At 43.3% G+C, this 288,358-nt stretch overlaps 2 protein-coding genes across 16 annotated transcripts; one reads left to right on the forward strand and one right to left on the reverse strand.

Moving 5' to 3' along the window:
- The first annotated feature begins 1,700 nt into the window (after positions 1-1,700).
- ncor2 (nuclear receptor corepressor 2) lies at positions 1,701-204,142 on the forward strand. Of its 12 annotated transcripts, none has more exons than XM_029717277.1 (47): positions 1,701-1,978; positions 65,324-65,519; positions 66,329-66,441; positions 96,994-97,171; positions 120,984-121,172; positions 123,442-123,558; positions 128,013-128,069; positions 129,008-129,060; positions 132,949-133,015; positions 134,395-134,567; positions 134,875-134,971; positions 135,725-135,903; positions 136,584-136,638; positions 136,761-136,859; positions 144,598-144,803; positions 148,268-148,428; positions 150,172-150,234; positions 157,160-157,302; positions 157,503-157,641; positions 160,124-160,538; positions 162,336-162,459; positions 162,902-163,139; positions 166,439-166,486; positions 166,857-167,024; positions 175,847-175,983; positions 176,094-176,244; positions 176,376-176,483; positions 176,646-176,749; positions 179,546-179,696; positions 185,122-185,247; positions 185,354-185,431; positions 185,548-185,792; positions 185,917-186,262; positions 188,092-188,322; positions 188,497-188,748; positions 188,863-189,015; positions 189,150-189,443; positions 189,629-189,812; positions 189,996-190,504; positions 193,051-193,184; positions 193,489-193,673; positions 194,640-194,768; positions 194,970-195,109; positions 195,223-195,276; positions 199,687-199,899; positions 200,199-200,375; positions 200,538-204,142. In XM_029717277.1, the coding sequence occupies exons 2-47, from the start codon at positions 65,415-65,417 to the stop codon at positions 200,717-200,719; spliced, it is 7,470 nt and encodes a 2,489-aa protein (XP_029573137.1). In that variant the 5' UTR covers positions 1,701-1,978; positions 65,324-65,414; the 3' UTR covers positions 200,720-204,142. The 12 variants fall into 12 exon arrangements, with proteins under 12 accessions (XP_029573137.1, XP_029573140.1, XP_029573143.1 ...); XM_029717280.1 differs by having other exon boundaries at positions 157,506-157,641; XM_029717283.1 differs by having other exon boundaries at positions 135,737-135,903.
- A 3,630-nt stretch (positions 204,143-207,772) lies between these two features.
- Positions 207,773-219,993, reverse strand: rflna (refilin A). Of its 4 annotated transcripts, none has more exons than XM_029717291.1 (4): positions 219,655-219,993; positions 219,164-219,390; positions 211,962-212,071; positions 207,773-209,827 (listed from the first exon to the last, which is right to left on the reverse strand). In XM_029717291.1, exons 2-4 carry the CDS (start codon positions 219,377-219,379, stop codon positions 209,494-209,496), a joined length of 660 nt encoding a protein of 219 aa, XP_029573151.1. In that variant the 5' UTR covers positions 219,380-219,390; positions 219,655-219,993; the 3' UTR covers positions 207,773-209,493. The 4 variants fall into 4 exon arrangements, with proteins under 4 accessions (XP_029573151.1, XP_029573152.1, XP_029573150.1 ...); XM_029717292.1 differs by having other exon boundaries at positions 219,801-219,992; XM_029717290.1 differs by having other exon boundaries at positions 219,164-219,533; positions 219,801-219,991.
- Positions 219,994-288,358: the final 68,365 nt, after the last annotated feature.

Below are 288,358 nucleotides of genomic sequence, written 5' to 3' on the forward strand. Positions count from 1 at the left end.
ACATTGCTTCAAATTTGAATTTGTATGGTAGTACATTGGCTTGGCCTTGACAAGATGAGTACAAATAGCCAACTGCTAGTTTTATAGTATTTTTTGAAAACTGACTTCCCAGCCCATGGAAACCATTATAATACAATTGACAACATTCTCATACATTATTTACTGTATATCAGTATATTTTGATCAGTATAAGTGATAATGCAGATTTAAACACAGCGATGGATATGTAGAGGGTGAAAATAAAAAGTAGTGCATCAATCATCAAGGTCTCATTCACAACTGTTATGATGCTGCATTATAACACAATAAAATTGAACATAGAAGAAGTACAATACAATGAAATGGCCATCCATTACAGCGGTTGACAGTTTGACAGGAGGTGGTTTGATATCAAAGCTGATCTTCCACGAAGGGGGGCTCAATTAACCTAGTAAACTCCAGTTGCCAGTTTCTCTACTGAGAGCCTCTCTGCTCAAAGCTTTCATTCATCTGACATTTCAACCTCCCTTTCTTTTCCCAGGTATTTTCAGTTGTTTATCATTTATTTGATTTGCTTAATGACTGTTTTCGGTGCATCTATTAACGGAGAAGCTTTGAAATTCATATTTCTAGTCGGTGGAGCTGGTGGAGTCATATTGAGAGAAGGTGCTTTTATCTTGAAATGTAACCACTACTCACAGTAGTTTTTACTTTAATTTTCTGAAAATAAAACAGTAAAAATAAATTGGCTCCCTCCAAGGCAGGTTGTAAATGATTACTGTAGTCTCTATTATTTGTGCCGCTGTTGTAATAAACAAGTATAACAATAACAATAAACAGGTTTCATTCGATTGTGCCTTTTAATGCACCTCTTTGCTATTTATTATGCAATATGTAGTGTATATTACATTCATCAGAAAGGGTAAAATAAGTATGATACTGAAAACCATTGACAGCCTTTAAGACTTTGTCTAAACTCAAGGTTAACACTGCGGGGCGGGGGATTGCTGCTCCTGATGAAGCACAGCTGTGGACATCAAAACTGGCAACTGAAAACACTTTGTACTTTATCATTGAGCTGACTAATTGGGCATTGCAAAGATGGAGATAGATTAGTGAGACATACTGCCAGGGTCCAGAAAGCCCAGCTGAAGTAAACAGAGCTCTTTCCTGCTCTGTGATGGGTCGATGGAGAGATGTAGGTTATGGTCGTTGTTAGACAGGGTCTCCCAAATCACAGCGCAGAAAGAAAAACACAGGAAAGAACTGTATGTTTAAACTGTATGACATCATTCAAATCTGAGAATGGAAATGGGACAATTTATTAAAGTAGGCTATGCCAAATCTAGGATTAAGAGGTGAATAATATTTTCTGGGATTTGGTTTTTAAGGGTCAAACTCACTCTCTTGCTGAGAGATTCTCTAAAATCTAAAGTTCCTCAATTGTAATTTATGTGTGTATTTTCTGTTAGATGTTTAGAAGGAGACTATGTGGTGATTCAGGGGCATAGCAGGTCCAGATGATCCAGAGGAGAACGGTTTCCGATCATTAACAGGGCACTGGCCTTCACTACATCATCTGCTTAACAGCATGGGATGCTGTGATCTCCCAAATACTATTTTTCAATGTTAGTCACAGTATTCACAGCTTGTTCCCGGTCTGGGCATCAAACAGCACAGATGTAGAGGTACACTCGAGAAACACTAAATATGGAAAACGCTTACTTGGCTGATTGAATGAGTGGGCTTGAGGGAGAGGAAAGAGCAAGAGAGCGCGAGAACATGCGACCTATCGAAAGAGCTGAATCAAGAGAGGCGTTTCGGCACCATTCTCCGGGAGAGTAGACGCGACATTTGCCGCAAGTAATGTTAGAAAGGAGTGGAGTAAATGAGAACGAAAACTCTTATTTCGTGTGGATTATTTCTGGAAAAACAACGCCCTACCAAAACGGAAACTAGTACAACATTAGAAACAACATACAAAGACTGGAATAAAACGGTAAGATAACACTCATCACGGTATTTGTTAGCTAGCTATCACCCGTACTGGTGCTAAGGTTGACACGCTACAGCTAGCTACCGTCCAGTATCATTTGTTAGGATAGATTCGAGTCAGTTAGCTAACACAGCGCTAAACAGTGCTAGCTAACTAGCTAGCTGACGTTATCATACAAATAATGTTAGCTGGCTAGTTAATTGGCATAAATAATTCGATTTACTGGATTGTATAGCGAGCCTTTTCGCGATAACTTGGTTGATCTAACTTGATGACTTACTACACCTTGTCATAAGACAGCAAACCATTAACGTTAGCTACCTAGACTAGTTAGTTAGCAAGCTAACTGGTAAGTGTTAGTCACCAACCAGGCATCTCCTAAAACGCACGTGTCTTCGTAATATATTTTATCCATTTGGCTAACTATATAGTGGGCAATGGCCACACTTAATCAGTTAGCTAGCTAGCAACGCCTAGTATGCCAGACATTCATTGATTTGTGTCATAAGCATGTCAACACTGCGCTCTTGATACACGTTGGTTGTTGTTGACGTGGGGGATCCTCTTAGTCTGATTAGTCAGGCTGTAATGTACAATTAATTGGTATAACTAACGTTACAGCCTGAGAATCGTGTAAATGTTCCTTACAATCCAGAATGTTGAATAGAATGACATGTAAACGTACTCTACCGGTTGTCTGTGCGGTGTGTCCTTATGCACGACATTTGAGACAAAATATCCAAGGGAAAGTATTGTTTACCTGACTTAGAGAGCTGGGGTATGTATATGGTTTGTTTCAGCACCGATGTTAAATTAGTTTAATGTTGGATATTTGAATTTCAATATATAACACATTTTATAAAAAGAAAAAGAGGTGTGGTGTTCTCCATCCTCCCCTGATTCCGAATGTAAATGTTTCATAGCCTCTACGAATCCGAGAGTGAAAGGGTATGTTCCTAAATTCACTATGGCTATCTACTCTGATTTCAGAGCTCTCTCGTCTGAGTGTGCCAGAGCACAGAATAACTGATGCTTTTACAAATCCGTAACACCTGTTGAATATGACTGGTGTCAGTAAACGTTGCAAAAAAATGTAATACAATTGTGGCAAGCAGCACAGTTACAGTCACCAACGCTCTGCTAGGGTGAGTAAAATGGTCAGAGTGTGGTGTTCTCTCATTTGTGTCTGAAAGTAGCTAGCCAGTTAGCATGGGTGCTTGACTGCCGTTGTGAGGTCAGAACGCTCTACCCTACTCCCCGGCCGGAGTGTCCAGTGTAGAGGTCGACCGATTATGATTTTTCAACGCCGATACCGATTATTGGAGGACCAAAAACGCCGATACCGATTATTCGCAGATTTAAATTTTTTTCTTTCTTTATAATAATGACAATTACAACAATACTGAATGAACACTTATTTTAACTTAATATAATACATCAATAAAATCAATTTAGCCTCAAATAAATAATGAAACATGTTCAACTTGGTTTAAACAATGCAAAAACAAAGTGTTGGAGAAGAAAGTAAAAGTGCAGTATGTGCCATGTAAGAAAGCTAACGTTTAAGTGCCTTGCTCAGAACATGGGAACATATGAAAGCTGGTGGCTCCTTTTAACATGAGTCTTCAATATTCCCAGGTAGGAAGTTCTAGGTTGTAGTTATTATAGGAATTATAGGACTATTTCTCTCTATACGATTTGTATTTCATATACCTTTGACTATTGGATGTTCTTATAGGCACTTTAGTATTGCCAGTGTAACAGTATAGCTTCCGTCCATCTCCTCGCTCCTACCTGGGCTCGAACCAGGAACACATCGACAACAGCCACCCTCGAAGCAGCGTTACCCATGCAGAGCAAGGGGAACAACTACTCCAAGTCTCAGAGCGAGTGATGTTTGAAACGCTATTAGCGCGCACCCGGCTAACTAGCTAGGCTGGTGTAACCGATGTGAAATGGCTAATCTTGGGAGTTGACAGGCTTGAAGTCATAAACAGCGCAATGCATTGCGAAGAGCTGCTGGCAAAACGCACGAAAGTGCTGTTTGAATGAATGCTTACGAGCCTGCTGGTGCCTACCACCGCTCAGTCAGACTGCTCTATCAAATCATAGACTTAATTATAATATAATAAACACACAGAAATACGAGCCTTAGGTGATTAATATGGTCGAATCCGGAAACTATCATCTCGAAAACAAAATGTTTATTTTTTCAGTGAAATACGGAACCGTTCTGTATTTTTATCTAACGGGTGGCATCCCTAAGTCTAAATATTCCTGTTACATTGCACAACCTTCAATGGTATGTCATAATTACGTAAAATTCTGGCAAATTAGTTCGCAACGAGCCAGGCAATGAACGCAAGAGCAGTGACACAATTTCATGTTAGCAGGCAATATTAACTAAATATGCAGGTTTAAAAATGTATACTTGTGTATTGATTTTAAAGAAAGGCATTGATGTTTATGGTTAGGTACATTGGTGCAACGACAGTGCTTTTTTCGCAAATGCGCTTGTTAAATCATCACCCCGTTTGTCGAAGTAGGCTGTGATTCGATGATAAATTAACAGGCACCGCATCGATTATATGCAACGCAGGACACGTTAGATAAACTAGTAATATCATCAACCATGTGTAGTTAACTAGTGATTATGTTAAGATTGATAGTTTTTATAAGACAAGTTGCTAGCTAGCATTAAACTTACCTTGGCTTCTTGCTGCCCTCGCGTAACAGGTAGTCAGCCTGCCATGCAGCCTCCTCGTGGAGTGCAATGTAAGGCAGGTGGTTAGAGCGTTGGACTAGTAACCAGAAGGTTGCAAAAACGAATCCCCCCTGAACAAGGCAGCCAACAGCCAATGGCATCGCACGGCGCGGCGCGAAATACAAAACCAACTAAAATACCACAATTCAATTTTCTCAAACAATCAACTATTTTACACCATTTTAAAGATAAGATTCTCGTTAATCTAACCACATTGTCCGATTTCAAAAAGGCTTTACAGCGAAAGCAAAACATTAGATTATGTCAGGAGAGTACCCAGCCAGAAATAATCAGACACGCATTTTTCAAGCTAGCATATAATGTCACAAAAACCAAAACCACAGCTAAATGCAGCACTAACCTTTGATCTTCATCAGATGACACTCCTAGGACATTATGTTATACAATACATGCATGTTTTGTTCAATCAAGTTCATATTTATATCAAAAACCAGCTTTTTACATTAGCATGTGACGTTCAGAACTAGCATACCCACTGAAAATTCCGGTGAATTTACTAAATTACTCACGATAAACGTTCACAAAAAACACAACAATTATTTTAAGAATTATAGATACAGAACTCCTTTATGCAATCGCGGTGTCCGATTTTAAAATAGCTTTTCGGTGAAAGCACATTTTGCAATATTCTGAGTAGATAGCCCGGCCATCACAGGCTAGCTATTTTGACACCCACCAAGTTTTGCCCTCACCAAACTCAGATTTACTATAAGAAAAATTTGGTTACCTTTGCTGTTCTTCGTCAGAATGCACTCCCAAAACTTCTACTTTACACCCAATGTTGTTTTGGTTGCAAATAATCCATAGTTATATCCAAATAGCGGCGTTTTGTTCTTGCGTTCAAGACACTATCCGAAGGGTGACGCGCCGGCGCGTATTGTGACAAAAAATGTCAAAATATTCCATTACCGTACTTCACAGCATGTCAAACGCTGTTTAAAATCAATTTTTATGCGATTTTTCTCGTAAAATAGTGATAATATTCCGACTGGGAGACGTTGTTTTCGTTCAAAGACTGAAAGAAGAAAATGGTGTCTTCACATGCACGCGCGCACCCGTGTCATATATTCTAGTTTCTGGGCAGGAGTAATAACCAGATTAAATCGGATACGTTTTTTATCCGGCCGTGAAAATACTGCCCCCTATCCTAAACAGGTTAACAGTGACTTCTTTCAGACTGATATCCATGGAGTAACCACCGTGATGTTTAGACAACACTTTTCATTGTCATAGCTATTGACGAGAGAATCGAATATCCAATATAACATTTACTTTACCTAGGTGCAAAACAAACATTATAAACTGGGTGGTTCGAGCACTGAGTGCTGATTGGCTGACAGCCGTGGTATATCACGGGTATGACAAAACATTTATTTTTCTGCTCTAATTACGTTGGTAACCAGTTTATAATAGCAATAAGGCACCTCTGAGGTTTGTGGTGTATGTCTAAGAACAGCTCTTTGCCGTGGTATATTGGCCATATACCACACCTCCTTGTGCCTTATTGCTTAAATATCCCTACCCGCTCTCTAAAAAGTCAGCTAAACAATACTTTCCTGTGGATATTTTGTCTCAAATTTCAAGCAGCAGAAGGACAAACCGCACAGACATCTTGGCAGAGTACATTTTAAGTATAATTTTATTCAATATTCTGGCCGTTTAGGAACATTTACACAATTTTGCTGATTTGGAGTGCTTTTATAAGAAACAAACAGCTTTGTTGGCATATTATACAAAATGTATAAGCACAGATGAAAGGTTAGCTAACTATAGAACATGTTCTGGTTTGCCTGCAAATTACTTGCTTGCCTACTTTTCTATGACATGTCTGAAAGTTGGGACAGAAGTGAAAGTTGTGCTGGACAGAGAAATTCATGAAGAAATGAACAAAGGCATATCTCATGTCACGATAGAGCTAGGGCAGTTTCTTAACCATAAACATTACTCACCTCAGTCAACCTGCAAATCTCTACTATGGCATACTACTACTAGCTATCATGGTCAGAAAATAACTGACTCTGTAAATCTCTCTGTAGGATAATTTATGGAATAGCAATTATTACACAATGTATTCTGAAATCATAATGCAGAGCAAACTCATATTTTAGCGTTAAAAGGGTTACTGACATTCATTTATAAGGGCTCTATCAGAGGCCTACATATGAGCCTATTTTATAGTTAGCTCTACATATCTGACCACATCTTGATTGGTTAATATAAACAGAGTGAAATTGCACTGTCAGCATAATTTGAGGGAGCATGAAATTGGGCTAAGATGTTTATTTCTTTATTGGCCCTTTGAGGCTCAGACCATAGTTAATAAGGTCAAGTGCATGCTTTCTGTTGTGGTATTAAATGCCAGAGCCCAGGCCAAGTGTTTAATTACAATAAAAGGCCTGAGGGAAATTAGCTCCAAATGCCATTCAGAGTATATTTGAATAATATGAAATGCTGGTAGTGGTTATTGAACAAGGTCAAGCCACTCTGATGTGCATTTTGAGTAAAATAAATAGTCTAGATAAATAATATTGTTGTGGAATCGTCTTACAATCGAATATCACATTCTGATTACTGCAAGAGTGCCTAGAGCAGGGCTTGCCAACCCTGTTCCTGGAGAGCTACCCTCTTGTAGGTTTTCACTCCAACCCTGTTCCTGGAGGGTGCCGACAAAGATGGCCGCCTCGCTTCGCGTTCCTAGGAAACTATGCAGTATTTAGCTTTTTTATGTGTTATTTCTTACATTGTTACCCCAGGTAATCTTAGGTTTTACTACATACAGTCGGGAGGAACTATTGGATATAAGAGCAACGTCAACTCACCAACATTATGACCAGAAATACGACTTTCCCGAAGCGGATCCTCTGTTTGGTCCACCACCCAGGACAATGGATTGGATCCCAGCCGGCGACCCAAAACAACGGTGCCGCAGAAGAAGGGGCAGACGGAGTGGTCTTCTGGTCAGGCTCTGTAGACGGGCACATCGCGCACCACTCCCGAGCATACTACTCGCTAATGTCCAGTCTCTTTACAAAGAAGGTAGACGAAATCCGAGCAAGCGTAGAATTCCAGAGAGACATCCGAGACTGTAACGTTCTTTGTTTCACGGAAACATGGCTCACTCGAGACATGCTATCGGAGTGGGTACAGCCACCTGGTTTCTTCACGCATCGCGCCGACAGAAACAAGCATCTCTCTGGTAAGAAGAAGGGCGGGGGTCTATGCCTTATGATTAACGAGACGTGGTGTGACCATAACAACATACAGGAACTCAAGTCATTTTGTTCACTTGACTTAGAATTCCTCACAATCAAATGCCGACCGCATTATCTACCAAGAGAGTTCTCTTCGATTATAATCACAGCCGTGTATATCCCCCCAAGCAGACAGCACTGCTTTTAATCAGGGCAAAGTGACTGGAAACATGACCGAATATAAACAGTGTAGCTATTCCCTCCGCAAGGCAATCAAACAAGCTAAGCGTCAGTACTTCCTGACGGGCCGCCCCCAGGTGGTGAGGGTAGGTAACATCTCCAGCCCGCTGATCCTCAACACTGGGTCCCCACAAGGGTGCGTTCTCAGCCCTCTTCTGTACTCCCTGTTCACCCACGACTGTGTGGCCATGCACGCATCCAACTCAATCACCAAGTTTGCAGACGACACTACAGTGGTAGGCTTGATTACCAACAACGACGAGACGGCTTACAGGGAGGAGGTGAGGGCCCTCGGAGAGTGGTGTCAGGAAAATAACCTCACACTCAATGTCAACAAAACAAAAGAGATGATCGTGGACTTCAGGAAACAGCAGAGGGAGCAGCCCCCTATCTACATTAACGGGACAGTAGTGGAGAGGGTGGAGGGTTTTAAGTTCCTCGGCGTACATATCACGGACAAACTGAAATGGTCCACCCACACAGACAGCATGGTGAAGAAGGCGCAGCAGAAGGACAACAAATTGTCAGACAGGGCACTTCCCATATAGAATCTTCTCAGGTTTTGGCCTGCCATATGAGTTCTGTTATACTCAGACACCATTCAAACAGTTTTAGAAACTTTAGGGTGTTTTCTATCCAAATCTACTAATTATATGCATATTCTAGTTTCTGGGCAGGAGTAATAACCAGATTAAATCGGATACGTTTTTTATCCGGCCGTGAAAATACTGCCCCCTATCCCAAAATTGAATCAATTTTAGAACAAGGTTGCAACAACAAAATGTGGAAAAAGTTAAGTGGTCTGAATACTTTCCAAATGCGCTGTAGGTACTTTTGATACTATTATATGTAAAACTGTTTTGTACTAGAATTTTTGTTCCTTTTGGTACTGAAATGTGTCTCACGACATCTGCTGATCGAGAGAGGATCATGTTTATTAGCACAGCTGGTGTCCCCTTAGTGCTAGAGCACCGTCCCTGCACCACCTACTCATTGCTAGCTCTAGCCCAGTGGTCACCAACCTTTTCTGTGTCAAGATCACTTTCGTAGACAAAAAGCAAGCTGAGATCTACCACACAGACTTTTATTTTAAACATGAGTTTAAAATGTTACGTTAACCTAATAAAAACAGTTCTGTAGGAATGAGGCCTTATTAGGGCTGATCCCATTTAGTCGACTGGTCAATTGTTTGGTCGATAGGCTGTTGGTCAACCTGAGATTTCTTTAGCTGAGCAGTAACAAAATAAAATACAAAAATATCATGGTGTACAACACAGACACCTGTATGATTCTGGCCTATCTGAGTGCACTGATCCATTGTGGAGGCCGTGGGGATGGCACAGTCCGTCATTCTAAGACATGCTACCGAAATTGTATATGGTTATATTACTTAAGAACAATGGTGCAACACTAATAAAAATAATATTAATTTATAACAAATGCACTTTCTCCCGTGTTGGATAGCGGTCGCTGTCCCTGGTTCTGAAACTCATCAGTGCGCTGTTGAATTGGCGCCTTGACCTAGACCATGTTGCTATGTGCATAATAGCGAAGTTAACCAGCGTATTGGTGTTGAGAACAATGTGGCGGAGGCAGCAACATGAATGAGGAGATGAGAAAACATCCCTTTCCTTGTTGTCTAAGAAAAATGAGGAGAAAGGAAACCTCAGTTTAATTAGGTCTATAGTCAATCAGAAAACCAATCAGTATCTGGTGTGACCACCATTTGCCTCATGCAGCGCAACACATCTTTTTCGCATAGAGTTGATCAGGCTGTTGATTGTGGTCCGTGGAATGTTGTCCCCCTGGATATTGGCGGGAACTGGAACACGCTGTCGATCGAGAACAATACTAAACATGCTCAATGGGTGACATGTCTGGTGAGTATGCAGGCCATGGAAGAACTGGGATCTTTTCAGCTTCCAGGAATTGTGTACAGATCCTTGCGACATGGGGATGTGCATTATCATGCTGAAACGTGAGGTGATGGTGGCGGATGAATAGCACGACAATAGGCTTCCGGATCAAATCATGGTATCTCTGTGCATTCAAATTGCCATTGATAAAATGCAACTGTGTTCCTTGTCCGTATCTTATGCCTGCCCATACCATAACCCCATCCCCACCATTGGGCACTCTGTTCATGTTGACATCAGCAAACTGTCTGCCCACACAACGCCAAACATACTGTCTGTCATCTGCCCGGTACAGTTAGAACTGGGTTTCATCTCTGAAGAGCACACATCTCCAGTGTGCCAGTGGCCATCGGAGGTAAGCATTTGCCCAGTGAAGTCGGTTACGACACCGAGCTGCAGTCTGGTCAAGACTCTGGTGAGGACGATGAGCACGCAGATTGGTTTCCCTGAGCCGGTTTCTGACAGTTTGTGCGGAATTTCTCCAGTTGTGCAAACCCACAGTTTCATCATGTGGCTGGTCTAAGACCATTCCGCAGGTGAATAAGCTGGATGTGGAGGTTCCAGGCTGGCGTGGTTACACATCATCTGTGGTTGTGTGGCCGGTTGGACATACTGCCAAATTCTCTAAAACTACGTTGGAGGCGGCTTTTATTAGAGAAATGAAGATGACATTTTCTGGCAACAGCTCTGGTGGACATTCCTGCAGTCAGCATGCCAATTGCGGCTTTGTGTTGTGTGACACAACTGCACATTATATACTGGCCTTTTATTGTCCCCAGCACAAGGTGCACCTGTGTAATGATCATGCTTTTTAATCAGCTTCTTGATATGCCACATCTGTCAGGTGGATGGATTATCTTGGCAAAGGAGAAATGCTCTAACAGGGATGTAAACAAATGTGTGCACAAAATGACAGAAATAAGGTGTTTGTGCATGTGGAGAATTTCTAGGATATTTTATCTCAGCTCATGAAACATGGGACCAACACTTTACATGTTGTGTTTATACATTTGCCCAGTGTAGTTAGCTGGCTAGCTAATAAATGTATTGAGTAAGAGCAAACATAGCTAGCTAATACTGATACCAGTGCTGGTGTAGGCCTAAATCAGCATGTTGTTTGTGAAACAGTATCTTCTAAATCAGAGAGGAATAGGCAAAGCGTGAATATGTTAGCTACATGAAGTAAGAGAACATTTAATTTAGCCAATATCGTGCAGCCCTACGTGGCAGTCTGGAAACGATCTAAAGCCGGGATCAACTTTTGGTTGAAGTTTGTTTCATACTGTGTAATCAATCAGAATGGAGAATGCCATCCTAAGGTCATGCACAACTCATAAAGGAAATGTAGAACTTTCATTTTTCAAAAACATTAAATACCATCATACCGTCACAAATGTGAAAAATATTGTGATATGCTACTTTGGCCATATCGGCCAGCCCTACTTGGAACATCTAACCCTGGCAATTTAACTGATAAACTCATGGGTACACTTGCAATGGCAGCCTGGTATTGCAATGCAATAATTTCCATGGTAATGTAGGATGCATTTTTTTTATATATTTTTTTCTACTGTTATTACTGAGACCACGGTCATTTGGCTTTCCAATTACTGTCATACAACATTCCATGACCATCCACAGCCCTACGTGTGAGGAGATATCTCCTCTCTTGTCTAACAGGGTAATGGGGGCAGAGATTATCCTGTGCTCAGTGTCGGGCCCGAGGGAGACAGTGGCAAACAGTTTTATTACTACTTCCAGTATTGCTAGCATTATGCAACAGAAGGCCGTTCTGAAACTAGATAAGGGGATAGTTAGCATACAATTCCGTTGTCCACTTTGGAAGGGTAGGAAATCTTCAGATAAATGTGTGATACCTTTTGGGAACAAACTGCAACTCCTCATCAAAAATCACATTATTTATTGCCATAGGAAAAAAAATCGGACTTTTAGATGTCAATTCACAATTCCTCAGTTTGCATAGGCCTATGTTGAATACCGGCGTGTCCATTTCCATAAGTGTCACCACAAGCGCCAAACCAGAACACCACTGGAATGTACAGTACCTTATGACGAGCTGTTGTGGCCTGCTTTTGAAATGGGCATATTCCTCAAATAGCAGCAGACATCTTTTAGAGGAAAAGCAGTAGAGAAGGGGGGTGTACAATAATTTGTACATGTCACAGCAATGCAGACTATACACGTCGTTTTCCAAACCACTATCCGTTGTAGCTGTGTGCTGCCTGGGAGGGGACTGACTGCCTCTGGCGTGGGCTGGGACGTTCCGCTCTGCTGTTACTCTGAATGAGGAACACAGCCCAGGGGGCCGGCTCTGGTGTGTAGGCTTTATGTCAGGTGATTCCCATTTTTTCCCCTTACAATTCCATAAACCAAATCCATTCCATTTTTATTTGACTGAGCTGAATTATTAAGTGGGTTTGTTTGCAGAGACACTTTGAAACTTGGTAGTGAGTGTTGCAACCGAGGACAGATGATTTTTATGCACTTCAGCACTCACCGTTCTGTGAGCTTGTTTGGCCTACCACTAAGCGGCTGAGCCGGTGTTGCTCCTAGATGTTTTCACTTCCACACAGCACTTACAGTTGACCAGGGCAGCTCTAGCAGGTCTGAAATTTGACGAACTGACTTGTTTGAAAGCTGACACCCTATGACGGATCTCTTCAGTAAGGCCATTCTACTGCCAATGTTTGTCTATGGAGATTGCATAGATGTGTGCTTGATTTTATACACCTTAGCAACGGGTGTGGCTGAATCCACTAATTTGAATGGGTGTCCACATACTTTTGGGTATGTAGTGTATAAGAAAGCTCAGGACATACTGTATTTGTTTTTTGTATACATTTAACCCCTTATTTTTGTTGGCCCAAAACTACCTCGATACTTCCATTCGTTTGTATAGGTTACCGTCAGACGAGTCCCGTGAAACTTGTGGGGGTCGTAGACCAAAACGTAGAAGAACACCATTGTGTTCGTGAGGGTCTCCCCTTTCTATAGAATGGTCATAATAGTTTGTAGGCCAAACTGTTTGGACGCTACAGATGTTTTTGTGAGATTACAGATTTTTACAAAGATCACTGTAGCTCATGCATGGATTGAGAAGCCGCCCATGCAAATAAACCTGATATCTCTAGCTTAAATTGACTGATTTTGATGGATTTTTTTATTATGTTACTTCGATTGATGCAATAGACTATTATTAAACACTATTATTACAGACAGAGTAAGCCCATGCAATTTATGATGTGACTTGTTAAACACATTTTTACTATGGAATTTATTTAGGCCTGCCGTAACAAGGGGGTTGAATACTTATTGACTCGACATTTCAGCTTTACATTTTTTATTAATTTAACTTTTGAACGGTAGTGTATTTTTAAAAACATTTGGGGTCACTTGTCCATTTTTTAAATAACATCAAATTGATCAGAAATACAGTGTAGACATTGTTAATGTTGTAAATTACTATTGCAGCTGGAAACATAAAAAATAAAAAATTTAATGGAATATCTACATACAGTTGAAGTCGGAAGTTTACATACACCTTAAGCAAATAATACATTTAAATTCAGTTTTTCAAAATTCCTGACATTTAATCCGTTTTAGGTCAGTTAGGATCACCACTATATTGTAAGAATGTGAAATGCCAGAATAATTTTTATTTATTTATTTTATTTCACCTTTATTTAACCAGGTAGGCAAGTTGAGAACAAGTTCTCATTTACAATTGCGACCTGGCCAAGATAAAGCAAAGCAGTTCGACAACATACAACAACACAGAGTTACACATGGAGTAAAACAACATACAATCAATGATGCAGTAGAAAAAAATAAGACTATATACAATGTGAGCAAATGATGTGAGATAAGGGAGGTAAAGGCAAAAAGATGCCATGGTGGCAAAGTAAATAAAGTATAGCAAGAAAAACACTGGAATGGTAGATTTGTAGTTTGAAGAAAGTTCAAAGTTAAAATATAAATAATATGGTGCAAAGGAGCAAAATAAATAAAATAAATAAATACAGTAGGGGAAGGGGTAGTAGTTTGGGCTAAATTATAGATGGGCTATGTACAGGTGCAGTGAATAGTAGAGAGAAGGATTTATTTCAGCTTTAATTTCTTTCATCACATTCCCAGTGGGTCATAAGTTTACATACACTCAATTAGTATTTGGTAGCATTGCCTTTAAATTGTTTAACTTGGGTCAAACATTTTAGGTAGCCTTCCACAAGCTTCACACAATAAGTTGGGTGAATTTTGGCCCATTCCTCCTGACAGAGCTGGTGTAACTGAGTCAGGTTTGTTGGCCTCCTTGCTCGCACAAGCCTTTTCAGTTCTGCCCACACATTTTCTATAGGATTTGAGGTCATGGTTTTGTGATGGCCACTCCAATACATTGACTTTGTTGTCCTTAAGCCATTTTACCACAACTTTGGAAGTATGCTTGGGGTCATTGTCCATTTGGAAGACCCATTTGCGTTCAAGCTTTAACTTCCTGACTGATGTCTTGAGATGTTGCTTCAATATATGCACATAATTTTCCATCCTCATGATGCCATCTATTTTGTGAAGTGCACCAGTCCCTCCTGCAGCAAAGCACCCCCACAACATGATGCTGCCACCCCCGTGCTTCATGGTTGGGATGGTGTTCTTCGGCTTGCAAGCCTCTCCCTTTTTCCTCCAAACATAACGATGGTCATTATGGCCAAACAGTTCTATTTTTGTTTCATCAGACCAGAGGACATTCCTCCAAAAAGTACGATCTTTGTCCCCATGTGCAGTTGCAAACCGTAATCTGGCTTTTTTATGCTGGTTTTGGAGCAGTGACTTCTTCCTTGCTGAGCGGCCTTTCAGGTTATGTCGATATAGGACTTGTTTTACTGTGGATATAGATACTTTTGCACCGGTTTCCTCCAGCATCTTCACAAGGTCCTTTTACTGTTGTTCTGGGATTGATTTCCACTTTTCGCACCAAAGTACGTTCATCTCTAGGAGACAGAACGTGTCTCCTTCCTGAGCGGTATGACGGCTGCGTGGTCCCATGGTGTTTATACTTGCATACTATTGTTTGTACAGATGAACGTGGTACCTTCAGGCGTTTGGAAATTGCTCCCAAGGATGAACCAGACTTGTGGAGGTCCACAAATGTTTTTCTGAGGTCTTGGCTGATTTCTTTTGATTTTCCTATGATGTCAAGCAGAGGCATTGAGTTTGAAGGTAGGTCTTGAAATACATCCACAGGTACACCTCCAATTGACTCAAATGATGTCAATTAGCCTATCAGAAGCTTCTAAAGCCATGACATCATTTTCTGGAATTTTCCAAGCTGTTTAAAGGCACAGTCAACTTAGTGTATGTGAACTTCTGACCCACTGGAATTGGAATACAGTGAAATATAAGTGAAATAATCTGTATATAAACAATTGTTGGAAAAATTATGTGTAATGCACAAAGTAGATGTCCTAACCGACTTGCCAAAACTATACTTTGTTAACAAGAAATTTGTGCAGTGTTTGAAAAACAAGTTTTAATGACTCCAACCTAAGTGTATGTAAACTTCCGACTTCAACTGTAGGCGTACAGAGGCACATTATCAGCAACCATCAGTCCTGTGTTCCTATGGCACGTTGTTTTCTGAGAAATTAAGGCTATTCCATGCGAGAACTTGCCAAGAATCTGAAGAACTCGTACAACGCTGTGAATTACTCCTTTCACAGATTCTGGAGTCGCCTCTTCACTTTTGACGTTGAGACTCGTGTTTTGCGGGTACTATTTAATGAAGCTGCCAGTAGTTGAGGACTGTCAGAAACCGTCTCGGTGAAGCTCATCTGCGTGCTCGTCATCCTCACCGGGGGCTTGACCTGACTGCATATGGGCATCGTAACCAACTTCAGTGGACAAATGCTCACCTTCGATGGCCACTGGCATGCTGGAGAAGTGTGCTCTTCACGGGTGAATCCCGGATTCAACTGTACCGCGGAGATGGCAGACCGTGTATGGCGTCATGTTGCCGAGCGGTTTGCACAACCGAAGAATCTCTGCTAAACACCAGTCTCAACGTCAACAGTGAAGGCGACATCGGGATGCTGGCCTTCTTGTCAGAGTTCCTCTGTCCAGTGTCTCTGTTCTTTTGCCCATCTGAATCTTTTCTTTTTATTGGCCAGTCTGAGAGATGCCTTATTCTTTGCAACTCTGCCTAGAAGGCCAGCATCCCGGAGTCACCTCTTCACTGTTGACCTTGAGACTGGTGTTTTGCAGGTGCTATTTAATGAAGCTGCCAGTTGAGGACTTGTGAGGTGTCTGTTTCTCAAACTAGACACTAATGTACTTGTCCTCTTGCTCAGTTGTTCACCGGGGCCTCCCACTCCTCTTTCTATTCTGGTTAGGGCTAGTTTGCGCTGTTCTGTGAAGGGAGTATTATACAGCGTTGTACGAGATCTTCAGTTTCTTGACAATTTCTTGCATGGAATAGCCATCATTTCTCAGAACAGGAATAGACTGAGTTTCAGAAGAAAGTTCTTTGTTTCTGGCTATTGTGAGCCTATAATTGAAACCACAAATGCTGATATATTTTTATTTTTACTATTATTTAACTAGGCAAGTCCGTTAAGAATAAATACTTATTTACAATGACGGCCTAGGAACAGTGGGTTAACGGCCTTGTTCAGGGGCAGAATGACAGATTTTTACCTTTTTTTAAAAAACCTTTTTACCTAAAGAAGGCCAGTGTTATTGCTTCTTTATTCAGAACAACAGTTTTCAGCTGTGCTAACATAATTGGGTTTTCTAATGATCAATTAGCCTTTTAAAATGATAAACTTGGATTAGCTAACACAACGTGCCATTGGAACACAGGAGTGATGGTTGCTGATAATGGGCCTCTGTACACCTATGTAGATATTCCATTAAAAATCATCCGTTTCCAGCTAAAATAGTAATTTACAACATTAACAATGTCTACACTGTATTTCTGATCAATTTGATGTTATTTTAATGGACAAAAAAATGTGCTTTTCTTTCAAAAACAAGGACATCTCTAAGTGACCCCAAACTTTTGAACGGAAGTATAATTACACTTTGACATTATGGGTTATTGTTTGTAGGCCAGTGACCAGAAATCTCAATTTAATCCATTTTAAATTCAAGCTGTATCACAAAAAATGTTGAAAATGCGAAGGGGTGTAAGTACTTTCTGAAGGCACTGCACCTGTTTGGTTGCAGTGGCTGAAAAAAGACGATAGAAAAATGGCCATACAACCAGCTCTAGATTTAGAAGAAAGACTGACGTTTATTTTCTAGCAGAGAATTACTTTTGATGCACCCATGGTGTTACTGCAGTAGCGAAAAAGTGAAACAGTAATACCCAGAAAATCTCCCACAATTTGAACCCCCCCACCTCGCATGAGAGAAAGGCCTGTTAGACTAAATGACCACAACCTGTCTGTTTGTGTGTGACTGTTGTGGTTCTTAGGGACTGATGGGTTACTGGGTTTATGTAAGATGTATGAAAGTGTGAAAGCTTGTTCAGAGCCTTGCAGCATGGTCTGCCTATTGTTGCTCACTCTGATCCACACTGGAAGCACTGCTGAGAATTAGAGACGGTCTAATTAGCAGTCCAGTGGTACTGAAGATTACTGAGCTTGCGCTTCAGATCTATTCACAAACTGTCATTTTAATGGGAAATAGGTAGTGCTGGGGGAAAAAAATCTCAATAGTTACATATCAGGATATTATTTTTGAGGATATATCGAATTGTCTTGACAGTATTACGATATTTTTGCAGTAGTTGGCTGTACCTGCTCCAACACTTTGTTTTTAGCACTTTTATTTCCATGACTGATCAAAACTAATTTTCTCATAGCTCTCTCATCCCTTTTCAGCAGACATATGGTGAGCAATATGTTTGGAACATCGCATCGCACTAAAATCACAGTATCAAATCGCAATACATATAGAATCGTGAGAATTGCAGTACATATCGTATCGGCACCTAGGTATCTTGATGTCCCTGGCAATTCCCAGCCCTAGGAATAGGCCTACTAATTTTAGACTAAAGCCTGGATCTTAGCTACTTCCCCCTAATATCAAGCCAAATTGGCTGCATTTCAATGTAAACATGATTTCATAGAAGTTGCATGAGGCTGGTATGTCCTGGCACACCTTTTGTAAACACTTAAGTTGACGTGCAGAACACAAAGGGAAATATGGAGCAGTCATCGTGAATCTGCCTCCCAGGCCTAGTCCCTCTTTCAACCCTTTTTGCTCACTGAATGAGTAACAACAGCTGTCTGGCATTTCTTGCTCACTGGATTCTTAGTGGACTGCACCTGGTACATTCAGTGTAAGGCGAATGTTATTATTGACTCAAACGGTCCAACGGTGCAGCATTATCCACTGCAGCTGTCTCAGAGAGAAGCCTTTTAATTAATCTCATAATGAAAGTAGCATTGAGTTGGAGACAGCTGCTTTGGTCCTGGCCTGATGTTGAGAAAATACCTACATTACAGTTGACTGAGATTGCCCGATGGAAAGGCTTTGGGTTCATGTTAGGACGTGTGAGAATAGAGCCTGTCCTGTTATCGCTAAAACAAAGCACACCACACACCGAAGGAATCTACTTCAGATTGGGATAATAACGCTGTGTCAATTTACTACAGGTCGACCAATTAGGATTTTTCAATGGCGATTCCGATTTATTGGAGGGACAAAAAAAGCCGATACCGATTAATCGGCAGATTTTAAAATAAAAAATATATTTTTAATTTTATATGTATTTTTTTTATATTTGTAATAATGACAATTACAACAATACTGAAATAACAATGAACCCTTTTATTTTAACTTAATATAATACATTAATAAAATCTATTTAGTCTCAAATAATTAATGAAACATGCTCAATTTGGTTTAAATAATTTTTTTAAATTTTATTTTATTTCACCTTTATTTAACCAGGTAGGCAAGTTGAGAACAAGTTCTCATTTACAATTGCGACCTGGCCAAGATAAAGCAAAGCAGTTCGACAACATACAAAAACACCGAGTTACACATGGAGTAAAACAACATACAATCAATGATGCAGTAGAAAAAAAATAAGACTATATACAATGTGAGCAAATGATGTGAGGTAAGGGAGGTAAAGGCAAAAAAATGCCATGGTGGCAAAGTAAATAAAGTATGGCAAGAAAAAACACTGGAATGGTAGATTTGTAGTTTGAAGAAAGTTAAAAGTTAAAATATAAATAATATGGTGCAAAGGAGCAAAATAAATAAAATAAATAAATACAGTAGGGGAAGAGGTAGTAGTTTGGGCTAAATTAAAGATGGGCTATGTACAGGTGCAGAGATCTGTGAGCTGCTCTGACAGCTGGAGCTTAAAGCTAGTGAGGGAGATAAGTGTTTCCAGTTTTAGAGATTTTTGTAGTTCGTTCCAGTCATTGGCAGCTGAGAACTGGAAGGAGAGACGACCAAAGGAGGAGTTGGCTTTAGGGGTGACCAGAGAGATATACCTGCTGGAGAGCGTGCTACAGGTGGGTGCTGCTATGGTGACCAGTGAGCGGAGATAAGGGGGGACTTTACCTAGCAGGGTCTTGTAGATGACCTGGAGCCAATGTGTTTGGCGACGATTATGAAGTGAAGGCCAGCCAACGAGAGCATACAGGTCGCAGTGGTGGGTTGTATATGGGGCTTTGGTGACAAAACGGATGGCACTGTGATAGACTGCATCCAGCTTGTTGAGTAGGGTATTGGGGGCTATTTTGTAAATGACATCGCCGAAGTCGAGGATTGGTAGGATGGTCAGTTTTACGAGGGTATGTTTGGCAGCATGAGTGAAGGATGCTTTGTTGCGAAATAGGAAGCCAATTCTAGATTTCACTTTGGATTGGAGATGATTGATGTGAGTCTGGAAGGAGAGTTTACAGTCTAACCAGACACCTAGGTATTTGTAGTTGTCCACAAATTCTAAGTTAGAACCGTCCAGAGAAGTTATGCTGGATGGGCGGGCAGGTGCAGGCAGCGATCGGTTGAAGAGCATGCATTTAGTTTTACTTGTGTTTAGGAGCAGTTGGAGACCACGGAAGGAGAGTTGAATGGCATTGAAGCTCGTCTGGAGGGTTGTTAACACAGTGTCCAAAGAAGGGCCAGAAGTATACAGAATGGTGTCGTCTGCGTAGAGGTGGATCAGAGATTCACCAGCAGCAAGAGCGACATCATTTATGTATACAGAGAAAAGAATTGGCCCAAGAATTGAACCCTGTGGTACCCCCATAGAGACTGCCAGAGGTCCAGACAGTAGGCCCTCCGATTTGACACACTGAACTCTGTCAGAGAAGTAGTTGGTGAACCAGGTGACGCAATCGTTTGAGAAACCAAGGCTACTAAGTCTGCCGATGAGGATGTGGTGATTAACAGAGTCAAAAGCTTTGGCCAGGTCAATGAATACGGCAGCACAGTATTGTTTCTTATCGATGGCGGTTACGATGTCGTTTAGGACCTTGAGCGTGGCTGAGGTGCACCCATGACCAGCTCTGAAACCAGATTGCATAGCGGAGAGGGTGCGATGGGATTCGAAATAGTCGGTAATCTGTTTGTTGACTTGGCTTTCGAAGACCTTAGAAAGGCAGGGTAGGATGGATATAGGTCTGTAGCAATTTGGGTCAAGAGTGTCACCTCCTTTGAAGAGGGGGATGACAGCAGCTGCTTTCCAATCTATGGGAATCTCAGACGACACGAAAGAGAGGTTGAACAGGCTAGTAATAGGGGTTGCAATAATTTCGGCAGATAATTTTAGAAAGAAAGGGTCCAGATTGTCAAGCCCAGCTGATTTGTAGGGGTCCAGATTTTGCAGCTCTTTCAGAACATCAGCTGAATGGATTTGGGAGAAGGAGAAATGGGGGAGGCTTGGGCGAGTAGCTGTGGGGGGTGCAGTGCTGTTGAATGCAGTAGGGGTAGTTAGGTGGAAAGCATGGCCAGCCGTAGAAAAATGCTTATTGAAATTCTCAATTATGGTGGGCTTATCGGTGGTGACAGAGTTTCCTATCCTCAGTGCAGTGGGCAGTTGGGAGGAGGTGTTCTTATTCTCCATGGACTTTACAATGTCCCAGAACTTTTTAGAGTTGGAGTTGCACGAAGCAAATTTCTGTTTGAAAAAGCTAGCCTTGGCGTTTCTAACTGCCTGTGTGTATTGGTTTCTAACTTCCCTAAAAAGTTGCATATCGCGGGGGCAGTTCGATGCTAATGCAGAAGAAATTTAAAAGTGCAATGTAAAAAGCTAACATTTAAGTTCCTTGCTCAGATCATATGAAAGCTGGTTGTTCAATATTCCCAGTTCTTCAATATTCCCAGTTAAGAAGTTTTAGGTTGTAGTTATTATAGGAATTATGATGCGTCGACTATTTCTCTCTATACCATTTGTATTTCATATACCTTCGACTATTGAATGTTCTAATAGGCACTTTAGTATTGCCAGCCTAATCTCAGGAGTTGATAGGTTTGAAGTCATAAACAGCAATGCGCTTCAAGCATTGCTAAGAGCTGCTGGCAAAGGCAGTAAAGTTTGAATGAATGCTTACGAGCCTGCTGCTGCCTACCACTGCTCAGTTAGACTGCTCTATCAAATATCAAATTATATACTTAATTATAATATAATAAACACAGAAATACGTGCCTTTGGTCAGTAATATTGTCAAATCCGGAAACTATCATTTCGAAGACTCAACAGCCTTGGTTTCTCAAATGAGTGCCTCGCCTGGTTCACTAACTACTTCTCTGATAGAGTTCAGTGTGTCAAATCGGAGGGCCTGTTGTCCGGACCTCTGGCAGTCTCTATGGGGGTGCCACAGGGTTCAATTCTTGGGCCAACTCTCTTCTCTGTATACATCAATGATGTCGCTCTTGCTGCTGGTGATTCTCTGATCCACCTCTACGCAGATGACACCATTCTGTATACTTCTGGCCCTACTTTGGACACTGTGTTAACTAACCTCCAGACGAGCTTCAATGCCATACAACTCTCCTTCCGTGGCCTCCAACTGCTCTTAAACGCAAATAAAACTAAATGCATGCTCTTCAACCGACCATTGCCCGCACCTGCCCGCCCATCCAGCATCACTACTCTGGACGGCTCTGACTTAGAATACGTGGACAACTACATATACCTGGGTGTCTGGTTAGACTGTAAACTCTCCTTCCAGATTCACATTAAGCATCTCCAATCCAAAATTAAATCTAGAATCGGCTTCCTATATCGCAACAAAGCATCCTTCACTCATGCTGCCATAACACACCCTCGTAAAACTGACCATCCTACCGATCCTCGACTTCGGTGGTGTCATCTATAAAATAGCCTCCAACACTCTACTCAACAAACAGGATGCAGTCTATCACAGTGCCATCCGTTTTGTCACCAAAGCCCCATACACTACCCACCATTGCGACCTATACGCTCTCGTTGGCTGGCCCTCACTTCATACTCATCGCCAAACCCACTGGCTACAGGTTATCTACAAGTCTCTGCTAGGTAAAGCCCCGCCTTATCTCAGCTCGCTGGTCACCATGGCAGCACCCACTCGTAGCACGCGCTCCAGCAGGTATATCTCACTGGTCACCCCCAAAGCCAATTCCTCCTTTGGTCGCCTTTCCTTCCAGTTCTCTGCTGCCAATGACTGGAACTAACTGCAAAAATCTCTGAAGCTGGAGATTCCCATCTCCCTCACTAGCTTTAAGCACCAGCTGTCAGAGCAGCTCACAGATCACTGCACCTGTTCATAGCCCATCTGTATACAGCCCATACATCTACCTCATCCCCATACTGTATTCATTTATTTATTCTGCTCCTTTTGCACCCCAGTATCTCTACTTGCACATCCATCTTTTGCATATCTACCATTCCAGTGTTTAATTGCCATATTGTAATTACTTTGCCACCATGGCCTATTTATTGCCTTAATTCCCTTATTTTACCTAATTTGCACTCACTGTATATAGACTTTTTTTCATTTTTTCTACTGCATGTTTTTTTCTGTCCATGTGTAACTCTGTGTTGTATCTGTCTAACTGCTATGCTTTATCTTGGCCAGGTCGCAGTTGCAAATGAGAACTTGTTCTCAACTAGCCTACCTGGTTAAATAAAGGTGATTTTTTAACATTTATTCTTTCAATGAAATACGGAACCGTTCCATATTTTATCTAATGGGTGGCAACCCTAAGTTTAAATATTGCGTTAACATTGCACAACCTTTAATGTTATGTCATAATTCTGTAAAAATTCTGGCAAATTAGTTTGCAACGAGCCAGGCGGCCCAAACTGTTGCATATATCCTGACTCTGCTTGCACTGAACGCAAGAGAAGTGACACAATTTCCCTAGTTGATATTGCCTGCTAACAAGAATTTATTTTAACAAAATATGGAGGTTTAAAAAAATATACTTCTATGTATTGATTTTAAGAAAGGCATTGATGTTTATGATTAGGTACATTTGTGCAACGATTGTGCTTTTTTCGGCAATGCGCTTTTGTTAAATTATCACCCGTTTGGCAAAGTTGAAGTAGGCTGTGATTCGATGATAAATTAACAGGCACCGCATTGATTATATGCAACGGAGGACAAGCTAGTTAACCTAGTAATATCATCAACCATGTGTAGTTAAGTAGTGATTATGTTAAGAAAAGTTTAATGCTAGTTAGCAACTTACCTTGGCTCCTTGCTGCACTCGCGTAACAGGTGGTCAGCCTGCCATGCAGTTTCCTCGTGGTTTGCAATGTAATTGGCCATAATCGGTGTCCAAAAATGCCGATTACCGATTGTTATGAAAACTTGAAATCGGCCCTAATTAATCGGTCGACCTCTACATTTTACTCCAGACAATGCAGGATACTTTGTCTTTTGAAAATGGCATTGCAGCACTCCAATATTAATAAGTTGAAGCCCGTTATAAATTCATTGTTTAAAAAAAAAAACTTTATCTAGGCAAGGCTGTATGTTTTCTTGCACTAAGGTTGATCTCAGTATTTGTGGAGGTATGTTTATTGGTTAGTGGCAGTGCCGTGTTTATGGTTTGCTAGAAGCACTTGAGGTTATTGATTCTGAAATCAAATTTTCTTATCTGTTCTTCTTGAAAAGTATCTGGGGCAACAAACAATGCTTAAAGGCCCAGTGAAGTCAATACATTTTTCCAGTGTTTTTTTTTATCATACTGTACAACAGCAGATGAAACTATTGTTTTTTCAACTTGCAACTATCAGGAAATAACAATCTACAGAGGACCTTCTAATAAGCAGGTTTGCATGGGGGCGGGAGTTTCGGCTTTCCATAGTGACATCACCATGGCCCAGGGGTTAATGGGGTCTGGCGGCAAGACTGATCCTAAGCCTGTCACTGTGTGTAGCTCACCAGGTCCAAAGCAGTATTTATGGAGAGAAGTTTTCATTAGACTGAGCAGATGGCCCACTTTGTTTGGTGGGAGAGGTCCTCAACTTGGCCTCAATAGACGAGAATTTAAATGGTGAAATGCTTGTAAAGATAGGCAACAGATATTGGGCAGATGTCGCGACTTGCTTTCCATCCCTAGAATCCAGATCAATGCTGCACTCTGCCAATACATCAATTAGCCTGAACAACTCTACTTTAGTTGCAAGGAAATTGGATTCTCCTCTCACTTCATTCATTACAGTAGAGAAGTAGGCTACACTAACTCACTCACAATTGTCACAAGAGCATGCTATTACATGCTGCCTATTGCCTTTTAATTAGTTATGTTTCTCCAAGTAGTTTCCATTTCAAGGAAGTGGCTTTGCTGAAATAAAAAGCAAAGTAATTAAATTAGTGTGCTCTCTTTGAATGTAGGCTACCTTTTGTGAGTGGTTATACTTAACACGGACACACTTTTAACCCTTTCCCATAGTAGATGTCAGTGGTTGGTTGGTATCTCATTGAAAACAAATGCTTATGGAAACCATTTCCTCACATAGTCTGGGGCTGTAGTAGTTCGTCTCTTATCATACGCCACACAGTTTCCTGTTGTAATGCCATGCTAGCAAGTCAGTCTACAGCTGGAGCAGTTGATACCTCAGCATCGGAAGGAAGTGAGAGCAGAGTGTGTAGCCTAGAGCCCCTTAGAATCAGTTAGGCCTATTTCCAACCACCCCATTTCTTCTTCAGTGTATTACTGTCTGTCACCTGGATAGGCCCATCAATTGCTCCCCACAATGAAACCGGGGAGGGGACTGTGAATCTGTCTCAGTTTGTGACTAACGTACGAATGAACAATCTCATATAGCACTGGCCCGATTTTTATGAAACTTGGGTGAATGGTGTGTCATGATGTTGGCCTGTGGGTAAGGTTTATGAGCCATAAATACCTTTCTCCCTTCCCCTCTCTTTCTGACCCTACTGAAGGACTGTTGAATAGCCTGTGTTAAATATAGAGTCTGGGAACATCAAACAAATGGGGAAAGGAACCATATTTTGGTCATTAAACCAGTTGGAAATATGCTTTGGAGCGTAATGAGTATGGATGTCAGTTCGGTTGTCATCTGAGACATTATGACTGATGACAGGATGACATAATCTGTACCTGGGAAAGTATACACCCTCTAGTTATCAGTCACACATGGAATTGTTATGCAATTGACATGTTTGATATTGAAATTGTTTGTTAGGAGATTAAATGTAATTTTAGCTTCCAAATGAGAGAATGGGTTTTCATAAGGAAAGTGCCCTGCTTGATCAGTGGCCCGCCCCTGTGAAGAGACAGGGGTTATAAACGAGGAAACACATCCTTCCCCCTCTCCACTATATAAACCTTTGATGAAAAGATAACCACATGTCAAGTACAGAACTAAGCCAACCTCGGCGTGAGCTTTGGTGGCGAATGGTATGAACTTTGAGCTTATTCACTACAGAAGTGATACTTCCTAGCCGTTGAGTTAGCAGCGGCCGCTGTAGACGTGGGCTAGGAAAGGACGGACGACGGATCCAGTCTAACAACCACAGACGAAGATATCACCACGTATCCACTTTACCGCCATTGACATTCTTCCGAGGACAGGAAGATCTGTTGGCCAACCCGGCCAGCATCTACGACCAATCTACCAAAGCGCAGCTCAGAGTAAATATTTATTGCATTTTCCTTTTCCAAATGGGCGGTAATTTAGAATGCATAAGATAATGTATTTACGATAGCATAGCTGCTGTTTCTTTGTTCCTAAGTCTTCCCGCTCTTTCATTCAAGCCCAACCCCCTTTCCTTTGTGTAACCAGCCATCATACAGGTTCCGTCCACCAGGGACGTTTTCTGTATGACATCATTTGTATTCTGTGTATTTGTAATTCTGTGTGATTAGTTTAGGTATTTAGTAAATAAATAATTAAACCCAATTTTGTATTGCTGATTCAACTTGTTAGCCAGGGTTCGTAAAGATAACCAAGAACTTACAACTTTCATTATGAGACTGAAAATAAAATGATTAAGATGACGGCTATCGATGTAAAAGATTACTAAGTATTTTAAGAGTTTATTCGGAAGATAACTGCTCTATAAATGTTCTTCCGTGGTGCCCCGACTTTCTAGTTAATTACATTTACATGATTAGCTTAATCAGGTAATATTAATTACAGAGAAAGGACATGCTATTCTATAAAATCCTATCACTTAATCTGGCATAGCCAAAGACACGACAGGTGTGTCTTGCTATAGAGAGCCGGCATTTCTAAAATGACACTGATTGGCCCAAGGCGTGAGATAGTAATTAACTGAAATGTGTGAGTCACCAGAGAGGAAGAGGTGAAGCGAGAGGGATAACTGGGCTAAACATCTGTCATCTCCAGCAGGTGGCGTTGTTGTTTATTTATTGATTTATTTTTGCTCACCAAGCGAGGTGTATTTGTATGGAGGTTAATGAATGTGTCGAATTATTTGGTTAACACAATTGAATGGCTTATTTGCTACTTGTGGCTTATTTGATCGAGTAGAGGTGCTTAGGTTGTTACGAGTGTACTGATAAGTAGGACACGTTACATCCTGGCAACTTTGAGAAAAAGCATCTTATATCGGAGTTGTTCACACACGTATCTGCCCTCTCATTGGCTAAAATGGTCCCACCTGATCTAGCTGCCTCCCGACTGCCTTCTAGTCTGAGTACCAGTCTCATTAGCTAACATTCCACTCCTTGCCAATCCTTGTCATTGCCAAAAGAGTCTTTGGCACATGACCTAGAGCATAGGGATTAGCTGAAGAGACTCGTACTCAAGCTAACTGACTTCCATTTTTTAAGACATTTATTTTCATTGTTAGAGCAGCCTCTTGAGTATTTGGTCAATCTAATCGATAATATGTGGTCACACACGCTAACTGAAATGTGTTAGTCACACGCAATATCTTAATTGGCCCAATGTGGGGGGGCGCAGCATCATTCGTGGGGGGGGGACATGTTTGTTGCCTTATTTTTGTTGCATTCCACCTGTATCAAAACATCTTGTCATAAAGCAGCTATATCCCCCACACAAACCTTTCAAAGCTATGTTTTAAATTGTTCCGTATTCACTCCTGTGACATCACATATCATGCAAATTAGGACTAGTCTCAGTGATGTGATTTGACATCCTCCCCTGTGAATTCAATCAAATCCAAATGTTAGCAGTTGATGGTGAAAAACAAACTTGTTTTCATGACACAGCCACAGACTTCTAGCCTGTGTACCAATCTATTGAGCTGTCATTCCATGCCTTGCCCCTCCTGATTTGCTAAACATGACAAATCCATCAGGAGTTTGCAGGAGTGCAGAAACCCAGGCTAACAGACTTCTTCATATTCTTCAAATTTAGGATATAGCCTGTTAAGACCTCAATTTTAATTAATCCAATGCGAATATAAAGCTGTAAATTTGTTTACACAGACATGCCTTACTGACTGTAAATATACCGGTTGTTTTGTCTCATTTATTTTGAGTTTTTTTATTTATTTGTATGACCATCTAGGCTAATTAATTGGGAAACATTTTGCTGTTGTTGAAGAGACACACATACACATGGGTCATTATTGCTCATCTTTATCAAGGGTGTCAATCATTTCGGACCCCACTTTATGTGCACCACGTCATTGTTCTCTCTTGCTCTGTTGTGTGAGCATCTTGGTAGCTGCCACTCCAATGACGAGGGGCTGAAGGTCATTGGCTAGAACTCGAATTGCTAGGGGGCTGGCCCACGTGGGAGGTAAATGGAGGGGAAATGGCACAGCACATCTTCCAGAAAAACTGTCTATTTCAACCTAGGGATTCTGTGGATAATTGAGGTAAAAGTAATTCTGCTCATAGATTATGCATGTATGAACTACACATTGACACATCCAGCCCAAAGCGGGAGTTTAAAAAAAATACTTAGTAGTTGCCAAAGTTCTGGAGCATGTCTTTATAAAGTTCCTAGCTGTCAAGAAATTACAGTTTAAAAAGTCACATTTTGTTTTTTAAAGTCTGATGGCAGTGGCTATGGTTGAATTGTTCTGTTTATTTGTTCTTGCGTTGATGCTGGACAAGTTGGTTCTGGTTTCGGAGGACTCTGCCAGCGCCGTCTCCCCTTCTCTGTTGTAGGAGATCATGTAGGGACTAGTCAGGCTGGTGTATGTCAGTGACCAATCTTATTACTGCTTGCTCTCTCCGTGACTAGTGGGGGAATGGTCAGTGGAATGTCTCTGTTTTTCTGTTCTCTTGCTTGCCCTTTTCTATACCCTGTCCAGTGCAGCTTGCTGCTTCTTTGTGCAGCCCACCAGCAACACACTGGCATACTCCAGCCATGGTCGGTTCTGACTCGTGCTGATTTCCACAAGGTCATCATCAGTATATGAATATGTGTGAGAGACAATAGGCTATATAGGGGATTACAGGTCATTGTGTAATGGTGTGTGATGAGTGCTGATGGTGGCCTCATTTATAACCTTTGCATACATTTCTGCGTGCGCCATTTCTGAAAAGTGCATGAATACAAAGATATTTTGATTTATCATTTTGGCGCATGCCATACAGACATGTTTCCCGTTTATAAATCAGACCTGTCGTAAAACTGAACTAGCATTAAAATGGAAAACCTGGAAAACTCCCTCCATTCACCTTTTATGGTGATTCTAACGCCCTGTTTCTATAAGGAAGAGTAATGACAATTTTCTGTAGAGATATGGCAGAATGTTTAGATATTTTGCAGTGACTTTTCAAACTGAACATGCTGATGAAGTGAGTGCCTGTCCGCGCATTCTGCAAGATTGATTGTATATTCAAAACAATTTAAAAGTAGGCTAAATGCTACAGCCCACAATTCTATGCAAATGACGGATTGTTGACAGTATGGGTCGGAATTATTGACAGTATTTTATAAACCGCGCTGCCTTTTGGATTGCAAAACATGAAATACATAAAGCTTATCTATTTACTAGGCTGTCCAAATACACTAGCGATGTGCATGGTAATTTGTTGTATGGCTACTTCGGGAATACGAACCCATCACAGACACAAAAAGTGAGGAATTTATTCTGCAACGGTTATTTAAAAAGAATAAATATGAAAAAGATTCCTTTCTCATTTTAGATTCTAAAGGCTCTATTCAATCTGGATCACTGAAGCGTTACGCACTATAAATGTAAAGCAGATTTCCGATTGAGCCGACATGCATATGCAGCGTCTACCTTGAACATAGTCTCCCTGATCGCGGAAACATTGCCTTTTTAATTGTCAATGGTGCTTGGTGCTATGAAGTGGATCTTCAGCACTACGGATTGGGTAGAGCCCTAAAAATAAAACGCATAGATTTTTCGCTCTTCTGGCAAATGGCTGCATTCTTGTTAATGTTTTCCTGTTTTTGTTTTTTTTATGAGTAAGGTTTTCATTATATCCCCCATTTGCACAAAATACTTACATGCCAGCTTGCAATACAATATTTTAACTACTAGCAGATGTGCGTAGTCGTTGTCTAAAGTTTGTGGGGAGGTGAGCACATTCTCACAATTTAAAAAATAAAAATAAATGCAAACTTTTGTGTGAACTAAAATACACACATTTTTGGGGTATGTTTTGTATGTACGCACAGTTTTATGTGGCCCTGATCCTGATGTGTGTCTCATCAATGATACCCCTGGCCTGTGATGGATCAGAGGAAGGCTGGGCTACTTTAGCTATGCCCTCTCTCACTGTCAAATCATCACAGGTGGCCTGATATCCTGCCTTGTGTCTGCAAAGGGGATTCAAATGGAATAGCCTGATTTTAGTTCTCAAAGAATAGCCTACATCTATGATGTCTCAAGCAGTAAATCCAAGTAATGCACATCAAATCCAGGCAGTAAAGTGCTGTCATGAGGAGCAAACAGGGACACTCAGGGGTTGCAGAATGTTGCCATACAGAAGCTTTTGAATTATTGATCTGTAGAGAAGAGGAACCAGATCAGTCCAGGAGACCAGAGCTCTGCCCCTGTTTTAGTTTCTTCCCCTCTGGATAGAGAGCTGAATTAGGGTTGGGTGATATGGCCTAAACATAAAAAAAAAAAAAATCCAAACATATTGTGACTCGCTCATTAATCTCGATTTGAATGTTTTCTCAAATAAGCATTGTTGTACAATTAAAGGTCAAAGACACTGCATTTCAAACAGTCCGCAATAATGTAATGAATTCAGGGCTTGTGAAATTATACCTAGGCTAAAAATAAGCCTTCCACAGCCATAAGACCCACTCAAAATAGCTTAACCTGTTGTTTTTTGCAATAATCACGCATCTGGCTTTTTAAATTTTATATATACCTTTATTTGACTAGGCAAGTCAGTTAGAACAAGTTCTTATTTACAATGATGGCCTACCAGAAGGCAAAAGGCCTCCTGCGGGGACTGGGCTAGGATTAAATATAAGAAAATAAATATAGGACAAAACACATCACAACAGGAGAGATCCCACAACACTACATAAAGAGAGACCTAAGATGACAACACAGCATGGCAGCAACACATGACAACCACATGGTAGCAACACAACATGGCAGTAGCACAACATGGTAGCAGCACAAAACATTGTACAAACATTATTGGGCACAGACAACCGCACAAAGGTCAAGAAGGTAGAGACAACAATACATCACACGAAGCAGCCACAACTGTCAGTAAGATTGAGTCTTTGAATGAAGAGATGGAGATAAAGGAGGGACCCAGGGATGTGTGTGCTTTGGGAACCTTTAACAGAATGTGGCTGGCAGAATGGGTGTTGTATGTGAAGGAGGAGTATGCATAACTTCTTGTAGTAGGCATTATAGAAAATGAACACAGGTCTCATAAACAATCTCTCAAGCACAAGCCTACGTGCTTGTGAGTTCTTTTAACTAAATATGCAGGTTTTAAAAAATGTACTTCTGTGTATTTATTTTAAGAAAGGCATTGATGTTTATGGTTAGGTACATTCATGCAACAATTGTGCTTTTTTCCCCGCAAATGTGCTTTTGTTAAATCATCCCCCGTTTGGCGAAGTTAGCTGTCTTTGTTAGGAAAAAATAGTCTTCACACAGTTCGCAACGAGCCAGGCGGCCCAAACTGCTGCATATACCCTGACTCTGTTGCACAGAACGCAAGAGAAGTGACCCAATTTCCCTAGATAAAAGAAATTCATGTTAGCAGGCAATATTAACTAAATATGCAGTTTTAAAAAGATATACTTGTGTATTGATTTTAACCTCTATGGGACCGGCGGGACGAATTCGTCCCACCTACGTAACAGCCAGTTGAATCCTGTGGCGCGATTTTCAAAACCTTTGTAATGCTATTACTTCAATTTCTCAAACATATGACTATTTTACAGCTATTTAAAGACAAGACTCTCGTTAATCTAACCACACTGTCCAATTTCAAAAAGGCTTTACAACGAAAGCAAAACATTAGATTATGTCAGCAGAGTACACAGCCAGAAATAATCAGACACCCATTTTTCAAGCTAGCATATAATGTCACAAAAACCCAAAAGACAGCTAAATGCAGCACTAACCTTTGATTATCTTCATCAGATGACACACCTAGGACATTATGTTATACAATACATGCATGTCTGTTCAATCAAGTTCATATTTATATCAAAAACCAGCTTTTTACATTAGCATGTGACGTTCAGAACTAGCATACCCCCCGCAAACTTCCGGGGAATTTACTAACAATTTACTAAATTACTCACGATAAACGTTCACAAAAAGCATAACAATTATTTTAAGAATTATAGATACATTACTCCTCTATGCACTCGATATGTCCGATTTTAAAATAGCTTTTCGGATGAAGCACATTTTGCAATATTCTGAGTAGATAGCCCGGCATCACAGGGCTAGCTATTTAGACACCCACCAAGTTTAGCACTCTCCAAAATCACATTTACTATAACAAAAATGGTCTTACCTTTCCTGTTCTTCGTCAGAATGCACTCCCAGGGCTTCTACTTCAAAAACAAATGTAGGTTTGGTCCAAAATAATCCATAGTTATGTTCAATCAGCGACGTTTTGTTCGTGCGTTCTAGACACTAGCCCAATGGTAAATAATGGTCGTGCGCATGGCGCATAACGTGACAAAAGATTTCTAAATATTTCATTACCGTACTTCGAAGCATGTCAACCGCTGTTTAAAATCAATTTTTATGCCATTATTCTCGTAAAAAAAGCGATAATATTCCGACCGGGAATCTGCAATTAGGTAAACAGCCCAAGGAAAATACTGCACGGGGTCGAATCGGGCACGCGCCTAATTCCATTGTCCTCTGATGGGCCACTTGGAAAAGGCGATAATGTGTTTCAGCCTGAGGCTTCCTCGTCATCGTTCAGGTTTTTCCCGGGCTCTGTGAGCCTATTGGAGCCGTAGGAAATGTCACGTTACAGCTAAGATCCTGACTCTTCAATAAACAGAAGCAAGAACAACAACACCTTGTCAGACAGGCCACTTCCTGCATGAAATCTTCTCAGGTTTTTGCCTGCCATAGGAGTTCTGTTATACTCACAGACACCATTCAAACAGTTTTAGAAACTTTAGGGTGTTTTCTATCCAAAGCCAATAATAATATGCATATTCTAGTTACTGGGCAGGAGTCGTAACCAGATTAAATCGGGTACGTTTTTTATCCGGATGTGCAAATACTGCCCCTAGCCCAAAGAAGTTAAGAAAAGCGTTGATGTTTATGGTTAGGTACACATTGGTGCAACGACAGTGCTTTTTTCGCGAATGCGCTTGTTAAATCACACATTTGGCGAAGTAGGCTATGATTCAATGATAAATTAACAGGCACCGCATCGATTATATGCAATGCAGGACAAGCTAGATATCTACACATGGTTGATGATATTACTAGTTTAACTAGTGATTATGTTAAGATTGATTGTTTTTTTATAAGGTACGGTTAATGCTAGCTAGCACCTTACCTTGGCTCCTTGCTGCACTCGCATAACAGGTAGTCAGCCTGCCACGCAGTTTCCTCGGGGAGTGCAATGTAATCGGCCATGATCGGTGTCCAAAAATGCAGATTACCGATTGTTATGAAAACTTTAAATCAGCCCTAATTAATCAGCCATTCCGATTAATCGGTCAACCTCTAGACCAAATCTCAAATGCAAATGGCGAGTTGAAACCGTTTGTCAAAGAAGTGATCTCTCATATTTGTTGTTTGATTGGCAGGGAGAGCTTTCACTCACCAAAATCCTCTGTCCAAAGTAAGCCCAATGCGTTTCTATGGGCTTATTTTGGACCTAAGCTTGTCACCTGCCTTCCTGCCTTTGGGACAACCACTCCCATTGTTAGGGCGGAGACATGAGCATCTCGTCATTATATACGGTATGAAGAAATTCATCCAAATAATGTTTTGATGAAAATATGTCAGTCATTATTTGAATATTTTGGTAACCCATTGTAAAAAAGTGATAATGCCCTCGAAGCCGGTGTTTGGAGGATATATTGGTACAGTTTGCCGGCCCTTGACTTCATCTCTGGCCTAACCCCCATGCCAATATGTCCTCAAAACACCGGCTTCTCGGGCATTGTCATCTTAAGTATGTGTGTGTGTACTAGGACTATGTGATGGGTTTCAGCTCCTTTATGGTGTATTGGTGGAATGTCTGAGACACCATGGTTACAGGGATTCATAGTTGGCTGTTGACTTGTTGCAGAGTGTGAAGGCACTGGGCCTGGGAGTGAGAGGGGGGTTCTTATGTAATCCACAAAGTGTGGCTGAGACAGGAACAGGGAAGAAATCTAATACTAGCTTTGCTCTGCAGCCTGGATACAGCTGGACAAGCACATCTGGAGGTACATGCTAGCCAATCACTGGCCCAGGAACAGCTCTCCTCTCCACTTATTTGTCTTTCAGAAATGTTCCACATTGTCAATAAGGTTGTGGGACAGTAATTAGTCCAGGTTGTAGTATTAGCATTGGGTTGTAGTCATTTTCCAGTCATAGCTAGTTACTTTTAATATAACAGGACTAAACACAGGAACAGGAATATTGATGTGTGCCACTGCCAGGAGTAAATACAGCCTGTCTGTGCTGTCTGTCAAATGTTGGACTACTCCAGATTTGAATGCACTTCAGTCCTATTTGCTCTAATACAGTTAGAACAGTCATGGATTTCTTAATTATCTTAGCTTATTGTTCAACACACCAGTAAAGAGAAAACGATGAAGCAATATGTTTGCTGAGTTCTGCAATGTGAAAGCAGATTCATGAGATCGAGCCTAGCTGGTGCGACAACTGAAATTCTTGTGTGAACATGAGGGAATATGCGTTTTCTGTCAGATGCAGAATGAGATGTGACAGCCGGTGGCTTAGGGAGGTGTTTCTACCAGTCTCTCACATTATGGCCATTGTTGTTAGTGTGTGTGTGGGTGTTGACACTTCTCTGGCAGCCTCTCATGTTAACGGTTGTATGCTGTGGGGTGACGGCAGATTCATATCCTGTCTGAGAGATGAGCATGGGTTAATTTGGGATGTTGCAGGTGATGGAACTACTGTTTGAGTACCTCCCACATGTCTTCACTGCTACTGCAAAATACCTGACAAAGTTTCATTTCAAGAGATTTCTCTCTTAATATGAAAGTGTTTTTGTGTGGGACTAGTCTGGGATCAGTCTGGCAGAGAGCCAGGTAATATTGAAGAAAGCTCTTGGTTATTTTATAAGGTGAATGCACCAATTTGTAAGTCGCTCTGGATAAGAGCGTCTGCTAAATGACTTAAATGTAAATGTAATGTAAATGTAAATTTTGTCAATTCTGCTCAGAGATACTTTACATTACTACTGCCTGACCACATCCAATAAATAAAAGTATGCTGCCTGGAATCAAACCATACATTTACAAAATTCAAGTCAAACAATTGTCCATCTCTGTCAAACTTTAGTAGCATATATACGTTTTATAATCATAGTGGTGTGTTTGAAATCACATGCCTAGGCTATACCTGGTGTACATGCAAATATTGTTGAATATGCAAAAATAGTTTACAATGGGTGTAGGCTGTGTACTGTTAGCTAAATTCACACATTGCATTATCTAGCTTAGGCTACTAGCTAATATTGTGCTGTCCTCCCAGACCCAGGCTGCTTTCACTACTACTTTCACTACAAAACATCTTCTGGCAGTGCATCACACTTTTCTCTCAGACCACACCTTTAAGAAGTTTCCATGTAGCAACAGATGTTTTTACTGGATGTTGTGCTCATGCTATTTCCTCTCTCCCTCTCCCTATGGTGTCTCTGATTAGCCTACCATTGGCATCCAATTATCAAGAAGTTGGATTGGAGAAATGACTTATTTGAAACAACAATGAAATCTTTATGAATACATGTAGCCTACTGTAGCAATGGCGAGCCGTTTAAATGAAATAGTGTCATTCAGCTCAGTAGGTGTTTTGTTTTCAATATTAGGCTTTTCCCTGAGTTATAGGGTGTGATGCCAATAGTTAATCTGAAAGTTCTGTACATTTTGGGTGTATGATAAACAACTGGGTCAAAGCGGCTTGGAACTGTGAGGGTTTAGTGTTTCCATGGTGTCTGACCCAGATCCAGTCCTTTACCATAGAGATTGACCTTGTTCTTGCACTCTGACCTCAAAAAACCTCCAGGGACCCTGAGCACTGAAGCTTCAATAGGTTAATTGCTTGGCTTTGTTTTCATGTCAGTGGTGAGAAAGGGGGAGAGAGTGAGTCAGATTTTGCACCCAAAACAAGCCTTCAATGCTAGCTGGCCCAGGAGCAAGAAGAAGTTATTTGTTAGATTTCAACAAGTCCTCTAACACTGCCGGTAACAGTCTTTGGAAACATTGAAAGAAAAGGTGTTGGTTTCTTAGGAAGGAGATGAAGGCAATGATATGCTGTTTCATGTGGCCAGCTGTGTGTTCACATTTCCTCTGAGTGTGGGAAAATAGATGCTTGGAAGGTTGCTTCATACCATGATTTTAAGTCTACAACTACAATATGAGCAGATAAACACAATGACATGTCATTGTTCTCTGGTAATCGTGTGCCAATCAAGAGTATAAGAATTACAAATATTGTATGTGCAACGACCACATTGGCTGTAATGTGGGGGATGTTTAGTCATTGGTACATAAAAGTGACTTGATCTTGACATACTAATTGTGTGTGTGTGTGTGTGTGTGTGTGTGTGTGTGTGTGTGTGTGTGTGTGTGTGTGTGTGTGTGTGTGTGTGTGTCGCCATTGCCTTGTGCAGGGCCCTTTGGTAATGAGGATCCGGAGAGATAAATCCTTATGAGACCTGACAGGGTGCCACATTCCTGGCCTGAGAGTCCTAGCAGCCCCGTTCCCCTCTCAAGGGTTCTACTTTACACACTTCTGAAGCAGTTACCAAACCAACGGGCTGATGCCCATTACATTTCACTCATCTGCCTTCTCGCAATAGTAGTAATTGAAGTTTTTTTTCTTTGTGGTAGAGTGGGAGCTTATTGTGTAATTACGAGTGTAAGATAAAGATAATGTCTAGGAACAGTGCTTGATTGTTTATTAGCTACACTACATGACCAAAAGTATGTGGACACTTGCATGTCAAACATCTTATTCTAAAATCATGGGCATTAATAGGGAGTTGGTCCCCCCTTTGCTGCTACTACAGCCTCCACTCTTCTGGGATTTTCACTAGATGTAAGAACATTACAGCAGGGACTTGCTTCCATTCAGCCACAAGAGCATTAGTGAGGTCGGGCACTGATGTTGGGCGATTAGGTCTGGCTAGCAGTCGGCGTTCCAATTCATCCCAAAGGTGTTTGATGGGGTTGAAGTCAGGGCTCTGTGAAGGCCGGTCAAGTTCTTCCACACTGATCTTGACAAACCATTTCTGTATGGACCTCGCTTTGTGCACAGGGGCATTGTCATGCTGAAACAGGAAAGGGCCTTCCCCAAATCACAGAATAGTCTAGAATGTCATTGTATGATGTAGTGTTAAGATTTCCCTTTACTGGAATTAAGGGGCCTAGCCCGAACCATGTAAACAGCCCAGACCATTATTCCTACTCCACCAAACTTTACAGTTGGCACTATTAATTGGGGCAGGTAGCGTTCTCCTGGCATCCGCCAAACCCCGATTTGTCCTTCGGGCTGCCAGATGGTGAAGCGTGATCCCTCACTCCAGAGAACGCGTTTCCACTGCTCCAGAGTCCAATGGCGGCGAGCTTTCCAGCATCCAGCCGACGCTTGGCATTGCACATGGTTATTTTAGGCTTGGGATTCGCCTGTGCGGCCATGGAAACCGATTTCATGAATCTCCAGACGAACAGTTATTGTACTTACGTTGCTTCCAGAGGCAGTTTGGAACTCGGTAGTGAGTGTTGCAACCGAGGACAGGCAATTTTTACGCGCAATGCGCTTCAGCACTCTGCGTTCTTGTTCTGTGAGCTTGTGTGGCCTACCTCTTCACGGCTGAGCTGTTGTTGCTCCTAGACGTTTCCACTTCACAATAACAGCACTTACAGTTGACTGGGACAGCTCTAGCAGGGCAGAAATTTGACAAACTGACTTGTTGGAAAGGTGTCATCTTGACGGTGCCACGTTAAAAGTCACTGAGCTCTTCAGTAAGGCCATTCTACTGCCAATGTTTGGCTATGGAGATTGCATGGCCGTGTGGTCGATTATATACACCTGTCAGCAACGGGTGTAGCTAAAATAGCTGAATTCACTAATTGGAGGGGTGTCCACATGCGTTTGTATATTTATACAGTGTATTTGTAATCCAGGCTTTCCAAATAGGCTAGGCCTATTTGCTGTTCATATGTGTAAGAGGACATCAACGAGAGCTGATCATACATGAAGTCAAGGAAGTTTTGTGAGAGACTATTAATAAAAGAAAGCAGTTAAATTAAGATGGTATTTACCAGATGAGCTGGAGTAATGAAAATTATTAATAAACAGGAGTAGGCCTATAGCAAGACGCATTCATATAAGCAAAGTTTTTGCAGATGCAATGACGTAAAGATCAGATAATGAAAAGGCCTCAGGTTCAAACAAATGTGCATCATGTAGCCTTAAAGGTCAACACACTGGTATGGAATAGGACATTTATTTAATCTGTCCTATTGCTATGAATTGACAGTACAAAGCTCTAGCTGGTTCCTGGAAATGTTTTCCACAAGTCTTGCATTGGCTACCATTAGAGAAAAGATACATGTAAAATTGACAAATTCCTGAGACAGTCTTCGAAAGATTGACAGATCTTGTCACTGTCTTTCTCCACAGATATGACTGGCTCATATGCTTCCAGAAGCCATTTTTGGAAGTCATGCTCCTATTTTCCTTCTTGGTAGAACTAGCCTGTATAGGCCCGGTATTTGTGTGTAGGCTTGCATTTACAAAGCCATTCCTAAATTTGACAGGAAGGAAGTCACAGAGATGAAATACAGGCTAGTGTGTAACGCAGGTTCACTGTAGCGCTGTAGGAGTGAAGCCAGATCGAGCAGGGGATAGCGAGTGAGAAAGGAGGGGAGCTGGAGCATTACTGGGGTGACTGAGTTCATTCGCAGTGTTGGCAGTGAGCCAGTGGCTTGCCTGTGGGTGTCTGTAGCAATGCCAGTGCATGTGTTTAGCCTCCCGTCTGGAAGGCCTTGCTCAGTGTTTGTCAAAGCTTATTCATTGTATCGCTCGCTTATTTTGATTCAATGTTTTTCCCGGAAGGTCTTGTGACTGACTTTCAGGGAAGTTAGGAACAAATATACACAGGCAGTTTGAAAAAGCTAACCTTAGTACGACAGGATGCAAATTTCTGTTAGAAAAGCTAACTCAAAAAAGTTATTGGACACTGTAAAGTCCATGGAGAATAAGAGCACCTCCTCCCAGCTGCCCACTGCACTGAGGCTAGGAAACACTGTTACCACCGATAAATCCACTATAATTGAGAATTTCAATAAGCATTTCTCTACGGCTGGCCATGCTTTCCACCTGGCTACCCCTACCCCGGTCAACTGCCCGGCACCCTCCAAAGCAACCCGCCAAAGCCCCCACCATTTTTCCTTCACCCAAATCCAGACAGCTGATGTTCTGAAAGAGCTGCAAAATCGGGACTAGAGGTCGACCGATTAATCGGAATGGCCGATTTAATTAGGGCCGATTTCAAGTTTTCATAACAATCGGAAATCTGTGTTTTTGGACGCCGATTTGGCTTTTTTTAAAAAAATACTTTTTTTAATATAAATGTTAAAAATAATATAATTTTTTTAAATTTTATATTTTTTGGGTCAAATCGGCATCCAAAAATACCGATTACCGATTGTTATGACAATTTTTTTTTTTTTACCTTTATTTAACTAGGCGTAATGGTCATCTTATGTAATGGACCAAGGCGCAGCGGGTTGAGTGCTCATTATAACGTTTATTAGAACACTTAAATGACAAAACGAGCGAACGCACAGTATTGCAGGCTAAACACAGCAGTGCAAAAACAACTTCCCACAAATGACAGGTGAAAACAGGGCTACCTAAGTATGACTCCCAATCAGCAACAACGATGTACAGCTGTTCCTGATTGAGAGCCATACCAGGCCAACACAAAGAAATACACAACATAGACAGAGCATAGAAATACAAAACATAGAACATAACCAAAAACCCCGGAATACTCTAAACAAACACCCCTCTACATAAATACATATCCCAACAAACCCCGAACCACATAAAACAAACACCCCCCTGCCATGTCCTGACCAAACTACAATAACAAAGAACCCCTTTACTGGTCAGGACGTGACACTAGGCAAGTCAGTTAAGAACTCATTCTTATTTTCAATGACGGCCTAGGAACGGTGGGTTTACTGCCTTGTTCAGGGGCAGAACGACAGATTTTTACCTTGTCAGCTTGGGGATTCAATCTTGCAACCTTACAGTTAACTAGTCCAACACTCTAACCACCTGCTTTACATTGCACTCCACAAGGAGCCTGCCTGTTCAGCGAATGCAGTAAGAAGCCAAGGTAAGTTGCCAGCTAGCATTAAACTTATCTTATAAAAAACAATCAATCAATCATAATCACTAGTTAACTACACATGGTTGATGATATTACTAATTTATTTAGCCTGTCCTGCGTTGCATATAATCGCTTAAGTACACGTTGCTCCAACCATAAACATCAATGCCTTTCTTAAAATCAATACACAGAAGTATATATTTTTAAACCTGCATATTTAGCTAAAAGAAATCCAGGTTAGCAGGCAATATTAACCAGGTGAAATTGTGTCATTTTGCGTTCATTGCATGCAGAGTCAGGGTATATGCAACAGTTTGGGCCGCCTGGCTCGTTGCCGACTAATTTGCCAGAATTTTACGTAATTATGACATAACATTGAAGGTTGTGCAATGTAACAGGAATATTTAGACTTATGGATGCCACCCGTCAGGTAAAATACGGAACGGTTCCGTATTTCACTGCCAGGAAAAACGTTTTGTTTTCGAGATGATAGTTTCCGGATTCGACCATATTAATGACCTAAGGCTCGTATTTCTGTGTGTTATTATGTTCTAATTAAGTCTATGATTTGATAGAGCAGTCTGACTGAGCGATGGTAGGCACCAGCAGGCTCGTAAGCGTTCATTCCAACAGCACTTTCGTGCGTTTGCCAGCAGCCCTTTGCAATGCATTGCGCTGTTTATGACTTCAAGCCTGTCAACTCCCGAGATTAGGCTGGTGTAACCGATGTGAAATGGCTAGCTAGTTAGCCGGGTGCGCGCTAATAGCGTTTCAAACGTCACTCGCTCTGAGACTTGGAGTAGTTGTTCCCCTTGCTCTGCATGGGTAACGCTGCTTCGAGGGTGGCTGTTGTCGATGTGTTCCTGGTTTGAGCCCAGGTAAGAGCGAGGAGAGGAACGGAAGCTATACTGTTACACTGGCAATACTATAGTGCCTATAAGAACATCCAATAGTCAAAGGTATATGAAATACAAATCGTATAGAGAGAAATAGTCCTATAATTCCTATAATAACTACAACCTAAAACTTCTTACCTGGGAATATTGAAGACTCATGTTAAAAGGAACCACCAGCTTTCATATGTTCTCATGTTCTGAGCAAGGAACTTAAACTTGAGCTTTTTTACATGGCACATATTGCACTTTTACTTTCTTGTCCAACACTTTGTTTTTGCATTATGTAAACCAAATTGAACATGTTTCATTATTTATTTGAGGCTAAATTGATTTTATTGATATATTATATTAAATTGAAATAAGTGTTCATTCAGTATTGTTGTCATTATTACAAATAAATAAACACAAAAATCGGCTGATTAATCGGTATCAGCTTTTTTGGTCCTCCAATAATCGGCATAGGCGCTGAAAAATCATAATCGGCCGACCTCTAATCTGGACCCATACAAATCAGCCGGGCTAGACAATCTGGACCCTCTCTTTCTAAAATTATCTGCCAAAATTGTTGCAACCCTTATTACTAGCCTGTTCAACCTCACTTTCGTGTCGTCTGAGATTCCCAAAGATTGGAAAGCTGCCGCGGTCATCCCCCTCTTCAAAGGGGGTGACACTCTAGACCCAAACTGTTACAGACCTATATCTATCCTACCCTATCTTTCTAAGGTCTTTGAAAGCCAAGTTAACCTCTCTAGGGTCGGCGGGACGAAATCGTCCCACCTACGTAACAGCCAGTGGAATCCTGTGGCGCGTTATTCAAATACCTTAGAAATGCTATTACTTCAATTTCTCAAACATATGACTATTTTACAGCATTTTAAAGACAAGACTCTCGTTAATCTAACCACACTGTCCGATTTCAAAAAGGCTTTACAACGAAAGCAAAACATTAGATTATGTCAGCAGAGTACCCAGCCAGAAATAATCAGACACCCATTTTTCAAGCTAGCATATAATGTCACAAAAACCCAGAAGACAGCTAAATGCAGCACTAACCTTTGATGATCTTCATCAGATGACAACCCTAGGACATTATGTTATACAATACATGCATGTTTTGTTCAATCAAGTTCATATTTATATCAAAAACCAGCTTTTTACATTAGCATGTGATGTTCAGAACTAGCATACCCCCCCGCAAACTTCCGGCGAATTTACAAAAAATGTACTAAATTACTCACGATAAACGTTCACAAAAAGCATAACAATTATTTTAAGAATTATAGATACAGAACTCCTCTATGCACTCTATGTCCGATTTTAAAATAGCTTTTCGGTGAAAGCACATTTTGCAATATTCTAAGTAGATAGCCCGGCATCACAGGGCTAGCTATTTAGACACCCAGCAAGTTTAGCCTTCACCAAACTCCGATTTACTATTAGAAAAGTTTGATTACCTTTGGTGTTCTTCGTCAGAATGCACTCCCAGGACTTCTACTTCAATAACAAATGTTGGTTTGGTCCCAAATAATCCATAGATGTATACAAACAGCGGCGTTTTGTTCGTGCGTTCAAGACACTATCCGAAAGGGTAAAGAAGGGTGACGAGCACGACGCATTTCGTGCAAAAAAATTCTAAATATTCCATTACCGTACTTCGAAGCATGTCAACCACTGTTTAAAATCAATTTTTATGCCATTTTTCTCGTAAAAAAGCGATAATATTCCGACCGGGAATCTGCGTTTAGGTAAAAAGACGAAAGAAAATAAAGCACGGGGTCGACTCGGGCACGCGCCTAAGCCCATTGTCCTCTGATCGGCCACTTGCCAAAAGCGCAAATGTGTTTCAGCCAGGGGCTGCCTCGATATCATTCAGCTTTTTCCCGGGCTCTGAGAGCCTATGGGAGCCGTAGGAAGTGTCACATTACAGCAAAGATCCTCAGTCTTCAATAAACAGAGACAAGAAGAACAAGATCTTGTCAGAGAGGGCACTTCCTGTAAGGAATCTTCTCAGGTTTTTGCCTGCCATATGAGTTCTGTTATACTCAGACACCATTCAAACAGTTTTAGAAACTTTAGGGTGTTTTCTATCCAAAGCCAATAATTATATGCATATTCTAGTTACTGGGCAGGAGTAGTAACCAGATTAAATCGGGTACGTTTTTTATCCGGCCGTGTCAATACTGCCCCCTACCCCCAACAGGTTAAACAGATTACCGACCATTTCGAATCCCACCGTACCTTCTCCGCTATGCAATCTGGTTTCAGAGCTGGTCATGGGTGCCCCTCAGCCACGCTCAAGGTCCTAAACGACATCATAACCGCCATCGATAAGAGACATTACTGTGCAGCCGTATTCATCGACCTGGCCAAGGCTTTCGACTCTGTCAATCACCACATTCTTATTGGCAGACTCGACAGCCTTGGTTTCTAAAATGATTGCCTCGCCTGGTTTACCAACTACTTCTCTGATAGAGTTCAGTGTGTCAAATCGGAGGGCCTGTTGTCTGGACCTCTGGCAGTCTCTATGGGTGTGCCACAGGGTTCAAATCTCGGGCCGACTCTCTTCTCTGTATACATCAATGATGTTGCTCTTGCTGCTGGTGATTCTCTGATCCACCTCTACGCAGACGACACCATTCTGTATACTTCTGGCCCTTCTTTGGACACTGTGTTAACTAACCTCCAGACGAGCTTCAATGCCATACAACTCTCCTTCCGTGGACGGCTCTGACTTAGAATACGTGGACAACTACAAATACCTGGGTGTCTGGTTAGACTGTAAACTCTCCTTCCAGATTCACATTAAGCATCTCCAATCCAAAATTAAATCTAGAATCGGCTTCCTATATCGCAACGAAGCATCCTTCACTCATGCTGCCAAACACACCCTCGTAAAACTGACCATCCTACCGATCCTCGACTTCGGTGGTGTCATCTATAAAATAGCCTCCAACACTCTACTCAACAAACTGGATGCAGTCTATCACAGTGCCATCCGTTTTGTCACCAAAGCCCCATACACTTCCCACCATTGCGACCTGTATGCTCTCATTGGTTGGCCCTCGCTTCATACTCGTCGCCAAACCCACTGGCTACAGGTTATCTACAAGTCTCTGCTAGGTAAAGCCCCGCCTTATCTCAGCTCACTGGTCACCATAGCAGCACCCACTCGTAGCATGCACTCCAGCAGGTGTATCTCACTGGTGACCCATATCTCCCTCACTAGCTTTAAGCACCAGCTTTCAGAGCAGCTCACAGATCACTGCACCTGTACATAGCCCATCTGTAAACAGCCCATCTATCTACCTACCTCATCCCCATACTGTATTATTTTTATTTATCTTGCTCCTTTGCACCCCAGTATCTCTACTTGCACATTCATCTTCTGCACATCTACCATTCCAGTGTTTAATTGTAATTACTTCGCCACCATGGCCTATTTATTGCCTTAACTTACCTTATTTGCACTCACTGTATATAGACTTTTTGTTTTCTTTTGTTCTTCTGTATTATTGACTATATGTTTTGTTTATTCCAAGTGTAACTCTGTGTTGTTGTATGTGTCGAATTGCTACGTGTTATCTTTGCCAGGTCGCAGTTTCAAATGAGAACTTGTTCTCAACTTGCCTACCTGGTTAAATAAAGGTGGGGGAAAAAAAGAACATTGTTATTTTCAATGACGGCCTAGGAGCAGTGGGTTTAACTGCCTTGTTCAGGGGCAGAACAACAGATTTTTTACCTTGTCAGCTCGGGATTTCGATCTTGCAACCTTTCGGTTACTAGTCCAACGCTATAACCACTAAGCTACCTGCCGCCCCTGTGTAGTGGAGGATAAAAATAACTGTATGCCTATGGATGTGTAGCTAGCTACAGTATGTAGCCGATCTGTGTATGGACCCTAAAACGTTTGGTATGAATATTAGGTTCTGAACTATATGAACCTCAGCTATCATAGTTGTTGTATCAACTTCAAGTCTGAATGGCATTAATGAAGCCTATGGATAGAGTAGAATATAATAACTTTATTGTGTCAAGGATGCAAGTCCTATATACTGTAGTTATTACCACGCATGATATTCCCACATTGTAGCCTGTACATTGAATATATTCACTGATCATGTACTTTTCCTTGGCAAATAAAGGTGCGGTTCAGGTATGAATCTCTGAGACATTCTTTTTCAGTCATTTTCAGTCATATCAAACTCCATTATTTGAATGATGCTGTGTCTGCATGTATGCATTACAATTATACACTTCAACAGTGTTTAACACTCCTGCTCCTGGGACATCAATGATTACACATAACTATGCAATAGACTAGAAACATGATTGATTTGTAATTCATATATACAGAAGAAAAAAAATTATGCATATCTAACTCCCTTCATCTGCATTAATCTGAGGACACAGGATAGTATTTCAATGAGACACTTAATTTCAACCAGTGGAGAATGTGAAACGCTTTATTGAAAGAAGTTCATTATCCAGGTGTTATAAATACATAAATGCATTATAATTATGATAATTGTAATATTATAAATACAAGTTCAATCTGTACTTCAATGCACATATGGTGTGCATTATAAAACGAGGAAGAAAGATGAGGTGTAGAAGATTCATGAATTACAGTGCTACCCTAATATTCTCGCAGTTCATCACAATTGCGGTGTCTCCTAACCAGCCTTGGGCCCCCAGTTGGCCCGAAGGTTATCTTAAGAGTGGGTGAGGTGGCGATGACGGGACTGGCTTCCTCTCTCACATCAAAACATACCTGCAGACGAGTGACAGAGAGAGAGCATGATTAAGCCTTGTTTTTTAAAATTGTAATTTATTCTTATTTCAATGTAAAGCATCTCTTTAATAATACTTCCTTTTGACCTGACCAAGTGACATCTCACCTATGACCATGCTGTGCCCTCTGTGTCAGCCAGTTCAGATGCGGGAGGGGTTCACCAAAACAGTTGATATAACCTAGAGGATTTAGGGAGAAGGGGGAGAGGGATGAAATGAAATGAAGAAGAGAGACTTATTGTGTGTGTGTGTGTGTGTGTGTGTGTGGTCTCACCTGGTGTCCACAGTAAGTGGTTGCAGAGTACTTTATGCTGAAAAACAGACACATGAGGACAAACGATAGAAGATAATGTCATTAGAAGATACTGTATATGACGAAGACACTTATCGGAGTGGACCTGAAACATTTAAATATAGAGGGCTATGTGTCTCACCACCTTGTTATTGCAAGGCTAACCCCCAGGGAAATCATGACTTGGCAGCAACAGATAGTCCAGTGAAAATGGCTGTGTTTATGTGGTGTAAATCTGAAAATTAGCAGCTAACAACCTCTCTAGGTTGTGTGGGACGGTAGCATCCCACCTGGCCAACATCCAGTGAAATTGCAGAGCGCCAAATTCAAAAACAGAAATACTATACTATTATAAAAGTTCATAAAACATACAAGTGTTATACATCGGTTTAAAGATTAACTTCTTGTTAATCCAACCACAGTGTCAGATTTCAAAAAGGCTTTACGGCGAAAGCATACCATGCAGTTATCTGAGAACAGCACCCAGCAGACAAATCATTACAAACAGTTACCAGCCAAGTAGAGGAGTTACACAAGCCAGAAATAGCAATAAAATTAATCACTTACCTTTGATCTTCATATGGTTGCACTCACAAGACTCCCATTTTCTCAATAAATGTTTGTTTTGTTCGATAGTCTCTTTATATCCAAAAACCGTTTTGTTCACTCGTTTTGTTCAGTAATCCACAGGCTCAAAGGCAGTCACAACAGACAGACACAAAATCCGAAAAGTATCAGTAAAGTTAGTAGAAACATGTCAAACGATGTTTAGAATCAATCCTCAGGTTGTTTTTAGTCATAATAATAAATAACATTTCAACCGGACAAAAGCTTCGTCAATATAAAAGGAAAACAAGAAAGTCGTGCTCTCGGTCGTGCGCATGAAAGCCCTCGGACACTGAATGGTCCACTCATTCAAAGTGGTCATACTCCCTAATTTCTCAGAATACAAGCCTGAAACAATTTCTAAAGACTGTTGACATCTAGTGGAAGCCATAGGAAGTGCAATTTGAGTCCTAAGTCAATGGATACTGTAATGGCATTCAAAAGAAAACTACAAAAACAAAAAAATCCCACTTCCTGGATGGATTTTTCTTAGGTTTTCACCTGCCATATCAGTTCTGTTATACTCACAGACATTATTTTAAAAGTTTTGGAAACTTTACAGTGCATATCCTAGCTTCTGGGCCTGAGTAGCAGGCAGTTTACTTTGGGCATGCTTTTCATCCGGAGGTGAAAGTAGTGCCCCCTACCCTAATGAAGTTAAGTTTTTTATTATTAATGCATGTGAGACAGATTCCATGTACAACAAGACAGGCAGAGATGGAGAAAAATAACACATTACAGTTTAATTACCTCTGGTTACGGACACTTTTGCCAGCAATAAAGCTTCCACGGCCTGTTCCTCGGACAGTGAACATCTGGCAATATCTTAATTTTCCACCCCTTGGTCAGCTCGCTCTCTGAAAGTAAAGAAAACAGCTTATTTTTTTATAGATATGAAAACAATAACTGAAATATGACCGTTCAATCTAAAGCAGCAGATGTCATTTTTAGGATATGATAATACATCCCAGTGCTGCTTACCTGAGATGCCATCTTCGTAGGTGTCCACTTTGACTTCCTTTGTGTTGGAAAAAAGTTGCTTTCAGAACAATTTATTTTTGATTGAAAATAATAAAGGTTTTGCTCTCGACAAAAAGACCTAAATGCACCTCCATAGCATATAACAATTTGCCTGTGAATAACCACACCTTCATACAAACGTGCTACTGTGTGCAGAATTCTTGACGCACAACTGAAGATGCTGCCATATCCTGCCAGCACGCCCACAAGTGAGCCACTCCGGAGCAGAATTATGACGAGTGGAAAATGGAAAGGAATGAGATGGGAACAGCAATTTGTTGCAAGTTGGGGAGGAGGGCTAATAGCTGAACAATTAGACTATTCAACCTTTACTAAATAATAGTCTAATAGCCGAGCTAGGTGTGAAAACCCCCCCTCCTATCACAGACCAGATTCGCCCTAACGACCAAGGGGTAGCTTGCTACTCAATGTAATAAAGTAATGACTTTTCAAATAAGTTACCTTACACATTATGTTGGCTGACAATTTGTTAGTTACGCTGTCCTTACAAACCACATACCAGTACATACTGCTGTAATGATATGCTAGCTAGCTACCTAACATTAGTAGTTATACATCAAACTTGCCAGTATTTTAACTATAGGCTATCTAACTACCCAACGTTTATTGACTTGATTATTCTCGTCATTCTTAGCTTAGCTAAATGGTATCGTCATTGTGCTTTCTCAATGGACATTCGGGTGCTTTCGCCAATTCACTCTGGTTATCAATAGGCTGGACAATAGAACGAGTGAAAATTCACCCAAGGCTGAAAAACATCTTAAGAACGTTAGCTAAACTGGAACACTAGTGCGAGCCCATAGCAAATGAATGGAATCGAATGTTCGCAGCGCCTGTTTTGACTGGAGTGATGCTTAGAATTTCATAAATGTATCCCTTTTTTAATTTACCACAATCCTTTCGTCGGACGAAACTGGAGAAGAAAAAAAACTTGTGTAGAAAGTAAACATCCGCACCTCGATGGTGTCAACTGTGCTTATGTCTGTGTAATGAAAAAGTAGGGAAAAAAGTATAACTTCGGACTATTTCTTGTCTAGCGATCGATGACAAATGAGCTCACTGCCCAGACTTAAATAATTACAAAGAGGAGATTCTCCTGATTTTTAAAATGGTGCCCTTGTAACAGTTTTGCTTCCGTCCCTCTCTTCGCCCCTAACTGGGCTCGAACCAGGGACCCTCTGCACACACAGACAACAGCCACCCTTGAAACATCGTTCCCCTTGCTCTGCGGCTTTTGTGGAGCAATGGGTAACAACTACTTCAAGGTCTCAGAGCGAGCGACGTCACCGATTTCAAACGCTATTAGCGCGCACCCCGCTAACTAGCTAGCCATTTCACACCGGTTACACCCGACTTGAAAGAAATCTAAATATACACATTGCGGGATATTTGGCGAAATAGACAGACATGCCTATTTTTCCCCCATAGGAAACAATGGGAAGACCGCAGAGTTCAAATATAATTTTTTTGTTTACATTTTGTTGTTTACATTTTAACTATAAAACAATGTGAGCAGGTCTCATTGCCAACAATAGCGAAGCAGGCATTGTGACGTTGAACAATAAGATGGGAATAGAATGTTCGGAAGGCGAGTTGGTGCCACGGTGCTTAATAGAACTAATGCACTGAAATAAGGCCTGTTTTTTCCCCCCACAATTACTTCAAAACGATGGCAAGCAGTTGGGAAATATGGTCATATTATGAAACTGGGCTCCATGGCGGATGCAATGAACTAGTTTTTAGCAGAAAAGAACGTTGTTAAAAATGTAGTGTGCCCAGCCTACTATCTACACGGATTTCAGAGCACTCTCGTCTGAGTGTACCAGAGTGCAGAATAAATTACTTTACGAGTGCTCAACACCCGTTGAATATGTCCGGTGTCAGTAAACAGCGGAAAAAAAGCGCAATTAAATTGTTTCCAGCAGCAGATTTACAGTCACCAACATGGTTAACATAAAAATAGCCGTACTAGCTCTGCTAGGCCGAGTAAAATGGTCAGAGTGGTCTCATTTATGTCTGGAAGTAGCTAGCCAACGTTAGCTTGGGTGCTTGACTGCCGTTGTAAGGCCAGAACGCTCAAATCAACCCTACTCCTCATCCCGAACGTTCAGTGTGCGCTCCGAGAGCGAAACGGTCGGAATTTACAAACAGACAATTTTTCTTTGAATGGAATCACCATAATATTAAATCAATTAATTAAGCCAAATTTCTTAAAATCAATCCCATATACTATGTTATTACAAAAAAAGTTTTAAGTTCTCTGGTAATGCCAATAAGGAATACTATCAAATGCTTGTCAAAGATGCCCTCTGATGGTCAAACTAGCAATAACTTGCAGTAACAGAAGAAATGGCTGAGAACTAAATGACGTGCCACAGAATGCTGCAGCAGCACGCAGGGTGTGCCGTGGTATGACGCAACTTTTAAAGGAGGAACCACTGTAGGCTACCTGGGGCGGCAGGTAGAAAAAAACGAAACTAATTTACATAAGTGTTCAGACCCTTTGCTATGAGACTCGAAATTGAGCTCAGGGGCATCCTGTTTCCATTGATCATCCTTGAAATGTTTCTACAACTTGTTTGGAGTCCACCTGTGGTAAATGCAATTGATTGGACATGATTTGGAAAGGCACACACCTGTCTATATAAGGTCCCACAGTTGACAGTGCATGTCAGAGCAAAAACCAAGCCATGAAGTCGAAGCAATTGTCCGTAGAGCTCCGAGACAGGATTGTGTCGAGGCACAGATCTGGGGAAGGGTACCAACAAATCTCTGCAGTATTGAAGGTCCCCTGGAACACAGTGGCCTCCATCATTCTTAAATGGAAGAAGTTTGGAACAACCAAGACTCTACCTAGAGCTGGCCGCCCCCGGCCAAACTGAGCAATTGGAGAAAGGCCATGGTCAGGGAGGTGACCATGAACCCGATGGCCACTGACAGAGCTTCAGAGTTCCTCTGTGGAGATGGGAGAACATTTCAGAAGGACAACCATCTCAACAGCACTCCACCAATCAGGCCTTTATGGTAGAGTGGCCAGACTAAAGCCACTCTTCAATAAAAGGCACCTGGCAGCCCGCTTGGAGTTTGCCAAAAGGCACCTAAAGGACTCTCAGACCATGAGAAACAAGATTCTCTGCTCTGATGAAACCAAGATTGAACTCTTTGGCCTGAATGCCAATCGTCACGTCTGGAGGAAACCTGGCACCATCCCTACAGGAAAGCATGGTGGTGGCAGCATCATGCTGTCGGGATGTTTTTCCAGTGGCAGGGACTGGGAGGCTAGTCAGGATTGAGGGAACGATGAACCAGCAAAGTACAGAGAGATCCTTGATGAAAATCTGCTCCAGAGCGCTCAGGACCTCCGACTGGGGCCAAGGTTCACCTTCCAACAGGACAACGACCCTAAGCAAACAAGATAGACTACACAGGGGTGGCTTCAGAACGGTCTTCCCTGTGGCTCAGTTGGTAGAGCATGGTGTGTGCAACGCCAGGGTTGTGGGTTCGATTCCCACGGGGGGCCAGTACAAAAAAAATTAAAATGCATGAAATGAAATGTATGCATTCAGTACTGTAAGTCGCTCTGGATAAGAGCGTCTGCTAAATGACTAAGATGTAAAAATGTAAATGTAAATCTCTGAATGTCCTTGATTGGCCCAGCCAGAGCCTGAACTTGAACACAATCAAACATCTCTGGAGAGACCTGAAATTAGCTGTGCAGCGACGCTCCCCATCCAACCTTACAGAGTTTGAGAGGATCTGCAGAGAAGAATGGGAGAAACTTCCCAAATACAGGGGTGCCAAGCCTGTAGCGTCAGACCTAAGATGTATCATGGCGCCGGAGAAGATGGCTTTTTACTTGCTCCTAACCAAATGTGTTTTGGCAACTTATTTTTTTTAACTTATTCTGTACATAATGTTGCTGCTACCGTCTCTGATGACCGAAAATAAATAACTTCTGGACATCAGAACAGTGTTTACTCACCACGAACTGGCAGAAGCTATTTTTCCTTTAACAAGTCCGAAGAGCCCGGCGTGAAAGACATACTGCTTTCCTGGGAACAGGCCAAAGTCCTTGTCATTTGCATGAAGAGAATGATGCGAAAAAGAGGACAGAGGTCAGGCTGCCTTCTGAGAATTCGCAGGCGATCGAATAAACCCCCACTGCTTTCCGTTCTACTAGCTAACATGCAATCATTGGAAAATAAAATTGACGACCTATGGCTGGTTATACGCTGCACTGGCAGGATAGAACAGCGGCGTCTTGTAAGACGGGGGGGGGAACGATGTATATATTTAAACAACAGCTGGTGCATGATATCTAAGGAAGTCTCGAGGTTTTGCTTGCCTGAGGTAGTGTGGTCTACAGCTTATCATGATATACTCTATCTACTTAGTTTTCATTTGTATTTTTCGTAGCTGTCTACGTACCACCACAGACCGCTGCTGGCACTAAGCAAACAGGAAAACGCTCATCCAGAGACGGTGCTCCTAGTGGCCGGGGACTTTAATGCAGGGAAACTTAAATCCATTTTACCACATTTCTATCAACATGTTAAATGTGCATCCTTTACTCCACACACAAAGACGCGATTTGGCAAATCTGACCATAATTCTGTCCTCCTGATTCCTGCTTACAAGCAAAAATTCAATCTGAAAACGCCAGTGTCAGATGAAGCAGATGCTAAGCTACAGGACTGTTTTGCTAGCACAGACTTGAAAATGTTCAGGGATTCTTCTGATTTCTTCCGGCATTGAGGAGTACACCACATCAGTCACTGGCTTCATCAATGTGTATCGATGACGTCGTCCCCACATTGACCGCACGTACATACCCCAACCAGAGGCCATGGATTACAGTTAACATCCACACTGAGCTAAAGGCTAGAGCTGCCGCTTTCAAGGAGCGGGACTCTAACCCGGAAGCTTATAAGATATCCCGTTATGCCCTCCGACGAATCATCAAACAGGCAAAGCATCAATACAGGACTAAGATGGAATCGAACCACACCGGCTCTGACGCTCGTCGGATGTGGCAGGGCTTGCAAACCATTACATCCCCAGTGACACGAGCCTACCAGATGCGCTAAACTACTTCTATGCTTGCTTCGAGGCAAATAACACTGAAACATGCATGAGAACACCAGCTGTTACAGATGACTGTGTTATCACGCTCTGCGCAGCTGATGTTAGTAAGACCTTTAAACAGGTCAACATTCACAAGGCCACAGGGCCAGACGGATTACCAGGACGTATTCTGCGAGCATGCACTGACCAACTGGCAAGTGTCTTCACTGACATTTTCAACCTCTCCCTGTCGGAGTCTGTAATACCAACATATTTTAGGCAGACCACCATAGTCCCTGTGCACAAGAAGGTAACCTGCCTAAATGACTACCGACCCGTAGCACTCACGTCTGTAGCCATGAAAATATAACTATTTGGCAATAATGACCATTGTTTGTTTGGAGGAAAAAAGGGGAGGCTTGCAAGCCGAAGAACACCATCCCAACCGTGAAGCACGGGGGTGGCAGCATCATGTTGTGGGGGTGCTTTGCTGCAGGATGGACTGGTGCACTTCACAAAATAGATGGCATCATGAGGGTGGAAAATTATGTGGATATATTGAAGCAACATCTCAAGACATCAGTCAGGAATTTAATGCTTGGTCGTAAATGGGTCTTCCAAATGGACAATGACCCCAAGCATACTTCCACAGTTGTGGCAAAATGGCTTAAGGACAACAAAGTCAAGGTATTGGAGTGGCCACCACAAAGCCCTGACCTCAATCCTATAGATCATTTGTGGGCAGAACTGAAAAATTGTGTGCGAGCAAGGAGGCCTACAAACCTGACTCAGTTACACCAGCTCTGTCAGGAGGAATGGGCCAAAATTCATCCAACTTATTGTGGGGAAGCTTGTGGAAGGCTACCTGAAATGTTTGACCCAAGTTTAACAATTTAAAGGCAATGCTACCAAATACTAATTGAGTGTATGTAAACTTCTGACCCACTGGGAATGTGATGAAAGAAATGAAAGCTGAAATAAATCCTTCTCTCTACTATTATTCTGACATTTAATATTCTTAAAATAAAGTGGTGATCCTAACTGACTTAAGACAGGGAATGTTTTCTTTGGATTAAATGTCAGGAATTGTGAAAAACTGAGTTTAAATGTATTTGACTAAGGTGTACGTAAACTTCTGACTTCAACTGTGTGTGTGTGGTATGTATGTATGTATGTATATTTATATGTGTGCATATTTGTGTGTGTCTGTGTGTGTGTGTGTCTATTTTATTTATTTGTAATAATGACAATTACAACAATACAGATTGAACATTGAACATTTTTATTTTAACGTATTATAATACACAAAATCTATTTGGTCTCAAATAAATAATGTAACATGCTCATTTTGTTTTAAATAATACAAAACACAGTGTTGGAAAAGAAAGTAAAAGTGCAATATGTGCCATGTAAAAAAGCTAACGTTTAAGTTCCTTGCTCATAACATTTGAAAGCTGATGGTTCAATATTCCCAGTTAAGAAGTTTTAGGTTTGTTGTTATTATAGGAATTATGACGCGTCGACTATTTGTCTGTATACCATTTGTATTCCATATACCTTTGACTATTGGATGTTCTAATAGGTACTTAGTTTTGCCAGCCTAATCTCAGGAGTTGATAGGTTTGAAGTCATAAACAGCGCTGTGCTTCAAGCATTGCTAATTGCTGCTGGCAAACGCATGAAAGTTTGAATGAACGCTTACGTACCTGCTGCTGCCTACCACCGCTCAGTCAGACTGCTCTATCAAATATCAAATCATAGGCTTAATTATAATACAATAACACACAGAAATACGAGACTTAGGTCATTAATATGGTGAAAACAAAACGTTTATTCTTTCAGTGAAATAGGTTTAAAAAATATATACTTCTGTGTATTGATTTTAAGAAAGCCATTGATGTTTATGGTTAGGTACATTCGTGCAATGATTGTGCATTTTTCGTGAATGTGCTTTTGTTAAATCATCCCCCGTTTGGCAAAGTAGGCTGTGATTCATTCGATGATAAATTAACAGGCACTGCATTGATTATATGCAACGCTGGACAAGCTAGTTAACCTGGTAATATCATCAACCATGTGTAGTTAACTAGTGATTATGTGAAGATTGATCGTTTTTTATAAGATGTTTAATATTAGCTAGCAACTTACCTTGGCTCCTTGCTGCCCTCGCATAACAGGTGGTCAGCCTGCCACGCAGTTTCCTCTTGGAATGCAATGTAATCAGTGTCCAAAAATACAGATTATTATGAAAACTTCAAATCGGCCCTAATTAATCGGCCATGGGAACAAGTGTCGGGGGGAAGGGGTGAACAGGACGCTAGGCCACGTAACACCCCCCCCCCCGTGATTTCGCGATTTTACTTGATTTCGTGATATGATACTTGGCCTGGTATAAAATCATTAGTAAAATATTGGTATCGTGACACCACTGATATAGCCAGTCTCATAAAAAGAGGCTGTTGCTCATATTCATTCTAAAATGTAACAAAAAGATAGTGTTGAAATGTTTGTTTCCAGTATTTATATGGATATTAGGATTTTTTTTGTATTATCTAGGTTAATAACATTACTGCCTATAATCCAATACATTGTCCAAGAGTAATTACGGCCTACAAAGAGGCAAAAGGCCTCCTGCGGGGAAGGCGGCTGGGAATACATTTTTACATTTTTAAAATAAAAATGTATTCAAGCTTTGCAGGTGTGATCATAAGATAATTATAAATACTTGGGTCTTTGAGAATGGGACTTTGCAGATGTTGCTTGTAATGCTTCAAGTATCTGTTTGGAGATTGATCTATGTGTTATGCCAGTTAGAGTGAGTGAGGCACCAGGAGACTGGTGTGAGACCGCTGTGTGCCTGTCTCGTCTCATGGCATCTCAGTGTGTGCATAAAGCCCCACTGTTCCTCACTAGCAGAACCACGCTCAGGGTTTCGTGCTGCTGCGTGACTGTGAAATCAAATGAAACTGTGTGGCAGATAGTGAGACAGGAAGGAAGGCCAGATATTGCTCCTCATTAGGAGAAGCTCAATTGCATACTCCTCACGTCCTCTCTCCTCGCTTCCGCAAAACCCATTTGGAGGAGAAGGTTAAAGGGCAGGGACCTCTGGCTTTCTGTAGGCTTGGACGGAATACCGTATATACTGTATAATGGGATATTTGGAAAAAGCCACGGGGTGGTTTTTCAATAACTTGTATACCGTTGAAACTATTTCTTTAAAGTTTTTTAAAAATAATTTTGAATATTTGTAGTTATTTTTTAAGTAAATACCTGCAGTCAACTTGTGCCATACGTTAGTAGATAAAGAACATGATGTTGCTCATGGTAGTTTCCTGTCACGTGGTGTTTGTTTACAAGCACACAACGACAAGAGACCGGAGCATTGTGAGTCACTCACTGTCGTGCAGCAGGCACCAAGTTATCTAATTTTTGTATAAAATTTACAACAATGTTTTCCAGCTAGATATCTTATAACAATTAAGTTAACTGTCTAAAATGTGCTAAATGCTCTACAGTTGTACATTTGGTTTTCTAATTTAGTAGCTAGTTAGCTAAGTGGTTAGCTTCATCCAAAATCAAGCATTTGCTTGGTAACAGCAGAGAATCCCCTCCTGGATCAAGAGACTTGCTGACTAATATTTGTTTTGTGTGTGCATCAAACTGTGAGTAGCGTTTTTGAGTTACTTTATATGCTTGTGTAGTTTAGGGCAGAAACTGTACAAAATGTTCAGTGTGCTAGTTAGCATTAGTTAGCTTTGTCTATGATGATGATTCCTTAGTACTTGTAAGTGATGTTTTTTGAGTTTTGAATATTAGTACTTTTTAAATAAATACCTGCAGTCAACTTGTGCACTAGGTAATAGATAAAGCAGATCACCCGCTAGATCATTTTTCATTATGGAGCTTTTACATTATGATGCTTACCGGTACTTGTTTCCCAAAACAGCGGTTTGAGCCGGTCACGTGTGTTTGTTTGCAAAGAAGCACAATGAGCAAAATGGGAGATTCTTGAGGTGCGTCACTCTTGCAGCGTAATTTAAGTGAGGTCATCAAGTTACACGTGTATGCAATTCACTACTAATGTTTGCCAGCTATTTATCTTATAACTATTTAAGTTAACAATCTCAAATACATTTTCTCCAGCTGGGTTTTGCTAACTTGCTAATGTTAGCTAGGTGGCGAACATTAGTTTGCAAGATCAAACTTCTTGGTAACAGCAGGAGACAATCCCCCTCCTGGATTAAGATCCCTGCTGCCAGTGGTGTACTTTAACTACTTGAGTAGGTTTTGGGGTACTTGTACATTACTTTTTATATTTTTGACAACTTTTAATTTTACTCCACTACATTCCTGAAGAAAATGATGTCCTTTTTACTCAATACATTTTCCCTGACAACCTTGAATGCTTAGCAGAGCAGGAAAATGGTCCAATTCACGCTTAAAGTGAACATCTCTGGTCATCCCTGCTGTCTAACTAAACACAAATGCTTTGTTTGTAAATTATGTCTGGGTGTTGGAGTGTGCCCCTGGCTATCTGTACATTTAAAAAACAATACAATTGTGCAGTCTGGTTTGCTTAATATAAGGAATTTGAATTGATTTATACTTTTGACACTTACGTATATTTAATCAATTACATTTAATTTTGATACTTAAGTATAATTAAAACCAAATACTTTTAGAATTTTACTTTTATTTTGCTGGGTGACTTTCATGTTTACTTTAGTCATTTTCTATCAAGGTATCTTAACTTTTACTCAAGTATGACAATTGGGTACTTTTTTCACCACTGCCTAATATTTGTTTTGTGCGTCCTGTTAACTGTGTTTTCAGATACTTGCGTAACTTTATGAGCTGGGTTGTCTGACCTAGTAGTAAATGTCTGTATGTCTTCCCTGTGGCTCAGTTGGTAGTGCATGGTGTGTGCAACACCAGGGTTGTGGGTTCGATTCCCACGGGGGGCCAGTACAAAAGAACATTTAAAAAAATGCATGAAATGAAATGTATGCATTCACTACTGTAAGTCGCTCTGGATAAGAGCGTCTGCTAAATGACAAAAATGTAAAATGTATGTGCTTGTTTTGCATTCACCTTGCATCTACAATGAGAATTCACTAGTATTTGTTAGCATTTTGTTAGCATTCTGGTAAGTGACGTTTTTGGGGCTTTTTTTATGCGTGAAAAAAAAATAGCACCCCTTGTGTGCACTACCTGTAATACCGTATATCCCGGGATGGCACGGTATGGTAATCTGTATACTGCCCAACCCCATCGTTCTCATCCAATGGGTGTTGAAAAGGAGGCGAGGAGAGAGGATGCGAGCAGTATCCATTTAAGATTTTCCCAATGTGTCATAAATGGTGAAAGTCAGGGAGATAGCAGCATGGGCATAATGAGAAGTCATATAAACTCAGCAAAAAAACATAAACGTCCCTTTTTCAGGACCCTGTCTTTCAAAGATAATTAGTAAAAATCCAAATAACTTCACAGATCTTCATTGTAAAGGGTTTAAACACTGTTTCCCATGCTTGTTCAATGAACCATAAACAATTAATGAACATGCACCTGTGGAATGGTCATTAAGACACTGACAGCTTACAGACATAGGCAATTCAGGTCACAGTTATGAAAACTTAGGACACTAAAGAGGCCTTTCTACTGACTCTTTCTACTGACTGAAAAACGCCAAAAGAAAGAATCCCAGGGTCCCTGCTCCTCTGTGTGAACGTGCCTTAGGCATGCTGCAAGGAGGCATGAGGACTGCAGATGTGGCCAGGGCAATACATTGCAATGTCCATACTGTGAGACGCCTGAGACAGGACAGACAGCTGATCGTCCTCGCAGTGGCAGACCTCGTGTAACAGCACCTGCACAGGATCAGCACATCCGAACATCTCACCTGCGGGATAGGTACAGGATGGCAACAACAACTGCCCGAGTTACACCAGGAATGCACAATCCCTCCATCAGTGCTCAGACTGTCTGCAATAGGTTGAGAAAGGCTGGACTGAGGGCTTGTAGGCCTGTTGTAAAGCAGGTCCTCAGCAGACATCACCGGCAACAACGGCGCCTATTGGCACAACCCCAACGTTACTGGACCAGACAGGACTGATAAAAAGTGCTCTTCACTGACGAGTCGTGGTTTTGTCTCACCAGGGGTGATGGTCAGATTCACGTTTATCGTCGAAGGAATGAGCGTTACACGAGGCCTGTACCCTGGAGCGAGATCGATTTGGAAGTGGAGGGTCTGTCATGGTCTTTGGCTGTGTGTCACAGCATCATCGGACTGAGCTTGTTGTCATTGCAGGCAATTTCAACACTGTGCGTTACCGGGAAGACATCCTCCTCCCTGATGTGGTACACTTCCTGCAGGCTCATCCTGACATGACCCTCCAGCATGACAATGCCACCAGCCATACTGCTTGTTCTGTGCGTGCTTTCCTTCAAGACAGGAATGTCAGTGTTTTGCCATGGCCAGCGAAGAGCCCGGATCTCAATCCCATTCAGCACGTCTGGGACCTGTTGGATCGGAGGGTGAGGGCTAGGGCCATTCTCCCCAGAAATGTCCGGGAACTTGTAGGTGCCTTGGTGGAAGAGTGGGGTAACATCTCACAGCAAGAACTGGCAAATCTGGTGCAGTCCATGAGGAGGAGATGCACTGCAGTATTTATTGCAGCTGGTGGCCACACCTGATACTCACTGTTACTTTTGATTTTGACCCCCCCCCCTGTTCAGGGACACATTATTCTATTTCTGTTAGTCACATGTCTGTGGAACTTGTTCAGTTTGTCTCAGTTGTTGAATCTTAAGTTCGTACAAATATTTACACATGTTAAGTTTGCTGAAAATAAACGCAGTTGACAGTGAGATGTTTCTTTTTTTGCTGAGTTAATAATGAGGCTGGTACATTGTTTGTTTTTGACCCGTCCCTCATAGATAATCCTGTGCTCTGTGCTTTATGGTTCTGAAACTTTTTGGACAGATTTTTTTTAATCAGCTAACTGAAGATGACCTCTGTTATAGCTTACTGTATGTTATTCAATTGTCTGTGTAGCATTTATTTCATAAAGTAAGATGAAACTGAAATGGAGAACTGATATTGCCTAGGCATAGCAGGTTGGAGCAGGGTTTCCTGATGACTTGACTACTGGGAAGTGATATTGTACTGTTTTCAGATCTACAGCTGCTACTCTTTAGGCCTAGTAGTATCTATGCGAGGGCGAGAGAGATCTGGTTTGGGTGGTTGCTCAAAGCCAATGCACTGTAGCATCACATCATGTTAGGCCATAGTGCTGGCAGCCATACACACTGTCCCTCCATGTGTAGACTGCAGAGCAGTGGTGAAACATGAGCTACCAGGGTCTTCATTCCTCAGAGGCCCAGAGAAATGGCAAGGGTCCTAATGCCTATTTTGGCAAGAGTCACAGGTCACATGTAATGAGTATCCTACTCCCAGTCTCTGCTACTATCAAAATACAGTGTTTTGTGTGTGTGAATGTCTGAATCTAGAAGTGATCTTTCGGTTTCGTTTCACTCCATTCACTCTATTCTGCCATCTTTTATAACCACCCAGCCACGTATTTGAGACATTTAGGTTATTGATAAGGATTGTTTCAAATTAACCACTAGTTCGCTTAAATCCAATGACCTCTCTGCTTTGTAAAATCAAACAAAATCCTTGACTGCAGGGTAGAGCAGGGACGATACACCAAAAATGATCGACACCGACCATACCGATCACTTTTTGCAGGCATTTTGCTGACATTGTTCATTATGATAAGTAGCCTATACTAGAGAAATATTCAGTTGGAAATGAAATAGGTTTGCTAATAGGGGTAATTGTTAATGGGGCAATTGATGGCTACAACCATCAAACTAGTTGTGGTTACAGGATAATTTAAAAAACGGTGGTGCACATTAATGGTATAAACTTATCGTTCCATTTATCGTTAGCGCCAGGGATGCCAGGTCTAGCCAATCATGACCACTCAAAACCCGCCCAGAAGGCCTGAAAACTAGTGTACATTTTTTTCCCACAGCAAGAGTTGCCACATTTATACAATAAACCCTTTTTCCATAACGCTATTGAGACAATTAAGGAATATCAACGTAACTAATGACATTAGAAGCAATAATTATTGCGACATCAAGTAATAAACAAATTTGAATGTTGCAAGAGAGAACTCGCCAAATAATTTCCCATCGGTGGATGTTGATTTAACTCATTTGACTGCTATGATTAAGCAATAAGGCATGAGAGGGTACGATATATGACCAATATACCTTGGCATAAGGCTGTTCATTAGCATGACGCAACACGGAGTGTCTGGATACAGCAGTTAGCCGTGGTAGATGGCTATCACGAACAAGATGTTATCACTAGAAACAGTTATAAATGGCCCATTTGCGAGATTGACTTGACATCTCAATAGGCATAGGCTACATACTGAAATCTGGGTTCATGATTGTAATTAAACTTTTCCATGGTTTGCTTAGATAGATGCAGATAGCCTGTAGCCCCTGATTTGCCTACATCTTAATTCAGATAGTCTATAGTAGCCTAGGCAAGATGTAAACTGAACGAGTTAGAATCTTGCTTAGCTCAAATTAACAGAATCATTTATTCAACATGAATAGCTTGGCAATTTCGAGACAAGAAGTGCTTGTTTTTCCCAATAGCCTGCTGGAATAGGCTACTGAGGAAGGGGTCATAATTTCAATCACTGAATTAAATATTAATTATATATACAGTACCAGTCAAAGGTTTGGACACCTATTTATTCAAGGGTTTTTCTTAATATGTTTTCAATGTTCTACATTGTAGAATAAATGACGACATCAAAACTATGAAATAACACATGGAATCATGTAGTAACCAAAAGAAGTGTTAAACAAATCTTAAATATAAAACAAAATATGTTTTATATTTGAGATTCTTCAAAGTAGCCACACTTTGTCTTGATGACAGCTTTGCACAGTCTTGGCATTCTCTCAACCAGCTTCACCTGGAATGCTTTTCTAACAGTCTTGAAGGAGTTCCCACATATGCCAAGCACTTGTTGGCTGCTTTTTCTTCACTCTGCGGTCCAACTCATCCCAAACCATCTCAATTGGGTTGAGGTTGGGTGATTGTGGAGGCCAGGTCATTTTATGCAGCACTCCATCACTCTCCTTCTTGGTCAAATAGCCCTTGCACAGCCTGGAGGTGTGTTGGGTCATTGTCCTGCTGAAAAACAAATGATAGTCCCACTAAGCGCAAACTAGATTTTATTTATAATTTTTTTAATTTAACCTTTATTTACAGTTAAGAACAAATTCTTATTTACAATGACGGCCAAACCCAGACGACGCTGGGCCAATTGTGCGCCGCCCTATGGGACTCCCAATCACTACCGGATGTGATGCAGCCTCAATTTGAACCAGGGACTGCAGTGATGCCTCTTTCACTGAGATGCAGTGCCTTAGACCGCTGCGCCACTCGGGCTTCACTGTGGGAACTACATATGCGGAGATCATCCGTTCACCTACTGTGTCTCACAGACACACACCGGTTGGAACCAAAAATCTCAAATTTGGACTCATCAGACCAAAGGACAGATTTCCACCGATCTAATGTCCATTGTTCGTGTTTCTTGGCCCAAGCATATTTCTTCTTCTTATGTGTCCTTTAGTAGTGGTTTCTTTGCAGCAATCGATCATGAAGGCCTTTTTCACGCAGTCTCCTCTGAACAGTTGATGTTTATGTATCTATTACTTGAACTCTGTGAAGCATTTATTTGGGCTGCAATTTCTGAGGCTGGTAACTCTAATGAACTTATCCTCTGCAGCAGAGGTAAATCTGGGTCTTCCTTTCCTGTGGCGGTCCTCACGAGAGCCAGTTTCTTCATAGCACTAGATGTATTTTGTGACTGCACTTGAGGAATTTTCCGGATTGACTGACCATGTCTTAAAGTAATAATGGACTGTCATTTCTCTTTGGTTATTTGAGCTGATCTTGCCATAATATGGACTTGGTCTTTTACCAAATAGGGGTGGTATACAGAAGATAGCCCTTTCTTGTCACAACACAACTGATTGGCTCAAACGCGTTAAGGAAAGAAATTCCACAAAGTAACTTTTAACAAGACGCACCTGTTAATTGAAATGCGTTCCAGGTGACTACCTCATGAAGCTGGTTGAGAGAATGCCAAGAGTGTGCAAAGCTGTCATCAAGGCAAAGGTTGGCTACTTTGAAGAATCTCAAATATATAATATATTTGATTTGTTTCACACTTTTTTGTTTATTACATGATTCCATATGTGTTATTTCCTAGTTTTGATGTCTGCAGTATTATTATACAATGTAGAAAATAGTAAAAATAAAAACCCTTGAATGAGTAGGTGTGTCAAATGTTTGACTTGTACTGTATATGAACTGAATATGCTTGTCAACAACTTCAAATTTAATTAACTAAACTTGGCCATTAATAATTGCGTAATAACACAAGGCTACAACAACAATACACTGAAGTTATAGCGTATTTTTAAAACGTTTGCCAGCTCCAGGTAGGCTACACAAGTGACCCATTTGATTTGCAAAATCTCCAGTGATATTGTAATTTCATCATATATTTATTGTATCAAATTAGCATATACAATTATAGACTACTTGATGGCCAACAGATGCAAATGTATCATTCTCCACATTTAATGTCAGCTTCATTGAGGATTTTTCCCCATAATAGAAGCACACGACGGAGTTACATAACTTCCATTTCAAATGTCCACTTGCGCATAATGTCAAGTTAAATAGCCGACCTACAACTGGTAAAAAGTTGTCATGACGTGCGCACGTGATGCTCTGTCTTCTCTCACTCATGTGACTCAGTCAATAGTGGACTAAGCTGCATGCTGCAGTGCTCTTTCAACACGAACACCCCCTGCCCTCCCCACCACTCACTCACTCAGCAACAGCCTGCCTCATTGCCTGATAGTCAGCAGCAGGACACAGTGAAATAGATACATGCCATGGCGGCCGCAGTGCAACTTAGAAGTAGCCCAAAAACCCACAACCCGCGACCAATACATTTACACCCGTGATATTGTTTTCAAAGTAGCCCAATTGCGGGAAAACCGCAGACATGGCAACCCAGGTTAGCGCATCAATTCAGGCAATTACTGCAATATGGCTTTTTGTCCATATCGCCCAGCTCAACTCCAGGGGATCTGGTACTGTAAACACTCACCGCTTCAAAAAATCTCTTTATAGGATATATGCTGCTGTGTTTTATAGCAATCTATTTTCTCTCATTAATGTGTATTGTAATCGGCATGAAAACAGTAAGAGGATTATGCCTCTCTCTTCCCACTCCTTTTATTTTAATTTCTTCATCACCGTGAAGGTTAGGAGATCTTGTCCATGAGCTTTTCCAAAGTGGTTGTGGGGGAGAAGCCTACTCAAACAGCACAGAGCACTCGTCGTATCACTCCATTTTGAATCCATCTCTCAACCACACTAGAAGTGCACTCGCTGCCGTTTTGGTGATATGTCCTTGGCGTTAAAACTTAATTGGTGTTGGAACATCCATACTTAGCATAGTGTAATTATTTCCCTGTTAAACCCTGGGCATTAGGTTATCAACTAGTATTTTGACTTTGCCTAGTTTTTCATAGACATAACTCCTCCAGTGCGAGGGACAGAAGGCCATTCAGTGTGTAGGCAGGCAGGTCCAGGGAGCCAAGTATCCGGCCAAGCAGGTGCAAGATCTGAGTCCCCCTCCATCAGGAACAGTGGAAATGCTAGCAGATGCTGGCGAGAGGTGCTGACACTCTTATATCCAGGATGCACTGACACATTCATCTCTAACTGGTCCAAAAGAGCTGGTGGCCAAATAGCATTTAACCCTTCTCAGTCTACATACAGCGAGAAGGATTATTATTGTTCTGCAGAAAGCTGATATCCGTGCCTAAGACTACCAAAACCCTGATAGGACGTAAGACTTCAAACTGGCTTGATTTGGGTTAGAGAACTGTCCTGACTTGTATGTGACTAGTTTCTCATCATGCCGTTCTCTTCTCCCTACAGGTCGCTGTCTACAGGACCAAACCCATGATGTACCGCGCCTGCTCTGCAGCCCCACCAACATCCTGTCTGTAGAGGAAGCGGCCGCACCAGCATGTCCTCCCACCCCCAGTCCGTGCCCCAGGGCCGGAGGGCTGTGGACATCCGCCACCTGCCAAACCCTGCCAGTCTACCGCTGCAGCTGGCACGGGCACACACGGTAAGAGCCCTGGGAAACCCTGGACCAAACTAGCTGGAGACAGGAACACTGGTACTTAAGCGCCTTCACATGAAAACTCAGTGTATAATGATTTACATGTAGATGTTACCCCGGCTCCCTTAGGTTAGCTGTAATTTTGTCAACAGAATTATCCTGCACTGAGTAACTACACTGTTGCGGCTACACTGTTATGCACACAAAGGATATGCCGCCCTAGAACCTGCTCCCTTATTAGATGTTTGAATTGAAAGTTCATGTTTTCATGGTGGAATCATTTTCTAGGTTTCTCCATTATGCCCAAATGTCTTCCCTCATTTCTTAATCGCCATGACTGTTTTTTGAACGGGTCAGAGGGATATGTCTTCCCAGAAGAGGCCCCTAGCTAGTAAGTAGGTTCATCTCGTGGCTTGATGTCCTGTGTCGGTGTGAGTTTCTCTCTGTTGTAAGGAGGGAATCCTAGGGTTACCCAGGATCCCCACAGCTGCCCCTGCTTGTTAATCCCTCCACTCCCACTTGTCATCACGTTGAGGAGGAGATGACGGCAGATGGACAGTCCACAACCCACAGTTAGTCCAGTCAGCCTCAGCTCAGTGAGAGAGGCACAGGTGTAGAGGAATGGCCACTCTCTCTCATATGTGTGAGTTAAATGGAGAGAAAGGATGATAATGTAATGACCAGGAAGGAAGAGCTAGATGAAGAGACAAAACGAGAGAATGAGTGAATAAACAGAGACACGCTATCATAGACTTGCCTCAGATCGGAAGATTTCTGGTGTGCTCTCCTCATGCGTTGCTGTGTGTGTGTTTCAGGATATGGGACTGGTGGACTACCACCCTCACTCTCGGGACTACAGCTCACACCTGGCTCAGCCCCACCGCCGCCGGCCCTCTCTGCTGTCCGAGTTCCAGCCAGGGAATGAGAGGTACGTAGCTATCTACTACTGTACTAGGCATAACACACACCATCTGCCCCCGCTCAGGACCCAGGACCCCCTGGTTTCTTTGCTCATCACCTTAAATCACTTTTTAACCCTTTGACGCTTCCGATCACATATTTGTGATCATTGTTGAGTGGTCCCTGCAGCGTAGCATCGCAAATATCTGATTGGACCAGTAGCAACAGAACATATGATGCAACAAACGCATCTAAACAGCATTGTTGTTTGAAAAGCATCTAAATAATGTTTTGTACTGATGGGAAATAAAGATCTTCACAAGTTTATTACTCAATTTTATATTTTATTGTGAAAGATAAATGTGAATTTCATCATCCAAGCATCACAAGGAACACATCCACAGCCAAATTCATTCCATAAACCATTCTAAATAAACGGTTGCGCTTACAAAAAACTAAACATAAGTTAGCGATCTAACATCTATACTTGTTTACAATGTATCTCTGGTGAGCATAAGGGAGACGTAATATTGTTTAGAAAAGAGAGATGTGTCAGCTAAGCTAACAGCAGCTAAATTCTTTGATGGCAGCCATATTTGTTTGACAATCAAAAACTCCCTAATTAGTGAATGGCATTCTGGGATAAGACGCAAAGAAACAAAGTCAAAGTCAAAGATGGCTGCTCCCAATGCCCCAAAAATGTGGACTTAGTTTGGCCATTTTTCAGCATATTACAAATCTTCAATGTACTTGTTACAGTATACACAGGATCCGGAGCACATTACTTTTACAAGTTGTTTACAGTTTTTGACAAATCACAAAGCAAATAATGTTATCACCTCACAGATCATCACCCTAAATACAAGCGCGAAAGCTAAACAGGGTTGCCAGATTTAGAAAAATCATTTTAGGGGGGTTTATTTCAAGTCCATGGAGAGTAGAAATGGGGGATGGTATCGTGGGAGGATTTGATGCAGGAAATACAGTGCTTTCGGAAAGTATCCTTTTTCCACATTTTGTTACGTTACAGCTAGAGGTCGGCCGATTTATGATTTGTCAACGCCGATACCGATTATTGGAGGCCCGGTACCGATTAATCGGCCGATTTCTTTAACAATGTATTTGTAATAATGACAATTACAACAATACTGAATGAACACTTATTTTAACTTAATATAATACATCAATAAAATCAATTTAGCCTCAAATAAATAATGAAACATGTTCAATTTGGTTTAAACAATGCAAAAACAAAGTGTTGGAGAAGAAAGTAAAAGTGCAATATGTGCCGTGTAAATTTTTTTTGACTATTGGATGTTCTTATAGGCACTTTAGTATTGCCAGTGTAACAGTATAGCTTCCGTTCCTCTCCTCGCTCCTACCTGGGCTCAAACCAGGAACACATCGACAACAGCCACCCTCGAAGCAGCGTTACCCATGTAGAGCAAGGGAAACAACTACTCCAAGTCTCAGAGCGAGTGACGTTTGAAACGCTATTAGCACACACCTGGCTAACTAGCTAGCCATTTCACATCGGTTACACCAGCCTAATCTTGGGAGTTGACAGGCTTGAAGTCATAAACAGTGCAATGCATTGCGAAGAGCTGTTTTGAATGAATGCTTACGAGCCTGCTGCTGCCTACCATCGCTCAGTCAGACTGCTCTATCAGTTCATAGACTTACCGTAATTTCCGGACTATTAAGCGCACCTGAATATAAGCCTGAATTAAATTGTATTTATTTGGAACATAAATAAGCCGCACATGTCTACAAGCCGCAGGTACCTACCGGTACATTGAAACAAATGAACTTGACACAGGCTTTAACGAAACACGGCTTGTAACAAAAATAAATAGGCTTTAACGAAACACGGCTTGTAACAAAAAATAAAAAATTAGCAGTAAGCTTTAGTTGTCTTTTTTGCACTGAGTCAATGCCTCACGCTGCTGTTTCCAACGTCTTATCAACTCATTAAGACCAAGCTCCCGTGCAGCAGCTCTATTTCCTTTTCCAACAGCCAGATCAATCGCCTTCAACTTGAAAGCTGCATCATATGCATTTCTCCGTGTCTTTGCCATGATGAGGGTGACAAAATGACTACCGTAATCAGAATGATGGGAAGTTTGAGAGCGCTCGATTAAATCTAAACAGTAAACAAAAAAGTTGTTTGACCTTAACCCGTTTGGCAATTTCATTGGTCTAATGAAAGCTTCATGCCGGCAAAAACCGAGCACGTCACAGAATGTGTTTTTTTGGAGAAAAAAAAATTGAAAGCGGGAAAAATTAATATACACTGCTCAAAAAAATAAAGGGAACACTTAAACAACACAATGTAACTCCAAGTCAATCACACTTCTGGGAAATCAAACTGTCCACTTAGGAAGCAACACTGATTGACAATACATTTCACATGCTGTTGTGCAAATGGAATAGACAACAGGTGGAAATTATAGGCAATTAGCAAGACACCCCCAATAAAGGAGTGGTTCTGCAGGTGGGGACCACAGACCACTTCTCAGTTCCTATGCTTCCTGGCTGATGTTTTGGTCACTTTGAATGCTGGCGGTGATTTCACTCTAGTGGTAGCATGAGACGGAGTCTACAACCCACACAAGTGGCTCAGGTAGTGCAGCTCATCCAGGATGGCACATCAATGCGAGCTGTGGCAAGAAGGTTTGCTGTGTCTGTCAGGGTAGTGTCCAGAGCATGGAGGCGCTACCAGGAGACAGGCCAGTACATCAGGAGACGTGGAGGAGGCCGTAGGAGGGCAACAACCCAGAAGCAGGACCGCTACCTCCGCCTTTGTGCAAGGAGGAGCAGGAGAAGCACTGCCAGAGCCCTGCAAAATGACCTCCAGCAGGCCACAAATATGCATGTGTCTGCTCAAACGGTCAGAAACAGACTCCATGCGGGTGGTATGAGGGCCCGACGTCCACAGGTGGGAGTTGTGCTTACAGCCCAACACAGTGCAGGACGTTTGGCATTTGCCAGAGAACACCAAGATTGGCAAATTCGCCACCGGCGCCCTGTGCTCTTCACAGATGAAAGCAGGTTCACACTGAGCACGTGACAGACGTGACAGAGTCTGGAGACGCCGTGAGAACGTTCTGCTGCCTGCAACATCCTCCAGCATGACCGGTTTGGCAGTGGGTCAGTCATGGTGTGGGGTGGCATTTCTTTGGGGGGCCGCACCGCCCTCCATGTGCTCGCCAGTGGTAGCCTGACTGCCATTAGGTACCGAGATGAGATCCTCAGACCCCTTGTGAGACCATATGCTGGTGCGGTTGGCCCTGGGTTCCTCCTAATGCAAGACAATGCTAGACCTCATGTGGCTGGAGTGTGTCAGCAGTTCCTGCAAGAGGAAGGCATTGATGCTATGGACTGGCCCACCCGTTCCCCAGACCTGAATTCAATTGAGCACATCTGGGACATCATGTCTCGCTCCATCCACCAACGCCACGTTGCACCACAGACTGTCCAGGAGTTGGCGGATGCTTTAGTCCAGGTCTGGGAGGAGATCCCTCAGGAGACCATCCGCCACCTCATCAGGAGCATGCCCAGGCGTTGTAGGGAGGTCATACAGGCACGTGGAGGCCACACACACTACTGATCCTCATTTTGACTTGTTTTAAGGACATTACATCAAAGTTGGATCAGCCTGTAGTGTGGTTTTCCACTTTAATTTTGAGTGTGACTCCAAATCCAGACCTCCATGGGTTGATAAATTGAATTTCCATTGATTATTTTTGTGATTTTGTTGTCAGCACATTCAACTATGTAAAGAAAAAAGTATTTAATAAGATTATTTATTTTATTCAGATCTAGGATGTGTTCTTTAAGTGTTCCCTTTATTTTTTTTAGCAGTATATTAGCCGCGTCATTGTTTAAGCCGCGAGGTTCAAAGCGTGGGAAAAAGGTTGTGGCTTATAGTCCGGAATTTACGGTAATTATAACATAATAACACACAGAAACACGAGCCTTAGTTTCCGGATTCGACCATATTAACGACCTATCACGTTTATTTTTTCAGTGAAATACGGAACCGTTCCGTATTTTATCTAACGGGTGGCATCCATAACTCTAAATATTCCTGTTACGTTGCACAACCTTCAATGTTATGTCATAATTACGTAAAATTCTGGCAAATTAGTTCGCAACGAGCCAGGCGGCCCAAACTGTTGCATATACCCTGACTCTGCGTGCAATGAACGGAAGAGAAGTGACACAATTTCACCTGGTTAATATTGCCTGCTAACCTGGATTTCTTTTAGCTAAATATGCAGGTTTAAAAATATATACTTCTGTGTATTGATTTTAAGAAAGGCATTGATGTTTATGGTTCGGTACAGTTGTGCAACGATTGTGCTTTTATCGCAAATGCGCTTTTGTTAAATCATCCCCCGTTTGGCGAAGTCGGCTGTCTTTGTTAGGAAGAAATAGTCTTCACAGTTCGCAACGAGCCAGGCGGGCCAAACTGTTGCATATACCCTGACTCTGTTGCAGAGGTGACACATTTTCCCTAGTTAAAAGAAATTCATGTTAGCAGGCAATATTAACTAAATATGCAGGTTTAATAATATATACTTGTGTATTGATTTTAAGAAAGACATTGATGTTTATGGTTAGGTACAAGTTGGAGCAACCTTTTTCGCGAATGTGCACCGCGTCGATTATATGCAACGCAGGACAGGCTAGATAAACTAGTAATATCATCAACCATGTGTAGTTAACTAGTGATTATGATTGATTGTTTGATTGTTTTTTAGAAGATAAGTTTAATGCTAGCTAGCATCTTACCTTGGCTTCTTACTGCATTCGCGTAACAGGCAGGCTCCTTGTGGAGTGCAATGTAAAGCAGGTGGTTAGAGCGTTGGACTAGTTAACCGTAAGGTTGCAAGATTGAATCCCCAAGCTGACAAGGTAAAAATCTGTCGTTCTGCCCCTGAATAAGGCAGTTAACCCACCGTTCCTAGGCCGTCATTGAAAATAACTTAACTGACTTTCCTAGTTAAAAAATATTTATAAAAAATCGGCAAATCAGTGGCCAAAAATACCGATTAGCGATTGTTATGAATAATTAATCGGTCGACCTCTAGTTACAGCCTTATTCTAAACTGGATTAAATCGTTTTTTCCTCAACAATCTACACACAATACCCCATAATGACAAATCGAAAACAGGTTTGAGACTCGAAATTGAGCTCAGGTGCATCCTGTTTCCATTGATCATCCCGCTTGGAATTTGCCAAAAGGCACCTGAAGGACTCTGACCATGAGAAACAAGATTCTCTAGTCTGATGAAACCAAGATTGAACTATTTGGTCTGAATGCCAAGTGTCACGTCTGGAGGAAACATGCACCATTCTTATGGTGAAGCATGGTGGTGGAAAGCATCATGCTGTGGGGATGTTTTTCAGCGGCAGGGACTGGGAGACTAGTCAGGATCAAGGGAAAGATGAACGGCGCAAAGTACAGAGAGATCCTTGATGAAAACATGCTCCAGAGCGTTCAGGACCTCAGACTCGGGTGAAGGTTCAACTTCCAGCAGGACAACAACCCTAAGCACATAGCCAAGACAACGCAGGAGTGGCTTCGGGACAAGTCTCTGAATGTCCTTGGTTGGCCCAGCCAGAGCCCGGACATGAACCCGATCGAACATCTCTGGAGAGACCTGAAAATAGCTGTGCAGCGACACTCCCCATCCAACCTGACAGATTGTGAGAGGATCTGCAGAGAAGACTGGGAGAAACTCCCGTACCAGTCAAAAGTTTGGACACACCTACTAATTTAAGGATTTTAATTTATTTTTTACTATTTTCTACATTGTAGAATAATAGTGAAGATATGAAAACTATGAAATAACACATGGAATCATGTAGTAACCAAAAAGGTGTTAAACAAATCAAGATATATTTTGTATTTGAGATTCTTCAAAGTAGCCACCCTTTGCCTTGATGACAGCTTTGCACACTCTTGGCATTCTCTCAACCAGCTTCATGTGGAATGCTTTTCCAACAGTCTTGAAGGAGTTCCCACATATATGACCCGTTTCAGAAAACTAGGCATATGCCGCGCGTCACTACTTCACAGGAGAGCTGTTTGAACATAAACTTGAACATAAACCACTCATCTCTGCCATTTGCTTGACTAGTTATAGCCTAATGTTGCCTAGCTAACATTCAACCTGGTTGGTTAGCGATCTGCAGATTCATGCAGAGTAGTGACGTCATGGGTTGGGATTATGGTTCATTGTTTAGCTAGCTAGCTACATGTCTTGACAAAAGACTACACAATGCAAGTATCCATTTCAATAGAATGTCAATGCAACAACTGTTGATAGATGTACTAGCTATGGCTATCTACTCTGATTTCAGACCCCGGGTAAGATAGCCTAGCTAGCTACATTTTCAGATATTACACGTTTCTAATTTTGATTGTCTTTTCATTTCAAGTTAAAGTGTATTGCTAACTAGCGTTACGTGTATGATTTTGTTATTCATATCTCAGAGCCATTTACAGATTCATGCAGGGTAGTAACGTCATGAGTTGGGATTGTGGTTCATTGTTTAGCTAGCTAGCTACATGTCTTAAAGACTCTCATCTGAGTGAATTTACGAATGCTCAACCCAGTTGAATATGGCCACTGTCAGTAAATTAAATTGTTGCCAGCAGCACAGTTAGTCACCAACGCTCTGGATGACATGAAAACAGCCTAACCAGCTCTGCTAGGGCGAGTAAAATGGTCACTGAGCTGTTCTCTCATTTGTGTCTGGAAGTGTCTAGCAAGTTAGACTGCTTTTTTAAAATTGATACATTTTGTATCATTATTATGAACCAAACAAATACAAAAACAGAAATATACAAGGAGGAGTACATAAACCTAAGACTGGTATTACATATCAAGATGGTACATTTTCAATTTGTCAAAAAGAAAATGTTGTTTTTACACTTACTGATAATTTCTAAATAATAGATCATTTCTAAATAATATTTCAATTCTATCTTAATGTGAAGAGGGGTTTGTTCTCCGCCCACTGAATTTTATGGATAAAGAATCTGCCATGAAAAAGGAACAATGGAAGTTAAATCAGGGTCCATATCATTTGGATCAAAATAAGTCTGTCAGTCTGTTAAATTCATCCTCTGGTCTGATGAAACAAAAATAGAACTGCTTGGCCATAATGACCATCATTATGTTTGGAGGAAAAGGGGGAGGCTTGCAAGCCGAAGAACACCATCCCAACCGTGAAGCACGGGGGTGGCAGTATGTTTTGGGGGTGCTTTGCTGCAGGATGGACTGGTGCACTTCACAAAATAGATCGCATCGTGAGGCAGGAAAATTATGTGGATATATTGAAGCAACATCTCAAGACATCAGTCAGGAAGTTAAAGCTTGGTCGCAAATGGGTCTTCCAAATGGACATTGACCCCAAGCATACTTCCAAAGTTGTGGCAAAATGGCTTAAGGACAACAAAGTCAAGGTATTGGAGTGGCCATCACAAAACCCTGACCTCAATCCTATAGAACATTTGTGGTCAGAACTGAAAAAGTGCGTGCGAGCAAGGAGGCCTATAAACATGACTCGTTTATACCAGTTCTGTCAGGAGGAATGGGCCAAAATTCACCCTACTTATTGTGGGAAGCTTGTAGAAGGCTTCCTTGAAACACTTGACACAAGTTTAACGATTTAAAGGCAATGCTACCAAATACTAATTGAGTGTATGTAAACTTCTGACCCACTGGGAATGTGATGAAAGAAATAAAAGCTGAAATAAATCATTCTCTCTACTATTATTCTGGCCTTTCACATTCTTAAAATAAAGTAGTGATCCTAACTGACCTACAACAGGGAATTTTTACTAGGATTAAATGTCAGGAATTGTGAGAAACTGAGTTTAAATGTAGTTGGCTAAGGTGTATGTAAACTTCCGACTTCAACTGTAAGACCGATTTGAGCTGTTCGGTCACATATGCTGAGCACTTGTTGGCTGCTTTTCCTTCACTCTGTGGTCCAACTCATGCCAAACCATCTCAATTGGGTTGAGGTTGGGTGATTGTAGAGGCCAGGTAATCTGATGCAGCACTCATCACTCTCCTTCTTGGTCAAATATCCTTTACACAGCCTGGATTATGTGTTGGATCATTGTCCTGTTGAAAAACAAATGATAGTCCCAATAAGCGCAAACCAGATGGGATGGCGTATCGCTGGAGAATGCTGTTGTAGCCATGCTGGTTAAGTGTGCCTTGATTTCTAAGTAAATCACTGACCGTGTCACCAGCAAAGCACCCCCACACCATCACACCACCTCCATGCTTCACGGTGGGAACCACACATGCGGAGGTCATCCGTTCACCTGCTCTGTGTCTCACAAAGACACGGTGGTTGGATCTAAAAATCTCATTTGGACTCATCAAAGCAAAGGACAGATTTCCACCGGTCTAATGTCCATTGCTCATTTTTCTTGGCCCAAGCAAGTCTTTTCTTTTTATTAGTGTCCTTTTAGTAGTGTTTTTTTGTTGTTGCAGCAATTCGACCATGAAGGCCTTATTCACGCAGTCTCCTCTGAACAGTTGATGTTGAGATGTCTGTTACTTGAACTCTGTGAAGCATTTATTTGGGCTGCAATCTGAGGTCAGTTAACTCTAATGAACTTATCCTCTGCAGCAGAGGTAACTCTGGGTCTTCCTGTGGCTATATATATATAGTCATGCTTTTTCTGAGGATGAGTCTTGATGAGTAGTTATGAATTATTTATATCCATTCCATGAATTTTACATGGCACGCAGAGGGTAGGCCTTGAGCACAGAGTCATTATTCTTCATCAGTTGATTGAAGTAGCCGATATTCCTGCATATGTTACCTGGGAAAAGTACAAGAGAAATACTTCACACTTTAGTTATCTTCAACAAATGCTTTTCTCATGAGGTCAGCTGCAACTGGATTCTATTTGCATGGCTGTCAAAGCAGTGCTGTGCATCAGTGTCTCTCCGGGAGGTCTTCATATTAATTTGAATTAGTTCACTGTCTGTCCTCTCCTCTAGAAATCCCCCTGCACATCTTTCTTTGTAGTTGAAATGGAGGTCCTGTCTCCGGAGGTCATGTGAGTTAGGCAACATTACCCTCAGGAATGTTACGGGCACACATTGGCCGACACCAGATGGTCAGTGTGTGTGTGTAATGTGTAGCAGTGTGTGGCTAACAATTTGTGTGTGGCTGGCTGTGTCTTCCAGTAACAGTCAGACAGGATTACCGGCTCTCTGGGACTTTTTTTTTTAAGAACCTGCCCAGGGAGCATTGTGTTCTTCCTCAACCACTGCAGTTCTCTGTCCTGTCCCTTTTCTGTGTACAGTAGAGGACTCCACTAGTTCTGTCAACACATGAACATCACACTGTTCTCTCCCTCTTCCCAAGAGGACGTTGATTAGCAGCCAATCCTGAAAAGTAAAACCATGAGGGAATAACAGCCTAGTCTCTGTGAACATGTGCTTCTTTCAGGGGGCGTGGGTGAGCTGTGTGATTTTAGCAGGTCTAGTACCTTGTGTTGTTCAATACATCAAATATGGTAGGACTTCATCATATCAAGCTATTATTAGAGATTACGTTTCTTGTTTTCATCAGAGTGATTAGCTGCAGGTTGTGCTGAGAGGCATCAGCTTGTGTGAGTCCCCAGTCAAGATTTAAACGATCAGCATTCCTTCATCCATACCTTCAGGCTATGCTCAAACCCTTGCTTTTTAATCTCACCTCCACTGTGATGATCCATTTGAAGAAAGAAGTTCAAATGCAGATTGAAACATGGTTGTTGTGGATGTTGCTTCAAAGCCTAACACAATGAAATGGACAGCGCTTTTTAAGGTGATGATTCATTCAAAAAAACATCCATATGCGTATGAGAGCTTCTGCATAGGCCCCATGAGCCCGGAAAAAAACAACCTGAATAAAAATTCTGATTATGCCTTTATATAATACATAGCCTATCGCATATAACGCATGGCAGAAAAACATAAAACAAAACTGATTTTAAGATGTCTTTGAAACATAATTGGTCTAGCCTATACTCCAAAATTTGAGTAATTGCCTTTGAGTGTAGAGTGTATTATGCATACCGGATGGACTGGTTGCCTTATGCTATGCTCCAAAATGTCTATCCATGAGTCTGGGAGAGACCGTATAGCCCTAGGCGATGCTGTTGGTTCATTGATTAGGCAGGGCGGCTTACAGTTAGCCTAAAATGAGTGAATTTGAATAGCCTAGTAATAGTTTCTTTTTTATATTTTCATAATGAATTATGTGACACATTACCTTCAGCTATACAGAATATCTCACCATCATGCGTTCCCATCTCCTCGCTCTCCTTTATTCCTTTCTGGAGCCCACAGTTTAGTACATTTTGTTTTGTTGGGAAAACATATCGATGTTCCCAAACAGATTTCACTTGGTTTCCCAAATTAAGCACTGGGTAGCTGCAGGAACAAGGTTGGAGAGCCCATGGCATACAGAGTTTGGGCGGAATATCACCTGTCGGGCAGCGAGGGCATGCTCCTCAAACAGTGGTTGATGCCTGGAGTGAAATAAGTGTTCTTATATTTTTTTCTCAGATATTCATGTTAAACACACGCTCTGCTATAAAATCAAATTAGCCTACAAAATGGACCGGCGGGAAAGCGCTTGGCCTCCATTCGCTATTCGGGTGCATACAAATAACACATCTTTTTTTCCCCCTGTTCCTGCCCATTTGATAATGTGCCATTCTAAATGTAAACTAATTTGACATATTAGTAAAGACAAGATTAAATTGAGAATAGTCTGATGGGTGAAAATATGATCCCTTGACGAGAGAACAGCTGTGCAGCCTGAGGCAAGGAACAGAGTGCAAGCTTTATTTGCTACTTTCTCAAATCATCAGTAGCCTATAGTCGCACCATGCAGCCCATATATGTGACCGACCACCTCGATTCGGTCTTTTGTAGCAACATTTGAAATTGTTTTTTTTTTTTACAATGGATAAAAGTAGAGACTCAGAGCTAGAAATTGGTATATCATACACTACAGTTGAGGAACAATGGGAAATTAATTCTGCTTTGAAAGTTGATAAACTTGTAACCCCACTTTTGAGGAAATGGCTCTTCTTCATCTACACCCATTCAGCATCGTTCACACCCTCTTAATCCTTAGCCCCACCCTTCTCTTTAAGGATTCACAGGTGAGGCCATGTGCTAAACAGAGAGTAGTTTAGTAAACAACCAAAGATTTCAAGACTAAAAGTGGAAAAAGTAGTACTCTACAATAAGGAAAACCTCCAGGTAGAAAATACACTTTCTAGTCCTTGGTCTATATGCTAATCTGACTTGGGCGCAGGTCATATTGATCTTCACTTTACGGTCTCTGGTAAACACACACTATATCAAATAAAACATTTGTTTATTTGTCACTTGCACAGGATGCAGAAGGTGTAAATTGTACAGTGAAATGTTTACTTGCATAGTAGCGATATCAAAAACAAAACGTGTCCAGATAAAAAATATTTTATAATTATTAGATGACGCTTACCTGACACACTTGTCTAAATTCATGGTTCATGTGAAGGAAATGCTATAACCACCCCCTCAATCACATCTAGCTAAGTGGATGGGTCACTATGGTCTAGACATGTACACATGTTCATGAAATACAATAGATGGCTGTAATCACCCCCAGATACACCTGGCTAACTTGATGGGTTGTTTAATCATCTGGTGAAGTGGAGTTGGATGGCTGGCTAGCAAAACAATGAACCAGCATAATCCCAACTCATACTACAACCAGTAAAAACATTGTCATAGCTGTAGTATTAATCTGCAGGTAGCTAAAGCTAACAGCTAGGTCCAATGTTAGCTAGCTAACATTAGGCTGTAGCTAGCAATGCAAATGGATTTCTGATTCAAATAATATTATTACACAGATCATACACGTAACGTTAGCAGTTTTCCTCCAGATGTGACGCTTGGCATTCAGGCCAAAGAGTTCAATCTTGGTTTCATCAGGCCAGAGAATCTTGTTTCTTATGGTCAGAGTCCTTTAGGTGCCTTTTGGCAAACTCCAAGCGGGCTGTCATGTGCCTTTTACTGAGGAGTGAGTGGCTTCCGTCTGGCCACTCTACCATAAAGGCCTGATTTGATGGAGTGCTGCAAAAATGGTTGTCCTTCTGCGAGGTTTTCCCCATCTCCACAGAGGAACTCTGGAGCTCTGTCAGAGGGATATCGGGCTCTTGGTCACCTACCTCACCAAGGCCCTTCTCAGTTTGGCCTGGCGGCCAGCTCTAGGAATAGTCTTGGTGGTTCCAAACATCTTCCATTTAAGAATGTGTGTTCTTGGTGTCCTTCCAGATATGTGCCTCGACACATTCCTGTTTCGGAGCTCTACGGACAAGTCCTCCGAGTTCTTGTTTTGGTTCTTGCTATGACATGCACTGTCAACTGTGGGACCTTGTGTGTGCCTTTCCAAATCGAATTTACCACAAGTGGACTCCATTCAAGTTGTAGAAACGTCTCAAGGATGATCAATGGAAACAGGATGCACCTGCGCTCAATTTTGAGTCTCATAGCAAAGGGTCTGAATACTTGTGTAAATAAGGTATTTCTAAAAACCTGCTTTCGCTTTGTCGTTATAGGGTATTGTGAGTAGATTGAGAATTTTTAATTTATCCATTTTAGAATAAAGCTGTAACATAACAAAATGTGGAAAAAGTCAAAGGGTCTGAATATTTTCAGAATGCTGTTATATGTTTTCTAAGACTTTCTAAGGTTTGTATCATTCACAACTAAAGTTGCCAAATAAGTCTAAATGTAGCATGTAAGACCTGTTTCAAATGAATACTTTTACATTCAACATAGCCACTTCATATGCACACTCGCTCTGTAATGGGAAAAATATCCTTTCTATTTTATTCAGCTAAGTTCAATTCTATTCTTCTTACTGTAAAATAATTGTAAAAATACTGACACGGGACTTATAATCATATCTTGTCAGCTAATTGAACAAGCCAGCTAACATGTATCTACAGTAGACCAACTCAGTCTGTTCACATTTTGCATGACAATAACCAGCTGACAACATTTCATGACCGCCACAGCCCTATCTGTAGGCAAGTACCATGGTCTTGTAGTGGATGCAAGGTTTGACTGGAAGCCAGTGGAGTGTTCGGAGGAGCGGGGTGACTTGGGAGAACTTGGGAAGGTTGAACACCTGGCGGACTGCAGCGTTCTGGATAAGTTGCAGGGGTTTGATGATACAAGCGGGGAGCCCAGCCATCAGCGAGTTGCAAGTATCCAGACGGGAGTTGACAGTGCCTGGATTAGGACCTGCACCGCTTCTTCTGTGAGGTAGGGTCGTACTCTACAGATGTTGTAGAGCATGATCCTGCAGGAGCGAGTCACTTCTTTGATGTTTGCAGAGAACAACAAGGTGTTGTCCAGGGTCACGCCAAGGTTCTTTGCACTCTGGGAGGGACACCGTGGAGTTGTCAACCATGATGGAGAGGTCTTTGAGCGGGCAGGCCTTCCCTGGGAGGAAGAGCAGCTTAGTCTTGTTGAGCTTGAGGTGGTGGGCCGACATCCAAGCTGAGATATCTGCCAGGCGCGCAGAGATGTTGCCACCTGGGTGTCAGAAGGGGGAAGGAGAAAAGTAGTTGAATGTCATCCACATAGCAATGATAAGAGAGACCATGTGAGAATATGATGGAGCCAAGGGACTTGGTGTATAGAGGAAAGGGCCTAGAACCGAGCCCTGGGGGACACCAGTCGTGAGAGTACGTGGTACAGACACAAATCCTATCTCTGACACCTGGTAGGAGCGGCCTACCAGGTAGGGTGCAATTCAAGAGTGTGCGGAGCCTGAGATGCCCTGCCTGAGAGAGTGGAGAGGAGGATCTGATGGTTCACAGTGTCAAAAGCAGTGGCTAGATCTAGGAAGATGAGGAGAGAGAGTCAGCTTTGGCAGAGTGGAGAGCAGAGCCTCCTTGACACAGAGAAGAGAGGTCTCGGTTGAGTGACCCAAGACTCCTCTAATAACCTTTTTCTCAGCATTAGCCTTTTATTGAGGTGCTTTTTAAAATCAAAAGGAGACCTTTGTTTGTCAAAAGAATAGATGAGCAAGCATGAGTGATGTGCTAGCATTAGGCAATCTGTTGGTTTGCCCTGTGCGGAAACAAAATAATTTATTTGACCTCAAGATATGTGTTATAGCATATTCTCTGAAGGACACTAGCTCAATATTTTCCCTTTCATTCCTTTCACTGTATGTTTTTCCTGAGGCACAGGGCTCTGTCTAGGCTATTGCATCATGTATAAGTTATCCTCTCCATTTTTGACCAACTATCAAACAATTGTCTCGATGATGTTCAGTTTGTGTGCCATTCACTGGAAGGGTAAACCCATTTGTGTCTTTTTGACATTCTCTCCTTATTGTCTTGCTATTGCTGTACTCTATTTAGTTCCCTACTCCTGGCCCCCTCTCTCTCTCCCAGCCTCCCCTGCTCTCTGCACAGCTGCATAGTTGAGCTGGTCCTTGGAGGGGATGGTAGTAGAGAGATTGGCAGAGGCACAAACACGTAGTGTTTTCACGATAACACAGCGCTATCAGCACGCATGATCTGTGCTCTGCTCATAGTGGGGCCTGAGCCAGTGAGAGACTAATGGAGCCGTTGTTGTTTCTTGTCACTGCGCTGCGCACCGCTACCCCCCGCCATCCCTCACCCCTCTACCCCCTCTACCCCCCATACCTCTCTCTCCTTTTCACTCCTGACAAATCCTCCCCGGGGAACAGATTATGTTGCACACTCACGCATAAGATTGGAGAGAGAGAGAGAGAGAGAGAGAGAGAGAGAGAGAGAGAGGTGGGGGGGGGAGTATAGAAATATCCACAGATCTTGATGTGATTATGTAAGTGCCAAGCCTCTATGGAAATGTGTGTATGTGTGTGTGTGTGTGTGTCAGTATAGGGAGTAAGCAGGGGGAAGGGCTTTCACACACCATCTGGGTTTTCATATTTTTTTTTGCAACACTTTAAGAAATTATACACAGAAAAGTCCGTAATTTCGCAGTCCAGGCCACCCCATTACACCTTTCAGATTCAGCATTGCATAAGTAAAAAATATGTCCTTGCTACATTCCTGCTGTCTAGTCATTGGGGATAATATAGCAGAATTGGTCTAAATGATTATAGTGCCACTGGCGTCCTGCAAGACAAACACTCTGCTCCCTGGCACTAAAATAAACCTCACAGTAGGCCTTTGTGGCTCTGTACTGGCAATTATGGTTGGTTCCCAGTCCCCCCCCCACCCCCGCCAAGAAGCCACTTCCATTTCCATTTGACATTAGCAGTCTTGTTACTGATGCTGTTTTCACATAGGATTTACAGTTTATATTTTTTAAGGCCAATGTTTAAATGACAACAAACAGGAACATTTTTACCACATTCTTGTCTGCCTACGCCTTTTGTGCCTACCGTGCGCATGCCAGTGACTAGTGGTGTGCAGATGTGGGTGGGAATCTATTTTAATAAATCCATTGACTATACAGCATCAAAAATAAATTCATTTGAATTATTTTAGGCAGGTCAAGGAGATATTATAAGAGAAATAAAATGTATTTTCTAAATAATAGGATGGCATATTTTGAGTTTATGTCCAAATGAATGAAATCTATAGTTCATTATTTGGTTCATTAAACAGACAAGACACACCTACCCCGATTAGTCAATGCACATACAGTGGGGGAAAAGGGTATTTGATCCCCTGCTGATTTTGTACGTTTTCCCACTGATAAAGAAAGGATCAGTCTATAATTTTAATGGTAGGTTTATTTGAACAGTGAGAGACAGAATAACAACAAAAATATCCAGAAAAACGCATGTCAAAAATGTTATAAATTGATTTGCATTTTAATGAGGGAAATAAGTATTTGACCCCCTCTCAATCAGAAAGATTTCTGGCTCCCAGGTGTCTTTGATACAGGTAACGAGCTGAGATTAGGAGCACACTCTTAAAGGGAGTGCTCCTAACCGCAGCTTGTTACCTGTAAAAAAGACACCTGTCCACAGAAGCAATCAATCAATCAGATTCCAAACTCTCCACCATGGCCAAGACCAAAGAGCTCTCCAAGGATGTCAGGGACAAGATTGTAGACCTACACAAGGCTGAAATGGGCTACAAGACCATCGCCAAGCAGCTTGGTGAGAAGGTGACAACAGTTGGTGCGATTATTCGCAAATGGAAGAAACACTAAAGAACTGTCAATCTCCCTCGGCCTGGGGCTCCATGCAAGATCTCACCTCGTGGGGTTGCAATGATCATGAGAACGGTGAGGAATCAGCCCAGAACTACACGGGAGGATCTTGTCAATGATCTCAAGGCAGCTGGGACCATTGTCACCAAGAAAACAATTGGTAACACACTACACCGTGAAGGACTGAAATCCTGCAGCGCACGCAAGGTCCCCCTGCTCAAGAATACATATACATGCCCGTCTGAAGTTTACCAATGAACATCTGAATGATTCAGAGGACAACTGGGGAAAGTGTTGTGGTTAGATGAGACCAAAATGGAGCTCTTTGGCATCAACTCAACTCGCCGTGTTTGGAGGAGGAGGAATGCTGCCTATGACCCCAAGAACACCATCTCCACCGTCAAACATGGAGGTGGAAACATTATGCTTTGGGGGTGTTTTTCTGCTAAGGGGACAGGACAACTTCACCGCATCATTTGACGGGGCCATGTACTGTCAAATCTTGGGTGAGAACCTCCTTCCCTCAGCCAGGGCATTGAAAATGGGTCGTGGATGGTTATTCCAGCATGACAATGACCCAAAACACACGGCCAAGGCAACAAAGGAGTAGCTCAAGAAGAAGCACATTAAGGTCCTGGAGTGGCCTAGCCAGTCTCCAGACCTTAATCCCATAGAAAATCTGTGGAGGGAGCTGAAGGTTCGAGATGCCAAACGTCAGCCTCGAAACCTTAATGACTTGGAGAAGATCTGCAAAGAGGAGTGGGACAAAATCCCTCCTGAGATGTATGCAAATCTGGTGGCCAACTACAAGAAACGTCTGACCTCTGATTGCCAACAAGGGTTTTGCCATCAAGTACTAAGTCATGTTTTGCAAAGGGGTCAAATACTTATTTCCCTCATTAAAATGGAAATCATTTTATAAAATGTTTTACATGCGTTTTTCTGGATTCTTTTGTTGTTATTCTGTCTCTCACTGTTCATATAAACCTACCATTACAATTCTAGACTGATCATTTCTTTGTAAGTGGGCAAACATACAAAATCAGCAGGGGATCAAATACTTTTTCCCCCCACTGTATAAATCTGCTCTTCCCATGACATACTTACCAGGTGAAAGGTATGATCCCTTATTGATGTCACTTGTTTAATCCACTTCAATCAGTGTAGATGAAAGGGAGGAGACAGGTTAAAGAATGATTAAGACATGGGTTATGTATGTGTGCCATTCAGAGAGTGAATGGGCAAGACAAAATATTTAAGTGCCTTTGAATGTGGTAGGTGCCAGGCGCACCGGTTAGGTGGTAGGTGCCAGGCGCACCGGTAGTAGGTGCCAGGCGCACCGGTTTGAGTTTTTATTTTATTTTTTTACTCTCAACAGTTTCCTGTGTGTATCAAGAATGGTTCACCACCCAAAGGACATCCAGCCAACCTGACACTGTGGGAAGCATTGGAGTCAACATGGGCAATGCCTGTTCCTAATGTTCTGTACACTCAGTGTACAGTCGTGGCCAAAAGTTTTGAGAATGACACAAATATTAATTTTCACAAAGTTTGCTGCTTCAGTGTCTTTAGATATTTTTGTCAGATGTTACTATGGAATACTGAAGTATAATTACAAGCATTTCATAAGTGTCAAAGGCTTTTATTGACAATTACATGAAGTTGATGCAAAGAGTCAATATTTGCAGTGTTGACCCTTCTTTTTCAAGATCTCTGCAATCCGCCCTGGCATGCTGTCAATTAACTTCTGGGCCACATCCTGTCTGATGGCAGCCCATTCTTGCACAATCAATGCTTGGAGTTTGTCAGAATTTGTGGGGTTTTGTTTGTCCATCCTCTTGAGGATTGACCACAAGTTCTCAATGGGATTAAGGTCTGGGGAGTTTCCTGGCCATGGACCCAAAATATTGATGTTTTGTTAACCGAGACACTTGGTTATCATTTTTGCCTTATGGCAAGGTGCTCCATCATGCTGGAAAAGGCATTGTTTGTCACCAAACTGTTCCTGGATGGTTGGGAGAAGTTGCTCTCGGAGGATGTGTTGGTACCATTCTTTGTTCATGGCTGTATTCTTTGTTCATGGCTGTGTTGTGAGTGAGCCCACTCCCTTGGCTGAGAAGCAACCCCACACATGAATGGTCTCCGCATGCTTTACTGTTGGCATGACACAGGACTGATGGTAGTGCTCACCTTGTCTTCTCCGGACAAGCTTTTTTCCGGATGCCCCAAACAATTGGAAAGGGGATTCATCAGAGAAAATGACTTTACCCCAGTCCTCAGCAGTCCAATCCCTGTACCTTTTGCAGAATATCAGTCTGTCCCTGATGTTTTCCTGAAGAGAAGTGGCTTCTTTGCTGCCCTTGACACCAGGCCATCCTCCAAAAGTCTTCGCCTCACTGTGCGTGCAGATGCACTCACACCTGCCTGCTGCCATTCCTGAGCAAGCTCTGTACTGGTGGTGCTCCAATCCCGCAGCGGAATCAACTTTAGGAGACGGTCCTGGCGCTTGCTGGACTTTCTTGGGCGCCCTGAAGCCTTCTTCACAACAATTGAACCGCTCTCCTTGAAGTTCTTGATGATCCGATAAATGGTTGATTTAGGTGCAATCTTACTGGCAGCAATATCCTTGCTTGTGAAGTCCTTTTTGTGCAAAGCAATTATGACAGCACTTGTTTCCTTGCAGGTAACCGTGGTTTACAGAGGAAGAACAATGATTCCAACCACCACCCTCCTTTTGAAGCTTCCAGTCTGTTATTCAAACTCAATAAGCATGACAGTGATCTCCAGCCTTGTCCTCGTCAACACTCACACCTGTGTTAACGAGAGAATCACTGACATGTCGTCAGTTGGTCCTTTTGTGGCAGGGCTGAAATGCAGTGAAACAGTTTTTGGGGGATTCAGTGCATTTGCATGGCAAAGAGGGACTTTGCAATTAATTGCAATTCATCTGATCACTCTTCATAACATTCTGGAGTATATGTAAATTGCTATCATACAAACTGAGGCAGCAGACTTTGAAAATTAATATTTGTGTCCTTCCCAAATTTTTGGGCCAGGACTGTATATTTGTGGGTATGAATATAACAGAATAAATGCAAATAATATTTTTCAACACGACATTATCAAGTTATATTTTGAAACCGAGCCCAAGCCCATGCTTTTTTGATCCAAGTTTAATCTCTTTCCTACCCTTACTCCACTTTGTTAGGGAGCAGGTGTAGGGTCTTACATTGAGAGCATCTTCATCATGATACCGATCGAAAATAATAGCAATCCTATTTTCAAAATCATGATCAGTGATAGAAACGAGAAAACAAATAGATGAGCTATACCGCGTCCACTTATTTGCCCAGCCACAAACCAATTAACCAAATAGCCTATACAGATTGAGATTCTGTGAAACAAAATCACATTGATTGTGACAAGTCAGTGAAGTCCCAGGCTTTTCGGGAGTAGTCCTAGGCTACTAAGCAACTGTGAGTGAAGAGCAAAAATAAAACACTTGTTAAACTAAATAACATGCTGGCTAACTGTTCTAATAAAGGAGACATCTAGACACTATGGTCATGAGCAGCGCTCTCCTCCATTTAGCTAACATTTCTCCAGCCTAATTCTAGTCTAACCAATATCAAAACGGAGATTCATTGAAAACCAAAAATATGACTTTTAATTTATCAAGACATGTACCCGCGCTTAACTCAAAGCGTCCCAATCAAAACTTTGCAGAAATGATAATCTAGTTGACCACACGGGGATAAGCTATTCCTTAAAATGTATTACAATGATTAGATGACTTGGGGAGTTTAAGTAAGAAACAATTTCATTCATGCCTTCAGTTGCATTAGCCTACTTTATTCCAATATTTTCGTCATTCAGATATATTTATTCCCACAGTAATTATTTATGAATCCATTCAGTTGTGGTTAAGATAACAGTTCATGCTTAGTGGTGGCCTATGGGAAGATATGGGAGAAGTGACATGCCTCGCAGAGTTTAGAACTGGCAGGAGAATGGTTAAATGGTGCTGCCTAGCATCCATCAAGAGTTTAAGAACATAGTGTGTGCCAATGCTGCCTCGGCATTACAGCTATGTTTCATACAAAGTCGTAGGCAGAGGTTTACAGAAATTATTACTAGGTCGTTAGGTGGAAATAAAAGTTTCTGCTTTAATACCGGTAATACCTTTTAGATAAGGAAAAGGCAAAATAAAGTTGGTGGAAAAATGTGTTAGTATGAAAGAGATGACATTTCAGCATCTAGGCCTACCTAACAATGCCTCGAAGGCAGGCATTTAGAAAGTCATGGCCTCATATGGAACAGAGCAACATTTACCAGTCATTAACCTTTACTGATGTAAGTAGTTAAGTGATTATTCAAAGCTTTTCATTTCACAAAACATTGACGCAAACAGACGTCTTTTCCAGACCCTTGTTTATAAAGTTTATACTTATTGTTTGAATTCCCTGAGTTTGATGAATAGCATGTTTGAGTTTAAAACCACACATAAAGCAGATCATGACCTATCATATTACAGCCCAGCTCCCCCCTCCTCCCCTCTACCCATGACTTTGGTCATGTAATTGTTAGCATTCCAGGCCACCCAGCTCTTTTCTGATTGTGTGGTACAGTACAGGGATGTTTCCAGGGGAGGTCAGACTAGACGCCACACATGGTTTTGGGCATTTGTGTGGCCTAGTGAGTACTGACCACTTGACAATGCAAAGCTCAACAAATTGAAGAGCAACTAGGCATTATGCTTTGTTTTATTGTAGTGTATTTGTCTGAGTCTGAAGGTCTTTTACTGAACTATGTATCTTCTACATTTTGTGGGTCTGTTTGATCTGCCTCAGTATTCCAGTCTACTGAAAAACTATGCTCGCTCTGAGTCATGGGCTTTGCTTAGACATACCATTAGCTTATCATGTCAGACTGTACAGCAGACACAAGTAATATTTAAGGTCATTATGACTTTCAAGTTTTTAGCCAATCACCCAGGGTTTGACTATATGACTATTTTACAGCTATTTAAAGACAAGACTCTCGTTAATCTAACCACACTGTCCGATTTCAAAAAGGCTTTACAACGAAAGCAAAACATTAGATTATGTCAGCAGAGTACCCAGCCAGAAATAATCAGACACCCATTTTTCAAGCTAGCATATAATGTCACAAAAACCCAGAAGACAGCTAAATGCAGCACTAACCTTTGATGATCTTCATCAGATGACACACCTAGGACATTATGTTATACAATACATGCATGTTTTGTTCAATCAAGTTCATATTTATATCAAAAACCAGCTTTTTACATTAGCATGTGACGTTCAGAACTAGCATACCCCCCGCAAACTTCCTGCGAATGTACTAACAATTGACTAAATTACTCACGATAAATGTTCACAAAAAGCATAACAATTATTTTAAGAATTATAGATACATTACTCCTCTATGCACTCGATATGTCCGATTTTAAAATAGCTTTTCGGTGAAAGCACATTTTGCAATATTCTAAGTAGATAGCCCGGCATCACAGGGATAGCTATTTAGACACCCACCAAGTTTAGCCTTCACCAAAATCACATTTACTATTAGAAAAGTTTGATTACCTTTCCTGTTGTTCGTCAGAATGCACTCCCAGGACTTCTACTTCAATAACAAATGTAGGTTTGGTCCAAAATAATCCATAGTTATGCTCCAACAGCGACGTTTTGTTCGTGCGTTCTAGACACTATCCCAATGGTAAATAACGGTCATGCGCACGGCGCATTTCGTGACAAAAGATTTCTAAATATTTCATTACCGTACTTCGAAGCATGTCAACCGCTGTTTAAAATCCATTTTTATGCCATTTTTCTCGTAAAAAAGCGATAATATTCCGACCGGGAATCTGCAATTAGGTAAACAGCCGAAAGAAAATACAGCACGGGGTCAAATCGGGCACGCGCCTAATTCCATTGTCCTCTGATAGACCACTTGGCAAAGGCGATTGTGTTTCAGCCTGAGGCTGCCTCGTCATCGTTCAGGTTTTTCCTGGGCTCTGAGAGCCTATTGGAGCCGTAGGAAGTGTCACGTTACAGCTAAGATCCTGACTCTTCAATAAACAGAAGCAAGAACAACAACACCTTGTCAGACAGGCCACTTCCTGCATGAAATCTTCTCAGGTTTTGGCCTGCCATAGGAGTTCTGTTATACTCACAGACACCATTCAAACAGTTTTAGAAACTTTAGGGTGTTTTCTATCCAAAGCCAATAATTATATGCATATTCTAGTTACTGGGCAGGAGTAGTAACCAGATTAAATCGGGTACGTTTTTTATCCGGATGTGAAAATACTGCCCCCTAGCCCAAAGAAGTTAACCAAAATATGCCACAAGACCAAGAATTGCCTTATGTGTATCCCACAAAAAAAGGTTGACTGTTATAAGCTAACTTTTTAAAATTAATTTAACCAAACATCTCCAAATTCCCAGGCATACTTCCCATGCAAACTTTTCAGAAAATGTCCTGAAATTTACCGGAAGGTTTCCGACCCTTTGCAACCCTAGTCCGTCCTAACTCAGTTACCATAGAGGAACCACGAGGCCAATGGTAACTTTAAAACAGTTACAGAGTTTAATGGCTGTGATGGGAAAAAACTGAGGATGGATCAACATTGTAGTTACTCCACAATACTAACCTAAATGACAGAGTGAAAAGAAGGAAGCCTATACAGAATAAAAAAATATTCCAAAATGTGCATCCTGTTTGCAATAAGGCACTAAAGTAATACTGCAAAAAATGTCACAAAGCAATTCTCTCTGTCTTGAATACAAAGTGTTATGTTTGGGGCAAATCCATTACATCATATTACTGAGTACCACTCTCCATATTTTTAAGCATAGTGGTGGCTGCATCATATTATGGGTATGCTTGTAATCATTAAGGACTGGGGAGTTTTTCAGGATAAAAAAAGAAACGGAATGGAGCTAAGCACAGACAAAATCCTATAGGAAAACCTTGTCTGCTTTTCACCAGACACTGGGAGATTAATTTACCTTTCAGCTGGACAATAACCTAAAACATAAGGCCAACTCTACACTGGAGTACCAAGAAGACAGTGAATATTACTGAGTGGCCGAGTTAGTTTTCACTTAAATCTGCTTGAAAACCAATGGCAATCCTCGAAAATGGTTGTCTAGCGAATAGCCTTGGGTGGGATACCGTATACCGGGGTATTTGGAAAAAGCCACGGCATGGTTTTTCAATACCGTCAATACTGTCAACTATTTATTTGAAGTTTTTCAACCCCCCAAAATATTTCTAGCTACTTTGTAAGTTAATAACTGTTGTCACCTTGTGCAATACGTTAGGTCATAAAGCAGATTGCGTTCTTAATTTCACCTGTCAGATTTTTACATTATGCTTATCGTAATTCCCCAGAACATTTGAGCCAGTCACGTGTTTTTGTAAATAGCACAACGGGAGAAAGTGGTTCTATATAAGTGTTCTATATCTATCGGCGAGTCTCTTTTGTGCAGAGCACATGAGGTGAAGAAATTACACTTATATGCAATTCACTACTAAATGTGTGCCATCAGATATCTTAACGGCTTTCTGCAAGGAGTCAGAGCTCTGGATGAGTTATCGCTTCAGCTGCAATTTCTTCCCTCTGTGCTTCCTACTAGCATTTTTTTCTCCTCCGCTCTTCTCCCCTCTTCTCCCCGTACACATGCTGCTCTTCATTCAGAAAAGCATGCATCACAACATTGTTAATTTGCACAGTTTCTCTCGTTCCCTTGTAAATGTCCACAGTCACTGAAAATGACATTCGGTAGCTACTAGCTATGCTTTATGAGCTGGATTTGCCTGATTTTTAGAAACCATATGACTCTATATACAAAGACTCGTCTTGGGCGGGATCCAGATTGTCATGCCTTCATACCGACCTTGTGCCATACCAGGATATTCGGTAATACCGGCACTAAGCACAAAGAGCGCTGTTTTCAAACCCCACTCATACTCTGTAATCCGAAGGTTAGCAATGCTAACAAGTACATGTAAAATCCTATAGAGAATGCTAACTAAATGCTAACGAGCTCATTGTGAACATTTTGTACAGTTTTTGACCTAAACTATACAAGTAATGCTACACAGTTTGCTGTATGCACAAAACAAATATTAGCCAGCAAGGCTCTAGTTTCTCTGCTGTTACCAAGCGAATGCTTGATTTTGGAAGAAGCTAATCACTTAGCTAGATAGCTAACTAGCTACTAAATTGGCAAACAGAATGTACAACTGCAGAGCATTTAGCACATTTTAGACAGTTAACTTAATAGTTATAAGATATCTAGCTTGCAAACATTTTGTTGTGAATTCCATACAGTAATTAGATCACCTGGCGCCTACTGCACAACCGTGAGTGACTCACAAGGCTCCGGTCTCTCGTCATTGTGTGCTTGTGAACAAACACCACGTGACTGGGGACTATTGTAAGCTTCATGATAATGCGACAGATTAAATGAAGAACGCAATATTCTTTATCTCCTAAATTGTTTCACAAGTTGACTGCAGGTATTTACTTAAGTAGCTACAAATATTAAAATGTATAAAAAAAACTTAAAACAATTTCTTTAAACGGGATTCACATTATTTAAAAACCATCCAGTGGCTTTTTTCCAAATACCCCGGTATACGGTATATCGCCCAAGCCTAAGGACTACTTTTAACAATTTACACTGAAACTTTTACAAAAACACATTTCAAATCAAATGTTATTTGTCACATACGCCGAATACAACCGGTATAGACCGGTTACTGTGAAATACTTACTTACAAGCCATTAACCAGCAATGCAGTTTTAAGAATAATAAGAGTTTCACATTTTTTTACTAAATAAACTAAAGTTAAAAAAAAAAGTTACGCAATAAAATAACAATAACGAGGCTGTGTATAGGGGATACCGGTACTGAGTCAATGTGCGGTGGTACAGGGTAGTTGAGGTAATATGTAGGTAGGGGTAAAGTAACTATGCATAGAAAATAAACAGCGAGTAGGAGCAGCGTAAAATACAAAAATAGTCTGGCTAGCCATTTGATTAACTGTTCAGCAGTCTTATGGATTGGGGGTAGAAGCTGTTAAGGAGCCTTTTGGACCTAGACTTGGCACTCCGGTACTGCTTACCGTGTGGTAGTAGAGAGAACAGTCTATGACTAGGGTGGCTGGAGTCTTTGACAATTTTTAGGACCTTCCTCTGAAAGAGGAACTGTGCAGATGTGAAGTTTGGTAACAGAATTTTGGTAAAATATCCCTGTGTTTTTGTGACCACGTTTTCCTTAAACTCTGTTACATATCTGCTCCAAATTAAGATTTCAAAGATGTCTGCAAAAAGAATGGTGTGTCAGCTATGACATGACACCTTGAGTTTGAAAAAATCTGTTTTGGTTATTAAAGTGAAGTGGATTTACAGTCATTAACACAATTGCGAAATGCATAATAATGGATATGAATGTCATTCTGTTCATGGCGATGTTTCCTAAATAGGTACAAATAGGTAGAAATGCAATATTCTCCTTTGCATATTTGGGTATTATTCTACACACTGGCTGTTATTTTAATGAGCTCTGCCACCAAACAAGACCACATTTTGTTGGTCTGGACCAGACCAAATCTGAACAAATCATAGACGTATATGTTTCACAAGTTTGGACATCAAAGTATAACTCAGTAGAGTACAGTACAGTGCAGTACAACACAGTAGAGTACGTATAGTACAGTAGAGTACAGTACATTAGAGTACAGTACAATGCAGTACAACACATTAGAGTACAGGACAGTAGAGTATAGTTCAGTACAGTAGAGTATAGTTCAGTACAGTAGAGTACAGTACAACACAGTAGAGTACAGTACAACACAGTAGAGTACAGTACAACACAGAGTACAGTTCAGGACAGGGTACAGTTCAGGACAGGGTACAGTTCAGGACAGAGTAGAGTTCAGTAGAGTACAGTACAACACAGTAGAGTATAGTACAGTACATTAGTGTACTCAACTCTAGTGTGCTCTACTGTGTAATGCACTGAACACTACTACACTCTATTTTACTCTACTGTACAGGACTGTACTGAACTATACTCTACTTTTCTTTACTGTACTATACTTTACTTTTCTGTGGTCTACTGTGCTCTACTGTACTGTCCAAACTTGTGAAACATAGATATCTATGATTGGTTCAGATTTGGTCCGGACCAGACTAGATCTGAACCAATCATGGACCTCTGTTTGGGCCAAATAATTGCCGGTCCAGATGTCTGTGGATGCTGAAATCAAGGCTGGTCCGGACCAATAAACGATGTCTGTGGATGTTGAAATCAAGGCCAGGGCAGATTGATGAAATGTAAACTACTTTTCAACATCCAGTGTCAGTCAGTGCTCAGTGGTTGAGGATGCTGGTTACAGTAAATGGAAAGGGAGGGTGTGAGTAAGAGCCAGAAGAGGTGACATTAATTGGAGAGAAGAGAGAGAGGGAGGGGTTGTCCATACTTTTCACACTCTGCTTTGACCACCAGAAGAGAGAAAGAGAACTGAGAACTTACATTTACATTTAAGTCATTTAGCAGACGCTCTTATCCAGAGCGACTTACAAATTGGTGCATTCACCTATAATATCCAGTAGAACAACCACTTTACAATAGTGCATCTAATCTTTTAAAGGGGGGGGGGGGGTAGAAGGATTACTTTATCCTATCCCAGGTATTCCTTAAAGAGGTGGGGTTTCAGGTGTCTCCGGAAGGTGGTGGTTGACTCCGCTGTCCTGGCATCGTGAGGGAGCTTGTTCCACCATTGGGGTGCCAGAGCAGCGAACAGTTTTGATTGGGCTGAGCGGGAACTGTGCTTCCTCAGAGGTAGGGAGGCGAGCAGGCCAGAGGTGGATGAACGCAGTGCCCTTGTTTGGGTGTAGGGCCTGATCAGAGCCTGAAGGTACGGAGGTGCCGTTCCCCTCACAGCTCCGTAGGCAAGCACCATGGTCTTGTAGCGGATGCGAGCTTCAACTGGAAGCCAGTGGAGAGAGCGGAGGAGCGGGGTGACGTGAGAGAACTTGGGAAGGTTGAACACCAGACGGGCTGCGGCGTTCTGGATGAGTTGTAGGGGTTTGATGGCACAGGCAGGGAGCCCAGCCAATAGCGAGTTGCAGTAATCCAGACGGGAGATGACAAGTGCCTGGATTAGGACCTGCGCCGCTTCCTGTGTGAGGCAGGGTCGTACTCTGCGAATGTTGTAGAGCATGAACCTACAGGATCGGGTCACCGCCTTGATGTTAGTGGAGAACGACAGGGTGTTGTCCAGGATCACGCCAAGGTTCTTAGCACTCTGGGAGGAGGACACAAGGGAGTTGTCAACCGTGATGGCGAGATCATGGAACGGGCAGTCCTTCCCCGGGAGGAAGAGCAGCTCCGTCTTGCCGAGGTTCAGCTTGAGGTGGTGATCCGTCATCCACACTGATATGTCTGCCAGACATGCAGAGATGCGATTCGCCACCTGGTTGTCAGAAGGGGGAAAGGAGAAGATTAATTGTGTGTCGTCTGCATAGCAATGATAGGAGAGACCGTGTGAGGATATGACAGAGCCAAGTGACTTGGTGTACAGCGAGAATAGGAGAGGGCCTAGAACAGAGCCCTGGGGGACACCAGTGGTGAGAGCACGTGGTGCGGAGACGGATTCTCTCCACGCCACCTGGTAGGAGCGACCTGTCAGGTAGGACGCAATCCAAGCGTGGGCCGCGCCGGAGATGCCCAGCTCGGAGAGGGTGGAGAGGAGGATCTGATGGTTCACAGTATCAAAGGCAGCAGATAGGTCTAGAAGGATGAGAGCAGAGGAGAGAGAGTTAGCTTTAGCAGTGCGGAGAGCCTCCGTGACACAGAGAAGAGCAGTCTCAGTTGAATGCCCAGTCTTGAAACCTGACTGATTTAGGATCAAGAAGGTCGTTCTGAGAGAGATAGCAGGAGAGCTGGCCAAGGACGGCACGTTCAAGAGTTTTGGAGAGAAAAGAAAGAAGGGATACTGGTCTGTAGTTGTTGACATCGGAGGGATCGAGTGTAGGTTTTTTCAGAAGGGGTGCAACTCTCGCTCTCTTGAAGACGGAAGGGACGTAGCCAGCGGTCAAGGATGAGTTGATGAGCGAGGTGAGGTAGGGGAGAAGGTCTCCGGAAATGGTCTGGAGAAGAGAGGAGGGGATAGGGTCAAGTGGGCAGGTTGTTGGGCGGCCGGCCGTCACAAGACGCGAGATTTCATCTGAAGAGAGAGGGGAGAAAGAGGTCAAAGCACAGGGTAGGGCAGTGTGAGCAGGACCAGCGGTGTCGCTTGACTTAGCAAACGAGGATCGGATGTCGTCAACCTTCTTTTCAAAATGGTTGACGAAGTGATCCGCAGTGAGGGAGGAGGGGGGGGAGGGGGAGGAGGATTCAGGAGGGAGGAGAAGGTAGCAAAAAGCTTCCTAGGGTTAGAGGCAGATGCTTGGAATTTAGAGTGGTAGAAAGTGGCTTTAGCAGCAGAGACAGAAGAGGAAAATGTAGAGAGGAAGGAGTGAAAGGATACCAGGTCCGCAGGGAGGCGAGTTTTCCTCCATTTCCGCTCGGCTGCCCGGAGCCCTGTTCTGTGAGCTCGCAGTGAGTCGTCGAGCCACGGAGCAGGAGGGGAGGACCGAGCCGGCCTGGAGGATAGGGGACAGAGAAAATCAAAGGATGCAGAGAGGGAGGAGAGGAGGGTTGAGGAGGCAGAATCAGGAGATAGGTTGGAGAAGGTTTGAGCAGAGGGAAGAGATGATAGGATGGAAGAGGAGAGAGTAGCGGGAGAGAGAGAGCGAAGGTTGGGACGGCGCAATACCATCCGAGTAGGGGCAGAGTGAGAAGTTTTTGATGAGAGCGAGAGGGAAAAGGATACAAGGTAGTGGTCGGAGACTTGGAGAGGAGTTGCAATGAGATTAGTGGAAGAACAGCATCTAGTAAAGATGAGGTCAAGCGTATTGCCTGCCTTGTGAGTAGGGGGGGAAGGTGAGAGGGTGAGGTCAAAAGAGGAGAGGAGTGGAAAGAAGGAGGCAGAGAGGAATGAGTCGAAGGTAGACGTGGGGAGGTTAAAGTCACCCAGAACTGTGAGAGGTGAGCCATCCTCAGGAAAGGAACTTATCAAGGCAACTTATCAGCTGAAAATAACAGTATGCCAGTGGAAGGGAGGACAATAGCATGTGGCCCAACTGTGGTTGGTGACTAATATGATTTCCCATTGTAGCCAATTCAATTACCGATTTTGTAACATAATTTTGAGTTTTAATCACTTAATAATTCATATCAGAATTGATATCAGTAAAAACTCTAACTAATGGATAGGTCTACCTTTTACTTGTTAGTTCTGTGAACTTTCATTATCCTCCATCACGAGGGAGAGAAATTAGAAAATATCTTAAAGGAATGTTGGTTTTTGTTAACGGAATTTCAAGGTTCAAGGCAATGTTTCTTAAACGTACAGAAGGCAGAACAAATTATCCATCAAAACTATGAAATAACACATATGTAAATATGTAGTAACCAAAAAAGTGTTTAACAAATCAAAATATATTTTATATTTGAGATTCTTCAAAGCAGCCACCCTTTGCCTTGATTATATTTTTTGTATTTAAACTTTATTTAACTAGGCAAGTCAGTTAAGAACAAATTCTTATTTCAATGACGCCCTACCAAAAGGCAAAAGGCCTCCTGCAGGGATGGAGTCTGGATAAAAAAAATGAAATACAAATATAAGACAAAAGACACATTACGACAAGAGAGACACTACGTAAAGAGAGACCTAAGACGACAACAACATGGCAGCAACACATGACAACAACACTGTAGCAGCACAACATGGTAGCTGCACAAAACATGGGACAAACATTTTTGGGCACAGACAACAGCACAAAGGGCAAGAAGGTAGAGACAACAATACATCATGTGAAGCTGCCATAACTGTTACTAAGTGTGTCCATGATTGAGTCTTTGAATGAAGAGTTGGAGATAAAATGGTCCAGTTAAGACTTTTTCTGCTAGACCCATTTTCAATCTATTTGACAAGAAATCAAAGCCTTTGTGTATTCCTAATATTTAGAATGGAAAATAATTGAATAATGCATTTATGCCTTAATTTTTCCAAAATATAGAATCTTCGCTTTCATTTGACACCCAATTTGACATGCTCTTATGAACTTCACATGTTGGTGCTCATGGGTCATTTTACATGGAAATGACCTATACCATCAGTTAATTGATATAGATGTTAACTTGTCTTCTCTCCCTGTGCTTTCTCCTGACAGAGGTCAGGAGCAACACATCCGCTATGAGCACATCTACTTACCTGAGCCCAACAACCAATCAGAGGTGGAGTATGCTGAGATAAAGCGTCCCCGCCTGGACCTTGGGGCGGAGTCTCTCATGAGGCACTCAGCCCACCGCCCACAACTTCCTCTGGGAGGGGCTGAGGACATGTCAAAGGTCAGTATTGATTACTTGACAGAAGGATCTCAAAGGCCAAAGTCGATGAAATCTCTTGAAGGACTTTCATTTTTAATTTTTTGTTTGATTTCTGAAATCCAACAGCTGGGTAATGCTGGCATGTCAAAGGTCACTGTTGGATTACGGACTGAAATGACTCCTGCTTTGATGTTTGTTTGGTTCAAAGTAGGGCTGACCCCAATTAGTTGACTGGTCAATTGTTTGGTCGTTAGGCGGTTGGTCGACCAAGATTGTTTTAGTCGAGCAGTAACAAATATATATATACAGTACCAGTCAAAGGTTTGGACACCTACTCATTCAAGGGTTTTTCTTTATTATTACTATTTTCTACATTGTAGAATAATAGTGAAGACATCAAAACTATGAAATAACACATGGAAAAATGTAGTAACCAAGAAATTGTTAAACCAATCAAAATATATTTTATATTTGAGATCCTTCGAAGTAGCCACCCTTTGCCTTGATGACAGCTTTGCACACTTTTGTCATTCTCTCAACCAGCTTCACCTGGAATGCTTTTCCAACAGTCTTGAAGAGGTTCCCACATATGCTGCGCACTTGTTGGCTGCTTTTCCTTCATTCTGCTGTCCAACTCATCCCAAACCATCTCATTTGGGTTGAGGTCAGGTGTTTGTGGAGGCCAGGTCATCTGATGACATTAGGTTTATGCAGTTTTACTACACGATACATTTTTTGAAAAGCCGCGTTTGACACGATTACTTAGACATACTGACCAGCTCCAAAAGCCAGATGCGTGCTATGTGGTAGACCAATCCATACTCATCTCTCGGCATGTCCAGCCCACTCATTATCTCAGCCAATCATGGCTAGTGGGAAGGTTGCTCATGTTTTTTGTGGCTAAACCAACTAGGCTCGTAATTTACCAATTTTATTTGTATTTACAGATGGCATACAAGTTTGATATTAAGGGACATGAAAGTTCACATGCTTGAGAATGCATTTCTCCCCCAAAAAATCACAAAAAAACGCAATTTGATAAAAAAAATGTTTTTTACGTTCAAACAGCTCTCCTGTGAAGTCGTGACTTGCGACATATGCCTAGTTTCCTGAATCAGATCACAATTGCTTTACAACAGCTCTGCACTGCAAGAAGTATGAATGCCCTGACTTCTGCTGAGGCCATATCAACGTAAAGGCTGCATGACCAATGCAGACATTGGATTGACCCTGCGCCCAGATGCACAATGCACTTCCCTCACCAGAATGCGCTCTCTCCCGCCAATTTGTGCACATTCATTGTTTCATAACTTCATTGTTTCATAACTTCATTGTGTGAATTGTTTGCATTTGATTGTTAGTGTATATCAATTCCCCATTACATATATCATCAGTAGTACATTTACTGTTAATTCCTATAGTTTATAATATACAATGTTTGTTACTTTGTTTACGGTAATTTATTTTAATGCATTCAATATTATTGTTCTCGTCTTCTCATTGTCCGAGTGGACACGTTGTTTGCAGAGTGCACAACTTATGCTACACTTGTGAGAAACAGGTTTTTGTTTATTTCATTCCATTTACGAGTTTTGTCAACTTAGTCATTCTTTTGTTTGGAGCGCTCCTATCAATGTTGAGTAAGGACACGCATGCATAGAAGTAGTCCTATATGCTACCTGGCCTGCGCGCAGACGTAGGCATATAAATGCGCCCATTTGGGGATCTGTGAGTATTTCTGATTGGCTTAATGCACCACCACTAATGACCTGTGGAGCTTCTCAAAGTAATGTTTTCTTCACCTCAAACAGCAAGGAGACAAAATCTGTTTTCACGTTCATTGAGAATTACAATAGTTCTTCAATGTATTTGAAAAATCTTTCCAGCTGTCTCCCTTTCGATACCCACTCAGCGTGAAAGGGAAAAATGTCATGCTCTGATCCAATGCAAATGTCATACAATAGGCCTACCTGATTACTTCATATTAGTGTTTGACTTTGAATGAAATAGTTTCCGGTACTCATTTTGGGTGTTGGTACTGTTTATATTTAGGTACAGGAGCTCCACAATACTTTTGATCTTATATTCTATTAGAGGAACAGGAGCTCAAGTAGTAGAACATTTGAGCTGCCGGTACTCAAGTTAATAGTTGATATAATGTTTCAAGTTCGTTGCAAACAGGCCATGTGTAGCCAATGTGATTTATAGGATATTTTTTTTATCAGCATATTTTCTACCTGCAGGCTGCAATATTTTTAATTGTTGGCTTTATGTAAGCTATTTTTACGTAGTTGCCAATATACAGTGGCAAGAAAAAGTATGTGAACCCTTTGGAAATACCTGGATTTCTGCATGAATTGGACATAAAATTTGATCTTCATCAAGGTCACAACAGTAGACAAACACAGTCTTCTTAAACTAATAGCACACCAACAATTATACAGTTGAAGTCATAAGAAAATACGCCTTCTAGAGTGGCCAGTCAGTCCTGACCTCAACCCGATTGAGATGCTGTGGCAGGACCTCAAGAGAGTGGTTCACACCAGACATCCCAAGAATATTGTGGAACTGATAAAGTTTTGTAAAGAGGAATGGTCCAAAATTCCTCCTGACCGCTGTGCAGGTCTGATCCGCAACTACAGAAAACGTTTGGTCGAGGTTATTGCTGCCAAAGCAGGATCAACCAGTTATTAAATCCAAGGGTTCACATACTTTTCCCACCCTGCACTGTGAATGTTTACACAGTGTGTTCAATAAAGACATGAAAACATACAGTTGAAGTCGGAAGTTTACAAACACCTTAGCCAAATACATTTAAACTCAGTTTTTCACAATTCCTGACATTTAATCATTTTAAATGTTCCCTGTCTTTTGTCAGTTAGGATCACCACTTTTATTTTAAGAATGTGAAATGTCAGAATAATAGTAGAGAGAAGGATTTATTTCAGCTTTCATTTCTTTCATCACATTCCCAGTGGGTCAGAAGTTTACATACACTCAATTAGTATTTGGTAGCATTGCCTTTAAATTGTTTAACTTGGGTGAAACGTTTCGGGTAGCCTTCCATAAGCTTCCCACAATAAGTTGGGTGAATTTTGGCCCATTCCTCCTGACAGAGCTGGTGTAACTGAGTCAGGTTTGTAGGCCTCCTTGCTTGCACACACTTTTTCAGTTCTGCCCACAAATGTTCTATAGGATTGAGGTCAGGGCTTTGTGATGGCCACACCAATACCTTGACTTTGTTGTCCTAAAGCCATTTTGCTACAACTTTGGAAGTATGCTTGGGGTCATTGTCCACTTGGAAGACCCAAGCTTTAACTTCCTGACTGATGTCTTGAGATGTTGCTTCAAATATCCACATAATTTTCTTTCCTCATAATGCCATCTATTTTGTGAAGTGCACCAATCCCTCCTGCAGCAAAGCACCCCCACAACATGATGTGCTTCACGGTTGGGATGTTGTTCTTCGGCTTGCAAGCCTCCCCCTTTTTCCTCCAAACATAATGATGGTCATTATGGCCAAACAGTTCTATTTTTGTTTCATCAGACCAGAGGACATTTCTCCAAAAAGTACGATCTTTGTCCCCATGTGCAGTTGCAAACCGTAGCTTGGCTTTTTTATGGCGGTTTTGGAGCAGTGGTTTCTTCCTTGCTGAGCGGCCTTTCAGGTTATGTCGATATAGGGCTCGTTTTACTGTGGATATAGATACTTTTGTACCGGTTTCCTCCAGCATCTTCACAAGGTCCTTTGCTGTTGTTCAGGGATTGATTTACAATTTTCACACCAAAGTACGTTAATCTCTAGGAGACAGAACACGTCTCCTTCCTGAGCGGTATGACGGCTGCGTGGTCCCGTGGTGTTTATACTTGCGTACTATTATTTGTACAGATGAACGTGGTACCTTCAGGCATTTGGAAATTGATCCCAAGGATGAATAAGACTTGTGGAGGTCTACAATATTTTTTCTGATGTCTTGGCTGATTTATTTTGATTTTCCCATGATGTCAAGCAAAGAGGGACTGAGTTTGAAGGTAGGCCTTGAAATACATCCACAGGTACACCTCCAATTGACTCAAATGATGCCAATTAGCCTATCAGAAGCTTCTAAAGCCATGGCATTATTTTCTGGAATTTTCCAAGCTGTTTAAAGACAGTCTTCTTGGTGTATGTATACTTCTGACCCACTGGAATTGTGTTACAGTGAATTATAAGTGAAATAATCTGTCTGTAAACAATTGTTGGACAAATTACTTGTTTTGCACAACGTAGATGTCCTAACCAACTTGCCAAAACTATAGTTTGCAAACAAGAAATTTGTGGAGTGGTTGAAAAACGAGTTTTAATGATTCCAACCTAAGTGTTTGTAAACTTCCGACTTCAATTGTCAGTATTCCGACCGTTTACTATGAGACTTGATATTGAGCTCAGGTGCATCCAGTTTCCATTGATCATCCTTGTCTATACGGTCCCACAGTTGACAGTGCATGTCAGATCAAAAACCAAGCCATGAGGTCGATGGAATTGTCCGTAGAGCTCCAAGACAGGATTGTGTCGAGGCACAGATCTGGGGAGGGGTACCAACACATTTCTGCATTATTGAAGGTCCCCAAGAACACAGTGGCCAACGTCATTCTTAAATGGAAAAGTTTGGAACCACCAAGACTCTTCCTAGAGCTGGCTGCCCGGCCAAACAGAGAAATTGGGGGAGAAGCGCCTTGGCAGGAGATGACCAAGAACCTGATGGTCACTCTGACATAGCTCAAGAGTTTCTCTGTGGCAATGGGAGAACCTTTCAGAAGGACAACCATCTCTTCAGCAACCCACCAATCAGGCCTTTATGGTAGAGTGGCCAGACGGAAGCCACTCCTCAGTAGAAGGCACATGACAGCCCTCTTGGAGTTTGCCAAAAGGCACCTAAAGGACTCAGACCATGAGGAACAAGATTCTCTGGTCTAATGAATCCAAGATTGAACTCTTTGACCTGAATGCCAAGCATCACGTCTGGAGGAAACCTGGCACCATTCCTACGTTGAAGCAGGGTGGTGGCAGCATCATATTATGGGGATGTTTTTCAGCGGCAGGGACTGGGAGACTCGTCAGGATCGAGGGAAAGATGAACAGAGCAAAGTTCAGAGAGATCCTTAATGAAAACCTGCTACAGAGTGTTCAGAACCTCAGACTAGGGTTATGGTTCACCTTCCAACTTGACAACGACCCTAAGCACACAGCCAAGACAATGCAGGAGGGGCTTCAGTAAAAGTCTCAATGTCCTTGAGAGCCCAGCCAGAGCCCGGACTTGAACCCGATTTAACATGTCTGGAGAGACCTGAAAATAGCTGTTCAGCGACACTCCCCATCCAACCTGACAGAACTTGAGAGGATCTGCAGAGAAGAATGTGAGAAACTCCCCAAATACAGCTGTGCCAAGCTTGTGGCATCATACCCAAAAAGACTCGAGGCTGTAATCTCTGCCAAAGGTGCTTCAACAGTGAAGGGTCTGAATACTTATGTAAATGTCATATTTCCGTTTGAAAATGTTCATAAATTAGCAAAAAAAATCTGAAAACCTGTTTTGCTTTCTCATTATGGGTCATGGTGTGAATATTGATGATGGGGGGGACAATTTAATACATTTTTGAATAAGGCTGTACTGTAACAAAATGTGTAAAAAGTAAAAGGGTGTGATTACTTTCTGAATGCAGTATATGCCATTTAGCAGACACTTTCATCCAAAGCGACTTAGTCATGCGTGCATACAATTTACGTATGGGTAGTCCCGGGAATCAAATCCACTACCCAGGTGTTACAAGCACCATGCTCTACCAACTAAGCTACAAAGGCCCCTGGTGGTGGTATACACAGCAGCTAGTGAATATGTCCTCTTCATCAAGGGATGAGTTCAGTCAGGAGTGAGGCAGATTGCATTTCACTTGTAGAGGTCCTACCCTATTCCACCATCAGTCATCAACTGTGCTCTGCTTTAACTGCACTGGTGCTGTGGCATGTAAAGTGGCAATCGCAGATGTGTGGAATGTTGGCTAGCGCTGAGAATGTGTCCCGTGATCGGGGCTGGTGCAGTCAATGTGTGTTACTTTCTACAGGGTCTTTTTCTAGGTCAGAGCCTCAGGGGAAGGTTGTTCTGCTCCATTCTCCTCTCACCTGTCATCAACACAGACGATGACACACTACTAGTACCGTTTCTTTACTCATCAGCAAGTTCTGGCACCTGGAAGGAATGATTGTTCCCACTCACACGCTACCATCTGGCGTCAGTGGGAGTTGTTCGTCATTTACATAGCACTCAGGGAACAAGGGTGCTACACCCACACTTGCTGTCTCTGTTTAACTAGCTACGTCCTGTTTATCTACTACAGGTCAAATGTTAGCATAAGTATTTTTGCCCATTTTCTTAATCTTTTCCAGATGGCTCATAATTTTGTCCATTTTTGAATAAGGGGCAAAAGAGTGGCTGTTTCTCAGTGGTGAATATCACCTTTCTCTGCTATGGCATGCTTGTGGGGACAGCAGTGTGTTTTTTTCTGCTTGAGATCCTGCTGAGTGGCAGCATCTTCCCCTAGGGCAGCCAGGGTATTATTAGACACCGCCATCACAATGTGATCCTTGGACTGGGAGAAGGATGATGAGGGGGATTGACCTGAATGCTGTTGTCCTCAACAAGAGCCCCAGGACCAGTGGAAGCAAAATAGCCCCATAACATCAGAGATCCACCACTGTATTTTTTGTGGTTCTTTTCTGCTTATGTATCCTTATTTCGACGCCAAACCCAGCGCTGGTACGCATGGCCAAAGAGCTCTATTTGATCAATATTGCGTAGAAACTATTTTAGAATACTACTGATGAGCGAAATGTAGAATGTTTGTATGCATTGAAGTGTGATTTATGTGTCGTACACACACGGGTAGGAGACGGGTAGAATCATTTAAATACCAGTTCTCAGCCTCAGTGCTTGTGCACGACCTTGGCTATTTACATTTTGAACGTCCCCTGATTAGCCATATATGGTTACCCCATATGTGGGTAATATACAACGCCTTACCATGAAATACAATTGCGCAACCAAAAAAAAGCTATGAAAATATACTATTCCGATGCTGAAATAGAGGTGCTATTGTCAGATTGAATACAACCAGAAGGTTTTATTTGGCTCACTCAGTTGTGCTTTGACCAGTAAAAATAAAAACACAGCCACAAAGAAAGGACCATTAGGACAGTTGAAGTTGCTTTAGCAATGGTAAATATACTTCAAATGAGTAAACAACACTCACCAATAAGCCATCTGTCCTCAACAGCTCCCTCCTGTAGGCGTGTAGGCCAACATTGCTGTTCTGCAGAATGAACGAGTTGTGCGTTCCACCTGGCCACCCTGCCACCACATTCAACAGCGTCTTTTGGGCATCACATAAACTGTCACCTTCACATTCAGAGTGGAAGCCTTTTTTGTTCACATAGTTGAACTTGTTTTGGGATGGGGCTTTGTGGGTGCCGTTTATTGCTTCGTTCGTATTTGGGATTCCATTGATGGCAAAGAATCCCCTCTTGACTTAAGCATGTTGTGCGATGGTGTATGGAAATGGTATGTTACAGTTCGTTTGGCTGATGATTGCATCCAAAACATTGTCTCATCGAGGGCTGTGAGATGCTGATTGGCAAGCTCCTGCTGAAATGTGCTTGTTGCCAAACCTGAGGGATTATAGCACTTGGATGTGCACTGGAATGACACGTATTTGCTTTTTTAAAGTAGGTATGAAATCCTCGCAAAATTCCTATAAGATTGGCTCATCAGATATCGTTCCCAAAAAAACTATCTGTACTTTCTGCAAAGAATGCCGCTCTCTGCGAAATGCAGCTGTGCCAACTCTTCCAACAGAACAAGATCAGCCATCTCTTATTCGATTTCCCATTATCTCAGTCTTTTATACTTTTTCAACAATGGTTTTATTTTCACACATGCCTCTAATTAAACATATCATTGTATGCTATATTAATTATCGTAACAAATGCACTGATGTGGTTAAATTATATGATATCGCCTGTCAAGATATGTTGCATGAATTCACAATTGTAGTACAATGAAATTGAAAAATGATTGTTTTTACTGTCACAATATCACACATTTTCAACACATATTTTCCCAATTCCAGGCTTGACAAGCAGTTCCCTTATTCCACCACGTGATACTGTGTGTACACATGGTCATGGCTATACGTAAGTTCATGCACACTCTCAAGCAAACGTTCCTATTGATAAATCTCACACCTTGTGTGGAAATGATCCCACGCATGGTTTACGCACAGATGTGTGCCTACGCATTATTGATAAATGAGGCTCATGGAGTTTGCTGTACAGCATTGCCACTTGGATTGGAGCTGGTGCTGTGGTTGGATGACATGAAAATAAAGCTCTTTAGCCAAAAACCTGGTTGCCTCTGCCAGGAGGCTGAACCTGGCCACGAGTGGTTCTTACAGCAAGACAATTACCACAAGCACATATCAAAATCCACAAAGAAATGGTTAATTGACCACAAAATGTAAAAAAAATTCAATAACCATCAGTCTTTGGACTTAAAATCCATTGAAAACCTGTGGTTTGAATTGAAGATGGCAGTCCGTAAGTGCAGACGAAGGATATTGAGGTTCTGGAAGGATTCTGTATGGAGGAATGGTCTAAGATCCCTCACAATGTGTTCTCCAATCTCATAAAACATTTGAGGAAATTGCTCAGTGCCGGTATCCTCGCAAGGTGACGTATTAAGGAGCTACACAGGACTTTGTGCAAACTGGAAGCCACATCCTGAGGCCACATTTATTGTAGCTGGGGATTTTAAGAAAGCAAATTTGAGGAAAATGCTGCCGAAGTTCTATCAACACATTGACTGTAGTATTCGTGCTACTAAAACACTCGATCACTCCTACTCTCCCTTCCGGAATGCCTGTAAGGCCCTCCCCTGTCCTCCCTTCGGCAAATCAGATCAGGTCTCAATTTTGCGCCTCCCTTCCTATAGGCAGAAACTCAAACAGGAAGTACCTGTGCTAAGGTCTATTCCAAGCTGGTCTGACCAATCAGATTTTTTTGATCACTTGGACTGGGATGTGTTCCGGTTAGCCTCTGAGAATAACATAGACCTATACACAGACACAGTGACTGAGTTCATCAGGAAGTGTATGGGTGAAGTTGTTCCCGCTGTGACTATTAAAACCTACTTAAACCATAAACCTTGTATAGATGGCAGCATTTGCGCAAAACTGAAAGCGTGAACCACCGCATTTAACCATAGCAAGGTGAGTGGGAATATGGTTGAATGCAAACAGTGTAGTTATTCCCTCCATAAGGCAATCAAACAGGAAAAACGTCACTACAGAGACAAAGTGGAGTCGCAATTCAACCGCTCAGACATGTGACGTGGCAGGGTCTACAGGAAATCACGGATTACAAAGGTAAAACCATCCACGTCGTGGACACTGACATCTTGCTTCCGGACAAGCTAAACACCTTTGCCCGCTTTGAGGATAACACAGTGCCACCGACGCGTCCTGCTCCCAAGGACTGTGGGCTCTCATTCGCAGAAGCTGACGTGAGTAAGACATTTAAGCGTGTTAACCCTCGCAAGGTTGCCGGGCCAGACAGCATCCTTAGCCACGTCCTCAGAGCATGTGCAGACCAGCGAGCTGGAGTGTTTACGGACATGTTCATTCTCTCCCTATCCCAGTCTGCTGTCCCCACTTGCGTCAAGATGTCCACCATTGTTCCTGTACTCATGAATGCAAAGGTAACTGAACTCAATGACTATTGCCCTTTAGCACTCACTTCTGTCATCATGAAGTGCTTTGAGAGGCTAATCAAGGATCATATCACCTCTACCTTACCTGACACCCTAGACCCACTTCAATTTGCATACCGCCTCAATATATCCACAGAGAGTGCAATCGCCATCACACTGCACACTGCCCTATCCCATCTGGTCAAGAGGAATACCTATGTAAGAATGCTGTTCTTTGATTATAGCTCAGTCTTCAACACCATAGTACCCTCAAAGCTCATCATTAAGGTTTGGGTCCTGGGTCTGAACCCCGCCCTGTGCAACTGGGTCCTGGACTTCCTGACGGGCCGCCCCCAGGTGGTGAAGGTAGGAAACAACACCTCCACTTCGCTGATCCTCAACACAGGGGCCCCACAAGGGTGTGTGCTCAGCCCCCTCATGTACTCCCTGTTCACCTATGACTCGATGGCAACGCAGACCTCCAATTCAATCATTAAGTTTGCAGACGTCGCAGTAGTAGGCCTGATTACCAACAATGACGAGACAGCCTACAGGGAGGAGGTGAGGGCCCTGGCAGAGTGGTGCCAGGAAAATAACCTCAACGTCAACAAAACAAAAGGAGCTGATCGTGGACTTCAGAAGACAGCAGAGAGAGCACGCCCCTATCCACATCGACGGGACCGCAGTGGAGAAGGTGAAAAGTTCCCTGCTCCTCTGCGTACACATCACTGACAATCTGAATTGGTCCACCCACACAAACAGCGTGGTGAAGAAAGTGCAACAGTGCCTCTTCAACCTCAGGAGGCTGAAGAAATTTGGCTTGGGCCCTAAGACCCTCACAAACTTTTACAGATGCACAATTGGGAGCATTCTGTCTGGCTGTATTACTGCCTGATATGGAAACTGCACTCTCCAGAGGGTGGTGCGGTGTGCCCAACGCATCACTGGGGCCACACTGCCTGCCCTCCAGGACACCTACGGCACCCAATGTCACAGGAAGGCCTAAAAGATCATCAAGGACATCAACCACCCAAGCCACGGACTGTTTACCCCGCTACCGTCCAGAAGTCAAGGTCAGTACAGGTGCATCAAAGTTGGGACAGAGATACTGAAAATGGCTTCTATCTCAAGGCCATCAGACTGTTAAATAGCCATCACTAGCCGGCCTCCACCCAGTATCCTGCACTGAACTTAGTCACTGTCACTAGCCGGCTACCTCCCGGTTACTCAACCCTGCACCTTAGAGGCTGCTGCCCTATGTATGTATGTATGTATGTATGTATGTATGTATGTATGTATGTATGTATGTATGTATGTATGTATGTATGTATGTATGTATGTATGTATGTATGTATGTATGTATGACATGGCATCACTGGTCACTTTAATAATGTGTACATACTGTACTGTTTTACTCATTTCATATGTATATACTATATTCTATTCTACTGTATTTTAGTCAGTCACTCTGACATTGCTCGTCCTGATATTTATGTATTTCTTAATTCCATTCTTTTACTTTAGATTTGTGTATATTGTTGTGAAATGTTAGATACTACTGCTAATAAGATTGGATTTGAAAAGTTATTGAAAAGAGGGCCGCCAATAATTTTGACCATCTTTTTATATATATTTTTATATATTACTTGTTAAACAAAATACATTTTCTGAGCAATTGTATTAGAATAAAATAATTACATTTCCCAGTTTCTTTTTTCCCACCGACAATATAGCTCAGTATTTGCATTTATTTTATCCAGTCTTTTTTGTGCATCTTTATCAAGGGTGCCAATAATTCTGGACCTGACTGTAAGTTCTGACAAATGCAATCACTGTATGGAAAGAATTAGTAAAACAGGAGAGACATAGAAGAGGGATGGGAAATGAAAATTGAAAAATGGCAAATACAGAGAGCGGCACAGATAAAGGGAAGGGGGAAACGGAGGAGGAAGAGACAGAGGGACATGAAAAGGGGGAGCAGACTAGACTATATAATACAAGCAGCCTGTCTAGCAGGGAAATAACTACCTCTCAATAGGCCTGTCGTTGTGTAACGTTATCTCACGAGGACCAATGTACTGCATACTCAGCCACGAGGCCCCTTCTAAAGCACTCTGAACACTAACACCTTCTAGCTTTACAATAACACGCTCAACATCAGTATCAGGAATGTGTAAGAGGTAGTAATCTCAGTGAATTAATTTGCCTGTGAAATTAGTTTTGATTGAACAAGGACAAAGTGATACAAGTACCTATATTGCCTCAGGCCAGTTATACATTCAGCAAATGTATAGTACAATCACTGTTCTCACTGTAGTAGAAAAGTAAAAACTGAAAAACTGTGCTGTACAGATGTATTGAAGCGAGTTCTTACATACACTCGTGCTCCAAATTTAAAATGTTTCCTTGGTAGCACGGGTGCTTCCAACTTAAAAACGATAAAAGCACAACAAAATTTTGAGCACCAGAAAATAAGATTTGTGAATATAAAATTCCAGTTTGGAGTCCTGTACATACACTGAGTATACAAAACTTTAGGAACACCTTCCTAATATTGAGTTGCACCCCACTTTGCCCTCAGGAACAGCCTCAATTCGTCTGCGCATGGACTCTACAGTATAAGGTGTCGGAAACGTTCCACAGGGATGCTGGCCCACGTTGACTCCCTTGCTTCCCACAGTTGTCAGGTTGACTGGATGTCCTTTGGGTGGTGGACCATTCTTGATACACACAGGAAACTGTTGAGAATGAAAAAACTCAGCAGCGTTGCAGTTCTTGACACTCAAACCGGTGCGCCTGGCACCTACTACCATACCACGTTCAAAGGCACTTAAGTATTTTGTCTTGCCATTCACCCTCTGAATGGCACACATACATAATGTCTCAAGGCTTAAAAATCATTCTTTAACCTGTCTCCTCCCCTTCATCTGCACTGACTGAAGTGGATTTAACAGATGACTTCAATAAGGGATCGTAGCTTTCGCCTGGATTCACCTAGTCACTCTTTCATGAAAGAGACAATGTTTTGTACACTCAGTGTACACTTATCTTGCTACTGTGGTATCAGACTTACTCAACGCTTTGTATAGTAAGCAGTGCTCAACCATAGATACCCTCTGCTGTGTGTTGATATGTAATGGAGTAGACTAGAGGCTGATCCACAGGCTTAGTTCCACGGCAGCATGACAGACCACCACCAAACACAATGACAGCCTTGTTTTCTCTCCTCAGTGAGATATGGAGTGAAGGCCATCTTCTGTCTAAGCCTCTGCTTATTGATCGGTCCTGGGAGGACAGAATAGGAATGAGGTGTGTGTGCGGTCTGTGTGGTTGGAGGGGGAGGCTACTGAGGGCTGGAAGGTCATTCTTCGCATCTCTTGAGCTATGACTTAACCAAATGTCCATGCGTGGCACACACTGCCAACACTGCTCTAACAATGCTCTGGCCTGACTTGTCAGTCTGACAGTGATATTTATGCTGTTGTGGAAACTAGGGCTGTTGGGGTGATCGTAATACCACCACACTGGCAGTCATGAGTCATGACCGCAGTCAAATTCCACGTGACCATTGAGTGACGTAATTTCCTCTTATGCACTGTGGGGGCTAATTTCTGCATTACCAAATGAGGAGAGTTACAAACACACCAGTCCGAGTTAACTACATCTTTAATACTTAAGATACTTTTGCAAAAGCACTTGACCTTCAATAATGCACTCTCTCGAATGAACCAGGAAGGTTCCAACACAATGGCTACTGAGATATTTTATACCCAAATATCCACCCCCTTTTGACATGACAAACCACAGATGGTTAGGAACAGTTCACAAAGAGACTGTTTACTTTAGAGAGGAGTATTTACAGCCAGATAGCATTCGCTATAAATTATCGTTCAGTTTGATCCCTAATGACGAGGTTCTAATCTTGTCCCTGGTACCTCATAGAACAAAAACACCATTTCATCCAATGGCATATATCAATTGTCAACTCTAGATACTCCCATCTCAAGCAAACCCCCTCTTGACCCCACTCCTGGACAGGCTCACTGGGGGGAGTGAACCTCTATGCCATATACTATCACAGGATAAGTGCCAGATCTAAGAGAGGACATACAATGTTCCCAGACACTGCCATAAACCTCCCCACAATAAAGAAAAGGAGGGAGTGACTTGCTCACAGACATTGGAGACAAGTCATTGGTTCCCCATTAATCATGACATCCCTTGACATGGTTTAAGAATAGGTAAAGACACATTCACATATAAAAGACAAGTCTGACCTCTCCCCTCTCTGGGCCCCAAGTGTCTGAGCCCCAGCTAAGGGAAACGTGCAACTGAAACATACCAGAGTCCAAAGGACACTTTCTAATGACAAGTATCTCACATAAGCATATTATACTAATAAAAGATCTTAATCATCTATGTTACCCAACTAATTCTGATTCATCCACCACAGCACCCTAAACATGCGTTCAGTACACAATCGCTAACGACTGTCAGGTTGCTAATGGCCTGGCACTCAGGGCTCTATTGTCCCTCTAACCATTCTGCATGCAAATGAAATCCAAAATCACAACAAACACAAAACAGTACTGTGCTTTTAAAACTCACCTCACTGTGATTGATCAATTTGAATAGAGGTTCAACAACAGGTTGAAACTGGGTCTAAAATATGGTCCTTGTGGATGTTGTTTCAAAGCCAAACATAACGAAATGGACAATGCTTTCGAAGGTGATTCATTCAAAACACCCATAAGCATATGAGCTTATGCATTCGCAAAGGCCTATATACACCAAAATTATGTGGACACCTGCTTGTCGACCATCTCATTCCAAAATCATGGGCATTAGTATGGAGTTGGTCCCCCCTTTGCTGCTATAACAGCCTCCACTCTTCTGGGAAGGCTTTCCACTAGATGTTGTAACATTGCTGCGGGGACTTGCTTCTATTCACCACAAGAGCATTAGTGAGGTCGGGCACTGATGTTGGGTGATTAGCACTGGTTTGCAGTCAGCGTTCTAAATCATCCCGAAGGTGTTCGATGGGGTTGAGGTCAGGGCTCTGCGCAGGCCAGTCAAGTTCTTCCACACCAATCTCAACAAACCATTTCTGTTTGGACCTCGCTTTGTTCACAGGTGCATTGTCATGCTGGAACAGGAAAGGGGCTTCCCCAAACTGTTGCCACAAAGTTGGAAGCACAGACTAGTCTAGAATGGCATTGTATGCTGTAGGATTAAAATGTCCCTTCACTAGAACTAAGGGTCCTAGCCCGAACTGTGAAAAACAGCCCCAGACCATTATTCCTCCTCCACCAAATTTTAAAGTTGGCACTATGCATTCGGGCAGGTAGCGTTCTCCTGGCATCCGCCAAACCAAGATTCATCCGCCAGACTTCCAGATGGTGAAGCGTGATTCACCACTCCAGCTGACGCTTGGCATTGCGCATGGTGGTCTTAGGCTTGTGTGCGGCTGCTCGGCCATGGAAACCCATTTCATAAAGCTCCCGATGAACAGTTATTGTGCTGACGTTGCTTCCAGAGACTGTTTGGAACTCAGTAGTGAGTGTTGCTCGTACAGTCATTTGCATGACAATAACCGTCTGACAAAATGTTCATGACCACCACAGCCCTAGTGGAAACCCAAATACCTTTCCTGGAAGACTGAGGTGATCTGGAAGCGAACAAGTCCATGCCAGACTTCTTGGATGACATAATTGTTTGAGTGAGTCTGTGAGTGCTGCCCCCTTCATTTATTTTCCCCCACATTCTCCTGTCTGCTGGACTGTCATTAGGTGGATTGTTCTGTATTGTCAGTTATGATACTGGCAGCTCTATCTATACTGATTAGCTTTTGGAACAGGCTGTTTTCATGGTCAGAGATAGTCAGGGGTGCTTGTTTCTTTGGGTTCAACATTACCACTGACACACAAACAAATCTAACTTTAAAATGTCACCTAGGCTAATATTAGTTGTGCACCTGCTGAAGTATTCTGTTCTTGATCTCTCCGTGTGTCTGTGTGTGTGTGTGTGTGTGTGTGTGTGAGTGAATTGACTGAATCATGTGATATTTTAATTGTATTTTTTTTATTTCACCTTTATTTAACCAGGTAGGCAAGTTGAGAACAAGTTGTCATTTACAATTGCGACCTGGCCAAGATAAAGCAAAGCAGTTCGACAACATACAACAACACAGAGTTACACATGGAGTAAAACAAACATACAGTCAATAATACAGTAGATATGTCTATATACAATGTGAGCAAATGAGGTGAGATAAGGGAGGTAAAGGCAAAAAAAAGGCCATGGTGGCAAAATAAATACAATATAGCAAGTAAAACACTGTAATGGTAGATTTGTAGTAGAAGAAAGTGCAAATGTGCAGTAATCTGTGAGCTGCTCTGACAGCTGGTGCTTAAAGCTAGTGAGGGAGATAAGTGTTTCCAGTTTCAGAGATTTTTGTAGTTCGTTCCAATCATTGGCAGCAGAGAACTGGAAGGAGAGACGGCCAAAGGAGGAATTGGCTTTGGGGGTGACCAGAGAGATATACCTGCAGGAGCGCGTGCTACAGGTGGGTACTGCTATGGTGACCAGTGAGCGGAGATAAGGGGGGACTTTACCTAGCAGGGTCTTGTAGATGACCTGGAGCCAGTGGGTTTGGCGACGATTATGAAGCGAAGGCCAGCCAACGAGAGCGTACAGGTCGCAGTGGTGGGTAGTATATGGGGCTTTGGTGACAAAACGGATGGCACTGTGATAGACTGCATCCAATTTATTCAGTAGGGTATTGGAGGCTATTTTGTAAATGACATCGCCGATGTCGAGGATCGGTAGGATGGTCAGTTTTACGAGGGTATGTTTAGCAGCACGAGTGAAGGATGCTTTGTTGCGAAATAGGACGCCAATTCTAGATTTAACTTTGGATTGGAGATGTTTGATGTGAGTCTGGAAGGAGAGTTTACAGTCTAACCAGACACCTAGGTATTTGTAGTTGTCCACAAATCAGTCAGAACCGTCCAGAGTAGTGATGCTGGACAGGCGGGCAGGTGCAGGCAGCGATCGGTTGAAGAGCATGCATTTAGTTTTACTTGTATTTAGGAGCAGTTGGAGGCCAAGGAAGGAGAGTTGTATGGCATTGAAGCTCGTCTGGAGGGTTGTTAACAGTGTCCAAAGAAGGGCCAGAAGTATACAGAATGGTGTCGTCTGCGTAGAGGTGGATCAGAGAATCACCAGCAGCGAGAGCAACATCATTGATGTATACAGAGAAAAGAGTCGGCCCGAGAATTGAACCCTGTGGCACCCCCATAGAGACTGCCAGAGGTCCGGACAACAGGCCCTCGGATTTGACACACTGAACTCTATCAGAGAAGTAGTTGGTGAACCAGGCAATGCAATCGTTTGAGAAACCAAGGCTATTGAGTCTTCCGATGAGGATGTGGTGATTGACAGAGTCGAAAACTTTAGCCAGGTCAATGAATACGGCAGCACAGTATTGTTTCTTATCGATGGTGGTTACGATATCGTTTAGGACCTTGAGCGACCTTGATATCAAAAACACCTGCTAACATGAAACCAACAGGATGTTTATCCCTGCTCCTTTCAATTATGTTATGGAGCGCACATGCAGTACCAGTCAAACTTTGGACACCTACTCATTCCAGGGTTATTCTTGATTTTTACTATTTTCACCATTATAGAATAATAGCGAAGACATCAAAACTATTAAATCACACATATGGAATCGAATAGTAACCGAAAAAGTGTTAAACAAATCAAATATATTTTATATTTGAGATTCTTCAAAGTAGCCTCCCTTTGCCTTGATGACAGCGTCGCACACTCTTGGCATTCTCTCAACCAGATCATGAGGTAGTCACCTGGAATGCATTTCAATTAACAGGTGTGCCTGGTTAGAAGTTCATTTGTAGAATTTCTTTCCTTCTTAATGCGTTTGAGCCAATCACTTGTGTTGTGACAAGGTAGGGGTGGTATACAGAATATAGCCCTATTTGGTAAAATACCAAGTCCATATTATGGCAAGAACAGTTAAAATAGGCAAAGAGAAATTGACAGTCCATCATTACTTTAAGACATGAAGGTCATTAGAGTTATAAGTTCATCAGAGGATAAGTTCATTAGAGTTACCAGCCGCAGAAATTGCAGCCCAAATAAATGCTTCACAAGTAAGACAGATCTCAACATCAACTGTTCGAATTGCTGCAAAGAAACCACTACTAAAGGACACCAATAAGAAGAGACTTGCTTGGGCCAAGAAACACGAGCAATGGACATTAAACCGGTGGAAATCTGTCCTTTAGTCTAATTTTTGGTTCCAACCGCCTTGTCTTTGTGAGACGCAGAGCAGATGAACGGATGATCTCCGCATGTGTGTTTCCCACCGTGAAGCATGGAGGAGGAGGTGTGATAGTGTGGGGGTGCTTTGCTGGTGACACTGATTTATTTTGAATTGAAGGCACACTTTACCATTATGGCTACCACAGCATTCTGCAGTGATACGCCATCCTGTCTTGTTTGCACTTTGTGGGACTATCATTTGTTTTTCAACAGGACAATGACCCAACACACCTCCAGGCTGTGTAAGGGTATTTGACCAAGAAGGAGAGTGATGGAGTGCTGCATCAGATGACCTGGCCTTTACAATCACCCGACCTCAACCCAATTGAGATGGTTTGGGATGAGGTGGATCGCAGAGTGAAAAGCAGCCAACAAGTGCTCAGCATATGTGGGAACTTCCTCAAGACTGTTGGAAAAGCATTCCAGGTGAAGCTGGTCGACAGATGCCAAGAGTGTGCAAAGGGTGGCTACTTTGAAGAATATAAAGCATATTTTAATTTGTTTAACACTTTTTTGGTTACTACATGATTCCATGTGTTATTTCCTAGTTTTGATGTCTTCACTATTATTCTACAATGTAGAATATAGTAAAAATAAAGAAACCCTGGATTGAGTAGGTGTTTCCAAACATTTGACTGGTACAGTGTATGTTCACTGACACATACTGCACATACTGTACAGCATGCACGCTCTATCAACGCTTGTGCTCACTCAGCATGCATTACATATGTGTGTGTACACATACACACAATCACACACAGTCCAAAGTTAGCCTAAAGTTGGTTGAATGAGTGGGAATTTTCATGTGTGGTATTAGACCGGGAATATGATCTGCAGTGGGGACAGGCTTTAACATGGGGGTCACCTATAATGAACAAATTATAAGCACAACATACAACAATTTCAATGATTTTACTGAGTTCTTGTAAGGAAATCAGTCAATTGAAATGCATTCATTAGGCTCTAATGTATGGATTTCCCGGTCTCAGACGATCCCGCAGGTAAAGAAGCCGGATGTGGAGGTCCTGGGCTGGTGTGGTTACACGTGGTCTGCGGTTTTGAGAACGTTTGGACATACTGCCAAATTCTCTAAAACGATGTTGGATATGGCTTATGGCAGAGAAATGAACATTACATTATCTGGCAACAGCTCTGGTGGACATTCCTGTTGTCAGCATGCCAATTGCACTTTCCCTCAAAACTTGAGACATCTGTGGTGTTGTGTGACAAAACTGCACATTTTCATAGTGGCCTTTTATTGTCCCCAGCACAAGGTGCACCTGTGTAAGGATCATGCTGTTTTAATCAGCTTCTTGATATGCCACACGTGTCAGGTGGGTGGATTATCTTGGCAATGGAGAAATGTAAACAAAGGAGAAATGTAAACAAATGTATGCACATTTGAGAGAAATACACTTTTGTGCGTATGGAACATTTCTGCAATCTTTTATTTCGGCTTATAAAACATTGGACCAACACTTCACATGTTGCGTTTAATTTTTTTCCAGTATATTTTCGCACTCCATCTGTTAGCAGTGTGTGGAAATGTGTTGTTCTTCACAAGTACAGAAGACAGTCAGGATGTAGGTCCTAGAGAAGTACTTGAAAGCCCAGGAGAACTAATCCTCTTTTTGATAGATAGCCCTCTCACCAGATGAACCCCCCCCCCCCCCCAACCAAACACCTCAATGTTTTACACTAACTCAGAAGTCATTGACTTAACTCTGGTATAAGAGGTTGCAGAGCTTAAGTGGTTGCTTGTCAGACAATTGTACTTAAGGTCTTAATACAGAGGGCCATGTAACCTAATCTCTACCTACCTATCCTTTCTACACATTATATCAATGATTTTCCTTCCAAAATCACACAATCTTTTCCTAACCCACAGTCTCTTTCATCTTGGCCAGTCTCTGCTTTTACATCATCATTTCTCAGAGAGAAATTATGATATATCCACTTTAAGATATATCCTATAACAAGGGGTTGTTGCAGCATTCCAAGTATATGATTAGAAATGGAGCTGTTTAGCAGACAAAGCACTGGTAGGCTTGTGTGTGTGTGTGTGTGTGTCTGTGTCTGTGTCTGTGTCTGTCTGTGTGTCTGTGATGTGATGGACGTGTATGACTAGCAGCCTGGGTGCTCGTCATCTCATCCCAGCCAGTCCATTCCATCCCCCTCCTGACATTTCAGCTGCAGCAGGTCAGAGAGCATCAGGACCCAGCCTCAGCCTGCCTCCCCTAGATTAGGCCAGTTATATAATGCTCATTACAGCAGTTTAAAAATAACACAGAACAAAACCCAAGCTGAATCACACACTCTCATTTACTGTCCGTGTGTCTCTACACACATACCAAGCACTAGGGCCGGGACGATACCAGTGCTGCAATACTCGTTAGTACCGTGGCAAGGAAACAAAACACAAAGCAGGTTTAATTTCTTTAGGAAAACAGCCTCTTACGACGCCAATCCCGTTAGCCGGATTGAGTTTGACAATAGCCAGTGAAAAATTAGAGCGCCATATTCAAAACCACAAATCTAATAATTTCTATTTCTCAAACATAGGACTATTTTACACCATTTTATAGATGCACTTCTCCTGAATCGAACCACGTTGTCCGATTTCAAAAAGGCTTTACAGCGAAAGCAAAACATTAGATTATGTTAGGAGAGTACATCGACACAAATAACCACACAGCCATTTTCCAAGCAACTAGCATGCATCACAAATACCCAAAACACAGCTAAATGCAGCACTAACCTTTGACGATATTCATCAGATGACACTCCTAGGACATCATGTTACACAATACATGCATTTTTTTGTTCGATAAAGTTCATATTTATATATAAAAACAGCATTTTACATTGGTGCGTGACGTTCAGAAAATATTTTCCCTCAAATACTGCCGGTGAATCAGCACCACAATTTACAAAAATACTTGTCATAAACGTTGATAAAATATTAAACTGTCATTCAAAGAATTATAGATGAACATCACCTTTATGCTAACGCTGTGAAAGATTTCAAAAAAGCTTCACGAGGAAAGCACTCTTTGCAATAATCTGAGTACTGAGCTCAGAAAAATACACTAGGCAATACAGATAGCCGCCATCTTGGAGTCATCTAAAATCATACATTGCATTAGAAATATTCCCTTACCTTTGATGATCTTCATCAGAAGGCACTTCCAGGAATCCCAGGTCCACAATAAATGTTGTTTTGTTCGATAAAGTTCATAATTTATGTCCAAATAACTCCTTGTTGTTCGCGCGTTCAGTTCAGCTACTCCAAATGTAGGAAGCGCGCGGACAAGGTCACGACGAAAAGTAAAAAAAAGTTGTATTTACGTTCGTTCAAACATGTCAAACGTTGTAAAACATCAATCTTTAGGGCCTTTAGAACGTGAAGATTCAGTAATATTTCAACCGGACGGTTCCTGTGTCTTGAAAAACGTTTTGGAACGGAGGATCCACCCTCGTGAACGCGCACCAATGAAGTGATGTCATTCCCTGGCTCACCAACTTCCCCACCTTCTCATTCGGTCTCTGTTCATCGTAGACGCCTCAAACAACTTTGTAAAGACTGTTGACATCTAGTGGAAGCCTTAGGAAGTGCACAATTATTACTACGTCACTGTGTGTTCAATAGGAAACGACTTGAAGAGAGCCCATGCATCCAGGTTTCCACTTCCTGGTAGAATTTCTCTCAGGTTTTTCCGTGCCATATGAGTTCTGTTATACTCACAGACATCATTCAAATAGTTTTAGGAACTTCAGAGTGTTTTCTATCCAAATCTACTAATAATATGCATATTCTAGCTTCTGAGTTTGAGTAGGAGGCAGTTTAATATGGGCACATATTTTTTCTGAAATTGTCAATACTGCCCCTATCCTTAAAGAGCTGTAAGAAGTTAATGTTGGAAATCAACATTATTATGTTGTCATCCAGAGTCACATTTATTTATTTTCCAAGCAATAGCACACAATATTTTACATACAGCCATATCATATATATGATGAAACATTCACTCCCACACAGACACTTCTATTTCCTCTCCTTGTTTCTCTCACACACACAGACACTCACACACACACACACACACACACACACACACACACACACACACACACACACACACACACACACACACACACACACACACACACACACACACACACACACAGTGGGTTTACTAGGAGGGATTAGTGGTTTATTGGGAGTTGTGTTGGAAAAAGATGTTGTAGTTATTTTTCAGCAAATTCATTTGTACACCCTTACACACTTCCCATGCTTGTTTCTTCTGTCGTCTTGGGCTAAGTTTAGGATATACAGTACTTTAACCGTCTATACAAATACCTAGTCAATGCTTGTAAAATGCTAAGCTACACGGAACAATTATGGACTATAGTCCTCTTTGACTGTCCCTACTGTATACAGAGTACAATATGTTAAAGGTAGTTAAAATGGAGAGGATGCACCTCGCCTGCTGACATTGTTATCTCTCATAGAAGTAAAGCCTGTAAACTGACCCGGCACAAAGACCTCCTCCTATAGTAAGCAATACCACTGAGAACACTAGACTTTGCTGCTGAGTGGGGCTCTCTGGATCCAAGGCACAACATAGCCCATCCTTTCACTTCTATGTAAAGAAGGCATTGCAAATTAAGCTATCCATGGTAGGGCTAGGCGATATATCGTGTATACCGGTATGGATCCACATTCCGGTATAGATTTTTACAACACCTTCTATGAAGGTATTTCAATACAGTGCTAAATAAATGCAAAGTTCTACAAATTGCACTACTTCACTGTTGTTTTTATGTCCTAGTTTGGGTGAGTATAAAACCATCAGAACGAAGAAAGCCAAATATAATCACTTAGAATTAATTTGTTGTCATTCTAGGGTCATTCACAACTCATAAAACATTAACTTAATAGTCAGAAACTTAAAATACTATCAAATACCACCATACTGTCAAAAATTTGAAAAATATTGTGGTATGATATTTGGTCCATATCGCCCAGCCCTAATCCAAAGTTGAGTTTCATAGATGATGCAGTTGTAGAATTTCTTAATAAACCCCACCCCACTCCCACCCTGTATTGTCCTTCTAACTGTGTGTTTCATCCTTCAAATGAAACAAACAATACTCAAACAGAGCCTGGTCTGTTCTATGAAGTCTGATTGTATATTCATTAGTGTGGTCTAGTGACTGTGAGACACTGACACAGGCTTTCATTACCCAGAGGACTTCATTACCGTAGCGTGCTGCTGCCTTCCCAAAGGAGACACGGGCAGGGTGTTAAGATCACGTGTTTATCAGAGCCACCCATATCACAGACCGCACACAGATACAGACAGACACACAAAAGGAGAGAGAGAGACCGAGATGCAGCATGTCATTGTTGCCTCTAAACCACTAACTGAATCAGGCTGGGACAGTTAAGAGTTGCATTCTAATCGATGGCTGTCTAATCGATGGCTGTCTAATCGATGGCTGCAGTCTAAACATACAAGCAGATTTATCTCTTCACCTCCATCTCTGTGTCCTTTCTAGAGGTTCCAGTTTTAACTGCATACTCTGTCTTCTGTTTGCTGAGCAACCTGACGATATGCAGAATGTACTATGTAAACAGTGTTGGTATTGTGAAACACCAATAAACTGTTGAGTTAACATCCTCTGTCACCTCTATCTCCCTCCAGGACCGGGGAAGCTCCATGGGGAAGCTGGAGCCCATCTCCCCCGTCAGCCCGGCCCAGATGGACCCCGATCTGGACCTGGTGCCAGCCCGCTTCTCCAAGGAGGAGCTCATCCAGAACATGGACCGTGTTGACCGGGAGATCACCATGGTGGAGCAGCAGATTTGCAAGCTACGCAAGAAACAGGTACAGGTACCGTACAACCATGGGCTATACTGTAGGTCCTATTCTCTCCGGTTTGTTTGGTGCTTGTCGCTGTTTGTCATTATGAGACTGTGTGCTTAGTTGACTGTGTTTCAATTTGATGCAATCTATATGCTTTATCTTCTAAGGATGACCCAAATGTGTCTATCAGTGTCATTACTTCTCATTGAGCCTGAATGTTTCTGTGAAAGTGCGTAGCCTGCACTGTTTTTAACGTCAGCTTGTTCTCTGGCAGTTCCAGCAGTCTTCCTGAAAATGTTTCCATCTGTATTTAAATCTTGTATCCCTCTCATTGCCTGTCTTCAGTGGATCTTCACACAGTAAAGCCTTTAGACCAGACATGGCTGTATTGCTGTAATTATTGTATTGAGTTACTGTAGTTAGGGCTCACACAGCCTGCCACAGTGCTCTGCTTCTAGGCAGCTGCGTTCTCTTCTTCTTTTAGGAGAAAAGTAGGTTAAAAATATATAAAGCCATAAATAACAGCTTCCCCCGGGGGAAAGGAGGATTATGATGGAAGTTTTGTGACTGTTAAATCACTCATATTTCTTCCTCACGGCCTTCCTCTTGGCCGCCTGCCACGTCATGTTTTATAGAAGAGCTCTATGGTGCTGCTCTCCCCCCTCAAGTCTCTCCTTTGGATGGCACTCAAAATTCTGCTTCGGAAATCTAAGCCACCTGTAACCCATGGCACGGTCCACTGTGGGAGGTGTAGGGGGGTGGGCGGGGGAGGGATGGGGGGGTTAGTGATGAAACCTAGTGAATGATTGAAAGAGTACGCTCTGCTACCTAGAAAAATAAATCAAGCCCCCTCCCTATCCCTTCCCTCAACACACACTATGCTTTTTATGGATTTTTTTATTTAAAAAAAATAAATGTTTTTTTTATACAGCGCAACCACCCCTCCCCCCGCCATAACGCTTTCCCCTCTTCAGCTCTCTCCAAGCATTTAAACATCTGGAGCAATTAAGTGGTGTGGTAAAACTTTATTTAAAGAGTTCTGGCAGGAGTGGGGGCTGGGGCTCCGGTTACAGCCAGCCTGTGTTGTCAGCCAGGCTCAGGACAGTTGGTTTATTTTATTTTACTCTGCCGTGGGTTTGGAAGGGGGAGGTTCTGGGAATGTGTGCGTTTTCCTCCCCAGCTGCTTATCCATCCCGATTGGGGCCCAGGATGATCCTGAGGGCCCAGAGCCAGCTCTCTCTCTCCCTGTGCTGAGGCCCAGGCCTTTTTCTGGGGTAGGGGAGGGGGGAAGGAGACTGGCTCTACTGTAGATCACCTCCCCGCAGAGCATGCCGCAGCACATTGACAAGGAGCCCTAGCCCCCAGAGAAGCAGCTTCACTAAAACCTCTGACTGTACCACTCACATCTGCAGCCCTGCTGCCACAGACGACCTGCACTGCCCCTAGTCTGTTTATACTGCTGTTCTTATTACTCCTATATACCTATCCTGTTTATTGGTCATACCACTTTTGATATTTTACTTGAAGTTGTAATAAACCCTGATTTATGTCAGTTATTGTAGACCTAAGATTCTGGTTGTGCTGTGAGGATGCCATAATGTCCCCACTAAATACATGTCATGGATGTAATGGATCAGTTCAGTGGATGCTGCTGTGCCATTGCTTTGGCTATAGGCTCTGTCCTGTGGCCTGTTCTCCTGTTTTTATCCCTCATAAAAAGCCACCAAGATATTGCCCAGGGAGTTGGAAAAGCAAGGCTTTCCAGTACAGGATGGGTGTTGTGTTGGCCGACAAAGGGGAAATGGTGTATCCTCTTGACCTAAGAGATACTTTGTCTCCTCAGTCCTACTCTCTCTCTCTCCTCTCTGGCATGCGGCCAGCCCTGGCTGGCTTTGTTACACCATGTTGTGGTAACCCTTTGGTTAACTGGACCCATGGGACTTAATAGCTATTACAGCTAGTAGGACAGTTAGGTTCATCACTGCTGGAGATGATGAGGGGGGGGGGGCTGCACACACACACACTTCCCTAGTAACCTGTCTCCACAGAAACAGAGAAGCACAAAGGTGCTGCAGAATCAGGGATTTCTCTTTTGTTCACGGCTTGTGATAACCTTTATCTGTCATCTTTCTCTTGCATATTCTTCTCTCCCAACATTATCTACACACTGTGTTCACCAGTAACCCTGTGTGTGTGTGTGTGTGTGTGTGTGTGTGTGTGTGTGTGTGTGTGTGTGTGTGTGTGTGTGTGTGTGTGTGTGTGTGTGTGTGTGTGTGTGTGTGTGTGTGACCTGCAGCAACAGCTGGAGGAGGAGGCAGCGAAGCCCCAGGAGCCGGAGCGGTCTATGATCTCCCCCCCGCCCAGCGAGGCCAAGCACCGCAGCCTGGTGCAGATCATCTATGACGAGAACAGGGTCAGTACCATCACACACACGCTAGGGATGGGCACGGTTATTTGAATATCCGAGCGGATGCTAGTGTTCAATCACTTGGGAGAGTATACAGTCTTTGTCTCAAATGGAATACAATTATCTATGTCACATTGTTACATAGCCTACAAGGATAAACCATTACATATTTATTTTATGTTTAATGACAGTTTGTATGAGTGCGCCCCATAAAAAAGATTCACCGGCAGCCTACACTCATTTCACACGAGTAGCTTGTTGTTATTGTCAGCCAATCAAAGCGCTGCTGCAGTCAGAGGCTCCATGTGTAGCAAGTGAAGTGGGAGATTTCTAATCAATACAAAATGGAATTAAAATAACAGAATTCAGTTGGCTAAATGAGAAGGAGTAGGCTAAAATAATCAACCAAGAGGTAGGCTGTTGTTTCATATGAATGGAGTTGTTGTAGACATTGGACGGGGAGCATAGCAAAAAAGCCTCAATTAGCCTTGCTACTTTAGCTAGCTAGCTGGCTAACTTAGCTGGCTACTGTAGCTAGCTGGCTACTTTAGAATTATTTGATGCAGTCAAGACGGGCACTCTCAGGTGGTGTGATAACCTATGGCAGCAACAAGTTTGTCTAAATACTCTCTCTCTCGCTCTCTTTTTTTTTCTCTCTGTGCCACACATAGACTGTCACACACACCGGCCTCCCCCACCGTTCTTCTGAAACAAGCAGAGTGCAGCACACAGTCTCTCTCGAGCAAGTCTCCATTGAAGTTTCTTAAAAAATATAATGACATTATTAGAATACTGAAATAATTTCAAATGCCCTAACACACTCATACACTGCTTTCTCTCTGTGTAAATATGAGTGTGTCTCAGTCAGTGCTCAGCCTGTAATGGCTGTAGTCAGTGTTCATTCCTAAATCACCTGACAGGTTGGGCAACGTTAGAATACATGTATTGACCGCATTAACTATACCCCCTGGTTCATCATGATCCTAGTTGTTGGGGTGGTAGTGATGTAAGATAATGAGCAAAACCATTCCAAAACAGACCTTTGAATGAATGTTTCTGTATGACTGAAATAGTGTTCTTTTTTTGGACTCCATACAGTGTTATTGGGTTCACAGAAATTGCTTGATTGTAAGTGTTGAGAATGAGACTGAAGCTGTGAAGGAAGACTGAGAGCATGTGGATGAGGTGCAGGGGACGTCGGTCTGACAGCTCTTTGATGATGAAAAACGAATATGGTAGACTGTCACGCTGCTTCCCCTCAGACATTGGATTCATGCTGTTTGAGAACTTATTTAGCTAATTGGCCCTATGGAGGGCTGAATGGAAGTGAATTTGTATTCGGAGCATTCTGCCGTGACAGTGATTGTGAAGAGATTAATGTGTGAGTTCTGTCATTGCTGTTACTTGGCTTGTTATCTTTAACAGCCCAATAGAGAGTGGGAGTCAATAGAGAGTGGGAAAGGCTGTATGAAAAGGTATTAACCCATTAGCCCCCCACTCTTAATATGGCAAGACCAGACAAAGTCCTTCCGTCCGAGTGTGTAGTCTGCTAATGGTCAGCATTAGTGACCTTTAGTGTGAGCAGGTCACTCACACCTTCAGACAGAACCCCCCCCTTCCCCCCCCCCACACACAAACACACACCTTACTCATGTTTCTCTACTACAGTAACATTCGTCTGACAGCAATCCAAATACATAAAAAAGATGTAGGTCAACATTTTACGTTTCCAATTTTAGAACGCAAGGATTTCATAGAAATCTAGGTCAATCAAAGCAGATTGAGTAGGATATTATCTAGTTGTAGTTAATAATGCATTCATTTCCAATACTCTTAGTCCACCTAGTGGTAAGCACTGCTCCTTGCATACGGATACACAAAACTGTATAAACATGTTTGTGTAGATTGCAATGGTATATAAGGAGTCTTTTCCCACTCATTATGCCGACTACAGATGGTCCCCTGTATGTGTAAGGGGCAGGACCTCTGTACATTTCCTTGCCGGGCCGGGTCAGAAACTTAAGGAAGGTCAACTCTTGAAGTAAAGTAATCTTCTATTATATAATAGAAACAATTGAATGGTTTAAAAGAGACCTGTTGACCGACAATAGTACTGTATACCTTTCACCCCATATACTTACCAGCTCAGAGCTGAGTAATGATGGCACCACTGAATCCATGCAGAAGGAGTGATGATCTCAAAGCCTGGAAGTGTAAGGATGACTCATCCAATGTCCCTGAACTCTGGAACACTTTCCACTCCACTGAGTGCTGCTGAGCCCCACCTCCGCCACGCTAGGAATTGCCAGTGACCACACGATACAATATTATCACCATTCTTCACTGTCGATACGATGTGTATTGCGATTCTCATATGTATTGTGATTCTGCTGCCGTGAGATGAGAGAGTGTGAGAATATGAGTTTTTATCAGTCGTGGAAATAAATGGGCTTAAATCATGTTGACTCACTGTTTAAAAAGAAGATGGAGATCAAGCTATAGGATGAAAAATACCAGAGTTTTGACGCAGGTACAGCAGACTAACGCTACCTACCTACCAACAAAACAAATAGATACTTGGAGTCAAAGTATCGATTTATAATATAGTCCCAAATAATATAGCAATATGTACTGTGGCGTGTTTTACCCCCCTATCACTACTAACACTGAGTGCTGCTGAGCACCACCACCACACTGGTCTGTCTTTCGTTTGTTTGTTTGCATATCATATAAAGGCTCAGTCATACACACCAATAGCATTTGCCTGCCCAGAGTACTTAGGATCTCTGAACAAAGGTAGAATCGTGCATCAGACAACAGTTCACTGAACAATCGGTAGATGAACGGGTAGATCCACATTCGGTGCAGCCTGTGTGATCCTTAAGTATATGTGAAGAAGGCAAGGCGTGTGTGTGTGTGTGTGTGTGTGTGTGTGTGTGTGTGTGTGTGTGTGTGTGTGTGTTTCAGCACCTGGCTGTAATGACTCCAGTCTCAGCAGAAGCGTTCCTCTCAGTCAGGCCTGGTGTCATCTGTCTCTGTGGGCTTAGTGTCACCTCGTCTCTCAGCGACAGGGATACAGCCACAGGCCTTTGTCAACGCCATAGGCGACACCACTCAAGTTCACCATTTCTTATTAGAAAATGGCTGCCTTGGACACAAATACAAGAGAAACAACCATGACTCGCTGGAACTGCACTATCCCAGTCCCACTGTTAAACACACACACACACACACACACACACACACACACACACACACACACACACACAAGGTACAGAGAGATCTCTCAAGTCACTGCACCTTCCCTCTTTGCTTGTGCCAATATTAAACCCTATCTTTTTAATTACGCATTTCTTATGATCATAGAAATGTTTCTGTGAGCGAAGAGCAGCTCAGTTAGTTTTCTGCTCCAGTGGTAGTACTCCTGTCTAAGCACTAGGGGGCATCTTTGAGTTGGTCCAGCCTCACTCACAATCACTGGCTGCCAATTTAATCTCAGGTGTGACTGGCTAAACTGGATTGGAGGAGGAACCGTAGTGTGTCATAGCTTCATGTTGATCAACAGTGTTGTCATTGCCCCGTCTGAATTTAGCGTACACATGTATCCCCTTCTCTTTGTTGCCAATGTCATTGATCGTAGTCTTTGATATGTCCTTAGTCTTGCAGATTTATATCAGAACAATATGAGAATGAAGGTGTCACTAAGGAGAATCTATCGGACCAATGAGCCAGAGAGAAAGGTACAGAGGAGAGGGAGCGAGTGCGTGTGGCTAAATATACATGTATAGAGCTCAACTGAGTAGAGGTCATCTGTGATAGAGGCACAGCGATGGGGTTGAGCTTCCCTCTCTCTCCTCTCGCTCTACATTTGACATTTTAGTCATTTAGTAGACACTTATCCAGAGCGACTTACAGAAGCAATTGGGGTTAAGTGGGCACAGCGACAGATGTTTCACCTAGTCGGCTCTGTGATTCGAACAAGCAAACTTTTGGTTACTTGCCCAACGCTCTTAACCACAAGGCTACTTGCTGCCTCACTCTCTATCTCACTCGCTCACTTGCTCAGTCTGAAACTACAACCTAAGCACACTAGGTGAGATCTTTCTCTCTGTTTTGTCAGATGTCCCTTATTGGAGAAGCACTGCAGCCATACAGTCTCACTCGCTCTTGCTCTTTCTCACGCTCCCTCTCCTGCGTGCTCTCACTCTACCCTTCTGTCTGTTCTGGAATCTGTGCTCGGGGAGGTGAGTTATCTTTTATCCAGGAGAGGAGAAACGAGAGGGAGCTGAGGCAAGGTGCTGCCTTGTGTTAAAAGCTCTAATAATAGTTGCTGGATCCAGAGTGCCCATCTAAACATCAGTGATTGAGTGAGCAGGCTGCTGCGTTGCCTTGGTGATGGGAGACGTGAGGCTTTGTTGTTGACATGTGCTGAATGTGTTGTGTGTGTTGTGTCTCCTCAGAAAAAGGCAGAGGAAGCTCACAGGATTCTGGAAGGACTGGGACCCCGAGTAGAACTGGTGAGTCTCTGCTGTTTTCTCACCTCTTAATGGTCATCTGAATAAAAAAAATTGCAACATATTTTTGCATTATTTGACCTTGGGGAGGAGGGATAAGTAACGGAGGAGGAGTTTGTCTGAAATCAAAGATGTGTAGCAAGCCCTGGAAAGAGAGCATGATGTGGGTTTAGTTTTCTGTTCAGGAATGAGAGTGAGAGATGGTAAAATAGCTGGACCACAGAAACAACAATTTCAGATTTGTTTGACCCATGAAAGCTGTTTGCCATCCATTGTTTTCCTCAACTTTTTAACTCCCTTGTGTCATGAAATAAAAATGTTTTTGTTTGTTTTGAAACCAACTAATTTTACCCAAAGATGGACTTTTTCCACTTATGAGTCTCTTGAGAACAGTCTTGAGAAGGGCTGGATTAGGATGCCATGTCGTCATTCTGCTTACTACTTGTTGTTAGCTTGGCACAGCAGTAACAGTTATATAGTACTATGGAACTCAGGGCGATGCCCAAATGAGCCTCACAACAGCCTTTGTTTCTCACACTCTCGCATACATATTGATTCATTTTGTGCGATTGATTAAATGAATGATAGATTAATTAATACATATCATTTGATGGTTCAGTTGATTGATGGTACAAAATCTGAGGCAATTTTTTTGGCAGACTTTTCTCAGATATTTGTATAAACCAGTATGATATCACACCAACATTTCTCTGTCAGACTCTGTTCAATGTCAGATATTCAACATGTTGTTGGTAGAATGTAATGGGTGAATGTTGTTACTGCGTCTGGCATAGGAGCTTTGCAATGACACCAGACAGGGTGCAGAGAAGGGAGTGTATAAACCTCCTAGCCTTCATGTTCCATGCTGCTGTGAAACTGAATTCCCATCTCTGGCAGCATCACTAACACTTTCATCTCTCTCTCTCTCGCTCCCCTCTCAGCCTCTGTACAACCAGCCATCTGACACCAAGCAGTACCATGACAACATCAAAATGTAAGTTAGCCCGCCCTCTGGGGTAAAGGCACTGGGTTTATGCTAATGTTTGTGTGTGTGTGTTTGTCTGAGTGTATATCATCTGTCCCTGTGGGTTCAGTGGGATTGCTATGGTCCTAAATGCCATTACTGCGCTCCTTCTCATCTACTCTAGAGAGTCCCATCCCAACAAACGGCCACAGACCATCAATGTTTCAGTGTCAGCCACGCTTGCAGTCTTTATAGCTGTGGTAGTGCACTGAAACAGTTATTAACCTTGTGATCTCTCTCTGACAACACATTTTGGTCATTTTTTGTGGAAATGAATTTATACTGCACTTTTGTTCACAACTATAGCAATGTAAGTGAAGGAAATGTTACACACATTACATTTTAACTGACATCGTCCCTTCACTGCCCCTCTTTCTCTACTCTGTTTGATCCCAGCACTGTTTGATCAGAAAGGGTGTGTGTTATTAAATAGCCCTGTATAGCTTTGATTCATCACAATTGACTTCTTTGTGGTGCCCCTAACCGGTTTGATAACCTTGGCCCTGTCCCTGTTGAGAAAGATGAGTACCAGATCCATAGACACCCTACCCTACTTAACCTCTCTGCTTCCTCTGTCCACTACCCCTCTCATCTCCCACACTGACTCAACGTTGGGGCCAATAGCCAGTGTTCAGTATTTCAGAACCTAGAATATATAAATCCATGGAAATATATCCACAGATAGCTCCCTAGTGGTACAGCGGTTTAAGGCACTGCGTCTCAGTGCAAGAGGCGTCACTACAGTCCCTGGTTCGAATCCAGGCTGTATCATATCTGGCCGTGATTGGGAGTCCCATAGGGCGGCGCACAATTGTCCCAGCATCGTCCGGGTTTGGCCGGGGTAGGCCTTCATTGTAAATAAGAATTTGTTCTTAACTGACTTGCCTAGTTAAATAAAGGTTAAAATAAATGTATTGTTTATTTTTCACCGTAATCTTACACACATTACAGAACGGGAACACGGACCGTGCTTGCGTCTTTAGTGTGGCACATATCAACATGAAAACTCTTTTTGCATAACTATAATTTCCACATGCCTCATGCTTTTGGTGCTGTTTACAGTGTACTGTGATTTCTCAGGAATACGGTGCACTCTTAGTGTTGGACAAACGAAACCTATTGAAACGGTCCAGAGCAGCTAATCTCTCCTTCCACCATCTAGTGTCCGGAGCACAATGCCACGTCTGTCTCTACAGGACTTCATCTGTCAGCCCTGGTCTGGCCTTGATATGATTTATTAGGTTCCCCATTAGCTGACGCCAATGGCGACAGCTAGTCTTACTGGGGTCTGACACATGATGAAAAAGACATTACAGATAAAATACTTTACAATTTACATACACACGTTAATGTTTTTAAGTGTGTGTGTGTGTGTGTGTGTGTGTGTGTGTGTGTGCTCATCAGTTACAGAAGCTTGCTTTTCCTCTGTGCACTTCTAACATCTATCATTAGAAGCCTGTTTACTATGTGTGTGCATCTGTGTGTTTTTGTCTATCTCCGCCTGTATTGTGTCTATGCACCACAGTGGTATGGTGTACGTGTCCCAGTGTGTGGGAGAGTGAATTAGTGTTTATATGGTTCTCAGTGTGTGTTTACATGCTAATGTGAGTTTAGATGTTGGTTTATATAGGAACATGTGTAGATGGGGGTGTCTTTGTTTTGATGAGGTCATCGTGTCCACTTCTGACTGCGTTCTGTGATGTCCTTCTGCGTAACGCGTGCGCTCGCACACACCCACGTAGTGCCTTATTTGCTTCCTGCCGTCTGTCTGTCCTTGCCTGTGACACCAGCTGATGTGACTCATGTAGAATATGATTACATTAATCAGGAGGGATGTGACCGTACATCTGCCAGATTAAGATAATTTTACACCAAAGAAAGAGATAATGGAGGGAGAGCGGCTGCCAGAGTGATTACTCTCTGGCTGTCTCTCCATTCCTGGGCCACACCAGCTTTAAAGAGTTGGCCTCCTTGTGTTACCTCCTCTCTCTCTCTCTATTGTTGCATCATTCCTTCCTTGTTCTCGCAACAGTTAAATGTAATGCTTTTGTTGTCCTTATCCTCATCACTGTAATGACATGCTTGAATAATATAGGGCTAGGATAGAATGCAGACGGCTTTCGCTTCTCTCTTCACAAAGATTGAATGCTTATGGGTCTAAATAAATAACTGCAGCATGCTACCTCTCTTCTTTCAATCTCCCCGCTGCTGTATTTAATTCAACAAGAGCAAGCTTGCATCCCTCTTCGAATATTATATTAGGAAATGAAACACAAATAAATGCCCAATAAGCTTTTCTCGTCTAGCTTTTCCTAGTACTTTACAAGAGCTAAGGAGAGAAGCCAGCTGAGAGCAGGTGCATATCTCACAGGGGAACAAAGATGGAGGCTATAATTTCGAAGCGTATGCATTCATTAGCTTAATATAAGGCTAATACTGCATTGAATTTATTACCTGAAAGAGGTATGATAGTACATCTATATTTACACTGAGTATACCAAACATTACAAACATCTTCCTAATATTGAGTTTCACCCCCACTTTTGCCCTCAGAATAGGCTCAATTCGTCTGGGCATGGAATCTAAAAGGTGTCGAAAGCGTTCCACAGGGATGCTGGCCCATGTTGACTTCAGTGCTTCCAAAGTTGTGTCAAGTTGGCTGGATGTCCTTTGGGTGGCGGACCATTCTTGATACACACGGGAAATTGTTGAGTGTGTGAAACCCAGCTGCATTGTAGTTCTTGACACTCAAACCGGTGCGCCTGGCACCTACTACCATACCACGTCCAAAGGCACTTAAATATTTTGTCTTGCCCATTCACCCTCTGAATGGCACACATACACAATCCATGTCTCAATTGTCTCAAGGCTTAAAATCCTCCTTTAACCTGTCTCCTCCCCTTCGTCTACACTGATTGAATTGGATTTAATAAGTGACATAAATAAGGGATCATAGCTTTCACCTGGATTCACCTGGTCAGTTTATGTCATGGAAAGAAGTGTTCCTAATGTTTTGTATGTCAGTGTATGTCAATCTTGAACAGGATTATCTATTTTGGATGCAGTTTGAATGGAATTGTTGGAGAGATAATAATATTTGAGTCATAGGCTGTTTTAAAACTCTTCAGATGCAATTTAAACATGTCTTCACAATTAAAAAAAATAAGTTAACCTCTGAAAACCAGATGGAGATGTGTAAATTAGATGCGCATTAAGATATATTAGTCCTAATATTACTGTAGCATTTTCAGAAGGAGAAAGTTACCATGATGAGATGATAAATGCATTGTGAACTGCGCTCCATACTGAGATGCGCCGTCTGTCCCCACCCTCAGCATTGATGATTGATCATGCAGATAGCAGAGCAGAGAAGGCCGTAGAGAAGCCAGGTTAGGACATTGCATATAATTGAACAGTTCCATTTCATGTCATGCTGTTCATAGATATCATTTATTATAATTTACCGTTTTACTCGCAGTTATTTATCCTGGGAAACAGGAGTATATTTGGGCAGGAAATCTCTGTAATTCTCTGTAACCTGGTTCCCGCCATTAAACCCCAATAGGGACAGGCGTTGCATGCCTGTGTTGTGTGTGTGTGTGTAGGGGATAAGATGGAGTTCATACCTGGAAAGCGGAACATGTAAGCTACACCGTGTGCTCACAGAGGCTTATTGTTGTTGACATAAGAGCACCAATCATTGAATGTGTGAAATCATCAAAATAAATACGTATTTATTTTATCCTTCCCCAAAATAAATTCATTTTCAGCAATATTTGTGTTGATTTTCCACTTCTGTCTCTGTGTTCTCCCATTCCAACTGCCTCTTTTTTATTTATCCCTCTTTCTCCTTCACAGAAACCAGGCGATGAGGAAGAAACTCATTCTTTACTTCAAGAGGAGAAATCATGCTCGTAAGCAGTGGGTGAGTACAGAACAGTGTGCTTCTCTGCTGGGACTGCTCTATGACCGATGACCAGATTGAAACTGGGCCAGAAGCTCCTTGGAAGACAGTGTCCATGTTCCAAAGGCAAAAAGAGCTCTGGGCCCTTGTGCCTGTTCTTTAGTAACACTGTAGCAGTAGCTAGTCCTATGCCGTGTTGGAGCACGGCTGTTACTGCTTTTGAAAAATGAAAGGTCTAAAACATTCAGCTCTCCCAGGACTTTTTCCTCTCACATCAAGTCTGCTTCCTGTCTGGTTAGGAGATAGCAGATAGTACAGGAGAATCACCACTGCTCTGTCTGTCCTGTCTGTCCTGTCCGTCTGTCCGTCTGTCTGTCTGTCTGTGATATTGAGCAGGACCGAGGCAGCGGGCCGGGCTATAAATAACTCTGCTATCGATTGTCCAGACTCTGAAGTCCGAGTTAGGCAGACATCCTAGAAACCACCCGCCCCGACAGAAAATCTTTACCACAAATCAAGCCCTGACTGTTCCCGTGTAATATATTCCCACAGGGATACACTATGTTTAAGAGCCATGCTTCACATCTGTGCATCAGTAAAAGGACATCTGTAATTGGGAATAATTCTATCGTTGCACAGTTACACTAACCCCTAACTCTAAATGCAGTAACCGTATCTAGACTGTAATGTATAGAGGGGCACACCCACTGCCCCATAGCACTGTTTGATGAGCCTTGCGCTGCAAGGTCATGTATCCACTATCCAGTCATGGTGTTTAGTGTAAGTAGAGGTCCCAGGCCAGCTCCAGACAGGAGAGGGGATAGTTGCAGAGTGCGGCCTGCTGAGACATGTTTTTAAGAGGCTTCAGAAGCCTATGTCTCCTCCAGGGTTAATGGTTTGCTTTACTGCCTGCCCCGCCGAGGAGCTGGGAAAACATGGAGCTCTGTTCTTGTCATGACTCAAGGTTACATTCAGTCTCTGCAGAAGCACAGTGTAGTACGCTGCATGGACAAGCATGCTGAGAAGACCAGGAGGGAGGAAGAGATTAGAGGACTAAAGAAACCGAGAGGAGGGAATAGAGCACATGTAAACAATTATGTACATCACCATAGTCACCTTCCACGGGAATAGGGCTAGAGAAGGCAACTTGGGTACAGTATAATGAGTTGGTAGGAACAACAGCATATTAATAGAGTGTATTACTGGTCTTTTCACTGATTTCACGTTGCTCTATACAGAGAAACTAGGCATATTTCCTTTGAATTCTGGTTTGTGGCACATTCTATTTCAGACGTTTTAATGACATCCTTATATGAGGAGAAAAAAGGGACACTTGTTATTTGGTATGAGTTGATTATGTTCTTTGAAATGCTGATTGACCTGGTTGTTCATCCTCTCAGGAACAGAAGTTCTGCCAGCGCTATGACCATCTGATGGAGGCCTGGGAGAAAAAGGTGGAGCGCATTGAAAACAACCCCCGGCGCCGGGCTAAGGAGAGCAAGGTGCGAGAGTACTACGAGAAACAGTTCCCTGAGATCCGCAAGCAGAGAGAGCTGCAGGAGCGCATGCAGAGGTGAGTCAAGGGGACGGGGCCTCCTGCTCCTCAATATTCTAGGTTGGGGAGCGTCTATTGTGCTGTATTTAAAACATAAGATAAGAGATTCCATTCTGTTAAAACAAAGTCTGATTACATTGCGTTGAGTTGTTGCTTGATTACAGTATGGACAGGTGTGTGTGTGTGTGTGTGTGTGTGTGTGTGTGTGTGTGTGTGTGTGTGTGTGTGTGTGTGTGTGTGTGTGTGTGTTATGTCAAAGAAGGAAGAGCTCAGTTCCAGTACCTGCAGTGTGTTGACATGTCCTCTGTGTTCCCCCTGTGTGGAGCAGCCGGGTGGGGCAGCGTGGAGGAGGACTGGCCTCATCTGCAGCCCGCAGTGAACACGAGGTCTCTGAGATTGTTGACGGCATATCAGAGCAAGAGGTGAGCTCTTACACTTCACCTCCCGCTCTTCACCTCTCCTTCCATCCTCTCTCCCCTCTGGACCAGCCATTTCTCCCATCTCTCAATATACAGTGTTCTTGTCATGCTTGTTGCTTGACACACTCAAGCACTAATGTATTTGTGACGCGTAAGTTACAGGACACAGTTACTGTAGCTGCATAACACTTAGAACTAGTTCAGGAAACGTGATTATTTGTGAAGTGTGATCCAGACAGATGCACAAATACACACACAGAGTAAATAGACTATAGTTCTGCCACTTGCACAACCAAAGAGGTTTTACTTTGACCGTGGTTGGGGGGAGTGTTCTGAGTGTTCCACAGGAAAGGCAGAGCTGGCTTGTGAATAACAAGGCTAGTCATCACACTGAGTACAGTACAGGGCCAGTGTTTCTCTGTGAGGTCAGCCCCACTCAGCTGTGGTTCTTTACATCTGGAAAAGAACTGACTGCTCCCACCAAGCGTGCAGCGTCTCTCTCGTCCCCTCCTCCTTCCCGACCTCAAACTTCCTCTACATCTTATGACCTCTTACACACTTAACACAACACGACTGCTTCGACTGTCTCACCACCACTGCCTCTATACACTGTGTTTATCTCAGCCTGATGTTTGGAAAGCTCTGCCTTGGTGTACACTACAGTGTACTCACTCCAAGACATTTTGTCTGTGTTTGTCTGATTGTGTGTGTGTGTGTGTTTGTTTACACACGTGTGCGGGTGCGTGTTTGTGTCAGAACACCGAGAAGCAAATACGCCAGCTTGCGGTCATCCCTCCCATGCTGTTTGACGCCGAGCAGCAGCGCATCAAGTTCATCAACATGAACGGCCTGATGGACGACCCCATGAAGGTGTACAAGGACCGGCAGGTCATGAACATGTGGAGCGAACAGGAGAAGGACACCTTCCGCGAGAAGTATGTCGTACACACCGTAGAATTACTCTGCATAGAATGGCAGGAGTGTGTGCTGTGCAGTAGTAGACAAAACATTGTTTTCTGATAGCAATCAGACTGAGATTGTGAACTATCCAAAGGTCAGGGAGTTGTTGAGGAAGTTAATCTTCTCTCTTTGTGAGAAATGGAGGATACATCAACCAGCCAAACCGAACCCACAGACTGAGATCAGAGACTGTAAATGCTTCCCCTGTGCAGAGAGGGAGAGAGAGAAAAGTAGAGAGAGAGATGTGGATGTGAATTGTCTTGTCCGCTCAGCCTAAGCCCATATAAAAACACATCAATAAGAGAGAGTTGGAAGAGATGTAAGCAATGCTCAGTACCTGCTGTGTTATCCTATTGGGATATCGAGTAATGTTAGTCAGGATGTGCTGATAGAAGTATGGTGAGGGAGCTCTAGGTTAGTGTTGATGAGAGCATGCTTTAGATGAGTAATAGAGTGAGATATCTCTGGAGAGATGGATGTTGGGACTGTTTTGTTATGTCAGCACTGATGAGAGCCTCTTCTCCCATCAACCAAACTACACATGCGTCACTCACTCCTCAATTTACTTGCATATCAAAAGACTGAGTGCTTCCAGATCATTTATTAGATCTTTTTTTTGTTTTTTACGTATTAGTCTGTGTGCTTTGTGTCACAGGTTCATCCAGCACCCAAAGAACTTTGGCCTGATTGCTTCTTTCCTGGAGAGAAAGGTACAGTTTGGAAGATCCTTCACTCCATGCACAGTGATCGACCCTGAGTCCTGACACTTGAGTAGTCTTTTTCACATCTTGTTTTGGAGATGAGGTCCTAGTAATGTTGTGTTTTGTTTCAGACGGTGGCAGAATGTGTCCTCTTCTACTACCTGACCAAAAAGAACGAGAACTACAAGAACATTGTGCGCAGGAACTACCGGCGCCGTGGCAGGAGCCAGGTACTGTAGTTACACAACTTAACTTGAACAACTTCAAACCACTCCTAGGGCTGTTGCTGTGACCGTATTACCGCCACACCTGGTCACGAGTCATGAAGGCAGTCAAATTCCATGTGACCGTTTAGCCACGGTAATTAGGCTTCTCCAAGCTCTGATGCTGCTGATGGTCATTAGTAGCCTACCAAACTTGCTAACTGCCTGGTACTCAGCACTCTATTGTCCCTCTAATCACTCTGACATTAATGCAAATGTAATCGAAAATTGAATCAAACACTTCATGAGAGCTCAAGTTGCGCAACATTTCTACAGGTTATACAATTGCGCGAGAAAACAGAGATGGCGTCTACTAAAAAGAGGAGGATCCCATCAGCTTTCTATAGACTAGGCCTACTATATTTGTTTGTCAACTTTCCTAATATTAAGTACGTTGTTTATCTTTACAACAAGCCTATAGCTTACCTGGCTGGCATGAAAAGGAACCACGGGAAAAGCTTCCTCCATTCGCTGGTTAAGTGCATAGATGACGTGTTTCTTTCACTGCCCCTGTTTCGAGACACGTGCATGATAATGTTCCATTCTAAATCAAAACCAATTTCACCCATATATTATTTAGTGTACAGTACCAGTGAAAGGTTTGGAACACCTACTCATTCAAGGGTTTTTCTTTATTTGTACTATTTTCTATGTTGTAGAATAATAGTGAAGACATCAAACCTATGAAAAAACACATATGGAATCATGTAGTAACCAAAAAAGTGTTAAACAAATCATAATGTATTTGAGATTCTTCAAAGTAGCCACCCTTTGCCTTGATGACAGCTTTGCACACACTTGGCATTCTCTCAACCAGCTTCACCTGGGATGCTTTTCCAACAGTCTTGAAGGAGTTCCCACATATGCTGAGCACTTGTTGACTGCTTTTCCTTCACTCTGCTGTCCAACTCATCCCAAACCATCTCATTTGGGTTGAGGTCAGGTGATTGTGGAGGCCAGGTCATCTGATACAGTACTCATCACTCGCCTTCTTGGTCAAATAGCCCTTACACAGCCTGAAGGTGTGTTGGGTCATTGTCCTGTTGAAAAACAAATGGATAGTCCCACAAAGCGCAAACCAAATGGGATGGCATATCGCTGCAGAATGCTATGGAAGTAATGCTTGTTAAGTGTACCTTGAGTTTTAATAAATGACACAGGCAGTGTCACCAGCAAAGCACCCCCACACCATCACACCTCTTCTTTCATGCTTCACAGTTGGAACCACATATGCGGAGATCATCCATTCACTTGCGTCTCACAAAGACACGGCAGTTGGAACCAAGAATCTCAAATTTGGACTCATCAGACCAAAGGACAGATTTCCACCAGTCTAATGTCCATTGCTCGTGTTTCTTGGCCCAAGCAAGTCTCTTCTTATTATTGGTGTCCTTTAGTGGTGGTTTCATTGCAGCAATTTGACCATGAAGGCCTGATTCATACAGTCTCCTCACATCTCAACAGTTGATGTTGAGATGTGTCTGTTACTTGAACTTTGTGAAACATTTATTTGGGCTGCAATTTCTGAGGCTGGTAACGCTAATGAACTTATCCTCTGCAGCAGAGGTAACGCTGGGTCTTCCTTTCCTGTGGTGGTCCTCATGAGAGCCAGTTTCATCATAGCACTTGATGGTTTTTGCGACTGCACTTGAAGAAACTTCCAAAGTTCTTGTAATTTTCCATATTGACTGACCTTTATGTCTGAAAGTAATGATGGACTGTCGTTTCTCTTTGCTTATTTGAGCTGTTCTTGCCATAATATGGACTTGGGTCTTTTACCAAATAGGTCTATCTTCTGTATACCACCCCTACCTTGTCACAACAAAACTGATTGGCTCAAACGCATTAAGAAGGAAAGAAATTCTACAAATTCACTTTTAACAAGGCACACTTGTTAATTGAAATGCATTCCAGGTGACTACCTCATGAAGCTGGTTGAGAGAATGCCAAAGTGTGCAATGCTGTCATCAAGGCAAAGGGTGGCTACTTTGAAAAATCTCAAATATAAAATATATTTTGATATGTTTAACATCTTTTTGGTTACTACATGATTCCATATGTGTTATTTCATAGTTTTGATGTCTTCACTATTATTTTACAGAAAATGGAGAAAATAGTCAAAGTAAAGAAAAACTCTTGAGTAGGTGTCCAAACCTTTGACTGGTACTGTATGTAAAGACAAGATTAAATCAAGAATAGTCTGATGGGTGACAATAGTAGCCTATCACTTGTGAATTATATATTATCACTTGTGAATGATGCCCAGCAATAGAAACTGCCTTTTTTTGTGACTTTTTCTAGTCGTAGTCGCACACCTCATGTAGCCTAGCCCATAGGCCTATATGTTTTGATAAGGTTTGTATCACAACTAAGGTGGCCAAATAACTTCTTAAAATTAAGCACATGAATCTGCTTTACAAGGGGTTTAGACCCTAACTGGCATACATGTGCAGTGCGTGAGTTTCATGATTTGGGAAGATCATTTTCACCATAAAAATGCACATTTATAATAAAAGCATTACATGCATAATTGCATTTGCGGTCACTTTTGATAATGGGGTTTTCCCACTAATGGAACATTCGCGCTTATAGCCTACTGCCATGATGCGCTTATAATGTGACAGCCAAATAGTTTATCAACATTTAAAATAAACGTTCTGATATTTACATTTGACATTTTTGTCATTTAGCAGACGCTCTTATCCAGCGCGACTTACAGTAGTGAATGCATACATTTCATTTCATGCATTTTTTTTTTTGTTGTACTGGCTCCCCGTGGGAATCGAACCCACAACCCTGGCGTTGCACACACCATGCTGGCGTTGCAAACACCATGCTCTACCAACTGAGCCACAGGGAAGACTGATCTGCTGCGTCAGCCACATTGCGTAAAACATTTTTTTGAGATGCTAGTGGTTGTATTACTTAGGGATCTATCGCATCCCACAACTGTCCCAGACTGTTTGGAATATTTATTTTACGCACAGAATAGAATAGGTCCACTTTTGTACTATGGGTGATAGTAGATTGACATAGGCTTTTGCTGTACGTTAGGCCAACTCATCTTGTTGGCTGATGAAAAGTAAATGTGGACAGTTCTTCCAATAAATGTACCTCGGAATTGGATAAGGATGCGCGCAGTTGCATCCCCGATGTGTCTGTCTTCACTTGTATCCTGTGAGAAAGACCCGATCACATGACTGAGAGCCATGTGAGTTAGAGGGCGCTTCGGAGCACGCAGCACTCAGGCACAACGCAGCACTCCGGGCACAACGGCCGCTGGCCGCAAAAGGCATGGATTTTTTTAGGGTGCATTACGGCCACAAAGGGGATGCCGCCGTGAAATTCGAGGCATTATCAAGTGCTTGTCAAATAGTGAATGAGAGACTAATGAAGTGTGTACAGCCTACCCAATAAAACAAAGCAGAGCTCATGCCTTTCAATCGACTTTTTTCAAATCATCATTAGAGTCGCATCATGCAGCAAGCTTGCACTTGCTAGCTAATTTGTCCTATTTAGCTAGCTTGCTGTTGCTAGCTAATTTGTCCTGGGATATAAACATTGAGTTGTTATTTCACCTGAAATGAACAAGGTCCTCTACCCGACAATTAATCGATACATAAAACGGTCAAACGAATAATTTCTAGTCATCTCTCCTCCTTCCAGGCTTTTTCTTCTTTGAACTTATATGGTGATTGGCATCTAAACTTTCATAGTATTACCACGATGACTGACAACACAGTTCGTCTTTCAATCACCCACGTGGGTATAACCAATGAGGAGATGCCATGTGGGTATCTTCTTCTATAAACCAATAAGGAGATGGGAGAGGCAGGACTTGCACCACGATCTGCGTCACAAATAGAACTGACTTCTATTTTAGCCCTTGGCAACGCAGACGCTCGTTGACGCGCTCGAGCAGTGTGGGTGCAATAATTGAATAATATAGATTTCTAAATTTATTTTCCAGCGCACGCGAAGCGAGCGGTGTAGTCAGGGTATTACAATGTATTTAAAAACAAAACATATAGCCCAACATTTGTAGAACAACTAAAGTTACATGAATAACTAAATGAAGCCTATAGTAGTACCAATTTCATTGATAACCGCTCAACACAGAATTGCCGCATGCCGCACTCCCTCAAATCATTAGGAGAAAATATTTATATTTTATTCAGCTTTGTTCAATTGTATTATGCCTACTATAAAATAATGCCACAGAATTCTAAGCAAATCTTGTCTGCTAAATGAGCTAGTGTAGCCCACAGCCATATGGCATAGCCACATCAGGACCTAACATAAGGACAAGTCAGAGTATGCTTATCTGTTCTTCTGAAATATACATTTTCCTCAAATCATGCCTCTTTAGACCTGTCTAAAATAAATGGATATATTGTGACGGTGTAGGCTGTATTACATGGATTTATTAGACGTATTAAAATGTAGATGTTCCATAGGTCTGCATCAGTGGTTTGTAGGCTATGTGTGGAAGCCAGGAGAAGCTAAATGTGTTTGTTCATTAACGGTCAATTACCGTTAGACCGACAGTTATATGCTTGACAATCACCAGCTGCCAAATTTTCCTGACCGCCACACCCCTAACCACTCCACACTTGAGAAGGCATTAGGTGAAGGACGTTTGTCAGTAGAACTTACATAGAGAGGTAACATACCCATGGGACTCTGTCTGAGCAGTGGGATCAGTAGAGGATAGGTCATCATGCAAGCAGCACACCGGTTATGTGACACGTGCTGTTGTGCTCCCCCTTCGTCTCAGCACTAATGTGTCCGTATTGTCGTGATTTTTTTTAAACAGGTGGTTTCCATTGCTAATTAGCTCCCAGTTATTACTTAGGCCCAGATCGGGTGTTAGGCATTTAATCCAACGGCGGTGTGGTGGGTGCTAATGAAATGGTGCATTAATTAGCCAGCGACCTTTCTGTGGTCGTGGCTGGGCGTCTCATTTCTCCCAGAGACACCTCAGCTCATTACCTAGCTAGTCAACGTTTAGCTCAGCACACAAACACTACGGCTTCGTTAACAGAGCTGCTTGAGCACTGGGGCTAACGCTAATAACACAGAGAGAGAACGAGGGAGTCGGCGAGTGAGAGAGTTGTAGGAAAAGAGAGAGGGAAATGGGAGAGTAGAGGAAAAGGCTCAACAGGACCACAACAGCTAACGTTAATGACACCTAGAGAGAGAACATGAGGCGGGTGAGTATGTAATAATAACAACAAAAAAGCTAATCAGCGCCCAGCCTTGATTAAAACCTCTAGAGGACCCCTTCCCGCTCTGATCCCGGTACCGGGATTTATTGACAAGATACCATGGCGGGAAATTCAAAACTGCAAGAATCTAATAATTTCAATTTCTCTAACAATCAACAATTTTTCACCATTTGAAAGATAAACATCTCCTAAATCCAACCACATTGTCCGATTTCAAAGAGGCTTTACGGCGAAAGCATAAAGTTAGGTTATGTTAGGAGAGTACATTGAAAATAGCTGTGCGTAATGTTTTGTCAATTCAAAGACAGGCGTCACCAAAAGCAGAAAACCAGCTAAAATTTTGCACTAACCTTTGACAATCTTCATCAGATGACACTCCTAGGACATTATGTTAGACAATACATGCATTTTTTGTTCCATCAAGTTCATATTTATATCCAAAAACAGCATTTTACAGTGGCTGTGAAATTCAGATTTTTTTTTTCCCTCAAATGCCTCCGGTGAATCAGCGTTACAATTTACAGAATTACTATTCGAAAACATTGGTAAATTATAATATTGTCATTCAAAGAATTATAGATTAACATCTCGTAAATGCTACCGCATTGCCAGATTTCAAAATAACTTTACTGGGAAATCACACTTTGCAATAAACGGGGTGCTATGCTAAGAACAATAGGCTAGGCTATACAGGTTAGCACCATCTTGGAACCATCTAATGTCAATAATACTATTGTAAATATTCCCTTACCTTTGATTATCTTCATCAGAAGGCACTTCCAGGCATCCCAGGTCCACAACAAATGTTGTTTCTTTCGACAAAGTTCATAATTTATGTCCAAATAACTCCAAGTTGTTCCATGTTGTTAGCACGTTCAGTAGGCTACTCAAAATGTAGGGCGGGGGTGAGTCACGACGAAAAGTAAAAAAAAAAATACTATTTACGTTCGTTCAAACATGTCAAACATTGTTTAGCATCAATCTTTAGGGCCTTGAGAACGTGAAACGGGTAAATATTTCAACAGGACCTCTCCTGTGTCTTGATAAACGTTTGAAATACAAAGTCTCATCTCACATGAACGCGCATGTGCGCGCAATAATGAAGTGACGACATCCCAGGGACGTCAACTTCCCTTCCTTGTCATCCGGTCTCTGTTCATCATAGACGCTTCAAACAACTTTATAAAGATCGTTGACATCTAGTGGAAGCCGTAGGAAGTGCAAAATTAATCCTTTGTCACTGTGTGTTCTATTAGCAATGACTCGAAAATAGTACAGCCACAAAATTTTCATTTCCTGCTTGTATTTTTCTCAGGTTTTTGCCTGCCATATGAGTTTTGTTATACTTACAGACACCATTCAAACAGTTTTAGAAAATGCAGAGTGTTTGCTATCCAAATCTGTTAATAATATGCATATCCTAGCTTCTGAGTTGGTGTAGGTGGCAGTTAAAAATGGGCACATGTTTTTTTCAAAATTCTCAATTCTGCCCCGTAGCCCCAACAGTTTTAATATTTTCTTATTTTTGTTGTTGTAAAGGAGAGTAGCAGAGCAGAGATACAGTAGCAGGCTTTTAGATATCACCTGCCTGAGCCTGACTCATTTAAGACACCTGTGAATGGCCGTGAGTTTGCTGTTCGGTCTGTTTAGGTGCATGACTCCATAGAGATAATGGCAGTCTATTGAGATGATTGGGCTGCTGTTGTCTCCAGGTTCCCAGTGGGAGGGAGGAAAGGAGGGAGAGAGGGAGGGGGAGAGAGAGGGAGACCATGTTTATCCACTGGAGAATCAATCAGTGTTATGGCTTTTATTTGCGTTGGGTTGAGTTAATCTTTCAGAGAGGTGGGACATCAACTCGAGTGACATGGTTCAAATGGAGGAAGGTGTCTCTGTGAGAAAGGTCCATTTTGATTTAGCCTCCCACTCTTTCTCTGCCTTTTTGTGTTTCCATGCCCAGAGCTAGATGTAATGACTCTGTTATTAGAGTAGACATTGGATTGGCTTCACCTCTAGCTAGAAAGCCATTTACAGAGCTGTAAGAAAAATACCTTAACACACAGCACAACTCCCTTATACTGAGGCAACTGTCCTTTACAATGCTCAAATAAGTGTAGTTTCCACCAGTTATAACCGTGTTAGTGGCAGGTCTTTGGCAGTCTGCAGTATTTCTTTCATGATATGAACCTGAGCCCAGACAGACAGGAAGTGGAAGAGGAAGTGGTTCTAGGTGCCAGATGAAGGAAGACATATGGGCTGTCCTTGTGGTGTACCTACTGGTATTGATGGCAGAATGACCTCAACACTACTACACGGCTCATGTTTTTGTGTGTGTATATAGGTTCTTATATGTTTTACGTGTCTGGAAGTGTGCATGTAGTCTGTGCGTCTGTGTGCGCGTGTTCACACCATGTTTCCTGTTACCAGGGATCATGTTTGTAACGAACTAAAGGTTGTCATCTTTTCTTCTACCCCAACAGCATGGCCAACAGCAGCAGCAACAGCAGCAGCAACAGCAGCAGCAACAACAACAGCAACAACAACAGCAACAACAACAGCAGCAACAACAGCAACAACAACAACAAGTGAACCGCAGCAGCCAGGAGGACAAGGAGGAGAAGGAGAAAGAGGAGGGAGAGAGAGAGGAGGAGAAGACTGAGGGGGAAGAAAAGGAGGATGTAATGAAGTGAGTTTGCTTGCCTTCCTCTCTCTAAATGGAGTTAGATTTGGCTGCCCTGACTAGATCAGGAAAGGTAATCATCATAACCCTGACTAGATCAGGAAAGGTAATCATCATAACCCTGACTAGATCAGGAAAGGTAATCATCATAACCCTGACTAGATCAGGAAGGGTAATCATCATAACCCTGACTAGATCAGGAAAGGTAATCATCATAACCCTGACTAGATCAGGAAAGGTAATCATCATAACCCTGACTAGATCAGGAAGGGTAATCATCATAACCCTGACTAGAAAGAAAGGTAATCATCATAACCCTGACTAGATCAGGAAGGGTAATCATCATAACCCTGACTAGATCAGGAAGAGTAATCATCATAACCCTGACTAGATCAGGAAGGGTAATCATCATAACCCTGACTAGATCAGGAAGGGTAATCATCATAACCCTGACTAGATCAGGAAGGGTAATCATCATAACCCTGACCAGATCAGGAAAGGTAATCATCATAACCCTGACCTGATCAGGAAATCTCTTATTTTTAAAAACTGTTTTGCTGTTTTTCTTTTTCTCACTCCCAAAAGTCACATTTTTAAGATTCCTTATTACGTTTTTTCAGAGTATTTAAACCTACAGTGCCTTTTTCCACATTTTGTTGGGATTAAAATGTATTTAATTTGTAATTTTTTGTCAATGATCTACACAAAATACTCTTGTGTAAATTTTTGCAAATTTACGAAAATAAAACAACCAAAATATTACATTTACATAAGTATTTAGACCCTTTACTCAGTACTTTGTTGAAGCTCCTTTGGCAGCGATTACAGCCTTGAGTCTTCTTGGGTATGACACTACAAGCTTGTATTTGGGGAGTTTCTCCCATTGTTCTCTGCAGATCCTCTCAAGCTCTGTCAGATTGGATGCGGAGCGTCGCTGCACAGCTATTTTCAGGTCTCTCCAGAGATGTTAGATTGGGTTCAAGTCCAGGCTCTGGCTGGGCCACTCAAGGACTTTCAGAGACTTGTCCCAAAGCCACTCCTGCGTTATCTTGGCTGTGTGCTTAGGGTCGTTGTCCTGTTGGAAGGTGAACCTTCGCCCCAGTCTGAGGTCCTGAGCGCTGTGGAGCAAGTTTTCATCAAGCATCTCTCTGTACTTTGCTCTGTTCATATTTCCCTCAATCCTGTCTAGTCTCCCAGTCCCTGCTGCTGAAAAACATCCCCACAGCATGATGCTGCCACCACCATGCTTCACCGTAGGGATGGTGCCAGGTTTCTTTCAGATGTGACGCTTGGCATTCAGGCCAAAGAATTCAATCTTGGTTTCATCAGACCAGAGAATCTTGTTTCTCATGGTCTGAGAGTCCTTTAGGTGCCTTTTGAGAAAACTCCAAGCAGGCCGTCATGTGCCTTCTACTGAGGAGTGGCTTCCGTCTGGTCAATCTACCATAAAGCCTGATTGGTGGGGTGCTGCAGAGATGGTTGTCTTTCTGGAAGGTTCTCCCAACTCCACGGAGGAACTCTAGAGCTCTGTCAGACTAACCATCGGGTTCTTGGTCACCTCCCTGACCAAGGCCCTTCTCCCCCGATTTCTCAGATTGGCCGGGGGAACAGCTCCAGGAAGTCTCTTGGTGGTTCGAAAACTTCTTCCATTTAAGAATGATGGAGACCACTGTGTTCTTTGGGACCTTAAATGCTGCAGAAATGTTTTGGTACCCTTTCCCAGATCTGTGCCTCGATACAATCCGGTCTCGGAGCTCTACGGACAATTCCTTCGACCTCATGGCTTGGTTTATGCTCTGCCATGCACTGTCAACTGTGGAACCTTATATAGACAGGTGTGTGCCTTTCCAAATCATGTCCAATCAATCAATTGAATTTACCACAGGTGGACTCCAATTAAGTTGTAGAAACATCTCAAGGATGATAAATGGAAACAGGATGCATCTGAGCTCAATTCTGAATCTCATACTTATGTAAGAAAGGTATTTCTGTTTTATATTTTAAATTTCAATAAACCTGTTTTCGCTTTGTCATTATGGGGTATTGTGTGTAGATTGAGAGGGGGAACTATTTAATCCATTATAAAATAAGGCTGTAACATAACAAAATGTGGAAAAAGTGGTCTGAATACTTTCCGAATGCACTGTATATTGGAGAGATAAGAATGCAGCCAATGCTATGTGTTTCACTAGATATAAATGGTACTCCTCTTGTCTATTTCATGTTTCGGTGTGAAAATGATCGTTTGTAACCTCAGATACTCTTTGCCTATCTGACGAAATGCGGTTTCACTGTGAGCCCGAGTTCTTGTGTTGTGGCCATGTTTAGATGACGTGTCATAGATTGTGTATGATTTTCAGTTCTGGGTGTGACTAATACCTTTCTTGTAATTCAGCAGAACTCTAGCCGATCTGTTGCGTAAGCCTTCTCCTACTTTTATAAACAGCTGTTTTCCTGTTTTTCTTCTCTCACTCCCAATAGGCTACCGAAAGTCACATTTTTAAGATGCCGTACTTATTTTCTTTTTCGATGGGGGGAAAAGTGATATGATTGACCGCCTAGCAACACCGTTACTGTACTGTCGGTTGCTACAATAATCCAGCAAGTCTCCAGAGCTGGGAGCTCCAGGGTGTGTGATCTGCTGTGTGTGATGCTGCCTTGCCCTGGCATCTCTGTAGGCACAGTTCCAGCGTGATGGAGAGGAGGATGGTGAAATCAGTCAGTGCTGCTGAGCACTGCAATCTATGTGAGCAGTGGAACAGCACTCACCCAATGCAATGTTGTCTTCATGAGAATCGCATGTTTCACAGGGAAGAACAGTGAATGATAGAAGTCCATCATCATCATGTCCAATCTTCTAGTGACGCTCCCAGCTCTCTGAATAGAGGTTGGACAAGTTGGAGTTGTTTGCTGCTGCTGACAAACAGAACAGTGAACAGGAGTTGTCCTGCCTGTCTGAATGAGTGGTGTTGATTATGATGAAGCATCTTCAGTGCTTCCAGTGCTTGGGCTGAGGAGAGCAGGCAGAGGAGTCCCTGACTCCCACTCCCCCTGTGGTGGCTGCCTGTAACCCCTGGCACAGCTGGCGCTGCTATATCTGGTGTGCAAGGTAGCAGGACAGGCCCGCCTTAGAATAATGATACCGGACCAGGTGAAAATGAATGGGAGAACACCGGCTACAAAATCACTGTTTATCTGTTAGCCTGCCATGTCACTGACGGGATATATTGCCTTGCTTGCAAAACTCCAAACTACTCTCTCCTGAGCCTTGAGGCCTGTGTGTGTGCGCGTGCCTGTGTGTGCTTTGGCACATACTGTAGTTATTTTCAGTTATTTAACCCAGACAAACCTCTGCACTTTGTCAGGTTTTAGGTTAACAAACTAAACAGTACACATGTGCAGGCCAGGCAGTGAGGAAGAGGAGGGTAATCATGATGATGAAGGTGGTGTGACTGACACTCTCCCTGCAGGGACGACACCTCTGGTGAGGACGGGGAAGACAAAGAGCCCACGGTGGCCTTAAAGGGACGACGCACGGCTAACAGCCAGGGCCAGCGCAAGGGCCGCATCACCCGCTCCATGACCAGCGAGGTGGAGGAGACCGCCACGCCGCCGCTCAGCAGTGAACTCGGTACGTCTCACTCTACTGCTATAGTCTACACTGCCGCATGATGTCTTTCACTGCATCTTCACCCGCTGCTCTTTTCACCTGACTAGATTTTCATCACAACTCATAAACCGAAAGAGCCAGGGTCTCATTGAGCAGAAATATTTAACGTCTGTATTTTGGTCTGAAATGTCGCTGATTGGCGGTATGTTTGAAGGAAAAATATGGCCATGATATTGCTGAAGCACGTCTGTTTAGTAGGTCCACCTGATTTAATGTGAACGGAGCACATGAACACTCCCATCATTGCTGTGTTTATTTCCCTCCTGATATCCCACACCACAAGGGTGCACTGTAGATCTGTCTCAACAATTTGACACCCGTGCACCAAACACACACACACCTTGGCCTGGAAGGTGCCTTTAAGATAATGTTTGCCTAACCAAGAGAGAGCCAATAAATTGATACTTAATGAGAAAATACCAGGGATTCTTTAAGAAATGAGATGGGGAATCTCAATGGCCAGTGAATGGAGGAATGTATAATGCCCCTACATAAATGTATGTAGTTCAGTCCTTGAGCTGTTCTTGTCTATTGATGTTCTGTATTATGTCATGTTTTGTGTGGACCCCAGGAAGAGTAGCTGCTACATTTGCAACAGCTAATGGGGATCCTAATAAAATACCAAAATACCAGCAGACTGTCGATCAATCGCGTTCACATTGTTATGCTGCGGTTGCTAAGATAATCGTCACGCAATCCCTTCTAAAAGTCAGATTATGAGTCAGTGTGCCTATTTTCCTCAAGTATGTAATGTCACGATTTCAAAGCTATACGATATTACAGAGAACAAGTTAATTATCTCACATCTCGGAAAAGAATTGTAATGTTGTGCTTTTTGTTTACGTAATTCATGCTAATGTTGGGTTTTTGAGCTAGCGCCCAATTGACTCCCATTCACTCCTTGGAGTGCATTCCCCTTCCCAGAATGCACCACATGGCTCATTGACAATGTAGGGCAACGTACACAATGGGCGTTAATGCTAGTTTCCCCGTCTAATTTCTTTAAAGTATCCCGAACGTACTCATTAAGGCAGCAATACTCATCTGTCTTAACTTTGTATTCTCTCTGCAGTTTGCAAGGCTGCCTTTATATACGCACGCACACACACACACACACACACACGCTGTAGCTGTAGGCGATTGGGGTTTTGATGTTTCAACACTTCAGTGGATGGTTGGTTGCTCCTGCTGCTGTGGGTTAGTCCCTGGGAATCCCCAGGTGGCCTGATCCAGCCAGAGGGGCTCTGTTCTGATCAGTATCTCTAGTGTCTCTTCTCACTGTTACTGGGCTTGTTTCTCCTTCCTCGCCTGCTGTTACTGTGCCCGTCACAGCCCTACAGAGACGACACAACAGCACTGAAACCACAGCTCATCTCCTCTTCTCGTTTTCTTTCCTGTCTTCTCTTCTGCCAGGGTCAGGCTGGTCCCTACTGTAGACAGGTGGAACAACCACTTATTATGTCTCTAATCATTAACTGACTTTCTCCTCTTAAACTAACAGCCCCTGTCGACCGGCTCTACCATGCTGCACCAGCAAGCAGCAAAGACAACCCTGCCCCCTAGCTTTTCTCTTTCTTTTCTCTCTCTCTCCCTCTCTCTCTCGGTCAGTCGCTCGCTCTCTCGCTCTCTCTGTCTACTTGAGACTCCCCTCCCCCTCCCTCCTGCCCGTTCTCTAACGTGGTGGTTCTGCTTTTATCCTTTCAGCCAATCTGGAGATGAATGAGAGCTCTCGCTGGACTGAGGAGGAGATGGAAACCGCCAAAAAAGGTAAAGAAAAATCGAACAAAAAATGTTACCTCTGTGTTTGAAATACGACCCAGCAGCGCCATTGTCATTCAAAAGAAAACTTTCCTTGTCAAAGAGAAAACCGCCCATAGAATTAGCTTGGCGAGGTTTTCTCGAAAGTGGTGACAAGTGCATGTGCCTGTGACTTCCTGTCAGATAGGCTAGGCTGCAGCCACGTGCTGTCTGTCTGTCTGTCTGTCTGTCTGTCTGTCTGTCTGTCTGTCTGTCTGTCTGTCTGTCTGTCTGTCTGTCTGTCTGTCTGTCTGTCGAGCTGTGTGGGGCTCCACTCTGCTGCTTTGCTGCCTGACCCAGGGCTGTGTCCTACACGCCTGCCATGGCTGTTTCTGAAGCCACTGTAAAAGTCCCACCCTCTTATCTTTGGCTAGAACAGCTCCAACTGCAGAAGTCTGTTTACTCTTTACATGGCCTGTTTATTGTCTTTGACTGAAGATTACCCTGGCCTCGCCTGGCCTTTGGGTCCTGCAGAGAGAAGGTGGCTGTGACTCTGCCTGTCTGTTTGCCGTGGTGTAGTTGTGTTGCGTGTGCTGCACACAGCTCAGTCTACAGCGTGGTAGGTAACTAGATTCAGCCGCGGAGTGTATGGTCGATGGGCCACAACGTAATTAGAATAACTTGTACTCTGCAAATTGACCACAACTAAGCCCAATAAAAGATTGTATTTTTTTTTTTTTTTACATTTTTAGCAGACGCTCTTATCCAGAGCGACTTACAGTAGTGAATGCATACATTTCATAATTTTTTTCCGTACTGGTCCCCCGTGGAAATCGAACCCACAACCCTGGTGTTGCAAACACCATGCTCTACCAACTGAGCCACACGGGACAATAACAATCATTCCTTAGCTTGATTACTTTGACAAGATCACATACATCTCTTTTTTTATGGGAATACTTGGGAACAGATTTCCTCAAAAACTTTACCGAAAAACTTTGGGGGGCCCACCAAAAAATACCTTGCGGGACGGTTTTGGCCGGTTTTGATGACGTGTCATGGATTCTCTGTATGATTTTCAGTTCTGGGTATGACTAATACCTGTCTTGTAATTCAGCAGAGCACTAGCCGATCTGTTGTGTAATCCTATTTTTCGAAAGAAGTTCCTTTATCACCATGAATGTGCTAGTGAAGGGAGAAATCCTATACAGCAGACACCCGGTCATTCTGTCTCGTGGTGTGGTGTTATTTCTCCTGCTGCTGGCAGTCTGCAGACTCGGTCTCGGGGGGCTGTTGTAATGACTGGTGCTGGCCCTTGAACATGGCCCTGAGTAGTAATCCTGCTTAATGTCTTCAACTCCATTCTCCCGCACTGGGATTAGTGGGCCGCTGCATCCCAGGGGATTAGTCCTGCAGCCCGGTGGGAGCAGGGGCTTCTATGAAGGGCTTACGTAACCACAACCACAGGACCCCTGTCTGTGGGGGAGGGGATCTTTAACCCACTCCACTCCGCCATTGCTCATCAGCCAGTAACCATGCCTGCCAAAAGGGCTTCCCCCTCCACGGCTCCTCATGTGTAGAGTAGCCCACCAGTCCCAGCCCCGCTCCCCTAACCCTGGCCTGAATGTAATGCCAGACCGACAGTCAAGGTGCACACTCCACTTTCAGGAGCTTGACCTGTATATGTTTAAAAGAGGCTTACATCTCCTCATGCTAATGTGTTTGTCCCCTTGTGCTAAAAAGATCTCAATAATGACATTCATAGCATGGCAGCATTTCAGCGTGGCAGTGCCAGGAATCCCCCATGGGATGGCAAGGCCACAAACTTCGACGTATTGCCCTTGTCTTTCCTGGTCAAAAAGCCTGGCATCTTTAACAAGGGATTGTAGAGCTTTGTTAAGTCTCCCTCCTTTGTCCTTGTATATCCCTTTGAGTGTGTGTATGATGTGTGTATGATGTGTGTAATTAAGGTAGGGCTCTATGCGCGCCTAAGTTGAACAATTTAGGAGCACACAAATACATTTAGGAGCACAATGAATGTATTTGAGGGAGAGTTTCTATTCCAAAAAATTATTTAAAGTTCATGAATAAAAGTTTTTTGGAGTGTGCCATGCTCAATCGAGTACAATGTACCCTCAAATATTTGAGTCACTTAGGTGGGAGAAAAATGTTCAGCTGCCTCTTTAAGGGGCGGGCCAGTTATGTGGGACCAATCGTTTATATATACACTAGAGGACTGACAAGGGCAATGTTTTGAAGCCACCGCGACTCCATCTTGACACTCATCCTCCATTGTAAAAAGTATGTATATTTTGGAAGCAATAGAAATGCATTTATTAATGTCTAGATACATTTTTGACACATTTTTGACATTTATTATATTTGACACCTAAAGCATACTTTTCAATTATGTTATTTGAGTTAAACATAAAAATAAAATAATATATAACATACTAATGTTACTGTCCCCACTACAACTAAATACTTAAATACATGTAATTTTGTCCCTGAAACATTTAATTGAAATACTGTAGAATTCCATTCATTACTATGGAGGACTGCTCCTACTGGGGAGTGCCAATATGGCCGACTGGTGGCTTCAAAGCTTCTCATCGGCCAATACGTTACATCACAAATACAGGGTATATATATACATCATTGGGTGGGACGCCCAGGTCTGTCTGTGAGAGAAGATTCTCTGACGTCTCTTCCCTAGCAGTTGAGCAAGCTCAAACTAACATTGAAAAACAACTTGGCGTGTAAACAAAACGATGTAAATAACCAAGAAACAGGAGTCAGTCACGTTTAGTAGACTTTCGGGTAAATTCGACCAACTTCTATGCCTGTGCACTTTTAAAAATGAATCTTTCAGCACTTCACTCACAGTGTGCATAGTGCCCAAGGCACTGTTGCTGCTCGAGGTGAGATATATGGGACTCGAGTTATTTGTGTGATTAGCTACCAGTAATGAAACAAAACGGCAGAAATACTTTTTAGCTGTATATCACAACTCGCACATATGCTCATACTTTACTTTTTCAGTTCACACATCTATTTTTAATGCGGAAATGCGATTAAAATGGTCGCACTGTAGAGACAGATAAGGTAGGGTGTGTGTGTGTGTGTGTGTGTGTGTGTGTGTGTGTGTGTGTGTGTGTACTCGCTCCTTGGCTAGTGTTTGTTATGTAAGTTCTCTAATCTGGCAGGCTTACTTGGGCAGCCAGGCAGCTGGATAATCGGGTCGTTCCCTCCATGCCTGCTGTAGTACTGTACAGGTCCTTTTAAAGGAGTAGTAGGTAGAACTCTCTCTGTTGTGTTCTGCTGTGCTCTGGACTGTTGGAGTGGATCAGGCCAGAGCATTCTCCCCCCTTCCTTTCCTCTGGCCTCCCAGTCAGTGTGTCCTGAGATGGGAGGAGATGGCACAGGCCCAGATTGGCAGGAGCTGTGGAAGATTCTTTTATTTATTTTTTTCATTTTCGCTCTCTCCCTTTCTCGGTGTTGTTGTAGACTGGAGAAGGGTCACATTCAGGATAAAAAGCAGGTCAGTCAGGAAAAATGTGAAACCCTTTATGCTTTCTCATGGTATCAACATCAACTCCCCCTTTCTCTTCCTCTCCTCCATTGTCCCTCTAGCTCAACTCCCCTGCTCTCACTCTCTCTCCTCTGTTTACCCTCGGACTAGCTGTGTATGTGTTAGAGAGAGAGTAAGCAAGCGAAAAACAGAGACTGAGGGTGTGTGTGTGTGTGGGTGTTTATGTGGGTGTGTGTGTGTGTGTGCAGCTCTGCCTGCTTGCAGTGAGAGTGAAAGAGGGAGGGAGGGGGAGTGAGAGAGGGGAGAAAAAAAAGAAAGATAGAGGAGAGATCAGATGAGGGGAGAGAGAGGCTGAGCACATAGCACCGCCCCACAGTCCCACTTTCCTGTGAAAGTCCTCCCAGACAGCAGCCATTGGGGAAAGACCCGGCGGAGAACAACGGACTAGCCCTGACGGAGAGCGAGCGAGAGAGTGTGGGAAGTGAAAGGGCGAGGAAAAAGCAAGGGAGAGGCGAGACGCAGAGCATGTGCCGTTTTGAGCATGTCAACCTGACACTGGCTCCAGTATCAGGCCAGCAGGAGGGGTGTGGAGGCTGAGCTGGAGCCTGGCTCTTTTCTTTCTCTGCCCCTCTGGAGTGGAATCACTGCCTGCCCACCTGCCTTCTCCACAGAGATCAGACTGCTGATAACGTGATACAGACCAGGGGCACGAGGGACTGCTGGAGTGACAAGCACATGAGAAGGGGAACACTCACCCCTCGGCCCTGACTAGGTGTTGATTGTGCCGTCAATGGGAGGAGCTTTTATGGAAATGGAGGATCGTAATTGGTTGATTGAGTTTGCCACCTGCTCTAGCTGAGCAGCAGCTGATTGGATGCCTGCTTCCTCTTGTGTGTTGCTCCACTGGCCAGGACCTGAGGCCGATGGAACTGGAGCTGCTTGGGATTGTTTCTGTGCTCTGGTTAAACTGAATGGACTGGATCTGTGAAAGTGAGTCGTAACAAAGTGACCCTTGACTTTCAGTGAATGAATTGCAGTGTTATTGCTTCAGGTTCACTAGGTAGAGCAAAGTGTGCGTATATGCGTTCTTGTGTGTGTGTGTTCTTGGTGTAGCAGGGTGTCTGGCTGGACTTGTCAGCTCTGGGCTCATTGGGCTGTCTCCCTGCACCCCGGGACAAGGCTGTAAAAGGTTAATAGGTTTTGATCACGTGTTCTTCTCTCTTGAAACGAACCTGGTCGTCTCTCTCTCTCTCTCTCTCTCTCTCTCTCTCTCTCTCTCTCTCTCTCTCTCTCTCTCTCTCTGTCTCTCTGTCTCTGTCTCTCTGTCTCTCTGTCTCTCTGTCTCTCTGTCTCTCTGTCTCTGTCTGTCTGTCTGTCTGTCTGTCTCTCTCTCTGTGTCTCTCTCTGTCTCTCTCTCTGTGTCTCTCTCTCTGTGTCTCTCTCTCTGTGTCTCTCTCTCTGTGTCTCTCTCTCTGTGTCTCTCTCTCTGTGTCTCTCTCTCTGTGTCTCTCTCTCTGTGTCTCTCTCTCTGTGTCTCTCTCTCTGTGTCTCTCTCTCTGTGTGTCTCTCTCTGTGTGTCTCTCTGTGTCTCTCTCTGTGTCTGTCTCTGTGTCTGTCTCTGTGTCTCTGTCTCTGTGTCTCTCTCTGTCTCTGTGTCTCTCTCTGTCTCTGTGTCTCTCTCTGTCTCTGTGTCTCTCTCTGTCTCTCTCTGTCTCTCTCTCTCTCTCTGTCTCTCTCTCTCTCTGTCTCTCTCTCTGTCTCTGTCTCTCTCTTTCTGTCTCTCACATCTCTCCTGCTTTGCCTTCCACACCTGTAATAAATATTTAAAATGAAATACCCAGTCTAGTTTTAACCCTTGACGGGTTGTACATTCACACAGGCCCTGAGAGGGAATATGACAGTCAAGTCTTGGACTGAGGTAGTGTTTGTGTGTATAGTCATGTGAAAAAGTAAGTACACCCTTTGGAAAGTGGTCTTTTTTTATTTATTATATTTGGACACATGGATATTTCAGCTAAATTGCAACCATTGATGAAAGCAACCCAATTTAACAAATAACACACACAAAAATGTACTTTGACAATGTTATGCAATTAAAATAAACAAAAATGTAATTTCCTCAAGCAGGAAAAATTAGGATCAGGTGCACCAAAACAGGTGCAAATGATTAGGAAATAATTAGAGAGTACCTTTGGAGGGTCCAGCCTTCCATAAAGATTAGAAACTTGGTCTGGTTTGGTCTTAGCCATATGAGGGTGTGGTAACACACCATGCAAATATCAGAAGACTTGTCCGAGGCCCTCAAAAGACGCATAATTATGACCATGAGTCTGGGAGAGGGTTACAAATCCATTTCCAAGCAATTCGAAGTACATCATTCCACTGTCCAACAGATCATCTACAAATGGGGAAAATTCCAGACCACTGGCAGTCTAGCTAGGACAGGTTGTCCCACCAAATTCAGCCCAAGAGATGACCGAAAGATGCTCATAGAAGTCTGTTGAATCCCAGGGTAACATTAAGGGATCTACAGGCCTCTCTTGCCACAATCAATATCGAAGTGCATGAGTCAACTGTCAGAAAGAGACTGCACAAACATGGCCTACATTCACTTGCTGTTGAGGTGGTACTTTTAACCTGTAGTAAACTTTTGTTGGGTAAATAAATAAAAGATGGATAGGAGATGGTGTAGGCCTGGTGCTTTGTAAAGTGTTGTCTTATCGTGTGGCTGTTAGATTGTTGTCCTACTGCCTCCGTTTGGAGATATTATCTTGGGAACACATGTCTAAAGTTTTTTGTCCAAAGAAGTTGTTGGGTCCATGCCCACTGATAACGGACCGTGGCCCACGAGAGTCTTTCCTCATGCCAGAAGCTGTCAGGCTGGCACAGGAAACAATTGGGCGTTGTAAGCTCCTTACAGTGGCTACTGTTAATGATTGACTGGACACTCTGGGGGGGGGTTATGATACAAATCACCTTGTATCATAAGTAGCTACTCATTATTATTTGTAGATCAATCAGTCACAATTTACCCACAATGCATCACGGATGCAGTCAACTCGAACGTGCTCATTCTTTCGCTCGCTCTCACTCACTCACTCACTCACTCACTCATGTGGTTGACCGGGCAAAGCACCAGTCTTTATCAGAATGACCCCAGCCCAGCAATGAGAATTAGTGATGTCATTAGTTAGATTGATATGACAGGTTCAGCTAAGAACAACACATGGTGTGATTATGTAATTTGACAACTGTTGAGCTGGAGGGGAGGGAGGAAAAATATCTTGGACTCAACTGACAGATGTTTATTGACAGATCGTCGTTCTTCATGTAGTAAATTAGATTTAAATGATTATTCTATGTAATAAAGTCCTGGCCTGTCTGCATGTGCTGTCGTCTAATCCTTGTCCATGTTTCTTCCAGGTCTTCTCCAGTATGGTAGGAATTGGTCGGCCATCGCCAAGATGGTGGGCTCCAAAACTGTGTCCCAGTGCAAGAATTTCTACTTCAACTATAAGAAGAGGCAGAAACTCGACGAGATTCTGCAGCAGCATAAAATGAAATCGGTAATGTCTCATCTTCCTTTCTAGAACAGTTAAATGATCAACTCTTTGAAAGAAAACCGATAGTCTGACCTAGTAATGCACCTATCTGAGTGCAAGCCATTCCTCTGAGTTACAGACAGCAGTAGGCACATTTACCTTGTGGTTCTCATAGCGTTTTGTTCCCAAGCTGCGGTATTTAGTGTGTGTTGGGTTTCACCCAGGAGAGAGAGCGTAAGGCGCGGCGTAAAGGCAAAGCTCTACAAAGTGAAGAGACCAGCGCCCCGTCTGCTGCCGAGGAGGAGGAGATGGAGGGCTCCGGGGCCAGCGGCAACGAGGAGGAGGCCCCCGAGGATGGAGAAGGTAGGAACAACACACACTACAATAATCAACGTCATAGAGGACAGGGAGCCATTGTCAGTATACCGTCCATAAGCACTGTCAGAATACTTCCATGAACTTGCAATCACTCATTCACATGGACTGATTAGAAACCAGCCATGTACACTTTGTTGAAACTAGTTTATGAAACCGTTTTCAATCAATTTGAAGGTTATGTTTTTATGATTACGTTATGTGATGACAGTATTTCTTGATTAGAAATATCTGGATTGCCTTGAGTGCTGAAGGAAGAATTAAGTGCAATATGGACTTTTAACAGCATCACAATAATGTCTGTGTAGAACATGGAGTTGAATGCGATTCTGAGAATACAAAGACTGCAATCATCAAAATGAGATTCTGACCATGGGTGCATGGGAATTCAAAGCACTTGGCTAAGACATTCATTATTTAGATAAATACTTTTTTGCTCTGTAACAAATATTTCCACACATGTGGTCTACATACCAACATCTGCGTTTTTAATTCTAGAATCATCTTTTGGATCATATTACTGGTAGACTCATTTAAATACCCTGAGTTGATAACCGACCCTCAACTCACTTTAGGCCAAATTCGCAATACTGTTAACTGTTATTGCTCGTTGTTTCTAGTATATTAGTAACCATGGAGAGCTGTGGAACCTTGGCATCTCAATAGCTCAGTCTGCATCTAGAATCAATATTTGTGGGAATATTCAACAGATTTTGGCAAAATTCCTGGTGATTTGAGTATTTTTTACCCAAAACTAAAATTGCATAAAGTGCATTTGGAAAGTATTCAGACCCCTTTACTTTTTCAACATTTTGTTATATTGAACATTTATTAAATTGTTTTTTCCCCTCATAAATCTACACACAATACCCCATAATGACAAAGCAAAAACATTTTTTCTTTTTTCCCCGAGTCCCTGCTACTGAAAAACTTGGCCACAGAATGATGCTGCTACCACCATGCTTCACTGTAAGGATGGTGCCAGGTTTCCTCCAGACGTGACGGTTGGCATTCAGGCCAAACAGTTCAATCTTGGTTTCATCAGAACAGAGAATCTTGTTTCTCATGGTCTGAGAGTCCTTTTAGGTGCCTTTTGGCAAACTCCAAGTAGGCTGTCATGTACCTTGTACTGAGGAGTGGCTTCCGTCTGGCCACTCTACCACAAAGGCCTAATTGGTGAAGTGCTGCAGAGATGGTAGTCCTTCTGGAAGGTTCTCCCATCTCTACAGAGGAGCTCTATCAGAGTGACCATCGGGTTCTTGGTCACCTCCCTGACCAAAGCCCTTCTCCCCCAGATTGCTCAGTTTGGCCGGGCAGCCAGTTCTAGGAAGAGTCTTACTGGTTCCAAACTTCTTCCATTTATAAATGATGGAGGCCACTGTATTCTTGGGGAACTTCAATTCTGCAGAAATGTGCCTCGACACAATCCTGTCTTTGAGCTTCACAGACAATTCCTTCGACCTCATGGCTTGGTTTTTGCTCTGACATGCACTGTCAACTGTGGGACCTTATAAAGACAGGTGTGTGCCTTTCCAAATCATGTCTGATCAATTTAATTTACCACAGGTGCTCCAATCAAGTTGTAGAAACATTTCAAGGATGGTCAATGGAAACAGGATGCACCTGAGCTCAATTTGGCGTCTCATAGAAAAGGGTCGGAATACTTATGTAAATAACATATTTCTGTTTTTTATTTTCAAAAAGCCTGTTTTCACTTTGTCATTATTGGGTATTGTGTGTAGATTGATTGAGGGAAAAAAACAATTTTATTTTCGAATAAGGCTGTAACTTAACAAAATGTGGAAAAAGTCAAGGGGTCTGAATACTTTCCGGATGCTACATATTACCGACCCCTGATGTAGTAATCTGTTGATATACCTATAGTCTCAGTTACCAGAATGGAGCTGGGAAGTCCCAGGGTATTTCCTCCACATTCAAAATTGTTTTTGTGTTCTCCCTCATCGTACACGTGGTCCCGTGTGGCTCAGTTGGTAGAGCATAGTGTTTGCAACGCCAGGGTTGTGTGTTCGATTCCCACTGGGGACCAGTTCGGAACTTCTTTTAATGAAATGTATGCATTCACTACTGTAGGTCGCTCTGGATAAGAGCGTCTGCTAAATGACTAAAATGTAATTAGGTGGAAAGTGGCACTTTGAGAAATCTGGTTTTAGAGAAAGATGGGGCACAAGAGAGAGGGAAGTGAAAGAGGACGAGGATTTTACATGATAGCAAGATGGCACCGATAGACATCGTCGCCCTGTTCATGGCTCCTAAGCAACTTTGCTGTATTTTTTTTTATTACTGCACTGTTGGATTTTGCTACACTCACAGTAACATCTGCTAAATATCTGTATGCGATCAATAACATTTGATTTGATTTTGATTTACTAGATTACTACTCAGCTAGGCAGCCGATGTAATATCTGCAGTCTTCCATTCTTCATCTGTCCTTCTCCCTCTCCTTTACCAGGTGGTGCTAACAACAGCTCTGACACAGAGAGCCTGCCCTCTCCACGTTCCTCTGAGGACAGCAAGGCTAAAGAGGAGGGTAGTGGCAGGGCCAAAGCTGGCTCAAACTCTGGGGACAAGGAGGCCTCAGGTTCCCACATGGGCCAGGGAGGAGATGAGAAACCCCCAGGAGAAGTGGGGAAGGCCATCAAGCAGGAGGTGAAGACAGAGGCAGAGGAGGGCAGCAAGGAGCAGCCAAGCGAATCCACAGACCGAGACATTAAGCCCCCCACTGCAGATGCAGAGGAGAGCAAGAGCTCATCCAAGAGTTCCAAGAGGGACCATGGGCCCAAGACGGGCTCCCACGCAGACAGTGACTCTAGTGCCACCTGCAGCGCTGACGAGTTGGAGGAGTTGAACAGTACAGAGAAGAACAGGTGGGGGCTCAGGGCTGAGTAGGGGAGGGGGGGGTTGCATTTGGGGGCTCAGGGCTAGGTGGGGTAGGGGGATTGCATGTGAGGGCTCAAGGCTGGGGGGGTTGCATGTGAGGATCACAGGGCTGGGTGGGGTAGGGGGGTTTCATGTGAGGGCTCAGGGCTGGGTGGGGTAGGGGGGGTTTCATGTGAGGGCTCAGGGCTGGGTGGGGTAGGGGGGATTGCAGGTGGGGGCTCAGGGCTGGGTGGGGGGGTTATAGGTGTGGGCTCAGGGCTGGGTGGGGTAGGGGGGGTTTCATGTGAGGGCTCAGGGCTGGGTGGGGTAGGGGGGGTTGCATGTGAGGGCTCAGGGCTGGGTGGGGTAGGGGGGGGTTGCAGGTGAGGGCTCAGGGCTGGGTGGGGTAGGGGGGGTTTCATGTGAGGGCTCAGGGCTGGTAGGGTTGCATGTGTGGACTCGAGGCTTGGGTGGGGGTTGCAGGTGGGGCTCAGGGCTGGGTGGGGTAGGGGGTTTTCATGTGAGGGCTCAGGGCTGGTAGGATTGCATGTGTGGACTCAAGGCTGGGGGGCTGTTCAAATTTTATTTGTCACACACACATTTTTAGCAGATGTTATTGCAGGTGTAGTGAAATGCTTGTGTTCCTAGCTCCAACAGTGCAGTAGTATCTAACAATTTACAACAATACACACAAATTTACAGTAAAATAATGGATATTAGGATAAGCAATGTCAGAGTGGCATTGACTAAGGTGGGGGGGGTGGCTGGGTGCGTGCAGGTGGGGGATTCTGGATTCCACACTGTAGCGAGACCTACATCTGGACTGGGGAAGGGAAGAGGGGGAGCTGTCTCTAGTGTTCTTCTGTATAGCCCTAAGATGTCAAGCAATTTGTGGCCAATACTCTACAACAATCATCAACATAAACTCCATCTGCCTTTGTGAGTGTGTGCATATGTACTAGAGCTGGGTGATATGTACAAAAACCTTTTAACGATAACTCTAAACATATGTTTTTAACATTAATGTGCACACAGTTACTTTTTCATATTACCCTTAAAACCACCACCACTACTACAACTTTAAATGCTGAAGATCAGTTGTCCTGTTAGCTGTCGCCTATATTGACAGACTTTACCTTTCTCTTCACCATCAAACAACATTGTTATAGTATAGGCAACTTGTCATTATCGATATCAGTAAAATGTCCTCATTTTGTATGTACCTGCGTGCTTCTGTGTGAGTGTGTTTGCCTGCAAGCCCAAATGTGTGTGTCAAAGATGTGGGCTGACGGCTTGGTGGAGTGGTGATTCGTCCTGCAGTGTTTGCATGGTATTTGTTCTGTTTTTTTCCATGACAGCAGACTGCATGTATTGGCAGAGCCTAGGGAAACGTTGCCCTCTGTGCCAAAGCAAACAATGGGAGGGAGTGTGTGTGCTCCCCAGTCTCTTGTCTGTGTGTGTGTGTGTGGCAGAGTATCTTTGTGGGTTTGTATGAGTGTATCTGCGAGTGGGGGATGGGTGCTTAGGCATGTGGGATGGAAATACAATCAGAACCTCTGCTCTCTTTGTGTTTCCATAGTGCGAGGTTCTGCTCCAGGTCAATCTGTGTTTATTGGGAAAGTAAATAAGAGAATCTGGGCTGTGGCCATATTAAGGAATGCGTGGGACATCCATTGGCATGCTACTGAATGGGGAACTCTGTGTTCTAGTTACTTCTCTCTCTTGCTCTCTCCTCTACTCTCTTTCTCGCTTTCTCTGTCTCTGTCTCTCTCCCTCTCTGTGTCTCTCTTTCTCTCCCTCTCCAGGATGACGTCTCCCAGCCGTCCCAGCCTGCTGAACTATGCTCATGATGGGGTCATCTCCTCCCCCCTGCAGAAGCCCATGGACCTGAAGCAGCTCAAACAGAGGGCTGCTGCCATCCCCCCTATTGTGAGTCTTACCACTTTCTGTGTGAGTCAGTGCATCCCCCTCCTCTCGTTACACGCCAGGGCCACAGCCTGTATCTTTGTCGCCTCCATCCTTGGAAAGCATATGGAAGCCAGCCAGGTAGAATCAGTAAAATAAGTCCTTGGATTAGTCCAGCCTGGTCATTCTACCCCCTAGTGGTATTAAGGCCAGCCCTCAAGTAATGACAATACTGCTTCTTCCACAGATAACAGCATGGCGAGTAAAATGATGAAGTCCTATCATATTTGTATTAGATAAGCAAGCCAGCTGGAGGAGAGGGGATACATTGACCCAGAGGAGAAACAAGATGCCAGGCATTAGGGAAAATAAGAGGAACCGGGTCATTAGATGTGGGATCTCCCGGGTGTATATTGTTTGTATGTGTATCTGTTGCTCACCAGGCTTCTCTCTCCTGTGTGTGCAGATGCCCCAGATGCCGGATGGTGGACCTCGGGGCGGGTGTAGTAAGGCTGAGCTGCCCCCACATGCCCTGGCTCTCTACCAGCAGCAGATCACCATGGCTCATGGAGAGTCCTCCCAGGAGGCCAAGCAACATGCTGGTCAGCCCAGCAAACAGCACCCCTACCCAGCGCAGGGAGACCCCCATAACATCAGCAGCCCCCGCGTCCACCCACGCAGCCCCTCCGCCAGCGACAAGGACGGTACGAACATCAGCCCTCTCTCTCTCTTCCCAGCTTCTCTCACCCTCCTGCTCAGTCTAAACACAACTCTCTCCTTCAGCTAAACTGTTACTTTGATTCTACGTTGGTGCTATTGTTTAGAAGCTCCTGGTAGCTCTGGATGATTCCATGCTTACTTGAGGACTCTGTCAGTTCCACAGTGTGTTGTCTAAAATGCTGGTGTTGATCGTTGGGCTCACAGTCAGGTATACCATGTAGTTCAGTCTTGGATATCATTGTGGAGTTGTGCTCCATGTGAGTTACTAGACCTATCCAGACCTAGTCTTATTTATAAGTTAATTAGCAGATGTTTACACAAAATTCTCCACTGTTGAGCTGGAGTTATAAATAGTCAGACAGACATGGAGGACTAAAGAGTTTCCATCTGGGGATTGGAGCTGCATGGACATAGGGCTGGGCGGTATACCGTTTTTTGCGATATACCGGTATTGATGCACGGACCTTTACCTTCTATAACGGTATTAGAATTTTTGGTTTGTTAAATGTGATACGCAGTGTGTGACATCCATTTTTAGAGTTTACTTCGCTACTTGAGTCATCTCTCTCTCTTTCTATGCCGCTTTCCACACAGACCTAGCCCTGGCTCCTGTCACTCAAGGAGAACATTTGATGTTCCTCGACCACGAGACGCTTGTGTTCAGTCTGCATGGTCAATGCAGCACATGCAACAATGTTGATGACAACGATGAAGTTGTCACTTTGCTTCTTAATATAAATCTACCAGCATTCTATAATTACACTATTAGCTTGTGTTTCTTACATCTGCAAACAGCTAGTTTGTCTTTTCTTAGCAAGTTGTTCCTAAATCTTGTGAGCCGCTGATTGTTAGCCGCTAAAGCTAATCGCTAGCTAGCTAATAAATGTACTGAGTAAGATCAAACGTAGCTAGATAATACAGCCTGATAATAATAGTGATGGTGTAAACCTAAATCAGCATGTTTTTTGTGCAACAGTATCTTCTAAATTAAAAAGGAATACGCAAAGCAAGAATATGTTAGCTACATGAAGTAGCTAAGAGAAAACATTCAATGTAGCCAACGATTATAGGGTACCCTAGGAAACACCTATCAACACTTTAGTTCCTACCCTGTCATAATAACTCCTCCCTGGCATTTTCATTAGTTGTCATGTCAATCAACACTGTATTAAAAGTGCCCAATATTATATTCTAACTATATAACTAGAATAGACATTCTATTTCCATGATTCCAACAGTTAACCCAAGTGTTTTGCTCTAAATTGCAAGTCAAATTGCAACATTTGGTTAAAAACAAGGCCCAGATTGCTTGCTCGTATCGTGCAGCCCTACGTGGCAGTGTGGAAATGATGTCAAATGCAGAAATTGATGAAGATTATTACATTTTTTTGTGTTGAAGTTGAATTGAACAGTATAAAACAATCAGAATAAAGAAAGACCCATTGAAATCACTTAGAATGTACAGTTGAAGTTGGAGGTTTACATACACCTTAGCCAGATACATTTAAACTCAATTTTTCACAATTTCTGACATTTAATCCTAGTAAAAATTCCCTGTCTAAGGTCAGTTAGGATCACCACTTTATTTTAAGAATGTGAAATGTCAGAATAATAGTAGAGAGAATGATTTATTTCAGCTTTTATTTCTTTCGTCACATTCCCAGTGGGTCAGAAGTTTACATACACTCAATTAGTATTTAGTAGCATTGCCTTTAAATTGTTTAACTTGGGTCAAACGTTTCGAGTAGCCTTCCACAAGCTTCCCACAATAAGTTAAGTGAATTTTGGCCCATTCCTCCTGACAGAGCTGGTGTAACTGAGTCAGGTTTGTAGGCCTCCTTGCTCGCACACACTTTTTCAGTTCTGCCCACAAGTGTTCTATATGATTTGAGGTCAGGGCTTTGTGATGGCCACTCCAATACCTTGACTTTGTTGTCCTTAAGCCATTCTGCCACAACTTTGGAAGTATGCTTGGGGTCATTGTCCATTTGGAAGACCCATTTGCGACCAAGCTTTAACTTCCTGACTGATGTCTTGAGATGTTGCTTCAATATATCCACATAATTTTCCATCCTCATGATGCCATCTATTTTGTGAAGTGCACCAGTCCCCCCATGCAGCAAAGCACCCCACAACATGATGCTGCCACCCCCGTGCTTCACGGTTGGGATGGTGTTGTTCGGATTGCAAGCCTCTCCCTTTTTCCTCCAAACATAACGGTGGTCATTATGGCCAAACAGGTCTATTTTTGTTTCATCAGACATTTCTCCAAAAAAGTACGATCTTTGTCCTCATGTGCAGTTGCAAACCGTAGTCTGGCTTTTTTATGGCGGTTTTGGAGCAGTGACTTCTTCCTTGCTGAGCGGCCTTTCAGGTTATGTGAATATAGGACTCGTTTTACTGTGGATATAGATACATTTGTACCTGTTTCCTCCAGCATCTTCACAAGGTCGTTTGCTGTTGTTCAGGGGTTGATTTGCACTTTTCGCACCAAAGTACGTTCATCTCTAGGAGACAGAACGCGTCTCCTTCCTGAGCGGTATGACGGCTGCGTGGTCCCATGGTGTTTATACTTGCGTACTATTGTTTGTACAGATGAACGTGGTACCTTCAGGCATTTGGAAATTGCTCCCAAGGATGAACCAGACTTGTGGAGATCTACAATTTCTTTTCTGAGGTCTTGGCTGATTGCTTTTGATTTTCCCATGATGTCAAGCAAAGAGGCAGAGTTTGAAAGTCGGCCTTTGAAATACATCCACAGGTACACCTCCAATTGACTCAAATTATGTCAATTAGCCTATCAGAAGCATCTAAAGCCATGACATTATCTGGAATTTTCCAAGCTGTTTAAAGGCACAGTCAACTTAGTGTATAAACTTCTGACCCACTGGAATTGTGATACAGTGAAATATTCTGTCTGTAAACAATTGTTGGAAAAATTACGTGTCATGCACTAAGTAGATGTCCTAACCTATAGTTTGTTAACAAGAAATTTGTGGAGTGGTTGAGAAACAAATTTGAATGACTCCAACCTAAGTGTATGTAAACTTCCGACTTCAACTGTATGTGTTGCCACCCTAGGGTGACGCACTACTCATGAAGCAAATTCACAACTTTTATTATAAAAAATACATAAAATAGCGTCAAATATCGTCAATTTCAAAAAAATCTGTGATATAATATTTTGGTCATATCACCCAGCCCTACATGGACATATGTACGCGTGACTGTGTGTGTGAGTGTGATGTATGTGATCAGCTGCAGTATGTCTGTGTCCCTGCAGAGCTGGAAGGCAACGAGAGGTGGCTGCAGACTCTACTTCACGGATTACGTAGGTTCACACCCCGTCCCACCCCAATCTATCCCTAACTCATACCCCTTCGCCCAACACACACCTAGCTATATTCACTTCCTCAGTGGGATTTGATTGTGTGTGTAACACTATTAGAAGGTTTGGCAGTGTGTGTGCTGTGGCTGTGTGGAGCAGCGTTGCTGTGTGGCTGACTGTGCAGACGCTGCCTGGCTGCACTCCTTGCTATGATGATGATGATGATAGTGATGATGATAGTAATGATGATGAGGAGAAGGAGCATAAAAAGCTAGCGCTGACCAAGGGATGGTTCTCAGCTTCCAGAAAGATAGCAGCTTCCCCCCCATCCCTTACCGTTTGTGTGTGTGTGTGTGTTTGTCCCGTCTTGCAGATAAGTCCCGGGCCTTCTCTCCTCATGGTGACCCTAAGAAGCAGGCGGTGGGGCCAGAGGACCTGAGGGCCACTACCCTGGGCCGGCCCGTCATGTCCCCCTACCCAATGTCCCATCGAGACATGGCCAAGCTCAGCCACGACCAGCACCTACTCCACTACAACTCCTGTGAGTCCCACTTAGGGCTGTTATGGTGACCGCAGTCAAATTCCACGTGACCGTTTAGTCGTGGTAACTAGGCTTCTCCAAGCTCTGATGCTGCTGTTGGTCATTAGTGGCCCCCCAAATGTGCTAATCCCTGGTACCCAGCACCCTAATCTATGGATTTCACTTGACTGGGAAGGGGTGGAGCCATGGGTCGGCCTGGGAGGACCCACTGTGGAGCCAGGCCCAGCCAATCAGAATTTGTTTTTTTCCCCACAAAAGGGCTTTATTAGAGACATAAATACTCCTCAGTTCCATCAGCTGTCTGGGTGGCTGGTCTCAGATGATCCTGCAGGTGAAGAAGACGGATCTGGAAGTCCTGGGCTGGCATGTTTACACGTGGTCTGCAGTTGTGACACCGGTTGGACGTATAGCCAAATTCTCTAAAATGACATTGGAGGCGCCTTCGGATAGAAAAATGTACATTCAATTCTCTGGCAACAGCTCTGGTGGACATTCCTGCAGTCAGCATGCCGATTGCACGCTCCCTCAAAACAGACATATGTGGCTTTGTGTTGTGTGACAAAACTGCACATTTTAGAGTGGCCTTTTATTGTCCCCAGCCCAAGGTGCACCTGTGTAATGGTCATGCTGTTTAATCAGCTTCTTGATATGCCACACCTGTCAGGTGGATGGATTATCTTGGCAAAGGAGAAATACTCACTAACAGGAATGTAAACAATTTCGTACACAACATTTGAGAGAAATAAGCTTTTTGTGCGTATGGACAATTTCTGGGATCTTTTATTTCAGCTCATGAAACGTGGGACCAACACTTTACATGTTGCATTTATATTTTTGTTCAGTTTATATTTATTTATCAACTTTCCTAACATTAAGCACATTGTTTTGCTTTACAGCAGGAATATAGCGTGCCTGGCAGGCATGAGAATAAACTACGGGAAAAGCATCCTCCATTCACTATTTAAGTGCTTAGATGACATCTATTTTTTACCCCCATGACCCTGTTTTGAGACAAGTGCATGATAATGGTACATTCTAAATCAAAACTAATTTCACACACACACTGCCGTTTAAAAGTTTGGGGTCACTTAGAAATGTCCTTGTTTTTGAAAGATAAGCACATTTTTTGTCCATTTTTAAAATAACATCAAATTGATCAGAAATACAGCGTAGACATTGTTAATGTTGTAAATGACTTATGTAGCTGGAAAAGGCTTATGTTTAATGGAATAACTCCATATGCGTACAGAGGCCCATTATCATCAACCATCACTCCTGTGTTCCAATGGCAAGTTGTGTTAGCTAATTTTATTTTCATTTTTTATTTCACCTTTATTTAACCAGGTAGGCCAGTTGAGAACAAGTTCTCATTTACAACTGCGACCTGGCCAAGATAAAGCAAAGCAGTGCGACAAAAACAACACCACAGAGTTACACATGAACAAACATAGTCAATAACACAAAAGAAAATAGAAAAATCTAGGTACAGTGTGTGCAAATGTAGAAAATTAGGGAGGTAAGGCAATAAATATGCCATAGAGGCAAAATAATTACAATTTAGCATTAACACTGGAGTGATAGATGTGCAGATGATGATGTGCAAGTAGAGATACTGGGGTGCAAAAGAGCAAGAGGGTAAGTAATAATATGGGGATGAGGTAGTTGGGTGTGCTATTTACAGATTGGCTGTGTACAGGTACAGTGATCGGTAAGCTGCTCAAACAGCTGATGCTTAAAGTTAGTGAGGGAGATATACGTCTCCAGCTTCAGTGATTTTTGCAATTCATTCCAGTCATTGGCAGCAGAGAACTGGAAGGAAAGGTGGCCAAAGGAAGTGTTGGCTTTGGGGATGACCAGTGAAATACACCTGCTGGAGCGTGTGCTACGGGTTGGTGTTGCTATGGTGACCAGTGAGCTGAGATAAGGCGGGGCTTTACCTAGCAAAGACTTATAGATGACCTGGAGCCAGTGGGTTTGGTGACGAATACGTCGCGAGGGCCAGCCAACGAGAGCATACAGGTCGCAGTGGTGGGTAGTATATGGGGCTTTGGTGACAAAACTTATGGCACTGTGATAGACTACATCCAATTTGCTGAGTAGAGTGTTGGAGGCTATTTTGTAAATGACATCGCCAAAGTCAAGGATCGGTAGGATAGTCAGTTTTACGAGGGTATGTTTGGCAGCATGAGTGAAGGAGGCTTTGTTGCGAAATAGGAAGCCGATTCTAGATTTAATTTTGGATTGGAGATGCCTAATGTGAGTTTGGAAGGAGAGTTTTAAAGTCTAACCAGACACCTAGGTATTTGTAGTTCTCCACATATTCTAAGTTAGAACCCTCCAGAGTAGTGATGCTAGTCGGGCAGGCGGGTGCGGGCAGCAATCAGTTGAAGAGCATGCATTTAGTTTTACTAGCATTTAAAAACAGATGGAGGCCATGGAAGGAGTGTTGTATGGCATTGAAGGTCGTTTGGAGGTTTGTTAACAGTGTCCAAAGAAGGGTATATATACAGAGAAAAGAGTCGGCCCGAGAATTGAACCCTGTGGCACCCCCATAGAGACTGCCAGAGGTCCGGACAACAGGCCCTCCGATTTGACACACTGAACTCTATCTGAGAAGTAGTTGGTGAACCAGGTGAGGCAGTCATTTGAGAAACCAAGGCTATTGAGTCTGCCGATAAGAATGCGGTGAGTCAAAAGCCTTGGCCAGGTCGATGAAGGCGGCTGCACAGTACTGTCTTTTATAGATGGCAGTTATGATATCGTTCGGGACCTTGAGTGTGGCTGAGGTGCACCCATGACCAACTTGGAAACCAGATTGCATAGTGGAGAAGGTACGGTGGGATTCGAAATGGTTGGTGATCTGTTTGTTAACTTGTCTTTTGAAGATTTTAGAAAGGCTGGGCAGGATGGATATACAGTTAAAGTCGGAAGTTTACATACACCTTAGCCAAATTCATGTAAACTCAGTTTTTCACAATTCCTGACATTTAATCCTAGTAAAAATTCCCCGTCTTAGGTTAGTTAGGATCAGCACTTTATTTTAAGAATGTGAAATGTCAGAATAATAGTAGAGTGATTTCTTTCATCACATTCCCAGTGGGTCAGAAGTTGAATTAGTATTTGGTAGCAATACCTTTAAATTGTTTAACTTGGGTCAAACGTTTTGAGTAGCCTTCCACAAGCTTCCCACAATAAGTTGGGTGAATTTTGGCCCATTCCTCCTGACAGAGCTGATGTAACTGAGTCATGTTTGTAGGCCTCCTTGCTCACACACGCTTTTTCAGTTCTGCCCACAAATGTTCTATGGGATGAGGTGAGGGCTTTGTGATGGCCACTCCATTACCTTGACTTTGTTGTCCTTAAGCCATTTTCCACAACTTTGGAAGTATGCTTGGGATCATTGTCCATTTGGAAGACCCATTTGCGACCAAGCTTTAACTTCCTGACTGATGTCTTGAGATGTTGCTTCAATATATCCACATAATTTTCCATCGTCATGATGCCATCTATTTTGTGAAGTGCACCAGTCCCTCCTGTGGCAAAGCACCCCCACAACATGATGCTGCCACCCCCGTGCTTCACGGTTGGGATGGTGTTCTTCGGCTTGCAAGCCTCCTCCTTTTTGTTCAGGGATTGATTTGCACTTTTCGCACCAAAGTACGTTCCTCTCTAGGAGACAGAACATGTCTCCTTCCTGAGAGGTATGACGGCTGCGTGGTCTCATGGTGTTTATACTTGCGTACTATTGTTTATACAGATGAACGTGGTACCTTCAGGCGTTTGGAAATTGCTCCCAGGGATAAACCAGACTTGTGGAGGTCTACAATTTTTTTTCTGAGGTCTTGGCTGATTTCTTTTGGTTTTCCCATGATGTCAAGCAAAGAGGCACTGAATTTGAAGGTCGGCCTTGAAATACATCAACAGGTACACCTCAAATTGACTCAAATGATGTCAATTAGCCTATCAGAAGCTTCTAAAGCCATTACATCATTTTCTGGAATTTTCCATGCTGTTTAAAGGCACAGTCAACTTAGTGTATGTAAGCTTCTGACCCACTGGAATTGTGATAGTGAATTATAAGTGAAATGATCTGTCTGTAAACAATTGTTGGAAAAATTACTTGTCATGCACAAAGTAGATGTCCTAACCGACTTGCCAAAACTGTAGTTTGTTAACAAGAAATCCAACCTAAGTGTTATGTAGACTTCTGACTTCAACTGTAGGTCTATACCAGTTTGTGTCTCGAGTGTATCCCCATTTGAAGAGGGGGATGACCGCGGCAGCTTTCCAATCTTAGGGGATCTCAGACGATACGAAAGAGAAGTTGATCAGGCTAGTAATAGGGGTTGCATCAATTTCGGAGGTTAATTTTAAAAAGAGAGGGTCCAGATTGTCTAGCTCAGCTGATTTGTAAGGATCCAGATTTTGCAGCTCTTTCATAACATCAGCTGTCTGGATTTGGGTGAAGGGGGGTGGGGGGGGCTTGGGCAAGTTTCTGCAGGGGGTGCAGAGCTGTTGGCCGGGGTAGAGGTAGTCAGGTGGAAAGCATGGTTAGCCGTAGAAAAGTGCTTCTTGAAATTATCGATTATCATAGATTTATCGGTGGTAAACAGTGTTTCTTAGCCTCAGTGCAGTGGGCAGGTGGGAGGAGGTGCTCTTATTCTCCATGGACTTTAGTGTCCCAACACTTTTTGGATTTAGTGCTACATTATGCAAATTTCTGTTTGAAAAAGCTAGCTTAACTTTCCTAAGTGACTGTGTATATTGGTTCCTTACTTACCTGAAAAGTTGCATATCGCGGGGGCTATTCGATGCTAATGCACAACGCTACAGGATGTTTTTGTGCTGGTTAAGGGTGGTCAAGTCTGTGGTGAACCAAGGGCTATATCTGTTCTTAGTTCTACATTTTTTGAATGGGGCATGCTTATTTAAGATGGCGAGGAAAGCACTTTTAAAGAGCAACCATGCATCCTCTACTGACAGGATGTGGTCAATATCCTTCCAGGATACCCGAGCCAGGTCAATTAGAAAGGCCTGCTCACTGAACTGTTTTAGAGAGTTTTTGACAGTCATGAGGGGTGGTCGTTTGACCGCAGACCCATTACGGACGCAGGCAGTGATCGCTGAGACCCTGGTTGAAGACAGCAGGGGTGTATTTAGAGGGCAAGTTTGTCAGGATGATATCTAAGAGGGTGGCCGTTGTTACAGATTTAAGGTTGTACCTGGTAGGTTCCTTGATCATTTGTGTGAGATTGAGGGCATCTAGCTTAGATTGTAGGACGGACGGGACGTTAAGCATATCCCAGTTTAGGTCACCTAACAGTACGAACTCTGAAGATAGATGCGGGGCATTCAATTCACATATGGTGTCCAGGGCACAGCTGGGGGCTGAGGGGGGGTCTATAACAAGCGGCAACGGTGAGAGACTTGTTTCTGGAAAGTTGGATTTTTAAAAGTAGAAGCTCGAATTGTTTGGGCACAGACCTGGATAGTATGACAGATCTCTGCAGTAGATTGCAACTCCGCCCCCTTTGGCAGTTCTATCTTGTTGGAAAATGTTGTAGTTGGGGATGGAAATTTCAGGATTTTTGGTGGCCTTCCTAAGCCAGGACATCAGGGTTTGTAGAGTGTGCTGAAGCAGTGAATAAAACAAACTTTGGGAGGAGGCTTCTGATGTTAACATGCATGAAACCAAGGCTTTTACGGTTACGGAAGTCAACAAATGTGAGCGCCTGGGGAATGGGAGTGGTGCTAGGCACTGCAAGTCCTGGATTAACCTCTACATCAACAGAGGAGGAGTAGGGTAAGGGTACGGCTAAAGGCTATAAGAACTGGTCGTCTAGTGCACTTGGAACAGAGAGTAAAAGGAGCAGGTTTCTGGGCGCGGAAGAATAGATTCAAGGCTTAATGTACAGACAAGGGTATGGTAGAATGTGAGTACAGTGGAGGTAAACCTAGGCATTTAGTGATGATGAGAGAGGTTTTGTCTCTAGAGGCACCAGTTAAGCCAGGTGAGGTCACCGCATGTGTAGGGGGTGGGACAAAAAGGCTATCTAAGGCATATTGAGCAGGGCTGGGGGTCTCTACAGTAAAATAAGACAACAATCACTAACCATAACAGCAATAGACAAGGCATATTGACATTAGGGAGAGGCATGTGTAGCCGAGTAACCATAGGGTCCAATGAGTAGCAATAGGTGAGTCAGGGAGCCGATTTAGTAGTCTCAACTACGCTAGGCAAGCTGGAGACACGGCGATTCAGACGGCTAGCGGACCGGGGCTTGCAGATAGGCCTTCGGTGACATCGCAACGGAAGAGCCTATTGAAACTACTTCGGATGAATACGTTGGCAGACCAGTCGTGATGGATCAGCAGGGCTCCGTGTCGGCAGTGAAAGGTCCAGGCCAATTGGCAAAAGAAGTATTGTAGCCCAATAATTGGCTGGTGGACCTCCTCGGCTTGCCGGGAGATGGGTCTAGCTCGAGTCTAACTGGTGCTTGCTTTGGGCCAGAGACGTTATCCAGGAGTAGCCAGTCGGATTGCAGCTAGCAGGTATTGACCGAGCTTAGGCTTGCTGGTGTCCGAGTTAACGGTGAAGAACGCTAGAAGTGACTAACTGACTGCTAGTTAGCTGGCTAGCTTCTGATGGGGGTTCCGGTTCTAAAGTCTAAAAATAGCAGATCCGTACCACATTGGGTGAGGCGGGTTGAAGGAGAGTATATTCAGTCCGTAGATGGAAAGTGAGACTAAAATATATACAAAATAAAAACAAGGTAAACAAAAATTCCACGGGACAAGACAAAACAAACGTCCGACTGCTACGCCATCTTGGAACCAAGTTTATCATTTTAAAATGCTAATTGATCATTAGAAAACCCTTTTGCAATATGTTAGCACAGCTGCAAACTGTTGTCCTGATTAAAGAAGCTGTCCTTTTAGACTAGTTCAGTATCTGGAGCATCAGTTCTTATGGGTTCGATTACAGGCTCAAAATGCCAGAAACAATTAACTTTCTTCTGAAACTAGACAGTCTATTCTTGTTCTGAGAAATGAAGGCTATTCCATGCGAGAAATTGCCAAGAAACTGAAGATCTCGTACAATGCTGCATACTGCTCCCTTCACAGAACAGCGCAAACTGGCTCTAACCAGAATAGAAAGAGGAGTGGGGGGCTCCGGTGCACAACTGAGCAAGAGGACAAGTACATTAGAGTGTCTAGTTTGAGAAAGACGCCACAAGTCCTCAACTGGCAGCTTCTTTAAATAGTACTCTCAAAACACCAGTCTCAACGTCAACAATGAAGGCGACTCCAGGATGCTGGCCTTCTTGTGACAAAACTCACACTCATTCTTATGTTTAATAAATGTATCGTATAGTGTGGCAGGCTTACAATGATGGCAAAAAACAACATTTGTGAGTGCGAGAGGGGGTACGCAGCTGGAGGTTGAATGTTTGAAAGGGTACGGGACTATAAAAAGTTTCGGAACCACTGGCCTAGCCCATAGGCCTATATGTTTTGATAAGGTTTGTATCACAACTAAAGTGGCCAAAACTTCTTAAAATTAAGCACATTAATCCGCTTTACGACCACTGTAGAGCCTAACTGGCATACATAGGCGGCATGTGAGTTTCAAGTTTGGGGAAGATAATTTTCACCATAAAAATGCTACTTCTATAATAAAGAATTACATGCATAATCGCGTTTGCGGTCACTTTGGAGAACAGTGTTTTGCTGCTAATTGATTGCATTTTGGAACATTCGCGCTTATATCCTACTGCCGTGTGCGCATTGCTGCACAAATAATGTCAAGAAATAGAAATAGCCTTATAGTTTATCAACATTTTAAGATTAACGTTCTGATTGTTTGCATCAGACACAGGTTTTTTGATGCTAGTGGTTGTATTAATTTGGGATCTATCGCATCCCACAAGGTAGCCTAGCCTAGTGGCAGCTAGCCTAGTGGTTAGAGCGTTGGGCCAGCAACCGAAAGGTTGGATCGAATCCCAGAGCTGACGAGGTAAAAATCTGTCGTTCTGCCCCTGAGCAAGGCAGTTAACCCAGTGTTCCCCGGGCGCCGAAGACGTGGATGTCGATTAAGGCATCCCCCCGCACCTCTGATTCAGAGGGGTTGGGTCAAATGCGGGAGACACATTTCAGTTGAAGGCATTCAGTTGTACAGCTGACTAGGTATCACCCTTTCCCAACTGTCCCAGAGTATGTTTGGAATATTTATTTCTTGCACAGAAGGACAAGTTGACCAATTGAATAGGTAAACTTTTGTACTATGGGGGATAGTGCATTGTCATAGGCTATAGCTTTTGCTGTTTGTAAGGCCTACTCATCTTGTTGGCTGACGAAAAGTACTGTAGGCCAAATGTGGATGGATATATTCAATATGCGCCTCGGAATTTGATAAGAAGCATCCGCGCAGTTGTGTCCCCGATGTGTCTGTCTTCACTTGTAGCCTACATCTTAGCTGAGATGCCTGTGAGAAGGACCCGATCACGTGACGGGTATTAGCTAATAAGAATTGAGATATCTGAGAGCCATGTGAGTGAGAAGTGCTTTGACTGTCCACTGTCCCACTACAACCCCTCTCTATTCCCCAGACCTTCCCTACCTTACTATTATTCCCTCTAGTCAAACCGTCATCCCTCCCTATTCCCATCATCAGACCCTCATCTCTTCTATTCCAGTTCAAGTCTCATCTCCCATTTCATTGTTATGCCTCCTTGCTCTGTGCTATTCTTAGCCAACCCTACTTTGCTTCCCTAAACTGCCATGTCTATATTTTTAAAGTATATTTCTGTCTTTGCTCTCAGCTTTCCAGCAGGCTGGCCACTCTGGGCCCCCTGGTCTGCAGCAGGATGGTGCCAGATTGGCAGCGGTGCTCCCCCTCCATATGCCAGAGCCACCCCCTCTCATCTCCTCCAACAAGCCAGGGGGGTCTATCACACAGGTATAGGACACTACTCGAGAGAGCCATAGCACCCATTAGATGTTGAGTTATTGTGAAAGTGAATTGAGTGTTGCCGTTCACCATGCTCACTGTTGTTGTGTGGTTCGCAGGGCACCCCAGTGCAGCTGCATAGCCCGGCTCACGGGATGGACCATGGGAAGATGCCCCCTGCACAGATGGGTTTGTCCTGGATGGATCAGAGGAAAGTGGGTGAGTCCAAGTGTCTGGAGTGGGTGCAGCACTCCCAGCCTTGGTTTGCTGGTGAGTTGCCTTCTTCTTACCCTAACCTTCAATTGTAGAGTTTGGGTGTCCTGGGCTTTCTCCATTGACACTCTCTCTTCTCTCTGCTCTTGTCTCACTCTGTCCCTCTCTGACTCACACACACACACCAGGTCCCTACCCGGTGGTGAAGCAGGAGCAGCTGTCCCCGCGGTGCCCGTCATCCCAGGCAGAGAACCTGTCCACGCAGGGGATGCCCCATGATGCCAACGCTGGACGTGGTGAGTTCATAACTAGATACATTCCACACCCCTTCGATGTTGGGCACCAAGTGTACACTGCTCTCTGCTTATACGGATTCTCTTCTCTGTTATTGGTACATAAACAGATGTCTATGCCAATATAAAGCCCTGACTCTGCTCCTGGATGTGTTGAATTTGCAGGGTCTTTGCCAGCAGTGCAGGGGGGCAGCATCACAAAGGGCATCCCAGGGACCAGAGTGCACCAGGACTCCCCCATCTCCTACCGGGGAGGCTCCATCACCCAGGTAAGAGCAACACACTGACCACAGCACTATGTGCTTCTGCTTACTGTGCCTTATTTATTATCATGACTTTATCAGCTTTGACCTAAAAGTCTCACCGGACTGTTTATTGTATGCCTCCAAATGAAACAAGGACAACGACATAGACGTGTTGAGAGGTCATGACCCCAGGCTGGAAAGTTAGTCAGGCTCAGATAGTGTTCAGGCAAGGCAGGGTAAAGGCTGGGGCTGCAGGCAGGCAGGATCTCCCTGCTGATCCTGCCTGGTGTGACATTATCGTGGCTCTGACTGCTCCCTGTCGCCCTAGCAACAGGTACACACTGTACCACGTCTGTTCTCTACTTTATTTATCTGTTTATTCTCCACTCACTAAGCCCCATCACTGATATGCACAGTCCTCAGCCTACTGTAATATCTGCCTCGGCCAACTGGCCTTGAAATGGGGTGATGTTATATATGCCCAGAGCGGGTGGGGAAGTTAGCCTGCTCCTTCTTTGTTTGTTTAGCTGACTGCTAGGCAGAGCGAAAGTGTGTGTACGCGTGCGTGCGCGTTTACAGATAAGGCTTTGTTGTATCAGGTGTGTCGCTCGCATCTCCCTTGATAAAGTTGAATGCTGGGGTAGATGCCCTGGCCCCTGACTACACTACACCCCCTTTCTTTGGAAAGAGCTGTAATCAACAGACAGGAAATGTGATCTAGGGCAACACATGTCCCTCTTCACCCCCTCCCTTCCCCCTCCCACACTCCATATCAGGCTCCAATGACAGCCTTGTGTGCTCTCTATCAGCCACCCAGCAGGCTTACATAAACACTCAGCGGCCACGGCGGAAATATGACTCACAGCAAAGTGTGCCAGAGATATGACAGAAAGCCCCGACCAAACCTGCTGCTGCCATTTTGTCACCTAGTGTTAGCACTGCAGAGTCTGTGGGGCTTATTGTCTGAGACACAAATTGTATTCTTATGTGACTATGTGGCATCAGTGCATGATGTACACTCCGTATGATCTTGCTCACCAGAGCTATCACAATGAAAAATTTTATTCTGGAAAAATATACAGTACCAGTCAAAAGATTGGAGACACCTACTCATTCCAGGGTTTTTCTTTATTTTTACTATTTTCTACATTGTAGAGTAAGGGTGAAGACATCAAAACTATGAAATAACACATGGAATCATATAGAAACAAAAAAGTGTTAAACACATCAAAATATATTTGAGATTCTTCAAAGTAGTCACCCTTTGCCTTAATTACAGCTTTGCACGCTCTTTGCGTTCACTCAACCAGCTTCATGAGGTAGTCACCTGGAATGAATTTCAATTAACAGATGTGCCTTGTTAAAAGTTTGTGGAATTTCTTTCCTTAATGTGTTTGAGCCAATCAGTTGTGTTTTCAATCAATCTATCAAATGTGTTTATAAAGCCCTTCTTTCATCAGCTGATGTCACGAAGTGCTGTACAGAAACCCAGCCTAAAACCCCAAACAGCAAGTAATGCAGGTGTAGAAGGTAGGGGTGGTATACAGAAGATAGCCCTATTTGGTAAAAGACCAAGTCCATATTATGGCTAGAACGGCTCAAATAAGCAAAGAAAACGACACTCCATTACTTTATTAAGACATGAAGGTCAGTCAATCCGGAGGATTTCAAGAACTTTGGAAGTTTCTTCAAGTGCTTCGCAAAAACCATCAAGCGCTATGATGAATCTGGCTCTCATGAGGACCGCCACAGGAAAGGAAGACCCAGAGTTACCTCTGCTTCAGAGGATAAGTTCATTAGAGTTAACTGCACCTCAGATTGCAGCCCAAATAAATGCTTCACAGAGTTCAAGTAACAGACACATCTCAACATCAACTGTTCAGAGGAGACTGCGTGAATCAGGTCTGGTCGAATTGCTTCAAAGAAACCACTACTAAAAGACACCAATAAGAAGAGACTTGCTTGGGCAAAGAAACACGAGCAATGAACATTCGACCGGTGGAAATCTGTCCTTTGCTTTGATGAGTCCAAATTTGAGATTTTTGGTTCCAACCAGTGTCTTTGTGAGAGACAGAGTAGCTGAACGGATGATCTCCGCATGTGTGGTTCCCACCGTGAAGCACGGAGGAGGAGGTGTGATGGTGTGGGGGTGCTTTGCTGGTGACACTGTCTGTGATTTATTTAGAATTCAAGGCACACTTAACCAGCATGGCTACTACAGTATTCTGCAGCGATACGCCATCCCATCTGGTTTGTGCTTAGTGGGACTATCCATTTGTTTTTCAACAGGACAATGACCCAAAACACCTCCAGGCTGTGTAAGGGCTATTTGACCAAGAAGGAGAGTGATGAGTACTGTATCAGATGACCTGGCCTCCACAATCACCCATGAGTTGGACCGCAGAGTGAAGAAAAAGCAGCCAACAAGTGCTCAGCATATGTGGGAACTCCTTCAAGACTGTTGGAAAAGCATCCCAGGTGAAGCTGGTTGAGAGAATGCCAAGAATGTGCAAAGCTGTCACCAAGAAAAGTTTGGCTACTTTGAAGAATCTCAAATATAAAATATATTTTGATTTGTTTAAAACTTTTTTGGATCCTACATGATTCCATGTGTTATTTCATAGTTTTTATGTCTTCACTATTCTACAATGTAGAAAATAATAAAAATAAAGAGAACTTTGAATGAGTAGGTGTGTCCAAACTTTTGACTGGTACTGTACATCTTACAACAACGACTAATGAAATCTGTTTAACTGATGCCCTCTGTATCTTGTGAGATGATTGAGTGTTGTTCCTATGTCTGTCCCACTCCCTCCACAGGGCACCCCGGCAGACGTGCTGTACAAGGGGACCATAACCCGTCTGATCACAGATGACAGCCCCAGCAGAGCCGAGAGGGAGCGGGATGAGCTCCTGTCCAAAGGACACGTGGTCTACGAGGGCATCAGTGGACACATCCTCACCTATGACCGTCAGTACTCTAACCTTCTAGAAACGCTGTGTTACTTCATTTACTTACAATGCCTTCAGAAAGTATTCGTACCCCATTGACTTATTACACATTTTGTTGTTACAGCCTGAATTTAAAATGTATTGTTTTTCCTCATCCATCTACACACAATACCCCATAATGACTAAGGGAAAACATGTTTTTAGAAATTTTTGCAAGTTTATTGAAAATGACATATCAAATTTACATACAGTGCATTCGGAAAGTATTCAGACCCCTTCACTTTTCCCACATTTTGTTACGTAACAGCCGTAGGCCAGATGAAGTTGAATTACTGTTTAACGGATGCCCCGCCTTACTTTTTTCCACACCTTGCAAAAAAAAAAGTAAAAAAATCAGATGTGTTATTTTTTGGGCAATATATGCAGCGCTTTGTTTCTAATACACTGTCTGCTCTCCCTTGAGGCTTTCCCAAGTTGATGCGCAACAGACCAAACAGCCTCAGATCATGTTTGAGCCTCGGATTGGGCATTGAAACACACACGCACCTGCAAGCGACGTCCAGATGTTTCATTTCTCTCTCATGCCGTCATGGCTGAAGCCAGCGCAAATTCCTACTATTTATCTGTCCCGGGTTTAATGTGGGACGTCCCTCATTATAAACAAACAGTCGGTTAAATTCATGGTTCATGCATCATTTTCAGATCTATTAAAAACGATTAATATACGAAACAACAATGTCATTTAACCAGTTGACTGGCCAGAGATCAGGGCATTCATCAGCAAAGACGCAGTGCAAGCTGATAGTATTTTGGACGGCCAAATTGAAGTCAAAATGATTGAAATCGAAGTGTCAGCTGTATGGTGATTTGCTATTCATAACTTACATTTTGCCAGTACTACCAGTAGTTGTAGGCCAACCGATAACACCAAGATGGAATGCGTTTGAAGTGATGTGTCGCCGAGAATAGCTAGCATGTCCAGCAAAGTGCATGGCCAGTGGCACGCACACACTTCATGCAGATCAGCAGCTCCACAATGATGTGATCGACTGTCTCCAAGGTGAGGGCTTTTCGTGGCAGCCAGACGAGACAGTCAAAGGAGAATGCGGTGAGCAAAGTTACTGGGCTGGAATTTAGTCAAGCTTGCTCTATATAGATTGATGCTTCAAATTGTACATGTTATAAACATTTTTTTTTATTTTGATGATGATAGGCTATACTCTAGGCTGGATTTATGTATTTTTTACAATGCTACGTTAATTTGGCAGACCTAACTTGGTTGACCCTCTTTCTACCAGGCCTAGTCTGAGAGGCCTAATCATATTTGTATGAATAATTTGTTAATGCTTATAGGCTATAGAGATGCATTCAGGTAATGAATTCATTATTATACATCAACATTTTATACAAGTTATACTTCCCATTGTGTTTCATTTATCATGGTTATAACAACATTGTAACATCTGCTTTCTTTTTAAGAAACATAGTGTAGGTTTTCACATGGAGTAAGTTAACTCTTGAAGCTCACATTAGGCCTAGAGCCTGCACAAGTGCCCCCTAGGACAATGTGGTAAAGTTCTGTTATTCCTTATCACTTAATGTTTATTTATTTTGTATTTATTCGCTCAATCACGCCACTTTTCTGGGGGGAAATCTGTTAAACAGTGAATCAATTTTGTCTGGCCTTATCCTAAAATTGATTCAATATTTTTTTCCCCTTCATCAATCTACACACAATACCCCATAATGAAAAAGCAAAAACAGCTTTTTAGAAATTTTAGCAAGTGGATAACAAAACAAAAACGGAAATTTCACATTTATGTAAGTATTCAGACCCTTTACTCAGTACTTTGTTGAAGCACATTTGGCAGCGATTACAGCCTCGAGTCTTCTTGGGTATGACACTACAAGTTTGGCACACCTTTATTTGGGGAGTTTCTCGTGTTTTTCTCTGCAGATCCTCTCATGCTCTGTCAGGTTGGATGGGAGCATCGCTGCACAGCTATTTTCAGCTCTCTCCAGTTTGATTGGGTTCAAGTCCGGGCTCTGGCTGGGCCACTCAAGGACATTCAGAGACTTGTCCCGAAGCCACTCCTGCGTTGTCTTGGGTGTGTGCTTCGGGTTGTTGTCCAGTTGAAAGGTGAACGTTCGTTCCAGTCTGAAGACCTGAATGCTCTGGAGCAGGTTTTCATCAAGGATTTGTCTGCACTTTGCTAGGTTCATCTTTCCTGACTAGTCTTTCAGTCCCTGCCACTGAAAAAAATAAACGCAGCATGATGCTGTCACCACCATGCTTCACTGTAGGGATGGTTTTGGCCAGGTGCCTGGTTTCCTCCAGACGTGACGCTTGGCATTCAGGCCAAAATGTTCAATCTTGGATTCATCAGACCAGAGAATCGTGTTTCTCATGGTCTGAAAGTTCTTTAGGTTCCTTTTGGCAAACTCCAAGCAATTTGTCATGTGCCTTTTACTGAGGAGTGGCTTCCGTCTGGCCACTCTACCATAAAGACCTGATTTGGTGGAATGCTGCAGAGATGGTTGAAATTCTGGAAGGTTGTCCCATTTCCACAGAGGCCCTCTGGAGCTCTGTCAGAGTGACCATCGGGTTCTTTGTCACCTCCCTGACCAAAGCCCTTCTCCCCTGATTGCTCAGTTTGGCCAGGCGGCCAGCTCTAGTAAGAGTCTTGGTGGTTCCAAACTTCTTCCATTTAAGAATTATGGAGGCCACTGTGTTCATGGGGACCTTCAATGCTGCAGACATTTTTTGGTACCCTTGCCCAGATCTCTGCCTCGACACAATCCTGTCTCAAAGCTCAACGGACAATTCCTTCGACCTCATGGCTTGGTTTTTGCTCTGATATGCACTGTCAACTTTGGGACACAGGTATGTGCTTTTCCAAATCATGTCCAATCAATTGAATTTACCACAGGTGAACTTCAATCAAGTTGTAGAAACATCTCAAGGATGAATGGAAACAGGATGCACCTGAGCTCAATTTCGAGTCTCATATCAAAAGTTCTGAATACTTACAGTACCAGTCAAAATTTTGGACACACCTACTCATTCAAGGGTTTTTCTTTATTTTACTATTTTCTACGTTGTAGAATAATAGTGAAGGAATCACAACTATGAAATAACGCATATGGAATCATGTAGTAACCAAAAAAAAGTGTAAAACAGATCAAAACATATTTGAGATCCTTTAAAGTAGCCACCCTTTGCCTTGATGACAGCTTTGTACACTCTTTGCATTCTCTCAACCAGCTTTACCTGGAATGCTTTTCCAACAGTCTTGAAGCAGTTCCCACATATGCTGAGCACTTGTTGGCTGATTTTTCTACACTCTGCGGTCCAACTCATCCCAAACCATCTCAAATGGGTTTAGTTCGGGTGATTGTGGAGGCCAGATCATCTTATGCAGCACTCCATCACTCTCCTTCTTGGTCAAATAGCCCTTACACAGCCTGGAGGTGTGTTGGGTCATTGTCCTGTTGAAAAACAAATGATAGTCCCACTAAGAGCAAACCAGATGGGATGGCTTATCGCTGCAGAATAATGTGGTAGTCATGCTGGTTAAGTATGCCTTGAATTCTAAATAAATCACAGACCATTTCACCAGCACATCTCCTCCATGCTTCACGGTGGGAACCACACATACAGAGATCATCCGTTCATCTACTCTGTGTCTCACAAAGACATGGCGGTTGGAACCAAAAATTTCAAATTTGGACTCATCAGACCAAAGGACAGATTTCTACCGGTATAATGTCCATTGCTCGTGTTTCTTTGCCCAAGCAAGTCTCTTCTTCTTAATGGTGTCCTTTAGTAGTGGTTTCTTTGCAGTAATTTGACCATGAAGGCCTTATTCACGCAGTCTCCTCTGAAAAGTTGATGTTGAGATGTCTGTTAAATTAACTTATTGAAGCATTTATTTGGGCTGCAATTTCTGAGGCTGGTAACTCTAATTAACTTATCCTCTGCAGCGGAGGTAACACTGGGTCTTCCTTTCCTGTGGTGGTCCTCATGAGAGCCAGTTTTATCATAGCGCTTAATGGTTTTTGCAACTGCACTTGAAGAAACTTTTAAAGTTCTTGACATTTTCCGGTTTGACTGACCTTCATGTCTTAAAGTGATGACGGAGTGTCTTTTCTCTTTGTTTATTTGAGCTGTTCTTGCCTAAATATGGACTTAGCTCTATTTGGTAAAAGACCATATCTTCTGTATACCACCCCTACCTTGTCACAACACAACTGATTGTCTCAAACAAGGCACACCTGTTCATTGAAATGCATTCCAGGTGACTACCTTGTGAAGCTGGTTGAGAGAATGCCAAGAGTGTGCAAAGCTGTAATCAAGGCAAAGGGTGGCTACTTTGAATAAAAATATATTTGTTTAACACCTTTTTGGTTACTACATGATTCCATATGTGTTATTTCATAGTTTTGATGTCTTCACTATTATAATAATGATAAATCCTGAAATGAGTGTCCAAACTTTTGACTGGTACTGTATGTAAATAAGTTTTTTTCTAAAAACCTGTTTTCGCTTTGTCACTATGGGGAATTCTGTGTATATTGAGGAATATTTTTTTATTGAATACATTTTGGAATAAGGCTGTAACATAACAAAATGTGGGAAAAGGGAAGGGGTCTGAAAACTTACAGTGCATTCGGAAAGTATTCACACCCCTTTGTATTCACATTCAATTTCCTTTGATCATCCTTGAGATCTCACTACAACTTGATTGGAGTCCACTTGTGGCCAATTCAATTATTTGGACATGATTTAGAATGTAGCACACCTATATGGAGCCAAATACAGGAAAGTCCTTCCGTGCAAACAGCCTTAGACTGGGGAGAAGATTTAAGATCCAACAAGATAATGACCCCATGCATACACCCAAAGCAATGCTGGAAAATCTTCAGAACAAGAATGTGAAAGCCCTTCAGTGGCCCATCTAAAGCCCAGACTTGAATCCCATTGAAAATCTTTGGAAAGACTTGAAGATTGTTGTTCACTACCGCTCCCCATCTATCTTAACGGCGCTTGAGAAAATCTGCAAGGAAGAATGAGAGAGAATCCCCAAATCCAGATGTGCAAAGCTGGTACAGACATACCCAAGACGAGTCAAAGCTGTAATCGCCACCAAAGTCGCTTCTTCAAAGTTTTGACTCAGTGGTGTGAATACTTATGTAATTGAGATATTTCTGTAATTTTCAATACGTTTTCATTATGGGGTGTTGTGTGTAGGTGGGTGAGAAAAAAATCTATTGAATCCATTTTGAATTCAGGCTGTAACACAACAAAATGTGAAATAAGTTGAAGGGTATGACTACTTTCTGAAGAGTAAAAACCACCCCTCAATGCCCTCTGATGCTTGGTATTTCTAGGTGGACTATCCCTGTTCTTCTGTTGACAGTTATTTGTGGTGTGTTCTCCTCAGGCCCACCCTCTCAGAACCCTAAAGATGACGGCCGGGGCCAGCCTGGGGAGATCTTGGGGCTGAAGCGCCCCTATGATGTCAGGGGGTTGCCCATGAGGGAGACACTGTCTGCAGCTAACTGTGAGGGTAAGTTTAGGAGTCAGCTACCTTCTAACAGCTCTAGCATGTACTTTATGTAGACTACAATGAGGTAACCAATGCTATTCTTTCTTCACTTCGACCCCTACTTCAGGTCTGATAGGCAGAGCCATATCTCACGAGAGAGACAACCCACACCCAACCCACCACATCCGTGGTTCCATTTCACAGGGTAAACAAATAGACCCACTCTTTTATTCCATCAGGGTATGGTCACCTCACCTAGTTGCACAATGGCTCGTGAAGTTTGTAACTCCTGTGTGATTGTTCCTCCTCTCCTCCCCCCAGGTATCCCCCGTCACCTAGACATCCAGGATGGCTACATGAGGCGGGAGGCCAAGCAGATGAAGAGAGAGGGCTCCCCGTCCCGAGGGACTGGCCAGATGTCTGAACCCATGAAGGGTCGAGAGGCCATTGTGCCCACAGTGAAGGAGGGGGGCCGATCCATCCACCTCATCCCCAGAGAGGAGCTCCGACTGATGCCCGAAGGCATGATGATGCCCAAGGCTGGCAAAGAGGGCGTCATAGCACAGGTGAGTGGAATGCCACACTGTAGATGCACTGCGTGTCAGTGCACAGTGCTTCAGGAAAATAAAAAAGCAACAAAAGTCTCTATTGTTGGTAGAAAGATTCAGTATTTTTCATTCTTTTTTTCAGGGCACTCCTATGAAGCAGGAGCAGGGTAGCTCAAGGAAGGGGCACGACGTTCGTTCCATAATCGCCAGCTCCCCACGCTCCCACTACGGCATGCCCTCCCACCTGGAGATGCGGGGACCCGAGCAGCGGGGCCGCTACGAGGAGGGTCCTAAGGGCCGTCCCAGCACTGTGGTCAACACGGCCAGCTCCATGGCTCGATCCTCGCCCCTGGCAATGGGGGGTGAGCAGGGTGGTAAGGCTCACCACAGCCCTGTGGGCTACGAGGAACACAAGGGCGGCATAAGGTCTCCCTACCCTGGACCTTCTCACCGAGGATCCCCCCTGTCAGGCCAGCGGCAGCATGAAGGTATGTCACACACTCAGACCTGACTGTACACTGTCACAGGGATGTGACAAATGGAAACATTTTCTTAAAGTTTAAACAGCCATTTTATTATGGGTTTTCTGTTGTGAATTCACAATGCAGCTGCCAGCAACAGTTTTGTCTCCCTTTCAGATGGTTAAGTATTGCCATACAGGACTTCGCTGCTGTCACTTGCTTTTCTCTGACATTTTTCCAACTGTTAGCAATGATGGAGATATTGACTCCAAAATCATTGATTCCTCGACTCCCGGTGTCGAGTCCCATTTCTGAGTGTAAAGATAAACTCCCTAAGATTGAGTATTTTTGGAACGAAGGAGACTGATTAGTTTCCGTACTTCCGAGAACACAAACACTCGCATCTTTTACAGCGAGCTAGCGAGGGGCGGAGAGAGAGGGAGGGGCACAATATAAGTAGTTTGGTCACCAGGCAGACGGTCAAACCGTGCACTAGGTCTATCTATCAGTATAGGTAGGTCAGTCACCAGGCAGACAGTCTCAACCGTGCACTAGGTCTATCTATCAGTATAGGTAGGTCAGTCACCAGCCAGACAGTCACAACCGTGCACTAGGTCTATCTATCAGTATAGGTAGGTCAGTCACCAGGCAGACAGTCACAACCGTGCACTAGGTCTATCTATCAGTATAGGTAGGTCAGTCACCAGCCAGACAGTCACAACCGTGCACTAGGCCTATCTATCAGTATAGGTAGGTCAGTCACCAGCCAGACAGTCACAACCGTGCACTAGGTCTATCTATCAGTATAGGTAGGTCAGTCACCAGCCAGACAGTCACAACCGTGCACTAGGCCTATCTATCAGTATAGGTAGGTCAGTCACCAGGCAGACAGTCACAACCGTGCACTAGGTCTATCTATCAGTATAGGTAGGTCAGTCACCAGCCAGACAGTCACAACCGTGCACTAGGCCTATCTATCAGTATAGGTAGGTCAGTCACCAGCCAGACAGTCACAACCGTGCACTAGGCCTATTTATCGGCAATCAAAAGCTGTATCTCGCAATGGAATGCTTTATCTTGCCATTTTGTGGCCTGTAATGTCTCGCAACTTCAGTAAAGCAGGGCCTATCATCAATATATAGGCCAGGATATTTTACATGTAACAGACTGAAGACTGAACACACACTCGCATCATTAATGGTGGTTAATGGTCCCGTGTGGCTCAGTTGGTAGAGCATGGTGTTTGCAACGCCAGGGTTGTGGGTTCAATTCCCACGGGGGACCAATACGGAAAATAAAATTATGAAATGTATGCATTCACTACTGTAAGTCGCTCTGGATAAGAGCGTCTGCTAAATGGCTAAAATGTAAATGTAATTAATGAAGAGCACGAGCAGGCGAGCCAGCGTGAGGGAGAGAGAGGAGGGGGCAGGCAGAAAGAATGTCTTGGTAATCTGTATCTCGCAATGTCTTGTCTTGCATGCCTCACAAATTCACCAAAGTAGCCTAAAGTTCACCTCTTCCTCTGGATTTATTTAAATTACACAATTTTCCCCAGGACTTTAAAGCCTATTGACGAGTTAAGCTATACGCAAAAAATATATGTTTTGTGATAACTGCACTGAGATTTTAGTTTTGGATTTTTCTTTACATTAAGGATCCCAACGTTAAAAAGTTTAAACATTCCTTCCTGTCTGTTCCTAGCTTGTCTGATTGAGATGCATTGGTAGTTTTTTGCCCTGGGTTGAGTTGCTCTCCCCAAGTGTTTGCATACCTAATATGAAGGCCACAGTGTGTGTGTGTGTGTTTTCCAAAGCATCCTGCTCTCTCCCATCTCTCCTCTCTGTGTGGTCCAGGCTCCAATAAGAACCAGCCTCAGGAGCGCAAGGCCACACCCACCCCTCGGGAGATGAGCTCCGGCAAGTCACCCCTGCCGGGCGTTGCCGAGCAGCAGGCCCAACAACAACAGGCGTCCCTGGCGTCGTACGAGCGTCTGCTGCAGGGTCTGGGGGCCGACGTGTACCGAGGACAGATCCCCCTATCCTTTGATCCTGCCTCCCTGCGTCAGGGCATCCCCATCGACCCAGGTACATAGTACATGGCTGGTCCATTCTTGTGTCCACTGTACAGTACACTACAGAGGAGCTCCTTAAATAACTCCTCTTTCTGTCTGTTGAAAGGATGTGGTTTAGGGGAGGGATTATGGGACTTGATATAATGGCACAATATGATGGCATCTCTTTGTCTTCCTCCCCATTTATCAGCCTACTACCTGCCTCGCCACCTGGCCCCTAACCCTGGCTACCCTCACCCCTACCCCTACCTGATCCGGGGCTTCCCCGACACAGCAGCCCTGGAGAACCGCCAGACGCTGCTCAACGACTACATCACCTCCCAGCAGATGCACCAGTGGCCTGCAGCTGCCGCTATGGCTGCCCAGCGCTCAGACCTGCTGAGGGGGCTCTCGCCACGGGACCAGCCCCTCCAAATGCCCTACTCTGCTGCCCCACGCGGTAAGCCTCACTCTTGTCACAGTGCAAACACACGCACACAGAAAGGAGACCTAGCTGGACAGGTGTAGTGTAATGTAGTTTTGACTAGTGTTCTTCTTGCCTTCTCTTCCCCAGGGATCATCGATCTGTCTCAGGTGCCACACTTACCTGTCCTAGTCCCTCCCTCTGCAGGGTCTTCCGGCTCCCCCATGGACCGCATCACTTACATCCCCGGGGGCCAGGGAGGCTTCCCCAGCCGGCCTTACAACACCTCCCCCATCTCACCAGGTACTAACTGGACTGTACTGTACTCTACACACCAGCCAGCGGCCTGGGAACAGAGGAGTTGTCTGTGTTTGAAAAGGTTGCTGTGTGACTGACTCATCTGTGTGTGTTTTGTTTGTGTCTCTCCTTTGCTGTAGTTGGGCCACAACACATGAGCAAGCAGCACGGCACACCATCTACTGACCGCGAACGAGAGCGGGACCGCGAGAGAGACCGTGAGAGAGAGAGAGACCGTGAGAGAGAGAGAGACCGTGAGAGAGAGAGAGACCGTGAGAGAGAGAGAGACCGCGAGAGAGAGAGAGACCGGGAGCAGGAGAGAGAGCGGGATCGTGAGAGACAGCGAGACAGAGAGCGGGAGAGAGAGCGGGACCGGGACAGAGAGAAGGGGATCTCTCATGGCAACGTGGAACATGCCCCCATCTGGAGACCAGGTGTGTAAAGATCTAGACACACTCTGCTATTACATTATTAAGCTGTTATGTTATTACCATTATAGTAGCGTATTTACAGCACATGGTCTGTATGTGATGTGTATTCTGCTGTTCTATGAGATGAAAGATGTTACTCTGTGCAGTGTGTAATGTGAGTACTGTTTTCCCTCTGTTCCATCACTCAGGCACAGAGCACAGCTCCGGTGGTAGCAGCAGTGTCAGGCCCTCCTCCCACTCCGGCTACAGCCACCAGCACTCCCCGGTGTCCCCTCGTACCCAGGACGGTGTCCAGCAGAGGCCCAGCGTCCTGCACAACACTGGGGGCAAGAGTCTGCCTGTCAGTGACCACAACAACCCTTCTGTGCTAAGGTAAGCTGTACAGTAACATGTCGGATAAATGGCTAAGTGTCTCCTACAGTACGTGCCTTGGTTCACTGAATATCATGTGCTCCTTCTGTGTTTCTTCTAAATATGAGGTGCAGACTCTATTGGGGGTTCATCTGTGGTTGGCATGTTCACTGACTGTTTTAGTGATTGGTTTACCTCTCCCAGGTCCATGCCAGGTTCCAATCGCTACCCAGGCTACAGCCACCTCCAGAGGACCGGGATGCCTACTGAGGGCTACCCACCAAGCATGGACTCCAAGGAAATGGGCCGGGATGGTGGCAAGAGCAGGGGAGGCCTTCCTAAACACACCCAAGACCAACATGGGCCCTCTATATCCTCCAGCAAATCTGACCCCAAGCTGGCCAGCCCTAACCAAGGGGGTTACCCCGTGCCCTACCCCCAGGGCTCTGCAGCCTCTCACCACTCAGGCCGGCCCCCACCTCACCTGCTGACCCCCCAGTTGGATAACCATGTTGGCCGCGGAGAAAGTGGCACGCCTAGTAGGGAAAAGACTCAAAACAAACCGATGTCCGTTCAGGAACAAGAGCTCCGATCACTCGGTAAGACCACCATGACTGCGGCCAACTTCATAAACGCGATTATCATGCGTCAAATTTCTTGTGAAACGGGGATGCCAGAGACGGGCTCGCTCGTGGCCAACAGCGCCAGTGATGGTAAGACGCTCTGGATCCCAGGGTCCCCTCATCACCCAGACCCTCCCCCCGTTCGTCTGTGGCATATTGCACGCTGTGGTGGTTGGCATTATCAAATCAGTCCAATTCATTTTTACATGTTATGTTTTCGTTTTTTTTCCCAACACTATACTATTTTAGCTTTTTTTCCATGTAACTTAGAACTATGTCATTTGTTTTTTAAATGTGGGTACTTGAAGACCACCAAAGGTGACCTCTGGAAAAGAAAAAAAAGATCCAAACTTGAACACCTAATATTATTATTTAACACGTTTTGACATTCTGAAGAAAAAGCAGAAACTGGAGCTGACTTACTAGCTGACTTACTATGGACAGAATATTAAGGAGATGAAAACGGCTGACGCGCTGGATAAATCAAATTATTAAATTACTATGTATTGACCATTATTATGGCAAAAATACAGAACTCAATTGGTATTTCCTTGAAGAGAAAGATCCTAGGTGCCCTTTAAGGTATCATTCATTGAAAATTTAAGCATAACATCCTTTGCTGCTTCTTATTTTCATTTCAGGACATGACGGTCTTCCATGTGGCACCCCCCCATATTGCAGACGTAGTTGACCTGTAGTGTTCGAGAGTTCCAGATTAGAAACTAATCTATGAGATGTAATGTTGGTATGCTTATTAGGATTGTAGTAATTCTGTTAATATTTGATTAATAGTTAGTAATGACACCTTCCTTAAAGACTCACCTCACAAAACCTAAAATGTGGAGGAAGTAAGGCAGAATATTGCTAGATAGATTACCTAAATGACCTAAGCTTTCTTTTATGGTTTGTGACAGTCGGCTTCTCTAAATATAAACCAGTGTGAGTCGTGTAGTAGGAAATGTCCAGGCGAGCCTGCCAGAGTGCATCACCAGCCTAAAGCCCCACCAGCCACCAGACAGACCCTCCCTGGGGCTCCAGATAGTGTTGCGCTTTCACTGGAGGGGGGTCGAGGTGGGGGGCAGGGAGAGGGCTTGAGGGGTGGTGGTGAGACCCAAAAAATGATCCAGGGTGGAGGGGGGTGCTGCAGCTTCAGGCCACAAAGTATCTGCATGCCCTTATTATTATACCTCACTGTAATTTATGCAGATTTTTCCACATGTAAACCACTCAACGCACACCTCTCAACAAAACCTCAGACTTTTCCATCACAAAAAATGTTGATCTTGTTTTCTTGTTTTTCCACTTGTTAAGCTATGTGCCACATCAATATTTCTGACATGCATATAGGGCAAGTGTGTGCATGCAAAGCTCAGAGAAGTATTGTGGTATAACAGACTGTGATATATTTATATACTGTTGCATGTTCAGTATTATCCATTAGGAAAAGGCTAGACCATACATTCACAATGCTACAGAGAGAAGACAGTAGTCCACTATAAAGCTGGATTTCAAATGGACCGGAGACACTATTTTCTGAGAGATGGTAGCAACTGCCAGCCGAAGAGAGAGTGTCATGTTGTTCCTAAGCTCTAGCAATAGAACAGATGAGTGTCTTCAACACAGTGGGACTCCAGGGAACTATGCTGCCCTCCAGGGGTGGACTGACTTACATCAGCTGCTCCAAAGATGAATGCTCTGGTGCAGAACATTTCCAGAGCACAACACACACTGTATGCACATTGCACACAGTTTCTGTAATGAAAGTCAGAGATTAGTCAAATTGGCTTAGGGCACTCCCTAAAGCCCCCTGGGAGAATGACCTCAAAATAGTTCCTCAATGAACCTTAACGGCACACTAGGGCTGTCTGAGAACGTCCTGGTCCATTTTAACTGGTACTATACTACAGCATACACACTTTTTAAAGGAGTTGTGTCAGGAAACCCATTTGATCTGCTGAAATCTAGGCCTATATCATAAATATAGAGTGAAAAGCAGCAGCAGTGTCCGGTGGTCCTTAAATTTGGCGCCATTTCTTCGAAGCGCATCAATTTAAAGACCATTTTATGTCACCGCCTAGCTTCTTAGTCAGATTTTTGGGGTTTGAGATTTGTACGTCTCTCCTTTGAGTAGAGTGCAATATGGAAATAAGTCAATAGTGATCTAAAGTAGATTGTCAAATCCATGTGTGACAACACATAGTAGAGACAGGATTTCTGCAGAAGGGAAACTGCCGTTGCACTCTTATACACAGCAGATGTCACGCAATGTTTACCGAGCACAACGTCAGCTGTGCACAATGGACTTGTTTTGAAAACAAGACATTTTTATGATGCATTTGTTTTTGTTTATTTTATATCAAGCTCTGCCTGTAAGCTGCCTCTATTCAAACTGGCCCAAGCAACTGAATTTCTGCCTTCTTTGTCCCCTCTGTGTGTGTCTGTGTACCTGGTGGTGCTGCTTAATTTGTGTGTGCAATCTGTCTGTCTGTGTGTGTGCAATCTGTCTGTCTGTGTGTGTGCAATCTGTCTGTGTGTGTGTGTGCGCGCGCTCGCTCGTGCTCTGTATGGCTCCACTCCTGTGTGTGCAATCTGTGTGTGTGCTTGTGTGTGTGTTGGGCTGTGTCCTGGACCCTCAGCTCAACAGAAGATAATGCCCATGGAGCAGCACGGTCTGTACCGGCCTCCCTCTGAGGAGAGGCTGTCCCCGGGCCAGCAATCCCCCCTGATGAAAGGCAGCCAGAGGGTGGTCACCCTGGCGCAGCACATCAGTGTAAGCCTCCTAGTTAATGACATGGTGTTCATATTGATCTTAAAGAATTATTATATTTTACTGTATTATATCAGTGTTGCATTTACCATGATAAGGATGATTTCAATACAGTGATTCTCAGATCAAAGTCTTCTGTAGAAGTTAAATGGGGAGCTTTTCTTGGGGGCTGACAAGTGGAAGGTAAAGATCTTGCTGAACGTGTTGGGGATGTGGGAGTATAGAAGTCACTAGAAGTAGGTAGGTTTCCTCCTTGCTGCCTGTCGTGTGTCTGACCTGGACCTGTGATGTTGTGTGTGGGTAACAGGAAGTGATCACCAAGGACTATACCCGGCAGAGCCAACAGGCCCAGCAGCAGTCCTACCACAGCAACCCAGTCCTGGACCTGACCCGGCCCCTCAGCGCTCCCCATGCCCTGCCTGCCTCCCAGGAGTCTAGCCAGGGACCTCGCTACACTCCAGAGGGGACAGGAGGAGAACGTACCCGAGACGGGTATGGCCCAGGAGTGTTTGTTACTTCATGTACACCCTTAGCGGGGTCGACACAATCGGATGCATCCGGTTTTCAGGGGAAATGGGAGAGAGCCTGTGCTGCGACTTCTGTTTCTGGATATTAACAAGGCGACACTGCATCTTAACTCCTCCTCCACATTTATTAGATTGGTTGAACAGTGCAGAAGAGAACATCCCACCTTTTTCTCATCATGAGCAAAGTGTGGGGTGTCCCGGTCAGGTGTATATTTTACGCCTGCTACATTAGGTTACTTTATGTACAATATGTCTACTTACATGCTGACTCACACGCACATATTGATTTTGTCCATCTAGACATGATCAAGACACGCAGGTTGAATTAACAAAACTAATCTGAACCAACTATATTAATTTGGGGACAGGTCTAAAAGCATGAAACATTCATGGCAATTTAGCTAGCTTGCTGTTGGTAGATAATTTGTCTTGGGATATAAGCATTGGGTTGTTATTTTACCTGAAATGCACAAGGTCCTCTACTCAGACAATTAATCCACAGATAAAAGGGTAACGCGAGTTAGTTTCTAGTGATCTCTCCTCCTTCAGGCTTCTTCTTCATTGGACTTTATATGGCGGTTGGCAACCAACTTTAAGGTGCATTACCACCGCCATCTGGACTGGAGTGTGGACCTCAGTTAATCGTTCAATCATCCACGTGGGTATATGCTCCTAAAAACCAATGAGGAGATGGGAGAGGTTCTATGTTAGCGCCTGGCTAGGCAGAGGCTCGTTGACTAGCGCGAGCACTTTGGATGCAATGATTGAGTAACGTGTGTGTACATTTATTTTGCAACGCTCGCAGGCGTAAACCGAGCGGTGTGGTCAGCATGTTATGTACAATATATCTACCAGCATGTGGAAATGTAGAAGTTGAATATTAACTACTGTACTCAGACCACAGTGGCTTATTATTGTGTGTGTGTCCTAGGTCTCCTCAGCCCAAGGCATCACCTGTCAGTATGTCTGCAGACGGCATTGAGCCAGTGTCCCCTGCAGGAGCCATGTCTGAACCAGAGACACAAGGGGCCTCCTACCCCAACGAGCAGGGAGAGCAGGGGTAAGGTCTCACCCTAACTCCTTCCCTTCCTCACACAGCTAGTAGTCATTCAATCACTCTAACCCACAATGTCAGTTATGTACTCCTTATTGTTAACACGTTTTCTTGACAACTCTTGGTAAACATGTTGGGCTGTATGTTCTATTGTGTGTAGTACAGTAGTTCTCCTGATGCTAACCAGACGTGGACGTCTCCCCACAGCATGGGCTCTCGCTCCCCTCCCAACACCCAGCCCCCAGCCTTCTTTAGCAAGCTCACTGAGAGCACCTCAGCCATTGTCAAGTCCAAGAAACAGGAGATGATCAAGAAGATGACCGTGGTCGGCAGTGACGCTGATTTCAGTGAGTCCCACCCCCACAGTGACCGCATACAGCATTGATACTGTAGTACTGTACATACTATATTCATTGACAAAGAGAATATGCTTTAAAAAATATGAGTTTTCTATTTACAGATGCTGGCCAGCCAGGAACAGAGATTTTCAACATGCCTGCCTCTACCACTGCAGGTAAGATAGAGATTAATTACCATGGGATATTTACGGTGAGAGGTGGATTAGTGTTATTCCCAACCACAATGCTGTTGTATAACATGCTTAGAGTAGTCCTAGTTTTTCTGGGATTTTTGCACCGTAGACTGTGCTAGCGAGATTTGCTGTTATGTGATCAGGGTTGGGTAGGTTACTTTCTAAATGTAATCTGTTACTAGTTACATGTCCAAAATGTTTATCAGTAACGTAACTTTTGGATAACCCAAACTCAGTAATGTAATCGGATTACTTTGTTACTTTTAAATTACTTTCCCCTTAAGACATTAAAATAAGATCAAATAATACACTGCTCAAAAAAATAAAGGGAACACTTAAACAACACAATGTAACTCCAAGTCAATCACACTTCTGTGAAATCAAACTGTCCACTTAGGAAGCAACACTGATTGACAATAAATTTCACATGCTGTTGTGCAAATGGAATAGACAACAGGTGGAAATTATAGGCAATTAGCAAGACACCCCCAATAAAGGAGTGGTTCTGCAGGTGGTGACCACAGACCACTTCTCAGTTCCTATGCTTCCTGGCTGATGTTTTGGTCACTTTTGAATGCTGGCGGTGCTTTCACTCTAGTGGTAGCATGAGACGGAGTCTACAACCCACACAAGTGGCTCAAGTAGTGCAGCTCATCCAGGATGGCACATCAATGCGAGCTGTGGCAAGAAGGTTTGCTGTGTCTGTCAGCATAGTGTCCAGAGCATGGAGGCGCTACCAGGAGACAGGCCAGTACATCAGGAGACGTGGAGGAGGCCATAGGAGGGCAACAACCCAGCAGCAGGACCACTACCTCCGCCTTTGTGCAAGGGGGAGCAGGAGAAGCACTGCCAGAGCCCTGCAAAATGACCTCCAGCAGGCCACAAATGTGCATGTGTCTGCTCAAACGGTCAGAAACAGACTCCATGAGGGTGGTATGAGGGCCCGACGTCCACAGGTGGGGGTTGTGCTTACAGCCCAACACCGTGCAGGACGTTGGGCATTTGCCAGAGAACACCAAGATTGGCAAATTCGCCACTGGCGCCCTGTGCTCTTCACAGATGAAAGCAGGTTCACACTGAGCACGTGACAGACGTGACAGAGTCTGGAGACGTCGTGGAGAACGTTCTGCTGCCTGCAACATCCTCCAGCATGACCGGTTTGGCGGTGGGTCAGTCATGGTGTGGGGTGGCATTTCTTTGGGGGGCCGCACAGCCCTCCATGTGCTCGCCAGAGGTAGCCTGACTGCCATTAGGTACCGAGATGAGATCCTCAGACCCCTTGTGAGACCATATGCTGGTGCGGTTGGCCCTGGGTTCCTCCTAATGCAAGACAATGCTAGACCTCATGTGGCTGGAGAGTGTCAGCAGTTCCTGCAAGAGGAAGGCATTGATGCTATGGACTGGTCCGCCCGTTCCCCAGACCTGAATCCAATTGAGCACATCTGGGACATCATGTCTCGCTCCATCCACCAACGCCACGTTGCACCACAGACTGTCCAGGAGTTGGCGGATGCTTTAGTCCAGGTCTGGGAGGAGATCCCTCAGGAGACCATGCGCCACCTCATCAGGAGCATGCCCAGGCGTTGTAGGGAGATCATACAGGCACGTGGAGGCCACACACACTACTGAGCCTCATTTTGACTTGTTTTAAGGACATTACATCAAAGTTGGATCAGCCTGTGGTGTGGTTTTCCACTTTAATTTTGAGTGCGACTCCAAATCCAGACCTCCATGGGTTGATAAATTGGATTTCCATTGATTATTTTTGTGTGATTTTGTTGTCAGCACATTCAACTATGTAAAGAAAAAAGTATTTAACAACATTATTTCTTTCATTCAGATCTAGGATGTGTTGTTTAAGTGTTCCCTTTATTTTTTTGAGCAGTGTATATTTTTTTAAAATCCTCCCTTACAAGCCAAAAAATTGTAATCAGATTACAGATACTTTTGAAAAACTAGATGATTACTTCTAGGATTATTTTTAAATTCAGAAAGGATGTTCGCGGGAAAAATCTTCCACCTTTCTGTTTTCTCAATGACATTCAATCCAGCATTGAAAAAAGGTGCACGTTTGTTCCGCCGGAGCGAGTCTGACCACAAGTCAGAGACTGATGACACACGAAATGCGTTTGATGGATCACAGGAAAAAAACAGGAATAGGCTTTAGTAGGCTACAGTCCAAGCTATGTCTTCTAAAACTATTTGGCTAATCTGTACTTCCATAATTCCAAGTCCTATTCTTGAAAATCAAGGGGTTCAATTAATTGGAATGACTGGCAACCTGACAGATTTTGGGTTTTAATGTAAAGAAATAACCTAATCATATTATTATCTGTAGTAGAAAGCAATGGATTAGAAGAAGCCTACATAACCAACCCATAAAGTAAAATGCAACACCCATTTATGGCCAGCTATGATTTATCCTGCAACAGATGTCGTTCAATTGGTAATATACTGCTCAAAAAAAATAAAGGGAACACTAAAATAACAACACCTAGATCTGAATGAATGAAATAATCTTATTAAATACTTTTTTCTTTACATAGTTGAATGTGCTGACAACAAAATCACACAAAAATAATCAATGGAAATCCAATTTATCAACCCATGGAGGTCTGGATTTGGAGTCACACTCAAAATTAAAGTGGAAAACCACACTACAGGCTGATCCAACTTTAATGTAATGTCCTTAAAACAAGTCAAAATGAGGCTCAGTAGTGTGTGTGGCCTCCACGTGCCTGTATGACCTCCCTACAACGCCTGGGCATGCTCCTGATGAGGTGGCGGATGGTCTCCTGAGAGATCTCCTCCCAGACCTGGACTAAAGCATCCGCCAACTCCTGAACAGTCTGTGGTGCAACGTGGCGTTGGTGGATGGAGCGAGACATGATGTCCCAGATGTGCTCAATTGGATTCAGGTCTGGGGAACGGGCGGGCCAGTCCATAGCATCAATGCCTTCCTCTTGCAGGAACTGCTGACACACTCCAGCCACATGAGGTCTAGCATTGTCTTGCATTAGGAGGAACCCAGGGCCAACCGCACCAGCATATGGTCTCACAAGGGGTCTGAGGATCTCATCTCGGTACCTAATGGCAGTCAGGCTACCTCTGGCGAGCACATGGAGGGCTGTGCGGGCCCCCAAAGAAATGCCACCCCACACCATGACTGACCCACCGCCAAACCGGTCATGCTGGAGGATGTTGCAGGCAGCAGAACGTTCTCCACGGCGTCTCCAGACTCTGTCACGTCTGTCACGTGCTCATTGTGAACCTGCTTTCATCTGTGAAGAGCACAGGGCGCCAGTGGCGAATTTGCCAATCTTGGTGTTCTCTGGCAAATGCCAAACGTCCTGCACGGTGTTGGGCTGTAAGCACAACCCCCACCTGTGGACGTCGGGCCCTCATACCACCCTCATGGAGTCTGTTTCTGACTGTTTGAGCAGACACATGCACATTTGTGGCCTGCTGGAGGTCATTTTGCAGGGCTCTGCCAGTGCTCCTCCTGCTCCTCCTTGCACAAAGGCAGAGGTAGCGCTCCTGCTGCTGGGTTGTTGCCCTCCTACGGCCTCCTCCACGTCTCCTGATGTACTGGCCTGTCTTCTGGTAGCGCCTCCATCCTCTGGACACTACGCTGACAGACACAGCAAACCTTCTTGCCACAGCTCGCATTGATGTGCCATCCTGGATGAGCTGCACTACTTGAGCCACTTGTGTGGGTTGTAGACTCCGTCTCATGCTACCACTAGAGTGAAAGCACCGCCAGCATTCAAAAGTTACCAAAACATCAGCCAGGAAGCATTGGAACTGAGAAGTGGTCTGTGGTCTCCACCTGCAGAACCACTCCTTTATTGGGGTGTCTTGCTTATTGCCTATAATTTCCACCTGTTGTCTATTCCATTTGCACAACAGCATGTGAAATTTATTGTCAATCAGTGTTGCTTCCTAAGTGGACAGTTTGATTTCACAGAAGTGTGATTGACTTGGAGTTACATTGTGTTGTTTAAGTGTTCCCTTTATTTTTTTGAGCAGTATATATAATTATCCATTGCATGTAATAGTTACTCCCCAACTCTGGTGAATATGTAATGGTATAGATCAGCATGTTACAGTAGAGAGGCTCTCTTCCAGTTTGTATAGATATGGCCATGTGCCCCATATGAACCCCTAGCAGACACAGCTAGGCTTCGGGCTGAAGCTTTAGGGCATGTGCATCAGCTAGGCTACTCACAGGAGACTGGAGAGCAGTAGCTACATCCTAGCTACATCCATTTCAATTCTATTTGAGTCTTTCTTGCTCTATTTATTTGTATCTCTCTCTCTCCCACTACTCAATGCCTTGGTTCTGTCCCTCTCACCCTCTCTAACCTCCCCCTGTCCCCTCTTGCCTACCAGGACCTGTAAGTATCCGCAGCCACCCGGCTCCTGAGGCATCCGGTAACACCATAGGCCTGGAAGCCATTATCAGAAAGGCCCTGATGGGCAGGTATGATGACCAGGCTGAGGAGCGCCCTCCCTCTTCCAATGCTATTAACTCCATGGCTGCCAGTGTGCCTGCCGCTAATCCTCTCGCTGACGGACGGACCGAGGACTCTTACTCACTACAAGGTGTGATATTACCCCACAAATCTCCCTCTGTCATAAGCCTCCACTCAGTTACAGGGTAGGGGTATTGTCTCTGTGCATTGTATGTACTGGTGTTCAGAGCAGGCAGTATTTCCAATTATGAAGCCGTAATGTATGTGTAACAAATGAAATATTGTATTTAGGCTACTTAATTAATATTTGTTAGACTAGTTTCTCACAGTTGTAACTTCAGATGTATGGAACCTGCTATATAGATAAATGTGGATAGAATTGGTCAATCAACCACAGGGCTGTGTTTTGTACCCTTCTTCTGGCTGCAGGTGGGGGGAAGCCAAAGGGTAGCGGGCGCTCTAACGGGCGGAAGGCCAAATCCCCCGGGCCGGGCCTGTCAGGGGGGGAGAGACCCTCCTCTGTGTCCTCTGTCCACTCTGAGGGGGATGCCAACCGCCGCACGCCCCTCATCAACCGTGTCTGGGAGGACCGGCCCTCCTCCACAGGTACTGCTCCCCCTGCCCATACTGCACCTCTCACGTCTACACCATCTCATCCCCCACTGCTCATATTCAGCTGTACCGTTAAACCCTGTGTACTGCAGTCTGCTACCCATGGCATCATGGTCAGCACTCAATGATGTATTGTTGCTGTTCTTCCTCCTGCAGGCCCCACTCCCTTCCCATGTAACCCCCTGACCATGCGTTTCCCCGGTGGCATGCCGGTGTCAGCGCCCTCCCCCTCCTCTGGCCAGCTAGGGGCCCAGGGTCTGGGGCAGGGGCGGGCCTGGGAGGAGGAGCCTAAGCCCCTGTTGTGTTCTCAGTACGAGACCCTGTCTGACAGCGAGTGAGAGACCCTGTCTGACAGCGAGTGAGAGACCCTGTCTGACAGCGAGTGAGAGACCCTGTCTGACAGCGAGTGAGAGACCCTGTCTGACAGCGAGTGAGAGACCCTGTCTGACAGCGAGTGAGAGACCCTGCCATGGAACAGAACAGCACCTGCCAACTATCAACCACCTCCACTGCTGCTGCAGACACACACACACCACTCTACACTCTCCACCCCACTCTACACTCTCCACCCCACTCTACACTCTCCAACCAGGAAAGGAGTGACCTCTTAGCCTCCCATCTCACACTGCTGACTGAGCATCTCAAGCGCTGATGGTGGTGTGCTGAAACACTGCTGCTCGGTGAGTGTGTGTGTGTGTTGGTGTTTCTGTGTATACACTCACTCCAGGACTACTCTAAAGGACAAATCACTTTTTTTTTTTTTTTTACTTGCATTTCCCCCCTCTTGCTGGCCTTATCAATACAGACACATCAATTCACTCACTTTTTTGTGTAGGTTTCTAGTGTCTTCTACGGATTGTGGAAGGGACTTGATACGGCCACATAGTCTGATGCTCATGTGTTTTAATCTGACCTGTTGATGGATTCACTGGCCCTGGACAAGGATGGATGTGTCCTCTGTTGTACAGGAATCCTGCTCTACTCTGTCTGGGCTCTGTGAGCAGGGCTTCAACCTGGAGCTTCAACTTGGAGAAGCCTGCTGCCTCCACTGACCATCTCCATCTCTCATTCTTTCTGCCAATGACCCCATGGACACGGAGTTAACCACACAGCTCTGCATGGAGAGGTCTGCTAGGGAAGTGGACTCCTTCACTGACCCATGTCATTGTGCAGTGGGAGTACAGTACAGTGCAGTAGAGTACAGTACATTACAGTGGACACTGTACAGACGGCCGGTGCATTTCTACCACTATCAGATGATGGACAGGAGGGAAAAAAACACATTGTTTTCCTGTGTTTGTAATTTAGTTTTCTCCTTTTTAAATCAAGTCAGTCCAGTCTTGTGTTTGAAAGTGAACTGAGACCGTTAGTACTTTTTATGGTGAATTTTGATGGTGTCAGTTATTGTTTCTTATTTGCAACGATTTATCTTGGGGGGTACGTGGGAGGGTTATATCATTGGTTAACAGGGTATACATGATGCCCATTGCTGATGATGTCATCATACATTTTATATTTTATTGGAGGACGGTGGCGGCGTATGGTCTCCAGGCATCCAATAGAGAGAGTGGACTGTGGGTGTGATGGATGGCACTAAGAGACAAGTGACACTTTCTCACTCTTTGTATATGAATCATGTCTATGTGTTTGTTGAGACTGTTTTTGGATGTTAAGCACTTAGTTGTCCATCTGTTCACAATGGCATTTTTAAGAATGTGTCTTTCGGGCAGGTGAGAATGGACTCAAGAAGAAGAGTGTAGAATCCTACTAATAGAAGTGTCCTCCTCCTCTAACATCTGTTTCTTTTGGTCTTGCCACATACATGATTTAGTGTTCCCGCACTCAAGCGACAATCACAGCTAGTGAAACATTACCTAGTCCGCTTAGTGCGGGTAGAGACCAACCTTAAAGCTGCTTTAGGGCAAATTTCCCGGCATTAGAGTTGGAATGTGCTTGCATTAAATAGGTGACAAATAAAAGCCATCTATGTTTCTATGCCCCTTGGACCATGGTGGTGCCGGCTGTGGCTGTAGTGTGAGCCCCGGCTGGCCTGCTGGAAGTCCGTCTCTAGGATGGAATGCCTATTGTCTCTAGGAGCTGCCTGTTGTGACGGTCTGACCTCTGAACTTTTACTGTCTAGAGGAAGAGGAGCTCTGCCTCACCAGGCCAGACGCACATTTTTATCTAGACCCGATTTTGTACAGTTCTAAGATTCCTAGTGTTAAGTGCCATTCATTTTACATATACAGTAGTAGTTACCAAGTGACGCACACATTTTTTTAAATATTTTTTTTTCTACATGCCAGGGTTATAAGTGTTTATGCAGGGAAATGTTGATACCAAGAGCAGATGAAATGTCCTTCTTTTGATGTCTTTTTTTTGTCCAAATCTGTCACAGCCTTAGCGCTTAACTGTCACTGTCACTTACACATGATTTACAATGGGAGCTGCTAACTTACTGTTGTGAATGTTAAGAAATGAAAAGCAGTGTATTCTGTCTGAGGATTGTAGAACTTGCTGCTTTCACATCAGGTTACCATGACAATGGGCAACGACATGGTCAAAGTTGAATGTCCTCTTGCAGGCTAAGCAATAGCTATATAAAAGGTGAATGCCAAGAAGAAAGATGTAAAAATGGTGCTGTTTCAAAGGCGATCATATAAACATTGCCCAATTTGTTTTTACAGGCAACATACCCTCAGTCCTATTATATTCTGGCATGGTACTGATTCAAATGAGGTTTAAACAGTTCAAACGTTAGTGTTACATTTGTGTGATTAAGTTTTTGTCCATTTTAATGATGGTGTCCATGGCTTGTATTGACTGTTGAAGCCAGAGAAGCACAGCTGTTCTCAGTATGACTTGTTTAGAGGGACTGCACTGCACTGTGTTATCCTGTCCACTAGTTGAGAGGGAGTTGAGTTAGTCATGATGGAGACGTGTTAGTAATGAACGTGGAACAGTTGGACAGCTTTCACTCTCCTTCCTCTTCCTCTTCACTGGATTACATCAAGTTTCTACTCTGGCTACCTATTATATTGGTCATGGTTCAGATCTAATGAGTCAAGGTGAAGCTAAATGAAAAGTTTGTAACTGGACCCAACCAACTACAAGGTAACCCCAGCTTTGTATTATAAGATAGTTTGTGTCTTTACTTGTATATCAATTGACTATTCATGAAGTCATTGGGAGAGCAAAGTGACAGTAAAGTTTGACGTGACAAGACAAAAACCATATCCAGATGTGTTCGCTAAGTAAATAGCAGAGGAAACGAGAATAATCAGTTGTTTTTAAATGTACTGATGTGTATTTGAATGATTTATGCTTTTCACTCGTTTCTGTTCGTTCTTACACCGCTTGCTTTGATTATGGTCATGACACTCTCCATGCTAATAGGTAGCATTTCATTGGTAATGAAAGGAATGATTCAAAACGAACGAAAAACAAATGAATGGAAGGGCCGATACGACCCCTGTATTGTCCACAGCTGGGGGGGGGGTGGCATTGACCTTGATCAACCGTATTGTGCGTAATGATTTGTTTTATATATAATTATAACCCACTGTATAATAGCCAGGATTGTAAATAGAACTGAAGAGATGTAAATATTTATGTGGCTTGCTGCAAGGTTGGTATTTACAGAAAAACTATTCACACTGTTTAATTCTACATGCCCACCAGCAAGCTTTGTGGATAGCAGTGTAAAAAACAAACAAAAACACTGCCTTAATGTTTAAATAAAAATCTTATTGCCATTGAAACTGATGCTGTTCATGTCTTTCTGTATACTTTGTTTGCCATGTATTACATTGTTGCAAATGTGTATGATCACCAATTGAATAGGCTATTTTAAGAAAGACTATTTTAAATTGAGGGGGAAAAATAAAGACTAGATATGATGCAAACAACTATCTTAGATCTCATGAGAGAACCGAAGATACATTATATTGCTGACAAGTGTATAAAATCGAGCACCCGGACATCCAATCTCCATAGACTAACATTGGCAGTAGAATGGCCTTACTGAAGAGCTCAGACTTTCAACGTGGCACCGTCATGGGATGCCACCTTTCCAACAAGTCAGTTTGTCAAATTTCTGCCCTGCTAGAGCTGCCCCGGTCAACTGTAAGTGCTGTTATTGTGAAGTGGAAACATCTAGGAGCAACAATGGCTCAGTCTCGAAGTGGTAGGCCACACAAGCTCAAAGAACAGCAACGCTGAAGCACATAAAAATCAACCTGTCCTCGGTTGCAACACTCACTACCGAGTTCCGAACTGCCTCTGGAAGCAACGTCATCACTGTTCGGAACTGTTTGTCCGTCTGGAGCGTCATGAAATGGGTTTTCATGGCCGAGCATCAGCTGGAGTGGTGTAAAGCTCGCCGCCATTGGACTCTGGAGCAGTGGAAAAGCGTTCTCTGAAGTGATGAATCACGTTTCACCATCTGGCAGTCCGACGGACAAATCTGGTTTTGGTGGAAGCCAGGAGAATGCTACCTGCCTGAATGCATAGTGCCAACTGTGAAGTTTGGTAGAGGAGGAATAATGGTCTGGGGCTGTTTTTCATGTTTCAGGCTAGGCCCCTTAATTCAAGTGAAAGGAAATGTAAACGCTACAGCATACAATGACATTCTAGATGATTCTGTGTTTCCAACCGTGTGGCAACAGTTTGGGGAAAGCCCTTTCCTGTTTCAGCATGACAATGCCCCTGTGCTCAAAGCGAGGTCCAAACAGAAGTGGTTTGTCAAGATTGTTGTGGAAGAACTTGGCTGACCTGCACAGAGCATTGACCTCAACCCTATTGAACACCTTTGGGGTGAATTGGAACGCCGACTGTGAGCCAGGCCTAATTGCCCAACATCAGTGCCCGACCTTACTAATGCTCTTGTGGCTGAATGGAAACTAGTCCCCGCATCAATGTTCCAACATCTAGTGGAAAGTCTTCCCAGAAGAGTGGAGGCTGTTATAGCAGCAAAGGGGGGACCGACTCCATACTAATGCCCATGATTTTGGAATGAGATGTTCGACAAGCAGATGTACACATACTTTTGGTCACGTAGTGTATGTTTAAAGCTGATCTAGTTTTAGAAAAATGAACTATCCCAGTCTAAATTGCTACCACATAATATAGTGCAGTGGAAACCAGCCGCCACAAGTGGGTGCTAGACTCCTATTATTAGATGTGGTGGTTGGAACAATGAGCTGCCTGCATATCTTTGCCACACACTGCTTCTCTGACAGTAAACCAAGTACCATAAAACACAGGAGGAGAAGAACTGTCACGTTGACAATCAAATGAGTGGTTAATGAGGGGGTTAAATGCAGTGATCTGAGGTCCAGCAATTATGAGTGAACTGAATCCCCAGGGGTTAATGGTGAACAATACCCAGAAGATGTGCGAACAAAGCCATGCGACATGACTCCAACATGGTCACCTGGAGGGATCAGACAATGAAGTTGAAGTCTCACCCAGTTGATCACATTAAAATAGTAGAACCCCTCAATGGTGCTGCCTATGCCAATACGGCGTTTTGGCCAATAGTGGCCTCTATCATTCTCTATGATTCAAACAGACTCCATTTCAAAGGAAACAAGCACTCATTAAGATCAAGTGTGGCCAATTAATGGGCACAGCAAACACACCTGAGTTTTGTTGATGCTAATAAGGGAATGTATATGTTTTTAAATAACATTCTTAGAACCTCTGAACGTTACTAAAGTTTTCTTGTGGTTTTTATGGAAAGTTTTCTTAACGTTCTCAGAACAATTTAAGAACATGACTTTAAATAGAACCATGATGAAACATTATGCTGAAGTACTGAAATTGTCACAAAAGAACGTTGTTAATGTTCTTGGACCAATTTGAGAATCTGACATTAACTAGAACCATGAGGAAACCTGTTGGAAACACTGCTTTAGTACTGAAATTCCCACAGAAGAACGTTATTTCTTAATGTTCCCTGAACTATTCTTAAACCAGTTAGAGAATGTTCCTAGAACATTACCATTTTTATTTTATTTTTTTAATGTAACCATGTTTGAACATTTAGGAAACCTTCTGTTAAAGTAATGAAATACCAAGAAATAACTTTTTTTCAAGTTCCTTAAATTTGCTGAGAATGTTCCAAAGCCAAGCAGAAGTGGAGAATAGTATTGTAAATTCTTGTATGGAGCACTTTCAGATTATGCTAAAATGAAGACTGCTGCTGTCAACATTGGTGAAAAAATGATTGCATCGAAGCTACTAGAGTGCGGCTTTTCCTTTTCTTTAGAAGCACTTTTGGATTGTAACAGAGTTTATTTCGAAATAGATCGCTCTGGGTTATACCAACTATTGTCATGTTTTATGTTTGTCCCTCTGTTGTGCTGAGACTAGCTACAATTTCACAACTGACTGCCTTGTAGCTTTAGAGGAACAAATGAGAGTGGAGCATTTAGTTGTAAAGTCTTGGTTGGGCCCAAGCCCCAGTCACAGCCCCTGTGTGACATCTTAATCCTGTCTTGTGCTATTAGCTTCAGAGTGAGGAAGGAGGTGCTGATGGATTTGTGCTACTGAGAAGACCATGGGGCTCTGAGGCATACACCCAAACCCTTCTACGTGCCCTCTGCCAAACGAGAGAGGCAGAGCTGCTGTTATTTTAATATCACTTGGATATTAATAGGATGGATTCATGGGACAGAATAGTGCTTGAGTTATAGATGCTAAATATTCAAGCTTTGGAAACGACCATGATTGTGCTAATTGTAGAAGTGTTGACTGTAATTGATATATGTGTTTCTGGGGAAAGTTCTGCCTTTTTTACTTTCAAGTCTATGAGCTTCTCATTTTCATTTTTCTTCTCCTTCTCTCACTCGTTTACTTCTGAAGTGTGAGGCAGGGCAGAACCTTCAACAGTTAAGTAGTTGCGCCACATTTAATGTGACCTTTTCCCTGGCGCTCTATGTCTGGGGAACTTCCTTTTTCCTGTGCTGCTGCTGGATAAATGATATTCCTTTCCTTTGTGGTGAACACAACATTAAAATAATGGCCTGTCTTTAATAACAGAGGGGCTGTATGGATTGTTTCTTCCTGGCCCTATCTTTAACTTTGGAGAAGCCATGGGAATGCTGCTGTGAATTTAAGTCAGGTTGTCAATACTGCAGCTTTGTGTTCCAGGCTCTAAGGCTCTTTTAATCTGCTGAAAATAAAATACTGACAATACAAGAGGCCATAGTGCACTTTGTGTTTTGGAATTTAGTTTTTTATTCAATTAAGATATACATTTGTCTTTTTAAATTATTTTCTCTTGTCCAAAACAAAAAAAAGATGATTGACAGAAAATATACAAAAATATAAAGAGAACGCCTCAATACCACATATACAACAGGAAAGTATTTTACAAGAACGAAATCAACCGTTAGTGAACACTAACTTTAATAATAAAAGAAACAACCAAAAACAGACCCCTAGATGTTCATCAACTCAAACGTACCAATAATGACTTCTCAGATACCTTCTTCACATCACATAAACCCACAACAATCTTTCCAGTGAACTATCTTTCTGTGCAAGCCACTATAATACCTATGGTTCAAACCCTCAGTATTGTAAGTATTCAGAACATCTTAACCCTCAAAAACCCTCCAAAAACCACTGATAAAACTGCACAGCCTCTCTTCACTTTCTCTCCTTACTTTCTTCTGTCCATATTCTTGAGTGTATAAAACACACCTTTCTTTGTACATTTTCAACACCTACATTAACTGCAGTTTTCATTTTTTTAAATTGCTGAATATGTCAATTAAAAGTAGGGAATACACATTTTCAATGAAATAGAGTAGAGATTTAAAAAAAAAAAACCTGAGTTAAGTAATCTGAATTCATAATACACAGTTCAACATTTACCAGGTTCCATAATCCATATGTATATAAGACAGACAAAAAGAGGTTGTGAGCCAGATCAGGCGATTCTTAATAATCTATATTACATCTGTATTATTTTCCTACAAAATCACCTGACAGCAGTATATAAATCCAAGCCACCCATTTCCTTATCCAGTATATTACAACAGTGTGCTGGAGAGAGTAGCTGTTGGGATTTTTATGGTTGTGTTTACCAGTCTGCCAAACAACCAGGACATCGGAGGTTAGAGCTGTCTAAAAACAGACAGAAATGTTCCTCAGGTTTGCCCAGCTAGTCACAGTATTAACTGGTTAGCTCTGCTCTCCCTCCTCCTCTCTGGATCCAAGTTCGGCATTTCCAAAAGGCATGTTGTAGTTATGGCAGCAACAAAGAGCATCTCCTTCACCAGAGGCATTCTATAACAGAAACCTTGACTGTCTGTCTGCCTGCTGTTTAAGGGCCTGCTAAGACTCTGTTTCTGATTGGTTGTAGAAAATGGTAAGAGAATGTGATATTTTCCTTTTAAAGACCTTTGTCTATCAGACAAAAAAAAGGCAGATTCTAGAGTTTATGTCATAAAGATGTGTTTTGGTGTCAAAGCAAGACAGCAGAGCTGCAGAGAGGAGTTTAACATCACGAGGTGAAAATTATGTGCTCATGACATCCTCAAGACATGTGATGAGAAAAATGCACAGTTGTGAAGTAGATCTAATGCAGGAGTCCTTTCTGACAGTTCGATGAGGTTGAGACAAAGACATGACTCACTACTAGGGTGAAACCTCCTTTGATACAAAATCTTTGGTCCAATCTTTCAAATGCTAAGCATTGCATTTCTGTTTCCCCCTCTTTTCAGAATACCCACATCATTTACACAAAGGCTGCTTTTCATGAGTCTGTCTGTGTATTCACACATTTTCCCTTTTGAGCATTCATGAATGTCATTTCTATAATACATATTGACAGTCCAACAAGATGTGTAACATGCTCAACTATCAGAGGTGTGTCTGGAGATGAGAGGAGGCTACAGACTGGCAGCGCTCAACTCAGACAAATAATGAACCATGAAGTACAGCTCTTTAAAGGCCTATGTGATTCACTGTACTTCCCCTTCAGTACCCCTTATATATTATGCAATGTGTGTGTGTGTGTGTGTGTGTGTGTGTGTGTGTGTGTGTGTGTGTGTGTCCATTCCATAACAGTAGGATTAGCCAGGCAGGTCTGGGATCAGGTTTAGAGGTCCTCTGTATAGATGATGCAGGGGCTGCTGTCCTCACTGGACTCCAGCTGGACGGTGGAGACAAACCAGCGGCGGGAGCCCGTAGCGTTGTAGTTGAGCGTGGTGCGGTAAGTGTTCTTGGCGTGTTTGGGGTACACAATGGTGGTGCTCTGGTAGTGCAGGGGCCTCTGGCGCGGCTCTAGGTATACCTGCGACTTGTAACTCTTCCAGGTGCAGTTCTGCATGGCAACAACCGTCTCGCTGTAGGACGTCACCGTTGGAACGGGAGCGCAGTACACCTGGTCCCGGTAGTGCTTGTCCGAGTCGTACTTCACCTCAGAGTTACACCTGGGGAGTAGAACCGAAGACATTGGATTAAGTATTGAAGTACCGAAGTACTTTGAAGGGCAAACATGAAGTAATAGATTAAGCAGTAATTGGTATTGAAGCTGATCACTAGATGGCACTATTAAGTAGGGCTGCCACAATTACTGTATAACTGTGTAACAGACGGTTATGGATAAAGACCATCATTCTTTTGGGGGGGAGGGGCGATCAACTGACTAAAGACCAGACTGACTAAAGACCAGACAACCGGGCAACTCATAGGTGCACTTGTAATCGCTGCCTGGTATTGTGATGCAATCATTTCCATGGCAATGTAGAATGTTCATTCAAATTATGTTAACTGATGTGGCTCATGCAATGGACTGTTTTTTTGTAATGTCAGTTGAGATGAATCAACAAATTTGGGTACACTTCCTTCTTTTATTTCCTACTTTGCAATGGTCGCCAGTCCACCCATTATGCCATCATTGACTTAAATGGGGACACTTGTTCTATTCATTCTATTTCTATGGCATCACATGCAGTCAGGAGCGGAGGATAAAATGTACTGTATGTCAAAATGTATATACACAGTACCAGTCAAACGTTTTGGACACATTCAAGGGTTTTTCTTTATTTTTAGTATTTTCTACAATCTAGAATAATAGTGAAGACCTCAAAACTATGAAATAACACATGGAATTATGTAGTAACCAATAGAGTGTTAAACAAATCAAAATATATTTTATTATTCAAGGTAGAAAAACTTTGCCTAGATGACAGCTTTGCACACTCTTGGCATTCTCTCAGCCAGCTTCATGAGGTAGTCACCTGGAATGCATTTCAATTAACAGGTGTGACTTGTTAGAAGTAAATTTGTGGAATTTCTTTCCTTAATGGGTTTGAGCCAATCAGTTGTGTTGTGACAAGGTAGGGTTGGTATACAGAAGATAGCCCTATTTGGTAAAAGACCAAGTCCATATTATGGCAAGAACGGCTCAAATGGGCAAAGAGAAACCACAGTCCATCATTACTTTAACTGCACCTCAGATTCCAGCCCAAATAAATGCTTCACAGAGTTCAATTTACAGACACATCACAACATCAACTGTTCAGAGGAGACTGCGTGAATCAGGCCTTCATGGTCGAATTGCTGGAAAGAAACCGTTACTAAAGGACACCAATAAGAAGAAGACTTGCTTGGGCCAAGAAACACGAGCAATGGACATTCGACCGGTGGAAATCTGTCCTTTGGTCTGATGAGTCAGAATTTGAGATTTTTGGTTCCAACCAGTGTCTTTGTGAGACACAGAGTAGCTGAACGGATGATCTCCGCATGTGTGGTTCCCACCGTGAAGCATGGAGGAGGAGGTGTGATGGTGTGGGGGTGCTTTGCTGGTGACACTGTCTGTGATTTATTTAGAATTCAAGGCACACTTTACCAGCATAGCTACCAGAGCATTCTCCAGCGATTCGCCATCCCATCTGGTTTGCGCTTAGTGGGACTATCATTTGTTTTTCAACAGGACAATGACCCAAAACACACCTCCAGGCTGTGTAAGGGCTATTTGACCAAGAAGGAGTGTGATGGAGTGCTGCATCAGATGACCTAGCTTCCACAATCACCCAACCTCAACCCAATTGAGATGGTTTGGGATGAGTTGGACCGCAGAGTGAAGGAAAAGCAGCCAACAAGTTTCTCAGCATATGTGTGACCTCCTTCAAGACTGCTGGAAAAGCATTCCAGGTGACTACCTCATGAAGCTGGTTGAGAGAATGCCAAGAATGTGCAAAGCTGTCATCAAGGCAAAGGATGGCTACTTTGAAGAATATAAATATATTTTGAGTTTTTTAACACTTTTTTGGTTACAATATGATTCCATATGTGTTATTTTATAGTTTTGATGTCTTCACTATTATTCTAGAATGTAGATAATAGTAAAAATAAAGAAAGCCCTTGAATGAGTAGGTGTGTCCAAACTTTTGACTGGTACTGTATATAGATATTTTTTTAAAGAAATGCTATTTGAACGGTTATTACGGTGAACGCGGTCATTTGGCTGGCCAATTACCGTCATCCAAAATTCCATGACTGTCACAGCCCTACTATTAATAACAACCCATTCTGTATGTAGTTTGGTGAAGGGTCACTCACTTGATCTCTGTTTCAGGTTTTGGGTTGACCTCGATGCTCTCCCCAAAGAACACAGGGTACATGCGTGCCCTCGGGTCCGTCCCCGTTGAGTTCAGGAGAAGGTACGGCAGCTAGGGGAGGATAGAGGTATGTGGTTAGGCAGGCCATTCATATAAATCCATCACTTTACCCCCTGTTAATGTGTAAAAACAAACCTACTAGTGGTGAGGGGAAGTGAGGGAAGTGAGCTGGCAGAATCCATTCTACAGGCAAGAGTAGGTGTCATCACAGACTGTCCTGCGAGATCCCACTACTAGTGCTCTCTACCTAATGCAAAGATGCAGGCTCTGAATCCACCTATAACAGGACAGGAACTCACATGAGGAGTCCTGTGTTATCTCCCCCAGCATTCACACAACACAGCTACAATAGATGAACACAGCCTGGCTAGATAGAGGAAATGGTGATGCATGTCTACGCAACAAGTAGCAAACAGAACACCACTACTTTTTTCATTCACATAGTTACATAGTGGGACAAGGCTGTATGAATTGTTACAGTAGCTGTAAATCTCTTTTTACTGAGCCCCCAAGCAGCCTAGTGTTATGCTTCTGAAAGAGCTTACAAAGCCAGCATGTCTGCCTGTTGTGTAGCTGAGGGGGCTAGTTGAGTGTCCCTCCACCTCTTTGTGTCCTGAACCTGGGCAATGTCACTGCTCCACCTGCTCAAGTCATTAGAACCGTTCTGCTCCCTCCACTAAATCAACCCCACAGAGAGCCAGCAGTCCAGACACACAGACCAGCCCAGCCAACAGCAGACATGGCTGACCAGGACAGGAGAGAGGCTACTGTCTGTCCTGTCCTGTTCGTCTGTCTGTTCGTCTGTCTGTCTGCACTACACATCAAACCCTGTCCCAGAGAGGTCACATACATGTTTCGGTTAATTTGATTTCAATTGACTGTAAATTAATGAAGCCTTGTAGTCAGTGTTGTCAACCTTATGGTACGTACTGTATGCATCTCATCAGAGTATGTAGCCTAGTGGTTAGAACGGCAGGTAGCCTAGTGGTTAGAGCGGCAGGTAGCCTAGTGGTTAGAGCGGCAGGTAGCCTAGTGGTTAGAGCGGCAGGTAGCCTAGTGGTTAGAGCGGCAGGTAGCCTAGTGGTTAGCGCGGCAGGTAGCCTAGTGGTTAGAGCGGCAGGTAGCCTAGTGGTTAGAGCGGCAGGTAGCCTAGTGGTTAGAGCGGCAGGTAGCCTAGTGGTTAGAGCGGCAGGTGGCCTAGTGGTTAGAGCGGCAGGCGGCAGGTAGCCTAATGGTTAGAGCGGCAGGTAGCCTAGTGGTTAGAGTGGCAGGCGGCAGGTAGCCTAGTGGTTAGAGCGGCAGGTAGCCTAGTTGTTAGAGCATTGGGCCAGTAACTGAAAAGCTGCTGGATCGAATCCCTGAGCTGACAAGGTAAAAATCTGTCGTTCTGCACCTGAACAAGGCAGTTAACCCACTGCTCCCCAGTAGGTCTTCATTGTAAATAAGAATTGGAACTTAACTGACTTGCCTAGTTAAATAAAGGTTAAAACAACTGTCTCACATATGGCTGAGTCTGCCAAACGGGTTAGATCATGTCATCATAGAGTGAAATACCGTCTAGTCAGTGTTAGATCTGTCCTATGCTCCAGACTTGGTTCACCTGTTACACCCAGCATTCTGACTGAGAAAGACCCTATGAGAAGGCCTCTGCATAGGGACTCTGCTGTCCTGTCCCACAGTCTGCCTAGAGACCAATAAGGTCATAGGCACAAACCCCTACACTTTAGCTACTGCTTCTGGAACCAATGAGCAAATTCTAAATCCTTTGCCAAGTCTATACAGTGCTGCTGTCTTAGCCCAGAGGCACGCACGGATGACATCTAGTCATAATGCCATCCAGACAATACGTTTCGTTGTGAGTCCAAGACGTCCAACTAACACTTTTATGTGTAATAACAGGATCTCTCCAAACACCAACTTCCTGAATCAGCTATATCATTCTGTTCCCACCAGCTCTCTTTCTCTGCCTCTCTTTCTCTCTCTGTCATTACAAAGGGTAGATCGAGGAAAGTTGTCACATATTAATGTCTCTCCAAACCCATACAATTGCTCTTGGGACAGGTCAGAACAGGCCAAGGGCACAGCAGAGTTGCCACTCATTTCACTGTGCAGCACACAGCTCGTTTTACCCGAACCCCCTAATTGGAACTGGACAAAACCTCACTCTGTACTGTACCCCAGCTTGCAACTTCAGCTCTGCTGAGTATATCACTCTCACTCAGATGAGAGCTAGTATAACCAATAACCATGCTACCCTCATTGCTGTTAATCCCTGTAAATGTACCTTCATCTGCAAAGTCATTCATTTTCCACTGTGTGCTGCTGGCATCATCATATTAAACGAGTGTGATTGGCATGTCTTCTGTGCTCTGGCAGGAACAGCACCCTCGCTGTTTTTCCAGGGGAATGAATATGTTGGCAGCCTTTGAAAGTGTAAACACTTGTGAATGGTAGGTGGGCTCCATGCTAGGAGCTACAGTAGGGATTAACATTGGCAACCAGAATCGGCAGGACTGTCCCGGGACCACTCTTCACATTTCCCGAAAGAAATGTAATGACAAGGGAAATTCAATTTTCACCCAATGTCGCACTACAGCATTTCCACAAAACACACACATAGCACATTATACAAACAGGTTGTCACATGGAAGCCTTTAGCCTAGCATATATACTTCACACAAAGTCGCCATAATTGAAAGCACACGCATAATTGACATTGCTGGACTGCACACAAGATCCGAATGCAGTTTAGAGTTCTCATTAGAACTGAAAATTTGATCCCGGTCCTACCCAAGCCCGGTGAGCTGAAGCCCAGGCCTGGTCCAACATAACAAAAATTAAATGAGACCGAACCCCCCAAAAAAGCCAGATTTCTAGAAAACAGAAAGCTATATTGATTTAAACTGGAGTAGAGACAAGGAAACAAAAGCGGTGAGAAAAACTCAGTTTAGTTATGATCAACTAATTATAAAAGATATTGGAATAAAGTAGGCTAATACAATTGAAGGCATGTATCAAATTCTTGCTTATACTGAAAGTTCGAAAGTCATATCCAACCGTTATATGAATTCTTAGCAATAGTTATAATTTCAGCACCGTTTTGATTGGGACAGCACCGTTTTGATTGGGACAGCGCCATCGAGCTGTTTTGAGACAAGCCGTCGGGACACTTGTTGATAAATCAATCAATGTCACATTTTAGTTTTCACTGATTTCCGTTTGGATATTTGGTAACAATTAGGCTGGGGACATGTTAGCTAAATTGAGGTGAGTGCTAATGATACTCTTTATTCTAGTTTGCTCATATATTAGTTGATCAGAACATTTTACTAGCATGTTATCGGCCTACACGTGGATTTTGCTCTTCTCTCGTGTAGTAGCCTGTCCAACTCCCGACCAAAAAGCATGTGACTTGTCTGATAATCAATCATTGTGATTTTGCTTCACTGAATCTCTGTCTGTATATTTGGTCAATTGAACTCTGGCTGGACCAGTGGAAGTGGTAGCTCATTTATTCGTTTGCTCATCTATCACTGACTAGAAACATTTAGCATGCAATAATGTAACCTACTTCAATAGTATAATTTATCTATTGACTCGAGTAGTAGTCTTATATAGCCTTATATAGAGCTATTTTCCTATCATCACAATCCCACTGAAACCCCAAATCCTGACTACTTCTCGCATGAAAATGACTAACTTTATATTGTAATCCATAGGTAGCCTTGTCAAAGCACGTCTCGCCTATGTAGCCTATGTCAAAATAGGCCTATAACATTTCCCCCACTTCTTTGCGTTGTCTCATATTGCTGCCCATATGAGAGCTTTGGTAGAGAATGTGTGATCACCAAACGGTATGAGAGTAGATATATATTTTTTGAGTTGGTCCCCGTTAAGATACCTAGATATTTTATCAATGTCCTCTCTTCATGTCCCCGTTATTTATGATCTGGTCTGTATAATTATTAACTCGATTTTGCCAAATAGGAGATATTCTGTCATTCATTGGAGGTTATCTAGCAAGCTTGGTCATTTTACTTTTATTTGACTGCCGTTACAAAGTGTGTATGATTCGATAACGCTATGGCCTACTCCGGGTGCGCTCTGTGAGTTCCGAGCGCGCTTTGTCCATATGCAGTAGCCTAGGCCTACTACTGAAATTCGCGGAATTAATTTAGGAACATGATAACGTTCGGAATTTATGAACGGCCTGTTTCGCAATTAACAACAATGTCGTTGGCGATCAAAGTCACTCTATCGTTGGCATTAGTTTCACTTGCTGTGAAATATTTACATAGTGGCACAGCCAAGCCGGAAATGTGGCGCAGTGACAATCTTATTTTGAGAGAACCCTGGCATAGTAACCATATCTTGGCTTTAAATGGGAACTTCCAATTTTTGTGGTATTTCCCGGGACTTTCGGGATAAATATAAATTATTCCCCGTATTGAAATTTGGTAGATCTTCGGGAAAATGTTAATCCCTAATCTAAAGTACCCAGGCAGCTGCACACAAACGGAACTCATTCTCCCGGAAGCACTTCTCTACCCACCTAGTCGACGTGGTGTGCAGCTAAGCATAAAACCACATACAGTACAATACACACTCAGACAAAGAGCAACTCTCTCACACACTCGAGGTAGATCACGAGGACCTGGAGTAAGGAAAAACTGCCCATCATCATCACACAGTTAACTTCTCACTGAGTATAGTAGATGTCCTCAAACTCCAGCATCACTATCAATGTCAACACTAAAGCTGGAATAAGCACCAGATGACTCACAACACGAGTCTCCTTTCTGTCATATACACTAATGCAGGGATAGTTATAGTGCTGAGTGAGCTCCTTGACTGGGCCAGAACACTGACTGGTGAGAGGGACTCTCAGCCTCCCCCATATGAAGCTATAACAGTGTAATAAACCATTTAATAACCAGAATATAAAGCAGGAGTTTCACTGTGATACAAATAAATGTCTATCCAAGGGGATACTGTTGAACCTGCTCACCCCTCCATTGACAACCTCCTTTCATCTGATATGCTGCTTGTCAAGTTTTCTGCAAGTGCATGCATGTCTGCCTACTGCCAGTGCCAAGCATGCACATACTGTATATAAAAGAAAATAGCTCAAACTCCCACAAAAAAATGCTTTGCCAGCCTTTTCTAATGGAAGATGTATCTTTTTTCCATACATATGCAATCCCATTAAAGGTGTTGGAACCACAAGCAGAATCAGCCCCAATCAAAGTTTCTGTTTTGAAGGGAAACCACAAAGCAGGGGAGCTCCACCAGTCCCCACATCCAGGGGATTAGGACCATATCTCTCCCTTTCAGGCCTCAACAAACCAGTGTCACGCAACTTCCATCTACTGTATTGTACTGTTTGCGAAGTTGGCTGCTGGCTTCCCTCTAAAAGCACACATACATGCCATCTAGACCTGTATGAACATGTTCCTTTGATAGTTCAATTAGGGGTGCCTTGGTAACTATTTTTTAAATATAAATGACCTTTTTCCTCAGTGGGATTACTACACTTCACTCAAATCATAGCAAACGATTGATACAACTGTTTTTATTTCTAACCAACATTACACAAATTGCATTTCTTGATCAAATAATCATAAATCAAATGTGTGTCCTCTCCCAGGTGAGGCACTATTCACACTATCTATTTATTGGGGATTTCAAGCCGAAGTATGTGCCTATATGGGCTGTCTGGTTTCTAAGCTGGCGTTGGCTGCAGTGAAAGGGTAAAGCCAGGTTATAGTGTAATATGCTGCATGAGCAGCGTGGTCGACTAGAGGGTATTAACCTGAGAGTTGTCAGTAATGGAGACCACAACAGACCCAAGGAACTAATCAGATATAATCACAATCACACTCTGTTTTGTCCCCTCACCCATTTCCTTTGCTACCGCCACACACACTCACAAGGTTAAAGTGTTGTCACATTGACCTAGAGTTCTGTTTGTTTCTATGGGTCACTTCAACCCTGGGCTGCCAATGAACTTGCAAACTATTCCATCACGAATGGGACAGACAGAGAGAGATGTTTGACATCCGCTGTGACTCTCTTGTAACATTCCTCATTGACTCTTAAGTATTGTTAAATATTCACTCAAGAGGCAAGAACATATCAAAAGAATTGGAAAAAACCCAGGTTGATGCTTATCCCTTTCATGGAACATTAACAGAGAGGGTGTTTTGGACGCTGCTTCTCTTGGGGTTTCTGCAGTGAGAAGTTAATTATTACAAATGACAAAATCATCACAAACAATTGAATCCATTTTAACACAGAAATGAGAGAAAGCTAGACCATTGGTTATAACACATAATACCTACAAGTATTACAACACATAATACCTACAAGTATTATAACACATAATACCTGCAAGTATTATGACACATAATACCTACAAGTATTATAACACATATTACCTACAAGTATTATAACACATAATACCTACAAGTATTATAACACATATTAACTACAAGTATTATAACACATAATACCTACAAGTATTATAACACATAATACCTACAAGTATTATAAAACATATTACCTACAAGTATTATAAAACATATTACCTACAAGTATTATAACACATAATACCTACAAGTATTATAACACATATTACCTACAGGTATTATAACACATAATACTTGTAGCCTATAGGACTTGATGATCAGACATCCTAGATGTCTGATCTGAGGCCTATCAATAATTTATCCATAAACTTGTTTATTATTGTTTGAGATTAATGATCCTGAATCCAAGCAATCATCAAGACATGTCAGAATTCATTCAACTATATGATTTCGAATGATAATACTGAATCAGAAAATGTCTAGGCCTATGCGCTGCACCAGTGCAATTCCAACAGTAAGAGGAAAACCAGATGTTTAGGAGTAAGAAATGTGCAAATTCATGTATCTGTTAAAAAGAAAACAGTTTACATACTACCATGACGGACACATGGTTTAACAATAGTCAATCGGAGAGTACATAGCTGCAATTCCTTCTTGTCTTGCTCAAACAATTTCAGTTTTTTTTATTTATTCAGAATTGCGCACTTGTTGCGCACAATGCGCAGAGCCAGCGGCACTTGTAAGCTATCAAAACACATGATCAATTGTTGCTTACCAGTTTGCCTTCTTTGCTCTCCTTTTTATAGTATCCATGGTTCTCGACTGGCGTCGTACAACTCCCGGAGCGCGACTCGAGCAGACCGGGGGACAGCGAATAGAAGGGCGGACTTGGACTCGGAGGGAGTCCCGAATCCGGACTGTCAAGCAGTCCCTCCCGATTCTTTCCTTTCAGACTGTCATCCATAGCTTGTAAATGTAGGTGCCCCACCATTTCTGGGAGAGCTCAAAACAAAAACCAAGCAAAGTCACTCAAGGCGATGACGAGCCAACCAATTTTCTTGAATGACTGCAACCCAAAATGCGCACAAATCCCGTCATTCAGAGATGGGCAATCCCTGTTCAAATTCTTCATTCAAAACAGATTTCTAAAATAACACATTTGAAAATAATATTAGAATATTGTCATTACATTATAAAACCATAACTTGAATTTGCCACACACGAATCACACGCTGTGCCAGTAGGCTATAGCCCTAATTCACAAACCTTTGATTTGTTATTATAGCCTAACAGTTTTATCTCCATCAGACGGTCGGTAAACAGTATGTCATCCCAAACAAATACTCTCAAATAATAAATCATTGACAAGCAAGAAACTGAAAGCAAATTCCAGAAACTCCCTGACAACTAACCAGAAATTATATCGTCACTCTATCGTCCATTCTCGATTCAAATACGTTCCAGAAAGCAATGGAAGTCATATAAAACAATGTGACTTTATCCCACTGTAACGCAGCAGTCTATCTGGCAGCTACAAGCCGACTGTCTGCTCTGCGCTGAACTGAACAGCCGGATCTTGGAGAGGTCCCTCTTCAATGTGCCTGCCAGCTTTTTTTGCACCTGGAGCCAATCCAGCCCTGGTGATCTGGATCAGTTCCAGGCACAGTCGACAGGGCGAGCACGTCCGCACTGCTCCTCCCAGGTTAGTTGGGTCTCTGTGACTGATACTACACGATTATAATAGATATATATATAAATGTAACCTTTTTTAAATGTAACCTTTATTTAACTAGGCAAGTCAGTTAAGAATACATTGTTAATTTACAATGACGGCCTAGGAACAGCGGGTTAACTGCCTTGTTCAGGGGCAGAACGACAGATTTGTACCTTGTCACCTCGGGGATTCGATCCAACCTTTCGGTTACTGGCCCAACGCTCTAACCACTAGGCTACCTGCCACCATATAATACTTTATTATAAAATAGTTGGTTCGAGCCCTGAATGCTGATTGTCTGACAGCCGTGGTATATCAGACCGGTATACTACGGGTATGACAAAACATTTATTTTTACTGCTCTAATTACGTTGGTAACCTGTTTATAATAGCAATAAGGCACCTCGGGGCTTGTGGTATATGGCCAATATACCATGGCTAAGGGCTGTGTCCAGGCACTGCGAAGCGTCGTGCATAGTATATTGGTATACCACACCACCTCGTGCCTTATTGCTTAATAACTCAGTAAGTCAGGGAAAGTGGGAATATTGTGAGTGTAGCTATACAATAGAGAGATAATGTGTTGAATGAATAGCATATATGCTACAATAAACCATGGAATCTACTACAAAACATAATGTATCTTTTAATTTGGCTCAAATCAATTGTGTTATGTTAACTTCATGCCTTTAAAATGTATAATGAACTGCCATTTAAAACTCTTGTGACAATCTAATGTACACTGAGTCTATACAACATTATGAACTCTTTCCATGACATAGACTGACCAGGTGAATCCAGGTGAAAGTTATGATCCCTTATTGATGTCACTTGTTAAATCCACTTCAATCAGTGTAGATGAAGGGGAGGAGACAGGTTAAAGAAGGATTTTTAAGCCTTGAGATAATTGCGACATGAATTGTGTATGTGTGCCATTCAGACGGTGAATGGGCAAGACAAAATATTGAAGTGCCTTACGGTAGTAGGTGCAAGGTATACTGGTTTGTGTCAAGAACTGTGAAGCTGCTGGGTTTTTCATGCTCAACAGTTTCCCGTGTGTATCAAGAATGGTCACCACCCAAAGGACATCCAGACAACTTGCCACAACTGTGGGAAGCATTGGAGTCAACAAGGGCCAGCATCCCTGTGGAACACTCTCGACACCTTGTCGAGTCCATGTCCCGAAGAATTAAGGCTGTTCTGAGGGCAAAAGGTGTTTTTAATGTTTTGTACACTCAGTGTATAGGTAATTTGTTCGTTAGGCTGTTGTTGTTATTATACAGTACATTGTATACTATACCATACGTTTTTGTGTTCTGTTGCTGTTCTCTATAACTGTGGAGCAAATATCAAGAATGCCATTAAACACTGGCAGGTCCCCTAGAGTCAGATTAGAGGAGGGGAGTGGATATTATTCAATGGAAATGCCTATCCACTCTTCTCACAGACGTATTGAGATAGATTAGTGCCACAATGATTGTAAATACACAGTGTACAAGTCAGAAATGTATAGCAGCAGCATGATGAGATTGGACTCTGTAGGCCTATAGATGGGTGGAGATGGAGAAACAACACAAACGTATTTAGTGGAGTAAGTACTGTATTTGTAGTAATGCTAGTCCTTTGGAAACATTTAGTGTTCAGTTTGAATATGCTTTCGCATTTAGCATCTTATGCCAGCACCTGACAGTTTGACACAACCGATTTTCTCTTCAAATTGTGTGTGTGTGTGTTTGTGTGTGTGTGCGCGCGTAAAAATGTCTTGCCCAGTATATTTCGGGACAGGGTGGGAATGCTGTATGACTCCCAGTAACTATATGAGTATGGAGCTACAGCAGACCCGAGCTCAGTCTAGCCGACAGCATAGTCATCACAGCCCAGCAGGATGAAGAATGGAACCCTTGTTGAAGGTTCCCCAGTTACTCTTACCAACATCAACCCTGCCAAGAGGGAAATCAGAGCACAAATACACAATGCTGCAGAGGAGGGAGTGTGTGTCTGGGGAAGTTGATTGAATCTTTGATGGTTCAGCAGCTCTCCATGGTAATTACAGCAGATGCCCAGGAAATCATGAATTATGTTTTTTAGGTCCTTATAAAACTATCATAAATCTATGCTTTGCTTTGTTGTCTAAGATCTATAATGTGTAATTAATTGAATGCATTTTAAGCTTGAACATATGTTATCTTGTTTTCTTATGGCTGTTTTCATCTTAGTGTTATTGTGATGGAGTGGAGCTGTGGCAGGAAGTGTGGGCTGTGCTGTGGGAGTAGTCAGGAGTTCACTGTGGCAGGGAGTGTGGGCTGTGCTGTGGGAGTAGTCAGGAGTTCACTGTGGCAGGGAGTGTGGGCTGTGCTGTGGGAGTAGTCAGGAGTTCACTGTGGCAGGAAGTGTGGGCTGTGCTGTGGGAGTGGTCAGGGGTTCACTGTGGCAGGGAGTGTGGGCTGTGCTGTGGGAGTAGTCAGGAGTTCACTGTGGCAGGAAGTGTGGGCTGTGCTGTGGGAGTGGTCAGGAGTTCACTGTGGCAGGAAGTGTGGGCTGTGCTGTGGGAGTAGTCAGGAGTTCACTGTGGCAGGGAGTGTGGGCTGTGCTGTGGGGGTAGTCAGGAGTTCACTGTGGCAGGAAGTGTGGGCTGTGCTGTGGGAGTAGTCAGGAGTTCACTGTGGCAGGGAGTGTGGGCTGTGCTGTGGGAGTAGTCAGGAGTTCACTGTGGCAGGGAGTGTGGGCTGTGCTGTGGGAGTAGTCAGGAGTTCACTGTGGCAGGAAGTGTGGGCTGTGCTGTGGGAGTGGTCAGGAGTTCACTGTGGCAGGAAGTGTGGGCTGTGCTGTGGGAGTAGTCAGGAGTTCACTGTGGCAGGGAGTGTGGGCTGTGCTGTGGAAGTAGTCAGGAGTTCACTGTGGCAGGAAGTGTGGGCTGTGCTATGGGAGTAGTCAGAAGTTCACTGTGGCAAGAAGTGTGGGCTGTGCTGTGGGAGTAGTCAGGAGTTCACTGTGGCAGGGAGTGTGGACTGTGCTGTGGGAGTAGTCAGGAGTTCACTGTGGCAGGGAGTGTGGGCTGTGCTGTGGGAGTAGTCAGAAGTTCACTGTGGCAGGAAGTGTGGGCTGTGCTGTGGGAGTAGTCAGGAGTTCACTGTGGCATGTGTGTCTTTGGGAGCATCATCATGTCATCATACAGGTACTCCCTTTTCAAAAGAGCGCATCCCAATGATCCCCATATTTTTTAAAGATTCCAGAAGAGATTTGATCTATAAGACACAGAGGATGAGCATGTTTTGTGGGCATCATACTTAGGTATGTGTGCTGTGTGCATAATGTTATGTTTGGACAGAAGTATGTCATGTCTTATCTTTTTATAAAGATAAGCATTATATTGTTAGATTTAATAGAGTTACTCTGGTACTGTCGGAATCAGTTGGAGCGCTGGCGCACTGCCTTCATAAGCCTAACATACCACACCAAACCTTCACAAAAGTTTTTTGACTTTATTAGGATAATATCAAAAGTAAGTCAAGTCATTGTTTATAGGGAAAATACAAACAGGTTTCCATATTGATTTGAGTGCGAGTAGCCCTGTAGTAGACCTGTAGTAGACCTGTAGTAGCCCTGTAGTAGACCTGTAGTAGCCCTGTAGTAGACCTGTAGTAGACCTGTAGACCTGTAGTAGCCCTGTAGTAGACCTACAGACCTATAGTAGCCCTGTAGTAGCCCTGTAGTAGACCTGTAGACCTGTAGTAGCCCTGTAGTAGACCTGCAGACCTATAGTAGCCCTGTAGTAGCCCTGTAGTAGACCTGTAGACCTGTAGTAGCCCTGTAGTAGACCTGCAGACCTATAGTAGCCCTGTAGTAGACCTGTAGTAGCCCTGTAGTAGACCTGCAGACCTATAGTAGCCCTGTTGTAGACCTGTAGTAGACCGGTAGAAACACAACATTACAGTTGACTTTTAACTTAATTTGACCAAAGAGAATGCCTCAACAGAATGAAACAAAACACTTGATGCATATTTAAAGAACTGGTTTAAACCTTCACAAAAATTGAACAGGCTTATATTACAGCAATTACCAACGAAGGCGAGTGCTTACTGTAGGCCTACCAAACAAATGACAGCAATAGGCTGATGGTGATTCTTTTACAACAGGCCTACTTTTAACCTATCTTAAAAAAATGTAAAAGACAGGTCGAACTTAATATAGCCAACGAAAATGTCTCGACAAAATGAAACGAAACACTTTTTTAGCGTATTTAAAGACCTGGGGTCTGTTGAGCCCGTGAAGACCTCTACTGTATACCAGCAGCTTGTGGGAGCAACACAACAGTGGGAAAGCTTTAGAACTTGTTAAAGTATTTGGAGTAGCTCATTCCTTGGCTACAGACTGTGGATGGGGGTAGTGTCTTTGACCACATTATGTAGGTTATGTAGGCTATGATGGGGGTGGTTTTGGTCTAGGATCTGGAGTAGGGGGTTTTGAATCAGGATAGGACCTTTGCACTTGGGTTCCAAACCGGGGAACCAGGGGGTGGGATGGGGGTAACCCTGGGGAGGCTTCACATTGTCTCAGACAGGAGGACGGAGGGAGGGGGGCGGGTGAAACTATGAAACCAGGCAGCCTGCTAGTGATTCATCCCTGTGTGCTCCATCATCCATCCTCCTGCGCTCTCAGTGCAATCACTCACATCCTGCTCCCCACCTCATAGCCCCTGGCACACACACACACACACACACACACACACACACACACACACACACACACACACACACACACACACACACACACACAGAGAGAGAGACAGACACACGCAACAGACAGACAGACAGACAGACACACACACACACACACAGACAGACACACGCAATAGACACACACACACACACACACACAGAGAGACAGACACACGCAATAGACACACACACACACACACAGAGAGACAGACACACGCAACAGACAGACAGACACACACAGTGAGACAGACACACACAGTGAGACAGACACACGCGACAGACAGACAGACAGACAGACACACACACAGACAGACACACACGACAGACAGACAGACAGACACACACACACACACACACAGAGAGAGAGAGAGACAGACAGACACACACGCTCTGCAGCATTCTCACTGAGCTGGCTCACTCTCTCTACTCACAGCCCAGTGCCAAGCTAGCTGTGTGGAGGTGGAGCTGGAACCCAGCACAGGTGTGTGTGTTTGTGAGAGAGACAGAATAGCAGAGAAATTCATTTTGGGGCTTTTATCTGTTTGTAAGAAGAGCAAGTGAAGGCTTGAATTTGAGTGCATATTTGAGTGTGTGTGTATGTATGTGTGTGTGTATGCCCGTGCATGTGCTGTCTGGAATAGCTCTCAATGTAAACAAACCACTGCAAGGCCGTCCTGGCTCAGTCCGCCAGCAGGGAGGTTGTTTTCAACCAGTGGAGACGTCACTGTGGTTTCTACACACACAATGTCTCTCTCTTTTCAGACTGCCCAACCATGAATCCTGGGAATGTAGCATACAGGTGATCATTTTAGACTTTGCTTTTCGCACAATGTACACACATAACACTAGTGTGGCAGCATACTATCCATTCAGTTTGACCCACTTGTTGAAGTCTGAAACGGAGAGCTGGTTGTGAATAGAGTAGAATGATGTATGAGGAGCGGTAGTCAGAGTGTAATCTAAAACTGACTCCATGATGGACGACACTGGCACCTTTCAAATATACCATCTAAGAGGCTTAATTCACAATGCACCTCACTGCTCTGGATAGTGCATCTGGTTTTAATGTTTGGAGACCACTGGGCAGAGCTGGAGGTTTCGGGCTTGGGAGACCCTTTCCGCTACTTCCCCTCCATCACCAAAACACCCCCACCCCTTCTCGCTGTAGAGAAGATCCAGGCCTGACCATAGGTCTACCACAGAGCTGGCTTGTTTACAAGTGTGCACTATCCTGTATCTGACTGTGGAAGTGTTTAAAGAAGCTTTTCACCATTAAGTGTACAAACAGAGTATCTGACAGTAATATTCACTGAGAGTAGACAACCATGTGTTTTAACTGACTTGTAAACATATTTCTTCCAAATCATGTCTGCGGGACAAAGCAAAGTGATGGCAGCATATTTTTGTGCTTATTGTGTCCCGTACCGTGTTGACATCTTCTCCATAGCATCTAGCTGGCTGAGCTGAGCACTTCCCTTAGGCCCCACAGCTGTTAGCCTCGCATGCTACGAGCTCATCCACACTGATCTTTAATCAGTGATTCACCTGTTGTGTTGAACCCCCACTTCCTTTGACTTTCTCACTTCCTGCCCATTCTGTTTGAACAAAGAATAGGTCAATAAGGGAATGGTTTTGTTTGCTCTGTTAGTTGGGTTGTCTGTTTTACACAGCTAGCCCTTTCACAGTGTGATTTAGTATAAGAATGTATGTTCGGAATACGCACGTTAGGTCCTTGAAACTTTTAGCTACCAAATGTCAACAACTAATTACCATTTGAGTGCAAATAATTACCAATGGTGTACTTAGAAAGGTCCTCACAGTCAGTCCACAAACGTTGACATATTGTGGAAACCAAACAAAGCCCTGAATGCATGAGTGTCAAATCAATAGACTATTAGTTCATAATATTTTTAATAGAATGACGATACAAAATATGTTTTGTGTGAGTGTGTCAATGGCCTTTGACGTTGGTTGACAAAGCGAGGTGTATAGTGGTTAAACAGTGCTCGACATTAACGTTTGTCTTCTTGTCCGGGACAAGTAAAAAAAAAAAATGTCGGACAAGAAGAATATAGATTTAAGTAATAAAAAAAACACAAAAATCACAATATCAAACAATTACTTCAATCAGAATTGGATCAGAGGCCAACATTGGAATAATGTTTGAATCTATTTTTCATGTAACCTACATAAAGTGCATTCGGAAAGTATTCAGACCCCTTTACTTTTTCAACATTTTGTTATGTACCAGCCTTATTCTAAAATATATATATTTTTAAATTTGCCTCAATCTACACCAATTTTTTTAAATTGTTGCAAATGTATAAAAAATGTAATTATGAAATATCACATTTACAGAAGTATTCAGACCATTTACTCAGTACTTTGTTGAAGCGATTACAGCCTTGAGTTTTCTTGGGTATGACGCTACAAGCTTGGCACACCTGTATTTGGGGAGTTTCTCCCATTCTTCTCTACAGATCCTCTTTAGCTCTGTCAGGTTGAATGGGGAGTGTCGCTGCACAGCTATTTTCAGGTCTCTCCAGAGATGTTCAATCGAGTTCAAGTCTGGGCTCTGGCTGGGCCAATCAAGGACATTCAGAGACTTGTCCCGAAGCCCCTCCTGCGTTGTCTTGGCTGTGTGCTTAGGGTTGTTGTCCTGTTGGAAGGTGAACCTTCGCCCTAGTCTGAGGTCCTGAGCGCTCTGGAGCAGATTTTCTTCAAGGATGTCTCTGTACTTTGTTCCTTTCATCTTTCCCTCAATCCTGACTAGTCTCCCAGTCCCTGCCGTTGAAAAACATCCCACAGCATGATTCTGCCACTAACATGTTTCACCGTAGGGATGGTGCCAGGTTTCCTCCAGACGTGACACTTGTCATTCAGGCCAATGAGTTCAATCTTGGTTACGTCAGAGCAGATAATCTTGTTTTTTGTGGTCTAAGCTTCTTTTAGGTGTCTTATGGCAAACTCCAAGCGGGCTGTTGTGCCTTTTACTGAGGAGTGGCTTTGGTTTGGCCACTCTATCATAAAGGCCTGATTGGTGGAGTGCTGCAGAGGTGGTTGTCCTTCTGGAAGGTTCTCCCATCTCCACAGAGGAACTTTGGAGCTCTGTCAGAGTGACCATCGGGTTCATGGTCACCTCCCTGACCAAAGCCCTTCTGCTCTGTTTGGCCGGGCGAACAGCTCTAGGAAGAGTCTTGGTGGTTCCTAACTTCTTCCATTTAAGAATTGATGGAGGCCACTGTGTTCATGGGGACCTTCAGTGCTGCAGACATTTTTTGGTACCCTTCCCCAGATATGTGCCTTGACACAACCCTGTCTCAGAGCTCTACGGAAAATTCCTTTGACCGCATGGCTTGGTTTTTGCTTTGACTTGCACTGTCAACTGTGGGACCTTATATAGACAGGTGTGTGCCTTTCAAAATCATGTCCAATCAATTGAATTTACTACAGGTGGACTCTAATCAAGTTGTAGAAACATCTCAAGGATGATCAATGGAAACAGGATGCACCTGAGCTCAATTTTGAGTCTCGTAGCAAACGGTCTTTTTTTTGCAAACATTTCTAAAAACCTGTTTTTCGTTTTGTCATTTTGGAGTATTGTGTGTAGATGGATGGAAACGTGTTTTTTAATCAATTTTAGAATAAGGCTGTAACGTAATAGAATGTGGAAAAAGTAAATGGGTCTGAATGCACTGTAAATAAAAAAAGCCTAAATGTCAAAGAGTAGGTGGTATGCATATTGGCTACATCCTCATGTCCAAACCGATGCTGACATGAGAGAGGCGCCAGAAAATGAAGCCAAACTTTAATGAGACTTATAATTACATAGAGACATTGTATAAGCTAAACGACAGTCATGTTTGACAAATATAATGAAGGATAATTAACATTAACGTTTAAAGGCTTGATTCTGTCAACATACTCGAGGCACACTTTGTTCAGATCAAATGGTCACAAGACCTGAGAGGGAAGCACAGTGCCTGTTGCGCACCACACATCACCCACCTTGAATCTGAGCAGAGGTGGTCAGCATTTTAACTATTTAACCATAAACTTAATTGTTTAAAATGAATACCTGGATGTTTTATTTAATTTTATGAGGCATGTCTTACCTTGTTTCAAAGTAGCCTAGCTTAGCCAAAATATGACAATAGAAATGTTGAGGTAATTATTTTATAAACACTCAATATGCCATTGAAACCAACATTTTTCTTATGTTCTATTGGTTTTCAAATCAACTTATTTTATTGTTCAGCAGCCAAAGCAATAATCCTAGTCCTATTAGTAACCAGTGCTAGTTGATGCATGCTTTTTGTTTCACATCCATGGGCTTATCAACACTAAAGATAGCAATTACATTATTAATAATATAGAATTTTTTCAAAAACAATGGCAATGCTAGGTGTTATGTCTTGGTATTTGAAAGGCCTAAACTGTCCAATTAAACATTCCAGCTGTCTTCATATCCTAGCAATAAACCATGTTGATACAGCAATGCTCTAAAAAACACACCTGCTCCAAAAGGACTCACTATCAGGAATCAAGGTAAGACCCAGATGCAGACATGTCGAATTGACAATGGTTTAATATTCCAACATGGGCAGGCAATAGACAGATCAAGGCAGGCAGGGGTCAGTAAACCAGAGGTGGGGCAAAGGTACCGGACGGCAGGCAGGCTCAGGAGGGCGAGAAAAAAGAGAGACTGGAAAAAGCAGGAGCTGAGAACAAAAACGCTGGTTGACTTGACAAACAAGATGAACTTACAACGGACAAACAGAGAACACCGGTATAAATACACAGGGGATAATGGGGAAGATGGGCAACACCTGGAGGGGAGTGGAGACAATCACAAGGACAGATGAAACCGATCAGGGTGTGACACTCACATAGACTAGAGCCCCAAACAAAACTAAAGGTGTAATCCTAATGATACATAAACTCAAAATTATCATCTTGGGTAAGGTGAAGACCAAGAAGGCAGAATCAATTTTGTTAAATGTATCCATAATGGAAAGAAAATATTAATGTGTACGCTACAAATTCATATGATGCTACGCTTTTTGATTCTCTAAACAGCATATTGAAGAGTTAACTGAATTCCATCGGGTTATTGGGACAGACATGATCCTTTTTAGACATGCGGGACATGTCCCTCCCACATCTAATAAGACCAACTACAATCCACACACAACCAAGGCTCTCCAGAATATACTCTCTGATTCCAACCTTATTGATGCCTGGAGACCACATAATCCTAAAGCAAAAGAGTACACTTTCTCCCCAAACAGGCGTAAATCATTCTCACCAATTGATTTCATACTGTTATCTACACCTCTATTTTCTTTAATTAAGAAAATTGAAATTTGACAAATGAACTTGTCTGACCCCCACACTTACTACTGCCAACTTCACATTTCAGAATCTCTTAAAAGAGCCACAAGATGGTTTCAACATTTTATTACTACAAAATCCTACAATCTGTGATCAATTTGAAATTGAACTAAAATCAATGATAAAAAAATATTCAGTTGATGACCCCCGGATTCTATGGGATGCCACCAAAGGTTTTATTAAAAATAATGCAACAATACAGGCCAACAAGCTAAGCAGTAATGACTGTAGCTGTTATAGCAACTATTGAATCTGAAACAGGGGAATTACTATCAGAACCCAAATTAATCAAAGATTCTCCCGCTTCTATAAATAACTGTACACCTCTGATTGTAAATCCAGACAAAGCCAGAATAAGTCCTTTCTAAAAAATAAACAACTCTTCTTCTCAAAACAGAGGGAGCCACCTCGCTGGGAGCCCAAAGCTCTCTCAATGAACTCAAAAGAGCATTGGTGTCACGTCCTGGCCAGTATAAGGTTAATTGTTTTGTAGTTTGGTCAGGACGTAGCAGAGGGTATTTGTTTTATGTGGTTCAGGGTGGGTGATTGTTCTGTGTTTAGCCTTGTGCCTTACCAGACTGTTTTTTGATCGTTCGTGTTTTGTTATTTTTGTATTCATTTTGAAAATAAATAATATTCAAGATGAGCATACACATACCTGCTGCGTTTTGGTCCTCCTTAACCGACGACAACCGTGACAGAATCTCCCACCAACTATGGACCAAGCAGCAGAGGAAGGAGCAGAGGGACTTCGAGTTGGACTGGCGGGAGAAGTGGACCTGGGAGGAAGTTCTGGACGGGGCCGGACCTTGGCACCAGGCTGGGGATTATCGCCGCCCGCAGTGGGAAATTGAGGCAGCCAAGGCAGAGAGGCGGAGGTACGAGGCCATGGACGCGCTGAGGGAGAAGCACGAGAGGCACCCCCAATCATTTTTTTGGGGGGGGCACACGGGTAGTTTGGCTAGGCGTAGGAAGAGCCGGAAGCCAGCTACCCGTGGTTATATGGAGGAGCGTATGGGGTGGAGAGCGCTATGTTTCGCTGAGGAGCGCACTATCTCACCCATATGCACGCACAGTCCGGTGCGAGTTATTCCAGCCCCTCGCAGGTGCCGTGCTAGAGCGGGCATCCAGCCTGGTAGGAGGATGCCTGCGCAGCGCATCTGGTTGCCGGTACGCCTCCGAGGACCAGGCTACCCAACTCCCGCTCTACGCACGGCTACCATCAGGCCCCTGCACAGCCCAGTCTGCCCTGTACGAGCACCCCGCTCGTACAGGGCTACTAGTTCCATCCAGCCAAGGCGGGTTGTGCAGGAGGTAAGATCTAGACCGACTGTGCGCCTCCATAGCCCTGGGTTTCCAGCTCCTGTCTCTCGTGCGGACCCGGAAGTGCGTCAACCCAGTCCGACTCGTCCTGTTCCCGCTCCCCGCACTAGCCTTCAAGTGTGTAAACCCAGCCTCGCCAGTCAACAGTCGTCAGAGCTGCCCGCCAGTCAACAGTCGTCAGAGCTGCCCGCCAGTCAACAGTCGTCAGAGTTGCCCGCCAGTCAACAGTCGTCGGAGCTGCCCGCCAGTCAACAGTCGTCGGAGCTGCCCGCCAGTCAACAGTCGTCGGAGCTGCCCGCCAGTCAACAGTCGTCGGAGCTGCCCGCCAGTCAACAGTCGTCGGAGCTGCCCGCCAGTCAACAGTCGTCGGAGCTGCCCGCCAGTCAACAGTCGCCGGAGCTGCCCGCCAGTCAACAGTCGCCGGAGTGGCCAGACTGCCCCGAACTGCCGGAGTGGCCAGACTGCCCCGAGCTGCCGGACTGCCCAGACTGCCCCGAGCTGCCGGACTGCCCAGACTGTCCCGAGCTGCCGGACTGCCCAGACTGTCCCGAGCTGCCAGACTGCCCAGACTGTCCCGAGCTGCCAGACTGCACCGAGCTGCCAGACTGCCCCGAGCTGCCAGACTGGCCAGACTGCCCCGAGCTGCCAGACTGGCCAGACTGCCCCGAACTGCCAGAGTGGCCCGACTGCCCGGAACGGCCAGAACCGGAGCCACCTCCTGATATAGATGGGTTGGGGAGGGGGGGTGTAGCACAGTGCCGTCGTTGACGGCAGCCACCCTCCCTTCCCTCCCTTTAGTAAAGGGGAATTTTTCTTTTGGTGTTGCTTGGGGTTATTTTTTTGTTAAGGTGCTTCCGGGGTAGCACCTTTAAGGGGGGGGTACTGTCACGTCCTGGCCAGTATAAGGTTAATTGTTTTGTAGTTTGGTCAGGACGTGGCAGAGGGTATTTGTTTTATGTGGTTCAGGGTGGGTGATTGTTCTGTGTTTAGCCTTGTGCCTTACCAGACTGTTTTTTGATCGTTCGTGTTTTGTTATTTTTGTATTCATTTTGAAAATAAATAATATTCAAGATGAGCATACACATACCTGCTGCGTTTTGGTCCTCCTTAACCGACAACAACCGTGACAATTGGATAGCATCAATAAAAACAAATCACCTGGTTTGGACGGTATTCCTCCTGAGGTCTATTTAACATTTTGGAATCAATTAGGTCCACTATTGCTCTAAATTATTAATACAGCTGTTCACAAAGGTTCATTTGGGAGAGATATGAATACAGCACTAATTTCACTTGTATATATTCAAAAAAAAGGTAAGGATGCCACCCATCTAAGGTGATTGATAAACACAGATATTAAATTTTCTAAAATGTTGAGACTTACCCAACTTGGTCCAAAACGGGTTTGTTAAAACGTGTTTATCCTTGGAAAACCTCCATTGACAATAAAATATTTTAGGTGCTTCATCAGAAACAACAGCTCCTTTGGCTGCATTATCTCTTGATGGAGAAAAAGCTTTTGATAGACTAGAATAGTCATATCTCTGGTCTCTCCTTGAACATATGGAAATTGGCTCCAATTTCAAAAATATGATTAAAATACTATATGCCAATCCCTCAGGCATAGTTATAACAGGCTATATCTGCTCTGCTCCGTTCAGAATAACTAGAAGCAGCAGACAAGGCGATCCAATATCGCATTTGCTATTCTTATTATCTATGGAACCCCTGGCGTAGGCAATTCATCAATCGAAGGAAATAACACATCTCTACTTATGGAATCCCAATTGTTCCCCATTTTTAATATTTGGGAGTATATATACAGTACCTATAAGGGCACAAGGAAAGACCCAGATGCAGACACGGGAGGCAGATGGTTTGAGTCTTTGATATTTATTAATTATCCAAAAGGGCTAGGCAAGAGAATGGTCGTGGACAGGCAAAAGGTCAAAACCAGTTCAGAGTCCAGGAGGTACAGTGTGGCAGGCAGGCTCGAGGTCAGGGCAGGCAGAATTGTCAGGCAGGCAGGTACAGAGTCCAGAAAACAGGCAACGGTCAAAACCGGGAGGACTAGCAAAAGAGAATAGAAAAGGCAGGAACACAGGAAAAACACGCTGGTTGACTTGGAACTTACAAGACGAACTGCCACAGACAGACAGAAACACAGGTTTTAAACTATGAAACTATGAAATAATACATATGGAATCATGCGGTAACCAAAAAAAGTGTTAAACAAATCAGAATATATTTTATATTTGAGATTATTCAAAGTAGCCACCCTTTGCCTTGATGACAGCTTTGCACACTCTTGGCATTCTCTCAACCAGCTTCATGAGATAATCACCTGGAATGCATTTCAGTTAACAGGTGTGCCTTGTTAAAAGTTAATTTCTGCAATTTCTTTCCTTCTTGATGCGTTTGAGCCAATCAGTTGTATTGTGACAAGGTAGGGGTGGTATACAGAAGATATTTGGTAAAAGACCAAGTCCACATTATGGAAAGAACAGCTCAAATAAGCAAAGAGAAATGACAGTACATCATTAATTTAAGACTTGAAGGTCAGTCAACGCAGAACATTTCAAGAACTTTGAAAGTTTCTTCAAGTGCAGTCGCAAAAACCATCAAGTGCTATGATGAATCTGGCTCTCATGAGGACCGCCACAGGAAAGGAAGACCCAGCGTTACCTCTGCTGCAGAGGATAAGTTAATTAGAGTTAACTGCACCTTAGATAGCAGCCCAAATAAATGCTTCACAGAGTTCAAGTAAAAGACATATCTCAACATCAACTGTTGAGAGGAGACTGAATTAATCAGGCCTTCATGGTCGAATTGCTGCAAAGAAACCACTACTAAAAGACACCAATAAGAAGCAGAGACTTGCTTGAGGCAAGAAAAACTAGCAATGGACATTAGACTGGTGGAAATCTGTCCTTTATCTGATTAGTCCAAATTTGAGATTTTTGGTTCCAACCACAGTGTCTTTGTGAGATGCAGAGTAGGTGAACGGCTGATCTCCGCATGTGTGGTTCAAACCATGAAGCATGGAGGAGGAGGTGTGATTTTGTGGGGGTGCTTTGCTGGTGACACTGTCTGTGATTTATTTAGAATTCAAGGCAAACTTAACCAGCATAGTTACCACAGCATTCTGCAGAGATATGCCATCCCATCTGGTTTGCACTTAGTGGGACTATAATTTGTTTTTCAACAGGACAATGACCCAGCACACCTCTAGGCTGTGTAAGGGCTATTTGACCAAGAAGGAGAGTGATTGAGTGCTGCATCAAATGACCTGGCCTCCACAATCACCAGACTTCATCCCAAGATTCCTACATGATTCCATATGTGTTCTTTCATAGTGTTGATGTCTTCACTATTATTCTAAAATGTAGAAAACAGTAAAAAATTAAGAAAAACCCTTGAATGAGTAGGTGTGTGCAAACTTTTGACTGGTACTGTATATTTATTTAGACTTTTGTTACGTTCTTTGCTTTTAGGGGCAACCTTGGTTGTTGGGTGATATGGGAAGAGGTGGGAGGCATGCTTTCTTCAGGTCGGGTGGGGGTTAGGTGAGTGGGAGGCATTGTTTCTGGGTGGGGAGGGAGGATGTGAGCGGGTGGATGGGGACTGAGGGGGGGAATGGGTTGGGGTTATCTTTATATGCATTTTTTAGAGTTTTTTTGTATCTGTAACACCCCCCCCCCCCAAAAAAAAGGTTGTATCTGATCGGATTTCGGCATTCGTATAAGATTAAGTGCATAGAAATTGAGTGAATAGAGCGGGTGTATCATTGAGTGTAGTGTAGGTGACGTGGGCCATTTGGGGGTTGAAAGGACAGGAAGATAAGAGGTGTTTGTGTAAGAACACCAGTTCAGTTCCTCTCCTCATCCATCAATCAGCATTAAAACCTGTTCATTTCCACATCTACACAGAGTAGTATGTACATTTCACCTGGCTCCCCCTGAACAGGAACTGTAAACAAACTCCCACTGTTCCTCCTCCTGACAATGCCACAGCCTGTTTGCGCAATGTATTTGCATAGGTTCTCTGTTTGGAAATGTGTGGGTGTTGACTCTGTTAGCCTAGGGTGGGAATCAAATCACTCTTTATGTTTGTAAATGGAGAACTCCCAGCCTAACCAATATAAAAGTGATGTGGTATAACATGAATGATACTGTTATTACACTGGTCCAGTAGTGTAAGGTATTATTTACCCGGCTATGTTTACTCAGAAAGGATTTCACCCTGTTCAAACATAGCCGGGTAAATAGTGTGATCTTAATTCCTATTCTGATTTATGGCATAGAGCTGTAAAGTTCAACCCTATATCTCAATGTTTAAAACATTATAGACATGCCTTGAAGATTATTTTGTACCTCTGTGAAATGGATTGTTTTCATTGAGGGTTAATGTGCTGTTTTGTGTCAGATTGACAGCGCCCAGATACATTATTGCATTAGGCTGGTTGTATTTCCCATTGTGCTTTTTGTTTGTGCTACAGCCTGCAGGGATATAATGACAAGCACAGACCACCCATGTCTGCCATGGGTTCAAAGTTATTGGAGGAATTCCCCTACTTTTCAGAAAAAAATGTTTGTGTGTGTGTGCATGCCTACATCTGTGAGTGCCTGCTGTGTGCCTGTGTTTGTACAACCTGGACTCAGGAGTAGATGTAACATAATAAGTGTAAATCCGAAACACTCCAATTAGTATGATGTGTTACATTTTGTATGGTATGTATTATTTTGTAGATGTCCATCATCCATTTCATATGATATGTTACGAATTACAATTCGTATAATATGTCACAAATTACAATTCGTACAATATGTTACGAATTGACAAAATGTGTGATATGTTACGAATTCCAATTTGTTTTTGCTGTTATTAGCTAGGTGGTTAACGTTAGCTAGGTTAGGTTATGGGTTAAGGGTGAAGGGTTAAGGTTACGGTTAAAATTAGGGTAAGGAGTTAGGTTAAAGGGTTAATGTTAGGGGAAGGGTTAGCTAACATGCTAAGTAGTTGCAAAGTAGCTAAAAAGTAGTAAGTAGTTGCAAAGTTGCCAATTAGCTAAAATGCTAAAGTTGTCTGTGATGATATTCAAACACGCAACCTTTGGGTTGCTGGACGTTCGCCTTATACGCCCACCCATCCACCCCGACAAATCACCTTACTTTCGTTTTTGCCTTAGGTAACCTTCTGTCTTATGTAACCAAACCAAACGTAACATATCATGCTAGTTTCAGTGAGTCGGAATTACATTTACTATGCTACGTCTAGTCTGAGACCTGGCTGGTTTGTATTGGGTATCAGGAAGTTAAGGTCAGGTGAGCCACATTCCCCTAAGAAGGAGGGGAATGCAGAAAGATAAAAAAATAGAAAGCACAACATCAATTTGACAAAGCTGCTACAGTATTATGATTTCTGTGTTAAATTATTTATATTTACAATATGTTTGTTACAGGATGCAACAATGAAATATTTCCATTTAGTCAAAGGAACAAAGTAACTGTAGACTACAGCACTGTAAGCCATAGTGAAGTATTCTGCAAGTCTTAGGCTGTGGGTGGTGGCATAGAGTATTTTTTGAAGGAGCCACTGATGATTTGGAGTGGAATAACTGAAGCAGCATGGGCTGGGAGCTGAGTGAGTCCTCTGTCAGAATCCCTCCTCTCAGAGTCAGAGCTAGTGGTGGCTCTCTAATCACTCTCAGTCCCCCTGTCAAAACCACTCAACATCACCTCTCCCTCTCTCTGACTCTTTCTCTCTCTCTCTATACATCTCTCTTTTTCTTTAGTTACATTTACATTTACATTTTAGTCATTTAGCAGACGCCCTTATCCAGAGCGACTTACAGTAGTGAATGAATACATTTCATTTCATACATTATTTTTAGTTCTTTCTTTCTTTCATTCTTTCTTTCGTTCTTTTGTTCTTTCTCTCTCTCTCTGGCCCTCTTTCTGCATTTCTCTTTATCTCTCTTCCTCCCACTCTCTTACTCCCTGCCTCTCTCTCTCTATCTTTCTCCCCCCTCTCTTTCTCTGTCTCTGTGTCAATGGCCTCAGCGCTTCAGTGTGACCTCTGACCTCAGGGAGATTGGCTGTCTGCTTGTCCTCTGCACTCCTAGAAAAAAGGTGTGATCTACAACCTAAAAGGGTTCTTCAGCTGTCCCCATAGGAAAGCCCTTTGAAGAACCCTTTTTGGTTCCATGGAGAACCCTTTCCACAGAGGGTTCTACATGGAACTCAAAAGAGTTCTACATGGAACCAAAAAGGGTTATCCGATGGGGAAGAACCCTTTTGTAAACCTTTCTTCTGATGCTTCCTTCCTTCCTGTCCTATTTGTGTCTCTTGTCATGTGAAGCGGGAGATTGCTTTAGCAGAAATACAATTGTTCTCTCTGTTTGTCTTTCTGTCCGTCTGTGGGTTCCTGTATGTGTCAGGCTTCATACCTCAGTGTTTGTTATCTGCCAGTTAAGCTGCAGACTGTGGCAGAAATGAGAGATTGCCTTGAGCCTTTACTTTTCAGTGGCATGTTTGACTCGAAGTGTCTGCCAAGTAACAACATGAAAGGAAAGCAAATTCCTCACATTTTTCCCATCACATTTTTGGAGCAGTGGGCCAATAGCACAAACCTCAAAGCAAAGCATGGGCCTACTACAACCCCTCATAGTTCTCAGCCTGTGCAGAGCTAGCATCATTACCGTCCAATCTAACCTCAGTCATTTCTCATACATATGTTGAGTTCGTTGAATATTAAAGAAAAATGGTGACGCATCATGACTGGTCTGATCTGATACTGCTAGAAGTGCCAGAGGTGTAGTTCTGGTTGGACATGATCCTGTCAGTGTTTTCTCTACTGATACACCCAGTCCCTCCCCCTGCTAGCCAGCCAGCCAGGCCCTCAGGGCAGGATCCAATGCATAAGAGGCACATCTGCACTCAGAAATATTTCAATGATTGCTCAACACAGCTGTGGGTAAACAGCCTGTGTTTAGATGTTGCCCCTGTACCAACCTGTACACACAGATACACTGACACATCACACACACTCTCGCCCATGGTGTGTGGGTGTATTTACTGTGCCACGCCAAACACTCATGCCACAACTTGCTTGACTTCAAGATGAACAAACACGCACGCACACGCACACACATACGTACACACACACACAAATCTATAGTCACAGAAAAAAGGTTGGGGGAAAACAAAGAGAAATATAGAGAAAGTTGTGACACTCATGAAGTAGTGTGTGGTACTGTCTACCATTGGCACGGTATTGTTACAGTACATTCATTAAATAGGTTTTACCCCACCAGAGAATGTGGGAGCCTTTTAGAAATATCCAAGGGCTCCCGAGTGGCACAGAGGTCTAAGGCACTGCATGTCAGTGCAAGAGGCATCACTACAGTCTCTGGTTCAAATCAATGCTGCACCACAGCCGGACGTGATTGGGAGGCCCATAGGGCGGCGCACAATTGGCCCAGCGTCGTCTGTGTTTGGCCGGGGTAGGCTGTCATTGTAAATAAGAATTTGTTCTTAACTAACTTGCCCAGTTAAATAATGGTTCATTTAAAAAATAAACATTCAGCTCTTGCTGAAAGATTTCTTGCCTAATTTCAGTATTGTCTGTTCCGTAGCATCTCAATGTTTTGTTAGTGGGGTTTTCAAAGGTCACTTCATTCATTACTCACATGTTGATGTTTTTGTATTCAGCTGGATGTATAGTCTACATCAATTAAAATAATAACAAATGTGCAATTCTTTTTCAATGGGTGCCAACAATGGTATTACTGAGATATGAACTTTGCAGTCAGGGTAAAACTTTGTTCAGTAATCCTGAATACCAAAGTTAATAGGCTTCAAAACAAGTCTTTAAAATGAAGACATAATGAATATTGATTATATGATCATACTGAGATAAGAAGATTTGTGTGGACATACACTATTTGCAGTATACAAAAGTATGTGGACACCCCTTCAAATTAGTGGATTTGTGAATTTCTCAGCCACACCATTTCCTGACAGGTGTATAAAATTGAGCACACAGCCATGCAATCTCCATAGACAAACATTCACAGTAGAATGGTGAAGTGGTGAAGTGAAGTCTGCATCTGCAGAAGGAGGAGGTCTGGACTGGAGACCTGTATTCAGCAGTCAGTCATCATGGCAGCTACATTCCTGGATGCTAAAGCAGGTCAAGCTGTTTGGATGGTCACAACTCAGCTTCTGATTTGGAAACAGTCTGGCCCAAGGAGTCTGTCCTCTGGTTTCAAAACTACACGTAAGCCTGCACGATCTAGCTAATGAAGATTGAATTAAGATTGATTGAGAGAGTATGTGCTTGTCCCATAGGAACAGTGGGATCTGAAATTATTAACATCGTTGATAAAGATTACCAAAAATGATACTGAGTTATATTGTATGCAAAAAAGGGAACATTATTGTATTTTATACAAATACAATTACAAGTCATATTTTTTTTCATAAAATAGGTAGGGTCAAAATTATTGACGTCCCTATTTTCAATATCTTTCAATACCACACCTTGTGAGGATAACTGCACTGAGCCTTTTTCTGAAATGTTTTATGAGTTGGAGAACACATTGGGAGGGATCTTAGACCATCACTCCATACAGAATCCTTCTAGATCCCTTATATCCTTTGTCTGTACTTATGAACTGCCCTCTTCAATTCAAACCACAGGTTTTACAGAGACGGAAATGGCCATTACAAAATGTTGATTTTGTGGCCAATTAACAATTTCTTTGTGGATTTTGCGGGTTATTTTCTTGCTGGAAGATCCACTTGCGGCCAAGTTTCAGCCTCCTGGCAGCGGGAACCAAGTTTTTGCCTAAAATCTCCTGGTACTGGGTAAAGCTAATGATTCCGTTGACCTTAACAAGGGCCCCATGACCAGTGGAAGCAAAATACCCAAAATCTGATGCCAAACCCACCACTGGTGTGTGTGGCCAAAGAGCTCTAGTTTCATATCATCCAACAAATGTAAACCTCTGGAGTTTGCTATATGGTGTTGGCACTTGGATTGGAGCCGGTGCTTTGGTCAGATTACATGAAAATAGAGCTCTTTGGCCACGCACACCAGTGGTGGGTTTGGCAACGAAAGGAGAATGCATGAACTAAAAAGAACCCCATACCTACTGTAAAATATGGTGGTGGATCTTTGATGTGATGAGGCTTTTTTGCTTCCACTGGTCCTGGGGCTCTTGTTAAGTTCAACAGCATCATGAACTTTACACAGTACCAGGACATTTCAGCCAAAAACCTGTTTGCCTCTGCCAAGAGGCTAAAACTGGTTAATTGGCCACAAAATCAACATTTTTCAATGGCCATCTCAGTCTCCTGACTTGAAACCCATTGAAAACCTGTGGTTTGAATTGAAGAGGGCAGTCCATAAGCGCAGACGAAGGATATCAAGGATCTGGAAGTATTCTGTTATTAGGAATGGTCTAAGATCCCTCCCAATGTGTTCTTCAACTCTTACAACATTTTATAAAAAGGCTCAGTTCCGTTATCCTCGCAATGTGAGGTATTGAAAGGTATTGAAAACAGGGGAGTCATCATTTTGGCCACACAAGCTCACAGAACGGGACTGGCGAGTGCTGAAGCGCGTAAGGTGTCAAAAATGTCTCTCCTCGGTTCTAACACTCACTACCGAGCTCCAAACTGTCTCTGAAAGTAACGTCAGCACAACAACTGTTCGTCGGGAGCTTCAGGAAATGGGTTTCCATGGCCGAGCATCCACACACAAGCCTAAGATCACCATGCGCAATGCCATGCATTGGCTGGAGTGGTATAAAGCTCGCCGCCATTGGACTCTGGATCAGTGGAAATGCGTTCTCTGGAGTGATGAATCACGCTTCACCATCTGGCAGTCCGACGGACGAATCTGGTTTTGGTGGAAGCCAGGAGAATGCTACCTGCCTGAATGCATAGTGCCAACTGTGAAGTTTGGTGGAGGAGGAATAATGGACTGGAGCTGTTTTTCATGGTTCGGGTTAGGCCCATTAGTTCCAGTGAAGGGAAATCTTAACACTACAGCATACAATGACATTCTAGATGATTCTGTGTTTCCAACCGTGTGGCAACAGCTTGGGGAAGGCCCTTTCCTGTTTCAGCATGACAATGCCCCTGTGCTCAAAGCGAGGTCCAAACAGAAGTGGTTTGTCGAGATTGTTGTGGAAGAACTTGGCTGACCTGCACAGAGCATTGACCTCAACCCTATTGAACACCTTTGGGGTGAATTGGAACGCCGACTGCGAGCCAGGCCTAATCGCCCAACATCAGTGCCCGACCTCACTAATGCTCTTGTGGCTGAATGGAAGCAAGTTCCCGCATCAATTTCCCAACATCTAGTGGAAAGCCTTCCCAGAAGAGTGGAGGCTGTTATAGCAGCAAAGGGGAGATCAACTCAATATTAATGAGATGTTCGATAAGCAGATGTCCACATACTTTTGGTCATGTAGTGTAGTTCAGTATTAGAATGATTTATTTTATACAGTCAAGGGTGTCAGTAATTCTGGACCCCACTGTATATGGCATCTGTTTGAACAGGATGTGAGGATTCAGAGTTAAGCTCCAGCTCAGTGGCTGCTTGTGGCAGTGAGCATGGTCTTGTGTGTGGGACTGAATTGAGGTCAGACTGTAACCACTGTCCCACCACTCCTCGCTGACCCTAACTGACCCCAGGACAGTGCTACAATGCAGCCAACAGCAGCAGAACCAGCAGCTGCTCTCCATCGTGCTTCCAATGGTGTAAAAATACTTGAAATTACTACTGAAGTAGTTTTTTGGGAGCATCTGTACATTACTATTCATATTTTTGACAACTATTCATCCTTTTACTTCACTACATTCCTAAAGAAAATGTACTTTTTACTCCATACAATTTCCCTGACAACCAAATGTACTCTTTACATTTTGAATACTTAGCAGGACAGGAAAATGATCAGGTATCAAGGTAAGACCCAAGTGCAGACTGTGTGAAGTAGCAATGTTTATTGTAACAACAGCGGCAGGCAAACAACAGGGGTCAATAATCCAGAGTAGGAGCAAAAAGTACAGGGTCAGGACAGGCAAGGGTCAAAAATAAAACACAGGTATAAATACCCAGAGGATAAGTGGGGAAGATGGGCGACACCTGGAGGGGGTGGAGACAAGCACAAGGACAGGTGAAACAGATTAGGGCGTGACAAATTGTCTAATTCACACACTTATCAAGAGAACATCCCTGGTCATCCCTACTGCCTCTGATTTGGCAGACTCACTAAACACATGCTTCGTTTCTAAAGGAGTGTTGGACCATGCCCCTGGCTATCTGTAAATTAAAAAAAACAAGACAATGATGCTGTCTGGTTTACTTAACATAAGGAATTAAAAATGATTTATAATTTTACTTTTGATACTGAAGTATATTTTAGCAATTACATTTACTTTTTATACTTAAGTACTTTTAAAAGCAAATACTTTTATACTTTTACTCAAGCAGTATTTTACTGGGTGACTTTCACTTTTACTTGAGTCACTTTCTATTAAGGTATCTTTGCTTTTGCTCAAGTATGAAAATTGGGTACTTTTTCCACCACTGCGCTCTTCCTGTCTGTCTCTCTGTCTCAGAGTACTGAGGACAGAAAGGAACATGTCAGAAAACCAGTGTAGGAAGTTGTGGAATAAGGATTGGGGTAGTTCTTTCCTTCTTTCATCCTCTCAGGTCAGTTCTCTGTACTGTGATAATATTTTCACACCACGTGGTAGGTTAGCCTCTTGGAGGCCATGAAGGAAATTCATAATAGCATTGGTGCATATGCTAGCAATAAAGAACCCAGAATATGGCAGCAAGTGCACTGTGACTGTCTTTGAACTACGGCCCTATTTGATTTGGAGAGGAGGATCATTTCTGAAATGTATTTTCTTATTCTTTGCTCTGTGTTCTGTGCCAGTCAATCCATTTCTCTGATCCATTTTCATAGGCTTTTATTATCCCTCACAAAGTCAAAATACCACAAAGAAAATGGGATGGGAGGAGTTCAAACAACCGCTTAAATTTTATGTTCAACAGAATTAGAAATGACTTTTTAAATGCTGCGCTCAGTGTGCTGTTTTACTGTAAGAGCTTAGTTAATGAATTGAATATGCAGGTTTTGGCAAGCAACGCACATTTCTTCTTTAGACTGATTCAAAAGTAAAAATGTTTTATGGCTTGTGCTGCCATGCCTTTACAGTGGGAGTTGATGTTATTTGTCAATGAGTGTCTTGTGATGAATTTGACTTTCCTTATCTGCGTCAGCAGCACTGTATTTAACAGTATTTACAACCTTGTTGTTGTGCAGTAATAGCACCGGTAGTGAATTATTATGCTTTAGACTTGAAGACCTGAAACCCGGGAGTAAATCAGAGATCTCTGACGTGTGTGTTGATTGAGAGATATGAACTCTCTCAGTAGAGGTAAAGATGACAAATTTATATCACTCAGCAGATACTGTCCCTGATTCAGTCTTATTTTGGAAAGTCAGCATTTCACTGATAAGCCTGATATGGCTGGCCAATTCAGCCAATAAGCCAATGGAAAATTTGAGTGAATGGCAACATTACACTTTTTTATGCCAGAGTGAAATATGGTTGTTTCTTTCCACTCTGAGCCACTGGGGCGCTCCCCGTCCGTTGTCATGCTCCAATGTGTAATTTACATTTCATATGAACATTTTTGTGGACGGTGGCAAGGGATGCGGCGATAGTTTTCTCCAATGGTGGTCCCCCCTCAGCGGTAGAACTTGTCATGTTTTGACCTTCTAACAGAGAACCATTAATCTGTCTTGGACTCTTTCTGTACATTGAAAGTCAAATCTAAATTGCAGCTTGATGACAAGCAGTGTCATGTTGAATGAATGGCTTTTTTTTATATATCTTTTGTGAATATCAGGCATCAACTTCTACTGGGTAAATGCCTCACTATACAATATGCTGAAACATTAACTGTTAACATATATTCTGTATCGATAGGCCTTCTAAATACATGTATTTGCTCTGTGTGATGGAGGTGTTGGATGACTAAACTGCTATTGAAGGTGCGGTTAGAATGTACTAACTAACCAGTGTCCATGTGTTATTCCCACATCGTGTTGCGCCGAAGGACACGCTTATGGTTCCTAAGAGATTAAATTGCTTCCATACAGCCCCAAACATGGTGGAGCATGCTGAGTTTAATTGCTTTAAATTGTAAATTGGTGGGAAATGTTTTCTAGGTACAGTATCATTCAACCAAATGTGTAGCTTGTGTAGGTGGTGTTTCAGCCATCTATAGTTCAAAGAAGGACCACAGGTGTTTGCTTTTGTATTTGTTTGTATTTGTGCTCACTTGCTGAACTCGAGACCTTTGCTTTAGAAGCAGCTCTGTGGCCTACAGTACATACCACTAAAAGACATACAGAGCAGAACTGAGTCCAGGTATTTTTGAAGGACACATTCTTTTCTCCTCAGATCTCTCAGCACTCAGAGCCCATAAACATGATGAAGATTTACTACTGATGCTGCTGATGGATATATTTCAAGCCATTACTCTCTCACTGCCAACTCATTGAATTGTATTTTTATTTGATTTGATTTATTTCACCTTATTTAACCAGGTAGGCAAGTTGAGAACAAGTTCTCATTTACAATTGCGACCTGGCCAAGATAAAGCAAAGCAGTTTGACACATAGAACAACACAGAATTACACATGGAGTAAAACAAACCTACAGTCAATAATATAGTAGAAAAATAAGTCTATATACAAAGTGAGCAAATGAGGTGAGATAAGGGAGGTAAAGGCAAAAAAAGCCATGGTGGCGAAGTAAATACAATATAGCAAGTAAAACACTGGAATGGTAGATTTGCAGTGGAAGAAAGTGCAAAGTAGAAATAGAAATAATGGGGTGCAAAGGAGCAAAATAAATAAATACAGTAGGGCAAGAGGTAGTTGTTTGGGCTAAATTATAGATGGGCTATGTACAGGTGCAGTGGTCTGTGAGCTGCTCTGACAGCTGGTGCTTAAAGCTAGTGAGGGAGATAAGTGTTTCCAGTTTCAGAGATTTTTGTAGTTCGTTCCAGTCATTGGCAGCAGAGAACTGGAAGGAGAGGCGGCCAAAGGAGGAATTGGCTTTGGGGGTGACCAGAGAGATATACCTGCTGGAGCGCGTGCTACAGGTGGGTGCTGCTATGGTGACCAGCGAGCTGAGATAAGGGGGAACTTTACCTAGCAGGGTCTTGTAGATGACCTGGAGCCAGTGGGTTTGGCGACGAGTATGAAGCGAGGGCCAGCCAATGAGAGCGTACAGGTCGAAGTGGTGGGTAGTATATGGGGCTTTGGTGACAAAACAGATGGCACTGTGATAGACTGCATCCAATTTATTGAGTAGGGTATTGGAGGCTATTTTGTAAATGACGTCGCCGAAGTCGAGGATCGGTAGGATGGTCAGTTTTACGAGGGTATGTTTGGCAGCATGAGTGAAAGATGCTTTGTTGCGAAATAGGAAGCCAATTGTAGATTTAACTTTGGATTGGAGATGTTTGATGTGAGTCTGGAAGGAGAGTTTACAGTCTAACCAGACACCTAGGTATTTGTAGTTGTCCACATATTCTAAGTCAGAACCGTCCAGAGTAGTGATGCTAGGCGGGCGGGCAGGTGCAGGCAGCGATCAGTTGAAGGGCAGGCATTCAGTTTTACTTGTATTTAAGAGCAGTTGGAGGCCACAGAAGGAGAGTTGTATGGTATTGAAGCTCGTCTGGAGGGTAGTTAACACAGTGTCCAAAGAAGGGCCAGAAGTATACAGAATGGTGTCGTCTGCGTAGAGGTGGATCAGAGTCTCACCAGCAGCGACATCATTGATATCTCCTCCTTAGGATACAGTTGGGTTGATCGCTGTAAGATTTGTCCTTTTATTTATATGTGCCTCACTGACAATGTGATCATGGATAAGAGACGAGTTAGAGAGAGCTATCTATGCCTCTTCTGTTCCTCCTCCGTATTTCAATGACCTGTCCAGGGTATCCTGTTATGTATTATTATTTACCGAAAGGGTGATAATCTACAGTATGTGGGACATTCTGGTGGTGGGAGAGTGTGGGAGTGGATAAATAGCAAGAGCCCATGGCCTTTGGGTAGGGCTGGTACTGTTTCTCAACTACAGGCAGGGAAAGTGGATGTTCTGCTCAGCATGCAAGACAAGCTTAAGTCCACATTACATTGGTGACAGTGACAAACTTGTCAACAACACCCTTCACATTTTATTGAATGCTTATATTTTAGCGAACCAATACCTCTGTTGCTATTCATTTGAAAATGTGAGTCACAGCCCATCTATTCAGTTGACAGGTACGTTGTGTTTTATATAATACTAGGCAAATCAGGTCCATCGTGTTTGGTTGTTGTTTTTCTGTCTACACACACAGTGGTGTGTCAGAACATGTCAGCACAGACATCTAGAGTGTGTGTTGCCATGAAAGGTCATGCTAATGGTTTTTGATGGGTGCCAAGCACACACCCATGGGCTGGTGGTGTGCAGATCGAAGCCAGACTGTGACTCACACACACCCAACGTTGTGACACCTGCGCCATCGTGGCTGTCATAGGCCCTGTAAGGCTGTCACCACACCCCAGTTTGCGCAAATCTCCCGTTGTGACGCATGGCTTTCGCCCTGGTTTTAACTAGACTAGCAATGCCTGTTCTTTATGGATCCACGAGAGATGTCTGGATTTTTATTGATTTTTTTATTGATTTCCTGAGTCATGTGTTTGACTAAGTTCGCACAAGTCTCCAGAAACCAAACATTTCCTCCACATGTGTCTGTCTATTGACAGCATGTGGCACCATTTAATGCAGACACATAAAACAACAAGCAGGAAGCATTAAAACCCTGAGAGGTTGGGTTTGTTGCTCTGTAAGGGACCCAGTTCTCAATTCACTCTGTGTGCTCTTGACCAAGCGCTCAGGAGGGGCGAGAGCAATAAGACAAACAACCCCCATTCAGTGTAGTACACACACACACACACACACACACACACACACACAGATGCACGTGCTTGACAGACGAACGCACACACATAACTGTGCAGGGGAATAGGCACACCAACTCCTCATTAATTTGGCACAATATACAGAAAAACACACATGCGCACAAGCACACACACCTATGGGTTGTCTCAAAGCCCTGTGCATCTCATTAGGGTAAATAGAAGTGGTACGCGTGTGTGTGAGTGAACGAGCGTGTGTGTGTGTGGAGCGTGTGAGTGAACGTGTGTGCGTGCGTGCGCGCGTGTGTGTGCGTGTGTGTGTGTGTGTGTGTGTGTGTGTGTGTGTGTGTGTGTGTGTGTGTGTGTGTGTGTGTGTGTGTGTGTGTGTGAGAGTGTGCTGAGCCCTGAGGGCAGTGAATAGCCTTTACTGACCGACACCCAATAGGCCAGGGGCCCTCAGTTTGACTCCCACCATGGTAAACATTCATAAAGAAGCCAGGCTTCAGTTACACAAACATAAATAGCTGACTATTCATAGCACTAATGAGAGCTGCCAGGGAGCCCAGGGACATCAGTGGGGCCTGAAATTCTTCTCTCCTGTACCTTTCTCCTCTCATCACACCAGTGTCACTCCTTTCACTCCCCTCTAACCTCTATTCACCCCTCCTCTCCACTATTTATGGTAAAATGGTGGTGATTTACAGGACATAGCTACATACTATCCCAATTAAAATGTGAATTTACAATTTCTCCCACACATTGTGCAAGAAAATGAGGGTGAGTCAAACAAACCTATGCACATTATACTCATATAACCTTTGGAGGTAAGTGATGATTGGATTAGGGAAGTGTCAACAACATCCCTCGTGGCCCTAAGGAGTTTGTGGAGTAAGACATTATCTTGCCATTACCTCCACAAACCAGAATTAAAGGAAGTGTAATTTAGCTGTGTACATTCTGATTGATTGGTCTGTTTATTTTGTCATTGTGGCTCCAGTGTAATTTAAAACTTAGGGCGCCATTCAATCCGCATCGTGGATTGAATGCTTTACAGCTTGATTGAAATTTAAAGGCAATGTCCTCATTTTAGCGGAGACTGCATTCACGGTAAACGCTGCATGTCGGCTCAATCTGAAATTACCTTTACATTTCTATCACGGAATCTGTAACGGTTCAGCTTTAAAGACTGAATAGAGCCCTAACTTTCAAATTCCTTGCAGATGGCTAGGTCTTTGAAGGCCCACTGTAATTAACCTCTGGGAGAGAATAACAAACCCATGTTCAGGGCACACCGGCCTGGCTTCCAGGCTTAGATGTGGTCCCTGCGTTTGCTCTGCCCTGTCTTGGCTTGGGGCTGAACTCCTCGTGGCACGTCCCGAGCTGCCGCGGGCCGCGCCACACCCTCTGGGGCTGCTCAGACCTGTCCCACCTAGCTCCTCTCTGTCTGTCATGGCCAAGACCAAGACCGCCCACCTCTCCACACCGTACCGCTCCCCACACAGAGGGATCATGTGGGATCAACGTCAGTCAGGTGTTCTCTGAGCTCTCTCTGTGTGCCTGAGTGACACTAGCGGTTCTGGGGGGGGGGGGGGGCAGTGCCCCTGTGACAACAATTTTGGACCCCCTTGTGGCCCCCCCAAATGTGGAGTATGAAATCATTTTTACGGAACTAATTTTTGCTATCGTTCTTTTTTTACATCCGTTATTAGACAGTGGCAACGATGATGATTATGAACATGGTCTTTTGCCTGCTAATGCAGTGAAAAAAACGATATGACAACAATAACGTCTAATGTAACTGGCCCCTCTAACAGTACAACTGGCCCCAGCTTGGCCCCCCCAGTTGAAATGGTCTAGAACCGCCACTGCTGAGTGAGTGACAGAATTGAAATATCACCTGTCTAATACGTCTGTTTTCTAATGAGATGCTTGAGTTTGGTTATCAACCAGAATTTGAGGCCAGAAGATTGAAGGTCTCAGTCCTGCACAGGGACAAAAACCTTCTCTATGCTTGTAGTGGTTCTCTTTGGATATCAGCTGATGCGCTGGTATTTCAGGCTCTCAGGTGGGGTAATTCATTAGGATTCAGTGCGAGTGAGCTCTGCTAATTGGCGACTAAAGAGAGCAGCCATGTTTGATCCCAGCAGGAAGCATGGCCTGAGGTTCTCTTGGCACTGTCCTGAAACACTGTGGTTTTTAAATAGCTGGAGCTTGGTGGGAGCTCCATAACTACAATGTTAAACAGAGGGCTGTTTCTCCCCCCATTAGAGCTGCACTACACAGCCACACTGCTCTGCTCTCTCTGCTGTGTGCTGTAATGTAGTCTGGACAGGCCTAAATTCCTACCACACAGTCAGCACACTGCTGAAGCACAATCCTAATCACTCAGATGACTGTGAACTAGGCTGCACATTTGGCTGATAACTGGTGTGGAAGGGGACTGGGCAATTCTCAGTCTGTATTTCAGAATTTAAAAAAAATCATGAGAAGAGTTAATGGCAACCAGGCCATTGATATCTGGCATTGGTTTCTTTCTCCCCTCCCGGCTCTTTGGCTTCTTGCACAATGCTGTGTGTTGAGTAACATGCACACTAGGCTACCCTGAGCTGCTCTGTTTATGCTGTGACAGAAATCAAGCCTTTAGATTACCCTTTAAGTTGTCTCCAAGAACATGAGATTTATCATTTTGACTTCTGTTTCAAAGGTTAGTGCTCGGCTTGTGGAGCTACTGAAAATGTCAGAGCGGCTTAATTTCATGTTACTATTTAATGATGATATCAAATAGCCCCTAACCCTATGTGTCCATAATCTTTTTTCAACCAGGAGACATTACACTGCATACTGTACATACATGCCATTGCTATCTATACCTTTATGCAGGTCTCAAAATGCTTGGTGTTTTGTGAGGGGAACTCTGTGCACCCACCACCACCCTAGATACTGTTACATAACTCTCGTCTCCCTCTGCCAGAGAGCCTGAACCCTCCTCACCCACAGACCCAGGGGTTTCCTTCAACAACATCTTCATTGGCATTTTTACAGAGCCGGGGGACTATGTTGGGCTTGTGGTGTTTTTCCGTTCGCTTTTGTGGCATATCAGAGAGGCAGATTCCTGTAACGTTTTTTAACAACGGCCATCAATCAATATGCCGCTGTGATCGGAGTTTGTTCATGTCCATGGAAAAGATCAACTATTGTCATGCAAATGTCCACCTCCAAAGCATTCAGAAATGTGGTTGAAATCAGGATGAAAGTACGTCCAAATGTCTTTCAACTTGTATTGACTGCATGTTGTGTTAGTGCAACTGTTGGTGGCAGGTAGCCTAGCGGTTAGAGAGGTGTGCCAACAACCAGAGGGTTGACAGTTCAAATCCTGGGTCTGGTGCAAAGTGAGCTGGTAACTGGCGGGTTGTTGGTATCAAATACTAGATGCCCTTGAGCAAGACCCTTAACGTTACACACAAGCCCAGTGTGGCAGGCCCCTGTTCCAACCTGTAGAGGTATGTGTGTCTTTTGGAAGGGTTTGGAATAAAGTGGAAGTCACATTTTGGTTGGACCTTGTACAATAGACAAATAAACTGATCTTAATATTAAAAATGATTACTCTGACATGCAGAGAGCATCCTGTTTGTTGTTTAAGTGCTATCTGCTAATGATGTGCTGCTTTAATGAGCCTGAGAGTGAATCCACTGACCCCGCAGAGGCTAGGCTGTGTTAGCAGGAGAGCTGGTAAAGAGGTGTGCTGTAAGCTGTGGACAGATCTCAGATCAGTCCTATCTACTCTGTATAACTGACATTCAGACACAATGGGCCATTTCAACACCTCCACACTCTACCCTGATGGGCTGAAGACAGAGCTGTAATCCCCTTTCCCTCCTCCCCCTTTCCTTTGTCTCCCCACTAGACCTAGTCACAAAAACCTTTGTTTTCTTTTACTGCCTCACAGACATGTTTTTGAACAATACTTTGTGTCAGTTTTTTCCTATATGGTAAAGCACACGGACAAGGGATACAAATGGTTCTTTTTAAAACTACTGGTATGTCTCTCTACACTCTGGTGTTCAGTATTTTTTGTTTGTTCCATGCATGTATGTTTTTTTTTACAGCATGCAGAAATATTGTAATCTCAGTGAAAGAGAGCCCCATTGCGTCTGGAACGCAATCTCTGTAAATGCACGTGTCCTGAACAATTCAAATCAAATGTTATGTCACTGTCATGTGTGTAGGTGGCAGGGAAGTCAGGCGCAGGAGAAACCAACTTGGTATCACTGGAGTTGTTTTAATAAAATAATAAACAAACTACGAACTCCAAAACCAAAATGTACATAAAATAACATGGGCAACAATACCCGTAGCTCACTACTACAAAATACACAACACAAAATAACATACAAACAATCTCAGACAAGGACATGAGGGGAAACAGAGGGTTAAATACACAACAGGTAATGAATGGGATTGGAACCAGGTGTGTGTGAAGACGAGACAAAACCAATGGATAATGAAAAATGGATCAGTGATGGCTAGAAGACCGGTGACGTCGACCGCCACTCGAACAAGGAGGGGCATTGACTTCGACAGAAGTCGTGACTGTCACAAGCTTCATAAACAACAGGTGTAGACTAATAGTGAAATGCTTACTTACGGGACCTTCCCAACAATGCAGAGAGAAAGAAAATAATAACACAAGGAATAAGTACACAATGTAAAGATAATATATATCTATATACACGGGGTACCGAGTCGATGTGCAGGGGCAAGAGGTAATTGAGGTAGATAGGTAGATATGAAAAGAAGACCGAGAGGATGAGAGAGAGGGAACGAGGTAGGGATTGCCCTTTCACTTGCACTCTGCTATTTTTATAGCCTTCCCAGGCTTCACCATGGCTGACTACTGCATCACACCACTCATTCTGTTACAGGAAGGCATTTCATGTGTGCAAGCTTACATCAGGGGCCCCTCGCTGGCTGTGAATATACGACTGCAGACTGAAAGTGTGACAGCATACAGTATATCGCCTTTACCAGCTTCAGGGTCATAGAGGGCAAAGGGACAGAAATTAGAGCTCACATATTCACGTACTGGCATGCATGCAGATTGTATCGTAAATATTGGGTGAGATTTTTGTCATCATTCGGGTTCATATGGTGAGCTGTTTTTGTCCAATTTTGTCTGAAGAGAATGTATGTTTGTGTGTTTAGCTGTGGAGTACAGTAAGTGGTTGGGTGGGATTATGTTACAGTATGACAACTATTTGAACATGCAGTTATATTGCTCCTGTTCCCACAATACTGCATAACCATATAGAAAATAATCAAACATGTTTAAAGAATAAATCCAGAAATATGAAGTGTAAATACATAACTCAGTTTGCATGGACGTTGCATGGACGTTGGATGGACGTTGGATGGACGTTGGAACATTGTTCTGTGGCCTTCTATGGCAGTTAGTGTAATGTTTGGAGCGGGGCGTCATTCTGACGCAGGTTGGAGGCAGTGCGGGTGGTCTGAGCTGGGCTCAGGTTCTGGGTCACTCTCTGCACAGTCAGCAAACAGTCCCCACCTCCCCCACCCACCGGGGATGGTTGTCTGACCACTGGGGAAATAGAGGACGCTCTCCCTCCAGCTTTCCCTCTCTCCCTTCACTTCCTTTTTCGTACCTTTCTCTCTGTTCCCCTACTCTCTCCCTCCCACTTCAACTCTCTCCCTCTCTTTCCTTCCATTTATCTCTCTTCTTCCTTCATTCCCTCCTTTCCTCTCACTCTCTCTCTTTCTATCTCTGCCCTCTACCCCTTCTCCCTTCTCTCATTTGCCCCCATGCTCATGAAGGGAATCAACGGCATAGCTCTTCTGAAATGAGGTGACAGAGAGGGTGCAGGAGGGGTCAACCAGGTTTAAGGAAGGTCACGGAAGTGCCTATCCAATGATCCCACCGCACTGAGTCAGTTGAAAACGAGAAAATAAATGTTCTTTGATAATGTACCCTGTGATGTGCCCTGCAAGAACCATGAATGGTACCCTCCAACCTGCTTCCAGGTTATGTAAGCTGCGTTGGGGACTGGCTCCTGCCCAAGGCGTGCCTGCTGCCTTGCCTCCTGTCCTGACACCTCTCCTCCCCAGCCTGGGTCTTGTGACTGCGGGGCATGGGGTTGGCAGTTGGGGTGAGCTGAGTGCCATGTCTAGAAGGTGACTCCTGGTACCAGTGTAGGGTTTCAAACCCCACCTACATAGTGAGGCCGTGTAGCGCTGCTACTGTCATAGGAGACTACAGAGAGAGGGGCCAAGTCCATAAACACCCCTGTGGCTGCTGCTCCTCTCCAGGCATGGCTGCCCTGGCCTCTGCCTGCTGCTGCTAGTGGGTACACTATGGATCTGTATCACGAGGGAGCCTGAGGCCTCACCACTACTGACAGCCCACAAACCAAGCACCGAGGGCACACACAGTTTTTGGACATGACAGGGTTCCTGGAGCTAAATCTTGAGCTTTCCCTGGAGCTCAGAGCTTATAATTAAATATTGGATGCCAACACTGACTGTTGTCACACATGCCACTAAAGTCCTTTTAAATCAAAGCAGTCATTAATGATTTACTCTGTTGTGAAATGAACACCTTTATACTGATTGGGCTGTTTCACTCACTGTCATTTGTGTGTGTGTGTGTGTGTGTGTGTGTGTGTGTGTGTGTGTGTGTGTGTGTGTGTGTGTGTGTGTCCCGCCCCCCCCGTAGCATCCTCATGGATGTATTCACACTCTTGAGATGCTAATGTGAAAGTCTGGGAGTGTTTGACACACAGACACACACCCAGAAGCCAGGAAGGAATGACAGGAATTAGTACCTCATCCCTTTAACCCATTATCATACTGTACATAACACAGAGGGCAAGTTGAAGGAGTTTCCTTGATAGACAGTAAAGGAAAGGAAGAGTGTTTTCTGACTATCCTCTTGGGTGTCTGCCCCTTTTTTCCCCAGAAACCTTGGAGTCCATCTTAGTATAAACCGTGTCTCTCTGTGTGTCTAGACAAGACCAGGGCTGGATTGTGACATGTATGCCACTCATAGACAGGAGCGAGACATGATACTGCACGGATGAGCTGTTGATGACGGATTGTATGACAAAGCTATGTCTCTGTCTCACACACAGGGACATTCTCTACCCCTCCCCTGTGTTCTATCCCTCCCTCTCTCTATGTCTCTGTCTCACACACAGGGACATTCTCTACCCCTCCCCTGTGTTCTATCCCTCCCTCTCTCTATGTCTCTGTCTCACACACAGGGACATTCTCTACCCCTCCCCTGTGTTCTATCCCTCCCTCTCTCTATGTCTCTGCCTCTCTCCAGTAGTTGACAGCTCATGTGGGCTAAAGTTAACTCCCAGTCGACCGGTAATGTGGAACATGTATTACCACACCCATCCTTGCCAGTGTCGCCGCCTGCTTCTCAGACATACTGACTGGACTGGACCAGCCAACCAAAAGACTCAGTCACCACAGCATGGCAGGCAGCCTGCAGCTCAAACATGCCAGACTAAAAAAGGCAGGCAGGCAGGCAGGCGGGCAGGCGGGCTGGCTGGCTGGGAAGGGATACAGTAATATTAGCATGGTGTTTGAATCAAATATATTACATAAACATAGTGTCAAGAGAAGACCTCAATGGGCTTGTTATAAATCACCTGAAAAGCCTGAGATCACTGGCATCATCTGAAAAGATATGTTATTGTTATGGAATGATACCGTTTGAGATTTGGACACGACACACTCAAGTCGTTTTTTTCAGTACATACAGAAAATAGATGATCAAGTAGCTGAACTGGAGGAGTGTCACAACGTCCACAGAAGGTGGCGCCTCTCCCCGGTCGGGCGGTGCTCGGCGGTCATCGTCGCCGGCCTACTAGCTGCCACCGATCTATGTTTCTGTGTCGTTTGGTTTTGTCTGTTTAGGTCTGCACCTGTTTTGTTTTAGTCAATTAGTGGGGTATTTAGTTTGTCTGTTTCGTTTGGGGATTTGTACAGGATTGTTGATTGTCATGCCTTTTGTGATAGTCGGGAATATTTGTATGTTTCCCAGTTACGCTGCGTAATTTTAGGCATTAGGGTTGCCGGGCTGCGCCCAGTCCTTTTGGATCGGTCCTCCTGCCTTATTGTTGTGCACCCTGCCTTGTTGCGGCATTTTGATATTTTGATTATTAAACATACGTTTAACGGACTTCAGTCTCCTGCGCCTGACTTCACCCCTCCTGCTATCCAAGTGTACTGTGACAAGGAGAGAATATAATGGGTCTTAAAACTACCTCAGATCATAATGCCAATAGAGTAGCAATTGCTTTTGTTCCCATTTCTTTGTAATTAATTATGGACCTTGTTTTCAAAGCTGTCCTCCGCAGTGAGCCTCCCCATGCAGGACGGAACATGACACATAGAGTGTGTGTGTGAGAGTATGTGGGAGTGGCAGAGTGCTTACATATCCCACAGCAGTCTGGGCTGAAAGGGAAACCTAATCGCACCTTGACCGTGAGTGTGCTTGGGACGACCCCTTTAAAACATAACTCCCCTGCTGAGCTGGTGCAGGCCATGTAAACACAACCCCTCCCCCCTCGCCCATCCGCACCTCCTGAACTGCCCCAGGAATACAGGTCTGGTATAAATAGTTATTTATGTTCTCAGAACACACTGGATCCAAGCCTGTCTACTATTGTCATTCCTTAGACCACAATACACATTTCTAGATGGTGCCATTGATTCCTGGCTTGTGAGTGTAAATAACTGTATCTTCTCACAGGGACGGTTGGCTCCTGATATGCTGGTGTTTTTATAACACTAGGGTATTCTCTTTATGGCATAGTATTTGATCACTGCCTATCTTTTTATACTACCTCACGCCTGACAAGGATCACAGCTGTGGAAGGGAGTTGAATGCAGTGTTCGTGTTCTATAAAAGTGGACCGTATCTCACCTTATCTGGTCAGCTGCATAGAAAAGCCTCAACCGGTAGGGTTGTGTTGCCTAAACTCAGGCTGGCTAACCTCTCCCACAGGAGTGTAGCGACAGCACCAGAGGCAAAGAAAGGAAGAATGCTATCATTACTGAAAATAAGCTGAAACATGTTGGTGCAAACAAACAGAGCTGCAGAGGAAAGGGAAGGAGGGTGTGGAGGCACACTCTGAGAGATGGTGTTGAAACCTCTGCTATTTGTGATTGATGTGGTTGGGTTGGAAGTACATTAGCTCTCCAACGATATCTCTTCGCTAATGGGACGCCATTAACATATCCTTTTTCTTGTTCCTGAGCATGGCAACTTAGACAGACAAATGATAAGAGGCCATCTGCGCTCTTTTAAGGTCTTTACTGCTGAATAGTGTCTGTTCCAGGTGTGCAGGAGTCAAAATAGGAATACTGGAAGAGATTAATCCAAAACTGAGGCTTGAATGCAAAATAAAGATGTTTATTAAAATTTAGACAGACGAGCAGAAAGGCAGGCAGGTAGATAAACAGGCAGAAATGGCAGGCAGGCAGGTACTGAGAGATAGGCAGACAGACAGGCAGGCAGATCCCACACTGATAAGCTGTTTTGACTTAACGGTCTCTGAGTGAAATGAGTCTTGATAAGTGATTATTGTTAGTCGCTCATCGCTGGAGTCCTGGGGACTATCCTGTGGCTTTATCTCAGGGTGCATTTCCCAGCTGTCTGTCTTCTCCAAAACATGAAACGAACAGCTCAAAACTCAGCAAAAAAAACAAACTGCATGATACAACCTGTATTTGAAGACATAATGTTTGGCTGATGGTTGCTTGAGTTGGGGGTGAAGAAATCGATACTTAATTTAATTTCAGCGCTAGACAACATATAGGCCACTGGCTGCTGTTCTGGGAAGCTGAACTCCATGGGAGTGGGAAAACGGTGACTGTGCTTCTAATTAGAACATCCTCAAATTCCTTTGTCAACAGCAGCTCCTCCGTCCCGACGTGAGATCAGACGTCCGGCACAACGGTCAAGCTGTGGTCAACGTGGGGCTCGGCGACTTAGATTCCACCTCCGAGCAGAAGCTCTGGAACCCAGGGGCTTCCATCTTGTTATTATTCTCCACTGGCCAAGCACAGAGAAGGATCTAGAACACATAGAATGACTAAGAAACACGGCAGCTGTGCAAACACGGGTTCCAGTGGGTCTCTAGCAGCTGGGGTGTGAGAGTGTCTGTGGAGCTGGGTGGGTAGGTGGGTGGGAGAGATGTGGACCTGAGGGGGTTTCAGCTATAGCTACCTCAGGCCGAGTCTGCTGGTGTGTTCCTATTGGCTGGAGAAACTGATCTAATCTGATACTTTGTGGGGACAATGGGAAGACAAGACTTTATTTCCTGATAGCTGATTCCTCACATTGATGGCTGATTTCTGTCTGTGAACTCAAGGTGTTACAGAGTGCAGACATTAAAGCCAATTCACTTCATCAGCCTCTCTCATAATGAATGATTAACTCCACATACAGTAGAACGTAGGTAAAGGGTTTAGTCAGATGAGACAGGAGAGGGGACAGGTTTGGAGGTGTGTTGGAGAAGCTGAAGATAGGGGTTTGACTATAGATGGTGATATGATACAGAAGAGATATGTAAATGTGATAGGAATCAGATATGAGTATATGCTTATACAAGGAATATGAAGACTGGGGTGTATGTGAAGTTGCAGGAATAATGGCAAGAAAATGAAATGTGTGCAGAAAGAAAGGGAGGCTTTTTCCTACATCTTTTTCCTTGTGTCGGTTGCCAGAATAACTGTGACCACCGCGGCGCAAATCTTTCCTCTAATCATTTCCATGCATTTCATAGGACTGGAGCAAAGCTCTGCACTAAGTGGTACATACATATGGTGCTCACTACTTTCCAATCACCAAACAAATACAGCAATTTAAACTAAATCTAAACGTTATGGCAACTAAATGACTTTCAAATTGAAAATGTATCTGCAGTATGGCTGTATGGAGACAATAGTGTTCTTGGGTTGGTAGTATCCTAACTATTGACTGTAGCCCCCCCACTCTCCTTGCCTAACCCCTCTGTTTCTCTCACAGTCTTTTCTCCTCCTCAATCATAGCCGTTAATTAGCACTCTCCTATAGGAAACAGATGCCTATTAATAAATTAGGGGCATGTTTTGTATTCATTTTATGCTGCCCTTCCAGTACATAGGCAGCAACATGAAAGCATTCCTCTGCCAGTTCAGCCACAATTCACAGAGATTTGCGGGTGGCAGGACAGCTGGGGTAAGAAATAATTACACACACACACACACACACACACACACACACACACACACACACACACACACACACACACACACACACACACACACACACACACACACACACACACACACACACACACACACACACACAATATCATCCTGTCCTAAAGTGTTTAAGTCCCACACACAAATATTTCATACTATAACTAGCTTCCTCCCACACCTTGTTTTGAGAGGTAAGCAGTCAGCCTCAGTACTGGGTGGATGCTTGTCTGCAAGGATGCAGGGTGTGATAGGAACTAGGCAAAACAAACCCAATGATCACCAGCAATTGATCATTGAAAGCATATGATGTTACCAGTTTATTCCTTGTATCTATCTTGTTGTATCTAGTTCCCTCAGCTGTGCTGATAGTCTAGACATTGTCAATAATCATTATTGCCTGTAAAGGTGGCAGTTCTAGTAAAGTATTTCCCAGGGGAATGTCCTTACCCATGCTCTCTTTTAAGTCAAGTTCTTCCAGACTTTGTGGTTGAAATTATTTATGTCTCCACTTCAAGGAGTTTTCCCTGTCTAAAGCCTAATGTCTGTATCAAATGAAAGAGATTTCCCTCTCTTGACAGTGCCAACTCAAGCCCCGATAAACCTAAATCCTTATGGTCCCCTCCACTTACAGTGCATGTATAGGACTTGTCATGCATGGCCTACCTACCCTAAGTGCATAGGAAGAGGAAAACAACTCAAAGTATAATCCTCTTTAATCAAGTCTCTCCCAATGTCACGGTGTGTGACATTGACTCAGTTCCTTAGACTTTCATTAAACCTGAGTAGTGCCCCCTTTTTTTTCCTTTGGCAAATTTAGTATCAAAGCATGAAACTCTGTGTAACGTCTGAGTTGGCCAACAGCCCAATCACTGCTGAAGGATTTATGTGTGTAAGTGTTCACTTCAATGACAAAACAAAAGCAAATAAACGCAAATGAGTTCCTGTAAGAACCCACATTTTATAATTACTGTTGTGTACACATAATACACATAAATGTAATGTCCTCAGTTCTCCTTTCCCTCCTTGTTTTGTACCAAAGTGACAAATATATTACTGAAACAGCATGACACAATTTATTTTATTAGTAAGCTTCATTTCAGCTGGTAAAATGCCTTATTAATGTGCTGGTCTCCTGTTGGCTGCTCACTGATCACTGCTCACGGAGTAACTCACCTCTATAGAGCTGGTGTACTGGATCTGCCCTCCCTCCCTCTCGTTCCCGCCCTTCCCCTTCTCCCTCCTTGTACTGCCGCAGGGTAAAAAATGGACCTCATTCATACAGCACACTGGTCTTCAGAAGACAGAGGAGAAACACTGAGGGAAGGAGTTAGTCCTCTAAGGGTTACCACTACAGACTTTACAATACCTGCCTGCTAACAACACAAACTGAAAAGCCTTTATTCTCCTAATGATACAAATCATGTTTTGGCTTTGGCTGAATGTGACTGGCCACCTCCTGGTTTCCTGCTATAACATTTAAGTGTACTATGAGCCATGGGAATCTGAGCCATGGGCACTTTAGGATTTGTCTTACTGTACTGTACCAAGCAATGTGTAATAAGTATTTATTTTTATGTCTTCCTGTCTTTTCTGTACTGTATGAATACATTGTGTGACAAAATAGGACTTGGTAATAGAAACCTCTCAACATGGTCCTAATACTATCAGCAGGTTTGGGTTTAGTCAGTTTATATGTCAAGGATTGAAGGAGAAAGGAGTGTGTGCTTCTCACTAATTAGAGATTTAATTTCCCTGTTTGCCATCTCAGGTTGCTCACGGCTGGTTGCTTGGTTGGTTGGTTGTTGCTGTTGCTGTTGTACTGATTTAGGAAATAAATCATTAAAGTCTCAAACCTCTGATGTTCAGGTTGTTGTCCACTCTTCTCCTGCCCTGACAGAGCTGGCACCACCACACTGCTTTCTACACAGCCCTGTGAGAAGCATCTCCCTCCCAGCTCCATAGTGGTAATCCTTCTCTAACGGTGTGGAGAGAGCATTCCAGCAGCCTCCTGTTCCCTGCTGCTGTGGAGGAACGGGGATTTAACCACTCTGCATGGGATTTTACATCATTTCAGTCATTAACCTCCCCTTTCATGGCCCTAGAGTATCCAGAAAAGAAAGACACCATGTGCTGGCTTTTTTCTGTGTACCACAGACAATTACACACACATGTAAAAGAGTTGTTGAAGTCTCACAAAGTTAACGAAGCTGCACACGATACACATGCAAAAGAACAATTGTACACATACAGATACAGGCCGAAATGTTCAAATTCTGCAGGAATGCTACTGTACTGTGGTTTGGAAACAGTAAGAAATGTATCAACAGAACAAACACTAATACATAACAATCATTTCATTTCCCTGCATAGTTGCTGAGTCACTGGGGTCAGTTTAAGGCAGCATGCCAGTGGAGGTGCTCTGGCCACAATTGGAGGAATGGGTGTGTGACTGCACCCCTCCTCTGAACCCTTCACCCACCCTGCTGCCAGCCCCACATCCCTGGCCCCACACCCCACACAACACAAATATACAGCAGGGCCTGTTTTCCTTCTCTTCCCCCTGGTGCCTTCACCAGCCCGGATGCCCTTGACTTTGTGCTTGATGTCTGGGATGCTAATTCACAGAGGTTAGGATAATAAACACAGCTCTGATGGGCTCAGGCTCGGAGGAGGCCACACTTCCTGACTCCCCAAACTGGCTCCTGGGAGAAATCACAATAGAGAGACCAAGGGGGAAAAGACAGACAGGCAGACAGGCAGGCAGACAGGATGACTTATTATTGTAATGCATGACTTACCTGCCAGGTCAGGGGAGGAAGGAGACCTCATCTAGCATCTCCCTCTGAGTCATCTCTAGAAGAGTCTTTGCTTTTTTCTTTCATCTCACTACATATATTAAGCTCATCATTGTAAAACAAAGAGAGCCTTCCCCATTTTTACTGCCTTTGTATCTCTTGTAGTCTGCACATTTACTAGAGTCCTAAAGTGACTTAAAACATGGGCTATTGATTTCCTCTAGAGTTTCTGCCCCTTTTTGCTTTCCTACTCAGGCAACACAACACAACAGCTCTACCGTATTTCAATCTGGTGTTAATATCGTATCTGAATAAAAATAACACAAGCTTCTTATGTGCATAAAACTGACCTAGATAAGCAGATTCCCTGTTCTTTGTGTGGTGGTTGTTTGGAAAAATGGGGATCAACGTACATGCTTGTCATTCTTTGTGGTGCTGATGGCTGCTCCAGCATGTTGAGGTCATGGGGTTATGAGTGGGGTTACGTGGTGGATCAACCACAGCTCTCTCTGGAGTTTTGGCAGATGTATTGGTCCCAAAAGACATTTGTCTGAACAATCACTGATCATACTCACAAAGGATAATTAGGATTCCTGAGATACCTCAGCACAGGAAACCCCAGCAGCTGAACAGAGCAGCCTCAGCAACACAGAACAGGGTCTTGGGCCAAGTTCATATCAATTACAGAAGTCTCAGTGGGCTATTACGGCTCTCCAACTTTTATTTTTTCTCAGGCGACCGGATCTGGCCCTGCCCAAGAGGAGTGAGGGAGTCTCTGGTGTTTAGGGGAGGGGGGGCAGTCAGCCCTGCCCACGTTAAAGAGAAGAGAATGGGGTCAGCGATCTGAGGGGAGGAGGGAGGAGGGGGGGCGAGTGAGGCTGCTGCAGCTGTTGTGCTTCATCTGGGCAATTAGCTGTAATCAGCTCTCTCAGCTCCCTGGGTGTTCTGAGATGCCACTTTCACACCCTGGCATTTTACCGGGTATCCCTCATCCCCACATCACACACACACACATCCACAAGGACACACAGAAACATTCGGGCAGAGAGATAAACACTCAGAGCAGAAACACACTCAAAGCGCAGACCTACTTTTACAATTCTAAAGGAACCTCCAGCAAAAATGATTTATTTAGGTGGGAGATACCGGGAGTTACCAGGAGAACTAAAAGATACAGTCATGTGCTTTTAGTTTTTAGATATTAAATGATATGATTTGTCTGTACTGTAATCTACACAAGACGGATGAAGACATTCCAGTCTTCGAGCTCTAACAGTAAGAGGTGCGTCTGGTATCTGGTGGTTAACTATTGAGCGTGGTCTCTATGGGCCTCTCACTCTCTAGGTTGTAGCTTGGATTCTCTTCCAGAGGGTTGCCAGATGTTGAACACATGTCCCTTTAGCCTCGTGAATCATCCTTTGTAAGGAGCGCCATCCTTCACGGCAGTTACTGTATTTCCCCTTGTTACAAATGCTCACTCCGTCCCCTTTCCCCCCTGACTGAAACATCACATCCCCTTCCAGTAGATATGGGACAACATGGGTGCATGTTACTGTTAGTCTCCAAGAACACAAAATGCATGTTTATTTTCAAGTAGTGCTTTGTTTTAGATAGAGCCCTTCTAGCCTGAAGTGCAGAGCAGAGCACAGAGCACTGCCAAGTCTCAAGTGCACTCACAGAGTGGACAGGAGGAGAAGGTGTCAACAGAAGGGGACAGGGGAGACCCCTCACCTCCCCTGCAGAGACTGATCCTCTGGACCCAGAGAGATTACTGTGCTGACCTGGCCTGCATCTGCTCCACAGTGTGAGGGGTTAGCTAGTGTACAGTCACATCACAGGCAGTCAGTAAGGAAGGGAACACTGCTGTACCCAGACAGCAGCTGCAGCCCCTGTGGAGCACAATACCCCTCTTTCCAGGCCAGGACTTACCACCAGCTCACATGGACGCTACAGAACCCATCTGCTCACTTATGATGTGCGGTTCGGCATGTCGAGGGAGTTTTGGATGTCCCAGCCCATACCCCTGGTCTAGCCTGCCCAACACTCCTTTCCTCTTTGGTAAATATGGCTTAGTTTCCCCACCCTGAATAAGACTGTACTCCCTTCCCTGGCCTCCGCACTTGTTTTCAGCTCCTCCTTCTGTGTACACACACACGCACACGCACACAAACACACACACACCCTCCCTCACCAAGGGCTGGAGTGGAGCTCTGCACATTCTCCCGGGCAGAGACACCCAGGATATGGCAGGATATACATGCAGGTTCTGGCATCAGGAGCATTCTGTTTTTCCAATGGTCTGCTCTCGTTAAACAATAACTCCTTCCACCTTATTCCCAGTGATCAAACACAAATCTAAGTTGATTCAAAAGCAGAAATCATGATCTGGAAAGAATAGAGTGAGACAGGGATCCAACTTACTGTAAAACAAATCCTGTAGTAACCAAGAAAGTGTTAAACAAATCAAAATATATTTTATATTTGAGATTCCTCAAAGTAGCCACCCTTTGCCTTGATGACAGCTTTGCACACTCTTGGCATTCTCTCAACCCGCATTCACCTGGAAAGCTTTTCTAACAGTCTTGAAGGAGTTCCCAAATATACTGAGCACTTGTTGGCTGCTTTTCCTTCACTTTGCGGTCCATCTCATCCCAAACCATCTCAATTGGGTTTAGGTCGGGGGATTGTGGAGGACAGGTCATCTGATGTAGCACTCCATCACACTCCTTCTTGGTCAAATAGCCCTTACACAGCCTGGAGGTGTGTTGGGTCATTGTCCTGTTGAAAAGCAGAAGATAATCCCACTAAGCGCAAACCAGATGGGATGGCGTATCGCTGCAGAATGCTGTGGTAGTGTAACAGTGTAGGTTCCGTCCCTCTCCTCGCCCCGAAACCCGGGCTCGAACCAGGGACCCTTGACACCCACGAAGCATCATTACCCATCGCGCCACAAAAGCCGCGGCCCTTGCAACGCAAGGGGAACAACCACTTCAGGTCTCAGAGCGAGTGACGTCACCGACTGAAACGCTATTAGCGCGCACCACCGCTAACTAACTAGCCATTTCACATCGGTTACAGTAGCCATGCTGGTTAAGTGTGCCTTGAATTCTAAATATATCACACAGTGTCACCAGCAAAGCACCCCCACACCATCACACCTCCTCCTCCATGCTTCACCGTGGGAACCACACATAAGGAGATCATCTGTTCACCTACTCTGCGTCTCACAAAAACACTGCGGTTGGAACCAAAAATCTACATTTTGGACAGATTTCCACTGGTCTAATGTCCATTGCTCATGTTTCTTGCCCCAAGCATGTATGTTATTTTTATTGGTGTCCTTTAGTAGTGGTTTCTTTGCAGCAATTCAACCATGAAGGCCTGATTCACGTAGTCTCCTCTGAACAGTTGATGTTGAGATGTGTCTGTTACTTGAACTCTTTGAAGCATTTATTTGGGCTGCAATTTCTGCGGCTGGTAACTCTAATGATCTTATCCTCTGCAGCAGAGGTAACTCTGGGTCTTCCTTTCCTGTGGTGGTCCTCGTGAGAGCCAGTTTCATCATAGCACTTGATGGGTTTTGCGACTGCACTTGAAGAAGCTTTCAAAGTTCTTCACATTTTCCGTATTGACTGACCTTCATATCTTAAAACCTCTTACATCTAGACGTTCCGCTAGCGGAACACCTGCTCCAATATCCAATGATAGGCGTGGCGCGAATTACAAATTCCTCAAAAATACAAAAACTTCAATTTTTCAAACATATGACTATTTTACAGCATTTTAAAGACAAGACTCTCCTTTATCTAACCACACTGTCCGATTTCAAAAAGGCTTTACAGCGAGAGCAAAACATTAGATTATGTCAGCAGAGTACCCAGCCAGAAATAATCAGACACCCATTTTTCAAGCTAGCATATAATGTTACAAAAAACAAAACCACAGCTAAATGCAGCACTAACCTTTGATGATCTTCATCAGATGACACGCCTAGGACATTATGTTATACAATACGTGCATGTTTTGTTCAATCAAGTTCATATTTATATCAAAAACCAGCTTTTTACATTAGCATGTGACGTTCAGAACTAGCATTCCCACCGAACACTTCCGGTGAATTTACTAAATTACTCACGATAAACGTTCACAAAAAACATACCAATTATTTTAAGAATTATAGATACAGAACTCCTCTATGCACTCGCTATGTCCGATTTTAAAATAGCTTTTCGGTGAAAGCACATTTTGCAATATTCTAAGTAGATAGCCCGGCATCACAGGGCTAGCCATTTAGACACCCACCAAGTTTAGCCCTCACCAAAGTCAGATTTACTATAAGAAAAATGTTATTACTTTTGCTGTTCTTCGTCAGAATGCACTCCCAGGACTTCTACTTCAATAACAAATGTTGGTTTGGTTCAAAATAATCCATAGTTATATCCAAATAGCGGCGTTTTGTTCATGCGTTCAAGACACTATCCAAGGGTGACGAAGGGTTACGCGCCCGACGCGTTTCGTGACAAAAAAATTCTAAATATTCCATTACCGTACTTCGAAGCATGTCAACCACTGTTTAAAATCAATTTTTATGCCATTTTTCTCGTAAAAAAGCGATAAGATTCCGACCGGGAAACCGTGTTTTAGTACAAAGAGAGAGAAAGTAAACATGGAGTCGACTCGTGCACGCGCCTCAGTCTCATAGTACTCTGACCGACCACTATCCAAACGCGCTAATGTTTTTCAGCCAGGTCCTGCAAAGCCACCATTCAGCTTTTTTGCCGCCTTCTGAGAGCCCATGGGAGCCGTAGGAAGTGTCACGTAACTGTACAGAATCTTCTCAGGTTTTGGCCTGCCAAATGAGTTCTGTTATACTCACAGACACCATTCAAACAGTTTTAGAAACTTTGGAGTGTTTTCTATCCAAAGCTAATAATTATATGCATATTCTAGTTTCTGGGCAGGAGTAATAATCAGATTAAATCGGGTACGTTTTTTATCCGGCCGTGAAAATACTGCCCCCTATCCATAACAGGTTAAAGTAATGAAGGAATGTCGTATCTCTTTGCTTATTTGAGCTGTTCTTGCCATAATATGGACTTGGGTCTTTTACCAAATAGGGCCGTCTTCTGTATACCAGCCCTACCTTGTCACAACACAACTGATTGGCTCAAACACATTAAGAAGGAAATAAATTCCACAAATTAACTTTTAACAAGGCACACCTGTTAATTGAAATCCATTCCAAGTGACTACCTCATGAAGCTGGTTGACAAAATGCCAAGAGTGTCCAAAGCAGTCATCAAGGCAGAAGGTAGCTACTTTGAAGAAACTCTAGTCATTTTGTTTAGGCTGTCACACTCTTTTTTATTCTTTAACTTCTCACAAACTTCCTTAACTTCCTTGGGTTCTTTGTTCTCAGAGCCCTGATGTAGGGTCATGAAACCAGTTGCAGTGGTCCTACCACAGGCCACACTCAGTTAAAGAGAATCTTTGTCTGACAGCTGAGGTGTGTGTGTGATTAACTGGACCTCCTGTGTCTGGGTAGAGACAGAGCAACAGACAGGCCTCGTAACTCAGGTGTTCCCATTCCCCACCCTGTCACTGGCTGCAAATGCCAAGACCTGTAAATCCAATGGAGATTTAAAGGCAGCAAACTGGGAGAGCAGATGGTGAGACATACTTGATGAATTTCCTGAATTACACAAGGTTCAAGGATTCGTGACTGCTTTTATTGCAAAACACGACTGGTATGGAGGTGACAATCGGTGAAGGGTGAGGAATATGGTCTTATCAATCAAGCTCATAATTGCATTTGTTGCTGATTATGAATAAATAAATACAGGGGTAAACAGATGAGCCAGTATTCCATTCCCATTGCAGAACTGTCTCTCGGAGTGGTCCAGTCTAATGTGTTTCTTCTCTCCTGTGTTCCACTTCAGCGGTCGCTACATGAGGAACATGTCTAATTAGTAGCAGACTGTGTTGTTGTGACCTGGGTCTATATATAGAGGTTCCTGTATCTGCCCAGGGCCTGGGGCTCATCTAGTCAGCCTGGCCCACAGAGATCTAACCCTGGGTTTACCATGCAAGGCAGCCCAGTGTGGGGCATGCAGGGAAAGATAATGTCAAACACATGTAGAGGGAAAAGGCTTTACACTGAAGGAGAGCCAAGATGTTTCATCTTTTAAGTGATAATTATTCTACCCTAACTCTGCCCTTCTCTATGTGGGTCTTTGATGTAAGATAGTATATGTCAGTTCACAAGACAATCATGAGATTAAAGGACAGTGTAATCAATTTGATTGCCCCATATTAAGGTTAAATGACTAATTTGTGATTTTCTGTGTGTATGTGTGCGTACGTGCGATTCTACTGTGGGTACCAGAAGCCCTCACAAGGATAGTAAAACAAGGACAATTTAGACAGGTGGGGACATTTCACTGGTCCCCACAAGGAAAAATGCTATTTTAGGCTCAGAGATTAGGTTTAGGATTAGGTTTAGGGTTTGGGTTAGAAATTAGGGTTAGAGGTTTGGGGTTAAGGTTAGGGAAAATGGGATTTTGAATGGGAATCAATTGTTTGGTCCACACATGGATAGTAAAACAAATGTGTGTGTGTGCGTACTCACATGCTTGGGTGTGTGTGTGTGGAGTCCATGGCACGACGTCGATGCCAGTGGCATAGGATGCGTCTCATCGTGCCAACTGCGCATATTTTCTTTGTAAACATTTGCAGCCAACCCCCTCACCAACATGGAGTAAATAGAACCAGGAGTCTGGGGGAAAGAGAGGAACTCTACGGGCGAAGCACAGAGGCCTGCCATTAGGGGAAAGGTCTTAGAAGACTGTCAGTATTGTACTGTATGTTAGTCAGTTTCATCTTGAACTACAGTAATCCAGGAATAAGAGTTTGCAGTGGGGATCACCTGAAATCAAGCACACCTCTGTCCACTTCAAATGAACTGAAACATCTCAGTCTAAAAATAGTACTTACTTACCTGAAATTATAAAGTGAGCACTGTGCTCTTATTGAGTTCATACTGTAATGTCAAGCTAAAATATTGGACTGAGAAATCCATTCACATCTGTAGTGTGCAGAGTCCCTCTTCCCCCTGTGTCTCTTCCCTCTGCCCCTGCCTGTTGCACCTCATGCCCTTACCACTTCCTCCCTGCTTTGAAGCCGGGTGCCCCTCTCTCCCGCAGCCAGACAGGATACCCCACATCCTGTGAGAGGCAGGAAGGAGCCCCACTCTCAGCCCCAGATGCAAACGTGTGCTCCAGGCTGCAGCCCTCCAGCCTTCCACCACTCATGCTCATCTAACGCTGATAACATTAGCACCGTACTACCATGCTAATCATTCTCTAAGCTCAACGCAATTATCACCTGTTCTGTACACTGTGCAAAACTGCAGCTCTTTAAGACACTCTCTCAGAGATCTCCAGCTCTCCAGGCTCTTTAAGGTGTACCTCCAGTGTCTGGAGATCTCAACAGCTGACATCAATTTGAGTGAGCTGAGCTCCTCTTGGAATCTGTCTGCTCTACCATGCTTCAGTGAACGCTGTCCAGACCTCCATCAGTCGCACAGAGCCAGTTGTGCTTCTGCTCGCTGCACTGATAACCACATACAGATCAGGAATTTTGTTACCAGTCTTTACAGTTTTTTCACTCTAAATGCACAGCCAAAGAGGTCTGTTTGAGGTCAGCTCAGGGTTGGAGTCTAGAGTTTGGGGGCAGTCTGACATCTGGTATTGATGGTTGATGAAGCTTTCAGAGTGATTCACCTCCAGTAGACTACAGGTAAGTCGATCTGGATAAGAGCGTCTGCTAAATGACTAAAATGTAAATGTAAATGTGTTGTGAGAAATAGAGCATTTCATAGAGAAACATTTCAAAATGTGTGTCTACTACAACATTGACGGATAAGAAAGGGCTGGGTTGTCTCAAGTTAAAATTTAGTTGTTTTCATTATCAAATCTTTGCCAATTAACTTTATATTCACCATAACCTCACTCTTCACTGCATCACCATCAATTAAATAAGTTGTCAATTTAGTCTCTGATGTAGTCATCTGTCTCACTAGTTTGAGGTCAAAGGGAGGCGTCCTCCAAACTCAGCCCCACCAAACCTCCCTGGCTCTAACAAGTCACTCGTTTTGGACAGGGCTGTCAGAATGTCAGTACCCTGTTTTTCAAAACCATGAAAACACATGCACACCCAACCCAAGAAGCTTGGCCTCCTCCCTTACATGAGAGATAGAGGAGACGACAAGTAACAGGGGTCTGGTTCATGAACTGCTCCACAGAGAGGCTAACATGATTGTTACCTGTCCAGCAGTCATGTCTCTGCCAGCACCTATCGCAGGTGGATGTTTATTGAGTCTTGTCCTTGAGGCAGAACTGAGAGTTTCCTGCTAGATTGGCCAGCTGCAAAGTCACAATTGGCAATAGTGTAAAAGAAATATGCTTTTTGGTCTTAATTTAAGGTTAGGGTTAGGAATTAGGGTTAGCAGTGTGGTTAAGGTTAGGTTTAAAATCAGATGTTATGACAGTGGCTGTGCCAGCTAGTGACCACTCTGCAGAGCTGCCTCCAGAACAAGATTCATGAAGAAAAATGCTAACCTGCACAACAATCAGCCTGGCTTCAGTGCACTGGCTGCTCTACGTTGTGGGAAGCGCTCTCTGCCAGCCCAGGCCCAGGCCAGGTCAACCATCCAACCCAGACAGCATTGGATGCAGTGCAGAAGTCTGGGAGAGCTGGCAGGGGGGACAGGTTCACACACCACTCCCAGGCCAGCAGTTACAGTACAGCAGCAGCACTGACAACCCCTGTCATCACCAGGTTGACAGAGCAAGTCTTGTTTATTTAACATGTTCATCTTCATATTTCTAAAGGCATGATATTAAATTGATGAAAAACTGCATTTTGCAGAGTGCGTAGTTGAAACGGTGTGTTTTGCCTCCTAGTAATTTGCAGCCTCATACCGTCTGACTCTGGGGACATTTCTCCAGAGATGCACTGTTCATTTACAAAAGACGAGCCGCTTTAAGATTTTTCGAAGATTATTAATGAATGTGTGTGTGTGTGTATGTCACTGCACCCAGAATCTGATGGGCCTCTGTCCTGCAGTCGGTGTGTGGAAGTTATGCTGCCAGTGGTGGCTCTGTCTGACTGGCTTTGTGGCCAAAGGCTCATAAAGCCTGCTCCATGGGCCCTAAAACAGTTTCCCTACAGCACAGCTCCAGTCATGCAGCTCCAGCTCCCTCCAGTAACCACTGAGATAGTTTATTTTTGCCTGACTGTCAGGTGGCAGAGATGGAGAGAGACTGGGGAGCGATTATTTATGCTTGATTGAATTCACATTTTTATTTTACAAACATAATAACTCATCAATAAACTACCTGACAATGTTTGCTCTTCAAACTATACAGTATACTTTTACAGGGCACACTGCAGTCATCTCACGTTCCTTCCAAGACTCACTCCTCACCCTGACTCCTTATCGTGATGACAAGCTGTTTTATAGTGAGCTGATCACATCATCTCTATCTGTCACGTTCACTTCATACAGTACACTACTCTCTCTGGCTCCCTCAGACAGTCAAAAACATCAGCTGTGGGAACGAGTAGTCCCTGAGAACTGGGCCGGCCAGCCAGGATTCAGTATCTGCAGCGTCGGATAGACATGGACTGTACTGTGCAGCTTGGCACATGTAGTTACTGATATAGTATAGTGGGAGGGTCGTTATGTATTTATACTGGGTTGTGGTCTGGAGCTGGATAGATGGATAGTGTTGTGACTGAAGGCTCTGTACAGCAGGACTGGGGACGGAAGCAGAGACAGGAGACATCTAGTGGCCTTTTGGAACCTGAACACAGGCAGGGTTTATTGGTTCTGCTGTTAGTGAATGTCAAGCTCTTTGGTGTCAACAAGTCATTGTATTTTCCAGTCAGGCATACAGTAACAGCACCCACATTTTCCATTGACCTTTGTTCTCTTTTGGTTTTTGAGACCAATATTTAAAAAGCATACATCATGTAAACAGTTCTTGAAATTATTCTTCATTTTTATCTATGCAATTTGCACCTAGGTTAGAGCAGATTTATATGGCCATACACAACTTATGTGAATACATATAATATATTCATGTATCCAACAGCATCAATATAATTGATGTACTGCTGTGAAACAAAGTACCCTTGCAAAATGCATAAAATAAGAATTACGTTTTATGGCTTGTAAGTATGAGATGAAAAATGTCAAGTGCAGCCCTCCACAGTTAAAAGTGTTCTAAATGGAATGGCTAATGTGTGCTATTATATCATACCTGACATCCAGTCAAACTAATCATCCTTCCCAGCCAACCAGCAGGCTGAGGGACAAGGCATGTGCAGACAGGGGTGTTCTGACTCCCCCCTCCCCCCAGGCCTACACTCCCAGGCAGGGGTCCGCCTGCTTTTTTACCCATCATTCTGCTCTTGACAGACTGTCAGATCAGGGCAGCCAGCTTAAGTCCCAACCAACACGTCTCTGGTATTCACTGTGTTGACAAAGAATACCATATTTTGTTGTGTGTCAATGTCATTGGCCACTGGACTGGGACGTGGTTACCTCTGTGTGTAATAGTCAAGCCGAGAGCCACTGGTGGAAGCTGCATCCAAATTCTGCATGGAAATATGTAGGTGAAACACATGGGGACATACAGGCCTGTTGACACCCAGTCTTTTAATATGTTTGAATTGGCACATGAATTAACGTTAGGTAAGCCCCTAGTCCAGGTTTAATTTCATTTGTGTCAGGTTACCCTCTCCCCCTTTCCCCCTGACCTCTCTCTCCATGACCGTTGCCATGCCGATTGTTCCTGCCTGCCATCCATTATTTGGTCAGTGTTTTGACATCCTGCTGCTGTTAAATGCTGGGTTAGAGGTGCTGCTAGGTCAGCGTTGGCCCATCGGGATGAATATCGACAGCAGCAACAGCAGTACATGCCAATCGTTCTCTACAGTGCTTTAATAGACAATGTGTTTGACGTAAGGAATTTATGTGCACCAGTGTGCATGCATTAGGTTGTGTGTGTGTCTGTGTACGTGTGTGCGTGATAGGTGTGTGTTTTGTTATGGAGAACACGTGTGGGGGAATTAAGATATCTACCTCATTAGACTCCCATCATACCATTCACTTCAGATGACTGAAGTGAAGTAGCCCAAGATGCAAGAGTCCAAATCAAGTAGAAGTCCTGTACTGTAGCCTCAGCCCAGAGTGTGACAGAGGAGCGTTTGTTAGCAGGCTCATGGTCTCTGTGCTGAGAACAGAGGTTGCAATGCCGCGGTGCCAAACTGTGGAAGTGGGTCAGTGTGCAGTCACACAGTGGCTTTAACACATGCATCACATCACGTATGCACCTGTACAAACACACAGAGCAGTGCTGGCATGGAGTCACCCTCCAAATATGGACACAAACTCTAAATAGTGGGCCACTTTTCACCAACAGAAAATACTCTGTGATGGGCTTTCATTCCTTCTCAATGGTAGGTTCTGTTTCCAATATACCCAAGACGATACAGAACAGGGCTATGAGTCAGCTTACCGGACCAGATGATCACTGCATCCATGATTGGCTCTGGTTCTACGTTGAGAAATGTCTCTTAGTATATGATATATTTTGTGACTATTATTACATTGTACCTGTAATAATAATTAAATCATGATTGATGATTTCTTTATATCTCCTGTGCTAGACTAAGGTGAGGTGAATTTCAATGACTGTTTATTTGATCAAAATAATGTGTAATGGTTTGTGTTCTACGGTATATGGCTGCGTTTAGACAGTCTTTTTCCACTAATTGGTCTTTTGACCAATCACATCAGATCTTTTAACATCAGCTCTTTTTCAGAGCTGATCTGATTGGTCAAAAGACCAATTGGCGAAAAAAAGATCAGAATTGGGCTGCCTGTCTAAACGCAGCCTATGTGTGTTCTACACCACTTTCTACAGTATTTAGGGACCTAGCCTACTACTTTGACTCAGTATTTTAAGTACACATACTTTAGAATGCAGACAAAAGATTGTGCCCAAGGCAGTCGTGTTGAGTTTAGCATGTCTGGACTAGAGGTGTAGGCTCTCTTAACAACATGATGGTTTGAGTCAGAGGTCTCTTTGTCCGAGGCTAAAGGCTTTATTCGGAGCACTATGCTATGCCACCATTATTCTAGAGATCAGAAAACACATACAATGAGGTCTTACAGCATAAACCATTCTAGTTTCTGATTATTCTTATTTCTATCGTGGTTAATGTCACAGACAAACTGTATTTTCAGACACAGACAGAGTGATGGACTCCAGACATGGTAAATGAACAATAACAAACGATGACGGCCACTGAGTGGCACCGTGGGTTGGGTTTGTGGGTCTGAAGAGCATCAGAGGTATAGGGAAAGTCTCATTCCTCCCCTTGGTTCACACACAGCCATCTCTCATTTGCTTATCAGCCCCTGATAGAGCCAGAGTAGGGCCAGAACAACACCACAGGCTGGGTGGATGGACTAGTACACCCAAGATCACTGGTAAGATGGTAAACACAGGCAGGGTTTATATATGGCTCACCCATCTATACCCTTCACCCATCTATACAGAAGGAGGCAGTACAGAGGAAACTGTGCTAATTAAAGCAGTCTATGGGGAAAGGCTTCTATTGTATGCCAGCATCTTGATTGATGTTGGTTTGTTGGGCCTTTAACAACTTTACCTCTGTGTAAATGTTTTAACAATTTTACTCACATTGTCTAAACATGCCTTGACTATGTGTGAAATATGAAAGGCTGAACGTCAGAGTGGGTAGACCACACTCTCTCCCTCATGTCGCTCAAACCTTCACAACATGTATGACCTCAAATAAACATGTTCAGTATTAAGTTTGGTTTGTTTAATGTATTAATAAATTGCACTAGCCTTGTAAAGTTTAACAGCTGTTTCGTTGCTCATTTCCACTTTGCTGCGTGGCTGATGTTTACAGTGGAAAATGTTCCCGACATCAGGTCCTGTTATGAATGTACTTGTTCTCATAAAATACCTTTTTTTTGCTGTGGGATTTTCCCAATGCCTTGGCGTACGGGCCAGTCTCAACACTTTCTTCTCATCACGGGAAGCGTGTGAAGAGAAATTCCATTAAAACATTTTACGACCAGAACTTGATTAAGGAGCTTTTATTTCCAAAATAGAATAATAATCTTTATCTCAACCGCTACAGTCTGGGTTGCATCAAATGCTATTGTTTTAACTAGCATGTCTGTCAGGATGGACAGGACGATACGCTTGACCTATTAATGCACAACATCAACTCTAAATAGAGCCATACTGTCACAACGTCCACAGAAGGTGGCGCCTCTCCTCGGTCGGGCGGTGCTCGGCGGTCGTCGTCGCCGGCCTACTAGCTGCCACCGATCTGTGTTTCAGTGTCTGTTAGTTATGTCTGTTTTTTGATTGCACCTGTTTTGTGTTTGTCATTAGTAGGGGGGTATTTAGTCTGTGTTTAGTTAGGATTCGTGCGGGATTGTTCTTTGTTACGTGTGGTGTTATATTGTTTGGGACTTATTGTATAGGCATTAGGGTTGCCGGGCTGCGCCCCGTCTGCCTTTTGAGCGGAGCTTCTTTTAGTCTTTTTGACTGTTGTGCTCCCAGCCGTATATGGATTTTGCCCTTGGATTTATTAAATCACGTTTGTTCCAACGGACCTCAGTCTCCTGCGCTTGACTCACCCTTAAAACTGTTCTATCCGCCCGTGACACATACCATTACAATATCTCCTTGACTACAACATATGGCACTGTTTTCTATTGACTGTCTATTTTAGGTAGTCAGAGTTGTTAACTCTGAATGTCAATTTTAACAGTGTCAGTTCTCTAATGTTACCTGTAATCCTTTGAGTAAGCAGAATAGGCCTCAATCAGGAGCGGCTGGTTCACCTGTCTGAACAGCTGCTGAACAAACAGGCTGTTGTTTGTTTTTGGGCTATTTTGGCCAGTTTTGGAGGCACACTGAAGGTTAACATCTCATTCTGAGGATTGTTGGCTGCACCTGAGTGAGCCCAAAGCCAGCCTCACAATCCTGTATCTGTTCCCCAGAACCCGGCTAGAAATCTGTCAGCTAGATCTGAGTATATTCATACACTAACTGCCCTGCACACACAAATGGCAACACCCGCAAAACACAATCACAGGATAACCCTCATTTACACAGTCTGCCTTGATACGTGAATAAGGATTTAAAAACTTGCAAACCACACTGACTTAACAACATTCATATGGTGTGTGTTGTGGATTTCTCCTCCCAACAGAGTTAAAGGCAAACCTTTCTGTGTCAAAAGGTGTTGACACCCAGTGTACAGTTGGGTGAAATATTATAGTCCCTTTTGGTAGCCTTGCCCCTTCATTTTCAGCACAATAATAAGCAAGTTCAGCTGCAATAATCAACAGCTGTGCGTGTCCAGCAGTGCAACAGATGTGCCCTCACCGCCTCCAGTGCTTTAGCAAACACACTGTGGGAAAGAGAGTTGCCTTATTTACATGATTTCAGCAGTTGAACTGTTCTTTTTTAACACAAGCATTCATGCTCTCCATAAAAAGCAGCAGCTTGGTGCATGACTCTTTCACATTGATTAATGTTAATGATTGTTTTCACACGTAAGATATTGATGAGTGTGTCCCACTAAGCCGACACCAGCTCTGTTAGTCATTAAACCCTTTTCAAAGAGATCTAATGTCCCCACAGTGCTTCGGCCCAAAGGCCGCATTTCACACACTCACACAGAGTTACTGTTCCCTGTGGTTGGCTCTGTCCTTGGCAGTTACAACACACACACAGTGCCAGGCAGGCCCAAGGAGGGGCAGGGGCGATGTGTCAACGGGTGCTGCATTCAGCATGCCTCACTGTCCGTTTAAACAAACATCAGATCTTTCTAGACCCTCATCACTGGTTACCTCAATGTAGCACAGAAACTAGACCTAATACTGAAGGCCTTAGGGTATTCTGCCTCAGAGGATAAGGCTTTATGGAAACGTATGCAGGTAAATGAAGAGATCCAGGGGTGTACCGTTTGCTCATGGAGGACCCATTAGAACAACCTGCGCTCATTTTGCCCTAGTCTGGTTTCAGGACCAGCAGTGACCGCGAAAAGTCAAATTAGCTCTGAAAATAATCAACTTAAGAGTAGTGTTTTCAGTGCTGCCAGTCTTTAACATCAACTTCTAGTCTGGCCCAGTTCTACACCTTGGCTTGAATTGGCAGAGCAGTTTGTTGCATGGTCCCCACATTGCGGTTTTGTAGTTTACACCTTTCCTGCCATGGGTGGACTAGGCGCTGGGGGTTCTGTTTATTGATGTTTAAATATTCAGGCAGATAAAGGTGTGAATTAGAGTGAGCACCATGCGCCCACCCCACTCTGAGCACACCAGCAGGAACACTGAGCTACTGAGACCGCTTGATTCTTTTACATTAGATGGATTCAACAGAAGTATTCAGGCCAGCTGAGACACTTTCCTCAAGAGAGGTTCATCCTAAAAACTGTATTTGTTATAGTCAATTTGTAGAATCAATCAAATGATGAGGTTAGATTGTTAATTATAAACAACATATTAGAATTATATTATCAAATTTGGCAAATTACAAAATTAAAGGTAACATAGCTATTTAACTGTAGAAATAATTAAACAATGATATTTTGGTTCCTGTGGAGCTCAGCAGAGAAAAACAATTATGAGAGTGAAATTACTACACAATATATCTTAATTAGATACATAGTTGTTCAGCAAGACACTGCTTTTCCACATGAGAGTGTCTCATTGTCAGTGAGATGAGTTGGGAAGACAAGGGAGGGAAGACAGAGGTATGTGCTGAGCACAGCCCCTCCGCAAAGTCCTCAGTTTCAGGTGAATGAATAACAGCACAAGCAGTGGTGCTCACTGGATACGGCCGTTCCACTACTTCAACAACATTAGAACATTCTTCAGTGGCATTAGAACATTTTTAGAGTGGGAGGGACATAGAAAAATCCAAGACATAAACACATGGACCTGGGAGGGCTAACTGGGTCTGGAGGAGCTGCTGCTGCTGTGGTGCACTGGAATGTGTACAAGCACACCACTATAGCCCATCATCCTCAGTCTCTCCTTCCCTCCCTCTCTCTCCCCCTCTCTCTCAATTCAATTTCAATTTACGGGCTTTATTGGCATGGGAAACATGTTGTTTACATTGCCAAAGCAAGTGAAGTAGAAAATAAACAAAAGTGAAATAAACCAAAATGAACAGTAAACATTACACTCACAGAAGTTCCAAAAGAATAAAGACATTTCAAATGTCATATTATGTCTATACACAGTGTAGTAACAATGTGCAAATAGTTAAAGTACAAAAGGGGAAATAAATTAACACAAATATGGGTTGTATTTACAATGGTGTTTGTTCTTCACTGGTTGACCTTTTCTTGTGGCAACAGGTCACAAATCTTGCTGCTGTGATATTTCACCCAGTAGATATGGGAGTTTATCAAAATTGGGTCTGTTTTCAAATTCTTTGTGGATCTGTATAATCTGAGGGAAATATGTGTCTCTAATATGGTCATACATTTGGCAGGAGATTAGGAAGTGCAGCTCAGTTTCCACCTCATTTTGTGGGCAGTGTGCACATAGCCTGTCTTCTCTTGAGAGCCATGTCTGCCTACAGCTGCCTTTCTCAATAGCAAGGCTATGCTCACTGAGACTGTACATAGTCAAAGCTTTCCTTAAGTTTGGGTCAGTCACAGTGGTCAGGTATTCTGTCACTGTGTACTCTGTTTACAACCAAATAGCATTCTAGTTTGCTCAGTTTTTTTGTTCATTCTTTCCAATGTGTCAAGTAGTTATCTTTTTATTTTCTCATGATTTGGTTGGGTCTAATTCTGTTGCTGTCCTGGGGCTCTGTGGGGTCTGTTTGTGAACAGAGCCCAAGGACCAGCTTGCTTAGGGGACTCTTCTCCTGGTTCATCTCTGTAGGTGATGGGTTTGTTATTGAAGGTTTGAGAATCACCTTTTAAAGTGGTTGGAGAATTGAATGGCTCTTTTCTGGATTTTGATAATTAGCGGGTATTGGCCTAATTCTGCTCTGCATGCATCATTTGGTGCTTTACGTTGTACACTGAGGATATTTTTGCTGAATTATGCATGCAGAGTCTCAATTTGGTGTTGTTCCATTTTGTGAAATCTTGGTTGGTGAGCGGACCCCAAACCTCACAACCATAAAGGGCAATGGGTTCTATATCTGATTCAAGTATTTTTTGCCAGATCCTAATTGGTATGTCGAATTTGATGTTCTTTTTGATGGCATAGAAGGCCATGTGTCTCAGCTCGTTCACAGCTTTGTGGAAGTTACCTGTGGTGCTAATGTTTAGGCTGAGGTATGTATAGATTGTGTGCTCTAGGGCAACGGTGTCTAGATGGAATTTGTATTTGTGGTCCTGGCGACTGGACCTTTTTTGGAACAACATTATTTTTGTCTTACTGTGATTTACTGTCAGGGCCCAGTTCTGACAGAATCTGTGCAGAAGATCTAGGTGCTGCTGTAGGCCCTCCTTGGTTGGTAACAGAAGCACCAGATCATCAGCAAACAGTAGACATTCGTCTTCAGATTCTAGTAGGGTGAGGCCGGGTATTGCAGACTGCTCTAGTGCCCTCGCCAATTCATTGATATATATGTTGAAGAGGGTGGGGCTTAAGCTGCATCCCTGTCTCACCCCACGGCCCTGTGGAAAGAAATGTGTGTTTTTTGACAATTTTAACCGCACACTTGTTGTTTGTGTACAGTACATAGATTTTATAATGTTGTGTGTTTTTCCCCCAACACCACTTTCCATCCATTTCGCTCTCTCTCTCTCCCTCCCTCTCGGTCTCTCCCTCTCTGTGAGGTAAACAGACATTTGGAGCAAAATGTGTCTCTCACCACCTGTCTCTCTTCCCTGACGTCTCACCACCTGTCTCTCCCTTGCTCTCTCAGCACTGCTGTAAGTCAGCGAGGACAGCACTGACTGGCACACAGCCACTGTGCTTATCTGACCTATGATTCTGCTGTTTCACACTGGCAAGTTCATTTAAAGTAACTGTCCAGTGAAAATCGCACTTTTAAAAGTTGTCTGTTGTTGATCATATGATACGAATTTATATCAGGGGACCAATAAAGTAATATTTACCCAATTATTTTCTATTCTATAACCAGTCAGACACAGTCACAGAGGCACTAGAAAAATGGCCATGTAGCACCGGACATACAGAACAATAAAAATCACTAGCTACAGAAAAGCTGCTTTTAACATACTTAATTACATTTTTTGAAGGAACACTATTTCACTCCTATTGTAATGAATTATAGGCCCAGGATACACTGGACAGTTACTTTATAGATCAATGCTGTTAGATAATGATTCACAATGTGATATGCAAATGCATTAGTTCTGTACAGACCTGTGCGGTGCGGTGTCCAACCTAGTAGCAGATTTGCTGCCTGCAGGCCATTAAAAGTGCAAGTCAGAACACTGTTTAAATGTCATCTGGTGTTACACTTTCAGCGTTATCAAAGTCAGGAGGCTGTGCTTGCTGCCAACCACTTGATTCACTGGGAAACCTTGTGCCAAAGAAGTGAAATCCAAACAGACAAAGGAGTGATTTATGCAAAGGTGGATTGAGAGAGTTTTTAAATTGGTCCTTTGGCACAAAATGGTATTATATATATTTTACAGTATGATATTTGATCATGTTTTCTATTCCCCCCAAAAACGAGTTTCTTATCACAAAGCCGTAGTTGTTAGGTTCACAAAAAAGAGCCTGTGATTAAAAAAAGACCCTGTGAAAGTTTATGGACTTTGTGTGTCCTGGGAAAAATGTGCATGCATTTTGTCAAACCAGAGGTTATCCACTCATTTCAATTGCAGATCATTAAAGGGGTACTTTTGATGAATGTAAAGTGTAAGTGTTTCTGGCTAGGTGTAGTTCATGGTAATGAGAGTGAGTGAGTGGCAGATAAAGCCTCTTTTCATTGAGTGCTCTGAGCCAAAGAAGTGGACCTGTGAGGCAGAACCATGCCCTCGGCTCAATTAAAATACACCATGGAAAGTATTTCCTGAAATGAAACTCAATCTCATTTGCTTCTTAACAGCAGACTATAGACCCGTTTAGGGATCATCCCTAAAGTTCTGGTTTGGAGTTGTTTCTGGAGGGGTTGGTAAAGAAAAACACTGTTGACAACCCAATGAGTGCTTTTTCTATTTGTTGTTGAATTATGGTGACATCTATCAGAATCAGACAGACCAATGTTTCAGTTACATGGTTGAAAAGGAGAGTTCTTTAGAAGTGACAATAACAACATTGTGGATAAGTTTTTTTTTAATAATATTGGTTAAAAAATCTCTGTACAATTCAATGATTTTCATCTGAAGCGTTCAGACTGTGGCAGGGCCCCTCTGTTGCCAAGCAGCCTTCCTTCAGAGGAGATGAGTGGAGTGGCAGCCAAGGACAACAGTGGCGTTACTGAAGATGGTGTCGTGGTGGAAGCCATAATCCATGGCTTTCCTATGCCGGCTAGTTTCAGAGAGCCCAGCTGGTGTTGGGTTTCCCCCGAGGCAGCTGGGCCCAGAGGGGTTGTGGTCCCATTCAGTTCCCGTTGAAAGAGGATAGTCAATAGAAGTCCTCCATGGGGCCCCTTGGATCCCGCCACTGAAGATGTGCACAGCCGACACACAGTGAGGCTATTCTCTGGTCCTGCTACTGCAGAAGCCTCAGTGACAGACAGGCCTGCAGAGAGCAGCTGGATAACCCAGGGGAACAGGTGAACACTTAAGTCACACCTTCAGGCCCGGGGAAAGAATGGGGAGTGGACTGTCAGGGACCAGGATGGAACTGGAGAATTGGGCCAGGCTCGAGAAGAGGTATATTGGAATGGAATAGAGGGGTAGCTAGAAGAATAGTCCAAGGAAGGTAATGTATCACATAGATAGGGCATGGTGTGTGTGGAGCTTGACTTTAATTCTAGGAGAGAGGTACCAGGCTAGTTGACTGACTCCATTCACTTTCCCTGCAGAGTAAGGGGAACTCTTTAGGAAAAGCCTTGACAGTGCGTTGATTGGGCCTTTTCGTCAATCTCGCTGATGTACAGTTTCTCAATTGGTGAAGGTTTCAGGGTTGAAATGGTTTCCTTGTATTTTGCCTGGCCACGCAGACGGTGGAAAACAGCTCTGAAGCCCGTTTTGCTTGGCGAGGTAGGTCTGTTTTATTTGGAGGCCTCTGCTAAAGGATGAGTAGTCCTGCTCGCCTGGAGCAGGCCCAAGGCATTTGGAGATCACACAGGCACTAAAATCCATATGTGAGATGTATTAACGGCAGCCAGTGTTTATTTACGGCATATGATCCCTCAGTATGTACCGCATGCTTGCTAGCTCCACACGGAAAGAGAGAGGAGCAGGAGTCAAACATTCCTGCGTCGGGTATAGGAGTACACTATTAGAAAAAAAAGTGCTATCTAGAACCTTAAAGGGTTCTTCGGCTGTCCCCATAGAAGAACCCTTTGAATAACCATTTTTGGTTGCAGGTACAGAGGGTTCTACTTGGAACCCAAAAGGGTTCTACCTAGAACCAAACAGGGTTCTCCTATTGATTAGCCAAAGAACCCTTTTGGAACCATTTTTTCTAAAAGTGTAATATATGAGATACTTTGTTGAAGTCTGTCACACTAAGAGGTGTCTCACCTTTTGGGGACCCTGTACTTAGCGTTCATGGTAAGAAGAGCAATGCTGAGCCAATATGGTTCACCGGTCCAAAATACAGACATATGAATGTTGTGAATTATGAGTCTTTGATTCACTCCTGAGTCCTGACCTCATCTTCTGATGCTTCTGACTGATAAAAACGAGGAGTCAGCAGAATCCTCTTTATTATGACTACATACTGGAAAAGAAACCCTCTATTGAAAACAGTGTAAAAAGTATTCTCTTTCTGTGGAAAAACAAGAATTATTTGAGCTCTATCTGTGAGCAGTGATTATGGTGGTAAAGTAGTGAGTGTTGAGGTGGTTGAAATAAGAGCCTGGAGGATTTTCAGTCTTCTCTGAGTCCAGGAAAGGCAGATCTGCTTTGCTTTTCTGCTGGTATCATTCCAGCTTTTGATCTGTGTGGAATTGTGTCCATCACAAATAAGACTGTATATACAGTACTTTACCATTCAACGATGGCCCGAGGCAAGGTTTTGTGCAGATTTGAGTGTCCAGAGAAAAATATGGAAAGTAGCTTATCCAGACTCTACTCAATGCATGTACACTACATGGCCAAATGTATGTGGACACGTGCTCGTCGAAAATCTCATTCCAAAATCATGGGCATTAATATGGAGTTGGTCCCCCTTTGCTGCTATAAACAACCTCCACTCTTCTGGGAAGGCATTGCTGCGGGAACTTGTTTCCATTCGGCCACAAGAGCATTAGTGAAGTCGGGCACTGATGTTGGGTGATTAGGCCTGGCTCATAGTCAGCATTCCAATTCATCCCAAAGGTGTTCGCTGAGGTTGATGTCAGGGCTCTATGCAAGCGAGTCAAGTTCTTCCACACCAATCTCGACAAACCCTTTCTGTATGGACCTCGCTTTGTGCACAGGGGCATTGTCATGCTGAAACAGGAATGGGCCTTCCCAAACTGTTACCACAAAGTTGGAAGCACAGAATCATCTACAATGTCATTGTATGCTGTAGCTTTAAAGATTTCCTTTCACTGGAAATGAGGGGCCTAGCCCGAACCATGAAAACAGCCCCAGACCATTACTCCTCCTTCACCAAACTTTACAGTTGGCACTATGCATTGGGACAAGTAGCGTTTTCCTGGCATCCGCCAAACCCAGATGAGTCCGTCGGACTGCCAGATGGTGAAATGGATTGATCACTCCAGAGAACGCGTTTTGCTGCTCTAGAGTCCAATGGCAGCGGACTTTACACAACTCCAGCCGATGCTTGACATTGTGCGTGGTGATCTTAGGCTTGTGTGCGGCTGCTCAGCCATGGACACCCATTTCATGAGGCTTCCAACAAATAGTTATTGTACTGACGTTGTTTCCAGAGGCAGTTTGAAACTCGGTAGTGTGTGTTGCAACCGAGGACAGACAATTTTTACGTGCTACGCACTTCAGCACTCGGGGGTCCTGTTCTGTGAGCTTGTGTGGCCTACTACTTCGTGGCTGAGCCGTTGTTGCTCCTAGACATTTCCACTTCACAATAACAGCACTTACAGTTGACCGGGGCAGCTCTGGCAGGGCAGAAATTTTACAAACTGACTTGTTGGAAAGGTGGCATCATATGACAATGCCACGTTAAAAGTCACTGAGCTCTTCAGTACAGGTCATTCTATTGCCAATGTTTGTCTATGTTGATTGCATGGCTGTGTGCTCGATTTTATACACCTGTCAGCAACGGGTGAGGCTAAACTAGCCAAATCCACTAATTTGAAGGAGCGTCCACATACGTAGTGTATATTCAGTGAACAAGTTACAGGTAGACCTATTAGATTGTACAATATGAAATGAAATAACTCACTGTGTGATACAATATGGTTACTATACATCTTTGGTGATTTTAGTGGTGTGTGTATGTACATGTGTAGCGCTTTGAGTTCTGAAGAGAAATCATCACACAATACTAGAGCCAGAAATACTACAGCGCCCATATGCTATGTTAATAGCAAACCTACAGTGTATGATTCTTTGCCTGAAGGAATTAGGTACTGATATTTCTTTACAAGCGACATTCAAAGGTTAAACCATCACCAGAGTGTAAAGTCTGTGCAAAGTCTCCTTACTGGTCATACTGTATTGTCTCTTCAAGAAGATGTCAAAGTTGAGGAACAAAGTCAGAGGAGCTTCGTCAGATTCTTGTCCCTAAAGGGAAGAATCCAGGTTTGTGCTACTTTTAGGTCTACACTACTGATGTTCTCATGATGACGCAATCTACATTGATGTTCTCCACAGACTGTACAGTAAACAGACAGGACAGATAATAAAACAGCTCAGGGGGAGACTTCTGATGAGATGTCTGTCCAGTGACATATTGTTTCAAACAGTATAACACATGTTTTTGTTAGTCCATCTTTTTGTTGGTGGAGGGCAAAATGCAAGTTATTGTTTTTTGTCATCTTGTTGTGGAGGCAGCTCTGCAGTGGTCACTAGCTGGCACAGCCACAAAGTCATAAAATCCGATTTGAAACCTAACCAAAAAAGACCAAAGACCAAAAAGCAAAGTTTTGTTTTCATGAATTTTTACAATATAGCCAATTTTGACTTTGCAGCTGGCCTATCATGTACAATCCTCATGCCTCCTTGCAGCATGCCTAAGGTACGTTCACGCAGATGAGCAGGGACCCTGGGAATCTTTCTTTTAGTGTTTTTCAGAGTCAGTAGAACGGCCTCTTTAGTGTCCTAAGTTTTCGTAACTGTGACCTTAATTGCCTGCCGTCTGTAAGACGTCTTAACAACCATTGCACAGGTGCATGTTCATTAATTGTGTATGGTTCATTGAACAAGCATGGGAAACCGTGTTTAAACCCTTTACAATGAAGATCTGTGAAGTTATTTGGATTTTTACGAATTATCTTTGAAAGACAGGGTCCTGAAAAAGGGACGTTTCTTTTTTTGCTGAGTTTATATGGATCTGTGCCATTTACTTTGAACTGAACTGTGTTTACAGCATGAGCGGTCGTGAGTAGATGCACTTGTTTTGAGATCAACGCGAGAGCTGCATGTAGCCATGTGTGCACATTTTGTTCATATCCTTTGCCAGTTAGTGAGTTATTATCCCAATTATAGATCATTTGTATTTGGCAATAAGGGTGTGATTGCTTCTTACAAGAACACTAGACATCTTTGAAAAGCGAGTCAGGTGAAGAGCTTTTTTTTTGTCTTAAACAGTGCTGTATTTTGAGACAGGCTTGAATAAGCTAAGTAGCCAATAGGTAGAGGGTAGCAAAATCTGTCTGATTCTTTGTAATAATGGTATGGAAATAATAATGCATTTTATTTTGTAAAGTGGTTTCTTGCATCAAACAACACAACAACATTTTCAGTCACCTCCTTGTCTGAAGGACAAGTGGATAAACAGGTTGTCATGCCCTGCATATTTTGTTTAAAAAAATGGACCTACATTGAACACCACACATTGGCTGCTACTGTAGGCTGAATGATAGAATGGCTAATTAAAGTGTTATGGGATGCATTTTCTCCATTGTTTTTGATGGTAGGCCTACGTTATGATCAAATAGCCACAATAGCCTACTTGGCCACTGTTAAAACTGTAACTTAAAGCGGGTACAGCCTCAGTGTTCACAGTAAACGTGCGCTGGAAGTTGCACAACATTTTCACAACTTTCAAGTTTGTGCTCAGCAGACCTGAAATTTGCTCAGTGCCAAAAAAAATTACAGGGAACTTTGGTCGTGACATTAGATTTGAGGGGTGGTGGGGTCACCAGAAATTATTGCGAAAAAAATGGGGTCACCAGAAATTCAGCGGGAAAACAATGGGGTCCCCGCTGAAAAAGTATACCACTGCTGAATAACACTGCTGTACAGTAACTGTCTCGCACACTCATCTTACAGTAACTGTCGCCCACACTCATCTTACAGTAACTGTCCCCCACACTCATCTTACAGTAACTGTCCCCCCCCTCCAGTCTTACAGTAACTGTCCCCCACACTCATCTTACAGTAACTGTCCCCCACACTCATCTTACAGTAACTGTCCCCCTCCAGTCTTACAGTAACTGTCCCCCACACTCATCTTACAGTAACTGTCCCCCACACTCATCTTACAGTAACTGTCCCCCCCTCCAGTCTTACAGTAACTGTCCCCCCTCCAGTCTTACAGTAACTGTCCCCCCCTCCAGTCTTACAGTAACTGTCCCCCACACTCATCTTACAGTAACTGTCCCCCACACTCATCTTACAGTAACTGTCCCCCTCCAGTCTTACAGTAACTGTCCCCCACACTCATCTTACAGTAACTGTCCCCCACACTCATCTTACAGTAACTGTCCCCCACACTCATCTTACAGTAACTGTCCCCCCCTCCAGTCTTACAGTATGTCTTTGTGTGTTCCAGCTGCTATTACATAGATTCTCTAAAAGGACATAGACAAATACTTCCATACCTTAAAGCAGTGAACAAAGGCAAAGACTAAAGCCTCTGGGAGGTCCCATTTACCATTTAAGAGAAAGTGGGAATAGCCTCAACATCTGGTTCAAACATGATGAGATGCCTTACCAGAACTGGTGTCTTTTTAGGGTATAGGGGGTTACAGCAGGCATATAGCAAATGTAGCAAGAGAGACCAAAGTCATTTGGTGTGTGTGTTCTGGGTGTATTGAAAGTAGTTTAGAGTTGATGGCACATGTTAAATAGTACTCTAATAGTTGAGAACCAGTCAAACAGCGGTATACATCTAACATATTTAGGGTGAAATGCACCATTATGAACTTGAAGTAATTTTAAAAAATAATTTCAGTCAGTTACTTTAAGTGGATTTGTAGACTTGCTGGCTTTGAAGTGATCAAATAAATGACACATTGATTTCAATATTGGAGTGATTACAACTATCTTTCCACAAAAAAATAGAAACTTGGCAAATGTAATTAGCTTTTCAGAGTTTTAGGGCATTTAGCCTTGCCAACCTCAATATAATAACTGTAAAACTATTACAACCTGAAAAGTGTTGGTATTGGCAGCTGGTCAGAGCGGAGGCAGTAAAACCCAGCCTTATTAGATGCTGTACTGCCACATCCATGATGTGATTGGATTTCAATGGTATTTCATGACATCGGACACAGCAGGTCTGAGTGTCTCTATTAACCCTGATGTGCCAACTAAGAGCCTATCATCCTCCACATTCTCCAGTTTAACTATTTCATATGTTTGTTTTTTTTATCTTCCTCTCTCTGTCCTTGACCGACTGCCTGCTGTTGTAACAAAAGCTTAATAGTTCAGTCTAATTACTTTCCCGCCAGTGCGCCCTAGCTGTGCCTCCCTATGACAGTTTTGGGCTCTTTTCCAACACCCGTCTGTAAGGCATCACTCTGAACATGTCTGAAGACACAGCTGAATTTAGTGTTGTTTTAAAGAATGTATTTCCTTGCCTTCGTAATAAAATAAAAATCTCAATCTGCAGGCCTAGTGGGCAGTAAATCACTGGCACATTTATGGGGCCTGCCAGCTTGTTAAAGGAAATCAGACAGTGGATGGCTCTGGCATGGGGGAGTGCTTGGGAAGTGTGTGGAAGGACATTTTTCAGCTGGACTTAATCAGCAACCCCATCACTGTTACAGATACCGTACCCTGATTCTCCTAAGTGAGATGTATGGACCTGCTTTTTTCTGGACAATCTAGTTCCTTTATGAACCTTTGGAACACAAAAAGCCAAATTCTTGACCTACATTGCCTTCGGAAAGTATTCAGACCCCTTGACTTTTTTCACATTTTGTTATGTTACAGCCTTATTCTAAAATTGATTTTTTTTTTAAGTCAGCAATCCACACACCAGACCCCATAACGACAATATGAAAACAGGTTTAGATTTCTTTTTGCAAATGTATCATTTAAAAAAAACAGAAATACCTTATTTACATAAGTATTCAGACCCTTTGCTATGAGTTTCAATAATTGAGCTTAGGTGCATCCTGTTTCCAAATAAAATAACATTTTATTGGTCACAT

The sequence above is a fragment of the Salmo trutta genome, chromosome 27 (assembly GCF_901001165.1).
Source record: "Salmo trutta chromosome 27, fSalTru1.1, whole genome shotgun sequence".
Taxonomy (NCBI): Eukaryota; Metazoa; Chordata; class Actinopteri; order Salmoniformes; family Salmonidae; genus Salmo; species Salmo trutta.

Excerpts from the sequence above, each read along its gene's own strand:
- ncor2 (XM_029717277.1), top strand. The coding sequence starts at position 65,415 with ATGTCCTCCCACCCCCAGTCCGTGCCCCAGGGCCGGAGGGCTGTGGAC. Across the intron at positions 134,972-135,724 it reads ACGGCATATCAGAGCAAGAG|AACACCGAGAAGCAAATACG; the intron begins GTGAGCTCTTAC and ends TGTTTGTGTCAG. Across the intron at positions 195,110-195,222 it reads CGGCAGTGACGCTGATTTCA|ATGCTGGCCAGCCAGGAACA; the intron begins GTGAGTCCCACC and ends TTCTATTTACAG.
- rflna (XM_029717291.1), bottom strand. The coding sequence starts at position 219,379 with ATGGTGGGGCACCTACATTTACAAGCTATGGATGACAGTCTGAAAGGA. Across the intron at positions 212,072-219,163 it reads AGAGCAAAGAAGGCAAACTG|CTGCCGTACCTTCTCCTGAA; the intron begins GTAAGCAACAAT and ends ATCCTCCCCTAG. Across the intron at positions 209,828-211,961 it reads AAACCTGAAACAGAGATCAA|GTGTAACTCTGAGGTGAAGT; the intron begins GTGAGTGACCCT and ends TCTACTCCCCAG.